We start from the raw sequence: 288,358 nt of genomic DNA, 5'->3' as shown, positions 1-288,358 counted from the left end.
TACAACTATCATGATCTAGTGAGTTCATGCTGTAGCATTTCATTAGCACTGCTGTCACCCTTGCCTTGGGCCAACCCAAGTTTGCATCCAGCACAGTGAAAATGTGAACAGCTTTCCCCTACACGGCACGCAGCCACGCCACGTACACACAGTGCACTTTAAGATAGTGCCTGACATAACAACCTGGAACTGAAAAGGAAGGCTGGCTCAATTGGTTACGAAAGTGCAAGTACACAGCTCCAATACACTGAATTTACATGGAGACTTCGGATTTTGCTTTTCTTTGACTTAGGAGCCACCCAGTTTGAGTCCTGGTCACAAAAAAGATGATAGTCTACTGAACCACAGACACATTTCCATTGCTATGATCTATTTTGCAACAGGAACCCCCAGAAAAGAACACCGACTGTCAACCTGTGCAGTTTCTCCAGCACTACTTTCTCTAAGTTTTTGTTGTGAAACGAAAAAATCCCATGACTAAATAAAGCTCTGGGCAGAAAGAAAACACTTCTACTGAGCATCTTGCCCAAAACAACATACAAAAGTAAATCACACATAATGAAAATATTCCAAAACCATAACTTAAAATGCTGACAACAACATGGGAAAGATTCTCGGGGGAGGCAGAAGGGAACTTTTTTTTCCCCAAAAATGTGAGCCACCAAATAGACACTACAGCTAGAACAGGATAATCTTACCCTCTAGCTGAACCTTCCCTTTTTATCTGTGTTCTAAAATTGCACTGGTTGCTTTGCTAAAAATACACTCTGAAGTTGTCATAGCTTTTGGTCCTGGCATGTCTTTTTTCTGCCTCTGAGAACAGCTAAAGTAATAGATCACGGTAATTAGACTCTGATGGGTGCAAGAGACAGTTTGTTTCAGTTACAGAGAGGAACAAAGAAAAGATGAGGCAGAGAGGAAAGAAAACTAAATAAACAAATTTAAATCCAACAACTTACTCTGAATATGGAGAAAACTACAGAAATTTTGAAAAGGCTACAGGATTATCAGCAAAATCTCTGACTACAAAGACAGACACAATACACTAGAGCTAAGGCCACCTTTTCCAAGAACAGACAGACAGATCCATGTGGGCAAAAATGCAAAGAATTATTCTGTGCAAGCAGAATAATTTGAATGGAAACATTCGTAACTTACATTTTTTATAAAAGGCTAACCATTATAGCCAGGAAAAATATAAAGGTTGTTTATCCTCATTACCTCAACAGCATAAAAGTATGTGCATCTGGAGGTGGGTGTAGATGAAAAGAGAAAAAAGCCAATAGTTAGAGGGTCTACCTACCACATTAAATGCATTTCCTTATTTTTAACTTTGCACACCACCTACTCAGTTGGATCTTCAACCTTAGCTAAGGCTCAGCTGTTTCCTCAAAACAAAACAAAGAAATGGACAGAAACAACAAACTACGAAGTGCCCACAAGCCCTCCCTGTAGGTGGATTGCCTCCACCTGAAAAACAAACAAACAAACAAAAAACACTTCTGCCACTTACGTGGCAGTTTCATTTGTGTGTAGACAATGATGCAAATCTGCTTCTAAAGTCCTCTGAGCACTGATTTCTCATGTTTTTACACTAATGCCTTAGAGAACTGATCATTCATACATGTCTAACTGATGCAGCAATCAGACCCACAGTCCCCAGCCACACCCCAAGGTTCCCCGAACATCCACAGCCAAGGTCAGTGGCGTTAGTGCTGTTCAGTGGCACCTGCACATGTACAAACTGTTTGCTGTTGCATGAATAAAACATGTTTGCAGGTATCCTAGCCCCCATCCAAGGTAAACTGAGGAAAGTACATACGTAAGGCTAGAACAACTTCTTGGCTCACTATGTTCTCCACTTTTGCGAGGAACCACGTCACACAGTACTACTCAAAAACATACTGGCATCCATCCTAAAAACTGTTAGCCTCCTTGGCCGTACTACTCTGTGCAGTGGCTGCTGCAGAGCTCCGCTTTTCTTAGAATTAGGAATTAAGAGCACTCTTGCAGAGTAATTACGTCTCCTGCCTTTCTTTGCTCAGCTAACTACACTGTTCATTTCTAGTCCATCCTGTATAATCAGGTCATGATCTCTTAAGGCAGGAGATGACAAGAGAAGACTACACCATGACCTAGATGAGGCTCCATCGCTGGCTCTTTGTGTAATGCTATTGACACCCCTGGATACACTTCTCCAACACACAATGAGCTTTTATTTGTTTTCTCCATCACCACAATGCACCAGACTCTGCTTCTCCTATGACTTACCAGCGTACTTGGGTTTCTCTTTTCCACTGCTCCTAACTGGACCCAGCCATCCCTGCTCTTTGTCCCCTATGGCACAGCTTCTCTGTCTCTGTAGGGCTGAACTTGACACCACTGCTGCAATTCCTCTTAGCACCGCCCCACACAGCGGAAGCTACTGACACAACAAATCACTTTGTTAAAAAAATTAGCAAGCTTTTTAAGTAATAGTTAATTCATACTTGCAAATACTCTTGTGCCTTGGCTGCACACAAAAGTTGACAGCAACCTGCTTTTCTGTGTGCAATACAGAAGTGCAGAGGTAAAGCTGCCCTGACACGTAACTCACACATTAATCCATCTTGCTAACAAGGCCGGGGTTAAATTTACTTTCCAACATTAACAAATCTGGTTTGGGGGTTACTTATAAAAAATGAAGTGTTTCTACTCCTAAGGTACTGACAAATACTCTCGAATTCAATCCTAGTCTAATCCTGTGTTATTGCTTTTAGTGTGGAAAAAGGGTAGAAATTTGGAAATGTCAAGTGCAAAATTGCTTAAAATGTCTTAAACTAATGTCTACCATCTGCATAGGCACATCTTTTGGTAAAACTTGAAGAGTCTAAGTCTGCAGTGGTATCAACTCATGCATTTTATGATTATTTTTAAGTTAAAGAACCAGTTGCAAAGCAGAAGCAGTTATGTGACAATCTCAGATTTCATGTACAAAAATCAGGCCCAAAGCCTCTACTCAGAAAAATCTTGAAAATATAACTCAAGGGACGAATTAAAAAAAAGCCAAAAGTATCCAGCAGTTTAAATGCCTAAAAGGCATTTACATTTTCGGCTATTTCTTAGGTGAGGGATTGTTTTTCCAATATCTAATGTAAACAGCACAGATGTTTTGCTCTGAAAAAAACAGAAATCCTTACAAATAATGAATCCAGTGGCACTTCAAGGTACAAGAGAGATGAGCTGCTGCCTCTCAGTAGAACACCAAGAAACCTTGAAAGACTCAGGAAGCCTCAAAAAAGCTGCAGACTGCTTTTATTTAATAACACATAAAAGTTTCATGCATAGATATCATCTCATTTACACACAGAGCAGCTTTTCCTTCCTTTGCCACAATGTCATCCCTTGGACTATCCCCTTATGGTTTTGTGTGCTTTTGCTTGCTTGGACATTGATCTACTAAGATCAATGTTTGTGTGCTATTGAGCACAAATTAAGAGCAAACAAATAGCACTCTTGTTTTTTTTGATCAGGTCCCAATACCTGCATAATAGTTTTTAATGTGAAAAGCTAATTTTAACAAAAGCCCCTTTCTGCCATCTTTCTGCTTTGTGGTCCGTACATTTCTTCTACTCCGTCTTCACAAGCATCTGCTCTTCCTTCCCCCCCCATCACCACCTTGGGCCCATTCTCACAGCAACTCTCCAGGTATTTGCCTTGACTGGAACATTGGGAGCTGCCTGGAAAAAAGCTGCTAACATAAGATTGCTTCTTAAGATGATTATAAATCAGATCTTACATGAGAGTTTAAGAAGAAAATAATGCTGCCAAATACTGAAGGTAAAAAAAAAACCTCAGATTTTCTGAAAGCATCTTGTGGCAGCTGCAAGTTTGTATTATATTTACTTAGAACAGTAATTGCCTTTGGAAATTAGATTTTCCCGCTTGTTTAAAAGATTTACGATGAGTAACCATGAAACTCAGAGTTAACTCACTAACTGCTGACTGAAATAGCAGATGTGTCCAGCAAAGTTTAACTGCAGAGATGGAAACGTACCATTGCATAACCCAGGTCATTTCTTTGACAACACCCTTTGACATCCCCCAGAGCATGCAAGCTCAGAATAGCTCTAAAGATCTCCAACAGTGAAGTTTATGAACTCTTACCCGTTTCATCTGTGTTTTCATCCTTCTTGTTATAGTCCCCAGGTACTCCTAAACAAATCTTCCTTATTGGTATTTTCAGTTCCTATTTAGCCAAGCCCAAAGTATTTTGCCTTTTTTTTTTTTTTCTTTCAACAACATGACAATTTTTCCAGTCTTTTCTCTAAGGAGATTTGATTTGCCAAACTGCTTTGGTAATAAGCTGCCTAGTAATGCCAGAAGGTGTCCATGAGCAGTTCATTTTTTGTTAGAGGCTGGAGAAGGTGAACTTTCAGTCCCAGAATTATTGGAATAATAAGCCAAAGGGCCTCTGGGACAGAGAGAACAGGGCCTGGAAGCCAGAAAAGCAATCAAGAGTGGCTCAATTTCAAAACATAGTGACAGGCACTTACAATGAGTTGGTATTTTCTGTTACCGTTTGCTTGGAGTGTGTTTTTCTCCTCTCACTGGCTTTCCACAGCATGTTTTTCTTCCGTGCTGTGGCACCCACACAATGCTCACAGACTGCAGTGAAGACTGGGATGTTGCTCACACCTGCAAAGCCCTTGTGCAGAGAGATCTGCTCGCATGAAGAGGAGGTCAGTGCATTTCAAAGTCTTTTCAGGTATTGTGTACCACTCCTCCAGTAGTAATCCAAAACATATCAGCATCTTCTCCAGATGTGGCCAGACCAAAAAAACATGGCTCTGACTTTTTACACAGAGAGCAGTACTTACACTGCAATGCAACGTTGGGGGCACCCTGACATTTTCCCTTGCATATCGATATGCCGCACAAAGACAAATGACAGCAGGCCCCTGTGGCGATGCTACCCACAGCCCTATAACCAGCTTGGAGCTGGGGACTAAGAACTGAGACACACGGGGAGACGCAAGGCAGCCCAAATCCTAGGAGCAGGATGCAGCTTACCTAATTATAGATGTCTACCACATGACATAACCACCTGGAAGCTGGATGTTGGAGCATCCAGTAAAATCAGTAGGGTCCTAGTCAATACATCTCACGTAGTTTAGGGTACAATTCATCTTAACAAGTGTAGGGTGAGGTAAATCATACCCCCACCACCACTCACACTAACGAGTGCACCTGCACTACTAATTCACACACAGATGTCTTCCAGAACAGCAGGGCAACACAGAACACTTTGCATTCAAAAATAACATGCCTCAAAATTTGATAAATATCAGCCCCCAAAAGGTTAACCCTGAAGGTAGAAGAAAATAAGACATGTCTCATTGAGACCATCTGCTGTAACAATCAAAGCAGTTAAGAGTCAGTTTGCTTGCAGGAGTCCATAGAGAATATCACAAACTAATTGGAGTCAAAATAAATTAGTTTATTTTGTTCTGCATGGCCAAAATTCATTCCACTTAGCTTTACGTACCTAAGTAAAGAGAACAGACGGTTCTAGGCTCTTTTCCATAAACAAAACAGACAGAGGTTGCTCCAAAGGGGCGCTCACCATCATCTAAGGTCTGACTTGTTATTCAAATGCGCACATCTCTTGCCACCAACTATAAAGAAAGGCAGGCTACCACAACCACCCTCATGGCTTTTGAGCTTCAAAGAGACTTCAGTGAGCCTCAGTAAAGAAAGCATGAACAATTTGAGGCTGTACATGTAGGGCTTCCCTCATCACCATCCTCCACCTTACACCCCCCCAAAAAAAAAACAAACCCTACTTCTAGGGGCATGACAGCTATGGCAAACAACAGAACAGCTGACACTAAGAGCAGGAATGACTCTGTCCTGTTACTGAAGGCCACTTTTATTTCTTCTTCAGGGAGATCAAGAATTGCATCTTAGGGTTGTTACCATGAGAACCAAAACTTTTTTTCTTTTTTGTATGACCCAACTGATACCAACTCTAAATTGTATGGTATGTGGGCAGATTGCGTTGTGTATTTCCGGGAGTCCAGTGCAGTGTTTTTTCTCATTCATTAGTAGTAATCAAGCCATTTGAAAAGAAATTAGAGATGCAGAGCTAAACATTCATTTGGAGAGAGTAGAGATAATCAAAAGAATGAAGTCTTCTCTCAGATTTTGCATACGGTTTCTCAACACTAAGGGACATATAATTGATGCATAATATATAACTAATATCCAATAGTAAATTAGGTTCAGAAAGTTAATCACCAATAGAAATAAACTTTTTTTTCAAAAAACAGTTTATATTAACCTTACTCATGAAAGAAAAAAACAAACAAACAAACAAAAAACCCTCAACACACACAAAAAGCTGACAGGTGTCCATTTGTTAAAAATACAGAATTCCATATTATTAAACAGTGCATGGGGCATGCCATCATAAAAGCTAACCACATATTTTGACAGATGACTGTGTTACAAAGGGCTGATAATACTGACACGTAGGGAACACCGGTATGGAGAGAGGAATCAAATGGCATGAGTGCACTCCCCTTTTGTGACACCAAATTCGCAAGCCTTATTCTATAGTGACAATAGTGAAGCAGTAACAGGCAAAGAAATGGAGAAATCCTTAAACAGAAATGCCATGAGATGAACAGAAACTGAGACACAGTCAAACAAAGTAAGTAATGTTTCCAAACATCGGTAAATGAGTTCTCTGCAGAAGAAATTCAGTGCCCTAATTCTAGACCATGCAACCAGAAACTCCTTTCATGTCCCAGATCTGCTTCCATCTGCTGCTGTAGGACCTCTCAGCGAACAGGTTCTAGAAAGACAATCTGACTAACCAGCTCCTGCTACTTCCAAACTAGCAGCCGAAGTGTGTTCATAACACATTCAAAACAAACAAGCCTACACATTACCCAGAAAATTTTCCCATGTTAACAATTCCAGATTCCAAACCAAATATGCAGCTACTAAACCAAAATCACGGTTATCAAAAAGTAACACTTTAAACAACTCATGCTCTTGTATGAAACCTAAATTATTTTCTCAGCATATGAAAGTCATCAAGATTGCAGTCACGCAAGCAGAAAACAGTACGATGCATACCCAGCACATTTTAGTTATCTGTAGCTATTTGCTAAAGGTGTAGAAATGATTAAATATATATATCTATAGATAGATAGATAGATAGATTTAACCCAGGATTGTACTACATAGGGAAACTTGATTTGAGCTGGCATTGTAGCTCCCAAGTTAACAGAATAGTAGCTTATTTGAGCCACACAAGAGATTTTACTTTTGTCGGAACTATCCAGCACTTCCACGTGCTACATAAGAAACATCCTGCAGACTGAATAAAAAAAAGTATTTACATGCTTTCATTAAATTACAGAGACCCAATTTCATAGATAATATATTAACCTACCCCAGAGTAAAACACTGTCTTAGCAAATAGATTGTTCTCCTTCAGCTTTAATACCACCTCTGGAGTGCTTCAGAATAAGCCACTTCATCATTGTGGAAAAAAATGGTTTCTGACATTGTGCACTGCTGTTATTTTACCTTTGCCTAATACATATTTCACTAGCACTTGAAAGGCTTCTCTTAAATTTAAGCAATGCAACAGGAAGTAATAACATCTACCTGCAAAGAATCAAACTGTAAATTACGTAACAACAAGTGCAATTTGAAAAATAGAAAAAACATATGAGAAGGTTGTTACACACCAGCTGCTCTAGGCTTAGTGTGATAAAGCTTGGAAGCATGTACAATTATTTTAGCTACATTCAGTAAACTTGAACAATACTTGAATAATGTTGTATCACAACCCTTCACAAGAAGTTACGGTTTTCACGTTACATCATTATAAGTCTTTCATCAACTATTTTATACTAACAAGCATAAATTCTTCCACTGAATGGAATACTTCCGAGTTCTCAAATGCTATAGTTCAAAACACCTACTTTACTGAAAATATTTCAGATATGGATCCAAGCAGATGGCAATACAGCTTTGTCTTCAGAAGGGACAAGGATCCTTTCACGAGTCAACAGCCAGCGAGGAGCAGGCTCCTGTAAGCAGCTCCCGCTCCTTACCTTTCTGTAGACGATCATGTTCGGGGAGCTCTCCTCAGGATCCGCAGCTTCCGCGCTGCCAGGGTCAGCAGGTGCTTGGGCCATGTTTGCCTCTCGTTGCTGGGGCTGTGGGGATGAGAACAGAAGTCAGAGCCACCCCAGGCTGCAGGGAGCACGTGAACGACACGCAACGAAGGGACAAGGACAATATGGGGGAACCACACTCCGGACTTCAGCTGCAGTGACACCCCACCAAAACGCTGGGACAAGCCACAGCCCTGAGGGCCGAGCAGAAAGCCCACAGAGGGAGGTTGGTGAGGCAGTGGCAGCACCATCCCTCAGCCCTCTGCTCTCCAGGACGAGTGCAGAGCAAGCAGCTTTGCTCCCTTCTCCTCATCACACAGCCAGCAAGCTCCAGGCCAACCACCAGGCTCAACTGTCCTCTAAAAGCACAGGGAAAGCACTGCCTCATCTCCTCCAGGTCATGCCAGGCTCCAGCCAAAGACATTTGTTATAAAAAAAATCATATGGTCACAGTGCAGGGATGATGCTTTACATCCTACATCCAATGCTACATTTTAAAACTTTCTCCCACCAGCGCATTTGACAAGTTGCATGTTAGAGGAGGCAAGGAGACGAGATGGAGTCACGTCACAGCCCTCACCGGCCTAAGGGGGTAACACCACCGCTTGTAGACACCAGCTCCACAGCTGTTCCATGAGCAGAGGTGCTTTAACATTGGAAGTACCAATATTTTATTAAAATTTGAGACAGAAATGTCGAAATATGCTTGAAATATATACGTGGATACTTGACCTACAGACTCCTTGCTTAAAAAAAATAAATCACCATCAAGCCACCTCCTTCATTTATAGGGAGAAGAGACTTCTCACATTTCCAAAGGCGACAAAATGCCTCGGCATATAATACACACATATAACAGATGTTCAGACCAGTTTAGACACTATTTTAAATTTAAAGGATGTTAATTTTAACAATTAACTTTAACTCCTATTAAAGTTCTTCTAAATTATACTCTACTGCCATTCTGGTTTTTGCTAGAAGCCCAGACATTGCACTGTTGTCCCAGGTCACGAGCCAAAAAGGAAATGGAATACATTCTTTAAGCATAATGATTAGATACAAAAAAAATCAAATAGCACAAACGGTGAAGGGTAAAACATTTTAAATTACAGCACTTTGAATGATTTACACTGATGTGCATTTTCACAGCCTTTCTCAGTCTTGATTTGAAGGTGCTAAACAATTAGGCTCTGTATCCGCAGTCAGTTTAATGAGGTAGAGATTTTCTGTAACTTCCTGAAGGCAATGACAAGCCAAGGCAGAGCTGAGAGCATTCATCAGGTCACCCAAGTTTCAGCTTCACCTGCATTATGGAAAGACCATGTTTACCCCTCACGTTACATCTGAGATCATCCATATTTTAAAAGAAAACAACTGGAATTAACTTTTAACTGAGCGGTGCCCTTTAAAGAAGAAATTTCCAATTTCTAGTCAAAAAGCCCTCTGCAGCATTATTTAGCTGTGTTCACTCGTTGCATTATTCACTTTGAACGTTCTCATTTACAAATTGTGGTGTTGTTCTACTGCTAGCTCACTTGATCTTTTCTGACACTTCAGGACTTCCCACCACGGTGCATCTTGAAGCTTCTCAGCTACTCCGGTGCAACAAGACAAGCAACAGGAGGGGTAGAGGTGCATTTTAAGGTAAACTCATACTTTCCATTTTGGTTCACAGCGTTAATAATTTCCTTCAAGACAATTAGTATCTTCCCCTCTTACTACCAACATGTCTTACATAATTTTATTTATATATTTTTATAAAATGATGGTTAATTCAGTTTCCTATAGCCCAAGCATAAATTGTGTGAATGCATCTGAAAAATGACAGGGTGTCCTTCCTCGGTTGTCACACTTATTTTAGTAGCAAGTATGGCATTATTGCTGATCTCAACTCACTTTGCATAAAAATATAGATAGGTGGACTTCGTGTAAGCTTTACATGCAGGAAAACACTAATGTTTATTTCTCAATTTTAATGAATAATCCAAACAAATCAGAAGAACACTTACTTATGCACATTCCTTTATGATTACTACCTTACTATGAAAATCAATGTAAGCTAAGAACTCTAGCTTTTTTTAGAACTACAAACTTATTTGTGTATAAGCTATAGAGGCCCAATAGATACTATTGATGGTAATTAAGGGGGGAAGAGGAGCAGTTGGACCATGAAATCCATATTTAATAGCTCTCCCTGTGTTGGCAAAATACACTGCCAAATAATCAAATGACAAATCTGGATATTATTTGCAACCATTTTCAACTTTTACTGATTGCAGTGAGTGTGTTCTTCAAACAGTTGTTTTCCCTGGCTTTTCTGCAACAAGGAGGAAAAAAAAAAAAAAAGCCTGATATTCAAATACAGAGTACTCAAGTGGCAGCAGAAAACAGTTATGTATTTGGCAGCCAGCATCAATAAAGAGTAGATGTTAATTGATTACACCGAGTACTGGAGAGGCAACAACAGGAAAGGAAGCAAAGCCTTGGCAGAAATTAAACCTGGCAGTCATTGTACTGCTTTGGTAGTTGGACTGTTTATTTTGCCTGTCTATATGTTTTCACATCCCCATCTATACATTTTAAAAGAGCAGAACTAAAGACAGAATGACCATGGGAACTGGTCATTCTTCATAGCTTTGAGCTATTCACCTCTAGGTTGCCTGTCCACATCCAGCCAACCCAGGTGATGGCTCTGCCAGGAACATCTCAAGCCACCGGTGGCCTCTGAGCAGCCTGTCAGCAGTTTCATTATACCCCAAGAGGACACATGTCCATAATCCGAACAACATCAAGTCTTGCAAAGCTCTAGACAGTTCACTCAGGAATCCCTGTGAGCTCAAGAAGCCAAGAAGAACAAAACATTCACTGAGTCGTAATGACGATCCCGATGAGAGCAGGAATTTCCCTCTTCCTCTTCCTTCCAGGCAGAATTTTAAAACGTTATTTGGCTCGCTGCACTGCAAAAAAGCTGCACTGATAAGTGCTACCACTCAATAACGTTCTATTAAAAAACAAAAACCACAACAACAAAAAAACCCTTACCCCAGCAGGAAAGAATCACATCACTAATTTTTCAAGAGATCCTACTGACTTTTTTTTAAAACAGCATTTTTCCTCCGTGCCAGCCTTCTGTACTCAAGAAGCAAGCAGAAACAGGTTTAAAAAAAAAAAAAAAAAAAAAAGCCTCTGCCCTCTGAGCCTTTCCAAGTAAATGTTTGTGGTGCATTGACCAGAAGAGAATCCAACTCCTTCTTCTATGGCTGTTTCTGTTATGCAGGGCAGAGAAAGGTGAAAACTGACATTTCATTTATGTTTTTAAAAAAAATTAAAATTACACATGCAGTCTTCAGAACAGATCCTCACCAATTGTTACCTCAGAGCACAGTCAGCATCTCACTCCTACAGGCCGTTACCAATGCATTACCAATGGCTAACACATACCAGCACACATCCACACACCAGCAACCAAAATCCATATGTGTGCTTTCAAAATAAATAAGTAAATAAATAAAACTGTCCCTGAAGGTTAAAAGGATGCTATTATCCCATGGCTACTTTTCTGACAACAGCCATCCTTGCAGTAATTTAGACTCCACATCAGCAACTGATAACACTTGAAAACCATTTGTGCTAACTGTTCTCTGACTCAAACACACACAGGGAGCAAACCAGTAGTCTGTAACTTTTTGTTTGTGGGTAAGATAGCCTATGAAGCCTTAAACTAAAACCTCCAGAAAAAATACCAAGACAGATGCTAAAAGGAGAGGATGCATTTGGCTCTTTTTTTTTTTTCCTTTCAAATTTTCTTATTATTTTATTCTTTATAATAGCTCTTCTTTTTCTGGAGAAACGTAATCATGCTGGACTAGATAAGCAGCCACAGACAAAACGTACTGAACTGTGGTGAGCTTTATCTCCCTCTTATCTGATCAGGCTCCTCAAACTCCCCCCAAAGCCAGAGGCTGCAAAGAGAATAGCTCCTATATATCACAAAAGAATCAGTGATGTCATTTAAACTAGAATAACCAATAAAATATTGCTCTGAAAAGCAAGAAAACCTTTTGGTTTTCTTTACATTTTCTGATACAGGAGTTTAATAACAAAATTTCAAAGTCAACAACCTCTACATTTTCAGGCAGAAATACCATCAGTATGTTATCTCAGCATATATGTAAATTTGGTGATAAAACTAAGCAATAAATTAACAGCTTTCCATTCATGCTCTAAAATACCTTGACTACTGCAAATGACTGCTGTAAGAAAACTCTTATAGGCACAAAAACCCATCTGCTTCACAGAAATTACCCCATCTACGAGTCCTTATTGACTCTGGGTTTTATAGATAATGGAGACAGAAAGAGAAGAAATGCCAAGTTAGAAGAAATTCTGCAAGGCAAACTATTTCTTGAAAATATCACCTGGGTTTAACAAACCTATACAGGACCATATTTAGACTTTGATCCTCATTTAATAAATAATTTGTCAACTTAATAGACAAAATTGGCAGTTGCAAACATTTCTTGCACATCTGAGATAAACTGAGATGGTTTGCTTGAGTAATCTGCACAAATTTAATCCTAGAAAACAGAATCTAGTACATGAATCCCTATGTAAATATCTATCAGAACTGCTCAGCTGAAATGCAATTTGGGATAACAGTAAGTGGAAATGACCTTTGTGCTAGTTAATTAATGTATTTCAAGAGTAGCTTATCATTGACTTGTATTACTAACATCAAATCATAAGAGATTTGAAGCTTTAGCACACCACCGTAGAATAAAAATTGATTTCACGTCATTAATATCCTGCTAATTTCATTCTAGCTACTGGACACATCTAGACTACATGGCTCTTCACGTGCCTGAGGAATCATATAGCCACACACCTGCTGAACCCAGTAGGAAAAATCCCTGCCTGGTTTGATTCAATATTCAGATCAAATAGATCTTGTTATTAAAGTGACAGCAGTGAAGAGACAGGGAAAAATAACCAGCTAACCCACATTCAATTAGTGCCCATTAAGATCAAGTTGGTATTTCCCATCCATTACAAAAGTCTCTCTATCATTGCACTGGGAAGAAGGAAACCTGTAGGTTCCCTTTCTTTTCCTGGCCAACTGTTACTTCATTAAAGTAGGGATCTAACAAGTCGTGCATACTAGAGGACAACACAGAGGAGCTACATGCTGGTGAAAGGGGGACTGGGGATCCCTGCATAGGGAGCGACCCCACAGTCAGCAGTGCCCGAGTAAAGGGTCTGGTGCCACTCCAGGTACCACAGCGCTGCTCCCTGAGTGGAGGAGCAGCCAAGGGGGTCTGCCTCTGGTCAGTGAAGTCCAGTTCCCAAAGCACATAAAAGTCCTTCCAATGACTGCTTTGGAAATGAGACAGTAACTCAAGTAAGTTCCTCTGAAAATACTTTCCCAGTGGAAGATGATCCCCAGGCTTTCTGCCCCTCCTCACAAGTGCTGAGCTCTGCAGTACTATCAACAATATTCACTCTGTTGCTGTTTTTAAGTAACAAAGTATAAACACTTCCAGCAACCTCACTTAAAGTTCAATATTATTACTTTTTGGCCAAACAACTTCCTCTTTGTTTATGAGAAAGCAATTTTATTTATACAGGGAAATTTTGTAGGTTCCCAAGGACCCCATTCCTCTGCCCTCTGCACCAGCTCACAGCTGGCACACACACAGCAGCATGTCTGCTTCCAGTGAAAAACGTGCCTCAAAACATCCTGTGGGGATACCTACATCTCCATACAGCACCAGGGCAGAGAGCTCCTGACCACTCGCACTGCTTGGCTGCTAGCTTGCTCCCAGGCTCCCTTCTGGAGAGCTCCAAACCAGTACTCGTGCTGGCATCGCTCTTGGAGCACAGGTCTCTCCTGCCACCGCTTGCACACAACAGTCAGTGGGGGTGATCCTACACGAGGTTAGGCTCTCAACTTCCTACTCATTCCTCCACCAGTTTCCCAAGAAATTGTGCAACTTCACAGACCCTCACACCACATCCTGTCCTGTGATGCATAACCTTATCCCTGTGGGCTGCAAAACAACCTCACATTTTTTAAAACCTTCATTGTAAAAACAACAAAAGCGCAAAACCCCCACCATTATATCTTCAAGACACAGAGGAGATACCATCTGGTGGCCAGAAGAGGCTCCTGAGCCAAGGACATGTACTGCGGGCACAGCCATCCATCTCATTTGGGCAGAGCTAGCCTTCGGACATGAGGCGATCCAAGCCGCTTGGCTTCCTGCATATAGACAGGCTACCTTTTTAAACTCAGCCCACTGCATAATTTAATGCGAGCAGCTGTTTTCTCTACATACTTGTCACCACTCACTTGCTTTTCCCAGTTATGTATGCCCTTTAATAAAATGACTACACGCTCAAGGTGCCACGTTAGCCACAGGTGGCCTGTCTCAGTTACCTGGCAGAAGATCACACGGCTTCTTGACAGACAGCAGGAGGTGATTACTTTCCTCACTTTTCCCCAGGCAGCCGTGCCCCATTTGGATACTCTGTCTACATACTTCTATACCTGCAGGTATTTGTAGATATTAGAAAAAATGAAAAACATTGTCTATAACTGGATATTACAGCCAGTAAACCCAGGGGCAGAAGCCAAGACAAAGGAACTTGCTCAGCATCTGACACTGACTAGGTCCCAAATTCCCTGATGAATCCATTTAAAAGAGAGAGAGAGAGAGAAATAAACACTACCTGTTTTCTGGTCTGTCCACCCAAGATGTGCTAGAAGTGTTGCTGACTTAAAAGGAAGATGTTTCCCACTTTCAGAGCTTTCTTTTGTTTGACAGAGGGATAAACAAGAGAGCAAGACAACTGAAAGAAAAGGTGCAATGTGGATGGATGGGTGGTGGTGAATATTGACACAGGAATCGCTTGTTAACAAGGCAGGCATCTCCCTTTATGAAATCAATTGTTAAAATTGGCACTCGTGTACCAAATTTATTTTTGATTTAATGGACCAGAATGATGCTATACCAAGGAAAAAATTGGCTCCAATACACCCATCCTCCTTCCAAAGAATTCAGAACAAAATGGAGTGCCCACCTATCATCATTCCACCTTCCAATAATAATAACAATAAAAAAAAAATACTGCTGCGAGCACAAGGGCTCTTGGAAAAGCTCTGAGCCAACATGCTGTTACCAAGGATAGTCGCAGAGAATGTAACAGCAAATATATGCTGAATATTCAACTGAAATAAGCGTCAGCAGTATGCGAGTTTAGAAATGCAAAGAGAAGCATAGCCCAACTTTGATCTTCATCTGAATTGGTGATCCCAAGCAACTGCAGTATTTATACAGTGCTATCAGCCTGCAAGGAGCAGCTGCAAAGGAAAGAGCTGAAGCTGTATTTTGTTGTTTTGCAACAATGCCAGCTTTTTGGCCAAAATCATTCACTGTGGAAAACGAGATGACTGACTACACTGATAATATAATGCTTGAGGGTAGACTTCTAATCCCTCTTCCCATATAAATCCCTTTTTTAAAAAACATCTTCTTCGGATCAGTCAAGGTGTGCTAAGAGCATTCTGCCCACGAAGTTCATCCATCAAACAAACTGTCTCTTGAAGCACCTTGTATCTCATGCCCCATAGAAAAAATTAATTGCAAACACAGTAAACTACTTCTGGGGGACAGACTGCATTTTCTAGTTTCCACTATATCCAATAAGTTGAAAAGAGCTAAAGAAAATTGATTAAAAAGAAAAACTAAATGAGAAGAAGTGCAAGCTAATGGATGCTCAAATATGGGCTGACAAGAAAATCAAAATATTAAAATAAGAAAATAAATACCCCAGTACCTGTTAGATTCCCACTTCAGAATCACTCCACATAAGCTCCCTGTGCCAAATGGAGTTTGGTAAAATAAAACTCTCTTCAAGTAGTCTAATGTAAGTTGATATAACAACCAATTCACTTCTGCATTGATCGGTGACTGTGCAATCTCGTTTAAAACATCCCAAAGTGCTGAGAGTTCTTGCTGGATGTTCATTCTCAAGAGGGTGGAAAATTGCAAGTGCCCTGCATAAAATTAAATGGGAAATTTGCTACCCAAAGGCACAGGTGCTTTTGAAGATGTGGCACCATGCAACAGCCCTGGTTGCATTCCATGCACTTCAAGGACATTATGCAATATACTATGATTTCACTGCCCAGCTGTTTATCTCAGAGACGTATAGCCTTTACAGATGCAAATGAAGTCCAAATCATGTCAGTAATTACAATGTAAAAAGCATCAGAGGCACTCCTGACTTAGCTAGCTCGAGTTCACGCACCCACACAGTACAGCAGAGCCTAAAAATCCCCCTGCAGTGGTTCCTCTATCCTGAACTCCACAATGCCCTCACTCAACTACCGCAAATAGCCATATATGCCACGTGCATTATGAATGCTGCTATGCTTTACTACACTGCTGTTACACTATAATGCTCATAGGAAGGCAGCTCCTTTAATTGACCTAATAAGTGTCCATGCCAGACTGCAGTTTCACTAGTGAAGGCATGAGCTAGAACTAGTTGCACATCTGTGACAGAGGCAAATATTATTTTCATTTACAAAACGGTAAACTAAATCACAATGAAATTAAGTGACTTCCCCATATTCACATAACGGATGACAGAGCAATAAATTGAACATATAAACCCTGGCTTTCAAGCCATTAGTTTTCATTTGCTCAGCGCACACATCCCCATAGCACAGTAGGTCTGTATTAATCAATCCGAGGAGCTTTTAACTACCCTGTGAATCTTTCACCACTGCTGCCAGGTTCTGTAAGTACAGTGAAAAAGATGACATAGCATTCCTCTTCACCGGGATGACATTTGTGACTCTCATGAATTGAAGATTCCTGGCAAAAATAAAATAAAATTTTTAAAAATGCACTAATTCCTCTTCACTGCCAAGCTACTTCATGGCCCCCACCACCTCCAGGCAGGCTGGGCGCAGTACCTGTGCCACCTTCTGCTGCTCTTGGGTCAAGGAACAGAGAGCTGCTTCCAGCATGACAATGCAGAGCTCCTGGGACACCAAAATGCCAGAACTCTATTGCTTGCTGAAATTTTAATCTACATCTCCCTCCACAATCTTTGCTATCATCTACAGGGAAGTTAAAAAAAAAAAAAAAAAAAAAAAAACAGCCAGAGATGTGATGTGACACAAGTGGGTAGCAGCAGTCTCTCTTGACTCTACAATCTTTCTAGAGCTTGACAACCACTGAGGAAAATACAAATTAGCTCCTCTTTCTTGCTCCTCTCTTCATAAAGCACAACAGCAGAAATCAGTTCATTCCCCAGCCACCACACTATGCTATCACTCCAGCTAAAAACAGTAAGTAAAATTATGCAAAAGTCTTTTCATGGTAAAATGTATATGGACTAAGAAAACATTGCAGATTCACTAATATTAACAGCATCCTTAAAAAAACAACAACTTTAAAAGTCACTCTATCATTAAAGGATAAGGGTAATCCATCCCCATTAGCCTCCATAATACATCTATTTTTATCTTTTCAAGTGTATAAAGATATGCCAAATTTTTCAAATTACTTCAGACTGCGTGCCTTCTAGCCACATCAAAACTCCTATAAAACACCACTTCAAGGGCACAACTCGAGCAGTGTTCTGACATTACAAAGGGTCACTACACAGGAAGTTAAGAGATTGAGTAAAAGCAGAAATTTGCAGAAAAAAAGTTTTTAGAGGTGTAGGAGCTTAGCAATTCAGTTCAGAATATGAAGAAAGATGTTCAACTACGTGTCAGTGCTCAAAGATGCAAGGAGGGAATTTTCTAGCCTGAGGAATCAGGCGTGTAACTCAACAGGAACCAAGCGACTTGTCCAGATGCTTCTGCAAACCACCCAAGGTATCCATCATCACCAAGGGGCACCTAAGTGCTTCTGAAATGTGCTCGGCCAGCACAGCTCTTCTCCTGGTCAGCTTTTCTCTAACATGCAGACAGCAGCAAGTGTTCAGGGCTCCAAGTACTACTACATCTTCAGAAGTAACACAAGGCCCCGATGCCCAGCTTACATCTCATTTGATACTTTAGATGGCAGAGCACTGTTTCATGCCACGTTGGTGCCAGCAGTTCAAAGACTGACACAAAGAAACACCTCCCCAAATTACCAACATCATAATCCTATTGGACCTGAGTTTTCTTTGTAATTATAATAACATAGTATGAATTCTTACACTAACGCAATCGTGAACAAGCTGAGAAAAGTCCCATGAGGAACCAGGGGCATGTCAGCTCTGAAAACTAGATGAAATACTTGTCCTCTGAAACACCCTGGAGCTGCTCAGTGCTGTGGACCTGTTTGCTCATACAATCTGCCCTCTACAGAGCCTAGATGTGTTTGCAGAAATGCTTCTTAAGTGCCAGGCACCCAGCACACAGAACGCACTAGCTGCTCAGAAGGGCAGAAGTGCCCACCCTCCTGCTGCTGCTTTACAGCTGCGTGGTTGGATTTAGAAATCAAAGGTACTTCAAGCCAGAGCCTCTGGGTTAGCTATCCCTTCATTCTTGAAAAGCTGGAGGCTCACATTATGAAAGAGAATAAAAAAATAATCACCCAGCAACACCCTTGTATTCCATCAGGAAGCACAAGCCACGGCACATTCAGAAGTTTCTCCACAGACTAACACACAGCATTAAGACGACACACTGCAGCTATTTTGCCCTCCTGCTATTCCACATACAGCAGCTTCTTTTCTTCCCCCGCCATCTGCTAGTTTGCTGCAGTCTGCTGGGACAGTGCTGCCCTCTCCTTCTCTCCCCTCCTTGGCTGCTCGAGGGGACAGTGACAGATCCCAGTATTTCCAGCCCCTGTGCTCAGCTCTCTTCCCATGAGCATTAAGGCAGAGTTACTCTCAGGAATGAACAGGGCTCTGCTCACCTACAGCATACCTGTGGCCTCCACCAGTTACGTGCCAGGCAATGGAGCACCTCATCAGGGGTTAGGAGGTAATCACTACTTACAGAGGACATGCTTTTTCCTCTTACCCTCAGGTGTCATTTTGGTTAAAACAGATGTCTGCACTACCTGCATCACAGGAAGCTTCGGAGAGAAACGAAGGCAGGCAGCATCAACAGTGCCGACACACAGCTTCATATTGGGCCAGGTAGTAAAGGGAAACTAGAAAACTTCATCAGCTAGGTTGAACAGTAATCTTTAAACATCTATTGCTTATAAACCTCAGCGTGGCGTGTAGCAAGTAACTATTTCTGATTACCACTACACTTTAAAATGAAAGAAAAAAAAAAAAAGCTATTTTAAAAGTTCACCACAGTTGTAGCCAGTTAGGAAGGAAATTGGAATGCTTGCCTGACTGCTTTATTAGTCGTGTTGCTAGAAAAAAGAACAGCGCATCCAAAAATAATGACGATGTTGTCTGGGTCTAAACAGTTTCTTCAGCATCTCACATACACATTCAAGCAGTAAGTACTATTATTCTGTGCTTATAACCCCATGCCTCCACGTCCACAACTACAATTCAACATCTGACCTCTCCTTTAAGCAGATTTACAAGGCAGTATAGTGGAAGCGTTCACAATCAGCTGGCGAGGAAGCGTTATGAATCATAACTCCACAGCAAACAATTGCTAGCTCTTCTGAGCTGCAAGATTAGGACAAACCTGGCATTCAAAGAAAAAAAAAAAAAAAGGAAAAAGAAATGGATGAAGGAAAATATGCACAGCCTTCTGCATCTACATAAAACCAAATCAACCTCAGAGATCATTTAAGATGGTATCAAACGCCTTCCATCCCCAAAGCTCTGAACTACAGTTAACCTCTTCTGCTATTTCTTCAGCGAGCAACTACAAATAACACCGTGCCTTCACCAGGCGCTTTTCACACTCGCAGCTCTCCCAGCACTTCCCACAGAAGCGCACCAACACAGCCCGAGCGCGGCGTTCCCCAGGGTGGGGAGCCACCGATGCACGGGGCGGGATGCCAGCGTGAAGGTGAGTTTTGGCAGCGTGGTGTCGTTTACCGAAGGCGGATTTTTCCTCCTCTCCCATCCCTACGCGGTGGCACTTCCTAAAACAGAAACCAGCCGAGAGCCACCGTAACCCTTCGGTGTCACGGGGGCAGGACGGTGGCAGCCCCTCGCAGTGACTTACCAGGCCGTCCTGGCCCCGGCGAGGGCTGTGTCCAGCGGGGGAGAGCAGAGGGGTCCGTCGGGCGCCTCTCGGGTCGGTGCAGGTGCCGTGATCTGGAGGAAAATCCGCTTTTCCCTCGGAGAAACACTCGCGGCTCGCCGCCGCTCCTGTGCCCGGTGAATGCCCGCGGAGACGCTCCGGGTGCGGGGGGCTCCGGGCTCTGCCTGCCGGGGGAGGGAGCCGTCACCGCCGCGCTTCCAAGTTCCCCCCGCGGGGCACCGGCCCCTTCCCCGGCCCTCCCGGGGCTCCCCCCCTTTATCCCAGCGGGGCCCCAGCCCGCAAAGGGCCCCGCCAGCAGCGCCCGAGCCCCCCGGGGGGCAGCGGGGACCCGCCCGCCCCCTGCCCGCGGCCGCCCCCATTACCCTGGCAACCGAGGCACCCGCGGGGCTCTCCCACCTCGCCTCGCCGCTCTGCTCAGCGCCCCTCAGGCCGCGGCGAGGAGGAGGAGGAGGAGGAGAGGCAGGAGGCAGGCAGCGGCCGCACCGCGCCTCCCGCCGGCAGCCCGAGCCCGGCGGGGCGGGACGGGGGCGGACCCGGCCCCAGCCCCGCTGCCGGTACCTGGAGGCGGCCGAGGGGCTCCGGACCCTCCCCGAGGAACTCGGCGCCCTCGGGCCGCCTGCAGGTGCCCAAACCTGTGGTGAAATACAGGCACTGCCTCCTGCTCGGTCCCTGCCTTCAGCGAGGTCTTCGCTCCGGGTTGCGAGCCTCCCTCTTCCTTTTCGCTGATTTCTGTTCTCCTGCTGTTTTCAGCGGCCGTGCAGAGTGTGAGTCTGCCTTCTGCCTGTCCCGCGCTCTTACTTATTTCTGTGTTTATTACTGCACCACCAAACCGTTATCAGTCACACCGCCTTCAACAAAATCACTCGGAGACGCACAGCTCTTATAAGCAGATCCGTCACATGGGCACAAGCCTTTGCTGTTGGCTAGAATGAGTTTCCACACATTAATTAGCTGTGCAAAGTAGCTTGCACGCTTCTTAGGGATGTGCTCCACCAGCTTCTCCAGCAGATAGGATAAGATTTTTATTCCTTTCCTTTTCCTCCAGAAATAACTCACCCTGAAAGGACCCCAATGTCTGTGAGAAGCCCACGGACAGATGCTGGGAAGCATCTCTACCCAGAGCATTTACCAACATCTCTACCCTATCTTAAAAGCCCCTGCGTAGTGTCCATGTTTCTCCCCTTTCCTAAGATCCTGAGGAGTTACTTCATTTGGATGTTATTAAAACCAGGCTTATATGCGATGGGCCTGCTGGTTGGCACCAAAAGCAGGGATGTCCCAGTATCTTGCGGCTGCGGCGTGCCTCGCACACTGGCTCCCTAGCAATGACTGGTACCTGGAACAGTTGTAATTTTTCAAGTGATAAATTCTGAAGAAAAAAAAATCCAAACCATGCCTTTTATAAAGTTATCCATCTTATGCTGATGACTGCAGCAGTAGAAAAGTTCCCACACACCTGGTTATGCTCTCCTAAAAATTTCTCATCCAGACTGCAGTAAAGGGGTCATTTTACCCCAGCTTTGGAAGGTGCAAGTTTCCAGCACTGTGTGCAGTGGCTGTGACACCAGGGCGATACCCACTGGTGCTCACAAGACCAGTGCCAGCTGTCCTGCTCGCTGTCATATCTGCGGTGCTCCGAGGCTGGGTCAGTGCTTTCCCTTCACAGGGCTGTTGATCCAATAACTACACATTACCCTGTGGCACTTCCTTCAAAAAGATTCAATAAGCATTAATTACAAGAAAAAAATGGAGCTGCTGCCTCAGGTGTCAGTGCCGAGACTTGTCTAAGCTGGGGCTGTTCCCCATGGACGCAGTGAGGTGCTGTAAGTGCCCCTCTGTAGCCGAGTGCATGAAAAAGGCAAAGAGGTTTTCAGAGTTGCTCCAGGTAGGTTCTATTTTTCATAAAATGTTTAATTTAACAGTGACCTAGTTTTGCAACAGCTTTCAGTGCCTTGGCTTTTCTTATCTCCTGTGTCTTAGCCTACATCATTAGAACAACAGAGCAATAGGTTTTACAGACATTCCTACAGCAAACTAAATAAGACCTTAGCTCATGCATTAATTCTTCTTCTCTCCTATTTTGTTTCTTAGAACTGCTATAGCATAATTTCTTTGTAGCTTTAAGGAGGTTTTAGCATATCTTTTATGTTACATACTGTAGATTTTTTTTAAAGCGTCAGTTCAAAGCCCTTTGCTTATTTCATGGTACAGTTTCAGGTATCAGACCGTAGAAGCAGTCTTGATTTCCTTGGCTTTTTACAGAAGAATCCTTTGTTTTGTAAACTTTCAATTAACCTTATCAAATTGGTGGCTAGATTGACTAGCAAGTTTGAAGGTTTACAAGCAGTACAGACTCATCCTAGCATTCAGCAGGAGCAAGTTATGGGGTACTGTTAATTTTGCCCACCTTACTTCCCCTCTGTGGAGTTTCAGAAGGAGAAAACCATTCTGCATCTTGTCGTTGTAACCAGTAAGCTGCAGATCAAGTGATGTTCACTCTTCTTTTGCTTTGCATTACTTCCAGTAGGTGTTCTCAGCTACAGTTTCATGGCCTCTGCAGTTCTTAGCTTGTCTTTACAGAGCAAGACTTCAAAAACTTCTAATGCTCTACCCTGTGCACTAAGTTCTGTACGGATTCAGCAGAAAAAGGCAGCAGTTGGAAAAATGGTTGATTTCAGCCATTCCACCCCAAACCAACTGAGGTCTGCAGAAAGCTGGCTCTTCCTTTCACCTCCATCAGAAGGACTCTCGGGAACTTTTATCAGCAGACAGTCAAGCACTTGGGCCTTGCTCCATCGAGTCCTTCCTGTGCATACCCTTCCCTAGAGGGAAAGCTGGTTAGGAGATGCTGCCCCATCTGCCAGACTTTTATGAGTGCAGAAGCTTTCTGTCCAGGGAGAACTCTCCCACAGGGATCTCTGCCCACAAGAGGTTTGCTTTGATCCACGTTAACATATTTTGGAGAAATTGAACTTGTCAGGCTGAAGAAGGCAGGTAGCATGTACTGACAGTTTCTGAGCCACGAGTTAAACAGAATGAGCCAAATGTATACCTCTATATCTACAAGGATTATGAGAGCTATAAGAACAAAACTGACATAATAGGAAACATCCAGAGCCCCGCAGGGCCAGCATGCACCACCCTTGTTGAGCTCCACTGAATTTCTGTCTTTGTGCAACAGGATTGCAGCTGTCTTCGCAACTGAAATTTTGGGTGATCTTTGACAAATTTCTCATTGACCTCTCATCATTAGGAAAAAAAAATAAATGGAAAAAAAAAATGACCAGTGGTGAATTTCAGGCATGGGAGAACTTGTTGCTTCAGTCTGGAGAAATCATCAAACCAAAAATACTGAGAAGAAATTCTTTGTATAAAGTTTAAAATATCAGAACGCCATTAGTAATGGACCCTCTGTTCATTTTTATCAATAAAAAAATACTGTGGAAAAGAAATCTGCATTCTTTGCAAATACACCAGGGACAGTTTAGAAGACCTTATTTGCTGGATGTTTTAAACAGAGGTTTGTGTAAGGAGCTTTGTCTCATGCTGTCTGGGAACAGTTTGGGGACTGGAATCCCAAATAGGACCAAGAGCAATGCAGCTAATCAGAAGGGAAATGATACCATTTCCTGAACACTCTAGTACTTGCTCAAGCATAACAGAGGTGTCCTTTTCTCTCCTGTCTTGAAGATCTGAACAAATCAGAGCACTAGCCGAGTGAGATCAGCAGTCTCCTGCTTTCCTGTGCTAACAGCATGTCTTTAGAGGGGATTTTTGTTTTTTCTATCTTTAACAGCAAGGACTCTGCTAAAATCTCTCCACCACTTCTTTCTAATCACCAGGAGATCAGTTCCTTGATGGCTATCAGTGTTTCTTCTTTTCTGTCCTTTAGTCAGGATCCTGCCATCAATCTCATCAGAACTTGCCAGGTTTTCCAGGGCCAGGTAGATTCTCCACTTTTGCCACATTCAATGTCAAAGTATTATGAAAGCTCTCTGCGCTAAATGGCAGGAATGGGTGAATTCGCATTGAATTCAGGCTCTATCCAGTCAGTCTGTTCCTACTGGACTGGAAAAGGTGCATAAGGAATACTTGCCTTGAGTAGATTACAAAATCCTTGGCTATTTTCTTCTGCAACACTGCAGAAGATTCCTGTGGACTTTTTCTGTTTGAAATAGGTTTTATCATGATTAATTACATAAGCTGTGATGGGAGCTGGTGTGCGGTGGGAATGAGGAGCCTGAAGTGTGGAGGAAGGCATGAAATGTGTTTATAAAAACCTTGAAACTAGCAAGATGCAGTATGTGCCTTCCATAGTCCTGATCATGCTGTTTGTATGCTATAGCCCTCTCATCACTGTTTATCTGCATCTTATTAAACTGTACATTTGTCACAGCAGAAACAATATAATCTCCTGCTTTTGAAAAGCATTTAACATATGGAAGAAATTGCAAACACCACCATAAAACATATTTCTTTTCTGTGCTTGGATGATTTATAGTACCCACTAACACAGCTCCAGCATCAAAATGCATGTCCGTGTATGTCTGTATCTATCTATACATGTTCACCTTGTGTGCACGCAAGTATTTCTATATAAAAAAATCTAACCTATAATAGTTATAAAAACTTTACAGGCTGTTGATGGTTTATCTAAACCATATGGTGCCATTTCTCCCCCTTTGGCTAATTTATGTAGCTGAACACCACAGTGAATTTTTTGGTTTGGACAGTGGAGTTTAACACTTGACATTTGCTTTTGGTGTATATTTATTTACTTACTTTGTTTCTGTTTACTTGTTTTTCTGTTAACAGCAGTAAAGTCTGAGCAGTCAAAGATTTCTACAATTTGAATCAGAATAGTACCTAAAAATCACTTTCAAGCTAAAGTGAATATTAATGGATGATTTTTCAATTATTGCTGAGAAAGTACCACACATGGGAGAAGATATGGCTGAAGTTACCTTTAGCTTTGCAAATCCCTCTTACCTACAAAGCCAGGCATCCAGATGTCTCGAGCAGTTGTACAAATCTCAGTGGTGCGAAATATGAGATGGATCCTGGGCTCAGGTCTCATCTTCTACCTCTGCAGCCAGAAGAGCTTCACCAGAAACTCTTGATGACACACTCCTTGATTCGATAAGCCTGCTAACCTATGGTAATAGAGACCGATAGAGCCCCTTTAAATTAGAAACATTCCAAACTCTTCTGCTCTGTTAAACAAGAGCGTGAGAATAACATACTTGTGGAAAGCTCAATAAATAATATATAAGACCAGTTTTACAAAAACATGGGTTTCATTTTTTTCTCTCATCCAAGAAACTGCTTCAAATCTGCATCACTGTTATCAACACCACAAATCTTTAAATACACTTCATTATCAGGATCTCAAAGGGCATTATACACACTGATGAAACAGTAAGCCCTCACTTGCAGGTGAATAACTACAGTGGGCATGGTTAAAGTTCCACTATTAGTTGAAGGTCTGTTTTCTTTTGATGTACTGCACCCTGTGTTCAGATTGTTGATACTTTTATGAAACTATGGCCTCTTGGCTGAAATGTTTCATTTTATGGATCAACACAAGGCTGGCTTCTAATTTTTCATCTTTACTTTTTTTAAAGTTTCAGCAAAAATTGTTTAACTCCCTCCAGTGAGATCTGGAGGGGAAGGAAAAAAAAAAAAAAAACAAACGCTTTTTCCCATGTTAAATATATTCTTGTAACTGAATATTCCCATGTTTTGAGGCTACCATTAAAAATGTATCAAGGAGATGGGCCTGGGTGACAAGGATGTGTCGTTCTGTGAAAATCTGCTCAAATTTTGACAAGTTACAAATTCTGAAATTTTCAACTTGCTCTTGCTTACATTCTTAGCAACTGAAGGCTAAATTCCCCAGAAGCTGACTGCAGTGATGCATATTCAGATTAGTATAGTTAATTTTAACTAAACATGTAAATTACTCAGTGGGTTGTTTTTTGTTTTTCTTTCTTTCTTTCTGCTTCTTATCAAATTGTAGCACAGAAGGGGACTGAAAATCCCTTAGCCTGTCCCACTGCCTAAGGTAGGATCAGCTGTGCCTAAGTTACTACTGACATGTCCTTGAAGGCATTCAGTGCCAGAGATACCAAAGACACTCCAGGAAATTTATTCTTGTGTTTAGGGAAACACTATCTGTGTTCATCCTGATATTGAAGATGAATCTCTGTTGTTAAAATTTGAATCCATTATTTCTTGTCCTTCATCATGGATATAGAGAGCAGATTATCCCTGTTCTCTTTGGAACAAACTGCCACTTTTTTTTTTTTTTTTTTTTTAAAGACTTTTGTCCATTTTTCAGCATCAGGCTAGACAGCATTGGTTCTTTTTCCTTACAGTCTATGTTTTTTTCATGCCACCCGATTCTGATTAGTCCATCCTGTGGACACTTGGTCCATCCTGTGGAATCTGCACCTGCACAGGCAGCGCAGGATGGTGTTCCTTTCTTTTGCACTAGCCCAGCATTATTGACTCCTGTTCTATTTGTGGTCTACAATGCCTGCTACATCTTTAACCACAGGATCGCTTTGAAGATGGTTCTTTGCTGTCCTGCATTTCTGTAGCTCCTCATTACTGTCTAAAGGTAGCTCTTCCTATATTGAATGCTTCCCACATTTTCCAGATCATATCTGCAATTTATCATGATCACTGAAGTTTGATCCTGGCTTCTAACATACTTGCAGTCTCTTGCTGCTTGAAATTATCTGCAAATTTAATAACAATTCTCTGTGTGTCATCATCCAGCTCATTAATGAATTTAATGAATACTGCCAGACCTAGAGCAATCCTCTGTGGAACTTATGCAACTCATCCTTACATTTTGACAATGAAATATCTGTTTGAGTAAGGTCTGTTAATGGATTTTGGTATGGGCATTTATAAGTTAACTAGCTTCTGCAAGCTAGTTGTTTAAAACTCTTTCTTTCTGTTTTCTTGTTGTCATTTGCCAGGAAATTCTTTTACTAAAATATTGATGGGACTCAGACTTCAAAAGAGACTGAGCAGCAGTGATGCAAATTCTATATTTCATTGAAATATTTAATTGTGGGAAATGTCTTGAGGTGCACTTTTATTAGCATTCCCAAGAGGTAGTCACTCATAAGATACTGCCTGTCTTACTTTTTCCTTCCTTCTTAAAAGGCTTCTCAGATTTTTGTTCAGCAGCTAATGGCAATAACACAGAGGAAAGCATAAATATTGAAACACTGAGAAAGTCCTTAACACCCCATAAGACCACCTCAGCCTGAGTAAAATTTTTACTTTTGCAGTGGCTTAGAGAACTTATGCTGGAGTATTTTCTTCCTTCGAACCCCATATTGTGCAAAGGAACAGTACCCTCCATGACAGTTAGAACATATTTAGAAAAGGCCCACAGATCAGCTCATGTGGCTGTGAGCTATAATCTACCCACACATGCTACAAAAACAGAGCTCTTTTTGATCTGCTATAATCAGGTGGTCCTCCTCGTCCTTTCAGAACACAAAGGAAATTTTCTCTTTCTGAGATGCTCAACTATTCACTTGTTCAAATAATCAGGAAAAAACAGAAGTAACTATGGTGTCTTCCTTTCTAATGCACCAAGTCTTTCTTGCTTCTACCTGTCTGATACGTGGACTTTCCAAACTGAGTAGCTTTAAATGTATTTCAGAGCAACTAACTTTGGAGAGCTAGCCTAGATGAGAACTCAAAAGTCACCTTGAAATGACAGCCACATTTCTGTTCATTATTAGATTTCATACTTTTGTTTTGCTTCACAGCTCCGAAAGCTCTCCACGAAGATGAAACTGTGACCATCTGTGTCCACATCTGCAAGGAGCTGCATGTTCACCTGCTGCAGTCCCCATGGACGTGGCCTCCAGGACAACCAGCCCAGCCCACCAGTCCTCTGGGGCTGAAGCACCATGTCAGGATCCAACTGATCTAACAGGTACCTGCTACCAAAATGCTCTCTCCTCACTCGGGTCCTGGACACACACACCCCACATGTCCATCAACTGGATCTAGTGGTCATGGGGCCACAAAAGAGGACGGTTTGGCAGGTCTGATGGAAAACAAAGCCAACAAATGAAGACTACTCTGCAGCTAGAAGAGGGGGGCGAGACTGCATGTTTCAAAGGCTACTTGATTTTAGCTCATTTTAGAAGCAATGCAATGCGTTACCTCTGCCTGCTCTCTGCATATTTATCTCCTTCCTACCTTCTAGCCTCCATACATAAGCCCCTGCCCACATGTTTCTAGAAGTCTGTTTTTAATTATTTAAAGCAGTTTTTGTTTTTAACCTACAGCTTTTAATCCTGCACTTGATGACAAAACCCAGCCTTAGCTCTTCCCTAAGAGTCATCTTTTTAAAAGCAGCTGCACTCGTTCACTCTTTGCTATACCAGTTTGTATGTTAATCTTTCAGTCAATTTCACAGTAATTTAGATTATCAGAAATTAATTCCCAACAAAGCTAAAAATACTCTGCTCGTTCTCCTTGAAGGACAGCTTTGTCTGATGGGGATGGTACGCTGAGCAAGTAGCAGGAATGCTCTCCTGCGCTACGTGGCCATTTCACCTTATGAACTCTGACAGGCAAGTGGTTAGGTCCTCCCCTAAGACAACATCCCAGACTTCCTTTGTAGCCACTGTGGTGCCATTAATTCACCTATTTTAGACACAGATTTGATGGTGGAATGTATTGCTCTCTGGAGATGACACCTTCTCTTCCTCCTCTTGGGGAGAGCTGGGACAACAAGCTCAGACCAGCTGCTAAAGGGTGGATGCTGGGGAGAAGAGGCTCAACTAAGAGACTTCAGTCAGCAGGGATTTTTTTCTGCACAAACCATTAGCCTTCGGGGTTGTTTCCTAAACCTGAGGAGGAGCTAAGAGAAAAAGACCAGGCTGGACCACAGCACGTTTAATTCTTGGGGCTTAATGCTTCTTTTTCACAATTAATGACCTATCCTGTTACACATTTTTAAAGGAATGTTGCAAAAATGACAAAGGCAAATGCGAAAGAAAAATGCAAAAATAACCTAACAGCCTTACACATCATGTATGAGGTCTCAGAAAACCCAAGGGTCCCAAGCTTTGCTGTCACCATTAAAATGAGATCCTGAGACCAGTGGCTCAATGCATAACAGTTTTCATACACAACAATGCAAATTACTATTCCAGGAGAAAACAGGACCTGCTTCAAAGATACTTTTTACACACAACTTCAGCTGCAGGGACAGCAGGCTTAATCCAGCAGTATTATCAAGCAATTTTTCTCTATGACTGACCCTGCACATCCACAATTTCAGTGCCTGTACACTGCATTGCTGGCCACAAAAGCTAGACTGCCAAGAAAAATCCTGAAAAGGAAACTGATAAAATCAAAGACAAAATGAAAGATGAAAACAGATGTAACACCAATCAAAGACCCAATTTTATCTTCCTGTCCTCTTCGTTTGCTGCCTTAGGACACCCTATCATGGTCAAGATACAATCCTAATTTTCCCCTGATTGTGTTAAAGCTGTCCCAGCATTTTTTCCCAGTACAGGGCTACAGGGCTGGATAAGCAACTGTGTGCTACTCAAGTTTCATATTCAGGTATTCAAGCTTTAGTGTAAGAAGAAAACTTTGGCAAAAGTTGAACAGACTGCCTTTGCATGGGGTTTCAAATAGCTGGAAATTATCTGTTTTTAATATAGCAGCTAGATGCATCTCCACACTTGTAAGCATTTTGGTCTTAGGCAGATTAAGGTTCTCAGGGAAAAAAAATACCATTTAGAGCTGCAGAGGCCATGGGAATGTCCTGCGGTCTTAAACTGCCCATTGTCAATGCCACAACTTTATTTACACAGAGAGCACTTCCACAGCAGCTGCTGAAAAATACCCAGAGCCAGCAAAAAAGAATGGAGAGCAAAATCTTTTCAGAAGTGTTGTGCCATCTGGTCCTTACCGTGCATGTAAATATTGTCCTTTTGTAAAACGTCCCCAGCACATCACAGGTTTTACCCAGTCTCTTCACAATGTTCTTCTTTCAGTGCTTCTGCCTTAAATTTGAGCGGGTACTGCAGATTCAGAGAATATACATATGTTGCCTATCAGCTTTTGTCCAACTTCATTATTTAGAAGAAAATTGCAACATCTCCACTGTAAGAAATATATTTCCTTGCTTAAACCTGTTCTTTCACAGGCCTGGAACATTGCATGGAGGCTGCTGTTTGCTGCAATTAACAGTCTCAGGAAATTAAAGACCACGACTAATGCTGTGTTCCAGCAGGATTCCAATTCCTCATTCTCCTTTTCTTTGGGAAGCAAATGCAATGCCATTTGCAATCATTTTTTTCTACCTCTTATTTTTGAAAAACAGGTAGTTCTGTACTGTGCTTGATTAATTTTCCTAGCTGAAACTCAAGTCTCCAGGGCAGCATTCATTCATTTATTCTCTACCAGCATGATAATGTCTGTTTTCCTCAGATGTTACTCTGTCCATGTGTCCCCTCTCCACTACTCCCCATCCACCACGGGACAGCTCTGTCCCTCGGTACCCGTATAAAAGCATAGCCTCCTGTTTCTCTTTGCCTACCCAGCACGTCAGGACTTCAGGCAGACCACAGGAGAGTGGCCTGGCCCAGTCCTTCACTTTTGTGCATTACAGGCCACAATGAACATGGAAAAGTTCAAACAAAAGGGGATCCCTGAACTTGTGTTGTTTTCTGTCTATAAGCAGTACCCATTTTTTCAATCAGTTCTCATATTCTCATGCTTCCCATGCCTGTAGCACACGCGTTCTCTAAGTCATTTCTTTCATAGTGTCAACATGGAATTGTGCATTTCTCTGGAAAAAATAATGGGGAGACTGGCATCATGTCTACTGCTAACTCTGCTAGCGCTGGAGCAAGAGAACAGCATGTGTCTCGAGCCTGGCACCAGACACTTTGGCATTGTCAATTTCTCTTCTGTCCAGAAGTTACGATAGTGTTCTGAAACACAGATTTGGGTCTAGCTCTACAGAATTGGTATTCTTAATTCAAAATACATGGCTCTTGTAGGAGCTACAGCTCATAAATACAGAATATGTGAAAATAGTTCATAAATACAGAAGTAATATTCCCCCCACCAAATCCCTACCTTTTGTCTGCGATGTTCAGCTGGACACAGCAATCCTCGTTATTCCTCTTCCCATCACTGCTATCATTTCCACTGGACTCAGTGAACATCAAATACCACTAACATGCATAAGGGGAGAGAAACAGAGAGTGAGATGCTCTCGTTAAGCATTTACGTTATCAGAAATAGACTGACCAGGGCTAGGGACTGGTGCGACAGCAATCTGCTCAAAAGATGAACAGTTCTTGCTCCACATCACTGAACAGGCTGTGTCCTGAGACGTGCTCTCTCTCTCTCCCAGGAACACAAGTCCCGCGTACCTGGCACAGTGACCTGGCCTGCCCCAAGCAGTGAAGATGAATGCACTGAGCCTTTACCCTGCAATTTGGACAAATTTGGTAACAGTCCCTGAAGTCTTTGGTGGTCTGGCTGCATAGCTACACACAGGGAGATGACCCAGCATGGGCATTTCCAGAATACACAGAGATAAATCTAAAACTCTTGTCTTCCCAGAATATAAACTAAACCCTCACAGTCTACCCTTTTTTAGGGTATAAGCAAGTCAATATATCATCTCTTACTACCAACCCTTCCTCTCCCCTTGCTTTTGACAGAAAAATATCTGGATTGTAATTTGAGATGACATTGTTACAAATGAGGGTTATAAGGGAGTTCAGCCAAAGAAAATCCCAAAGACTACTTTCCAGTAATAAGCACAGAAAAAAAGGAGTAGCAAAATCCTCATATAATCCTTTTCTCATCTTCTCCCCTTCCATATACCTAAAATGTGTACTTATCCATTGCTAAAACCAGAGGGGGATGGAGAGCAGCTCCCCCACGATGCAGGAATGCTCTCTCTGAACCACAGCACAACACAGTAAAGGTACCTGAAATTCTCTAGGATACAAACGTGGACTTTGGGTACCTCCATTTTTTTTTCAACTCAAAGATGCTTCTCATCCAAATAGGAACCAGGCAGGGACCTGCACAGCCAGGATGTAGCATCTCTTACCAATTTCTTAAAAAAGAATTCTCTGCTGAGATGTGCTGCTTTTGAATGCTGTATGGGCCTTGGGCTCCGGTGGGACAGTCAGTGAGACACCTCAAGGTGATAAAGTGCTGTAGATGAAGATCCTCTCCTGGAAATCTGCAAGCTTAGCATCTTTGTAAAGGGGAGTACAACCATGAGCAGCATCCACTGCGTTGATCTTCCTCTCCTTTCCCTGTCTGGATGAAGCTGCTCACTGAGGCACACTCTAAAGCAGGAAATTAATCATTTGAAATACCCCAAACCTCCTGTGTTGTCACAGCTAGGACAGAATCAGGACCTCCAGCATGCCAAATTCTTGGCAATCTGAGGATAACAGGAGAAGGAAATATCTTTCAGCAGCTGTATCACCTACCAAGCTGTTTAATGCCACTTTCAAAGACTTTCAAGGAGGTGGAAGTCCTAATACAACCCTCTTGTCACAGCACTGTTTGTGGTCATGCAGTCATTTAACTACCTTAAGGAAAAAAAATGGGTTTGGTCTTGAATCAATGCCACAAACCTCCTGAAGAACATCTCATGACAAGAATTTCTATAGCTTAGGATACAAATATCACTTTTTTTTTTTTTTTTTTTAATTCATTTTCCTCCATTTTCTTCCAGTACTTCCATGCTACATGGAAAGCTTGCACAGGACCCAAAAGTACTTTCTCTTTATTACTCAGCATTGTGTAAGCCATATACCCTGTAACTTGTCTTCTCAGTCAAATATGCAGGCTTCACCTTTTCCATCTGTTCTGATACGGAAATTTTGTCATTCTCCACAGCATAGTATAACCTGTTTCAAGGCCTATTTATTCTCTGTTTGCATGGATTCTTTCTGAGGGGCAGCTGGAACTGAAGGCTGTATCCTGGAAGATGACGTCTGTTTCTGGAGGCAGCTGTATTTGATCTCCCAGGAGCAGTGGCTGTATATTTTCTGTTATTCCTACTCCAAAATTCTTCCAGAATATGACTTTTCTCTCTGGTTCCTGGCTCCTGTCTTCTTAGCCCCATCAGGAGCTTTCCCTGCCAGGTATGGGGGAGCCTGGGAGCAGCTAAGATGGGGGCACAGGAAAAAGGGGACTTCAGAGCTAGGAACGGCAGTGCCACATCACCACCTCGCTGTGCTGCAGCTCCCCCAGTGATGCCACAGCCCTGGGACACTGTCCAAAACAGCACTTACCTTGCAGAGACTGGAAAACCCCACACATTTCCTGGCCTAATGGGGAACATCAACAACTGCCAAAAAAGCAACGTGCGTGTTTGTGGCTGGTGTTATGAGCTTACGCCCGCTACAGAAACCGCATCTGTGCAGCCCAGGTACTGCAAAGCAGAGCGTGGGTCACAGAACCACAGGATGTTAGGGATTGGAAGGGACCTTGAAAGATCATCTAGACCATCTAGTCCAATCCCCCTGCTGGAGCAGGATCACACAGAATCACACGCAGAATCACAGAATTTCTAGGTTGGAAGAGACCTCAAGATGATTGAGTCCAACTTCTGACCTAACACTAACAGTCCCCACTAAACCATATCCCTAAGCTCTATATCTGAACGTCTTTCTTCTCATTTAAAGGGGAGATTTTCTGTTAATCACAGAAATCCACTGGTGGTCACTCCATTAGCTGTTTGAGGGGTAGGAGAATGAAACCACTCACAGAAAAGCTAAAATGAACTATTCCTGAGACTAATTTCTTGCTTTGTATCACAATAGGAAAGAAGTCTTCTATCCTTGGTATGATTATGTAAGCATTCCAGTTTGTAACGTCACAGAAATGTGTTGTAGGATGAAGTCTTAGCATAGCACACTGTGAGAGACTTATGGGTAAATACATTTTTTAAAGAACTTTTCACATTTTGCTTCCATAATGAACAGGAATATTTCTGCAATACTTCAGTCACTGAGAAGGAAAAAAATCCATCCCTATTTTTCTTTCAAGGTCCTCCCAATTCCCCTGCCAAAAAGGGTAAATATAAAGCTATCAGAAATAACGACTCATTTTCTAACATATTTACTGCTTGCATGGACAGGCTCGGTTATCTTTCCTTTGGATTTATTTGTAGATTAAATAAACGTAACCTCTATTAGATTTTATAATGAGTTAAACCTGTGAGCATCTTGCTTGTCACTCCACCAGAGGAGCTAAACCACTGGAAAACAAAGGTGTTGTTCTACTCATCCTATGACAACATATTGTAAAATAGAGCTCCAGAGAAAGCAGTAGGACAAAAAAATCTGCACAATCCTTTCCCAGCATTCAGGTTTCTTACAGGAGCTTGCAAAAACTGTCTCATCTTGCTCCCACCCATCAGAAAGGCTAGGCATCTGCCACCTGTCTTGTTGTTGCTCTGTACTCAGTACTGCTTTGACACTTTGCAAAACTTTGAGTTGAAAGGAAGTAAAAGCGTTTTGTGTTTTTTTCTTGCTAAAGGAGATGCATCAACATTATGTTGTCATAGTAAACTAACAATGAGAAATGGCTTTGGCTTCAACCCCACCAGAAATCAGCCCCACAGCCTGAAGAGGGAGGGCATCAGCTGAGAGGCCACTGTGGCACTCGCCTGTAGGAGTGTGTGACAACTGGGCGAGGAGGCAAGAGCAGATGACTGTCCTGATTGCATCACCCTGCCCAAATACAAGGCTCATTGAATCCAACAGGAAATAACTGCAGCTTTTTAATTTACTCAATACAAATGCATCAGAGGAGGGACTCGGGGATCAGTTTGTTTGATTTTTCACTCAGCTGTCAAGGAATTCAAGTGCAGACAATTGTTATGGTTGGTAGCTACTAATTTCGATTTGTCCAAAGACATAAAAATCTGGGCTCCAAGGAAGCATCTTTGCCCTTGGCTGTCACTTGTGGTCAGGGCTGTAGCAGTGAAGCCTCAGCTCACACTTCCAGGAAAAAACTCTGGAAAGATCTGAGTGAAACGCAAATGATCCCATACTAGCTGGACCTCTCTTTTAAACAGAGAGCATGTGTCCTCAGGTGGACAGGTCAGCACCACGCCAGATATATCACGAAAAGAAAACAGAAATTGGAATATGAGGGACCCACCCCATATGTGTGGGAAGGTAAGGAAGAAAGTCCTGTATTTCCTCCTAAAATGGTTTTAATAGCTGAAGTCCTTCAGAATGTAATTAATGTTTATATATCCACTTACGAGAGCAAATTAGTCAATTCCTCTGGAAGACTATTAACTTGACTTTTTTGCCTCTGTGCATTGTAACCAATTATGAACCCAAGATCTGCAGGTGTTAGATTCACCTAGAAACTCTGAAGTTGCCAATAGGTGAATTGTTATTTTATAATAAACAATAAAAATGGACAAATTAATCCAGGCAGAATAAGAAACGATCCAATTCTTTGCTGAAGTATTCAAAGAAGAGATGACTGAGTCACTCTTTTTTCAGTACTTTTCACCCCACTTAGTCTGACTTGATACATTCACTTTATTCCATGGAAGATCCCTGTGACTCCAAGGAGCAGATGGATTGTGCTTTTAACTGCACACTGCACACTTCAGACTTTATAGATGGCCTAAAGTGCTGGCTCCATGTTTGGGGCTCCTGTTATCTCCAGGAATATCAGCTATTAATAGTGACAATTCAAGCAATGGATCACAGAAAAAGTCTAGGAAAAAAAATCACTAAATCCTGGACTGTCAGCCCTGAATGATGGAAATGTGCAGAGAAGAGCAGCCCTGGAGCTTTTTATTTTTTATTTTTTTAACTGAAATTAGAAAGTTGTGTTAGAAAACGTTCTGCCTCTGCTAACATCTACTTCCCTGTTAAGATTTCCTGGTGACATGATGGTACTATCATTACAGGCCAGATCCACTGTTTCCATATACTAGATTTGCAATGACTTGATCTATGTCTGATTCTAGCTTGGGATCACATTTCATGTTTTGATTAACTTCAAATATAAGTAATATGACATAAGTTTTCTTTTAGAGGTACATATGACTGTTCAGTGCTTGTTGGAAAGGGTCTTGTTTGCTTACCAAGGTGTCTTCTTTACTTTTTCCCACAGTATATGTTGATAGTTCAGCACTGCTGTTTCCGGTTGTTTTGACTGTGGTGAACATAAGGAGTTCTGGATGATTTCAAGCCTTCTATTCTTGGTAACAATGAACAGAGGTCCCTCCACACACTGCAAGACATGGATGTACAGGGATTCGTTTGGTGTACAGGGATTAGCTCGGACAGTTTCAACAGATTTTTAGGTAAGTTTGTGCCATGAACCTGACTCAGTTTCATTACACATTTCTCTGCAGGTTTCCTTCTGCATTTCATTTTCACAGGTCACTCATAACAGCCACTTGAACGCAAATCATGAAGAAAGAAGATGTCTATAGACTAAGCACATCCATTCCAAAAATCCATCTGCCTCACAGTACAGGAGATCAAAAAATCAGCTAGACTAGTGATGGGACAAAACAGGACCAAAGTACCCATGACTGCAAGGGGCCACTTTTAAAAGGCCACTATAGAAGTGATATGTGACGTTTCAAGAGCAACGTACCCCAGAGATGCCATGTCCCATTTCTGTGGTAGCAGATTTTTCCCCTCTGCAATATTCCAGTCCCTTGCACCCAAGCTGTTAGTCTTCATCTCTCAGCCCTGTGAGCGGAAGCAGATGAGGGGAAGGTTCCCTCATTCCTGCCCCACCGTTACTGTCTCTGCAGGGAGAGGAAGCTTTCCATCACTGAGCACCCAGCGGCTTTGCAGGGCTCTTTATAGCCCCCTCTGCATCCCATGGCTCACAGCACACATATGGCAGGAGAGAGGGTGGCAGGGCCTGTGGGGGCCCAGCTTCAGGTGCTGCCAGCTGCTGGCTGAGGGCAGCAGACAGCCCAGGCACCTTCCCTAGGGACTGGGAGTGTCCCCAAGAGTGTCCCTGCATCTGAGCGCTGCACTGGTCCCCACCCTCTGCATCAAACTGGTGCTGCTTTATCAACAAGTGAGGGCAACCCAGCAGTTACGGCTCTGGAGTCCTGTGTGTTCTCAAACACAACTGTCTAATTCTTTACACTGCAATAAAAAGCTGAACTCCTTTCCCTACAAAAACCAGGCCAGAGAGTGGGAAGTGGGGGCTTGGAAAGAGAAAGAGAGTGGGCGAGAGATTAAACAGCCTCTGGTATTCAATGCCTGTGGATGACAGTTTCAAAAATATTTCTAGGGATATACTTGGCAGGCACTTGCCTGCAATTTCCTTCTAGATACATATAAACAGCAGAAGCACACAAACGGCCTCTTACTCAAAGAGATATAATTATCTTAATTGTTGTACACGTACAAAGACGGTTTAATAACTGCCTAGGGCACCTCTCCTGCTAGTGCCCCTTCCTCTTCCCCACACGCCATGTGATCTGTCCTCGCCACACAAAGAGGCCAGGCTAGAGCCCAGGCCTCTGGCACAACCAGCTGAAGGGGTTTGTGTTTCCCCAGTCCCGTCACAGCACCTGCAGCCCTCAGTTTCAGACACAATCTTGGAATCCCAGGAGATGTAGGGGCTGAGTTCCCAATGCTATTTAAAGAGTTGTGAGTGCCTGTTTACTCCAAGATCCTCTGAAAATCCTGCAGTCACAGACCCACAAAAAATATTAACCAAGTGACAATTTCCTCTAATGTGCAGAGGCAATTCCCCAGGGGAAAAACACTAGGTTACAAAGAAGAGCACAGACAGATGAAGGGGAGACTGGGAAGTAGAAAAATAAAATGATGAGAGGAAAGGCTTGAAAGAATAAAAACAGGGAGACAAGGGAGAGTACAGGGAACAATAAGCATACAAGCTGGAAAGGACTCTCATTGTCTTGCTGTTGCTTTCTGCTTGGCTTTGATACTTCTTTCTCTGTTTTTGTTTCAGTTTGTTTTTCTTTCCCTGAAAATCAATGAAACATTTTTATTTTGAGGGAGAAGGAATGGAGAGGTCTGAGGCAAAATGACTTTTTCCAGCTCTGTGTGAACTGTGCATTGTCAACCCCTCCTGCTGCACTGGATTTGACACCAAGCTCGGGAGGGTGGCAGGGAGCAAGAGTGAGAGGAGGGTAGGGAAGAAGGAATAGCAAAGGAAGGGAAGAACAAGGTGCACAGGCCTTGGAAGGGGGGTCCTTGCATGGGAGAAGGTAATCAAGCAGATGAAAAGCGCAGAGGAAGAGACTTGTTGGCCTGGCCATGCAGCAGCAGCTCCAGACTGGCTGAGGAAGCGCTTCAGCTATGTAGAGCAGACCTCCAGCACTGGCCGAGCTGCTGCTGCTGCTTCCCGCCGGCAACTTTATCTGGGGATAGAGAACAAAGGCAGGAGAGAAGGGGAAGGAAGGAAGCAGGGAGCTGCCTCCTGCCACCTTCTAACATCAAATGGCTGCAGGACATCAGCCTGAGAACCCTTTGAAGAATGATTCTTATAAACTACTAAAGTGGGCTTTTTTTTTTTTTTAATTGAAAACAAACAAAAAATTAAATGAAACTAACATCAGCATTGGGAATGTGAGGCCATAATCCCTGAGTGGAAGCCAAGCCCTTTGGAGTCCAGCAGAAGAACACCCATGGCTTCCCACCCCAGGGAAGGGGTGGGAAGGAGAACAGCTATACCCTTCGTGACTTTTTTCCCAATCCCAAGGCTTTGCTATGGTTTGCAAGCCTTGCCAATCACCTGTAATGCAGGCAACTGCATCACCTCTATAGCCAGGCACACAGAACAGGGAGGCTAGTGAAAACAAGAGCCAGCCCCAGAACAAACTCCTTGGAGTACAGGCATGTTTCAGCAGGGCAGGGATTTCCCACAGGAATGATAGGTGTACGTTACTGATGTGGGTATTGGTTTAACTTTTTGAATTAACCTGCCATACTACTGCCACGCAAATAAATGCCATATGTTTGTACACAGGCTGAACTCAATCATAAGCTCATAATGCAAATAAAATCGTAATGCAAATGGCTGTCACACAGTAAGCCCTTGGATATACGTGCAAAAAGTACCATTGCAATTAAAATGTGAGATACTAATTCAGAAAGTAGACTGATAATGAGTAATTTGTTCACTGAATTAACTAACCTGCTAGCTACACGAACAAATGGTAATTACAGGTATCATGAAACAGAGTCACACTGTGTAGTTGCACTATAATTATATTTGCTGTATTAAAGTGTGACCCTGGTATTACAATGAGAAATGAGATGAAAAGCAGGAGAAAAATCCCAGCTTGGGATCCAGGCAGGTGGAACAAAGCCACAGTGATGCATAGAAAGCTACTTTTAATGACTTCACAGCTCCCTGCCAAGGATACGTGCCACACACATCTCCGGAGTGACAGAGCAATCGCACAGATTTGTACTGGTATTGCACACACACACTGCTCTGGCTTAGCAGCAACCCTGGAATCACTGCTTTGTGCCATTACCAGTGACAGGCAAATTCCCTAACAGGAGTAAACTGTCAGTTGTACAAATTCCATATTTTCCCTGCAGTATATTTGGTCCTGGCAGGCTTGTCGTTGAATGCACATACATCAGGCTGGTGCCAATGCACTCTCCTCCTCCTGGTCCATTCTGCCTAAAGCTAAAGAGTTGGAAGGAAGAGGAGAGACTGTTTTTGCTGGGTTTATGGTTTATGGTTGCTGGGTTTTTATATATTGCTTTTCAAGTTGCAAAGCTTGCTGATTAGCTCTGCGACCTTTCCAGTGCCCAGTCAGCTCAGAAAAGGCATGGGAAACACTCTGAGGAAAAGAGCTGGGAGGAAAGAAGGCATGGGAAAGTAGCCAGAGGAAAAAAAAAAAAAAAAAATAGAGAGAGAGAGAGAGAGAGAGAGAGGGAGAAGGAAATGAAGGGAATCTGTTCAGAAGAGCAAAGAATATGTCACAACAGTACTTACAGATACCCCCTCTGACAAACACACATCTCCAGTCGCAGGCCTGACACGTTTTGTCTTCATTCCCAAACCTGCAAGGAAGAAGACCTGGTTGAACTTGTGTAACACTGCCATCCAGTGCTGCGAGTGTGCCCCAGGCTGCAGCCGCACCTCTGCATCCTGACCTGTCCCATCCCAGGGCAAGGCCACCACCCCAGCAGGGCCCAGTTGTCACCATCCTCAGAGCCATGTCCCTTGCTGTGGTCCCCTACCCACAGACGCCCTGGTGGGGCTCCAGCCTGTGGGAGGAGCGGGGTCTGGAGGGCTCAGCCATCCTCCATCACTGGGACACCTGGAGCATCATAGATCACATCATTGAACCCTCCTGAGCTACCTTCCCTCCCCTCTAACAACTTAGGAGCTTTCTTTAAAATGAAGGTTATAAAAACAGCTCTGTTAGATTAGCTCAAAAGGCTAGAGATTTTAGACTCACTGCTTGTATTGGCTGGAGTAGTCAGAAAGGGCAGTTTGTCACCATCATCTCCTTCGCCACAAGATCACCCACAGGAATAAGGGAGTGAACCCATCCACATATTTCCCCCCCTATTCTCCAGATCTTTAACAGTCCAAGAAAGAAGACTTCTTCTATGCTAAATACACTGATAGGTAGTTTCATGCCCTTGGGCTTGAGAACCAATTTAGGGTTTGCTGGTGTCCTCCTTTCTGGAAGGGGGACACTGGTACTCAGCCCTCAAGGCAGATGGAGTCGCAGACCATGCATGAGGTTGCTGGTTGGGTTTTCCTCTAATGGTCACCACAGTCAAATTTGACGAGAGAAATTTCCTAGGTTTTAGAAAAATAAATTTAATCTCCTGCAAGCAGCCAGAAGGGATATTCTCAGACATCTTTCAGTCTTGACCTGATTTTTTTTTTTTCTGAGGTGGCTACAAAGATCTGACTAATGTTCTGAGATCAGTTTTATTTCAAGACCTCTCTCATAAAAAATATGATATGTTGATTAACAAAACCCCAAATAACTCACATGCAAAAGCCTCAATATATGCAAAAGAAAGTCTTTGTCTTTCTCTTGCTTCATAGCACAGCTTTTCTTTTTTTTGTGATGCTTCTTCAGAGTTTTGTGCAAGCCTTTCCCATGCCAACTCATTCCCTTTTATAGAGGAACAATTTTCTTCTGGATCCATTTATCAACGTTCATCACAGAGATGTCTGGAACTTCTTCACTACTAACTAAATTGATAAATTTGCTTCTGAATAATTACAAAAATAGCTTCCTTCAACTGAACAGCAGCAGAATGGACTGCAATGAATCACAAAAATAGATCTGTTGGCTTTTGAACATGCTTCAGCAGGAAAAGTGCAGCTGAATTTGATAAAATACAGTCACTTTCTCTGCTGACATGCATATTCAGGACAAACTCTGCCTTTCAAACCAGGTGAATCTGAAAGGAAATCTTTGAAGTAAAACACAAAATAATGTCCTGCATGGCTGAGGGAGCATAAACAAATAATGTTTCTTCTTTATTTTACTGTAGCTATATTTAGTTAATATTGAATGGATGGTTTGAAAATTTAATGTAAGGGTTGATAGTGGGGATTGTGTTTTTATTCTTGACTTGCAGAGATGCATCATTATTAATTAAAGCAGATACTGTACCTGCTGAAGCCAAGTGGACAGCACAGTACCTTCCAAGTTCCTTTATGTTTAAGGTTTTTTAATGACATTTCTGGGATATGCACAGTAATAACATTGTTTTTGCAAAAAATAAAACCAAAAATGCTTCCAACTATTCATTGATGTAGGTGGAAGGATACAATAATTCTTTTTACCTAGGAAAGTAAGCCCCAGAAGTTTGGCTTTGATTATTTGTTGCTTCTAGGCATTAGTTTTGTCTTACTCTGTGGGAAAACATTAAACTCCAGAATTCTTCCAGATGAGCTTAAAATCAAAATCTGTTGGGAAGAGATCTATATTGGGTTTTATGTTGTTTTTTATGTTGCTTCCACTGGCTCAGATAACACTCCGCCATTACTTCTCATTTCTGATAATTAGGAGTCCCTCTTTTGGTCTTCAATAGCAAGAGAGCACAGCACAGAGCATCACCTCTGCTGGCCTTTCAGCACCAGCCTAATCTTGTATACATGAACTAAGCTCTCTGTGCTTCACTAACAACATTTTAGATGAGGATGAACATCAGAATCAAAAGGTTGTTATGAGAATTATGTGTATTCCTTTAGAAAAAAAATAAACAGCATTTTTCAAATGCAGATCACTACTAGCAGCATGACAGAGGGTCATTGTCCTAGAGTTCCTAGTTTCCAAGTTGGAAGAGCCTCTCTGCTTGGCCAACTCAGCAGCACAACATTAAGGAACAACCACAGTGACCCCTGATACTTCGCAACTACAAACAAAAATGTCAAGGAACAACTGCGGTCTTAATACAAATACGCATGGTGACATACAACGATGACATAGTAGTGATGAGGTGAAAATCCTCACTCACAGAGAGCTCATCTTCAAGGCCTAAAAGGCAAACTGTGCATTTGTATAACAGAGGGTTGCTGGGCCCTGTTAGTAGCAGCCAATTACGGCACCGCTGTCAGTGTGGGTAGTGAAACCTGCTGGCTCAGTTTCCATCCTTGCTGGCATCCTTATTCCTGCTGGGAAAAGTGCAGGAGAAAAAATTTATTTTAAAACGTGAAGGTAGGAACCTAAAAACAGGAGGGCCCAACTTTAGCACCTAGGTGGGAATGGATTAACAAAAGCAGCACCTCTCCAAAAGTCTGGTGTGTGAAACAGCCCAGCTGGGCAACAAGCAGCCAGAGGACTCAAAGACTGGTCTTAGCTGAAGGCCAAGTTGGGCATTCACTCAGGGTAATATTTTGATGGGGAAGGGAAGAGACACAGCATGAAGGGGAGATCCTCAAAGATCACAGCAGCTGCACCTTAGCAAACTGGGGGTCCTCCAAATGTATCATAAAAATGAGTCTTGCACAGAAGTGATTTCCTTTAACCATTCTTCAAAGGCTATTGCTTGCTGTTCCCCCCACCCTGTGCTCCCAGTATAGCACTGTATTCCAGTCATCATCCGCAGAAATCCAGATTTTTGTACTCATATTTCTATTAGCCCTTAAAGTCATTTGGTGCCAGAAATGCTCCCAGTTCAATAACACAATTGCATTGAAGGAGACTGTAACAGAGGAAAACAACTAAGTTTCTCTGAAGTGGAATCAATTTGCAGCAGATTTATGTACTTCAACGACGTGTAGCACTTGCCTTGCTTGTATCCAGACAAGGAGTCATAGAAGGTCGTGATGGAAAGTCCCATTCATTTCCCTCAGTCAGTTCTCTGAGGTCCGGGGGAGGAATGCTACCCACAGTACATCTTTGAGGCCATTGTCACATGCATTTCTAAACTAAACCATCTTCATCTGTTGAGCATGAACTTTGACAGACAGAAGAAGAGCACTGTGGGGAATTTTAGGCCTCACTTTACTCAGATAATTAATATCATATAATGCTGTCTCCCCGTTGCCTCCCTTCCTGCATAGTTATACAGGCTAAATCTACAGAGAGATTTTTACTTCATTCAAAATGCAAATCCTCAGAGCCCCTTTTTCAGCTGTTGCCTAATTTTGGAGCTGGCTAAATTCCCATGACATCTAAGATCCCATCAGTAAAACTCTCTGGTTGCCTGTTTCTGCCTCTAGGCCTGCCCAAATATACTCAAGCCCTGACAACACTGAATAACTCAATATTTCTGTCCTCCAGGGATTCACAGATAAGGCATTCCTCTTCCAGCAGCTGTATCTGCTAACTAGGATCCTGTAGGGACTCCTACAATGGAGAGCTAGCACAGACCATACCTGCAGGCAGAGGATGGTGGGGCAGCAATAAACTGCCATTGCTTTAATAAAGAAGACTGGGGATGAAGATGGGGAAAGTATTTCAGAAGAGATGGTTGTGGTGTGTTTCTTTCATTTGTGGATATGCTGGCAGTTAAATCATTTCACCTAAATCTCACGGGAGGATTACACAGACCAGGTAAATACTGTGGATACAAGTGGGACAAACCAGGTAACCAAGGCCTTGGATGAGCAGCGTGAATGACAGGAGGTGCCCCATCATTCAAACACATACTGCTCCTCTCCCAGCATTTGCTGTTAACCATCTCAGAGAGTCTGACTGCACGGCAGCTTTTGTAGCTCTTACTAGGCACCTAGACCTCCACTTAGCTGGGCTGCTCATTTCACTGGGCAGCAGGACACCTAAGAACTCGGCACAGAAACACGAAAATTAAGTTCCCTGCATGACTTAGTCTCTACTTTGCGAGTGAGTTTTGCTTGAGAATCTTATTTTTTCCCACTCAGATGCCAAAAAGCTTGCAAAGCAGCAAATTAGCCCTCTGGATTTAATTGTGCATATGCATCAGTAACGGGCATAATTGCACCATCTCAGTCACATTATGCAGTGTACTCACTTGAAACCAAGCTGAAGAAATACCGCTGGCAGCTACAGGAAGACAGATTGGATAAGATGGCACCAGATGTAGTGAGGCTACCATGTTGTCACCAAACGTACTCTGGTAATTACTGGCCACAACTCTCCCCCTGCAAGCAGGGCTCTCTCCACCACTCCCTTCTGATGAAGGGCTACTATTAGACTGTCAGCCCCTGCAGGAGATCCCCTTGTATGAAAGCCAGAGAGCCACAGGAAGAGGTTAATCTCCTGACTGTATATTCACTAAGCCTCAATCAAATTAGCTGGTTTCTTCCCTAGGGTTGCCTATGGAATAGAGGCACACACCGGGAATTTCTGATGTCAAGGTGGAATAACTCACGGCTTGCATCTGCACTGCCAGTCCTGGGCTGCTGTGTGAAAGGGAAAATGAAGCGCAGGGAAAAGCTCCTCATCACCCACCAAGATGTCCCAAAACACTGGTCACATCCTGCAATGAGCTCAGCAACACCTTACTTGAAACAATACAGGGCCCTGGCCATCTCTCCAGGGAAGGCCTTCCCCTCATTCAGTAAGTTACTTAAGTAACTTAACTAAACTTACTAAACATGTGAGGCAAACCAGAATTGCTCTCCATGGACACTGTGCAGCACGATGAAGTGCTGGAGATGGTTTGCATGCGTGACTGGTGCAGGCTTATGAAGGGAAACCTGCTTTACTCTGTATTTGTGGAGAAGTATCATATTTACTTACTTTGCTGCTGGACCACTCTTGCTTTCCCAGGAATCATGGTTTTAGCTCAGGTCTCTCAGAGGTTTTAGCCAAAAATTTCAGACATCTAACACCCAGGTGGTTCACAGCTAGAATGGCAGCTGCCATTCACACAGCACAAGGCAGCCCTCTGGCTGCCTGCGGTGCTCAGGTGTCTTCCTGGAGCTTCGCTGGCTCAGAGCACTCTCTACCAAATGCAGTTTGCCAGTTTTGCTGTCAGTCACTGGTCTGTCTCCAAACACTTGGCACATCTGCAGTGTTTCAGAAAAAAAGTCACTTACCTCCCACTTCTTTCTCCTTTCTGAAGGCCTGCAGGTGTTTCCATCTTCTTTGACGCCATGCCAGTTTTAATTCCTTGATCCCAGCAGTAGCCTCAGAGGTCTCCAGATGCACCCCGTGTTGCTCAAGCTCACTCTCCTCCTACCTATGATTTTATAATTAATAATTCAGAAAATAGCAAATAATAGAAATTTGGCACAGTTATCCATTCATTTGCCTTCATCAAATACAGTCAGATTTAAAGATTCATAACAAATCATCAAATAAATGTTATTTCCAGATGACATAAAAATTGCATTGAGAGAGGGCTGTGTTACAGCACTTGGGAACAAAAAATGTAGACCCTGCACTCCTGAAATGACAAAGCAACTGTCAACAGAAGGTTTTATTTAAAATTATAAATGAACCAGCAAATTTTTAGGAGTTTAATTTCATGCAATATTGATAACCCATAATAGAAGTTCCTGGACAGGTTACAACCTTCTGTGCCCACACAATAAAAGTTAGCTGTTTGCTGGCAATAGGGAGATGTGTTTTTGGAGAGCTTCTTGAAGAAGCAACGACCTTGTAGCAAAAACGGCATGTCTGCCACAAAGTATAGCTAGGTCTTACCAGGTGCAGTACTAATGGTGAGGGATGATTGATCTGTGGAGCTAAAAGCATGTGGGGGCAATTGCATCAGTCCTCAGGGTAGTAAACAGATCACACACTTCAGCTGTGTGGTGTGTTGTGTACAGGAGACAGGCTAATAAAATGACTTGACAGAAGCTGTTTAGTGCAAGAAGGTTTTACTATCTGATTCTCAATCATTTTTCATGTTATGCTGACGTTTGTCTTGGCAAATAGAATTAAAAACAAGTGCATAACATGACCTCCATCCTCAGTTGAGTGGAAAATTCTGAGTAGGTATGTGATTAAAACTTGTTTTCCATGGGTTTATGTAAATAAACAGATTACATGACAAAGAAGGTTCAAGGCATTTGCATATGGAGGTCAAGTGAGTGACACCAACCCAAGAACAAAAAAGATCAAAGTGTCACTTGGCACACACAGGTTAACTATGAAAAAACACATGTTTATAAGCAGCAAACCTTTTAGTGCTGTGTATTTAAAGCAAAAGAGCATGCTAGTGTATAAAACATGCTCCTGACACTTTTTTCCTTCTATTTATTCCAAAAAGCCAGGACAACCATAGGTTGATTTATCTGCGTCATTAATTTAAACACCTTTGGCCAAGACAGGAAAATACAAAATCTGTTCTGCACATACCTAAAATACATCCCTACAGTTGTAATCATGCAATTAGATAATGCTATTTGGCAAACAAATTTATAATCTGAACACTTGCAGAAAGATACCTGAATTCCATTGATTAAAAACACATGGATATTGATAATATATTACAAAATGTTCCCTGATCATTTCCTTGTATTTAGAGCACATAATGGTTAACATGGTGCAGGGGTCTCATCATTACAAAGTTTGGAAAGGTATTCTGTAAAGATGTGGCAAAGCCATCGTGTTGCATAGATTACTCTGGGCAAGTCTTGATGAAACCTTTGCACAGAGTGCAGTGCACAGCATTCACCAGCTTTGTTCCAATAATGTACATTTTGACTGAGATTTTTCAAGGTTTCTTCAAAACGTCTTTTAAGACACCTACCCTGCTACAAAATTGAACTCCAGCATCTTGATGTCTTCAGAAACTAGATGCTAGTGCCAAGTCTCAGGGAAAAACTGGGTATTGTTTCCATTCCAGTAGTATAAAACTTTTATTCTTAGTCCTACAGAATCAAGGGTTTTAAAACCTACAATTTAACTTTGAAGAAAACATTCTTGAAGAAGAAAATTTTTAAGTTGTATAGGATTATATCCAACCCACCATACTACCAAAGTAAGTCAAACATGAATATAACTCTGAGGAGTGAGAAAAGAAGAAAATTCAGGGTTAAGGAGTTATGTTTGCAGAAAGCAATGATTCCTTTGCCAAAAAAAAGAAAAGCAAACAACACCTCTGGAGCTGTTCAGAGAGGCAGAAACCCAACTATGCCTCTGAGAGCTGGATGAAAAGTCAGGATGCAGGTAACTGTTAAAGATGAGTGTTTTTACAGTTCAGCACACAGGTCACCCGTACTTTAAAACATGTCAATTTGTGTTTCTGTACATGCAGAGCTGTACACAGGCATCACTGAATTATATTTTCAGTTGTGGGAAAAAAAATAAATTCTTTCCAGTACAGCAAAAACTCTTGGGTGTAGAGTGAGTTGCCTCCAATACTCAAAGTGAAGGTAAAACCAAGTAAATGTCAGCCATTCTGCTCACAGCATGTGTTTTCACGTAGTGCACCTTCTCTCTGCACTCCTAGAAGCCAGACCCTGATCCTCCATCCATGGAGGAGCTGTACAGAGCTTCTCCCCAATTTGGAGAGGAAAGCTGCATGGCATCCTTGGGTATGTTCCAGCTTTTTGAGTAGAAAGTGCTGAGGCCTACTCCAGCCACAAGTTAATCAGAAGTTCTCAAAAACTCTTTTTGGAAAAGGCTGTATTTATGTTTCATTTGAGAAAAGATTCTTCTGCCTCTGGCAGCTCACATTTCTTGCAGCTGTAATTTCTATATAACATAACAAAGAGCTGTAATAAAAGTAAAGGTTAACTATTTTTAGAGTTTATGCAGAACTCACACAATATATAATCTGTTGTAACTCTGAATTTCATCCCAAGGACAGGTTTAGGTTCGTCTGTGGGCAGAAAATGCCCACAAGTTGTGCAAAGGACACCGGCAAACTGAGAGGCTGCACAGCTCTACAGCACAGGCACCAATGGAAGCTGGTGGCTTGTAGGACAAAGCTGCTTCTCCTCAAAGCTGGGCACAGCAGAGGATCGTGGTAACCGATCACTCAGAGCCTGGCATTTCTCTCTGGGCATTAAACAAAGGCAAAAAATCCCTACAAAACCCAAGATCTAAATAATAGAAGGGACTTTCTGCACAATTAAAGTATTGAGGTCATTATCTGCCAGTGTCTGACAATCACAATAGAAAATACTGTCCTTCTTTAGAAGGTCCCAGGCTATACAGAATAAAAAATGCATGCTTTCCCCCTCCTCTTTCCTTTTTCCCTCTTCTATCACTTGCTGCAAAGATTTGTTTTTCTTCTGAGAAAAATAACATATATTTCAGCATTCACTTTTAAATATTCATTGGTGAATTTAGTGTTCTTTTGTGTTCTTTAGTGTTCCAGCTTGCCACATCATTTTACCAGAGCACATTAATCTTGATTGGTGAAAACTAGGATTTTTTTATTACTTTTTTTAACCTCTGCTCAAAGCAGTGTTATATAAACAGTTTATAGCCAGTGAAGCCTGTGGCTCTTCAACAACACAAGGAACAAGCACAACCAAGACTCTGGGAAGTGCCAGCTGAAACAGTGGGAAACTTTTGCTACTCCCCTTGACAATAGCCCAATAGCCCTTGAAGAAGGAAAAGATACACTGCATGTGTATACAGGTATGTATGTATATAGAGACAGACACACAGACGTATATGTGTGTTTACGCATACACAGTAAAAGAAGAGGGAGTAAGTTGGATTTGAAAATTGATGGCTCTCCCTTCAGAGAATTATCTAAAGAGAAAAACTAAAATGGGTGGGACTTACTCTGCTTCTTCAGGACTGTTTATCTGTCTCAGCAGACTTTGCACCAAAAGAAACTCTAGTAGTTTTGGTCCTAGAAAGAATCTTCATAATTTTCTGTCTCAAGAACGGCCTTCAGAGGGTTGTTGTCACAAGGGCAGGAAAGCATTCTTCAGGATTTCAGCTTCCTTTCACCTAGGATTTAAGATACAGAATAATGATGAATATTCAAGTTACTTTCTCTCACTCAGTTCAGCATTAATCCACGTATCTCCAGTGCATTATCTCTATGTAAGCTAACAAACACCATAGATACATGCAGACAGGATAGGGAAGAACTAAAGAGCTTTAATTAAATGGTGACTGAGCATGTAAATGGCCACTCGTCAAACAAAAAAACACCACAAACATTGTGTGCCCTGACACACAAAATTGATGACCATGGTAGTCACGACATCAGGCGCCCACGCAGATTCTGAAGGTGAGAACAACTGGAGGGAAGGGAATTACTCGTGATGGGAGTCTACAGGGGGTCTTGGCTTTTTCTCCTTCACTGCACTACTGCGTTAAATTGTGCAGTCACTGGTAACATCAGAAAAAAACCAAGTGGCTGTTGGCAGCATAGGGACTGCCAAGGACTAGCTGAGTCAGAGGAGTAAGAAGGAAGACCAGAGCAGAACAAGAAGTAATATCACTCTTATAATCATTTTAAGTAATTTTTTATCTATGCCAATAGTTTCAGTTAATGACAATGATTGTTTACATCATTTACCACACGTGCACCAAGCAATCTCTGGAGTCAGCATTTCTCACAATGTTCTCTTCAGATGTTGTTGTAGATAGAAAAGTGACACAAATAGCCCAACAAAGCAGGTAAAAGACAAAGATGGGTGTGTTTTTTTTCTCCCATCATTCTTATTTTTGAGACTCCCATTAGCTTGATGGTTCATTCTAACTGGCACTCAAGTCATTTTTCAAGTGGTAAGCCATTAACTGTCCTTCCTCAGATTGCCTGCTCAGGCCCTCCAACACAATGAGCTTTGATCTCAGACATGGACCAGGTCACTAAGAGACTCACAGCCTCCTTTCAAGGGTTCAGATCTCTGTTTTTAGTTTTCTCCTTCACTGAACTGATAGCACAGAGGCAAATGTATCAGAAAGTCTACCTGCGAACTTGCTTTCTGGAACTTTCTATTAAAGAAAACCATTAAACTTTTTAGAGGCTTGTAAATTCATAGAAAATACAGATGGAAGGGATCCAGGTATGTTATGTAATACAAATTCCTGGCCCATAAAAGTTCAACTGTATTCAATATATTTCTCAGCATTTGTATCCAGGTTCTTATGTACTTAAAATGCTCTAGGATGCCACAGGCTCCCACAGCACTGTGCAAGGGTCGTCTTACAAAACCAAGGCAGGTGAGATCTGTTACCACTACCATGGCAGAGAAGAAAAACTGGTGGGTGTTACATTATTTTGTCTTAACGGTTTCTTCTTAGCTATTTCTTGTTTCCTTGCCTTGGGGTTGGTGCTTTACAAGCAGTGTGGTTACTTGTAGAATTTGCACTATAGTCAGTAAATAAACTGCTACTGCAGGAGAAGAAATCAGCTCTGAGTATACCAGAGGTGGAAAAGGCAGGAACTGTTGATAAGGCTCCCAAGGAACATATACACATCGGGGTATTTTCTCTGAGGGAAGGAAGAAGAACAAGGATTGTAGAAGGAGAAAGTATTGAAGAAAAAAGCTTTTGGTGGTATGATACAGCAATGGTCCAGATGCAAGTGCTAGGAATGAAAGAAGATGTAGGAGAACCTTCCCGACCTGTATGAGATGTTTAATAATATGCTCCCAACAGAGATGCTTACTTCGAGTTTTTAAATCCAGCACTGTGAGCACTCAGGAGTGCGTTGCATGACAGGGGTCAGTGGCCAATGGCAGCAGAAGTCTTCCTTGTACCCTGGGAAAAGTGTTTTCCTTCAGATTGAGTCTTCTGTGAGTGACAATAAAAGATATAACAGCTGACATGTTCTCACAATGGCTAGGAAAACCTGTGACATTTGCTATAGAAGAAAGAAAATGCAGGCTCTGAAGCATGTAAAAGACAGAACTTGTGAGAGATTGCTGTGACCAAGGAGTAATCATTGTAGGAATTAACATTTACTTCAATTTCTTACTGAGACTGACGCAGTGCCCCATGCTGCTGGAGGTTTACTGTAAGACTGTTGTTTACTTTTGATTATAGTTTTAAAAGAATCAATTCTTCTTGTGCAACTCCCAGGTTAAACCACACAGCCCTTCTCTATTGGAAGCTCATGGCAGGCTGGGTCTGACCTGCCTGAAGGGAGCTGCAATTGAAGAAAAAGTCAAGTGGCAGTCACTTAACGGGGAATCTGCTGCTACAGATCATGCCACACAAATCAGCAGACCTCAGGGAGCAGATTTTCACTGGCAGAAGAACCTGGGTGTCTCAGTTTATAACCTGTCTGTAGGAGCAATGGATGGCTACTGGCAGGCAACAGCACAGCAGGCAGACCAGCACTCGTCAGCTGCTGAAGAAGTAGATAGGTTTAAAACAAATCCAAAACACAGAAAATGAAAACTCCGAGTATACTCACCAGAAATGGGAGGCAATGTCAGCATCTATAAATTTCAGCATTATCCATGGTCATGCAGGTATTCCTTGTAATTTGTTGCTGAAATCTGTAGGCTGAAATGGCCTTTTTCTTCGGTGCAAACATCTTTCTCCACATAATTCAATTAAAGCAAGTGAGGCCTGTCCTAGAAAGCTGGACATCGCAACAAATCAACAGCATAGTGCAGTGCAGACGTTGGCAGCCTTGTCTGTCCATCCAGAGTGCAACTGGAAACTGTTTACTGGGAAGTGATTGCTAATTACTCAACACAAGGTAAGTCTTTGACACATTGGCAAGCGCAGAGCTCCTTACAGCTGAAGGCAGTGCTGGCCAGAAGGATGAAGCTGCTGGGGTCTGTTCTGAAGTAAGTTAGCTGCAGAAGCAGCCACTGTCACAGAGGGAGGTGACACAAGAAGAATTAGCAGGGAACCCCCTGTCAACAGGCAGATTGCCCTGGGCACCAGATGAAAAGGAAGAGGTACTGGGGCAGCAGGTGGCGGGGGGGTCCTCTGCTGAGATGGGCCTCAGAGTAGGCCCCCAACATTGGCAGTCCTCAGACCTCCTGCTGAACCTGCTCCTGGTGTTCCAGACCTGCCACTGCTACCACCAGCACTGGGAAGGGGCAGGGTTTGCTCCCACCTTGCTGGTAGAAGACAAACTCTGCCTGGACCACAGGGTTAAGAAGTATGTGGTGGGATAAAAGCTCCAGCCACGCTTTTCCCCTATGGGAAACACCTGTGAGCTCTCCTCAGCAGTGACCTAGAGATCATTTGTTCTGCACTGCTCTTTTATTAAGCATTAGTAACCTAATTAAATTGATTCACAGCCTTTTCTTCAGTTCCGTTTCTGCATTCCAGCTGGTGGTGGCAAATGGGATAGAGGATAGATTTTAATGCCCCTTTATATGTCTGGCAGGAGACAGACTCTCTGGCAGGAGACAGCCTGTCCCTAGGGTGCTGTCCATCTTCCAGCTGCACTGCCACCACCGGCACATCAAATTCCCTCTGCTTTTAGGGCCAGATTTCAGTTGCGAGGGTCTGTCCCCTTCTCACCACTCAACAGCCACAGAGACAGGCAAGGAGCATTCAGAACGGGGCAGTGCCCTCTTCTCCTTCCCTCAGACTCTCCCAGCACCTGGGGCCAGCATCACTCCCTGATGGCCTGGATCGAAGTGGTGGCCCCGTGGCGAGGACCCGAGGCAGCGCTAAGCACCAGCCAATCCAAGGGACAGTGCCAGAAGAATCACAGCAGGCAGGTAGCAAATACCTAATCCCACTGATTAAACAACATCACACTTTGGAAACTAAGCACCTGATGGCATCTCATGATGGAGAATTTTGGTGTTTTCCCTTAGATGAAACCAAAATTCAAGGGTTAGATCTTGAGCCCCAGGAGAGCCCTGACCTCCTCGCACAGAAAACCAACATGATTACTGCAGTGACAAAGCCAGTGGCATGTAAACTTTTTGTCACGTGTTTCATCAGCAATTTCCAAATTCTGTATTTTACCTCAGATTGCTGAAGTAGTCTTTCAACACTTTACTGAAGAATTGAGTGGCTGATATATAGTTTGACCTCAAAGCAGCCAATATTTCAAATGCTTCAAAAAAACTCAGGGAGATCAAGCCCGCCACCTATCTTGGAAATGGCTGCAAACAACTCCTCAGAACAAATTCCTGGGGCTTTCTGTAGCTTTTATCAATGCTGGGGGGCAAAAACTGATGCATGATTGCTTGATGCAGGATCTGTGGTACTGTTCCCTCCACCACCACCTCAACAAATACCCTTGGAATACAGTTTAAAAAACAGATCCAGAAAGATTACAAAATTAAAAGTCAGCAAGGGTACTGAGCTCAAGTACCAACTGAAGACCAAAGCCTAAGGATACTTAGGATCACAGCAATATCAGTATCACTCATTCAAAATAAAGCAGAGCAAAAAGCAAAGGAATAATTATACAAAGCAGAGTAGAACGAAAGAGAAAGATTGGAAAGAGGAACCCTAGGGTGAAGTTTACGATCTCTGCAGAGCTCAGTTTGCATTGTGTCCCAGGGTCCGTGCTCAGATGGCACCACACGCATGTCTTGCTCTGTCTACAAGGAGCAGCACAAGCTCTGCTGACTCCGTGCAGCCAACACTTACAGCTATTCTGGGGCTCGGTGCTAACAGACTTTGTGAGGGAGCAACGAGGAAGGGAGCAAGAATAAAGGCTATCACCTCCTAAATCTACTGTGATCTGCACATACATTCAAGTGGGAGTTACTGCAGTGACAACACAAATCCCAACAGAAGTGATGTCAATTCTTACAAGTGTCCCTTAACCTGATTCCCCACCTCCTCCTATCAGGCAATATTTAGCAATAATGTGGGAATGGATCACAGAGGACCTGCACAGAGAATCTTCCATTCAGGAGAAGCACTCACCAACAGCACAGGTTCATAGGAGATCATCCTTCTGTTCCTGCAGGGAGCTTCTCTGAAGCAACGAAGTTGATGGGAAGGCACCATGGACAACCTAGCTTACATGTAGTAAATCAGTAGTGCCAACACCATTCAGGTGAGCTCAGTGCCCACAGGCTGTGCCCGTGAAATAAAAAGATTTAATTTAGCCCTAATTTACTCCTAGGGTAATGACTTACACTGCAGTCAGTTTGAATTACAACAAGCATAGAGCATAAATTCTGACAGACAGTCTACTTTGTTGTCCCTACATTTTTACAAAGCACACTTTCCATCAACTCATGTGGCCATACAGGAAAAATCTTTCAGGTCACCCATTAAAAAGAGGTTGTCTGCCCCTTTTCTGGTAAGTACAAAGAAGGCTGGTAGATAACACGTGCATATCTCTGAGTCAGTTTAAATTTGGAGCAAATCTCACTCCCAGCATGGGGAGGTGCTCACCAGGTTACAGCGCCTGTGCCTAAATCCAGCCCTGCCCTTTTCTGGGGGGACACACAAAGGTGGAACAGTTCCCTGCAGCAAGAAAACAGCTCTGAAGCTGCTCACCACAGCTCAGCCCTGCCAGGAGCCTGCCTGAGCCACGGGCTCTGGCAAGTGCTGTGGTTCTTTTCTCCATCTCAGGGGACAGAACCCTGCCAAGGCGTTTTTGGAAGTCTGTGTGGTTTCTACAGTTGCTGGATCTTGTCACAAATAGGTCTGCATTTGTCAGCCTTGTGAAGCTTTCAGCCCTCTCCTTGAACACAAAGCCTTTGTTGCCTTTCTAAAATGTAGAGCTGCAAGGAAATTACTGGGAAGGCTTCCATAAGGGCTTCTGTGCCCCGGGAAATCACAGCAATCAGTCTAATAGAGAAATTTAACAGAAACTTTCTAGCAGCTTTGTTACAATAACTGCACGCTGCCGAGGTCACTATAACTCTGCCATGCCTTCAGTCACCTCACCACAACGCCCTGGCGTTTCTGCCACCTGCTCGCTCCTCTGTCACTGAGGGCTGCGAGGCTCAGCCATCCTGTCCTTATCCCACTGCCCGCACCACTCCGGAGGAGAGGAGCAGAAACAGCGGGCAGGGGGAGGATATTAACCATGCAAACGTCCTCAAAAAAGCAGACTGGGGGCTACGTTTATGCATTCCTCTGGTAATGTGTGTAAATAAAAATCTGACTTACTGTCAGTGGACTAATGCTGTACGCCAGGTTTGCCATTGACGCATCAAAGCCCCTGAGCTGGAGAGAGTTGGGAAGAGCTTCGGGAACCGCGCGTGGGCAGAATGGACGAGCTGCAAACTGGCACCGCTCTTCGGAGGGGATGCTGGCAGCCCTTCGGCTCAAGATCAGCACAGGGAAGGCAGGCTGATGAAGTGATGCCACGTCTAGCCCGCAGCACACAAGATAATCAGCAGAGATTGAGGCAGTCTGAAAATCCTACACGTATAAAATGCTAATGAAACAGTTTGCTTTTGCAAAGAAAATCTGGGACCTTGGAGAATTCCATCAATTCCCTTAAGATTCACTTAATGTGTGTGTTACAGCAGAGGCACTTACTATTAAGTACAAGTAATTTACTAAGTTTTTCTTACATTATTGTAATTTCCTTTTTTTAATGGTTTTGCTTTATTGGAAAACTTTCCTGTTAAAGTTGGTTGTTACAAGTCATCCTTCTCATGCAGAAAAAAGTTAACACAGCCAAGTATGCAAGGCGAGAGGATTGCAATGCCCTTAAGTTAAACGGAGTTTTAAACAGGGAATTAAGTCAGTACCATCACGGTGTAGTCCCAACCTGGCAGCACGTGGCCCTGCTCCCCTGCCAGTCTCAGCAGCTGGGCAGGGAGGTGGGATGGGTTCTGACCTGCTGACCTCCACACACAGCCACAAATCCCATCCCGACCCGCCTAATGACAAGGAATGAATCTGGAATACTACACAAAGGAAAAAAAAAAATAAAACACTAAATGTGATTGCGCCATTTCAATGAGCCTAATTAGCTAATAAAGGTCAGTCTCATTAGAAACTCTTCAGGGAAGGAGCCACTGAAAGAAATTCAACAGCAAAAGGATTTTAACAAGCTGTCCTCCCTCGCCTGCACCAGGCATTTCAAGGAGGACTCAGGGAGAAGCCAAATCTCTTGAACAAGCGATGAAGGAAGGTGTTGATACACGGGCGTTCTGAGACAATAACAATTCGCTTCCTAACTGTCAGAAGATCATTCAATGTCACGCCGAAGCATTCTGCTTACTCCCTGCATGGGAGATGTCGGCTGTCCTGAAAGCAAGCCTGCCTCTGAGCTGCATCCCCTCTGAAGAAGAAATAAGTTTTGTATTCTTTTGCAGCTGCCATAACAAAGGTGAAACAACACATTCTAGTTGATTTATCTTAGGTAGCCTATATTTCAAATAAATCCCTGCATTCCTGTGCCTAAAGGGAAGAACAAGTGCAGAAAACAGGGTTGTCAAGCAAGTAAATGAAGCAAAACACCTAGATTCAGGTGTTTCCTGACAAAATGCTGTTGTTTCCTTTGTTTACTTATTCTTTTTAATTTGTTACTAAAATCAAAGTAGTTAAAAATATATATATTCACCTTAATAGCTGTATTTTACTGGAAGTCATTTGGATTAAACTATCTCGACTACCTCTTTTGACAGCCATGGAGCCCTCTCTGACTGATCTCTGCTCTGCTGCTGCAGTACAGGGAGTGACTGCTGTCCTGGGGTGTACAAAATTAACGTTTAGGGAGATGGAGGGTGGTGGTTGCTTGACTGACTTCAGAGACAGAGCCTAAGGGTGTCTGGGGCCCTGAAGGGGCGATTTCGCTCCCAGCTGTTCACAGAGTCTGTTTTTCCCACCTTGCTTTTATACAGAGTCATTTATTTGCCCTTTTTTTTTTCTGGCAAAATCCATCTCTGTCACCAGCCAGCCTGAGCAGCAACTTGTTCAATGTCTCCTTGCCCCGTTCCTGCCGCTGCTCTCCGAACAATGAGCAGAGAGCTGCTCCACCCAGTGGGGATGAGCAGCAGACACCACAGAGCATCCTCAGCCGAAAAGCATAGAAAACCCAACTTGGAAGAGTTTGAGAGAGGGATGAACACCCCTTCTCCTCAGAGGAAGCTCACATCCCATCTCATCCCACCTTCCAGCTGCTCTGACTGCGTGATGCAGCTGGGAAACCAGGTCTGAAGCCCGCAGCAGAGCTGTACGCAGTGCAGCTTGTTGCTTGCCACACCACAGGAGGACGCTGGTTTGTGATTTTGGGCCTGCCTCCAAAAGCTGGCCAGTTGCACAGACTCTGCCTGGCCAGCCGAGGAACACCAGGTCCCCAGGGTGACCCCAGTGGGTCAGCAGCCCCCAGACGGGAGCCTGCAAGGGAATGGTGGGGGCTGACCCCCTGGCTGCCGATAAAACACTCCTTACTACAGTACTCCATAACTACCATACACTATAGATGCAGCCAGGATAAACTGCTCAGACCTGTGCCCTAGCCCTTCCCTCACACACAGCTGGGCAGGCTCCTGTACCAGGTGGCAGCAGGTGAGGTGAGGTGAAGCTTGGGCTCTGCTGCCCCACTTGGGCAGGTCAGCCTCACTAATTTCAGCTCTGATATGACAGCCCCATCCCTCAGGGGCAGGACAGTAACTCAACGGAGGGACAAGGCCAGAGGATAAGAGAGATACTGTAAGGCTGGCCCTGTGAGCACAGCACTGCTTTGGGAGGAGATCACCTCAGATGACAGGCTGGCCACTGATTAGTGGTAGAGCTGGATTCCTGGCTACAAAGGGAAAAACCAAAGGGAGATTTAAAAAAGCGTATTGAAATGTAAGCACGTTTTCTGACCCTAGGAAAGAGCCTCCTAACTGTGGCAAGAGCTTTATTTTATAAGCCCCATGAGCAAACCAAGCTTACGGCTATTCATATGCAGACAATACATTTCACTTCAGGAGCATCCCAGTGCTGTTTTAATGCTTGCATATCTTTACTGAAAGCGTCAAAAACCAGTAAGCCCGTTTCTTTTACCTGATGAACACCGGCAGCAGCAATTTTACAGACAATTCTTATAGGTTAAACTGACCCCGCTGCCATTTTATGCCCAGCTGAATGACTGAAAAGTCCACCCCCAGAAACCACAGGGCACAGTCGGGGTATGTTCTGCATCAGCTGCTGCTTTAAGATTAGGAACCACATCCATTAGCCCACAATGGTGGATGTAACAAGCAGGAACCGCTCATTTCTTATCACTCGACAGCTGATTCCACCTGCTGAGAAGAAGCTTTGCTGTCTACAGCCTTGATGCAGCACAGCAGGAGGAAAACGGCCTGTGACAACCACACTGCACATCTAAAACATTTCACAACCATAAAAAGGTAGGAGGAGAAACAGAGGGAATGAGCAGAGCTGCCACTTACACAAAGTTAAAGGAGCATCCTTGAGAAAAGGCTAGTTTTTGTACGAAAACCATGACGTGCACTTCTTTTCAGTGCCAGCCTGTGTCTGGGAGGCGTGAAGCAAGAGGAGTATAGGGAAATCATGCAATAAATAAGAGCATTACATATTTCTTGTAGTAGAAACTTCTGCCAAACTACCAGCAAGCTTTCTTGTTTACCATTACAACTCTGTAACACTAACTAGCATTCACTACCTGCGAAACACCCAGTTACCCCTCAGACACAGTTTCCAAACAGGAGAAATCAACCCCGATTTCTCAAGGCAACAAATTGCAACTTTTACGCCTGGCATATATGGAAGTATAGATTAAAAACTGTACTTGTGGCCCGTGGGATCTTTTCCACAGCAGACAGCACTCAGGGAAAAGTTTACCTCAGGAACTTCAGCATGGCCCCACAGCCCGGGGCCGCCCTTCTCTTTCCACAGGGCTGGCAGCAGCACAGCTCCCGCCTCACACCGGTCACCAGCAGAGAGCACGGCTCCTCTATCACTATTTTTGTTAAGTAGATCTCCAGAAGCTGCACGGGGAAAGCACAGCCCCTGCGCCCGCTCTCCTCAGCCTGAGGCAGCGAAGTGGCGCGGGGTGGCACCGTTTTCCCGCTCAAAATGTCGACGCTGCTGGGCAGAAAGCCCCCACCTCCAGACTCCAAGGGGGCCGAGAGGGGAGCAACGCGAGCGGAGGGCACGGGGAACGGTCCTGTCGCCTGGAGGCAGCGACAGGAGACGATAGACCGTGGGGGTGTCGCGATAAACACCCCCAGCGCACCCGGCCTCGTGGCAGGCACCGCCAGAGGGAGCCGCGAGCCCGCCGCTGGAGCAGCGCGGCTCCCCTCAGCCCCCGGCTCCCCTCACACCACGGCCCCGGCCTCTCCTGCCAGCTGTCCTGCCTGGGAAGAGCCGCGTGCAGGTACATTACTACGTGTTTTCTGGCATTTCACAAATTCTAGCGTGTTTCCTATGCAGGTTGAGGACAGCCGGGGTGGGACCAATACGTGAGGTGTTGGCTCAAGGACTTGGGGCTCCTCATCGACACCCTGCCTTGTGGTGAGGGTGCGAGCTTGCGAGCAGAGCAGGGAGCCCTGCGGCTCTACGAGCTGTTTATGCCAACTTTTGGGGTTTACAACAGGAAGTAGTAGACTGTTTTACAGCACCACTTAAAAACAACACCAGTGAGATCCAGTAGGCAAATTTTGGTCAAACAGTGGGACTTAAATAAGAGACCCATTGAGAAACGTGAAGTTGTTTCTTGTGGTCTGGTGGATTTTGGTTAGAAGAAGCCCTAACCAAGCTGCCACAGAAACAGAGAGCACATGGCACCCTGTGTGCTAATCACAGAATCATGGGGGTAGAAATAAATAAATAAATAAATAGGTTGGAAGGGATCTCCAAGATCATCTAGTCCAACCTCTGACCTAACACTAACAAGTCCTCCACTAAACCATATCATTAAGCTCTAAATCTAAACATCTTCAGTCAGGAGTGCCTGCTGCCACCTCTCCAACCCAGGACAGGCACTTGAAGAAAAGCTAGCATTTCTAACAGCACCTCCTAAACCCTAGATACGCAAAATCCGCAGGGCAAAGGTCAGGGTTTTCTCTGGTGTTCCACTTTTCCTGTTCCCATGGCAGAAAAATGTGCTGGTTGGTATTTTTATGGCTCCCACCCGCCTCCCCCTCCACCAAGCGCTGTGCCTGCTCCTCCTGCACCACGCTGTGGCCCAGCTGCCTGGCAGGCTGCTCGGTGCCTCCTCTCCCAGCTCCTGTCTGCCACCGAAGGCACAAAGCATTGCAATCTGACAGCCCTGCGAGCTGCCAAAACCCTATCCAACATGAGTCGGCACATCCCGAATTCAGTGCAGATCTTTCTGTCAGTGGGCATGGATTGTAAACCCTCCCTGCTGCTGGAAGGCCTCTGCAGCTCGTGGGGCTGCCACCCCCAGCTGAGCAGCTCCCAGCCGTCCCAAGGCCCTCCCCGCAGCCGGCCGTGTGGTCAGTGCAGTGATTAAAGAGTTCAGCGAAAGAAGCCTTGAGGCTTCTTCCAAAGCTACTTGGACCAGACAATTTCCAAGAGCTTGGCGTATATCTGAAGACATCGCAGCACTGACAGGAGAAGTGATTAGGACCAAATTACTGTCTGAGGCCAAAGGGAGTAAAAAGAGACCTGAAGCCAAGCTCCTGGCTTTGTCTTGGCAATAGCTTACTGCTCCTTCCATCTTCTTGAAAACACAGAGGAAAGTTGCCGTGCACAAACATTTTATCATTGTCTCTCAATACTAAAGTACCTGACACAGCAAGAAGAAACCTCTCCAAGGAGACCAGGCAGTCCTGAAGCACATTTTGGAAATAGCTGTCGGGTCTCATGAATAAAAAGTGAATTACAAAGTACATTAGAGCATCACTGTGTCAGCTAATACCCTGCTAAGGATTTCTGGCTTTAACGCAGACATCAGATGCTGGAAAGATCTTATTAGGCCCAGATCACCCTTGGGGAACACAGCAGGATTAGCCTCTCTAGGATGTGTGCAAGTGCTTTGTTTTTACCTAAGGACTGATCTGTGATTAATTTCCCATCTGAGAGGTTGTAAAGACAAGAGCACCGAAGGGCAAGCACGGGCAGAGGTGCTGCCCCACCACACTCCTGCTCACATGAAAATCCCAGGGCTTGCAGGAGAACTGCTGCTGCCTGGCAGCTCTGAGGCCCAGGGCATCGTCTCTGGGTTACAGCAAGAGCCTTTGCTCTCCAGCTTTACACTGTTACTGCAAGCCCAGCAGGAAAGTATTTCCTTCCTGATCAACTTTCATTTGGTTTGATTATAATCTTCTGACACCTCCCCGGTTTCAGTTACACCCTTTTTGCCCCATCAGCAAGGTGAATTCTGTACTGTGTTAACAGAGGGCTTCCAGCACACTGCAGCATCCAGCAACAACTGCTGGTTGCTCCCCCATGCCAGCTGTGTGTGCCCCATCCTGTTTATCTTTATGGGGTTTGCTGATTTCTCCTCCTAGTGCAGTGCAGGATTTGGTAATCCTCCCCTTTTCTGGCTCTCTCCTTCTAACTTCCCTGCTAGCCATGTGGCATGCAGGGCCCCCATGGTCAAAGGGGCTCTGGGCTGCAGGAACCAAAGTGGAGGAACCGAACAGTGACTGAAATGGGAATGGATAAAAGGAACCCCAATGGCAGTCACTAGGCTACAAATTCCCATTCCTGAGTCAATGCACATTTTAAACCAAATGAAAAGAGATTAACAGGAAAAGCTGGGAGAAAGCACAGGTCAAGCTACTAATTTAATAGTTAGCAGGCTTTCCTGGGAGACAAAATGTCAAATCCCCTTAGACAAAGAAGTCAATGAAGCAGAGTCTTTCAGTATCTGTGAAGAACTCCATACCCACCAGGTTGTCTGGTAGAGGGAAGATAATACCGACACCTTTTCCTGCATGCTCCTTTTCCACTTCCCACATTGTGTTCTAGCTGGAAACTCAGAGATCAGCAGCCATCAAGTATGTGGACAAGAAAGACTCAGTGCCTAGAAGTATCCACTTATCCTACTGAAGGGCCTTGAAGCAAGCTTCTTCCTCAAAGGTCCTGTAGGAATGTAAGCTCTCATGTGATAAGGAGTGGATAAATGATTGAAGGATAGGAAATGAAAGGTGGAAACAAGCAGCAAGCTTTCACAGTGGAGGGAGTTCACTATGGCAGTGTCAGAAGGTTAAGTGTTGGAGGCTGTGATGCTCTGGGGACTTGATAAATTGCCTGGAAAATGAATGGGTACCAAAAGTGACAAACTTCCTGGTGGCACGAGGATATGCTGAGTAAAAACACGAGGGCTGTCTGTGAAGAGTTGCAGAACAGCTGTGTGCTGCTGAGTGACAAGGTGAGAAAAGGGTAGAAAACCTGCAACCTGGAAATTCAAACTAATGGACAAGGGAAAAGCAGAGCTGACCTCGTTACATCACAATGGGCTCTTGAGCTGGCTCTTAGGAATACGGTCAGCTTAGTTTATGCTCAGTAGCAGAAAATGAAATGTCAGGAACGCTTTGGGAAGGGACAGAGAACAGAATGGAGAGTGTCAAGGTAACATGCACCTGCATCCCAAATTGTGTGCACTTCTGGTCCTGCCATCTGCAAAAGGACTTAGCAGAACATAAAGGGCACAGAGAGGAGCAACAGGAAAGATCTGAAAGTGCGTCCACAGGAGGAGTAAGACTAAGGCCAGAGGGACTGGAAAAGAGACAGCTGAAGGATGATGCAATTAAAAGGCTTTTTAAATCATGAATGGATTGGAGACAGTAAATAGGGAGTGATTAAACTGCAGAGTGTCAGGTGGAACTGGTGGGTGGAAATTGAAAACAAAACAAGAAACTAACAGAGGGTTAGGTACAGAGTCTCCTTTGGACAGATGCAGGAAGTTTACATGGGTTCTCAGAGAGACAAAACAAGTTTGTGGAGGAAGATACGCTGCAGGCAATTACATGGGAACATGACCCCTCTGATTGGGAGGCCCCTAACCCAATCCTACCAATCCACTGAGCTAGCGTGGGCCCCAGGGAAGGAACTTTGCTTCAGATCAAGTATACTTGCCCTGTATCAAATGAAGTATTATTGGCATTTATTCTTGCCCAGATGAAAATAACAAAAACATTTCAGTTGCATAAGAAGTAATTTATTAACATAGTAGTTCTCAGAAATTAAACCAACAAAACTAGCTTACAGCACAGAAAGGGCGGCAGAAGAAACTTTCAGCTGCCATCAGCTGGGCATCAGCACAGACAGCCCAGAAACGTATCATTCCATATCCCTATATTTTCAGAATTTTTATTTTTTTAAATTTCATAATCAGCCTGGTTCTGTGATGCTACATCATTTCCTGAAATTTTGCAAACAAATGGCTTAAGCATTAATGAGTTTTTCCATAGGAAGCAAATGCAAACATGCTAGCAAGATTTAAGAGATGTGTAACATGACAAGTACTGGACAGTTAGGTTACCAAACTTTTGTATAAACTATTAATGCATTGTAGTACATCTCACAATTTGCCTGTGAGGTAGCTCCTGATATTTATTGTCAGATCAAGACCACAGAGAACTTGGAAAGCAGACAGCACTTAGGTTAAGACATCTTCAAAAGTTGCTGCTAATTGTGAATGCCTTCATTTGTAAATAGTTGTAAGAAATGATTTTTTTTCATGTCCTGCGTACAAGGCTGAGACCTCGTGAAAACGCAGCAGCAGCTACATGGTAAGAGCTGACACGCTGAGGATGGGCTGTGCAGACATACTTGGGCAGGAGGGACCTTGGCAGCAGCCCCTTCATTTTGATTTTCCAGTTAGTGTAATGCAGTTATTAGCTCCATTCAAAGCTGAGAGACCAATGGGAAACTGAAAAGGGAAGGCTCTTCCCCTCTCTTCTTCTAGTCCAGGTTAAAATAAAATATTTAGCAGTCCCTAAGTTATGGGACAGGGGGACCTGGATCAGTCATGTCAATTAACCAACCAAAAGTAAAACCTTTTAGTTTCAACAGAAAGTAAGTTCTAAGATTTTTTTTTTTTTTTTTTGGTGTTCTATTATATGTTACTAAATGTTAGTCTTTTTAACTGAAAATTTTAGAATTTGCTCTTTTGTTGTAGTAAGTTTCACTTTCCATGCAAACTGACATCAGGAATGTAAATTGATCCAATTAAAAAAAAAAACATGAATGCATCATCCATCATTTTCTGACAGAAGAATGTGAACATTAGAAATGGCTTGTTAAAATACATACAGCAATCCGTGGTTCAGTAATTAATGTGTCCCCTGATTAAGAAAATACACTGTAATTACAATACAAAGGGTCGTGTTTAGTTGCAAACCCGCATGCTTCAATGCTCTGGGAAGGGCTGCGAATCGATACGTCTTCCTTCAGCCAAACATCCAAAAAGCCTACGTGCACGGCAGAGCAAACCCCTCCTGTAATGGCTTTCTGTGTGTCCGACAGCATCCAGCTGCTTCAGGAAGCTTCCTTTGGCCCACCCGTCCTGGTTCAGCTCGGCAAACCCCCGTCAGATGCAGGTCAGGCAACCTTTTCCAAGCACAATCTTGGTAAGGGATCCGAAGGAGCACATGGCTCACGTGTAGCACGTGCTACTTGCAGCCGTGCCCCAGCATGCTGTGACCATGGCACCTGCTCAGGCACTTTTGGAAATCCCACCCGGGCTCCATCAGCCTCTGTGAAACCTGGCCTCAAGCTCGTGCTCCTCTGAAGGGCAGGAGCTTGGCACAGCCCCGAAAGGAGCAGCAACTTCCCCCAGCCCCTGGAGGTTGGGTGCACCTGGGGTTAATCCTCAGAGGCTGCTGCCAACCAAAGCCGTGAGGTGTTACCCCTCTGGTGCGTGTCCGTCACTTGGCTTCACCTTTCTCCTTCTCACCCACGACAGATCAATGGCAGATGTTTTCATCCAGCCCAAGGTAGCCGAGTGAACAGCAAAATGTCCTTTGTCCCAGCAAGAAAAACATTTAAAAGGTGGCATCAAATGGACATTAGACCAATTGATATAATCCAGGAAAACACCAAGCATGTGCACGCATTGCTCCATCTTTTTCCACGTCTCTGTAGTCCCCCAAAAGGACTCAAGCTTGAAAAAAAACATACCCTTAAAAAAAGGAGCTGCAAAGAATGTTATAAATACATGCCTGGTTGTTTCTGTTATCCCACCATTCTGATCCAGTGCAACGGGTCAGGGAGGAAACAAGCACTGAGATGTCCCCAGACTGTCACCGTTGCTGTGCTTGTCGCAGTGTTGGCAGGACAGAGCCCTGGGATGAGGACACCACTCAGAGCAGGGCTTTACAAAACCAGGCGAGCCGTCCAGGCCCCGTGCGCAGTGCAGCACATCGGGCACAGCTGGTGCTGCTGCCAGGAGAGGAGCAGCAGAACAAATGACCTCAGCTGGAGGAGAAGCACAGGAGCAGGTGGGAGGAAGCAAAAGGAAGAGCTGGCGAGAAGTTCAGAGCAGCAGCAGGACGAGTCCCTGGTTTCCTACCCCTCCACCATGAAACCTCGTTTTATTCACTAGCTGGTGACACTTGCTGTCACAGCATGGGGTAAGGAAACCACATCCAGTCCTGGTCCTTCACCACACGCCAGTTTCAGTCTCTGACTTCTCTGTGTGCCAGAAGCTGCCGGGGCTCCTTCGGCTGCCGAGAGCATCTTCTGCCCAGCAGCTGCGCACCCCTCCCACAGGCGCAGCACGAAGCAGCGTCAGGGGCTCCATCCGGGCTTTTGCAGCGCTCTGAAGCAAATATTTCTATTTCTACCTCTTTTCTCCTCCAGCTTCACCCTTCAAACAGCACAGCAAGGATATCCTCACAACTGAGAGGCGAGGGGACCTTCACAAACCTCCTCATCTTGCTCCTGCCCGTTAGCAACCACTGCTTTAAAGGAGGCAGTGGAGGAACAGCGTCGTCTCTCCCCCGTGGAAGCCAATTTTGGATGCCCCAGGAGCTGGCAAGCAGCACCCGCCCCGGCCCCTGCTGCCTTGCAGCAAAGCGAGCTGCTCGCACGCAGGGCTGACGCCACACTGGGTGTCTGCTAGGAGACAGCACAGCACTGCCAGGAGGGTTGGTTAACCACCTACCCGAAAAGAAGGCACCAGGAGATGAGACAAGGATTACGTAGAGGTTTTTATAAAACAGACAAACCAACCCCACATTGTGCCTGGTTCATGGGGAATATTTGCTGGTCCCTTTCCCACAAAGGGAAAGGCTGGGGGAAGAAAGGCTTTCTCACAATACCTATTCATCAGGCCTGGAACACCTCACAGCGCTCTGCAGCAACACCAGGCTGCACTACAGCAACCGCACTTGCAGAGGAGTGAAACCTGGATGTGCAGCACCTCATCCCCACAGCGCTTCTCCCCCAAGCCTGAGGCTCCCCTGCCTCCTTCCCCCCAGCCCCATCTCCTCCTGCTCCCCTCAGCTCCCCTTCCTGCAGCCCCTCGCCCCCCGACCCGTTGCCCACAGCCTTGTCCATCCTGCAGGGGTGAGGTGAAGCCAGCCCCAGGCAGGCAGCAGCTCCCCCAGCTGCAGGGACGCTGCCTGCAAGCCACAACTTGCCCGTGTCTGGGCCGAGCTACTGGCATGCATGGGGAAGCGTGGGAACCTCCAGCGTGAATTAATTACGGTTGTGGGCAGGGCAGCTCCTTGACCTGCAGGAAACTTTCTGCTTCAGCCCAATTACCAGCATCCAATTACACGTGGTAAGGCGGCAGCTTGGTTTTCTTTCCAAGGCTCAACCCCTGTTTTTCAGTCAGGTGCTTGTATTGGCTCTTGCTGCTTCCCAGCTCTCTTGGTCAGGAGTCTCACTGCTAGGAAGAGATGGATTTTCCTTCCTCACGAGCCTTTTAAGGATCCATTCAGTGAACTGGGAAGACGCTCTGCTGCAGAGCTCGCTCATTTTTTTTGTACTTTTTCTTTTTGTGCAGAACTCTGATCCACTGGGCCAAAAAAGGTCTGTTCAAAACACATTCAGGATCAGTTCCTGGGTCAAAGCAGATCTGTAAAACAAAACAAATGGAGTATCTGACACCCCCCCCCACCACCACCCTGCAAAGCCTAGCACCTAATATTGAATGCTTACAGGTTTGGTTCCAGGATGCTGAAAGCTGTGTGCATCCTTGGGCAGATGTGCCAGGCAAGTTTGGTTTGACCCAAATAGGCTTTAATTTCCATGTGTGTTCTAGAATCCTGAAAGAACTACATGTATAAATGATTAAAAGAAATGCTGCCCACCCTGCACCTCCTCCTTCCTGGGTCAGCCTGGTGAAGCTCAGAGAGTTACTGCTACAGATGACAAGAACTTGGCCATAAAGGAAAAGGCATACTGCAGAAGGGGAAAAGAAAAGAAGTTTGTGCAGTAATCCATGTAAAAAGTCAATGGATAAAGTGTGTGCGTACATGCTAAGTAAAGGCCTTCAGAGGGATAAAAAGTAGAAATCAGAATGAAACTTTTCTATCCCCAAGCACTTAGGTAAGTGGTACAAGAAGAAAGCGTGAAGAAAAGGATGTTCTGGAAAGTATCAAACAACAAACCCAACAAAATCAGAAGAAAATGGTTTAGAAGAGCCTTTAAAATGAGTTTTATTGTCAGAATTTTACAAGTAGCCTTCAGAGGCATCATACAAGAAGAACTCTGTTGCAAAACTCTAATAAATAGTCTGCCCCAAGTCCCAAAATATTTTTTGAAATAAAATAAAAACCAAACTTAAAAATAAAAGAGAATAAAAGCAAGACTTCAGGATGCTCAGAGATGTTAGCAATATTTCCCATTTACAAATAATATCAGGCATTATATAAATCTCCTTCATACAAGTCATTAAAAAACCCAAAACATTCTAAACCTTTACAAAAGCACTCCAGAAATAGTTCCAAAGAGATCCATTTCCATGACAAAACATTAGAGAAGAACTCCATGGGGATTAGCATCACAAATGAAGTTTGAGGTTGAAGTGTAGTGTGTACTTGTGTGGAGCAAGATTAAAGAGCATGAAAAAGGGATTTGAAAAGAGCGGGGAAGTTTTTGTGACAAGCCTATGCCTGATGATTTTACTCTGTTTATCTGAGAATGCGGTGAAGGGCCGGGAAGGGGGGTGCTCCTGGGGCTAACCCCAAGCACACCGCACCTGACGCGAGGCAGTACTCAGTCAGGTAGTGACTGCAGACTGCAGTGCCTACCCTGAAAAGGTATTTTCTGGAGAGGTAATACGTTGTGGCAAGTTAGCTGTTCCTTCAGAGAACATGAAATTAACTTTCCTGACACGAGGCAGTTTGGGAAACCTCATGCTAGATAGCTTCACTGGGAATTGGGGATTTCAGAGCTCCAGTCCTAGCCCAGTACTTTGAAAAAAATACACTTCTTAATTTCACCTCTACATATTCCTCTGCCTGTGGTTATGAAGGATTTTGAGAGACCTCCCATTTAAGAGAACACAACTAAAAGATGTTCTCCAACATTTCGACAATCTGTTGCGATTTGAGAAGTCCGGAGGAACGGAACAGGAGGGTGGGTGCACTGAAATGGCTTATGGGGATTTTCATGGAAACCGTTCAGAGGGGGGAAAAAAAACCAACAACTTAATCTCTTTACAACTTCAGCCTAAGTCTTATGCTCATATGCAAGTGACAGCTTCCCCTGGAAGGGAAGGGGACTATACTGAAGCAGCACAGCGACAGTACTGGGTCTCTCTCAGCCTGCCTGATGTGGTACGAAGTGCAGCATGCCTTGTTTTGCCCTTCGTCAAGTTACTTGCAGCCCTCGCTTCCACAGGAAACAAAGGCTACCAGAAATGCTAATGCAATAGATGTGTGATAATGTGCCTCACCCATGGCTCAAGTCTCTAGCCTCTCTCCAAATGCTGTGACGCTGGTTGTACTGTACCATACACTATGGGGACACGTTCTCTGGAACGTATGGGAAGGTAGCACTAGCAATCAAGCGCAAATTGCTAAGGAGACACCTAAAACATTGCATTACATCCCTGTGTCTGTGGCATACTTCAGAAAACAATGTAAGAAAAGCAGTAAAATAACCATTTCTTTCTAATTTTCTAGATGTCATAATATTTGCCAAAGCTGCAAGGAAAAGCAGATTACCTGAAACAGAGAGAAAGGAGTTAATGGAAACAGAGGCAGACGGAGCAGCAAGCCTGATCCAGCCTCCAAATAATTTTGTACATAACAGATAAAGAAACAATGTGCAAAAAATAGACATTCACATTTTAGCAGTTAAACTTTTATTTTACCTTTTTAAAATTATTTACTTTGTTTTTCTACAAAAGGCAGACATTGATTGTTGATCTGCAATTATTCTGAGTGCGCGCAGAGATGCAAAAAAGGGTTATTGGAGGATGAAGGACAGGGAAGTGCTCTGACTATACTTTCACATGTCATGATTAAGGTGGCATTAAAGCTTAAGTCCCAGGAATAATATTCATAACAGATAGTTTCCTTCCCCGTACGCTGTTTTCAGTTCATATCAATTGTGTTGAAAACCCACTCGGTGAACTTCTTCAGCTTCTCAGTTGCATTCTGGGATTCCTCCTGTAACCTCAGGTTGTCTTCCCGCAAATGCTGCACTTCAGCCTGAAGACTGGCTTTGTCCTCTTTTTCCTTGGGTACAAGGAAAAGTACAAATCTTAGTGGCAATTCTCGATTATGCTGATCATGCTTCCTACTTACATCAAGTGGCAAGAACCTCTGAGCGAGCACAAGCCTCACACTTCATAAGGATTTTATGTGCACTAACACATGGTTTTCTATCTAAGCTACATCTGTGACAATTCACTGCTTACTTCTTTTTGCTTGAACTATCAGCGTTTCTCTATATTAAATTCTAATAGAGAAGGCTGGCTCCTCAAGTAGTGAAATAAAATTGGTCATGTGCAGTTCTGTATGAGCCAAACGTGCAACTACTGATGGTTAATTAAACAAGGGATAGGAAACATTTCCGCAAATACTACCCTAGCTAACAGACTTTTCATCTGACCACAGTGTATCTTCCTTGGACCAAGCAGACAGTAACAATACTGGAAGTTTCCACCATAAAATTGTATGGTTAGGTGAAACTCTCCCTTTTCAGCATCAGCAGGATATATTTATGTGGACTGACTCCAGGCTTCTCACACAGTCACCTGAATTAGGAGTGCAGGTACTCAGAGTCAACTTCCTGATTTAAGCAGAGGAGTCACATGCCTACATTTCTGGCACTGCACCCTAGCTTTGAATAACTGGAAGCACATCCTGAGAAAAATGGTAAAGAAATGTCTTTTTCACACAAAAGGATGAGACCGTCACAGGACTCGGGCATGGGAAAGCAGAACTACGCAGTAATTAGAATCACCTATCAGCACTAAACATACGCATTGCAGATTTTCTGTAGCTCAAACGTTTACCTTCCTCAAATCCTCTTGCAGCATCTTCAGCAAACCTTCCAGCTGGTCGACTTTAGAGGCGAGAGTTGGAGGAGATTCTTTACTGTTAAAAGTAGGAAACAAGAACAGGCATTGACAGATTTTACTGTATTCACACGGGGTATCTGACACACCAAATGGCTTTGTGTAAGCATGCACTCAGGAACACTAGGAATTCTCAAAACAAACAAAAAGTGCATGGAACACACGCGGTGCATTACAAGAACAGATTTAACCCATAATAAACTGCTGTCATCCTGTCACATGGTTTCTCTCTCCTTCTGCTCACTGTATGTGCCTTGAATTACCATAGCCTTGGACAACTTCGTAAACGTCTCAGACAAGAAGGAACCTGCACCAAGGTTCAGCTGTGGTTATGATCCTTTTGTTTTACTTTCCATAATCATGAAAACTTTGTTCTGTGAAGGCTAGAGACAGTTTCCAAATATGACTATTTCTACGTTTTTCCCGGGTTTGTAACTGAGGAAGCCTGTACGTGTGGGGTATTTACTTACCCTGTATAAGGCTTTATCTGTGCAGAAAGCTGGTCCTCAGCCTGATCACTACTGGAGGCAGCACTCACAGGCCTGTGGTTTTCATCGGCAGCAGCAAAGAATGAAGCTCGCTGAACTGAAAAGACACGTGCAGAGAAAAACAATGGCAGCAGTGCAATAGTGCAGCAGAGTGCAACAGCTACACTGCGAAATCTCAAGGCAATCCAAGAAGGCTTTGTCAAGATTAGGTGTAATATACCAATACCCATTGGACAGAAGCAGTCTGGCATGGCTAGTCTTTGTACCAGCTTCTCCACTCTGCAGGATTCAACAAGCATGCACTAGCACTGGCAGAGTTCTGAATGCTCAGGCAGGTCATGCATCACCCTCAGGCTAACAATTACTCCTGGGAGGGAGATGCTACAGAGTGCAGAGCACAGATACCCCAGGGGCACTCCATCCATGGCCACTTCCAATACAGGCAAGAAGCTAAACTGGAACAGCCAGCACTGCACAGAACTTCCTGGGTACAACTGCATGACACTACCCAGCAACTCAATGCCTACAGGTAGCTCCCTGCACTAGTTCCTTCTGTAAAGGGATCCCCTCATCTTGAAGAAAGAAAAGCTCAGAGTGCAAAACTTACATGTGGAAAATAAACAGACCAGTGCCATTTTTCAGAAATTTTTTCCTTATGCCTTCTTATGAAGTATTGTCAGATTGAAATATGAAATCTCTTTCCTGCCTTCTTTCTACACTTCTTTTGTCCTATAACTGCTCATTTACAATATTTTAGCACACCTATAAATCACTATCACGTGTGGTGTTGACTAAACTGCCAAGTGTCCCTACCCCTGGAGTTTCCTAGCACAAACAGCAACGTAAACACTTCTTAACTTAATTTATTAACACCTCTCTCCCTCAGCAGCTGCTGGTCTCTCACTGGAAATAGAAAAGTATTTTCTTTTTCTGCTTGGCAATTTTTTTATTCTGTGCTTTCAACAAGGTTAATATTAACACGCCTTACTATTTGATGGGATTATTCCTGCTCCTCTCTTTTTTCCTTTGAAAATACTGAAGGTTGGCATACCTCAGGAATCCAAGCAGCTTTGTTTCAGCTGGCTGCAGATACCACTACCTACAACTCCTGAGGCTTGTGCTGAAGACACCATGCAGAAGAGATGCGTCCAGGATCACGGATCAGAATTTAGCCTGGTTAGTACTTGTCAGTCCCTGCTGGCACCTAGCAGAGACTACAGGCTGGGATTATATTGACAACAGATAGCTGCTCCAGGTTTGTTCTGTCAAAGCTGAATGTATTTTTGCAGTGGTGAGATCAAGTTGCCAGCCAACACATTACCCCAGCTTTTCTTGATCTGAGCTGTCAGTTTGTTACCTTCACCACACCGAATTAGTTCATGCTGCTAATTGGAAATGCAAGTGAGTCTGGGGCCTAGAGAAGTGAGGGATTCAGGTTGATGAGGACAGTGAAAGCTAAGGGGGGGAAAAAAAGAAAGGATCTTTTGAACAGAAACTGCTGACCACAGTGAAATGCATTAAGAGCTGGGTTTCAGCCCTGCGTGGTGGCGAACAACTCCTGTGGCAACAGAGCAGAGCACAAATGTATGTCACGAGTGCTGCCTTCCGCATGCGTTGTCTGAATGATGTGTATGAGTAGCACCAGAGAAAAAGCCAAGAAGCAAGTTACTTCACAGCCTTCTCTAACCATGCAGAATGATGTTCAAAACCTTCCAGATCAGTGAAAACACCTTCAACAAAGGTGGGTCAGCATTCATGCTGAGATTAGCAAAAGACATTTCTGTTTAAAGCACTTGGAAGAATTTTCCAGCAGATTATAACAACGGTAAGATAAACTCCCTTTGGGCCGAGGAGTATTTCATTTCAAATTCAAACACACGTAGGCAGCTTACAGTTCTCTTCAGTTTATTAAGTGTCAGGGAGATGGAAAGTGCTGTAGGATAAAATGACACTTATGTCCATGTATTCAGAGGACGCAGAGGGGAGAATGGCAACGGACTGTATGCCAACAAGGCACATTTCCCAAATTACCTTGGCAGTGCACTTCAGCTGCACTATAGAAGCTCCATGCTCAGGCAATAAGCAGCCAATCATTAATGTGTTCGCGTACTTTTTCCCTATTTGACTCGACTTTGCACTTTTGTGCCAGATGTTTTTCCACCCTAGCTGTTATGTCTGCAGCTGCTTTACGTGAAATGAAAAATAGTCAGTTTCACAGATATTTGGCCAAACTGTAGCAAAGAGGGAATACAGCATGAAGAAACGGCATCCATTACATGCAAAGCTCTGGGCTGTTAAGTCTTGAGTTGCTCTTTTAATAGAGTTTAAGCTTCAGACTAAGTAGAAGCAATAAAAACAACAAAAGCAAGAGCCTAATTACAAAAATAGTCCTTCATAAAGCATGCAGAAGGATCGGCCTTCTAAGTATTATATTCTGAAAATTTACCTTCAAAGGCTTTGGCAGCATCTACCAGGTTTGACCAGTCCAGATCGGAGGCAGAATCAGGCAATGGCATAAGACCAGGGTCTGGCATGGGCTGCCGTCTTTGCTCCTGGATATCTGTGAGGGAGCTGTCTGAGGCAGAAAACTCTCCTAGAGTAAGGCAGAACAAAAGAGAAGTTACAAAGAAAAAAAAAGTTCCTTTTCTAATACTGAAGTATCCCTCCTTTTAGTTTTTTGGGGATAGCATTTCTGGAACCAGACACCACAGCAGAACGTTTGACCAAATGCAGCTGACCAGTTCCAGCACGTTACATACCAGTTTTCTGAGACAGAGCCTCTCACCAGGACATACAATCCCTTCTTAATCTGCATAAATCTTTGCAGCTACCTCTTCAAAAGCCAACCTCTGCCTCCTCCCCAGTACTGGGGTGGGGGCAGCACTCTTCTACTCAGTGATGCCTGCCTTTGCACAAGCTGAAGGTACTTTGAGGGCTCTGCAGCTTGCTGGGGCTTCTACACTCCCTGGTATTTATCTGTTCCTGTTAAAAATAAAAGATTTTTTCCCCCCTCTCTTTACAATCTTGTAAACCAATGGAAGCAGATTAGGCCAACCAAGATAAACCAGAAGAAGAAAACCCTAAGAATGATTTGAACGCATTGCACATATCTCAGCAGGTCAGTGACACAATCTTTACTGAAAAATACCCATGCCCATCCATAGTTGATATACGGCCTGCTATGGAAAACACATTGGCATGCAAAGGATATATAGAAATGAAGTTCTTGTAATTTTTGTGCGATTTGTCGCCTAGCAAAATAAAGCATTTAAATTATTGTCACTAATGAGGGAAAGAGCAAAATGTGAACCAGCAGTTACCTATTTTATTTCAGTTTACTGGCTGGACAATGGACAAACACAGGATACGTGGTCAGTCAGCACACCTGTAGGCTCAGAAGCAGCAACAACCTGCTTCCTCACACCCTCTGCTTGGTAAGGCATAAAGTTGTGAAAAAATTGTAGGTGGTGGTAGGAGAACTAGGGGTGTAAGGGTGAGAAGATTGACTGGGCACATGGGAGGCAGCTTCAGAAAGAAAGGGTGTACTGAAGAACCCATTTGGACCAAGGCAAAGGAAATTTGGGCACTGCAAACAGGAAAAGAGCACAGTGGGAATGACACAGATCCACTGGAGGACAAACAGCACTAACTGCATTGCTTATTTTCACTCTCTTTAATATATATATATATATATATATATATATGTATATATATATATATATATTCTAATAACTATATAACTTAAAGAATTATAATAACTTTATAAAAAAAAAAAGTTAGAAAATTGGTATTACTGCCTGGGGAACAATGACCAGAAAAGCAACACTTCATTTGCTTCATTGCTCATAAATGTTGGATATTAAGTGTGTGTGTGCATGTTCACTTTTTCATAAACTTAAGGTTAGCTCAGTAGTAATACTGAGGATTCTTGCATTAACTTCCCAAAAGAGGGGAAGTTCTTACCATGAACATATTTACCGTTCGTGAAAAGATACGCAGAATTAGGAGAAAAAGAACTAACCATTTGATAAATGACTTGATTTAAAAGTGTGAGGTGGATTGTTAATTAAGACAGATAAGTAAATAGAAGTATTTTTAGCTCACTGTTCTCCCCTCTTCAAACCAACTGGAGGTGCTCTGGAGTGACAGATCTTTGTTATTAAGATCTTGGAATTAAAAGAACTCTGAATAGCAGGAAGCCAACAAATACTAGAGGTATTAAATATCCAGTTCTGCTAAATGCTTCTCCCAGCAAAGGCGAGCAGGATGGGGGAAGGGAAGACAATTCACTTGTCACTCAAGTAGCTGGTCCTTTTATCACGCAGACCTACATTTCACAGAAAATGGAAAGTCTTCTTTTGTTGACAAATGTATAAAGCTTATGTGCTAGTAGCAGTAATCCGTTTGGTGTGGAAGAGAACATGACAGTGAAAGAAGGTTTCGGTTTTTCTTTTTGGAAAATACAGGCACCAGAATGAAAAAGTGCTGCCTTCCCTTACTACTCCCATGGCATCATTCATCTTCTGACCTCAAACCATCAGAAGCCAAACCCATCAGTCAGTTATACATGTAACCAAGTCTGCAAAGTTATTTTAGTCCGTATAAAAAGAACTGAAGAGAGCTTCGTTTCCTAACTCTTATGCAAGAAACATGTTATACGGAAACAACAGCTCATTATGATCAAACCATGCTCAGCCAAGCTCATTTAAATCAAACCAAGCTCATTTAAATCAAACCATGTCAGGTTCAACACTGAAAACTGATGCCTAGTGATCACAGACAGATTAAAAGAATTTAAAATAGCTTTCTTCAGCAGCCTTCACTGTAAAATGCATCCTATGTATCTCAGTACAGACAGTGCACAGTACCCACTCTAACGAGTTGAACCTATTGGTAGTGTTGCATTTTCCTCTTGAAACATTAAAACATGAATGAAGCAGAACATATATGTACTTCTTCAGAATACGCTGCAGAATCCCACGCTGAGATCTAGATCTTTTTGGAAAACACACTTCGTGCACATATAGTTATGAGATACAGAGGGAGCCTGCAAATGTCCCTTTCTCACCAACTCAGAAATTCACATACAGTAACAAAACCTATCAGATAATCTTGCTGACACTTTTCAGTAGACTAATGGAAGAAACTGAGTGCATTCCTGACAACAGTTTACCAAGTAACTCTCCTTGTTGAGCTGCTGATGTGTGACCAAAATTAAGTAACTCAAGTCCTGTAAAAGGAATAGGCGAGTGAGTGAATTGAAAACTAGCTGGAGTAATAAAAACTATTTCTAGCATAGCCAGTCATATAAAAGTGAATAATTGCTGATGGACATGCCATTATTATACCATACACCATTATAACCAGGCATACATTATTTGCCCATTGGTCCAACTGGTCCTGATGACTCCTGGAGAAAATGATGCAAGCTTACAGCTGATGAGGCAAATTTCTGTGCTCCTTCTGCACGGTGCAGTTGCATGACCAGTCATGCAATCTCATACTCACTGAAGCAAGGAAAAATTCCATTCTATTTTATGTTTTCTGGTAGTCAACTCCCCTCATTTTGGGGAAATCCAGATGGAAGTACTAATTTGCTGTAACAAATCGTTTTCCCTTAACATAATCATGATGGATTCCTTTGAAAGCAGGAAACACCCTTACCATGTAGCGATTTCATTCCCAAAGTATATGATGGTCTCCGTAGTGGCAGTGACTTTGGGAGAGAAGGGTACGTGCTGGTGAACAGGACATCGTTTGGCATGGCTTGGTCCAAGAGTGAGGCCCGCGAGGCGAAGAAGTGGTCCCTTTGGCCACTGTAAATACTCTCATCTGACAAAGTCCTTTGCAAGGCACGCCTTGTGGTAGGAGTGCTGGGAAAGGGAGACTGACAGGACAGAGTGTGTGACTATACATTCATAAAAGAAAAGAAATAAAGAAGAAATTAAAAAATCAATACAAACTTTTGAAATGTATGATGGTTTATTTAAACTTTTTTTTTCTTTTTAAATAAGAAAGCAAGTGTTAACATAGTATTTTTTTTTCCCCAGAGTGGATGAGGAAAGGAAACTAAAGGAACATGCTTTGAAAGGAATTATAACCAGATAACACATCAGATCTTTTCCAGTCAGTCTTACACTCTGTTTTTAAATATTCTTCAAACTTTTACTAAGGTATAAATGTTAGCCATCCCTCACGGATTATAGAGCTTACACACAGCAGCGATGATGTTTACAAAAAACAAACTGAATGCTGCATAAAACAGAGCTCTCCTCGTGCCAGGGGAGCCTGCATTCCTGCACGCAGAGCACCAACAAATGCCAACTAATTAATAGTCCCATATTTCTGAGCAACTAGGAATACCCACCACTTCAGTTCTTCAGAATGATTTGTATGAAAATTAAATTAGTTGTCTCACGAGTGTGAGAACTTGTGTCTTACCCCCAGCGCAATCCCAGCTTCTCCTAAGCTCTGCACGCAAGGAAGCAATGCTGTGGTTAGTCTGGAGCTACTACTTCTCTGGCCAGTGCCAGTGAGCTGCTTTCAAACACCACATACCATTCCCACCAGCAGAGACACCAATTTTGTACTCTACCAGCCACAAATTTTCTTAAAACCTGTGGCAACACAACCATCCCAGACACAACAGTTTTTATGCTTTGGTTGAAATTTGGTCCAAGGATTTCATGGAGAAACAGTAAACAGAGGAAGACCTCATCACCCTCATTTGCTCCATAAGCAAGTTTAAACAAGAAAGGAAATAAATAGATTTCTGGAAACTGTGATTAAGCATTACAGAGTGTTGCTCATTTGCATAGAAAAAACAGTTCTCTCATCTCAGAAAAAAGGAAAAGAAAAAACTGTTTAAACAGACAGTACTCTGTTCCTGTGATCAAAAACCCACACTCCAAGGTGGGAGAAGGATATGGAAGAATGACAATTGATACTGCACAGTGAAAGAATCTGTCAGATTTATTTTTTTTTTTGGCCAAAATATTACAAATCCTAATATTGCAAGTTTGCAAGTTTTGCTTTTCTAGATTATGGATCAGAAATAATTAAGATTACTTTCAAAATCTGCTATCATGAAAAGACAAGGAAGGAAAGAGAAGCAATGTCCCATGTTAACTATGTTATGTCACCTTCTCCCTTTTGCTCTGCCTCCCTCAGAACAGGATTCACGCCCATCACACCAGGAACCTTGCACATATACTTAACACTACAAAAAATGACAACTTCTGGCACACAGTTGTCGTTATGTTATGCTGAGGGTCAAGCTGTTTCTTTTTCTTTTGAAAGGTAAAAGCTTAATCAGCAGGTTCGTGTTATGATCAGCTAAAAACTCACAGCATTTGCCCTGAAGTGGCAAAGAAAGAGCCAATATGTCAAACACTCTTTCCTTGAGGGTCCCATGGTTCACCTTGTGCTAAAGAATTCAAAATCTACCAGAGAATTAGGAGCTGGAACCACCAATTAATGCCAGACTAGTAAGACTAAAAGATTGCACAGATATAAAAATGTGATGGAGACGGAAAACAGAGGCAATACGGTTAGGAGTTGTCTTCTGATAATGCAGCAGAGGGAGGCAGAAAAGGGTGACTTGTCTGAGAAGGTAAAGATCATTACGAGTAGGTAAGGAGATGAGGAAGGCTAGGAAGATAGTAAATATATATATAAATATATATATATACACACACGCACACACACACACACACACATATATATATATATAAATCAAAGCCTAGAACAAATTCTACTAGAAAACAAAGCCTTTGGCAGCCATCAGAATGGAGGGTGGAGGTTTTTTGGTCTTTGTACAGTGAACTGATGAGAGGCATTATTTATGTTTTTTAACTGTCAATTTTTATGTAGTCAGAGCAATAACTTTTTTCTAAGATGAAATATAAATCATGCAGTGGGCACAAATGACAGTTACTTTTCAAATGTAGACGATTTAATTTATTGGTGTGATAGTGTTGGTGACTTGCTGAAATTTATCAAAAGCATTGCCTGAGTTAATGTACTTGTTACAGGCATCAGAAAATTAAGATTAGGGTAAGACTGGATTCACTTACCCCAACACAGAAAAATAACAAGCTTTGGAACATACACACTTCTCATGATCTTCAGGTGACCTCTTTAAACAGAACAGAATTTCTTGGAGTGAGATTAATCTCCTTGCTCAAAAATAACCACAGGAGATGTTCTCATTTGCCCACATCTCACTCGCCTTGCAGAACTACCACAAACCTAAGAAAAAGCTATCTTGCCATTGGCAAGATTTTCTTTATCCAGCCTCAAAGGTAACATCTGAAATAATCTGTGCATGGAACCTAGCTCTTACAAGTTTTAATAAGCCACTTTGGGCTTTTGCAAGCAAAGAAAGAAGTTGCTCTCTCTTCTGCAGAGTTGCTGTGGAAACCATCTGGGCTTTAGGTGGTGAGCCTGAGCTGTTAGGCACTGACTGTATATGGAGACTGCAGAAATCAAGGCACTGTTCAAAATGACAGACTTCTAAAATTAATATGGATGCTTTATAGTTATTATACACACATTACGAAACACCTCAGGAAATGTTTTTAACTACTTATTCTGTATGTTTGCTTCAGTTTAGGGAGCATTCTTGGTCCTTGTAACAGGATTAGAGAGGCATGAAAGCATGATTACTGCGATACTGTCAGCAAGTCACACTCTAGTTCTGCAGTCAGAGAAGAACAATTCAAACGCGTAAGACAACATTACTGGATTTCTCACAAGCCACTGGTCCTAAACATGCTTTGCAATTAGGCATACTAGCCTCTGTACATTTGCACACACAGTTGTAATACTACTGCAGTGACCGGAATAACAAAACTGTTCCCAAATGTTTTCCTCTAGTAGATAAGTCTGTGACAAACAGATGACTTTCTGCCGATGATGAGCATTCAGAGAATGCCTTACATTTCATTTTCCTGTTACGGGTGAGAATGGAAGAGATCCTGTCTGAGAAACTCTGAGCCCAACAATGCAAAGTACTGAGTAAGCTCTGTAAGAATGAACAGTTCAGCTTCGGCTACTCTGGAAGCACGCAGCATTTTCTACACAGAAATCTTAGAGCTTCACAGCCTTCATCAGTTTCCAAACTGTGACACCCTTTGCTGTATTAGTGATATGCCTGGGCAGCAACGAACTCCATCATCAAATACTTATGAAGTGTAACTTTACACATTTCTCGTTTGTGTCAACAGAAGCACGTCTCGGATCAGAAGAGGACCTGTGCATTGCTCTTAAGGCATCTCAGATTTTATTCATCTGTGACAAGAAATAGAAAGATGACAGACGCTCTAACATACCTTAAAGTTCTTCTGGGATTCAGGTGTTGGACTATCAAGATCTATCAATTTCTTCAGGTCTTCTTCAACGGTGGACTTGGATGCTCGTTTTGGTGATGCTCGGAGGTCTCTTGCTGATGCACGCAGCCGAGGGTGGGCCATTTCATTGCCATCACTCTGGTGACGTCTTAAATGAAATGGAACAGACACATTCAGGTCTCAAAGCCCTGGGGCAGGAGGCATGAATGAAACAAAAATTATAGCATCCTCAAAATTTTAAAAGACAAAAAATAGGTAGGGGGCACGAAAAAGGAGAGGAGTTTCACTAATACAGCAGAGCCTCATCTTAATGAATACCTGTTGAAGCAATCAATTAGCAATACACGCTAAGGTTGTCATCCATTTTCTCAGTAAGGGACTGAATCCATTAAAATAATGCATATTCTGCACTAAATTAAAAATAATGTCTTAAGTGAGCCAAAAGCAACAAAACACCAAATTCCTTTAATCTTTCAACTGGCTTTTTTTTTTACTGCAGATTTTACAAAGTTTCACCATCTCATTTTGACAGTCAGTGATTGGCATCACCTTGGAATTCTGTGTTGACCCAATAAAAGCCAAGAGGAGATGAACAAATTGTTCTGGAAGGGGCGTTCCAAACCACCTGTTTTCGAAGCCATGCTAGACTGAAAAGAAGAGTATGTTCACTGGAAAGTTGTTTCTTTATTTCTACTCCAAAAGAGATGGCTTTGTATTGTAACACAGATGCCTTGCCTTGCCTTCAGTCACTTAGACTGGATACTGGCAGCAACCTAGGCCAGGTACAAGGAGTGCCACAGAGCTCATACACAGCATGCACCGTACTACTACATGGGTGAGAGGCTTAAGAAAGAGCTCAGCCTCTATATTAAGAAGATTTTTAATATTTGCTGAAATAACATTGAGTGACCTTTAAGAGGTCCCAAGGAAAGATAAGCTTTAATAGGACTGAAATCCGTACAGCACTCTAGAAATGGTAATTATTATTTTTGTAAGTATGTTAACAGGGAATGAGATTAGCCAACTATTAAATATTTAAACCCAGCTGCAGAACTCTAGATTAGAGATTAAGTTGTACTGCAGAATACGCATTCTATTAAACAGTCTTGTGATTTTCTGTACAGAGAAATGTCACAGATGTCAATGCTTCTTTACAATTAAGGCTAATAACCAAAAAAGAAAACCAAAAAAAATATTCTTACTTTCTTGTATCCATAAACCCCACTGAGTTTATTGTCCCTTCTGGCTTTTTCCATCCGATCAGATACTTGCTAGTAGCACCCTGGCGAGGGTAGAAAGTCCTAGGACCAGATGAGGAGGAAGAGGAGGAGGAGAAAGAAGGTGCGAGCTGGGGAGAAGTAGCAGGATGAAGCTCTTCTTTAGGTGAGCTTCTGGCACTGGTGAAAACAACCGGGCTGGCAGAGTGTCGTGAACTCATGGTACTGGGAGAGAAACAAAGACAAATTTGCTTCTAATGAGCGTTTATGCATCTTGTTCAATTATTTTTACAGCAAAACTTTGGAGCACATGATGTTACTCTTACTGGAGCAGACAGAGTAGCAAAACCAGCTCAGTCATTTTAAGGCCCTTCTATGAATGTTTTATTAGAAACATTTCACACAGTCATGAAAAATTTTGTAAGCAAGTTCTACGGATGCAATATACCACCCTCCCCTCATCCTCCTTTACAAATGGGAAACATAGGGCTCATGGTGATTAGCAGCTTAAAAGTAATACATGAGGTTGTAACTAATTAGCAAAAAGAACCCAAGTCCAACTTCTTGCTGGAAAGTGGAATAAAATGTATTGTGAAGGAAGTTGAGCAACAAGGAACATCTCTTTGAGACTCCACAACAAACCACAGAAGAAACCCACACATCTTTCAAAAGAGAGCTTCCTGGATTTTGCCTGAAAAGAAGTTACCATTTGCTGCTAAAAAAGACACTTACAGAAATGGTTAAGTTCAAGCACATCCCTAACATAATGCCACAGTTTGTTTAGCCAGAGGAAAATATCGGGTCAACTAACTGCAACTTATTGCTGGAAGAAGTGGGGGGAGGCTTCAGATAGGAGCTACTCTTTAGCTATGATGATATTAAAATTTCATGCAACTTGCATAATATCAGGAGAGCTAGTGCTCAAGACAATATTTACTTTAGCAACCTTAAAAGGTCAGGCATTTCTAGCTACGGTTAGAGCAAAGCTTTGTGTACAGCCTTAGCATGGAAATAGCATTATGTATATAGAGACCAATTTTCCATCAGCTCTCTCCACAACTTAGCCACATTTTCTTCCCAGTATCCAATACTACAAGGAAGGAATATGAAACAGATGGACCTGTGGGAAAGAACAGTTTCTGACTGAGAAATAAAAATTAGCTGGAAGGCTGAACAGTCACTGAACAATCTTTTCATTCTTAGCTTCACAGGAAATTCTTTACCACTTTTTATATCTTGATGAAATAAGGCATTTTTGATGTCCATTTTCAATGTCTCTCAACAAAACGGATAAAGTATTTGAGGCTAAATTTATGTTGCCACCTGGAAAAATAATCTCACCTACATTTAGCCTTACAGAAGGCAGGCATCTAATCTGTGCCACTTGTCTGGCTCCTGCAGTAGCCAATGCGGAGAGAAATACCCTTGGAAATGATTCTCCTCATCTTAAATTAGGTGTCAGACAGGGAGAATTATGCTTTCAAGTTTCTCCTCTCTCTCTACTGACAACAGATGGCTTCTAAAGAGTCACCTTCAACTACATGTTCCACTTCCAAGCGGCTGGAGTGAAGTCCCAACAGCTAAGTGCTGTGGATGCAAGGAGTCGGGGCGGATGGCAGTCTTCCCACCTCAAACAGCGCCAGCTGCTGCCGGCCATGCTTCCCCCGAACGTACGTGGGGATGGTGGGGCAGTCCCCTGGGTTAGGGATCTAACATGCATCTCCCCATGTGTACACAAATCAGGCAACAATAATACAGACTTGGCGTTACAGATCCCCCCTATCTGTACATTTGTAAGGCCTGTACAAAAGATGGGAGATCGGAAAAATATAGGAAGATATTTCTGTCCATGAAGCCCGTGTATTTGGTACTGCACATCACAGCCTTTATTTATAATAGATGCAAGTAAACATAATTTACAGCAAGAAAGCAGAGAAAAATAAGATCTAGAGGTAGAGGCAATACATTTCTCTTCATTCCTCCTTCTCTGTTCTTTTAAATACTGAAAACTCCTACACATGCTGAGCAAGCCAGCCCATCTGCAAGGCATCACCCCTGCAAAATTAAAATACCAAGATCTGTGGAAGATGTACATCTTTAAAGAAAACATATGAGGCTTTTGTTTTATTGTGGGTTTTGTTTTTGAATGTTTATCCCCTTCTAAATACAATCAAGAATTGGAGAAGACTTTTGTTTCAGCGTAGGAAAACAGAAGCTCTGAACACACTTCAGAATTGTTTAATCCCACCAGGTAGCTCTCAAGGAAGTGCTGTATGTAAGAAAAATACCCTTAAAATTAATTACAACTCCTAGCTAGGTTGCTAGTGTTGACCTTTAATATTTACTATGCACAGAGGACAAAAAATGATGTTCAATATGTTCTACGTTAAATGTGTATCTAAAATGTACATAATGTATAACTTAGTAATTATATTTTATTATATATCATACAGTATATAAATATTGTATACTGTAAGTGCTACTATTTTAACATTTATTATAATATATATATAATTATATATATATATATATACATAAAATATATATAATACATCCTAAGAGCAGCCTGGCAGATGAGTGAGAAAATTAGCATACAGTTTTTAATATACTTTTCTTTTAAGTGTATTGAATGTTTTGAGCTGTGGTTTTACAATATATTATTTTTGGGAGACTATTCTGCTTCAGGAACTACACGCAGAACTGTGGAAAGGCCCGGAGTTTTGAGGTTTTTCATCCTACATGTAAACACAGGAAAGTCAATAGCATACTGATGGAAAACTGTAACAGACACCTGGACCAGCCTGATTATATCTGGAAGGAATTCAGTCCTCAGTCTCAGGACTGAGAGAGAACCTTTTGCCACTGGTGGTACCCCACTTCCCAACTGGAATATTGTGACAGGAACGGTTAAATTAAGGAAAAATTCTGATACTACGTAACAGTCTGCAAGAAGTCCTGATGAGTCATTCATAAAAGTAAACTGTTAGACATAATCTACAACAGTTAAATATTAAAAATATTCTAAGTAATTAAAATAGATTAGAAGTATTCATACTTTTTCTAAACCACACAGGTTAGGTGGAAATGAAAGTCTGATTTATTTATTTTTTTCCTAGGGAATTCATGCCATCAGCGCATATGGCTTCATTTAATGACATTCAGCTATAATGATTCTGTATAATTACTGGCCTACATAATGCAATTCTCCAGGGATGCTATGAGAAATCTGCACAATCATCAGGAAGGACTTTGGAATGGGGGTGGAGAAGAAAAGTAAAAACACAGCCAGAAGCTCTGCTGTAAAAGTTAATCACTATAATTTACATTTTGCCACCAATTCTCAGGTACAAGTTCTTTTATGCACAATCAAATGATCTGAACACTAATTGTTGCTCCTGTCTTCTACAGACACAAACACTCTAATTTGTGGCTATTTTCTTTTCTTTTGTCACTGAGTTCTTTTCAGGGCCAAATTCCTTTTCTTCTTGCTCAGAAACCCGACTCCAAAGATGTTGCAGGCATTCTGGCATCCACAAGGAAAAGGTAAAAAAGGAAGAAGCAGCAAAGGATAACAATTTAGAAACTTAAAGAAACGCAACAATTAAGCTGTTCATTTCTCACAAGAAATAGCTTGTTCAGAACCATCCTTTACTCTCCCCTCCTTCAAGCAGGCAGCTGTGGTTACGTTCTGGAAGTGCCAGGCTAACAAGCCCCTGCCTCCAGTCCCTATCTACTCCTTCCCATGCCCCTCGTGCCCCTCCTATTGGGTCAGCCTCACTATTTGGGAAGCCGTGGAGTCAATGGGACAAGCGGACAGATCAACTGGAGGAAAAAAATATATATATTTATTTATTTATTATTATTTTTTTAAGCTTTGTTACATTTTGACTTCACCTCCTAGAACAAGGTGTTGGGCCTGCATAGGAAGAGTTATGGGAGCGTTGGGAGCAAACAGCTGGACTGAGGGTCTCCTCAGCTCAGCATTGCTGTTCAGTGTGTAACCATCAACCCAGGACACCATGAGAAACAAAATGACAGCTTTTTGCCCACACCGTGCCTTTGCTATATTGCAAGGCATCAAACACATTTTCTAGTCTTCAAAAATGTAAAATAAGGAGGGAGTACAAATAAGTCTGCCTTCTTCTCCGCCAGAATAAAGTATGTGGGTGCAGGAATTGTAGCATTTCTCAAGTATCTTGTCCCATGTGTTCTACAAATTGCTACTATCCCTCTCCTTTGCAAAGAGCTGCATCTAAATCTGACTTTTAAATGAAACAACATAAAACCTTGGGAACTTTTATCTGGAAATTTCAACAGCCTGAAAAAAATATGTAGAAAAGCATTTCAGTATCATTAGAGAAACATCAATTAGATTAAAACAAATCAACCAGAGAACATAATCACATTCTGAGACAGTGTTCATATAATAAACAATGAGACAAAATCTTAGTCCAAGTTTGCAATCAAGTTGCAAAGTATATCCAAGAAAGATAAAAGGTAAGAGCTGTCAGGGTGAAGATACATTTCTATTATATTTTCTTGGCTTTTTTTACTGAACTAACCTTGTTTGATGCTCAGAGGAGAGGAAACCAGAGCGTAGGTGTACAAAGATGAGGTATGTATTAGACACAGCTTTACAATAAAGCTTCACAGTTATAGACATTTTCCATTTTTTTTTGAATTGCTTCTGAAAAAACACTTCCAAATGGAAATCCTCCTTACAACTCTGCTGTTATCAGCATTTTGTATAAAAATCTCACATGCAACGCTGCTAAAAGTTATGTTCACAGAAATACCACAGGACACTTGGCAAATTCTAATGAACATCAAGCAGAAATGCATATAAACATGCATGTCTTCAAATAAAAGGTATAACACTGTAGATAAGCACCACTTAGATTTCTACCTCCAAAAAAGGGGTAAATGCTAAGGCTGCCTAAATTCTAAGTAAATCTCTCTACAGTGTTTTACACAGATTTCTTCAAGCCCTTCATACATATACAGCTACTGGAAACACCGGTCTCAAAGATTTTGATGGAATTTATACCAACTGAATATGAGCTTTAGTGCCAAAAATGGTCAACCATAAAGAGGCAGAAAATCATACTGGGACCACCATTAATAGATTATTTAGTCAGAATTACCATGACAAATTACATGGAGACAGTTTATTGCACTACAGTCTCTATGACAACCTCTGTTAGCAGCTACGATACGAGGAACTGTTAAAGTGTCTGATAAACATCTACCCTTGCCTAAATGTAGTTTTGCTCAAAATGAATAGCAAAAAATGCTTCAGGATTCTGGCCTACTGGTATTTTAGCTGTACACTGAAAAAGAGGTGCCTTAAGAAGAAAAATGCAACAGTCAGGCTCCACAAGACCAACAAATTTTGATGATCACATAGCTTCCTGAAAAAGAGCTGATTTTTCTTTTTGTTAGTATGACTGAGTATTTTTCTAAAAGCACATTGAATACGTCTTCAAAAATGAGTTAAGAAAAGGTTCTAAAATATTTTATGCCTCTAGCAGCTCCACTGAACTTGTGAAGTGGGTATCTTCCATCTGAGGTGTTCAAGCACTTTACGCGCGTACTTGATATCTCCAGTTTTACAAATTGCAAAACTGAGGGAAAGAAGGAACGTGACTGTAATGTGTCATACCTACGGCTTGCAGCAGAATGAGATTAAAAGCTATATGCCAGCACTCCCAAGCAACTTGCTCTCAGTCCTGATCATAATGACTAAAAGAAGACTTTTAAACAAAAAGACTTGTGGGGGAAAAAAAGTAAAAGACATCTGAAACATGTACTTGCAAGACTAAAAAGGAAACCCATATTAAACTGTGCATTACTAAAAGGGAGTAACTTCCTTTCTAATTTGTATATAAAATATTTAAGATATTCATCTACGTTAATGTACATAAATTTGCAAGATATTCCTTACAGACACATCAGGCATGTGTCTGTCTTGTGTAACAGCAACAGTACAGAACATGTTGTCAAATGCATTCCTTAGTGTTGGATGCACCAGCAAATGCAAAGACTAAAGTTGGTCTGGATTTATAAGCGTTCTGCATAGTAAGATGTCTCAAAACACTGATCAACAGCCTGGTCACAGGTCAAACAGAAGCCTCAGCTTAACATCCACTTCTCGCTTTTGATAAGCTAGAGAGTGAGAATGGGAAAATGAGCGTGGAAGGTGTCAATCTCATAAGAGGTGAAAGTTACCTTGTATGCGAGACGGCATCACTAAGACTATAAGCACTGTTCTCCCTTGTTAGAGGATTGGAGGCTGGTTGACTCTTGCTGTGAAGATCCAGACTCAGCGAAGACTCGGCCTTTCGGTCTATGTGGCTCTCTTTTTCTAATGTCCTGTCTGCAATGGAGACCACTTCACTGGAGCTGTGCCACAGTGGTGTCACTTTCTCCTTTGTTAGCCCTGTCCGGGGAGATGTCGCTGCTCCCAGAGAGGCAGTACTGCCATGGCTAGGTCCGTAGGAAGTGGTATCTATGCCACTATCAGCTGAAGTCCCTTGAAGGTAGTTGTAGCTGTTCAGCTCTGATTCAGTGCGCTCTCCACTGTCATACCATTTCTCATCACTGTGAGCACTGGAGGCATTGCTGGAGAGAGTATTGCTGCTGGAATGGCTGGAGTAGTGGCTGTCAGACTACAGAAGAAACAACAACCCAAAAAGTAAAAAAAAAATCACACTTGCAGGTTTATTTCAAAATTACAGCAACAGAAAAGGAGGAGGAAAGGGTTATGGAAGTCCCCACTGCACAGCAGGAACTCTTCTACCTTCAAGTATTGGACAGGTATGTTTGGGAACCTAACTCGACAAATTTCATTCCAACACAATGGGTGTGCTCTGCTCTTGGTGCATATAAGCACCTTTCACAAGGATGTGGAAGCCATGCCTTAACAATGCAGGGAAAACCTGAGATTTTGTCCCAAAATACTTTAAATTGTTTCCTTTCAGATACAATTTACTCAGCCTGGACAAATGACACTGGCTGAGCGGTGTAGACTTTGACCTGTTTCATAGCTACTGTAATTAAAATATTCCAATTTTAATAGTCCAGTGTTTCAGAAAATGATACATAACCAATTAACATGCACTTTCTGTGGATTTCAACAATGCAATTGCCTATCAAAAGGCTAACCTAGGAAAAATAACAGCTGCTCCTCCTAACCCTTTGTATATTTCCTCCTCAATAGTACTGTCCTTTGCAAATGGTCACTGAAATGCCATTTAACTATTCTGAAATTGTTTTTCCAAATGGCAGAATTGCAAGAAAAGAAGCTTTCATGCAACGCTTTGAAATTGTCCCATCAGGACATGATAGAGGCTGGTTGGTTTCTGGGTTCTGCCCTTGGTTACAGCCAGCTGTTGGGAAGAAGCAGAATGCCTTCAGCTCTGCAGTGAGCATCCATTACAGAAAGAATTTCTTGCCATACACTCATCACTACTTAGTAGCTCATCTTTGAAGTATCTGTATTCCTCTCAATTTCTTAATTTTAGTTTCCATCTAAAGACTGCATCTAAATTCTGATCATCTACATAACTGGAACTGAAAAAATGGGTTTTCATTATGCAACAGACTTGTTTGGCAGGAAGATGGCCTAGGAATAGGAGAAGGGCCAGAAAGGACAGTTAGAACCACCTTCCCTCTTTGCCTACCCAGAGTTTTACCAAACAGACATAGGCAGATCAAATGTCAAAGATTAGATACTGTTTCTGCTCTCACTGGAGAAGAGGGGAAATAGAGAATGGATTGATACTCAGAGCAAGAAATCTCAGTATCCACATTTATTATACTAAAATAAGAACTGACAAAAAAAAAAAAAAAGCAGGAGGAATATTAAGTTGATATGGATTCCTAGTTATCTCCAGTTTAATTTACTGCTTTTCATTAGGAACAGTATCACTGTCCCTCATCCATTTGTCTACGTAAGAAAGATTTACAACAACCAAGACTAAAGGAGAAGAACGTAGGCATTAGTAATTCCACTGTTGCATTGTGCACACAAGCTAATGAGGCACATATTACATCATTATATGGTCTAATGCATCACATGGAAAACAGGCCAATCTAAATATGAAAACTAGTTTGTGCTCCTAAGAATATGAGGACAGGTGTTTTGTTTGTTTTAAAATAATGAAGGCGTGTCGTTCTGAATTAATAACCTAAAACAAACACTGCAAACTGTACTCAAGGAAGAATGCTGGTAAGCAAGAGCAAATAACAGGAACCAACAGAAGACTTTCTCACACCTAAATAAATGCAACTGATTCTTTTAGCATAATCATGCAACACAAGTCTATGTATTAGCTGATTGTACAGGTAAAAAGTGATCCAGCACACTGGACAACAGTTTAAAGTTTTCTTCTTCTTCTGATGTAGTAACAAATGATTTTCAAGACATTTCAAATTTATGAACGTTACTGCAAGTTAATCTCTCTGTATATAAATCAAGAAGAGACAGTCTCCAAAACAGAGCACATACCTAACTGTGTAGAGACAGAAAGGCAGAATTTACCATTTAGAAATTAAAACAAAAAAAAAAAATAAGAAAGACACTTAAGCTGTATTCCAGTAGACCTTTCAAAAGTAGTCTACTAACAGTGTGCAAGACAGGTTATGGAAAGGAATTAATAGCTACAGTAGATGAGGAAAGTGGGTAAAATAACAAAACAAAAGCAAGATCACTTGTCTGTTTCAAAGAAGCAGCCTTCATAGTCTTGCCGTGCACAATGTATTAGTCAACTTCAACTCTCACGTGTAAGCACTAGAAATAGCTTTGTAAACTCCCACAAATCCTCTCCTTATCACAAGATAACAGACCAGAAAGTGCTTATCATCTGTCAGTAAAACTTTATTAACTAACAAATATTTTAGCAGGCCTTCCATTGCTTCTCTAAGGTTCGGGAAGTAATAGATCTGCTCTACTGCCTGCTCCATAGCTTAATAGGGAACAGGGCTTGACTACTTTTTCCCTTTTCTGTCTGCGTCTTTAACTGACACTTTAAACATAATTTTCAACAACACTTTTGGTATCAAGAGCTTTTGAAGCAAGAGCAATATATTAAATAATTCCTTTTTTAGGATAACTTACATGACCCTGCTTATTTGGAGACAAGTGAACCACAGGATCCTGTCTCATCAGTCTTCCACTGGGGCTTTCTCTGAAGGATGGCAGTACTTTTGATACTGCTGGGAGATGGCATGTTGGTTCTGCAATACAGCATACAATGATGTACTGAAGAGAGCATGCAGCACAACAAACTAAGAAAACGTGCAACTCATTTTATACTGCAACTTTTCCCACTGCTACCAGTAGCCAAAAACTTTGAATATCTAACAAGAAAATCATTCCAAATGAAAAAAAATAAAATACACTGAAACAAAACACAGGTGAGTAAGTGAGGGCTCATTCCTGCCTGGCGTAAATCAGAAAGACTTCACGAAAAATTTGCAGCCACCATCCTGGCTTTAACAGGATAACCTGAGCAGTGCCATGCCCCCATTGTCCAATAGCACTGCATCAGAACATTAACACAGAGGAATATACATTTTTACAATGTATTGACATTGTATGTCTAGATGTATATTACCTGTGGACAAAAGATTTAAAAACCTCTGAAAATCTGCGTTTCCTTATATTGTATTCTACGCAAGGCAGGACAATAACAAAAGTCTACAGTGATGGCTTAAATCCACGTTTTTTTCCAGTACCACTACTACACGTATTTCCTGTCAAAGTTAAGGTGAGCTAAGTAAGTGTTTTCTAATTGCAGAAATAACAATCTGTTGAAATCACAACATTCCTGTAGAAACTAATGACTGTGAATGAGGAAACTGCATAGATTACAAAAGAAAGGAATGCTTTTTAAATTAAACCAGGTAAAAGTGGACTGATTTAATTACTCATCTTACATGGGCAGTTAAGAAGTGCTCTTTGCCAATTTTGCCAAAAAAAGCTTTTCTGTAGTTTAGGGTGGGCAGGAAGGTGTGAGTGTGAATTCACTGCACCTAATGCCTTATTTACCTTGATACAGATTATCCCAAGTGGAAATGTGCTTATTTGGCACAGAGCCCCACTTTCACCTAGATTCACCAGACTGGCAATAAAGTCTCCAGTCAGAGATGCAGCTTCCAACTGGCACTCTATGAATGCAGGACAATACACAAGAGATAAAATACAGGGATTATATATAAGTACACATTTTTCAGCCTCTGCCAAATGCTGGAGCCACATTATCTACCACACATTTTTTCCTGTACTTTTTGGCTTTATTTATTTATTTTGCTAATACGGTGACTCCTGACATTTTAGAACAGAACTCACTGGCAGCTCTGCTTAGTGCCAGCATCAACACAGAACCATTGGTCTGCAAAAGTAATGCTGAGGAAAGGATCGGTTTTACATGTGTCGTTACCATCACAACAGTATCAAAACATATGTGATTAAAAATCATTCTGTCAAAATGAGAACTGCAGATCAGTATAATCACAGCTCTTGAGCAAGAAGAAGTATGGGGGGGAGTTGTGAGGGAGGGACTGACAGATGGTTTCAATAATAAGGCACAGCTCACTGAGGTTGTGAAGGTATGTGAACAAAGTACGTCTCCAGAACCTGACGACCACATTTCCCTCACAAAACTCCTGCTAAATTCACTGAACTTTATTCTGTTTTCAACACTAGTCAATTTATAAAGAACAAGTAAAGAGCTGCGATGCGGCAAAATGATCTGCATATATGCAAGGATGGAAAAAGTATGGAATTGTTTAATCTATGTTAACAAAGTAAGAAACATCAATCTGTCAATTTTGACCACGCTCATCATGTTGGATCAACGTTGTTTGTAGATAGTACAACCCTTCCATTGGTGTCAATCTCAGTGGTACCCACGCAAATCAAGCCATAGCTGTAGGGAAAAGGTCTATGTGCAGAAACTCCAAATGAAGGCTTAACAATGCAAATCCTCAGTACCCAGCTGTTTTATGTAGTTAATATGTTCCCTTGGCTGACAGCTTAATTGCCAAGTGCAATGAAAATGTATACACTGGTGGAAGGCGATTACCAAGCTATAGATTTACTCCACTATTTAAACTTTAATAGCATTTTTTACCCATTTTGTACATGGTATTTTTATAGCTTCAATGATCAAACAATCAATTTGCATTTATATAGCACCATTTGAAAGGGAGCATCACAAGTACTTTACACAAACTAAGCAAAAATTAAACTAAGTTAAGTCACTTGGGAGAGCAGGTGAGGTCAAACAAGTTCTCAACAGCAAGGCAAATTAGTAAGTGTGTCCACCCAACTGCTTCTAAAAGGACAGTATTTCAGGGTAACAGTATTAAAGTAGATTTAGTCCCATAGTCAAATGGGAAACTGGAATGAGTCCTTTCTCAGGTGATATTCATAGGTCTCAAGGACACAGACTGCCGAAGCTAATATATGTTCAAGATCTAATTATTCATCCTGATGAACAAGGTTAACTTTCAAAGACACTGAAAATACAGCGCTTAAGAGAGTTCTCCCTCTGCACAGAGACAGGTATTGCCAAAGTCACCTTGTGGTTAGCACCACTTGCTCATTGTAAAGAATTAATTACCTACCCATCTGGTCAGCGATACTATCCTCACTCCTTTGCCAGCTGGGTGTGGATTTGCCGCTACCACCCGTATCTGATTGCGTGTTCTGCCTGTCAATGGAAGCAGGGGATCTACGGCTAATTCCAAACCTGTTGTAACACCCCAAAAAACAAAGCAGATAGTGATTTTAAATATGAATGAAGGGGAAAGAGCACTTTTAAGAAGCCAGTGTAAAGCAATAGGGCAGAGTAATGCGTAGTATGACTGATTTTCCATTTCATTTTTGGGGCAGCTCTCAGGACACATTTAGGACCTTTAATGCATAAAATGTACAATACACATTAATTTATTAATCATTTTTGAACAAGAAAATATGTTACAGTACATACAATTCAAAAACAGACCCAAACCATCCAGGAATAACATTACGGGCTTTCATTTACACAGACATTTACAAGGAAAGGTGACCAGACAGTTAGTTACAGAAACCACAATGAGTAGAACACGAAAGTTTGGATAGAAGTCACATAGGAGAATGAGGTGTATTTATTGGGAGCAGATTTTAAGGACGAGTCCTTTTAGATGGGAAAGTGCTACCTTGGATCTAGTTTAAGTGAGTATCTGGAGGTTCATTTTGGAATCCCACAGATCTCAGTGTGTCACACTTTAGTGACGCACACATACATGCAAACAACACAGATTTAACTGGGGGCAATATTACACTGCCAAATATTTTAATTACGATTTTATGAAATTGACTATTGTTTCAGGACCCCAAAAACCTGAGAGGTATGAGTTCTGTGAACTATCTAGTTTCAATCATAAAATAACTTGAGTTGATTAGTGCGAACTAAATACAGTAGTAGGAAAGCAGGGAGGCATTAATCATAACTACTGCTGTAGAAGAAAGCACATGGAGCAAAAGAAAACTGGGTTCAATGGACTTTGTAAATCCTGTCAGATTAGTCAGACGGATTTTGGAAAACTCAATAAAAGTAAAAGTAAACTTAAGCAGAACAATCTAATTTCAAAGGAGAGACCAAAATATACATGCATTATATGCCAAAGTCTGTAAGAATTACAACTATAGTTCTGTATTACACATAAATCACATATAGGTACAGATGGGTTCAGAATTACTAGGCCTATCATTAAGAATTCTTCAAGAATAATGCTTTTATGTTTGTTTTTTTTTTTAATCAGACATACCCTGAAGGAAAAAAAAAATCCAAAACTTCTCAAAAGAATTCCAACCACCTGATATATTCTCTCTCTCTTTATGTATATGTATCAAAGAGTTTCTCCAGCTCTCAGTGCCTAATATAACAAGAGAAAATAAAATACCCCAAATGATGCTTTCTACTCACATTACTTGCTACAAGACTGCCCATGACCTATAATGCGAAACTTAGATCTGCCAAACCATCAAAACTAGGTTAATATGGTGACCCTGTTTGAATGTTCTTTTATTTACTAACTCAAGTGAACCCACCAAAGACAGTATGACTCAGAACAACAAAATCACACTCCCACCTTTAAAAACAAGCCTACAGAATCTGTGTACACCTCCAGCACAGATCTAGAATGTCAAAATTTGAACTTGGGCCTTCCAAACATGACCCTACTTCATTTTTTCATCTCTCCCTTGCATTACAAACATATGATCTGGTGAATAAAAAGGTGAAGAACACCTGGATACACCTGCCCTCTGAATGCCAACACCTTAAATTGAAATTGCATTATGTGGGTAAGGCTTTTCCTTTTCCATCCACTGACTGCAACTAGAAGTTCACTTAAATGCCTAAATTAAACATGATAAATTCAATACTGATTGAATAAATGCACAAAAGAGTAACACACAGTATTGACATTCTTTTAACACTGATCTAATTTCCAAACTTTCTAGATTTGAGAAGTATTTTGGGAAGAATATATTTTCATGATAAAATAATTAGAAATTGGTATGCGAACGAAAAAGCCAGAAATCCAAGAAGTCTTAGTTTGATCAAGTTGGGTTGCATCCATATTTTACCTTCTATACATTTATACTGTCCTCTTAACCTAAAGCCCATATGTTTATATCTATGAAAACAGTTCATTTATTCTCACATTCTATGGTGTGCTTTTTTTTTTTTTAATTAGAGATGAACAAAAATATCATGTTGCTAATCTTATTTTAATAAAACTGCTGCTTTACTAATTGAAAAGGCAAGAAATATCTTTTTTTTTTTTTGTTTATCATGAAGTGGGCTATTTAAAAATGGAAATAGTAAGTGCAGGTGGTGCTATATTCCATGCTGCTCAAATTTATGGCCCATCAGGGTATGTAGGGAGGAATCCAAAAACTAAGTACAAGTCAAACTGGATTAAAAGAACAGGCAAAGAATTAAAAGAACAGGAATATTACTTAAAAATATATTTTTAAATACACAATCTTAAGAAGAAACTCATTATTTCAGTATTTTCTTCACATCTTACTATCATTTATTCCATATACGTACCTTCAGGTAATCTTGGGATGAGTACACGAAATACACATACATACATCAAAACCAATTCGGATACTCTTGAAAGCAATGAAGTGTGGCCTATACCCAAAGTCAGGTTATGGACCAATAATCTAGAAGAGGCAGCAGTTACTGCTTTTACCGATATCTGGTAAAGGTTGGACTCACATCCATGCTTCCAGTCATTAAGTTTCACAAACCGTTCAGACTGGTCATACCATGCAGCAGGAAAGAAACGTACACGTAAGTGATGCAGTTGAGATTCCCTGCGCTGGGAGGTCTCAGGGACTGGCATACCCAGAGCACGCTGGAGCCCCACCGCAGTACGATTACCTTCAGGCCACAGCACCTCTTTGGACAGGCACCTACACCACTCTCAGCAATTGAATGTTACTATCTCTCCCCTACTTTAACAACATACAAGTTAATCTCTGCCACCTCTACACGGTGTTCCAGACACCTCTACAAAGCTGCCCAGAATCTCGCCTCTCAGATGAATCTCAACAGAAGATGCCAAAGGAACCGTAATGAACACTGCTTTGCTTACTGAGGCAATGGAATGTTTCTCACTTAATGACATTTTTTGCACTTCCTCTTTAGCCTGATAGATAATGTTTGGGATGTCCTGGGTAAATTATAAGCCACGTGTGAAAGGACAGTATGAGATACAAAGTGCTTCTCCTTTAAGAATAGAATTTAACAGTCACATCACTGGAGCTTGATAAGGATTTATGTTTTGTTTGTTTGTTTTAGGCATCTCATAAGTAAAAGCAAAGTTCATGTATTAATTACTTCCTTCATTATTCCATTAAAATATTGTTCGTTGGACTGATTAAATTTCAGAAGCAAACAGAAGTGTATAAAAGGTTTCTAGGACACATCTTTGCTGAACTTGCCAAATTCTCAAACAACGCAGCAGTGAACATATGTGTATAACCCACCTGAAAGATGGAAAAGGACTGGGGAAGGGTGGTGGTGTGCTATGAGGCCAATTCAAAACAAAAACCCCATGTGTGAAAACTCCTTCCTACTCAAGCAGTTATGGTTGCAATGGTCTATGGACATATGGCAGCATCACTTTTTTTTTTTTTTTTTTTTTTTAGAGCAAATGACGTAGTTGGAAAAGAGCAGACAAATATTGGGAGCACAAGCTGTTCTTCAGAATTCTAGACAACACAAGAGCTGCTGGCATGAATGAGACAAAAGTATACAGTGTATAAAGAAGTTAAAGTCTTCTTTCCAGCTGCAGAGCTCTGGACATGCTTCCATTTAGTTTCTGTACAATGAAGTTTAATGGATTTAGAGCAAGTCTCCTAGCATCAGTCGGACTTTACTACAAACTCAAATAACGGCCTGGACAGTGATAGTCTCACAAATCAAGGCTTTCATGAAGGTGTGCAACAGAAAAGAGATGGCTTCCTCTGAAAACCTCAAACTGAGCTACAAGGAGAATACAGGGAGAAAAATCTTCAGTCACCTGGAGCAAGAAGCTGCACTTGTTTAAACACATGCTCAAGACAGCATTCTTTGTACCTAAACAGGCAAAAGACTGTGGCCTGTGCTTAAAAAAGTGGCTTGCGCTAAGCAGTTCTTGACAATGATATTTATTCTTACTAATGATGTATTTTTTCCTATAATAGAGAGAAAGATATTCTACTTTATATGAGACCCAAAATAGAATGAATTACACACAATGACAAGCAACATATTCAAGACTTCACAGGAAAGCTTTGCAGTATGAACAGTTCTGCTTTCCTCTACAGGAAGTAATTTGGAATGTGGTAGATAGCTCTCTTACTGCCAATTATTTTTTTTCCCTTCTTAGAGACACTTGATTTATTGCTCCATTCAGTGTTCTCTGAAAATGATACAAATTTAATTTCTTCCTCTGCAAGCTGCCCCTTACGTTGACATTGGATCATTTCAGAGTTTGAAGATTTCTGGAAAGCTGGATTACAGAGCCTTAAAACAGAGTGATTATGAATACATAGAAAAAAAATGCTAATTGTCGATTATTTAGCACCTTTGTGCCCACGTATTTCAAGTCTTAGCTGCAGTCACCACACTTTGCTTCTACCATTAGTATAGACTGCAAAGGCCTAAACCTATTAGTTTTAGAATCTAAACCTGTGAAATGAAACAATTTGCAACATTAAACTAATACTGTTAATTTAGAATTAATTTACTGCTCATTTATTTTTTAATACATAAGGGTTCCTTTATGAGCTCTCAGCCTCAGCTCTGTTGTAGACTGGGATCAGAGAGATAAGTTAGGGTGCAAATGGAAGAAGTAGAAGCAAAGGATTTAAAAATCTGACTTCCAAAAAGCATGACAGTGATACTTGAAAACAAACATGTTTTAATGCGCGTAAAGAACAGTTGGCAGGAGGCTATGTAAACACTCCTGTGTTTAACATACATTACAACAAATGGAACAGAGAACAAAAAACTGCCTAAAAAGAATATGAAAAAACTCTAGTGCCTACCCTTCTGGCATAGATTTTTGTCTGTATGTGCCCCCACCAGAGCCAGTTTCACTTGAGGTTGATAAGTTGCTTGGAGAATTGCGGCACTGCTGCGACCTTGCTAAGGCAATGGATGAAACCGTGACGTAGACATCAGAACCAGGAGACAACCTGTGTAGAGCAAGGGAACCAGTCAAATCAGCAATTCCGAACTGCAGTGACACAGTGCAAAGCATGACGGACTACCCAGAGCAAAATGTCACATCAGCAAAGAACATGTCATCATTGAGACAGTAGTAATAGTGCCAGTCAAAAGATTAGACATGTTCCCCCTATTAATCCATTCCCTGTGGAGTAAATGAAGAAAGGCAGGTGGGGATGGGGGAGGAAATCCCAGCACAAACTAGGAAAGCATCAGAGTTTCTAAAGTCCCGATTTGTTTTTCGGGACTGAATGTAAGGAATAATGAAGCATGAAATTCCATGCCCAAATACCAAACAGAGCCATCTGTTTCTACCTCTCAAAACAAACTCTTGCCTGGAATTTGAAGTTGTCCATGCAAACTCTTCCAAGGGTGTTAAGCTTATCCCTAAGCCACCAAACTTGCCCACATTAAAGCATAAGGTCTAAAAATGTAACATTACTCATAAATATCCTGAAATCCAACCAAAAACTTAATATTCTCATATAAAACATATGGGAATGCTGAAAATACAGACCTGAATCACATGAAGCCTTCTCCTGTTGGAATAACCGTACGGCAAATAAACAGGCTAGAATTTCGACACATGCATCTGAGCAGAATGCTTACACTGTTCAACTTGTATATCCTGTTCTACAGTTGAAGTTTTTTCTAGATCCTTCTCTGCTTTGAGCATTTTGTTTTTGAAACCCCAACCAAATTCAGTGCTGCTAGTTATTGTTCAACTCAGTAGTGACTGAAGCCATTTAGTACTTCTGCAGTGATCTAAGACTTCGAATTACACCATCCAAGAATAAATTATATTGTCAAAGTAAATCTTTACAGTATTTTTCTGAGTTAAAATGCATAATTACACACTAAAAAATACTGACTTTAAAAAAAACAGATAGTTGTCTCAGCACAAAAATTTAGTCCAGAGATTTATCTTAACCTAGACACTTAACCTTTATCTGCAAACAAGCAGATTTTAATCTGCTCTCACCATAGTAACTGTAAGGAAGTTCAAAAACTCTTCTGAAAATACAAAAAAGCACAGCACTGACTAATACACGTATATTCAAGTATATGCATATCCAAATAAATATAGACAGGTAGATTAAAAAAAAAAGTGCATTTGGTCTCCTCAGTACTTCACCAAAAAAAGCAGTAAACAAAAGCTTAAAAGGGTAAAAAAAAAAAAAAAAAAAAAAAAAAAAAAAAAAAAAAAAAAGGCAGCAGGGCTGAACCAAACATGCTGATCATCTGGAATTTCATAAAGTACACATCATTAGTAGCAACCCTTTTTCCCCAGACAAGAAAGGAACGATCCAACTACTCCTGGCCATCGAAGTATCACAGCAAACTCAGTAATTCCTTTCTAGTCTACTGAACTGAATTTATCTTCTCACATTTATCAAGCAACAACTCTGAAATATTTAATTGCAAAGCAAACAGTTCAAAATTTGGAAACTTGGGGATCGGTGAGCCAAGCAGTTCATTTTCCCATTGGCACTCTTATAAAGGAAAGAACAGTTTGGCCAACAGAAATGTGTGTTTTCAATAGCATTCACACATCTAATATAATCATATACATTTAAGTTATGCTGGCAGAGCTACACACTTCGAAAACGAGCTTTTTTCACAAATTTTCATTTACTATTAATGGCATGGAAACCCTTTGCTTGAATAATTTCTGTAAAACGATTTCCTGTTGGAAAATGCTTACATATTCACTTTGGATTCAGCTATGCCTTTTCTCTATTTCCTGTGCCTTACCAAAAAGTGACAGCACTATACAGAAGGAACATCAAATTTTCAGAACTGTGTCATGGAGTTATAGCTCATTTACAAAGATAAAAAGCCCCGAGGGCAAAAAAAAAAATCGCTAGAAATGTGGCCTTAACAGCAGCAAGGAACAAGGAGTCAGGCAGGACACCCTATTATTTAAAGCAGCAACACACTTTACTGGTACAGTTCACAATAGAACATAAATAGGGAAAGACATTTCATTTTATGTGAAACATACAACTAAGACGAAAGAACTTGAAATTAGTTTGAATTGACTTTTCAATCTGATTTGAAATCTATTGATGAAAGGAACTTTCCAAGACAAAAGGAGTATTCAAAAGGAGTATTGTTAGCAGTATGTCCCTGTAGTTAAGTTATTCTGTGCTTGTCTTTTATTTATAATTTTTAAAAATAAACTAAAACAGGCTATTATCTATTTCAAAAGACAGCTTTGAGAAGAAATTCCAAAATGGTTAAGCGCATGAGTTCCATAATTGAACTTAAAAATAGGCCAAGCGTCCATTGCATTAAAGAGATACAATTACATTGCAGTCAATTGAATTGGGATTATACTATGCGTGATTTAGCTCTAACAGATCTAGTTCATCCTGAAAGGACTGGTTGAGTCTTGCCAAGTATGGGAAGAAAATCATCTTTTGTGAAGACAGTGAGTGGGATGGGCGTATGTTTATTTACTTAGTATGACAAAGACATCAAAAGCATCCATCTTGCTCTTAATAATTCATTTCTATGTCTTTTGCTGTAACTTTCCCCAGATCTTCAGCTTGCATATGCACATAATATATACATCACAGGAAAAAATGTCAGTCTAGCATGCTTTGAGCCTATGGCCTACGACAGTCTTTAATTAGACAATCATACTCTGGTCCTTTCTGCACAGCTGTGACACGCAGGAAGTGCAGCTGACAGAAGAAAAGGGATGGCCTTAGAATCAAGGTATTTCCTTGCTGTCTTAGCAAACTGAAATCTCATCTTGCACTTGCTGCAGTATTCCAGTACGATCATTGGTGTATTTGTTAAAGATGATTTTTCATTCATTGTCACTAATTGCAAGCTTCTCAAAGGCCTGACTTGATGCCGAGGCCTGATTTACTTCTGTGCTGAAAACTTACCAAAGCAGCTGAAGCTTTAATTTGAAGCTGTAATTAGAATATATAAAATATTAACAATGCTGGGCACACTTCCAAACGTGAGATGCCCAAAATAAGACATAGCAATTGATTAGAACATAATTTCTCTACCTTTGTTCTTAATCTGAAGAGGTCTAAAGACATCTCTTTTCACACAAGAGTCTTGAAAATTAAGTTTAATTAATACCCATGAAGCATTCAGAAACTATAGTAATGGGTGCCACTGTAAAGCTTAGAGGGGAATTAATAATTGCATCTTTACAGTGGGATTTGAACACCATCCAATAAATAAGGGATGGAGTAATGAAGAGGAAAATAAAATATTAAATAGCTGTTCTTTAATGAGCTGCATCCACCGTGTGAACTGAACGAGGCAGATGTCCCTCTGTTGAAAGAAATTCTCATAGTTTAACCAAAGGAAGTATCAAAAAATACATTTACACAAGGATCCTGTGAATAAAATCACACAGCAAATCAAAGTCTGGAAGCCAACTATATGAAACAAAATAGCGAGAGGGAAAAATAAATAAGTCAAGCTCCAAAATTACATCTTCTCCAGTAACATTAACTCTGGCATGCTTCACTTATATGTATGGCTTATCACTGTCTTCCCCTACTGTCTTCCTCTGGTATTTATTCTGGGCTATAGATTACATAGCGTCCCATGTGAACTAATTAACGTGAAGGGAATTTATTGCATTTGTATTTTAGATCCTTTAGTCTTAATACTGCAGTAGCATTAGAGATTTATATTAAGATGTATAAAGTTTTTGATTGTTTTTCCTGCTACTACAAACGTGCACATCAATCATGAATACATTAAAGAAGCCAAGATAAAATACCATGAGGAATAGGGAGATTTTAAGTATAAGCTCGTGAATTGGATGCATGAAGACAATTCAATACAGGCAGATTTAAGTACTCTGCAGGTCAGGCATTTGTCTGCCTTCAGTCAGGGACTGTCAAGCAAGCAACTCTCTCACAACAACAGTTCTTTAGGGAAGCTAAGAGGTTTTTATGTATATGATACAAAAATGAAATCCGCTAGTTCTCAGGACTGATAACTCAACTTTCATTTAACATAATTAACAAGCTAAAGCAAAAATAAGAAGTGCAAAAACCTAAATTTGTTTCACTTGTTACCTCTTTTTAGAGACTATAGGTATATAAAGTGATCTTCAGCCAAATATCACTTGCAGGTAATTCCAAAAAAGGTGCACTTCAGTCATGAAAGGCCTGATGTATCGGAACTACTGTAACATCTCTATTTTACTCTGAGAAATTCTACTTGCTTGAGCTATGGCTGATGACAGGATTCCCCTCTTGCAATTCTGTGCTTTCTCCAAAATCCATCTGAGACTCAAAGCTCGAAGAGTCACACAGATCAATTCACCATGTGCTTCCCAGCTGCCACGTCCCTTAGGACAGCTCACAAACTCTGCCCCTGTCTGCTGTTCTGTGGAGGGTTATCTGTCACCACCGTCACTGCACTGTGCTCAGTGAACAGAGAGTGTGCAGCCAACAGCAAGAGGGAACAAGGAGCGATAAATGTCACCTTCAGCCTCAAACAGCTAAATATTAACATCAGCCAAACATCAGCATGTGTTAACTAGGGCTCAGCACTGGAGAAACACAACCGATAGCTGGCCACAGCTAACACCATGGCTGAACATGAAAATGGAGGTATAGCTATAATTTAATTCTGAAATTGCTGACTGATGCTCATTCTCATAGGTAAATTTCCAGCCCCACTGACAATTAGCAGCACCTTCATTTGGAAAGTGCAGCCCTGATGGTAGTAAGGAAATACAGGCTATCTGCACAGCCCTGCTAATGAGCCATAATTAGGACCTGTAACACTTCTGTGACTCTCTCATGGGTTCTCTTGACAGATGGCTGACAAAAGTAAGTCAAAACCAGAAGAATGATCAGGTGTTTTATATGAAAATAAAATTACTGCTTGTAAGGCTGATGACAGTTTGAGCTTCAACTCTCAATAGTAAGGCACCAGTGGCCTGGCTAAGAAGGAAAATGAGCCAGCCCTGGTCTTTGAGCTGCAGATGGGAACACAAGAAGGGGGGTAGGAGAAGGATGCAGAGCGGCTTTCATGTCACAGGTCAGAGCAGAGCCCATGGAGCAGTGCTAATGAAGGGGCTGACAGGGACCCCCAAGTTCTGATGGTTCACAGACCCTGGGCTAAGATAACGTATCAGTTTGAACAACCAAATGTTTTGAAAGCATAACGTAGAAGAGAGCTAGAAAGTTCACAGTGATGCAACGTGAATTGCTACCTTAAAAGCTGAAACAACAACAAAAAAAATGCAGAAATGAACTAGACTAATATCGCTAACAAGAGTATTTCAGTGATCCAAGGAAAACTTGCCTACTTTGAGATGAACAGGTAATCTGAAGTCCCACTTGCTGCTCCAGTGTTATCTGCCACTGCATTCTCACAGTCCCACTCAGGCCACGAAGGGTCTTTGCTCATGACTGAGCTAGAGACCCTCTGGGTATGCTGTTTCCTCCTCTCCTACCCCCATCATCAGGGAAGACTGAAAACAGATCACACTAAAAAAAATCTCCACTAGCAAAATTTTCATCGGTGTTCTTTTCAGTGACAATTGTTTCTTTCTACAGCTCTTTAAAAATGCTCTATTGAACGTAAATACTGCAAAGAGGGATGGTGAAATAGCCTTTTTATATACAATGGGGCCACATTTATAACTGCATTAATTAAAGGGTTGTTACTGGATCAGATAACATGGACCACCAGCATAGATTCTGGTACCCATTTTACCAGACTACTCTTGGTCATCAATTTACCCAACCAAAGAGGAACTAAACAAGGAACAAATCACAGGGAGCAAAGCAACACGCAGCACCATCACTGCTGCCCACACCAGAAACATGCAGGCATATGCCAGCATCTGGTGATATGTGATCTTTGCTCTTTGAAAAGTAGAAAAATAAGCAGTGAGAATAAATAAATCAAACGAGACAGCTGTTAACAGGGCTATGAAAATCTCATCTTGGTTCATTTTCGAGATTTTACACAGTAAGAAGGGAAGTATCTGAGCTTCTTAAAATGCAAAGCTTGCTTTTGTCATGCAGAGAAAAGAAAAACAAGAGTCTTGCAGTGAGCTTATTGTTTTTGTGTGTGTGTTTTTTTTTCATTCAGTATTCCTTCAAAATGACATAAATGTATTTTTCTTCACTTTAACTGGAAATACGTTAACCTCATGCAGCTGCTGTTATATTTAAACTTGATCCAGCCAAGACTAACATGTTTAGAAGAGCAGACAGATATGAGAGAAGACTTTTCTCAGGCATCCAAAAAAAGACCCCACCAAACTAAAAAGTTACTTTGGTATTATACATTTCAGGATGAAAAAATCCAATAGAACCTTTTCTGCATAAAAAATAATGTCTGTAGGAAAAAAAAACCCTGCTACACGCTCTGAAAATGAAGGAAATGGAAAGTTAAAGTTTCACATTTTGAAAACAAATACCGAGTATATGGAAATGTAATTTTCCCTTTGCAAAACTCCGTAACTCCCCACGAGAAGCAATTGGATAAACGTTGGATGCTTTAGGTGTGCTGTATTGCCCACATGGATTTTTGTGCACAAGAAAACCACTGTTAGTAATACCACATCTCTCAGTGAAGTCAATGTCTCATCGTCCTCAGCACAAGGAATGGAATCAACCACTCAAGATTATAGACAAAATTCTTTGGTTAGTACCACAAACAGACAGAGGCTTATGAAAAGAAGAGCAACTCAACGCATCCAATGTCCTGCCACTCCCTGAAACTTTGCCCAGGTATTTTTGTGCCTTCCATAATTACAGGGTGAGGTTCTACAGCACAGGATGGAGGAAAACAAACAAACAAACAAAAAACAACACAAAAACAATAACAAACAAAAAAAAACTACTCCTATTCCATCAAACTCATCATCTACCTGTCTCCAACTATAACCAGCCATCCAATTTTTATCTTCCACTAAATATATAATTACAGACAGAACTAAGTCCAGCGTCTCACAGGCTTTTGCATCCTTCCTCACTCACAACCATATCAGTTAAAGAAAAAAGATAAATTGTATATATACATACATATGTATTACCAATGCTTTCAAGGTTGCCAATTTTCCGTTAATGCAAGCCTTAAGCATGTATCTGTAGAGCTTACACAGAGCTACAAGGAGATGGAGGGGATGGGACACACCAGTCTAACCAGTTTAAGTGCGTAAGGATGCCAGCATCTAATGAAAAATAAAATATGAATTTGAAGTCCTACCAACTAGCATCATTTGTTAAGGTGGCTTACACAGAAGCTTCAGTTTTATCTTGGTAATTCTCTGGTCTTGGTTGTACTCTCTTTTGATATATTTTTTATCCCCAGTTCATAAGGATCTAAAAAATGTTTTAGCTTCATTCATTAGAACTTCTTTCTCAATTTTCTACACTATGCACCTTATTTCCACTGCTTTATATTTTTCACCAATGTAAAACATTCATGGAATCTGTATGCAACTTTTAAAAATTATTTTTCTTAGGGAATTGTCCAAAACAAGACCTAGAAGGTATGAGTTTATTTCCCTCAAAACATCTTTGTAAATACACAGACAAGCAGAACAATGACAGCTCACTTGAGAATTATAAACCTTTTTCATGAAAGAACAAAAACACTGTGAAAGGTGTTCCTGATACCTTTCTTGATAATAATTGTTTTCTTATTTTAAAAGAAACAGAAAAAAAACCCACATGCTAGATAAACGTGAACTTAAGTATCCAGCCTAAGAAGTCCAAAAGCTTCCCAATCAGATAAATCTGCTTTCTGTGCTGGTCAGAATTCCCTTGCTGAACAATCTTGTTAAATGCTATTCCTGCCTCAAGAGCTTTAGGTTATTTCACCAAGCCTATAAAACCATATATTTTCATTTACTATGTCAAAATGTAGAGATTCGGGAACATTTAGATCTAAAACTCTGCAACTCATTTAAAAACTAAGTAACAATACAGGAATTTTAGATACTGTCCAACACAGCGAAACATATCCTATCAATCTAATACTACTCATTTTCTGGTTAGTCATGTCAAGCAGAAGCATTTGCTTTTGGCTTGTTTCATTCATATTCATATTGCATTTTGACTAATTAAAAATGAGATAAAAAGCTGTCTTTAGACACCTAGATAAATTGTGCTTTGTGCTTTTTTCCAGATAAGATGCTGAGCAGCAATAAAAAGCAATTTGTGAAGATACGTACCTCCGGCTCTCCAGTGGGCGCCCATCACTAGAGATGCTTCGGGGGATGTTGGCTGCTCGTTCTGGGGGTGGCATTTTCCCTTCTCCTTTCCCCGAGCCAATCCTAGATGTTACTGGACTTTGAATTTGGGATGGTACCTGAGCCACATGAGGTCCCTGTCCTTTGTTTGCATTTCGCTGCCATTTGTTATTATTTCTGAAGGGAAATTTGAATTCATATGACATTCCTTCATTCACTTTGTATTCCATCACTGGCATACGGTAGTTTTCTGAAGAACTCCTGGAAAGGAGAAAAAAAAAAAAAAACAAAAAAAAAATCACTATAAAAAGAAAACAAGCACATTCTGTCCACAAATGCAGGAACAGGGCAGCATAAAAACTGGACTAAGGACATGAGCTAACCCAGTTCATTTAAGATGCAAGGAAAACGTCTGCATAGATTTTAATATGGTAGATTGATTTAGAAGGTAAATATGACCTTCAGCTCTGGTTTGGATAATTTTGACAAATATATATGCCTCTATTTGCATTGAATATTTCTTGTGGTTACTTTGTTTACCTACACACATCATTTTCCCATGGGGAAGAAAACAATGTCAAAGCTCTGTAAAAAATCAGTGCAAAATTCTCTATTTTTTTCTGTAGCTCTTCCTGTAAGGTATTATGACTTTGATGTGGACAACTCTCAGAATCTCCTTCCAATTAAAATATTAAACAAAGTGGTAACCTGTTTCCTGTGTATGCTGATACTAGCAAGTTCTGCAGTCTAATAGGAATAGATGGAGTGCAACAATTGGTGCTGAGGTCTTGCGGTTCACAAGATACACATTTTGGAGTTTCATTTTGGTCTAACTCTAGCCTTAACCTGTAAATTAACTTAGCAGTTGGAAGACATGAGGAGTGCTTCTGAAGCACGTGTAGCAGCTTTGCCTGAGAAGAAGCCAGTCTGTGTGATGTGAAACACTGCAAGGGAAATGGGGATGACCAAGAAATTAGTTTTCGAAGTCCACCCGCTATCCAACTAAAACGCTGGCACCTTCCCCTCCTCCCCCCCTCCATATTTTAAGTATCTGCCGTTGTTTTCCTACTGATTATATACTTCAGCTGTTTGGGTTTCTCTTTATTTGTAGGCATAGTTATAGCTGGAGAAGCAAAAATACAAAATTCCCTCTAGTTGCTGTGTCCTTAACTTCAAGGTCAGCAACCAGTCCTCTAAATGAGTTCAGCGGCAATGTTTTAATGACTATGTTTTAGCAGAGACATAAGCTTAACAAGGCTTGCCTATGTGCAGGGCATTAGCTTGTGAATCAGGGTATTTGAATATATTTTTCTACCTGCTACTGACCTTGTGTACGTGACTGCTGGCACGTCACCCCACCTAACGGCACACGAGCTCCTCCTCCAACTTTATTTCAATCAATTTATTAGGATAGAAACTGCTTCTCATGTGAATGTATTATACCAAGCAGAATAGATCTTCATTTCAGTTACAGTTTGTACAATTTACTGGAGTAGAAATGCTAAATGACCTCCAGAGGACACAATGAAAGGACTCAAGTTTTGGAAAACTGATTGCCAGAGGAGATACTGCTTTGTGCTACGATTTAAGTCAAATCTTCAGCAATATTTGTAGGATAGCCTCAAATTCAAGACACCGTTTCTAAACCTTAATGATTTTGGATAAAGCAAACAGGATAAACAATTGCTTTACAAAATTTTGTAACTGGGTAATAACCTACTATGAATGTATTTGCCCTCTATAAGACAACAAAACCCACTGCTGCTGAGAACTGTATTTCTACAAGTGCAGTAATTTCTCTTCCTGCTGTGAGTATGGATACACTAACAGTAAGCTTGCTTTTGGCTCTACTTAATTTAGTTCAAAAATAATAGGATCTTTGCTTTCCACACAGATTTTTCTGCTCTAATCCTTTTGCTATGATTGCAGCCGAACGTTCCATTTGCTTGGGCTGCTAAATACTGTACAAAAGCTTTCCAAATACCTCATGGGTGACCTTATGCCACTGCTCATTTTAATCCCTGACGTATTCAATTTTCCATTGACAACTAGGGGACAAATAAAACGCCTTTCCTCTCTGCTACCCATTACAACAAGAGTTATTAAGACTCACAGTAAAAACAAATCTGGATTCTCTAGGTTTTATGCAAGTAGATAATGCTATGAGGCTGAACAATGCAGACATCTGCAGAGTTCAGAAGGGAAGAGTAAGAATTATAGAAAGCTTTGGGTGGTATGAGTTCAGGAAAAATGCAGATACTCTGTGTCCAATTTAGAAAAAGAATATATGTATTGATGTTTATTTCTGATCAAGCTACATTTAAAACCTGTATGAGCAATAAAACAGTAGACACAAGCCTCCTCAAGCTTAACAAGGATTGGAAGCAAGAGACAGGCAGCAAGATCTACTACTAAGTAAAGAAGGATTACAATTTGCAGCATTTTCTCTGGACAGATCCATAGATTTGATAGACCTTAGTAACTTACAGCCTTATTTATTTGTGAAAGAAGAAAAGTACATGTATACATCCATTCTTGTCTTTCAAATACTACATGCATAGACACTACAAACTATCAACAAATAGGAAAGCAGAAAGAAAGGTACAATTATTTTGAACACAACAGAAACAGAGAATTCCCAATTAAAAGTTGTTTGATTTCTATGTGTAGTTTAAAGGATGCAGACTGTTCTTTAGACATCTTATTAAACTGCAGTATTCAATGAACATTTAGTGGGACCCAGAACATGAGTACTGACAGTTTTCCCTGCACCTTCTCTTATATATTAAAACTGCACCATAGTTTCTGGAGCTAATGCTTATTTGGCGGCATCCCTCCCCTCCCTCAAATAATTTCTGACCAAAAGAAGCTATTACACCATACCTGCGTGGTGTGCAGTCCTCATATGGAGGGACGATGACGACCTTCACTGTTACAGATGTTCTCAGAAGATCAATCATTTGCTCGTGGCTCAGAGTGGCTACAGCCACCTTACAGATTTCCACCAGCCGGCTCCCCTGTCGCAGTCCTGCCTGCCACGCGTAGCCATAGGGCTCGACGTCTGCCACAATGCCTTCGTAGTTCACATGGAAACCAAGCTGGCCCAGTCCATTCCTACGCAGAGTCATCTCCACTGTTTCACAGCCCTTAGTCACAAGCTGTGAATTGAAACAAAGAGAAAATGTAGCGATCACTCACATGTTTTCAGTGCTCATACAGGTCTAAGGACTACATTTTTGTACAATCAACTCCCAAGACAGTGATGGGACACGATCGGGGAAAATACATCACAGTCCTTGGTATTCAACCAACTGAAACAATCTTGTCACTCAAACTGTATTTTCAGTAGAGTCTTGTCACCCAAGTTTTGCCTTGAAGTTTTTACTGAAACCATATGAATTTTAGAAGAAGCATGGCAGCACACAACAAACACATGGAGTTACACAAATATCTCTATTTTACTTTTTACACTTTAGTAACCAGACAACCAAGCTACCTGTTTCTAGCTGTTTCAGTAAACTGCAAGATAACTTAAAATCAGAATAGTAATGTAGAGGCATGCAGCTGCTATACACAGCAAACTGTAGTCCATGCCACCTCTTCTATCTAACATGAACATGAATACAGTAAAGAACAATTTAATAGGGCATTTTTTTTTCCTTTTTCCTGGTCATTATACACCTACAGCGGTAAAATTAAATAAAAGACAGTGAAAGAAAAATTCTTTCATGATTTAATTTGATAAAAAATGAGAACACAAATGTTTTATATACAGATACCATTACTGACTACATTTTTATTTCATCATATGCATTAGGAGAATATGTGAAGGTTCTAATAGGGATTGGGACTGCACCCTGCTGGTGACATAGTAAGACATCTCAAAGATATTGCAGTTTCATTTGAAAGAAGATACAAGAAATCTATAAAACAAAGAAATGAAGGGAAAACAAGCAAAAGAAAAAAGGTAACACATCAGTATCTATTGTGCAGGAGTAATTTATGTATGTGAAAGCCCTGTGTTTTTTTTGTTTTAAATACTGAGGCTTTTGACACAACCTGCTACGGCTGGCTGATATCTGATTAAATGTCAGGACAATATTGGATTTTGAGAAGTAAAGGCAGAAAAGTCCTAACAGATTTATTGATTGGCAACCAGAACAGCTTCAGGCATCCCAAACATTGAAGAAATTGAAGCCTTACATGGTGGTGGGGTCAGAAGAGCAAGCAAAGAAGAGGAACCAAACAAGAGAATAAATTCTAACCTCCAGCCTTTTGACGATCTCTTTGATGTCATCAATGTTGCTGATGAAGCTCTCCAAAGAAACACATTCACCTCTCTCATAGAATATTTTGATATTTGTGTCCGTTGAAGTCCATCCTATTACATCCCGACAGGAGCAATTAAACACCACACTTTTTGTGTCCTGTTCAATGAGGACTACAAACTCATTAGAGATGCCTAGGAGACAGTCTATTTCCATACCCTTGCTGTAATCTTTTGCATGGACACTCCAAACAATAGCACCAGAACTATAGATCTCTGCTCCTGGATAAGGCTTGGACTTCTCTTTCTTTTTTGAAGCGAGCGAGATGAAGGGGAACTTGCCAGAAGGGTCAATAGGTGTATTGGTGACATTCTTCTCTGCCAAGTCTTTCAAGTATTCCTGACGGGTCCTGGTGGCCATCGCACGAAACTTTTCTGATTTATGAGCAGCATTCTCTGCATTAATGACTTTGGCTAGTAAGAAGTCCCTGAACACATTTGATTTAGGAAACGTGACACCTTTTGGAATAGGTGGTCCAAAGGATGGTACATCTCTGGATCTTGTCACAGCAACACTAAAAGAAACACAGGAATAAGGAAGAAGCAGAGTGTTTCAGTGTATGCAAATTCAGCATTTTTTGAATAAATAAAACGTATTCCCTTTTTTCCTTGACCCCTCTATGTTTTTCTCCTTTCCCCAGCAATATGCCTATATTTACATTTTAATCTTGTCAATGCAGAGACCATGTCCCTCACTGTATGAATAGAGGACCAATTATTTCTTCCTCTAAGAACTTTCTGAGTCATTCTCAGTACCACAGCTTAAAGAGAACTTGAAATGCAAAAACCTGCTTTTGTCATAACATAATCAGTCAGGTACTGTAGTTCTGATTTTTGTTTCTTTTTGTTATAACCAGCATATTTCTGACACGCTCTATTATTCTAGCTTGTAATTTAGGCACCTAAATTGCTGAAAGACTCATCTGAAAGGCTTATTCATTCAGCAGTCTCTCCTAAGTAGAGATCACCAACTGCGCTGCAACAGCTTTGTAAAAAGAAGTACGCCAACCATTCACACCTGATTTACCACATCTAGAACTCAACATAAAGCAGTAATAACTAATTTTGGCCAAAAGATCATGGTAATGGAGTTTAATACAGAAAAAACCATGAAAGTACACTAAAAGCGTATGTGGTTGTTAACTTGGAAGGCTGGCTAGTATTAGCTTTACACTTTATTCTAATCTGAGTCTTTCAACATAATTAAGAAAATTCCCCCAAATCAACAACTGAGATTGCAGAAACACTAGCAAAGCGTTTGAGGGGAGGGGAATGGATGGGGATCATCTAAATCTTGGTTTTGATTTTAATTTATTGGGTTTTAATTTTTGTTTTTTCTGGCAACAGATACTCAAAGATGCCATAGACCACTAAATTTCCTTCAAACGTATGCCTATATATATATATACACACACACACACACACATATATATACATATATTTGCAACATGGAGTGCCCATGATGCGACTATCTGGCTCTTGATGATCTTCAAGAGATACAAGCCTAACCATTAAACACAATTAATTGAATTTAATGGAAAACTAACAGTGACATTTTCTTTGATTAGGTTTTCAATATCATGAACCACAGGGATAAGACTTTAATCTTTAACATATGCTAGAGAAGTTTTAAAATGTGAATGATGTTGACGGAGAAGCCAGACTTTTGAAATATTGTTTATCTTAGCTTGGAAGGAGAATCACTGGCCAAGACAGTGCTTAATTTTATTCCTTTTATGTAGTTTTTAATATGAATTCCACTACAATTTTATGCTATATGGCTTCCTGTTTTGTCTAGAACTATGAATCTATGAAACTTTTCCAAATAATCCGCTGAAAAGAGGTCAAACTTGCTTTGAAAAGTTTCCTAGAAAAGCTTTTCATAATGGAATTCTATAAATTTAAATCAAGTGTTCACACTGAGGGGGGGGGAGTGGAGAAAAGGAGAAAGGATTTTAGTCCTAAAAGACAGTACACAAAACATTCAATGCAGTGGCAGACTCCAGCATCAATCTGGTCTGCACACAAGCCTGAAGACCAATGTGCATAAATAAAATTGCAGGATTGGCACTTAGCACCTAGCCAATTTTTAAATGAACACAGACACACAGAGCTTTTTTTTCCAGCTCCCACCCCTTAAAATTTATATCTGTAGCGTCACTGCATCACTAAAGCTGAAGTTTTCACATAATTTTGTTCACTATATATTATTATTCACTAATAGTAATCGATCAGGTTCTAGCCCTTACAGTTGTGAATACTTGAAAAACAAAAACAAGATATTCAAAAGCCTGAAGGCTAGAAGTATAACCCATGAAATATTTAGTTTTATTACAGTATAAGGAGTATAAAACTTTAGCATGCTTTTTATAATGAAAAAAATAAAATGAGTCATACTATCTAAAACAGTAACTGAAAACAGATCTGTAAATACACAAGTTGAGATGGAAAATACATTTGTAGTGGAGGGATTTCCTACTTTCCCTTTCCTTCAAAATCATTTTGTTTTGTTTTTCTCCTGAAACATCTGAAAGTTTAAGAACAGGTTATGTCCACATGTACTAAATAGCAGTTTGTCTTCAGAAGTACAACACAAAATGGCAGTTTTAAGAGAACTTAAAACTCTAGTACTCCAACTCCTATGGTTGACCATTTGTGGGTTTTTAGTAGAAAGGGTCAGGAAACAACATGAAGATTACAAAACATCTATCTAGTTACGTACAGTCAACAAGCTGCCTTCAAATGAGTATCAACATAAACATGCCTAACTCCAGGAAAGTTAAATACATGTACAAAGTACAGCACTGATTCCAGTACTGCTGCATGAGGGTGTTACCAAAAACTGTTGGGAACAAAAAATCTTCAAACCCTACTGTATCTATTTGAGATGGTATATTCATGTTTTTCAAAAGACACTCTAGTCAACTGCTTTAGCTCTTCCTTTACATAAGAGCTTGCCTGAATTTAACACTTAGCTTTGGAATTAACCCGTGTTTACTGAAATACAGATGTTCACCTATCTCATTTCAAGGTAACTGGTCTAAACCTATTACTGTGACACATCATATTATAAATATAATAATAATAATAATTAAGAGTTTGCTGAGATTAATTAGTATTTTAAAATAAAAATACAGCAAGAGTTCTGGATGTAGCAAAGGTAAAAAGTTCCAATTACATTAAAAGAGCATTAGTTCTATGCTTAGTTTAGTTAAAAAATTTACACCAGGAAGGAATCTTATCTTGCAATACTTTATTGTATGTTGCTATTAATTAGCATTTTCTAGTTTAATCTTAAGAACTTGAAGGTTACAATAAGACTTTTTGCTGCATAATGCTCTGGAATAGTTTTTGGTTTTTTTTGGACAGAAGTAAAGTAAGTAATAGGTATTTCAGACAAAATGTTACCAATAAACTAGCTTCTTATTGAAGGGTTAGTCATACTTTTTCCCCACTGTCTTCATTTCAAAAGAGGCACAAACTCAGATGTCTGAGTTACCTGAACAAAAAGTGAATTCATAAAAATAAAAAAGGAAAATCTCAAATGCTGTGATGAAGAGAATCAAAACGAGAACAGACATTTCAAATAATTCCTGAATGCTTGACTAGAGACGAAGCAAGAGCACACAAGAGTTTTCTCATTTAGATACTCATGTGTCTATCTACCTTTTAAGAAACAATGATATAAATTCCCATATCCCCAAATCTCTTCAACCTCAACCTTTCATCATGTTTCTCTACTGAAAATTAAAAAAAAAAAAAAAAAAAAAAAAAAAGGAACTACACCTCCATTTACACTCAATTCCACGTTTTCAGTGAAACTAGTGACAGCTACCTGTAACACACACTGTCAGTACAGGGACTGTGTACTCTCACAATGACAAAGACGTGCTGGAAGTGGGATCGGATGTTCTTTGGGCTGAATGGCTGTGCTCCAGGTTCCTGGAAAACTATTGTCACAATATCGTTTCCAATGTGTCGTTTTCTCAGAAGCTTAAAAAAAAAAACAACAAACAAACACAGGTTAAATAAGTCTTCTCACATTTTTTCAATTATTTCTCATTATTTTCAATTACTATTGTTCAATTTTATATTTCAAGCTGAAAACCAAAACAGATAAGGATTTACATGCTAAGTAACAGAATGTTAGTTATTTATCCAACAAACTTCAGGCATGGGCATTTATTTCCATACCAATTTCATTTCTACATCTAATACACGTATACAGGAAGAGGAAAGTTTAATATAAATAAAAACGAGAAAAACAATAAACACCTGCGAGTATGTAATCAGTCATCAGTGACAGACAGAAGCTGGAAAACATTCCCTGCTTCACACAATTCCACAAGCCAGAAGTTAGGTTCTAAATCAAGTTGAAAAAAGTTGTCATTGTCCTTAAAACAGCCTATAAAAATTTTCTGATAGGCTTCTTTCAGTAAGTGCAAGACTACAGTAAAGATAAATAAAATAGTATAATATTTAGTATACAAAAGCAAGCTAAAAAGAATAATGTGTAAAAGAATAAAACTAACAATTTCTAGATTAAAATGGAAACACACCTTACGCAACAACATGGCCTAATATTTAAAAAGGAAAATATAATTAACTTCATTCAAATGTATCAGAAGGAGAATTTATATAAGTACAATGTAATTATTTAACTTGTAAATTGGTCAGGACACTTGGATTAACATCTGTTCTTATAAAAGGTATCATGGGATCCTTATTGGCCTTTGTTTTTTTTTTCTCTGAAAAGAAAACGTCTCTATTTCTCTCTATTAATTTGAAACTGTAATATTACTTAACTGCAGTAGTCCAAGTAAAGCACAGAAGAAATGTCATTTTTTATTGTTTTTAAGCAGTCACCTGTTTAGTTTGTCTCTCTCTTTTTACAAGTGCTTCAGAGTAACAAAGCATGTCAGCCTATATAGCTCTTCATATGTTAAAAATAAAATAAAAAATTAAAGGATTTTGTCTCGTCTTCTTTCAAATGGCTATACAGTGTGCTGTACCACCCACTCATCACCTCTGATTCCACACGCATTACAGTTTGCTGAATGCAATACTTGAAGTATAATTGACATTGTTGCAGAAGTTAGAAAACTACTTTGTGTACACTATGGCCCTTTGGACTTAAGGTATGACCTCATATATGAAATACGAATGTGCTACCGATGTAATTAAAGTTTTAGTAAATAATCCATAGAGAAATAGAAAATGGTCCTCTGTAGTAAAATATAGCTATGGTGTACCTACAATGACCTGATTTGCTCATCTTTTGACACAGAGATGGCCAGTTTTACTTTTGATCTTTAAGTGCTTCATTTGCTGGTAACAAATATAAGTTGTCATAATTATTCATTAGTTCAACTACTTTTCAGACAGAGGAAAAATTAATTGTTAGACATGGTCCACCTTACCTGTTGTTTGTTGTTTGGAGTGTATGGCAACATAGTAGATACATGGAACATGATTTCATAGTCCTTGTAGGTTGTATACAGAGAGTGAGTACCTGTTGAATCAGCTTCAATTAAAGAAAAAAAAAAGCATTATTAAAAGGAGTTAAAAAATCAAGTTTCATTACTATCAACAAAATCATCAGGCAAGATGAGAACTCCTATTCATCCTCAATCCTAGCTTACATGAAGGCAAATAAAAACTCACCCAGAGTTTATTCACCTGCCAAAGCAAAATGACACACAGATGAATTTGCTAGGAATAGCAAGAATATCAGAATATCCTGAAAAAAGCCCATTTAAGCATGAAAAATGACCAACATATGGAGAAGAAGCACAAACTGTATTTATAAAATGTAGGTGGGTATTAACCTCCACAAACACACGATTTACATGTGTATAAAAGTGCTAAGATACAGAGTAATGTAATATAATAAAAAAGCATTCCTCAAAGTAAATGTATTAATTTACATATGATGCAGTTAAATAGAAATTTCCTAGTTTGTGTTAAAACAATGGGGCAATCTGGCTTCATTTGGTAGGCTAGTCTGGATCTGCGCAGTTAGGAAGTCACTCGCCCATTAGTTCATCTCTACTTTTACACCCTTTGCTGCGTTTCTAAAAATGGTATGTGTGGGGGGGGGATTTTTTGGGGAGGCATAAGGATAGAAACCCAACTCTGACAGTATCTCAGAGACAGCAGAGTTCAGAAAAGTCACCCAGAAATGGAGAAGTGCTTTTGTAGAGCAGTAAGCCAACAGAACAAACCAACAGCCAATTTTCAACTCAGTTCAAAAATACAGTGCATTGCAATACTTGGAGAGATTCTTCGGAAATTGTGTGACATAAGCTTATTGATATGCTGGAAAAAACATGTGAGTAGCAAGATGTCACGGTTTTCAGACACCATCCAGCATCTCAGGCTAATCAGAATGAAACTGAACTGCACAGAATGCAAAAAGGACTTGAAAAGGAAGGCAGACAGATACTGGGAACGCATACCATGATCTCATGCGTAACTGGAAACTGATGGACATATAATGCACAATATGTGAAAGAACAGAGAGGGTTCTTTTAAACATAAATACCAGGACTCTGAATTAACTGTAATAACTCAAAAAAATAGTCTTCACTAAAAGCAGTAGTCAAAAATGGGGTGTTTGCATGCTTACAGATGATGGTGGAAAAAGCTGACAATGACACTATAATGCTGGTATATTAATCAAAGGTACTCTCACCTGGTTTGGGCTCTGGCCACCCTATTTTAAAAGTTATAGAAGAAATAGAAGGGATCCAGAAACAGGCCACAAAAATAATTATACGTGGATGGAGAGACTTCCATGTGGAGAGAAAATGATAAAAACTGGGATTATGAAGTTTAGGAAGAAAAAAAAAGAAGGGGATAATTAAAGTTTACAAAGTGTTGGTTGAAGACAACACTTGGTTACAGACAAATTGGGAACTTTCATTTTTACTTTTTCTATCTTAAAAAAAAAAAAAAACACCCTGAAAAGTGTTCCATTGATTTAACAAATAATACGTTTAAAGCCAAAAGAGTAAACACACTCTATTAAACATAATTGCTATCTACAGTGCAAAAAGCCAGTTTTCAAATAAAATTTTAAAAATAACTAATTTACATATAGAAAAAAAGCATCCTGGTTATCTGAAGTTATATAAACATGCCACTACTTTACATAATGTCAGCTATTTATAACAAAAAAAAAAAAAGTTAAGCTGTTAAACACTACACCTTGGAATATTTTACTGGCAGATCATGTTACTAAGGAAATGATAGCTCTGAGGTTTGTGAAGTATTTAGTATACAGTAAAGTGCACTGATTGTTTACCTAGATTTTGAGTATTAAGCTTTAACAAAAATGGAAGCGTTTGTACCAGTTAAAAACTGCAACATCATCCATAAAATTAAATGCAAAAATTTCTACATTAGAGCTGCAGAGAGATTTTGCGTTTCTAAATCATCTATATTTAGTAAAAGGTGAAGAGAAAAAAAGCATTCCTAGAATCTTATCAAAAAACTCAGAAAATGTTTCAAAGGCTGTCTTTTCCAACACTCAACATTGCAACTACAAAAAAAACTAGCTATCTGCTGAATATTTTCTTTTTAATGCTAATTACAACAGCATGACAGCTGAAGTGGAATCATTTCTTCTTGCACTCAGTTCGCAGCAGCTTGCATCATCTGCCTGATCATTACAGCGCATGCTGAAGGAGACAGATGCACTTGAAAGTCACCCAAACATCAGCGTAACTCCTTACTGCCCCCCCCCCAACCCATATGCAAATTTGTACAGTTGTACATAAACTTTGATAAATAACACACATAAAAATATTAAGGGGGGAGCATATCAGGACACAACACCGAATAAAGCAGTTCTGACTCATTATTGAAAATGCTACACTAGAACAATACCCATGCGTGTAAGCCAAACTATCAACTTTCATGAATGGAGCCCTGCAGAGGGCTCTTTCTTCATTGTCCTTCCTCCCTCGAGATGCACAGAAATCCCACAACAGTATTGGTTCTGCAAATTCAATAAGAAGGCTACGCTCATAGTGATATATTCTATTACTCCAATTATTAAGCAGAACCTTACTGAAGCCACTTGATTTGGCCAGCATGCTCCTAAGCAGCTTTTTAAAACTGTGTGCTAGGAAACTATATAAAAATCAGTAAGAGTAGAAAATCCATCTCAGTGTTTAGAAGGAAAATGTTTGTGAAGGATTGTAGGGAAACAAAAAAAAAATTATACCAACTGGGCAGAAGAAAGAACAGCCATTACTACAAATTGCAGCAGTGCTCACAATTAAGCAGCACAAGAACAAAAGCTTCAGAGCTTTATGTTCCTCCAATTCACATTTGCTGTTTAAAAGCCCTGGCTTATTTCCTAGTTTCTCCTGATTATTGGCCCATCTTCAGCCAGCACCTGTCAAACCTGCCTCCCTTTCCATTACATACAAGGACTACACCGAGCATTCATTCATGTCTGACTGCTGTAAGAGCCAAGTCAGACACCTTTTCTGAGTAGTCCTTTATTTTGTAACATACAAACATTTGTGTAATACAAACACACAGAAATTCAGATGCCCTCTTCCCTCCACCCTCCATGTCAGTTTTTTAAGCACTCCCAGGAACTTCTGATCTTTCTTCGTCATTAGCCTCCCCGTGAATGTCTCTGACCCAATAATAAATCTATGCTTTCTTACACATGGTTAAAAATATGTAAAATAGCACAAGTTAAGAAGTGCAAGGTAATTATTTAATTTGAAACACTGTAGTTTACTAACAGCCTCTAAACTGAACATCAGTTTGTAGTCCATACATTCCTTAAATTCTTAATCTGTTTAATATATTCTATCCTGTTTTAATACTGTGATGTCTTAACTGAGAAGTCATACAATATGAACACCTAATCCAGAAACTTAGCATTTGTAGCTAAACTGCTCATCTCATCAAATGGATTTTAAACTAATATAAGTTGTAAGAGAGTTTATGACCTCTATTTCCTGCACCAACCACTCTGTGGCTCTGCTGAACACACAGGTCAGGTTACCAGGCCCTGCATTACCCGATTTCATTTACTAATTTAAAGTATTGAGAAATATGACTGAGGGAGGGGGAAAGGAAATAAAGCATGTATGACAAGTGAAAAAACAAAGTCAAATGACTGAAGTTATAATTCCAAAGATTGCTGTGGTATTTATTACTTTAAAGTGATGCCTAAAAACTTCCTAGCAACCGTGGGAGAGCTGACTTTTTCAAGCTCTATTTCCTATCCGAAGTCTGCAGGCTGCCAGGAGATAGACTGCTTCCCCTCTGGTAATGCTCAAAACACACAAACAAAACTTTAAAAGTAGCAGTTCTTTTCTACTGTTGCACTGGCGAAGCTCCAAAGCTAAAGCCCTTGACGGATCCAGTATACTTAAATAGGCTTTCCGTTAATAGGATGCATGAGATTCCTTCTTTTAAAAATTGGCTCAGTTACGGATACTTACCAATTAGGCCCCTAATTCTAAAAATTTCTAAGAACAACTGTTCTGAAATTGCCTTTTGCTATAGTGAAATTACCAAATTTGCATAAAATACAGAAGTCTTGTATTTCCACAGTAGATATACAAATCAGCTTCTCTCCACACTGAGAAAGTCTTCCATCCCGTCTCACATCACGCATCTGCTTTTTCCTATTTTGTGAAGTATTGCCAAAGGTACAGAAACTAGCAAAGTAGCCTTCATTGCTCTGACCTTTCTTGCACGCTAATGAACAGACATCTGTTTTTAAGAGCATCTCTGCAACCAGCTGTGCCGGCACAGCACAATTTTCATTCAGGAAAACTTCCTGAATAATGAGAACAGAAGAACTATTTCACAATGGCGGTCTCTAGCAACGCAAGAGCACAGAGCTGGAAAAGGGAGAAGGTGTGGGCCTCTATATATCATAGCATTTAAAATAAAACCCTATAAACCCAAGTCACAGCAAAACCACAGCCTCTTCCTGAACAGGCTTTGTGTGTCAGGACCAGGGCAGAAGAGACAGGTTACATACTTACAGTAACTATTAAATGTGTCCTGCCTGTATGCAGTCTGCTGTTTGCATATTCCCCATGTTCCATATTCCAGCTCTTAGGGCCATCTCTGGATGTTAGCATTTTGCCTACCACAACCTTTCAGGATTAAGAAGCAGAGGCAAAAGAATCAGCCCTCAGTCTTTTCCCCAGAAGAGAATGCAGATGTTTGGTGAGGCAGCAGGAGAAAAGGTCTGCAGTAACATGGGTTGCCCACACCTCAACACACAGCTGCTCTTGAGCAGGAGGAAACTCACAGCTCCTCAGCCACCTGCGAGTCCTAGGAGCTGCGTACAGCGCCTGCCAAGGCTCGAGCAGCCTCACGATGAGCAGCAGGATGCATGGCGTCAGGACTGCAGGGCAGCAAAGCCCTGACCTACGTTAGAGAGAACCAACAGCTCCCAAAACAGCTACTTCTACTTTTACTGTCAACTTCAGCTCCTCATCAAGGAATTGAACTCCCAGTGGAGCAACACCCCAGCATTAATCTGATTTTAATATTTAATATTTTAATAAAAATATTTAATTAATAAAAATATTTAATATTTTAATATTTAATATTTTAATATAGGTGTCCTTACACTGTTTGGAATGTCTCACAAGGCTTTCTGTACTGTTCTCAAGGAGACAGGTTTCTGAGACTGTCACTGATATACTTCAGCCAAAGAAAGCTTTGCTTTTGTTCCACTATTGGGCAGCTATTCTAAATCTTGTGCTTCCTTCCTCCCTACGCTGCTGCTTCTTAATGCTATGTCAAATTAAATATTCATTCAATTATGGAAACCTCAAAATCACTTTACTAAATATGTAGTAGAGGCTGGACACCTTCAGCCAAGCAGATGTTTCTTAATAATCTATGTCTGCGTAAAAAATGCATTAACGGTTCCTGGATGTAGCTATGCAAAGAGCTTAGTGTTGCGCCCACAAAACACCTATCTTTTCTTTCACCACTTCCAATCCGTGCTTTGAATGTTGGCACAAAGGAAAACCCAGCTCCATTAAGATGAATTACAAAAATCTGTTTCCATTGTTCGCATTTGCTGGTATTGAAACATGTTTGTTAAGAACTCATTCTTGCTATGTAGTCCTCATGTTTCCTCAGTGATCCTGCGGACAACTTAACCCTAAAGATTTCAGAAAACTGAGGAGTTCATGCAGTTCCAGCTGCTGAGTTCCTGCACATGAGAACTTGCAAATCTTGCCTGAAATAAAACTTATGAAACACTTCATGAAAGCAGCAGTTCCCGCTTATTTATCATCCCCCTTCCTTTCTGATCACAGCAAATTGTTTGTGTTTTTAGAACAGGTAGTCCATTGGGTGCATAACCTGCTCAGAAGTGGGAAAAAAACTTAAGCTCTCAGCATGGAGTAGGAAAGTTTTACCACAAGAGAATACGTCTTAAAACTAGGAGAGATTCTCTTAACTCAAAGTGTGTATATATATGTCCACCCAAAAGGTTGTATATTGTAGTACATAAAATCAGAACTTGACAAGGTTCCTTCCCCAAGTCAGAAGCAACAAGAAGGAACTAAAATATTACTGGGATATTCCACTGTTTGGGAGAGAATTTCAAGTACCTAGGGCAGTTGCAGCTTTAATGGGTATATCTCATCAGATGAGTGAACCCTGAATCACACAGCATTTACATGTACTAGAAAACAATTTGTGGACTGTCACCAAAGAAGCTGGGAACAGTCCACAGTCTTTTTGTTTCCTTTTCAGATGTCTTACACTAACTAAACTAAAAGGAAGGGGAAGTTGTATTTTACTGCACCTACTGAAAATAATAAGGAGGTCTCAATATAAAACCAGAAGTGATGAAATAATAAATAATACTTTTGGTTTTCTATACACGTTTGATTTTTGACTTGACTTAATTTTAGAACTGGCAAACTAACACTTTTGGAACAAAAAAGGAAAACTCAACCCTAGAGTATACTGTATTACATATCCACTATAGGCAAGAAACTGTCTGACTCTCATCTGGAATAGCATATGTAATCGTAGCCACTAAGAGAATGAATTCAAACTGGGACAAATGCAGAGGAAGGTTACCAGGTAATACTGCACATGTGGGGGGAAGTAGGGAAATCCACACCTCCCAAATCAATAAAAGCAACTTGGCTAATTAAGGTTAACATCAGAAAAGCACAGAGGAGAACTGCGATGTGTAAATGCACTCAAAAGAGTAAAGGTAACAAAGGGTATCATGAGCATTGCAACAAAAAGAGGTGGCTTAATGTCAAATGTGTGAAACACGGGTATTAATCTAGGTTTAAAACCATGGGAAATTTTCTAACTCTCAGAGTAGTAATGCTTTGGCTGATCAAGAACAACATAAAGAGATGGCAACATGATCCCTGCAAGAACCAAGCACACAAGGTAGAATGTTGGAGCACTAAAGCAGAGCAAGTTACTGAATTTGTCATAGGAGAACCATGCCAAAAGCAATTTTTGCTGCACTGAAGTTGATGAATGTTTTCTGCTGTCATGTCTCAACTCCTTATTTAAACTCCTATGCTGCAAGTGAGCAAAATAGCAAGAGATCTCCATAGGAGTTGGTTAGTTCCAATACCCATAGAAAGACAGGTCAAAGTCCCTGGAGTATTTTTAAATAGATTTACAAATTCAATAAACTAACACTAGCTGATAAACAGGTATTTCACAAACTTGATTCCAAAACACGAGCATTTCTTTCACAGTTACTGTCACCTCAAATCATCTTTCCCGTGCATTTCTGTCGCAATGTTTTATGATTAAAACTGTCAAATACAGTTTTATTTCCATAAATCAGAAGAAATATCACAGAGGGAAGAATACATTTGATAGCAGGAAAAACTGCTTAGAGGAGAAAGTACATGCAACAGACATTGCATAAAAACAACAGATCAATTCATCAAGGTGCAATTACAAAGATGGGTTCTCAAAACTTTTTTTTTTTTTTTTTGACTCAGTCTATTAACACATTATTCAAAAATTAATTGCATACCAACTGTTTTGATTACTCTTTACAAAATACTGATAATGGGTTTCAGATGCTGATAACAGCTCCACAGTCTACTGGTTTCATGTTGCAGCTTTAGTGACAATTTCATATGAAATTAGTATAAAAATCCAATAATTATCAGAGTTGAAAAACCATATGGGTATGGGTCAAATTAAGTGTTTGCTCTGCTTTCGCTTCCAATATTGAGCAACTGTCTTCCCATAGCGAAGAGGCTATTTTTAGCAATTCTATGCAAAAATTCAATTTGCAACCATATTATGTATTTTGTTCACTTAAGAGAAAAATATAAAATCTCTTACTCTTTGTATCCAGCTGAGCACGATATTTTTCAAATCCCTTGAGCCGAACTCGTTCACCCAAGAGCTGAAGAAACTCTTCAAAGGCTGGTCCTGCTGATTCATTGTTATACATCTCCTCTTCTGTGCTTTGCCCAGTTTTGCAGTACATGATACCCACCTTAAGTTGGTAACTTAACTGCAAAGGGAAAAATACAAAAATCTTGTATGTATGCCAAGTGATATAGCAGCTTACTTACTGAATTCACTTGAGAATTTTTTATTAAACCCTTAATTCACAAAGAAAAAAATACCCAACCATCAGTCTAATTTGAAATGTTACTCTAGTTCCAAAAATTCTCATTGTTTTCCACCATGATTGCCTTGACAATGGCATATTTAATCTGAAGGTAGAATTGGTTTCCAAAGTGAAATAAACATTGATGTTCTTTACTTTCTGGAAGAAGAGATTACAGCTTGCATACGGTGAATGTCTTAAATTGAGCTACATTGCAAGTGTTGGCTGAAAAACATCAGGAACTTGACTTAGGCTGATACTGCCATTACTATACTAAACCTTCCACATGGAAAAGCAGGGCATGGCACTCATTCATTTCTATAACTGGTGATAACATTAACGGTCCTTCATTTTGAAGAGAAGAAAAAAATTATTCACATATTAGTGTGCTTAGCTATTAACCATGTTAAAATGGTTCAGTGACATTAGTTGGCCTTCTCTGATTTAAAAAAAATGCAGTAACAAAACGGCTAAATAATAAGGCAGAATCTAACCATGCGAAAGTAAGTAATTTCTTAATCCAACTACAATTGTGAGTCTTCAAAACATACTGTTTCCACTGAAACACACACAAAAAGGGCCACATCTGCATATTTTATGTCTAGACTACAGAAACAGAAGACATAAAAGGGAAAAAAGCAGCACCAACAGCTGTTTATTGACATCTCTGTAAACATTTTCACACACAGAAACTCTGACCAGCGGAGTGCTAAGGAGTGTTCTGGAGATTGTGCCTAATTTGTCTAGTGCATACCTACTGCACGGTAAATAATCTTTCCTCCTACTTGTCAATTTTTGCAAAGGGTCCATTTAAAAAAAATATCAAGCAGATCAATCCGAATGAAATCCAGAAAAGTCTATGAAAACTAGCAGAGATTTACAAGTCTGGATTACAGGTTACTGTGAAGTCTAGATAGATTTTCCATAAACAGGCACTGAAAACAAAGTCATCTGAATACACCAAGACTTCTCTCAAAAGTAATCTAACAGGTCACAAAACAAGGTCTTGGAACCTTCTGGGATGATGTGGATAGATACAATCCAAGTAAAATTCATTAATTTTAACTAATTATATTTACAGTGGGTTATTTTAAAAGCCCTCAGAATTTGTTCTATTATAAGAAAGAAATAAAACTTCAGAATTTTGAAAAATGCAATTTTATTATTGAATTCTTCTTTTACTACTCAAGATGCATTGTGACAGAGAAAGTATTAGCAGCAGGAAAATAGGGAGGGAGAAAAGACAGGTAAAGACCAATCTGGTTTAGTTATTCCTGCTGAAGTAATTAAGCAAATGTAATGAGTCACAGTTCTAGGATGTTTCTTTTTCCCCCTCTGAAACATTTTATTTTATTTTATTTTTTTAATTTTCTGACACAAGAACTACCTAACTTTTATCTCCCAAATATGTCCAAATTTCTTATGTAAAAATATGAGTACAGCATGTCAATCCCTTTTGTATGAAAGAAACATTTATAGGTCAATTTCCAAAACTGCAACTGCACTTTACATATTATCAGTGGGAAATCTTGATGTGGACTACTCAGGCAATACTCAGTCCTCAAATGTGCTCTCTGTCTACTCTGAAGGAAATACGATGGGTCGAAGTGTTTCATGGCTTAGCTGCTCTGCTAATTGCAACAGGTTCTACTAATTTTGCTTGAACAAGTTAGGACAAAGAAAACAGTTCTCACCAAGCACACATATTAAGTTTCAATTTTGAGGGAAGGAAAGATTTTCCAGAGCATAAACATAAATAGGATCCTCAACTCCCAGGAGCAATGAAACAACTGCCCTTTATACCTTTGAAAATGTCAACCTGAGGAACTAAGTAAGGACCACACAAAGAGTATGATACCTTTTTCGATTTGCTGAACTTCCAAAAAAAAAAAAAGTTTCATAAGACAACAACCTGCTATTTCCAAATCAACAAACAAACAAACAAACAACAACAACAAAAAAAAACAAACAGATCCAGTGGGAGAAAGAAACAGTTCCCATTACATCTCGACGTTCTGCTAAATCTAGCATCCTTAAAGTGTATAACTCAAAGTTAGAATGAAAGAAGGGGTTGAAGGATGATTTATGCTGTGGTAAAACTTTCGAAGTAGCAGCTTCATTTTAATAATCTAGAAGCATTTACTTATTTATATATGAGGGAGAAGTGCACTTCCAGTATTTGTCTAGTACCCTGTGAAAGACAGTGGAAAGCACATCTTGCATTTAAGCAGTCAGCAATTTTTTTTATTATAAATACAGAATTATATTAAAAACCAACTGACATTTCACAGTGTTTTTGTGAATAAGGAATCACCATAAACTTCTACTGGAGTAAAGCTGCCTTGATGTCCAAATTTTTAAGTCATATTTGGACGTAAACCTAAAGTTATCATGGACTCTGCATTCAAGATGAAGATGGTAATTAGCCAAGAAGCTGCCACTAAGAAACAGAATGATTGGATTGCTTTTTACCGTGGAACCATTCAAATGAACACATTTTAATCAAGTCAATAGAAAGAACAGCTAGGTGAGAACAATGTGGGCTGTATGTACAGAACAGCAGATGTTACATTGACTTGAATGATCTAAGGGGAAGTAAGGAACATGCAACTTGACATACAACACCAGTAAAACAATGGGCAAGAAGAGCCACCTGTCTTTGCAGCATATTCCCATTCTGATACTGGACACTGTATGCAGCTCAGATATCTACATTCTTGAGAAATTGAAAGATTAGAAGGGACAGAGCTCAGACAAAAATAATACGAAATTCAGAGAAAATATGTTGCAGTGAGAGACTTGAAAAGTGCAATCTGTTTAGTTTATCATAAACAAGATCAACAGATGATTTAATGACTGCATACAAAAAACACATGAAAATGACTTTTAAGATGTAGCCGAGAAAGATATCAAGTCTGGAAGCTGAAAGCAAATAAATTTAAATAAGTGCAAATTCATAAATATGAAAGCTACCAACTGCTTTAAAACCACATTTGAATATTAAAACAAAAAGGCAGCCTACCTTAATCAAAACTGGTGAATATGTTTTATTAGAAGATACAAATTTGTCTCAATGGAGGAGTTATTGGGTGAAATTTAACAGCTAAGTCAGGCTAAGGTCACTACACAGTCTTAACTCTTAAATTTACAAAACTTCCTAGTTGCTATATCAAACAGGCACCTGTTTAAGCTGTAGTGAAAGTGTGACACACACAGCAAGAAGAAGTGATAAACACTCTGTGTACCTAATTAGTGGAACAGCTGTTACCCAAATTTGTGTGTTAGCTTGGAATTGATAAAAAATGCAGCTTCTAATTAGTACAGAGTGTGCTTATCTTTTTCTGTTAGAAGTGTCAAACTGTTTCATTACCACAAAAACAGAAAAATACTTTGATGTAGAAAGTGCATTTTTAACTATCAATTGCCCTTAATGATTTTCAAAAGTTTAAATAGTAATAAAAAACATACTATATCATACTCCAGATTGCTAATGACAGATAAGACTTGAAGTAAGGATAATTTCATCTTTAATTTTTTTTTTAAATACATAACTGATTTCTGAACCAAATTATACTAAATTACTTTTCTAATTAGATATCTAATAGAAATAATTTCAGAGTTTATGTATTTACACAGAAGTTTCTGAGAGATTTTTCCCCCCTTGGGAAGACTTTCTAATCAACGTTTTTTAGATTTGAGGTTCTTGAAGGGCATATTTGTAAGGTCCTGACCTTTGAATATTTTAGATCTGACACTTTTTAGAATAGCCATACTCTCCCCCTTGTGGTGCAGATAATGATTAAATCTTTTTCTATTTTATGATGACCATGTTTCAACATCAGACTGACAGCAAGAAAAAATAGTAACATAGATTTTAATTCTGTGCAGAAAAGGCTGATCATAAGCAACAAAGAAGACCAGAAGAAAAGACACCAACAATCTCAGTACTCAAAACAGAGCTGTTAAATGTCACTGTCAAAGTTTTTAATCATAAAATTCACTTAGCTAAATGAAAGTCCATGAGTAAAGTCTAAGCTATATAGCTAATAAACCTTAATTCCATTTTGAAAGAGAACAGGAGACTACCACCTAATGGAAAATCATCTGCATGAAGAGGGTGAGAGTATTTTGACGTTACTTGTTTAAGACAGAAAAAAAAAACTATAGGCAGAACCCTGGTAATGGCTGTGCCAAATACAACATTAGTATTTTACAACAAAACATTAAGTAACTTTTGGAGATTTCAATTGGCATTATAATAATATGAAAACCAGAACAAAACAACTCCCTATCCAACAGGCTTTGAAAAACAATCACTTAATCTCTTTTAGAGTAAATTAAAATGGACAATTGCCATAACACTAAACTAAAACTTTAGACTACTTATGGCTGTGAGCTTGATTTCATACAAAGCAAATATACTGCAAAACTTGGGGGAAAGACACAATTTTCTCCCTATAAACGTCAAGCTTTAATTTAAATGGGGGCATTTTAATAGACTGACTGAAGTCAATTAAAATTAAAAAGGATTTTTGCAGTTCAGTGAGTAACCTGACAGTTTAAAACAATTTGTCTCATTCTACAGCTTTGTACTTACCCCTTGTTCATCCAGCTTCATAAGCTGTTCTGTGACTTTAGGAGTGTTGAAGGCCAGCCTTAGGCAATGGATATTCAGCTCAGGAACCACATACTCGAGCACTTCTTTAAGGGGAAGTCCTCTGGCTGTGCAATGCTTTGCAGTTGAAGGGATAGCATCTTCCAGCACAGAGCCTCTTAATGTCATAAGCTAAGCATAGAGAACAAAAATAGCTTATATGTTGAATTATGCACAGAGACAAGATTGATTAGCAACAGTGCTGGAGCAAAATGTACTTTTCTCCAATTCTCAATGGAGTCTAAAGACACCAAGTAATTCATGTTGTGTGAAATGGACACTGACATGCAAAGTGTCACTCATCCTGATAGCTGAAAGTAATCAGAATTTTTCCAATGATTCAAAATTCTTTACAGATTTATGTTTCACAGAAAACTAATACTTGGGAAAATTAGGAGTACTATTTCTTGTGGAGCATTTCGAAGTCTAACCACTTCCACATATGAAATTGGAGGAAGTAATTTTCTCCTTCTTTGCTTGCTTCTAGCTAATATAGCTCCTGTAAATTTCTCTAGCTTTAACCAAAACGATCTTCACAGTTGCCTTTTGTATTACTGGTTCTGGAATTACTCATTGATATACTCACTTGTATTCTCCGTAATGTAAACACATGGTATACCTTTGTTAGGAGATTGCTGGATTGCATATACAGAGGAAACAAATCTATCCATGTTGAAAAGCCAAAGAACTCCAACCCCCACTGCCCCCCACTCAATTTAGCCTGCTCCCTACCTGTTTCTCTTACTATCAGTCACAAACTGCTTACCTCACTGGTTCTGAATATGATCCGGTAGTTGTACTGTGGCCCATTTTCTTTTATTTCCTCTGGTTTTTCTCTTCTTATGCTCACAGCTACTGGACCAAGGTTCTCATCTGCTCCAAAATAGTTCCAGTGTTCTTGCATATTAAAAAACAAACAAAACAGATAAAACTCCATCTTACTTCTCACATTTCAACTGTATTTTCATGCTTAGTTGTTATACTGGAAATAAACTGCCAATTGCATTAGAATCAATGACTTCAGTCATACTAAGATTTCATTCTCATTGTTCAGTTCTCTGAAGAGCTCCGTGTATTCAAGAAAGTTGAAATTCAACATTGTACTTCCACAAGCAGGACTAAAATAGGATACACCTCTCACACTGGCTTTTAAAGTAAAATCCATTTCATTCACATTCCTTAAAATATAAAAACCAGGAAGCCAAACGCACTGAAGAGAAAAATTCACCACCCCCCGTTAAAAATGTAAACAGCAGGCAATTGTACCAAACAAAGGATGTTAATTATTTATTTTTGTATCAGAACAGTCTCACAAGTTACTCAATGCTAAAAGGTGGAAAAACTGGGGGGAGTGTGCAGAGAGGAAGATATAGGCCTGGAGAAACTGCTTGCTAACCAAGTAGTGTATTATTTGAGGTACATTATTGTATTTGCTTAACCACAGGAATAAAGCCAAATTTTATGTCAAAACATGTTAGAAATGTACATTTGCAAAAATTAAAGTTCAACAATTTAAGACATTTGTGTTAAAGGCTCTACTATTGAGCTTTCTGAGTATTATAAGCTATCTTGTCTGATGACAGAGGTACACCACCATGAATTCAGCAACGTAACAAAGTTGCACATATCTCAAGTGACAACTGAATTTAAACATACAATACCTGCAAATTTAACAGTGCTAAAAAACTGAAGTAAAGCCATCTTACAAGAAAAAAGTCCTATATCATCCCTTTCCATATGCTGCAGGTTTGCATATATGAATGAATTTATACATGCACAAAAATGGAAAGTTAGAGCTATCTGAAATTTCAGCACTTGAAAGAAGAAATGTGAAATTCAGTGGAATGATAACAAGAATGGAAATATAACTGTACCACCTGTACCATCACAGACAGATTCCGTGCTATTCATAAAACAACCAAAATGAATTAGTACTTTAACAGCATTCTGATATGAGTTATTCTGCAGGGATAAAGTGCAAAATATTTGAATGTCACTATCAAGAAATGCATCTGCAAAAATACTAAAAATAGCTATCAAAATACACCCTTCCCAAGTGAATGGCTGTCATTTTTGCAATGCATAATCACTTGCAGTGTTCAAAATTTGAGCTCCACTTTTCTGTTCTTTTTTTTTTTTTTTTTCTTTTTTTTAAACAAAACAAACTTGCTGATTCCTGGTTTACTTTCCTCCAACATATTCCATGCTTTTCAAGTAGGTGCTTTTTCCTTGCAAAGCTACATATGCCCTAAAACTTGTCTTCACACAGCTGTTCACCCCTAAGCCCCTAGGGCCCCTGTACTACTCCCCAGTACCTGACATTTTACTACCCTGCCTTTAGTCAGTGTTTTCCATTTAAAGGTTTCAGTGCCTGTGTGACACAGAACAAAGAGACATGCTGCAGGATTGTAATTTCTACTGAACTCCTCAAAAGTCAATACTCTGCACAGAGGTAATTAACATTCAAAAAATATTGAGTTTTTTGTTTTGTTTTGTTTTTTATATCTTGTACAATATCCTGTAAATATTGGCAGAAGCTTTGGGTGACTGAATTAGTGGTAAATGAAGAAATCATGAATAAATTAAAGGATCTACATAAGCCTAAGGAAATATTTACAGTTCTCCAACAGTAGATGCCACATAAATCTGATGTTTAAAAATCCAAAACATCTTATTAGCACCTTCGTTTTTCTTCTTCTTCTATCAAGTATAGTACACCCTGTTTTTCTCCAAGATATTTAAAACTCAATGTATAGTTTATGGCAGAGAGAACAAATGCATAAGAAGTGCAATCACTAAGGATCTATCTAAGATCAAGTTCCTATCTAGCAGCATACCATATGCAGCTTCCAAAACTTGAGCCACCTTGGTTGTCTCCACCCTAAACTGCTTGCTTGGTGAATTAAAAACATTGTACTGCATACATGTACCTTTACTTACAAAACAGAAAATGTTATGGAAACAAAGGTAAGTTGGTAATACCTACTAGAACGAGTCCAAAAATGACACTGGAGTTTTCTGCACCAACAACTGCATACTTTTTTTTCCTAACTAGCCTAGCCTGCATTTCAAGCTCCAACCATTTTCTTTCCTCTAACAAGAAAGCTAGCAGCAAGATTTATGTGCACAAAACTTAATTTACAAACTAAAGATAACAAATTTGGAGTTTTATTGTTAAAAAATAGGACTGTTTCTCAATCTAATTCAAGAATTTTATGCCAAACATGCATAGCACAGAAGACGGGTTTTTCTTCCACCCCAAACAAACTTCACACTGAAAGCAATACTTCAAGCCCAAAAATATGTCATTTAAACTACTGTTGAAAAATTAATTAAAGATGCTCAGGAGGCAGCTAGCAATAGGCATAAATTATTCTATAAACTCTAAGTCAAAATGAAATATTTCATTGTTTGCACCTTGCCATTGAAACAGATTATACATACTTTAAGAAGTTAAATATTTATTATGTAATTCAAAAGATGCTTCCAGTCAAAGGCCCTATGTGAAAATGAACATTTTCTGGCAGATATTTTTAAGTTAGTTGCAGAGGAAATCTAAGTAAATACACTTGATTTTGAGGGAAAAGATTGCTCCTCCAGAGCTACACACTGTATTTTCCAACCACAATACAGAGGAGTTGATGGAAACAAGTTTGTCCATCCCTATGGTTTTATTATTGATAAAAGAAGTCTTTGATTTCAAGTCATAGATATAATAAAAAAGCATGCTTCCCCTCCTGTAGGAATATTTTAAGTATGGGAAGTTTATATGGGGTAATAGGCAACAGGCTGAATTGGTAACTACCTGGAAGGTGAGCCCCAGAACTGCTAGATACAAGTGGTATTAGCACCAGCTGAAGACGCCCATTAGCTGAAAATTGCTGGGGTCTGGGAAAGTACATCTGGGAGGTATCACTTGCCTTTGCCTTAATCCTATCACTCCTCCTTCAACATCTGTTACCAGCCTTTGCCAGAACACAAGACTAGATGAAGTTTTGTGTTGAGCTAGGACGACTCTACTTTCTCTCCACTGGGTATACGGGCAGTCTGGATAACTAGCTTAGATATAACGTAGAGGAGCTGAAGCCAACCTGGAGGACTACCATTACAAAGTTGTTATCCCCATTATCTGTACCATATTTCTAATCTCCACTAAGCTGTTTCCACCAGTATTAGACCACACTTCATGGTCTGGACACCATACCACATCATTATTTTAGTAATAACTTTTCCACTGCTCTGTAAAGGGTCAGACTTTTTTCCTTTTAGTATTTCCTTTACATAAAGTGTTTAGCCTTCAGCATTCATCAAAGAAGTTATATAAAAATCATCCATAAATGCCACATGCAAATATTTTATACTACCTAGATTAAGATACCTTAAATAGTTTGGACCATGTTAGCAATACTCCTGCTCACAACACCTCCCAACCCCTGCTCCCTCCTCTGCACACTGTAAAATACAAGATGCATCTAACATCCATGTAACAATACTGTAAAGAATAACCTATTATGCCCATGTAATTAAAGACTCCAGTCAAATCACCATGAACATCTCACTAAATTACCTGGGAGAAACTGAAATGGACCATACCCATAAAAGCACTTTCATGACCTACTTTTCATGAAATCACGCTGACTGGCATCATTAATGTTTTCAACTGGTTTGTTGATGTGGTCTCAAATGACAGGCTTTATTATTTTAAGTTGGAATGAAAACAAGTTAAAAGAAAATTCTCTGAATCATCACTTCTATTTTTAAACAAACTCTAGGATTACTTCAAGACTTCTCCAGCTCTGTGTAAGCTTCCAGTTTGAGATCTTTACGTTATCACAGCTGAATCAGATTTTTTTGCTTCATACATTTCTATCAAATTACCCAGACCTATTGACCTGACTAGCAGATGCTACCAAAACCATCTTTTTTCATGTCAGCAATATTCATAATAAAGATACGACCTTGCTTCAAATAAAGAAGTTTCTGCATCATTACATCCTTCATGTTATAGAAAACTGTCAGTTAAACTGACTTCCTCGATATTTTTCCTTATACGCTGCTTGAATTTTTATCACAAACCTGTCTCTGAGATGATTTTAAGGTTTGTTTGGGGAAAGATCATATAGTGGGTGATCAACAAAATGTTTTTGGTATTTTTAGAACTGTGGGGATTTGGTCTATCTAATAAGGCTTCTGAAGGATGCCTTTTTTCAGAAGCTATCTTAACGAAATCTCTGGTAAGAGAAATTCCCCTGGCTCATGCTCTATGGAACAAACATAAGCACAGTGAATTTAAAATTCATTTAAAAGACAGTTTTATGGCTTGACAAAAATCACAGTTCCTCCTCTTCCCCCGGTCCCACCCCATACACACACTGACAGTATCGTATCTGGTTACCCCTCACAAATAGCCTTAGGATTAGATTATGTTGAGTTTATCTAATTAATCTTAATTACTACTAGAAAGAAATGGAGATATAATGGTGACTGCCATGGTACTAGCGTTAGGGTGTGGTTTCCCCCTGGGATAAGCCCAACTAACACACTGCTGCTGCCTAAAGGCTGTAACCCCACTCGCACCTCCCTCCTGTTACACTGCTTGCTCTCACTGCTTACCTGGTGCTGACTTCTGATTGCAAAGAAAGCTGATTTGACTCACTAGAACTGGAGAAAAATAATCAAGCAATACATAAACAACTTTATGGCAAGACTTCTGCTTGGTTAGTAAACTGATCTTCCTTACTGGGTTGGCAGAAAAGGAGAGAACTGGTACAAGGGGGAGGAAATTAAGCCTTCTTTCTCCCTCTCAGTGCTGAAAGGCTGTTAAGTCAGGTCAGCTGGAACATGCAAAGGCACCTTTAGTTGCTGACGCCAGAACTCACCAGGGTGACAAGGAATCAAGTTGTTCTGGGTGGGGGCAGGTGGGATGGTAATCACAGGCAAATCTCTCTAATCTCAGGCTCTCCCCTCCAAACATAACTCATCCTATGTTGTGCATCTGGCTTATAACTAATCAGCATTTTTCCTAAATGTTTTCTCTCCAAAGAACGTGAAGCAGCACCAAAAAAGCATTCAGCAAAGGCTCTAAACACTAAAACACTGCAGTAGGAAGAGACTACGGGACGTGACAAGAGCTACTCAGCCAAAGGACGATGCTGGAAAGAAGAGACAGGAGATGATCATACTCTGAGGCAAGGGAAAAAGGGGAGATGAGATTATTAGCTGTAATCCACAGTTAATGAGCTGAAGTTTCTCTGGGCTGACCATCTACCTATTTTAACTAGGCATCCCTGTTGCTTTAATCTGCAGGAAACAAGCTCTGCTGAGCTGCTTTCACTAAGCAGATGAAACCCAATCCTGGACACTGGTACCTGAGGGACAGGCATTTGTCACATCACTCACTGAACCAGCTCTGTCCATCAGAAGACACAATTAACGAGGCAACAAAGCAGAACATTTTTAAATTTTTTTTTTTTTTTTTTCAAATTCATGGGAATTTGCTCTGCAATTGTTTTTGATCTTTTTCAGGAGCAAAACAAACAGATGGCGAGATCTGCAACTCACAGTGCCAGAACCATTTGGCGAGGGGTGTATCTAGATCATGTTTGGGTTTTGCTCATTTCTATAGAGCAAAAACTTTCCTGCATATGTCCAAAGGAAATGATATTCCCTGGTGTCAATAGAATGATGTGACCAGAGAATTGTATTCTGTATTTTCAGGTACATAAATTCAATTAGACACAGCATGTACAGATTAAAGGAGCAAATTGATAAAACACACCATATTTAAGCACTGATGATTAAAAAATATCCTTTATGCAAGTATTACTCTTACACATCAGCTGAACTTTATATGTTGGTTAACACAACGTTGTCGTTAACATCAGTTTAAACCTCATCATTAACACAACACAAGGAGAGCCATAATTTACTTACCTTTCTGATAGAAGAATTTTCGATAATAATATGCACCAAGGTCTACGTGTTCAACAATGTATCTTTTCACTCTGTCTAGATGTAAAATCAGATTCTCCTTGGGAACTTCTAGAACTGCTACTCCAGCATTCGTGCAATGAGAACTCAGAGTTGACTCAAACGAGGCACTTTCACATCCACTGAAGGAACCTGAATTAGATTTGGAAAGGCTGATCTTCCTCTCCCCTTCCCCACCAATCTCATTACGAAAATAAGGACAGCTCATCACAAGTTCATTGCTTTTATCATCCCCCTGGTCCATATTGAGACTTCCTTTTGAGTTCAGGTCTTCAGTGCTGCCCATTGGAGAATTGAAACTCGCAGAATGGGACAAGGGTCCAGAGACAAGCGATGCTACAGCAGCAGCAGATGCTCCTGTTGTTGTGTTCCTTCTTTTAATAACATTATGCCTGTTGATTGCTGCTTCATTTAAATCAAATAAAATACTCTGTACATCATAATGAGCAAAGCACTTCGGACAAGTCCAAGGCTTGACACTATCTTCTGACCTGTTATCTTCAAGATCTGAAGACTTCCCAAGCTCCCCTTCACCTTTGGCATTACGCAGCTTACGAAAAATGGATGAATCTCCTGTCTCTGATTTTGAGCGTCTCTTGAGTGGTTTCTCTCTTTCCTTAAAGAGTCTCAGGTTCTCCCTTTGAGTAATAGGGCCATCTATCACATCTAGAGAGAAACCCGAACCCTTGCTTCCACTGGCAATCAGAAGTTCACTGAGCTTAGTTGTGCCTGGGCTTCTCTGATCAGACTTTTCATCTTTATAGCCCTTTAGTAAGTCAAAAAAACTTTCCCCTGAAGTTCCCTGCTTATCTATTGAAGATGTGCTGCCATACTCCCTGTGCAGAGATGGTCCGGATTTAAAAGTGGGTGAAATACATTCATCAAAACTATCTACATCAAGCTCACTTATGGTAATGTCACTGTTGCTGCGCTGCCTTATTCTGCGAAGAGCTTTCCTTGGGGAACTGGGATAGCCATCAGGTGTAAGAAACCTGGAGTCTAGATTCTCAGATTGTCTGGTCTTGCTTTTAAGTGTGTTCTGGATGCTCTTTAACATGACAGAATCACTAGCATTCAGGTTAACAGAGCTTCCCTGACTTCCAGGACTGCTTTTAGAAGACATGCTGTCAAGACAACTTGCTGTTTCAATATCTTGACTAGATCTGCTCGCTTCCTTGATGTTCTCCTTCCTTGGGGGCCAATCGGCAATCCTTGCCCTGACCCCCATTTTAGGGACTCCAGGAGTAGAGGTAATATGATGGGAACTTTCATTGCGAGGAGGTCCAACTGGAGCCATGACTGCAGATCCTAAGCTGCCGTTCTGCGACCTAAAGCGCCTCATGTAGAAGTCATCCGAGTGGACTTTTGAGGTGCCATCTGTTCCGACTGACACTCCAGTGGCAACAGCCCTTTCGGTCTGGGACCGCTTCAAGCTGGTCATGATCTTTTAGTATGTTCAACTTTAGTAAGTTCCAAAAGAAAATACAGTCATTTCTGCTTTTTAAACGCACAGTTCTCTTTTGGAGAATAGTCTCCAAAATATAAAATGGTTGCATGAGATCTTAACCACGGACATTTAAGGACACAGTTGAATGCAGAGCGTCTAGAAAATGCAGATATTCAGTAGGTTTTGGAAAGCAGTGACTTCCTTTAACTTCTGCATCTTAAGAAATAGCCATGCTCCAATACATTCGAATTGTTTCAACATCACTTGTGCTCCAAAATGTCAGAGTGGTAATCCAATCGTTTATGCTTCTTTTAAGCCTAGAACAGAGCAAAAGGGAGATAAAAGAATTAATTTATATGTCACTTTTTTCATAACTGAATATATGAGAGTAATTATTAAACAGAATTAAGACTTCTAACAGACATGTTTAATTCTCATTGATCATCATCTCGAAAATACAGAATTGTATGATATGGTGGTAAAAAGTTATCTAGATATTGCTTGTTTGCCTTCAGAAGCAAACAAAAAAACACCACTCTTGCATTTGGATTCCATGCCTAAATACAGACTTTTCCTGATGAACTGATTAGCAATAATTTAGTCAAGTTAGGAGAGAGTTGTACAAAGCCAAGTAGAGAGCTCATTTCCTCAGCTGAAGAACACGTACAGCATCCATTTCCTGTAGAATCTATAGGTGAGCCAGATGAGGAATCCAGAATCCTTTGAGTTTATACACAAAATTACCATATGCAAGTCATACATCCTTGGCTGCAATTAGCTAGTAACAAAGCCTATTCATTTTTTTTGTTAATGTAAATAACTATGATATGCTAACAAAAAAAAGGAAGGAAGCTAATTACCAAGAAGATGACAATAGAAAGAATGGCTGTCAACATTTATTCTGCATTTTGCACAGCCTTATTTGCAGATTATCTGGATAGTCCAGAAAGCATGTATTCTCTGCCCAGATTTCACAATGTATATAATGACTAAAGCTAAATAGAAACACATACTTTCAAATAACTTGATATGAAAAGCTTCTTTTATTTCCCCAGCTAACAAAATAGTGTTTGCCACAGATCCCATATAATCAATCCAGCTTCACAAGGCCATTGAAGTTAAATGCTTTCCCATACCTCATCAGTACGAAAGTGATTACAAAGCATTATACTATCCTTTGAGGAGCTAAAAATAGAAAATAAAAAATCCACAAATATGCCCTTGCCAGTAGAAGACAAAAGCGTGATATTGTCAAGATAAAATCTTGCATCGCTGCACATCCTTTAACACAAGGAAGTTAATAATTTTTAAAGGCTAAACCAATTTCACAAAATGTGGCCTTTCAATATTTGCCAAACGTGTAGAGATGCTGCTGAACCAGCAGTGTGCTGACAGTACAGTATTGTCTACAAATCAAGGCTTGCTGATGTTTCTACGGAAACTAGTGTTTTCTGCAGTCTCTTCTCAAAACTACTGTACTGTGCTCCACAGCAATGAAAACTACCAAGCCAGGGCACTTTCTGCCTCCAAAGGCAGCATGTTTTAACTTCACTCGCCTATAAACTGCACTGCTTTGAAATAGCAGCTGCTATTTATATAAAGCTGAACACATAAGGAATACTTAAAATGCAAGCTGACTGCATCACATATAAGAACAAGTGATCTATGGTATTATTGGATTTGTACAGCCATTTACATAAATGCAGTTACTCTCCTTGTAATTCTGCTACAATGACTGCTGAAACAATAGTTCTTTCTTCTACCCAAATAATTTGAATAACTTTAGAAAGGCTGTCTATCCATGTAGCCATTGCAACACTACTGAATTTTAAACTACAGCAATTTTAAACTCCCTACAAATTTCAAACACTATTCAGCCTAAGAAGTAATCAAGCTGATGAAACTTCATGCACAAATCAGATCAAGGACGAAAAAGTGCGAACACTGCACACCTGCACATAACCCAGTGCTCTGCCTATGCCAGATCAAATTATATTTATGCAATAAGCTCTACAATAAGGGAACACTGCATAGTCCTTCCTAAAGGGCCATATAGACTTGCCTATATAGGGAGAATGGAAGGAAACGTGAATGAAAACATAGGGCAGGAAGAAGACAGGCTACAAGAAAGAGTGAAGGAAGAACCAAACTGAGGGCAGAACAGGCAGAACAGAAAAGGCAAAAACTGTCAGCCACCACACGCTCCTCTCCACTGCCTGTGATGAAATAAGATTTCTGTCCCCCACCATTCCTCTTCAATTATTGGTATCTGTGAAAGCAAGGTATACATCACCCCTCCAATCCTGGTCCTCGCTGAAACTGATAACCTACCACCAGTACAAGTTTCTCATTAACTCAAGGGCAGAAGTTCACACAGTAGCTCTAAAAATTTCTGAGGTTAGTGTTAACCAAAGCAACACCAAAAACGCAACTAGCTTTGGTGTTTCTCCCCTAACCTGATTTTTACTTCTTTAAAAACTTCAGGGACAACTACTCTAAATAATTTTATATATATATATATGTATATACACACACACGCATACACACGCGCGCGCGCGTTCAGTGAAACTTATTCTTGACCTGTTGCATATACGGTGCAGTCACTAATTACATGACCACAAGCTGCCTTCTCTGGGACCAGCGGCTTCATTTCATAGAATCACAGAATGGTTTGGGTTGGAAGGGACCTTAAAGATCAACTAATTCCAACCCCCCTGCCATGGGCAGGGACACCTCCCACCAGACCAGGTTGCTCCAAATCCCATCCAACCTGGCCTTGATTAGCCCCAACCAAAACAAAATGAGACAATTGTATTTAACATCAGTGACTCTTAAAATGTATGTTTTAGATACACTGCACAACAGATTAAATGGAAATGAAGAAAAATGGCAATCTGTACTTTGCCACTTTCTCACATTCACTACTAGCAAAACAGAACAGCATCAAAGATTGCATCAATCACACTTGACTTAAATGACCACTAGTTACCAGTAGCTAGATGATATTATGCACTAGAAAACTTGCAGAAAGTTAAATAGTAGAACTGCTAACAAAATACATGGTCTATTAAAATTAGTTACAGCTGGAAGAGAGGCAGTATGACACCTACTTCTACAAACTACAGCAGTAATTGCGGAAAGTAGTAATTCCTATTCTTACTATGTAACATGAAAAAATACTAATTCAAGGTAGAGCTATGAATATCTACTCACACAGGCTATGGTAAGGGCAAGCTAACATAACCATGAAAATACACGTGCCTCTCCAATTCATCTGAACTCAGTGAGGGAGCCAACAAAATACTCAGATGAGCAGCTACATATTAAAAGACAAATGAAAACCATATGCAAAAAAATACATAATGCAGTACAGTAAAACGCATTACTGATTATATAAATTAAGAAAAACACTTATGAGAACAAGCTTGGAAAGCCAATAATCTGCTTATCAGATTGCATTTAATAAAGCAGGCCAAGGATCTGTTCAAAATGGATCTCAAATCCTTAGGACAAAATATAGCCAGCACTTCTTAGGAAAAAGAGGATTTTACATCTATTTTCAACTCCCAACGAGCTGCAAAGAAACACATTTTCATTCTTTCCTTTTCTGTTTACACCTCTTTTGTTATTTTGCTCCCTCCTCCAAAACTGAAGTTCTGGCTGTATGTACAACAGCAGCCCGTTCTGATCAACTTAGAGTTTGGAGATGAATCCCAGAAGATTTTTTCAATCCTACATCATTTTTAAAAGGCAGGTGATCAAGAGATCATGGTTTGCTTTTCTTCATGACTGCAATTAGTCACCAGGAAAATTAAGATGACGTATCAGGCAAGATTTCATCCAAAGGCCTCTGAATTACAAAGAAACAGATAAAAGCACTTCATTAAAAAGAAACTGAACTTAGCTTGGGATAGTAAAACCACAAACATACACAAATACAGCACTAGTCAGTATCTTGGATTCAGGCAACAAAATACAATAATCCAAAACATACTTGCCAAGATGAATAGAAAAACGGAGATCAAGCCTGATGCATCAATTCAGAGACCTTCTACCACAGTATTTCCTAGATTTAGTTGATGTGGGACCAAAGTCTTTTTTCTTACAAAGCAAGTAGTGACTTTACCCACAACCAAGCCTTACTTGAAGCAATCTCATAGTTACTCTGGTACCTGCTGGGACTTCAGATCGTTGGATCACAGATGCTAATGACTGTAACACTCTGATGCTGACAGTGATTGATTTGCGGGCACCCAATTATTTATGATTCATAATGTTCCAGAGGAAAGACTTCATATTTCACCATCAGCCCTCATTAAGAAGTGTCATTTTATAATTAAAAATTTGGAAATGAGGGCATCAGTTTTCAGACCCTAGAAAAGTCTCGCTTTTGCCAAGGCTCCAATCTCTCTCAATGTACACACACACACCCATCAAAATAGTAAAATGTAATAGATGATGGTAAATGCAGCACTTTCAGGGTTATTCTAAAATACTGAAAACTGTAGGATGAGGAGCTCAGAATAGCATTTTGCAGCAAGCAGCTTTGGAAAATGTAAATGAAATCATCTCTATTCCACAGGGTTTACTGAAATTTAGCCAGCTGAGGAAACTCAGTGCAACGCAGATGAGTTACTGGCAGTAACCCTTGTTAACTTCTACTGGGAAAAGCACTGGCATTGCCATAAAAGATTAAAAGAAGCAGCTCCTTTGAAATCAGAAAAAATAACTGAGAGCAGTGAGAAGTATTTTATATAAAAAAGCTTTATCTATTTGTGTCACAAATTCTTAGCTGAATTATAACACAGATCAAATCCTAGGAGGAAAATATTCATTTATCAGCCAATTAAGTTATTATATGTACAAAATAACATCTAATTTCATAAAATGAATTTCTCAGAGGAGAAAAATTCAATTTAATCTTTAAAAACATTTGGCTTTATGTGGTTGGCTATAATTAACCTGGTCCTTTTCTTCCCAGAATTACCTTCATCATTATAACTAAAGCAAAGTTAAAAGGTTCATCTTTCAGAGGCTGTTTTTACTAACTGAAAGGCTATTTGAAGAAAAGTGTTTGCTATTTCATTAGCTTACCAGTTTTATTTCTGTTACACTAGGAGAAGCTGTTGGTTTTGTGTTAACTGAATTTGTGACAATTGTCAGATTTGCACAGAATGGTAGATCCTTCCAGCTTTTCATTCCCCTCCAAAACAAGGTAGCCTCTCCCCAGCCCTGCATTTATGTTATCTACAAAATTTGCCACTGATCTACATGCAAACAAATCCATATTTCTGCCCTTTTCTCTGAGCGTGCCATTGTTCCGTGACCCTAGGAAGAACACCTCTATTCTCAGGAGACTGAGTACCATCTGTTGCCTTATACAGAAGGATCACCTGCACTGATCTGCCAAGCTTCAGCAGTGCTTCATCCTTAACCCCATTCTCTGCTGAAGTAGCTCATGCTAAAATACATGAACTTACACAAGGTTACATTGATTTTTAAGACATCACAGTAATTCATCTGAAATTACTGAACATGCACTATTGCCAGTTTCTGCAGCCTTGCAGGATGCCTTCTGCAGGCAAATGCAAGCATGCTCTCCATGCTGTGAAACAGCTGGAGGACACGCTGTGCCGGAGCTGAGCTAAAAACGCTGTGGCACTCAGCAGTGTTTGCTAGCTCAGATTTCAGGCCACATGAACCGTGGTCACAAACCACTGGTCAGCCCAGAGCACACAGAGCCAGCTTGCCTCTCTGCAGGAGAGAGGAAGCTGCTCTCAATAATCACGCTCACTTTCAGTCAGTGGTAAAGTGCTCATGACATAACAGCATGGTAAATGAGACATAACAAAAGCTATCAAACTGAGACAAGCATAGGAATGCAGGAGATAGTAAACCCCTACCTGCACACTTCAGCCCATTTTGCTCAGTCTCCCACTCATTCTTCCATGATTCTCAATGTAAACACCAGAATATCTCAAGCCAGAATTGTGTCCTCTGTTTTCATTTTGTAACCATTTATCAAGAAGATATCACAGAACTCAAGAGTAGAAATAACCCTTACTTAGGCACACCCTTCAAAACATCCTTTTCATTGAGACAGAGAGAAAGCGCACACGGCATGCGGTCATTCCTCTTGCAACACTCGTGTTCCATTTCAGTACCAGCATCATGCACGTAGTTAAAGTAAAAGCAGAATCTCTTTACTAGACGGTAATTTATGAGAGATGAAAAAATAGATGCTGACAACTCTTACTGTATTCTATTCCTGGAATGAGATAGTTAACAGCAACAGTTTATTTTTGACACCATTGCTTGCTCTCTAGGAAACAACTCTAAACCAGAGCCAAAACACGATAGCAAAATATTCTAGCTCCCACGTACCAACCTCTTAAGAAGGAGAATTTTTAGCAATGATAAAGGAGGGTTCCACTGACACCCCCACACCTCCCCCACACTTTCTGTTTTAAATAGATGTTTCTCTTCTAGCTTCTTGATGTTGGATATATTGCATCCTTTGGTAGTGGTTCCAAAGAAAAGAAAAAGCAAAGAAGAAAACCCACTCTGGTGTGTGGACTCTTGTAACAAGTTCCTTGTCTGTGAAGTACCCAGGTTAATGACTAACTTGTGACACTACAAGACTGTGACCTATGAATAGTCACAGACCAAAACCGGCAAAAATAGAACAAGAACCAAACCCCAAAAGGAAAGGGGCTGATACTTGCATCAGTGCTGCATTTCGTAAGGCCGGTTCGCTGTGATAGTTACACATTACGGTAAGCGCTGCGGATGCGCTTCCCTGAGGTTTGCGTCCTTGCTCATACAGACACACTACAGAAGCAGCAATGACTTCCCTCCTCCTCCAGCCCGGCCACAAGTTTGTTTCCGGCATAACTTCATTACCAAAATAAAGCTGCAGCTTAGCCTGTGGTCTCTGAGCTGCACCACTGGCTGCATTCCTGCGGGGCAAACTTGGCTTGCTAGTGCTGGAAGCCAGCCGTCTCCCAAGACATCAACCCCGAGACATCCCACAGGCATCAGAGCTGAGCAAAAGACCTCCACTGGGAATAAGGAGAAAGACACTGTTAGCCTACTGCCTCAAAGCTTCCCAGCAGCTCTGAGAGCAACCCTTACAGCTGTATTTTTCTATGGCAGGTGCTAGACTGAGTCTATCATTAACTTAGTAATAGCATTTACAAAAACTATATATATATATATATATATATATATACACACACACACACACACACACATATATATATATATACACATACACGCACATATCTATATATATGTGTGTGTATAAAATTTCACTAGTGTTTACACTTTTTTTTTTTTTCCTTTCACCACTCTTCCTTTATCACTGCAGTTGCTTCTCCCCAAACTCACAATTTGGCAACAGAACCTCGGGGAACTGTTCTGCTGTCTTCATGAGAAGTTGTCAAGCTCCCAAATCTCCATGGACTGCTGTTTCTCTTTAGGTTGATTGATTTTAGTCATGTTTTTAAGGGAGAAACAAAAGCAACTGTTCAGAAGTGAAAGTTAAATTTTACCTGAAATTAACAGACTTTATTTCTGACAACCTCCATAATAAGCACCTTTAAAGCACCTTGAGAGCATTTCATATTCAGACACTTTCCTGAACATCTTCCTGCAACCACTGCTCCTGATTTCGAGGTGCTGCTGCAGAACCCAGGAGCAGAGGAATTAGTCCTGAGCTCCCTGCTATCCCCCCACTAGTGCAGCAGGAGGAGGAAGCAGAGCAATTTGAAAACAGGAGTATAAAAGGCAGGACTGAGATGTGCTGGGATCGGGGCAAGAGAAGGTTATGGGAGTGAAATAAAATTGGATGGCATCTATTTAATATCATCATCTCATTTCCTGACTCATTCAGGGCGAAATTCAACCCCACTGAAGGCTTTGGTTTGGGGGCAGAGGGAGAAGGGGGGGTGGGGAGGGCTGTCTTCCATTCCCTTCTGGGGATCCCAAATGCAGTTATGTGGGCAGGGACCTCCAGAGGCTCTCTGCTCTAATTCCCTGTGTGAAGGGAGGGCCAACCTCAACATTTGTCACACAGTGATGAACTACCATGTCTTTTGGGCTTGTTTATTATAACATATGCATTCTTGTAGATTTTGTAGAATTTACAAGAAATCCCTGATGTTACGTCCATAATCAAAGAAAATTCCATTTATTGCACAATTTTAGTACCTAAAAAATCATTTTTACCCTGACTTATAAATTTAGTTGCAACATTTAAGTTTTATCAGTGAAATAAGTGTAGCAGAGTCATTTTTTGCTCTAAGCATGTTACAATGCAGGCACGTTACCCTTCTAGATCACATGAGCCTAGCAAGCATGCTTCAGCTTCTGACCAAAATGTCAAAAAAAAAAAGCACTGTACATTTCTCACAAACCAAAACCTGAATCACTTTTTCCAGCTATGCTAGAAGTTAAATCTACTGTCAAATATTCCACTGTTCACATACTAAATTCACAGTGGTGTTTGATGATTTTATTTATTTACGTTTCTAAAAAACAACTGGCTTTGAGACTGTAACAAAAGAGGAACTCCCAGGGGTTTACTTACTCCTGCAAACTCCTGGCTACACATCCAGGCTGCCACAGTGGCTGACAACCTATTGCCCTTGTACCCTGCAGCTTCCTCAAGACACGACAGGTTGGCTCCTGCACCTGGGCTGCCGTGTCCAAACACATTCATCAGCTTGGGGCTGGCAGCCTCTCAGCTCAAAATTAAAGACCCTTCAACACCAGAAATAAACCTGCTTGCTTCTTTCTGCCACCTGCCTCCACGCTTTTTTCAAGGCTCTGATTTAACTGACCTACCTTGAAGCCTTAAAAACTGCAACTGCAAGCATCAGAACCTCTTTATTTGGACAGCAGCATCAGAGCCTGCAAACATGGGAATTCAATGCTTCTCTGCTCCAGAGGTAGGTAGAACTCTTCTCAAAAAAGGCAGGCTGACGCTGGCTTTGGCATTTTTGCTTGACCTAGACAGAGCTAAAGCTAAACGATTCAGGTGCTGTTCTTGTGAACAAAGCCTTGATACAATACTGTTAGATACTAGGTAATTCCACATCTGGAGTAGTTCATAATATGCAACTTTGAAATAATTCCCAAACTTTAACTAGCATTTATATAGCTCATATGAAGGAAATGTCTCCAAATCCTTATACCCACATGTAATACTTATTTTTGTACGTTTCAACATTAGTTTGTAAACATGCATATTTTTGAGAGCACTTCTTGTAAGCCACTGGTTTAAAAAAAAAAAATCTTTCAAAAGATAAGTTAGAAAAGTGACATAATAATATAAAAAATAACCTAAGATGGATATTACATGGAAATGTATTAGATGTTAATATTATTCAAATTTTGATCAATAAAACCAGCTCAAAATACCAATAACAAAAAATGGCAGTCCAAGCTACAAGGTACTACAAGGGTTACAGAGTGGCACACAGACCTTTTTTACAGTGCACATGTTCCAACAGATACGGAAACGTAATCCTCAATAATCCTCACAAGAAGAACAACAGCTTCTGTTTCAAGAGGTTGCCACATACGGCCAAGTGTGCAACACTGAGAAAGGAAGTCAATTAAAACCCTGTAGGAAGATACAGACTACAGAAACTTTATAATGTTTTGGAAAGGTTTTTTTCTTATTATTTTGGACAACTGGAACATTGCAAATGAGATGTACTCGGCTGAAGCCTCTACAGCCTCCCACTGTATATCCTTTTTGAAAAAAAGGAAACCTTGAAACTCAGTAGCATTCTTTTTTGACAATATGTCAACTTACTTAATGTACTTTTTTTAAAAAAAAGATGGATATTACCGTATTTTTGAACCCTCGCAATAATACTGGTATATCAGAGTAAGGAATTTGATTTTAAACTATAGAATATAAAACAAAAAACCTTTGATAATTAAGTAGGTTTGAAAAATAAGAGCAATCATCATATCCTTATTTAGATACTGAACCTGGAAGAAAAACAAACCATAGTAAGCAATAGATTTTATTTTAAAGCAAGAATAGTCTCCACCAGTTCTTCGCTTTCTCGTTTTCTATTCTTTCCATTCTTCTCTTAGACCTTCAGCTTCATACTTTGCCTCACTTACTGCGTTGACATGCAATCCTATTTACAAGCTATCCTCTCTTGTCCTTTCACTGGAACACTGCATCAGGCTGCCAAATTAGTTAGGTATTAATTTGCAAAGGACTCTAAATCACCACCACTAGCAATATCTAACCCAGTATTTTACTGCTCCTGCTGGATTACTGAGTGCTTTTGTTTTTGTGGGTTTTTTTTTGGTAAGATTTCCTTATTTGGGGTGGAGCCTGCTGGAGAAAGTGAACATTGCACACCATCTTCTTTCTGAAATCATGTTTTGTGCTTTTTGAAGATGAAATAATATCCTCCTACGGACAATTACATTGTTCATGCAGAAGGCAAGGCAAACAATTCAGAAAGTCACTGCTTCATCTTCATCTGTTGTTCATGGCACCTCTCAGTCCTCCAACACAACAGCTACTCCTAAAGCATCAAGCCTGTGGTGATCTTTGTTCCATGAGCACATGTATTCATTCCCCACATTTGGTTCCATTCAGAGCTAACCATGGGGATCACCCCACAGACCGAAAAGGAAAATCATCTCAGGCTACAATTTGACACACATGCTGTACATATCTAAACTTATGAGGTACCATAAATCCTCCAGAGAAACAAAAAAAAAAAAAAGCATTTAGGCTTCTTTTATATAACAGAAACAAGCATGACATCAGAGATCCCTGGGGATAATTCAGTTTCTATGTATTTTCTCAAAAAGAGCAAAGAGCTTTTTGTCCTTTGACAACCACATGTATTGCACATTTATTTTTACAAAATACCATCTTTTGGCTAGAGAGGAGTAAACAACTCAACCTCTACATAGGACTAACTCGATTTTCTTGTCAATTTTCTTGTGAAGGCTTACAGCATCCTTTAAAATTGTCATCAAAATAACATTTTAAACAAACATACACTAAACTGGGGGTTATGCACATCTATTGACAAAACATGGATGGGATCTGCAAACAACTGGAATGAATTTCTGAGTGCTAGGGAGCTGGTAATAAAGTTGAATGTGCTACATTTATTAATGGTATCAACCTAAAAACTGAATGGGATGTTTGAAACTTTTGATGTAAACTGCAAAAGACAGATGGATAAAGCAGTCAATAGCTCTAAAAAGCTAGCAGGGAGCAGAGTACAACCACAGCAGCCTTGCAGTTTGCTAAATGAATGCATATTCCAATTGCACTCTCTTTTCATATGTGGGAACATCCACAGCAACATGCGACAAGTGTAAGAGTGCTTATATGTATCGAATTATTATTCTACATCAAAAAATATTTCAAGTCCTAATAAGGGTGAAAAATGCAAAATGATTAAAAAAATGTTTCAAAATACACAGTTACTCAGCAGAAATCTGCATGCTGCATGACAGCAACATTTATGGCTTAGAAAATAATAAAGCCAGATAAAAATGTTTTGGTTGATTCATTTCTTGTGAGCACTGCGCTAGGAGTGGGTGTTCAGGTTGGATTTCAGAAGACTTAAATAGAGTAAGAACTCCTTACATAAGGAAAACTGAGAAAGGGTTTTCCATTAATTAGAAATACTCCACTGCATGGGTATCTCCACACTGACCAAGAGGTAGATGCCAGCCTTCCTGTTCCCATAGGTACTTTATCCTGTCTGCAGCTTTTATTATATAGGTGCCTGTCAGAACAACTGAAAACAGCCAAGTAGGCAGCACTTGATTTTCTACAGTACCCACATGAATCATCTGCTGGAGGCACTCAGTTACCTCCCGTAACTACAAAAGGAAAATACTAGCTAGCTGGCCATACAGCAACTGCTAAAGGGCGAGTGTGAGAGTCTGTGCAGAAGCCACTGTGTAAAGCTACCTAAAGCAAACTGCAATATCAGGGAGAAGCAGCATAAGCAATTCTGGTCACGAAGCCAGACAGCCAAGCTGGCAAAGCAGGCTACAAACTGAAAAGAGCAAGCAAGGTGGCACTGACACCTAAAAAACACACTTTGCAATTTAAATAAGAATCAGTCTATTACAAGTGCACATATGCCAACAGTACTGGCACTTCACCCAGACATCTTTAAATATAAATGGCAAATTTGAAGTGGATGGTTGGCAGCTGCTAGTTATCTTGAGGCATAAGCAAGCTCGTGTCTGTTTGACCAGCCCACCTGTGCATGCAGATACACCTGGGGTTTCATACTAGGTTTCTTTTACAAACTGCCCTTCCAGCTCAAGACCAGTGCATTTTTTATTTAGGAGCTTTGTCTCTGTAGCCCCTGTAAAATGGGCTACAGTCTCTGGCAGAAACACGAAAAATCTCTACCACTTTCTAGCTGAAACCCAAACATAGTCCAGCATGTCATCTTGAGTTTTCTTGCATTAAAACCTTTGCAAGTACCATGCAAAAGCCTTTTGGTGTTAAGTGATTTTTTCCAGCTATGGTCAGTAGAAGGAAGTACTTACATCTGCTGCTGGTTTACATGCATGCAAAACATTTTATAAAATGAAAACAGATTTGAAATCATTCAGATTCCAGTACTAAACCTTCAAAAGCAAATTACCTACTGAAAGTACATGTGTGGGTGTATTCCTGTTTCACTGCATCAACAGCCTTAATCAGCCTTGCGTACTATTTCTGATTATGGTTCATTATATAAAATCATGCTGATAACAGTTTAGTAGAAATGCTTCTTAAACCCTCCTGAAAAATGGAAACAGAAGTCTTGCACCCAATTTTACCCTCGAGGTGCACACATGGGAGGTGACTTCCACCAGCACGTGTGACTTTGCAAAAGGCTCCACATTCAATTTTAAGCCACAGGCATCGGCATGAACCATGCATCAGCACAAAGGCTGTGGCTCTTCCCTATGCTGACGGTGCTACGCTGCAGCTCACAGCTCCTTGCAGAGCCTCCATGGAAAGACAACTCTGAAGGCTAACACATCTCCTCCGCTCCCACCCGGCTGACATGATTCCCGCTGCACCAGCTGGAAATGTTCTTGATCTGAAGGCCTTGCTAGGATTCTCAGGACTTTGAAGACAAGCCTGTGTTGTTCAATTCACAAGGCTCTGCTTTCTTAAAAATCCACACTTATGTCAGGTATTTATGTATTCTTGTATCACTTTGAAACTGAAATTTTATCAACACCACATTATCATCTGTTGAGCAAATCAATATCTGAAAATTACTTGATAATGTCAGCAGTTGTGTCGCATCACAGGTAATTTCATAGGAGATTTTCTGATAGGAAAGCCATTGTACCATAATCTGTTTGATTTCACCCTTTAAAAGCAGTTTTACATCTCCTTACATCAAGTACGCTTTGCATCGTGCATCACTGTTGAAATCAGCTCATCTGTCTGCAGGGGAACACGGCTGCGAACAGTTTCTCCTGGTGACAATCTTTAAGAAAAATGCATGTCTATCATAACAATTTTAGTAGCTGACTCAGTACATCATGTGATGTTAGCACTGTTAAGTGTCCATCAAAAAGCAAAATTTTCCCTTGGTTAAGACAGCAGCAGGGTAGGGCTTGTTTTGACAAGCATCCTTTGGCAAAACTTACCCCCAACACAGGGGGTTTTTGAACACAGCCAAACGCAGGAGCGTCACACATAAATCTGCTTTGCAAGAGCAGAGACGAGGAGAGCACCGGCAGACTTCTGCAATTCTGTTTCTGCACACTTGTGAGAACTCTCTCCTGTTACTGCTATTTCATTAGTGAGCACAGAGCGTCAAGCTACAGCCTTTGAATCTAATCAGAAACATGAAAATGCCTCTCATGGCATGAGACCAAATAAATTTATGAATTTCCACAGGCGTGGTGAAAAAAGGAAGATTTCCAACACAGAGAGCCCAAGCAGACAGAGAAATCAGAGCTCTTAAAACATAATTTATCCTGTCGGTGAAGGAAATCCTCTTCAATACCTGAAGAAGTTTAAGTCTCTGGGATTTTATACAAAGATACCAGTGCAACTACTTTGATTTATGTGCACGTATGTGTTCTGCTTTTTTGTCCTTGGGGAAAGAGGGATGGAAATCAGGGCCTGTCAGTTCCCTTTGGGTTGCAACCCTCGCTCAACCTCCTCTAATCCTCAAGCCTACTATGAGCACAGCAATGAGATGATAGCAGATGTATCTATTTGCAGAAGGTCATGTGCAGCAAAAAAAAAAAAAAAAAAAAGCTGTAACATCTAAAAAAAAGCATTGCTAGCTCTTTTTTAAAAACATTTTGTCTTTCATCCTAACCATTCAGTCATCCTTTACCAAATTCAGTGAGGCAAAAAACTGATTTTTGAGTAGTGAGAGACAGCTCAAAATAAAAACAGCTTTAAAAGTGCCTGGCCAGCACAGATTTCTAGGATCACAGAAGTCCTTCAAAACACAAATACATAAAATGAAATTATTTGTTTTCTTACAAGCAAAGCTATTACAGAAATTCTTGCTCACCTGTGCTTTAATACAGCCTTGCCAGAAGTGCAATGGAGGCTGAGCTTTAACTCTAGTTGCAAGTTACAAACACTTTACCTATGACGAATGACTAGAGAATCTCTCAGACTGAGCACATTGCTGATACTTGAGAAGTTTGTTACCTCAGAAGAGGAAGCAGAGTCAAATTTAGTATTTTTTCCTTGATATAAGAAAAAAAATATAATTACTGGAAGGCAGAAATTCTGCTGTTGTTTTGCTCCTATTTTGAGTCTTTAGGATTTATGTGTATAATTGTTCTGTTTTATATACATATGTTTATTGCTTGTAAACTGTTGCTGTAAAGAATACTTTGAGAATTCTTTCAGCCAGACAAGAGGTTTCTGATTAATGTCGCATCTTTAATAAAGATTAAAGGGGTTACCAACGCTGGGGAACTTGCAGTTCAACACTCTTGTATACAGACTGATATCAAAGTCTGCTGATGATACCAGATTATTTGAGCTGGTAACAGAAGATTCAACAGAGAAGAAATTATACAACAGCTGGAACACAACGAGTTGCAGAGATGTCTCTTGATAATGCGTAAAGTGCATAAATCACTTTGTGCTATGTTAATTAAAACACATAGCAGAAAGAGACAACCTGTACCTATACACAGGGAATGGCAAGTTCTAATCAACTTAAGACTTAAGAAAAAAAACCTGCAATGCTGCAGAGAAATTGCTGAAAACCTCAGTTCAATGCTCCAGTGCACCCAAAAAGCAAGAACCTCCTCAGGGATCTTGATAGGAAAGGGGCAGGATGGAAGGAAGCTGTGTGCTATGAAGTCACGCTGTGTCTTTTTGAATTAGCAGTTGTTACCCTAGAAACAGAAGATTTCTACAAAGCAATCAACAAGTATGCATAATTCAACAACGAATCTCATACCCATGACTTTTGGATGCCAAAATTTAGAGAAATGAAAAAGCAGCCAGATAAATTAATGCAAGAAAAACCTCACCAGGGTCTTCAAGTGCAAATAGTTCAAGGTGCAGTTGAAGCTCTTCACTCACAGACTTGTAGAAACTAGGAAAACCTACCATGAGATGTGTAAGGTGTATACATATGCTCACTCCCAGCTTTCTCTTCCATATGAAGAGTTACCAGTTGTCCAATTCAGAACTGCTGTTATGTTCTTATGATGTATTAAACTATCAAGTTTTATTAATATGAGAAATTACCTTAAAGGAACATGTTACTTATATCAGCATCTCAGATAAAAAGCAGTAATAACTAACTTTTCTAAAAGGCTTGATATTTGCAGTATCTGTAAGTTTTAAATAAAAACTTGTCAATTGCTGCTGTCTTATAATCTTCCTAATCAACATGCTACCCTCTTGAAGGGACTTAAGAGGAAAAAAAAAAAAACACTCAAGAAAGAAAAAAAGGTAGAGTATATTAGAAAAGGATGCCAACAGCAGGCTTGGGAAGCTACAGACTAATACAATTTCTGGAAATTAATTTACTTTCAGAACTAATCTGATTTCAAAATACTCATTTAAGACCTATTACTGAGATGTCACTATTGGCAAGGCTGTCTGTCAAATCACAAAAACACAGATTTTCATATTTTTGCAATTTGCAAATGTCTGCAATCAGACTAAGAGGAATACATCTAACGGTATTTCAAAAGCTCTTTTGAGGACCTTTCCTATCAGAGCAAGTGTCTAATAATAAGCTCTTTCCCTGAAAACCTTGTCTGTCTTTACCCTACTTAATTTAAAAAAAAAAAGAGCATCTGACTTGGATCATCTCTGAATTGCCCGCTAAAGGAGACTCTGAATCTCTCCTCATTTATTATAAACAAAGCCAACAGAAACCACACTCACTAGGGCAACAGCAGCTATTACAAATGGCACCCTTTGCCTGCTGTTCCCCACATGACCACCTTTTGGCAAAGCCATGCAAAATAACGGTAAGATGCAAACCAAACTGAAGAGTGAAAAGGTACAAGATTACTTAGTCTGCGAGGATCTCAGTCATAAAAAAATGAAAAAAGAACAAAAAGGATTTACTTGAGGAAGACAAGAACATAACAGCTGTTTTACTTTAATTATTTAGCCACTCATTTCCCTCATCACAGCTGCAGGTGAAATTACTACAAAATTGCTTTTCTAAAACAAAGTTTGATTTCTAATTGAAAAAAATGCTGCATAACAAACTGTACGATCAACGATAGCTATCTTAAATCAAAAAATCAGCATAAGCTAGATGTTACTATATCACAGTGCTGTTTAAATTAAAAAACACAGCAATGTCGACATATTATAAATAAACTGTATGAACAGTGCTATAACGAGAGACTGATACTGCCACTTTGCAAACCAGGCTGTTTTAGAATTGGCATAATCTCCCACTCTTCAAAGTCCTTGTGTTAACACACATGCCGCTATTTTACTTAACTTCAAGGAAAAACTTACACGTCACTAAAATTTTCCAGTTCACTAGATTTTATAGACTAAGCGTTAAAATTATTACTCCCATGAGAATTAGGTTTTACTGAGCTTGGTTACATCCAATTTTTTTTGTGAAAACTACTCATGCTTCTGGTAAAGACTTCAAAAAAAAAAAAATACCACAGGACTGTAAGAATATTTCAAAAGAGGGAATCGCAGCAGCATACTCTATCTCAGCACAGGACTATTAAAGTGTACAGACAATTATTTACCATACTGGCACATAAATGAGTATCATACTGTATAAATACTGTAAAAAACAAACTCAGAAAAGCAAGTTAACTGCAGTTTCAGAGTTTGCTGCCTTTTTTTTTTTTTTCCCTATACCATTTCAAAACCTACTGATCAATTCTAGGAGTGTCAATACATCCAGAAAGATTAGGTACCTGTACTGAAATCTGGCACGAAAAGTCCCTAAATAGAAAAGGCTGTGATTTTGGATTTTCTTCTCTTAACTGAGTTATATATCATCTCAGCAACAGGAAAGTATGTTAAAATATAAAAACATACCTTTATCGTAATTCCTGTGTAGGAATTCCTATGTAGATGGGCCAAAAAAAAATTACATTCACATTTGTGAAAAACAGAATCAGTGGGTGATAAAATACTTTTTGAGTTGTTAGTGGTATGTAATGGTGTAACAATCTGGTGAGTAGCCTGAACAGATGCTGACTGATAATGAGAAGTGACAGCAGTAAAGTGCTGTATTTTTAGGTTATCAATCCTAACAAATATTATTTTAGATCAACAAACTAACTTCCAGCAGAGAGGCAGTATTAGCACATAATTCCTGCAGCTAATGATCAATAGTTAATAAGCAGAGGAGAAGATGTGCGGAGCGAAGGCTTGGGGGCATACAGAGAAGTTCCAGATACTTTGAAATACTTGTGCATAATGAAACACGTTGGCATGACATAAGAGTGGAGGAGAAAAAAACATGTTAGAAAAAAAAAGTGTTTTCCTGCATGAACTAGAGGTGTAAATAATTTATCACCATCATCTATAACATTATTTAAAACAGAACATGTGTTAACAAACAGTATGCTACTACAATATTCTGCAGTTAAAATCAATTCGCATGGAGTGGAAACTTTTGAAAAAACTCCACTGCACTATTAAAAACTTTGAGAAATGATTTAAGACTCATTTCTCCCCAAACGCTCCCATACTTTCAAGTAAAAGGGTTATAACTTCAGAACTGGCCAACACTACATAAATGTGGAGATGGTTTTGAAAGCCTTAATTTGGGTAAGACTAAGTAAAGATGCAAAGAACCATTTTTTTTTTTTTTTTTTTTTAATTTCCTTCTGGTTGTAGTCATAACTGCATTATGACTTGGTGATCCTTTTCAGCAACCTTATTTATCACATACTGCCAATAACCCAATAACCAGGAACGTCTTTTCTGAGTACCAATCATCATTAAAGTGTCTAGGAATTAATGGGTTAAGAAGTCCAAAGCAAGCTTTATGCACATAAGCACTTGGCTTAAAAAAAAAAAAAAAAAAAGTGGATTGATTTGCTTTCAACCCATACTAAGCCCATTTTTCTTCATGAAAAAAGCCGCACTGGTAAAATTCGAATGAATATAATTCAGCCTCTAAATTGCTAAACCCTTAAGATATAAATGTGGAGATAGGATGAAGAGGACAAGCCTTTTATTGTTTAAGTTATTATTAAGAGTAGGATAACTTTTAAGTCAAGTAGTTACCTGAAATAATCACTCCTACACAAGCAAATTAAAGCGTAAATATTGCTGAGCCGTAAAAGAAGAGTGTGAGGGGCTTTTTTTTTTTTTTTTTTTTTTTAAAACAAACCCAAAACATTCACAACTAAGGAGCTCATGTTATCAACAGACTACATTTTTGGACAGAGAACACACTACTGTGGTATGCAGCACATTACGCATTGCTTCTCTGATGAAATCATTAGGCAAAATAAAAATAGACTTCTTAGCCATATGGATTTCTCTTTAAGATATGTGTCCCTTCAGTATCTTTTTAGTTTATAAAGAGGAAGAAAGTAAGGCAACCATTAATGCAAAACTGAAAAAATCTAGTGTGAAACAATTTACAAGTTCATTGTTGATCTAAGAAACATACAGGTGCATTCAATATAATTACATACATTTATTTTCAATAGTCCTCCTATTACCTCAAAGCCACAGTGTATTTCCTTTTTCTCCAAAATCACTGGCCAAAGTTGATCTTTCAAATCCATCAATTATTTTATGGAGTGAGTCAGACTCCTTAGTAGAAAAAGCAAGATAACCAAGCCCGAGAAATGCAATTAGCATATACAAGCGTTCATACAGCATTAATAAACCAAGAATACCTTGGGGATTTCTAGAGAAGTTGCAATGGGAACTTTAGCCAGTGGCTCTGATGATCTGCTCAGTGACTGCCATTCTTTCTTTTCAAGCTCCTCAAGAATGCACATAGGAATATGCTTTTTGCAATGGTCTGCAGAACTACTGATTCATTTATCAAGTCAAAAATCAAAATAGAAACATGACAACCACGTATTTGATGAAAGATGAAGTAATTAGTTTCAAACATAACCTCCTCTATTACTCCCAAAATAGGAGTTTTTCTTTTTTATTCTACTAAATACAACATTAGAATGCACTAGGAATTAAAACAGGAGACATCATCTTGTCCAGTAACCTCACAATAAACCATTTAAAGAATCTGAAGAATCAGTTATCTGTCTTATGATGCTAAATCGTGCTGTGTTGTTTTTTTTTTTTGACATGTGTCAGTAAACACACATTTCCAAATGATTACTCATGTTATTTGACTAACCTGACAAGATTCAAAAAAACAACCTGGAAGTTATTCCAGAAACAAAAATCCCAATGAAACGTAGATTTCCAACCACACTGTGTTATTAAAACTTAATCAAAATTATATAAAAATCCTATTACAGTAATAGGGGCATTACTGCTCCTACATATCAGGCTACCCTCATTTTTAGGTTCACTTTTTAGTACCTCTGTACTATGTTTTCATCAGCGTGTATCTGCTATACATGACAGGAGAGAAGAAAGTTCTTAAACTGTAGTGGTACTTTAAATATTCACAGCTTTGTGGATGAAGAATTTGTATTAAGAGGGGAAAAAAAAGATAATGGAACTGGAGAAGATCAAAATGAAAATTATTTTTCTCTGCCTTTTGAAGTAGCATATTATTTGCCACGGCTTGGTAACCAAGAAATAATTTGCTATAGAGTTTTAAGAGATTCAAGCACATATCCTATGCACTATTGAAATTGCACTCAGGGAACTCATGTAAAATTTAAAGTAATGGACAGAACTTGGGGATGTCATCCAATTAACATCCAAATTAACAATATACAAACAACTTTATCAACCACATTTATATCTAATACCCATACTTCTGACAGACAGAAAAAAGATGCACTAGCATTATTTAGCTATAATTTCAGACTTCTATGAACTGAATTCTGTTTCTATAATCTCTTATAAACTAAAAATTTACAGGATTGCATAATTTGCAAGGTCCCAGAGCTGGCTCTGGAGAACAACTATTTACCAAATGTTTATGGTGTCGTAGCAGCTGCTTTACAGTTAGAGAAGTTGAGACAACTATGATCTGTAGGAGAGCATTAATCCTAATTACCTCTGATACCATTGCCAGAAAGAGCTGGATCATCACACCGTGGTCTCCAGTCAGATTTCTCAGCTTCGTATCCGATTAAGAGTTCCCCTGCTCAGTACTGAGCTTGGCTTGAGTTGTTGTCTTGTGCTGCGATAAGCTCTCTGAATATCCACGTGTGTGCATCAAGCTTCAAGTAGGCACAGAATACACGAATTGATAAAGTTACAGAAATCTCCTGTCAGATATAATTGGTCATGATTTTAACACCCACAGAAGTAACAGCAGTTTGGGTAAACTATGGGCTAGGCATAGATGTAGGCAAATTAAGGAGCCTGCATTCTGCTTCACATGTTCTTTTTCTCTCCTGATTTTTTTTTTTTTTAAATTGAATTCTAACAATGAGAGACCAGAGACAATCTAGGAGTTAGAAAAGCACAGGTTTGCTTTAACAGAGCTGTAGATTTCAACTTCCAAAATAGCTTCCAAAATAACAAACTCCTCAAACACCACTGGCTTCAGAAGAATGAAGTGGGCTGAACAGAAAGATGGACAGAGGAAGCAGGCTTGTTGGTAAGAGGAGAACTTGGCAGGATGGAAATAAACTATCCCTACGGACCCAACTCACATCACCAACAGTTGCCAAGGCCAACAGGGCCTGATTTGTTTGTACAGCCCGAGCACCCTCCTCCCCAGTCAGATATCCATATACCCCCTCTGTAACACCAAACACCACAGCTATTGCCAGCTCTGTAGGTGCACACTGCTCAGTCAAGCAAGGGGCAGCAGCTTGTGTGATCACTCACAATACATAAGGCCTACATTTTGCCTAGCTGTTTCTTAGTGAGGTTTTTGGACTTGTCTCCCCTACTTAACAACCGGTTTTCACAACAAATATACTCTGTCTAGAAAACTTAATCCTTCTGTCAAAGCTGACAAAGCTGAAGGAGGAGAGGTAAATGGAAAGGACTGACGGATGGACAAGTCTAGTCGCAAAAGCCTCAGTTCCTCAGGAAGCCCAGGCTAAACACAGTTCCCAGCAAAGTATCACCTCAGAAATGATCTGGAAGACTACGGAAAGGATTTGCATGGTGCACGTCGACAAAGAGCAAAATCCTAGAAAGGAATACTTGTTGAAAGACAATCCAACACGACTGAAAGGAAGCCTAGGAAATCTTCTCATGACAGGACAGCTTTTCACATGTCTTTAAAACGTGAGGCCACCAGTTGCTAACTGATAAGAGCAAAGGAGATCCCACCCAACACCTGCTGCAGCAATTCGGTTTAATAGCAGTCCTTTACCAGCTTTGACAATTACTCCCACACTCCCCTGTGAGAGACTAATGGTTTGCTAAAAATAAAACAGAGATTAGCGTCTACAGCGAGCTGCCTGCGAGATGCACTCTGACAGAAAGCGATATTCATCAACCTTGTGGCGTGCCGATGTCCAGGCTTTATTTCAAAGGTTTTCATCCAGAGATTTAGAAGGCCGGATGAAATGGTAGCACGTAGATTTATTTTTTGTTAATTTCATTATTTTCTACAGCCTTTATCCTTGCTTGTAGTAATAATACCCGTACTTATGTAGTGGGGAATAATTCAGTACCAACCAGTGTTGATACTGAAGTTTGGGGGTTTCAAAGGGCAAGCAGTATTGAGGGGGATTTGTAATCCCCCTCAACTAAAAATAGAATTTTTACTGCTTATTTCAGTCTGCCAGCACTCTGTTCCATTACACTGGTAACAGAATAGAGAGGAAGTTTCCTCAGCAGAAGAAATAATTCAAAACCACATGAAAATTAATGACTTTTAAAACACATCGTATGCATGCAATTAATGCTGAATGATAGTATTGAACTAGTATTGAATATTAGTATTGAAATGTGCATTCTAGAATTCATTATTGTTTTGCTTTTCACGCATCTCTATGTATGTTTCTAGCCAGTTAGTGTAAAGAAACATTAAAATACTGCAGAGGCCTACCTGCCTGCTAGAGGCTTCAGAGGAAACTCTCCTGGGCTTGAGCAGCAGCAGACAACCATGCACTGAAGCACACTGCAAACTCACCTCCAGCTCCCCTCAGAGAGCTCTTCCTCACTGCCATGCCCAGATGGAGCCTGCCCCTCACCAGGATGGCAGAGCACCCTGGCACTCAGCATTCAGGGGTAAGCAACAGAGTTCACAGGGCTGCAAGCCCCAGAGCTGCTGCCTTTGGCAGCTCAGGCTGACTTCTGCCCCACATGCACCTCCCACACCTGATGTGTGGGCTAAAGGAGATGTAAAGCATAGCATCCCACAGATCTTCTCCTACCAGCCTTGAGATGTGATGCTCCACATCAAGCAGACTGAAGGAGCTTTCCTCGTGATATGATATCCCTACTTGACTCAAAAATTAATGCCTGTGAAAAAAATCCATCCTTTTTCAAGCTGCATTTTATCTCTGCGTTTGTCCCATAGCTATCAAACATTTTAACTGTATCTCCAATATAAACATTAAATAGAAAATTGTTCAAAAGCAATCAAACCGAGATAATTACTATTTAACATTAATGCATCATGGAGAGAAGTTCTTTCACTATGGCAAACCTCAAGGTGAAGATATCACACAGTAGGGATCCTGTGTAGGTTTCAATCCCACAGAAGCTATTAGGTTATTTATTTATAACTGAGGATTTACACTTAAGCAAGAACAACCAAATAAACTGCATTAGTATTATGCTAATGCCTCTTGGCAGAGAACTGTTTATTGATCTCTTCAGCCTTGATTAACACATCATTGAGGGAACTACCATTCAAAATATATGCCACAGATTACACACAATTCTCATGTAAACTACAGTGCTCAAGTGGTAAAATAATCAAATTTTAAAGCTACGTTCTACATTTCATGATTTTCCTCTTCAAATCCTTTCCATTAAAAGGACAGAGGGGAACAGGGGGAAATGAACAAACCAGAACAGGAGAAACATAACTTAAATGATCTGCAAGGCTAATGTTCACATCCCTATAAAAAGATCCGCTACAGAATAACCGTGTGATTGCTATTGGGACGAACTACATTGTAGCAGGGAGGAAGAAGTAATTTAAAACCAAACTAGCAAATGTCAGTCTAGGTAAAGGACTAGGAAAGTCCTTAACTGCAGAAAGAAAAACAGTAGGAGGTGGACACACCACCACAGAAGAATTTAGAAACATTGTCCAGGCAGCAGGGAGACTACCAGCAAAGTCAAAGCCCAACAAGACAAAAACTGCAAGAGATATCAAGAGCAACAAGAGCTTCCTCTACCTGCATCAGCAGTAAGAGGCTGAACAAGCACAATGTAGGCCTGCTGCCGAAGAGGGTGAGCATGCACTGGCAGCAGACACAGATAATGCTGACATACTCCATGTTTTCTTTGCTTCAGTCTTCACCAAAGTCTCCCAAGCCTCTGTACATAATGAAAGGGATCAAGGAAGAAACTGAACAGCAGTGAGTAAGGATCAAGGGATTACTTCAGAGAACTTGACCTTGACCACGAGCCCTGAAAGGCTGCATCAAAGAGTACAGAGAGCTGGCCAGTGCCCTTGCAACGCTGCTATCTATCATTATTGAAGGGCTGCGGAGAAGAGGGGAAGTCCTGGACAGCTAAAGAACAGCAAATGTTGCAGTCATCTTCAAAAACGCCAAAAGGTCAACCCAGTCAACTACAGGCCAGTCACCCTCCCCTTGTGCGCTGGCAAAATCATCAGACTGGCACAGGTTTCTTAAACAAACACTGGTAGCACATGGTGGTGGTAACACATATGCCTGACCTGTAGAGTTTTAAGATTGCTCGTAGAAACAGTGATGCATGCAAATTCTACATTTAAGGCATCTAAACACCATGATATGAAAACAGAATCACATTAGCAAGTGGAATAGCAAGTAAACTAAAATGCTGATAGAGCCAGTCTAATTTAAAGGAATTTAGAAGCAAGCTTCTATCTTTATCTTTATTGCTAGTACTTCCTCCATTGCTGGTTTCCCCCACCACCACCACTATTTTTCCCTGCGTTAAAAGCCAGCGATGAAAACTCAACAAGCAACTCACTAAACTGGAGATTCCAAATCTCAAACCACTGACTTATTTTTTCCTTATTTCCCTCCACCATCCAGATTTTAAGAGTATTCCTGATAGCTCTGCATAATGCTGTAAGTGTTCTTCTAACAGACCCTGATGTACAAAGACACTACACAATTCTCCAAGTGAAGGGAACAGATACTATGCTTTGTAGATTAAGACTCTGATAATCATATTTTCCCCTCCTAAACTGATTAGCGAGTCATTTATCGACATGGGTGGACCTCATTTCAGGCAAAAATTGAGCAAACTAGCATTTCAGTCCGCTTTATGTTACTGACCTGTAATAAAACATGACATGTTGAACAAAGCTTTATTTGCTTTAAAATCTGAGTAAAAGTCCCAGAAGCAAAAGAAAAAAAACACATTACCCTTTAACCTCAAAGTTACCGTAAGTGAACTACAAAGAGAAAATGTTCATGTGGACTTCGATGAGCTAGATTCAGACATCGATCAAGCTTTCTAATAGGAAAAACGTGATGTTCCTAAAGGACTGGCATAGACAGTAACTTGGAGAGAAGGTGACACTGTGGTTGTTTAGACACAAACTGTTGGCAAATTACTAGAAAAAACTACGTGCACTCAGAGAAAGGGGGAGAGAAACAAAACCCAAACAAAACCAGAAAACCTAGCTGAAATTGTTGCAAATGCACTGGCAAATATGGCATAACTAAGTTTTCAGAGTGGGCTGGCAGCAATGAAAAACTTTATGTACAGCAGATTAATTTTAATTTTTGAAGCTGAAGATTACATGACTCAGCCTGTATTCATCATCTCTATGAAGACATCACTCTGCTGCTGAAATGTCAGCTCCTCAGCCTCAGCACCCCGCATAAATTGAAGTGCAATGTTTGCTTTCTTTCATACAGAAATAACTTAGCATTTTGGCTTGAATTCTAAATAGTTATGTCCTTTCTGGAGTTTGAAGTTAAGCCAATACAGCACTCTATCCACTACAAAGTCACACAAAGAAGAACAGATGCATTTCCTACCATCGTATTCTGCTCCACTCGACTAAGCAGAGGATTGTTTTAACTACTGTTAAATTTGGTAAACGTTTGTACTTCCCTCACTTTCACAAGCCAGTGCCAAAGACAAGAGTTCAGCACATAAACACTAGTGTTTGCTCATCAGCAACAATATGTTTACTGTTGTTCAAGAATTATTTACAGTTTGTGTCTAAACAACTACAGAGTCACCTTCTGAGTCTACGCCAGTCCTTTATGAACTTCAGATAACGTGCACTGGAAGCCAAAATACATTCCATCACTTTCCTTGGGTATGCATTTTAGACCAGTACTTCTCAGTGTTGAAAAGCACACTCAGGAAGCAAAGTATTCGAGCTGCAACATATCACAATTCTATGGTTACATAAATCCCAGTAACATCTCATCTGGCTTACAACTTTACTTTTTAGAAACAGACATGGTATGCCAATGGTTTTTGGCTTCAATACACGTTAGCATATTGATAATGCTGATTAGCATATTGATTATTGCTTCTTCATACTGTGAAGTTAACCAAGGTGCTACTCCTAAGTATTTTCACCCTGTTTATTATCAATTCAATATTTTAGTCCCAGAATAAAAGCCATTAACAAAACGATCATATTGCTCCTACATGACTGAGGAGTTTTAGTCTATATATAGATAGATTTTCAAACATGAGCTGCAAAGAAACTAAAAAAAAAAACCCTCAGCATGTGTTTAACAATTACCTTGTGTTGTTATGGTAACTAAATATCTCTGAAGAAGCAAGAACAAAAGGGGAAAAAGCAGTGCAAATCCTCACATAAGTTCTGTGGATAATAAACATTTTCCTCCACTGTACATTCAAGTGAACGTAGGGAAATATCGCTCTAAGCATCACAACCCCTCAGAGATAAAGATAAGCATTTTAAAATGCTGATGGAGATACCGAAGCATGAAGCTGCAGCAAAATTTGATTCCTCTGCAAGGACAACGGCTGCTCAAAACAACTGTACTATGAGACCCATGAATTCCCAAATCTCACGGTCCTCTGAGAGACTCCCAAGGAATCTCCTCTTCCTCATGCAGCTTCTCTAGAGCCCAAAGCTGGAAAATGACAGAAGAGCTCAGCACAGCTACACTGGGGCATAACTATTCTTTATGCTACTCAGAAGGAAGAGGAAGACAAAGCCAGGAGCTCTCTTCCCACCCTGCATGGCCTGGCTTCCAAAAGTTTTGGGGAAGTTATCCTAATGGTCCAGGCAGAGAAACTAGTGAACAAAATACAAAGCCAAACAAAGCAGAAGTTTGTTTTGCAAGAACTGAGACTAAGAGACCAGGAGATCTATTTGAATGTATATTTATCAACAGTTATGGATGTGGACAGGAGCTTACAGAGTTAAATAACAACCACAGACACAAATATTTGTTTTAGCCAACCCAGAATCATTGCCAGACTTTGAAAGGGTTGAGGGGGTGTCCTTTTTGGACATTAGACACCTCAGGTTTTAAGGTTTGTATCTCTAAATTAAGTTTCAGAAAGTTTTTAATTACAGAATAATTAGTAAACATACCCATGTGGCTACGCATGAGGAAAGCTGCTCAATTTCCTGCAGAGGGGAGATGAGGTTCACAGGGTGGTTTATCGAACAGTAGGAACACGCACAGGGGGAAAAAAAAAATGGGGAGGTGGGGGGGGGTTCATTCATTGAAGTGACCGGATCATTTTTTACTAGAATTTTGCTGTCATACTTGAAGTTTGGTGAAATATTTAAGGTATTGCAATCAAGTACTTACAACTTAATTAGAATAAGCAACATTAACTAGTCCTGTCAAAAATGCCGAATTAAAGTTTTGTACTGTCTAAGAAGTCCAGTAGTAACTGTTTAACCTGTATGCACTATACAAACCAGCCAAATAATTCAGCAGTATGGAAAAAAGTTTTTTAATATTCCCAGTAATTCTGTCATCCAACCTGCCCAGGATTTCAGGAAGGTTTTGACGTATTTGGAACTTGCACTTTTCTTACTGCCACTCAATGAACTGATTACAGAGCCATCACTTGTAATACAACTTCAGACAGCTTCTTCTAAAGCACTTACTATAACATCATACACTGTAGATTTTGTGTGCCATACAAAGTATATTTAAAAAGGAATTATAATAATTTAAAAAAGATAGCATCCCTAAACGTGACCCTTAAGATATTTTAGCAATTGGAACTCAGACAGAAAAATGATAATGTCAAATATAACCTTGAAACACAAGAGTAAGAGACAACTATTAATAGAAAGCTAATCTAAAATCTCACTTTACATAATACACAAAATTGCAGTAAAGTCAGAGTTCACTAACATCAACAATATACTTCAGAGCTTCATCTAAGCTGATGATGGTAAGCACAAAAAAAATCTGCATTTTTAAAGCATTTTATATCTAGAAGAGTTTATTCTTCAGGACCTTGAAAGCATTTAATTAGTGATTTGACATTACCAAAGGGAAATTTCTCCTGACCGTTCGTGCTACTGCTACAGTTTGCCCTTTTCTTGTCTCTTCATGGAGATTACAGTGAAAACGTAAAATTTGCATCTTAACAACGGAACAACACCCGTCTCAAATCCTAATCAAAACTTGTGAGTTCTAGGGAACAGCCATTTTGTAAAACTCACTGAGATTACAAATACACTCCCACTTTGCATCCCTTTTGCCACAATTTATTTTGCATGGGGATACCTGAGGAAAAAAGACAACAACTCGTAATAGCAGAGGTGCCAAGAGCGTAGTTTACCAATATGTTTAGACATTTTCAACTGTGAGGTTAAACTTTTGTCCAAGATACTGTGTTAGTAGACCCAAAACCAAGCAGAGAACATCATATACTTTCCATCACCAGACCTCACAAAATTATAAACACTGCATCAGCTGTAAGGCCAGAGGTATTTTTTGACAATTGATAGATACCTTTTCATTGTCCGCAATTGTACCAAATTGTATTGAAAAAAACACAAATTAGGCAGAGTTCTGGGAAGCCTTACAGATCTGCTAAATAGGCCACTTCATTTTTTATTTATTTATTTTTGTGCCCAGCTGTATTTCAAAATGTGTATTAAGTATAAGATGGAGTTCAGCTTGACACCCACCTGTTTGGTGGTCCAGGCAATTATACGCATGAAATCACACTGAGTAAATTAAGCAAAGCCCACTGACTATTCAAGATTTAACTCAATCTATTAAATTGTTACTCGGTAATTTTAATATTCTCTCACATTACAGCTAACTCATCCAAGCTCCCTAAAGGCACCATCTTAGAAAACAATTATTTTCCAAAGAACTAAAGTGGTTCTCAAAGCTCTGAAGAGGAAAAGTCAATATACAGAAACACAATACCAAGCAATAAAGTGGTTTCTGCCCATCACTCAGACTATGCATGATCCCATCCTGATCACCCGCTCCCCATCAGTTCAGCTCCGTATCACAATTACGACATTTCACTGCTGCCCCTACCCTTTGGGAAGTAATAGGATTTTTGATTTTAGCACTTTTCAAGCACAAGAACTTCACTCTGTCCATTTAATCTTTTTCTTTAGCAAAATGTTTATGGTAAAGACCACCTTCCAAAAGATTAGCGATATAACTGTTATTATAACTGTTATTATATAATATTATTATCTACTTGATACAAACAACCATAAGCAAAATAGGATTAAGCCATTTGAACTGAACCACACCACATAGCTTTCCCCAAACAACTGGAGTGGGTTGAAAATTGGAACACTGCTAGTTTCAGTGAACCTTATTTTGTCCCATTAAGTGAGAAATAAACCAAGACATCTCTAAAAAAAACAAAAACTCATGAAATGAGAAACAGAACACTCAAAGGTATAGGCAGAATTTGTCCAGGAAAAGCATACACAATAAAACCACTACAGGCTCCTGTATCAGATTAAGAGAGTCACTGGAACCAGAACTCACAGCCGACTCCTCAAATTGCTTCATTTGTTGAAATACCTTCATACAAATCTGAAAAGCGCTGTCCAATTGAAGCAATTGAAGCTGAGACAGATCACAACATTCAGACATACATGCTTGTCAAATATGAGCACTGAATTTGCTAAAATAAATCAGCAAGTATTTTTTGTTCTTCTTTCAAAAATATAAAGCTCAATCAACTCTTTCTTTAAAAATTATTTACTTTAAATCAACTCTTGTAATTTTCCCAGTGATCACAAAAAAAAATGCATTTTATTTTAATTCAAACCTATGGAACAGCCTGGCTGATTTACTTCCCTAGCAGAACAGATAAGGAGGGCCTTCTCCAAAGAAAAAGGAAAAAAAAAAAAAAAAAAAAAACACCTTGGGTATGGAAATGAAGTCACTGCTGAATTGCACAACAAGCTGACTTTCTGTTGCAGACAACTCTCATCCAGGCATATCATTTAATTTGTTCATGAATCACTGGGAGGGTTATTACCTATGATGATCAATTAAAGATATGTTTCCAAGAACATTAACGTGTCACATACTGTAAGAAGATCAACAAACAGATCTTCTCATGCCATATTAATAAAGCCATAGTTGCATAACTGACTTGGCTACATTGAAGCAGAAATGTAGGACTCAACGAGGCTTAGAGCATATCAAATAGATGAGAGAAATCCTGGGGAGATAGAAAGGAAGTGAAATATCCTCTGACTCACTTGAGGGAAAGGAAATTTCTTCAAATGACAAAAAGAAGAGTCAATGAGCCTCTGTAAACTTGAAGTCATCCTTCCAAATTAAGAACAGACAGGCTCCTTAATCCAACAGTCCTGAGGCAAAAGCTTCAGTCCAACCAGAAAGTAAACAGAATTAGATGGATGTTTTAAGCCAGCGCTGTGGAATTATGCTGTCATCCTGTGAGGTATCAGAGAAGTTTATAACAGCTCCTACCCTGCAGAAATAAAGTCCTGAGGAGAAGGGGTAAAGGGAGAGTGGAGCTGAGACTGCCGGCTCCACAGCAATCACAGGAAATTTCTTAAGTCTCATTACTGGAATACCAGATCAAGAAACAAACTTGCAATGAACTCTCAACTCAGAGGACCCTGAAACTCCAGACACAAAAAAATAGTCAGTTTGAGGCATGTAAAAATATTTGTAATGAATCCCTTCCTGAGACATTAAGAGTAGTAACAGTCCTTCCAGAAGACACGGTCCATACTATGCTCTGCACCCTTTTGGATGTCTCGACGATCCAACATTCAGATCACACAGAGTTCCTGCAACAAAATGTTTCCTTTGGGGATATTTTTACCTGATACAGTGTTTGACAGGAATGAGCAATTTCACAGACAGTGAAAGAAAAAGTAACAGATACTACCCAGGTGAATTAAGCAGGCCCTAAAACAGACAGACATTTCCACCAAAAAAAAGGCCTAAGCAATGAAGTTAGATCAGACCTTTCACATGTTCTTTCTTTTCCTAAGCACTTTAGACATTTGGTAGAGGCATTTATAGTGATGTGCTCTATACTTGAGCCTGGTCTTTTTTTCTGATGTTAAATCCCATATCAGTAAACTCAGAAAATGGTGTATACCGGACACACATTTCCAAGCTTTTAGCAGTTCACCAGATCTACCCGTGCTCTGGTTTAAAGAGCACCATTATCAACAGGGTGCATACTGTCGTGGTTCCGCTCGAGTGGGCAGCCGAGCTCCACCACAGCCGCTCTCTCACTCCCCCTCCTCAAAGGGGAATGGGGAGAAAATATGTGAAAAGGGCTCAAGGATTGAGATAAGGACGAGAAAAATCACGCAATAATTATTGTAACGGGCAAAACAGACTCGGCATAAGGAGATAGTAAGATTTATTGCCTATTACTAACAAGCGAGAGAAGTGAGAAAACAAAGGAAAAAGCAAACCAAAAGCACCTTCCCCCCCATCCACCCTCTTCCACCTCCTCCCCCCGAGTGGCGCAGGGGAACGGGGAATGGGGATTATGGTCAGTTGTACTGGGTCTGGCTGGAATGTTAACTTTCCCGGCAGCAGCCCATTCAGTGCCGTACTCTGTACTTGTAGCTGGAACAGCAGTGTTATTACACCAGTGTTGTGTCTACTGCTGAGCAGCAGTGGCACAGCATTGGGCCTTTCTCTAACCCTCCTAGGGGGTGGGCAAAAAGTGAGGAGAGAAACATCACTAGGGCAGTTGACCTAAACCAATCAAAGGGATATTCCATACCATGTGGTGTCACACTCAGCAATAAAAGGTGGAAACAGGAAGAAGAGGGGAGGGGTGGGCTCTCGTTGAGAAGACGTCGGTCCTCCTCTCGAACACCGGCTACGTGCGTTGAGGCCTTGCTTCAAGGACGTGGTCAATCATCGCTCATTTGTGGGAAGTAGAGAGTAATTTCTTTCCTCTGCACTTCCATATAGCTTTCATTTATTTTGTTTGTTTGTCTTCCTCCCTTTTTCCCCTTTTCCCTTTTACTTCCCCTTAGTTAAATTGTTTAGTTCATGGTAGTCTTTATTTAATTATTATAATTATTTCCCTTTAATTAAATTATCCTTATCTCAACCCGTGAGTTGTTCTTTGCTTTACTTCTCCCCCTCCTCATCTAAAGGAGGGGGAGTGAGAGAGCGGTTGTGGGGTTTAGATGCCCAGCACGGTAAAACCACCACATCAGTCTACAGCACTTCTTCTCTGCCGCTCCTTCTCGGTCACTCTCGTCCCCTGTGCTGTGGGGTCCCACCCACGGGATGCAGTCCTTGATGAACTGATCCGGCATGGGCTTCCCACAGGCAGCAGCTCTTCCAGAACTGCTCCAGATATGGGTCCGTACCACGGGGTCCATCCCTCAGGAGAAAACTGCTCCAACCAGGCTCCCCCACGGGCAGCAGCTCCTACCGGGTCACCTGCTCCTGCGTGGGCTCCTCTCCACGGGCTACAGGTCCGGCCCGGAATCTGCTCCGGCAGGGGTCTTCCACAGGCGGCAGCCTCCGTCGGTGCAGGGCCACCTGCTCCACCATGGTCTCCTCCACGGGCTGCAGCGTGGGACCCTGCTCCACCGTGGTACTCCATGGGCTGCAGGGGGACATCCTGCTTCACCATGGTCCTCACCACAGGCCGCAGGGGACTTCTACTCTGGCGCCTGGAGCACCTCTCCCCCTCCTTCTACACTGACCTTGACATGTGCAAGGCTGTTCTCTCACTCCCTTGACTCTCCCGGCTGCTGTCTGGCGCAGCGTTTTTTTCCCTGTCTTAAATATGCTCTCACAGAGGCGCAAACAACATCGCTTATTGGCTCAGACCTGGAAAACAATGGGGCCCTTCCCAAACATGGGGCAGCTTCTAGATCTTTCTCACAGAAACCACCCCTATAGCCCCCTGCTACCAAAACCTTGCCACGTAAACCCACTACACATACATGTGTATATTTAGGCAGGCCACCCTGTTCTGTTAATCACAACAGCAGCACAAAGTGACGATGCTGAGGGTAACTGCATACTCCAGCTGAGAAGGAATTGTAGGCAGCTGGCATCTTCCCTCCCCTCCTCCTTCCTGGCCATATGCACACATGCCCTAGACAATTATGCACAAAGCCCAGGTCAATTTACCTGTATTAGGCCACTGCTTTCATGGTAGATCCAGGTTCCCAATGGGACCCCAAAAGGTCATTTTTGGGCACCAATTACATATCACAGTTTGGAAATTATATCACAGCTCTAAGCAAGTAACTTTGCTTACTCCAAAGATCAACGACATCATCTTCTTCAGCAAGCAATTATATACAGACAATTGCATAATCTTTAATGTTCAGAAAAGATGATCCATATTTTTAGAACAATGCTCAAGTTTAGCACAGCAAGGCAGGAATAGAAATTGCTTTTAAATCTAGCAGTGCAAATGTTTGTTTTAACAGATGCCAAATTACCGACAGTTTCCATCAACAGAAAAATTAACTCCACTTCAAACAAAACATCTGAACACAAGTGAAAACTACACAACCTTCACCTGAAATATAACAGAGCATGCCATACCATACTAGTTTACCGACTTTCAAAAAAATGTACAGACAAACATAGTACAGAGGAAGCCCTTTTGGAAAACTCATCACACACCAGCTCCAGCAGCTGATGGTTCAAGCAAGCAGCTGAATTTGTTTGAACAGTGAGTACATGTCAGGGGGAGTAACTCTACACCCTGCTGAAGTACTGAGCAGTGGCAAGAGATGAAATGCAAAAAGCCGAGAAACAAGCAGGGTGCTTCAAAGAGAAATCCAGAAAGCAATGGTGAAGGGAACACGAGACTGACACAGCAACACAGATCAGGGCAGAACTGCAACCAAGCAGCAGACTTAACCCGGGATGCTTGCTCTGTTCTAGCCAGTACAGCTATCACACAGCAGAAAATAAGTGAGCTGGGTGGCTATTCATCTAGGAGATGCCACATTACTTGCACGCCAATAAGAAATACTTCACCCTGTCCACAGCTGCCTTCCAGGGCTTTTCCATGCAGTAAGAGCTACGCTGAAAAAAAATCCTTATGTCTTAGAATAACAGTAGCAAGAGGAACCTGGAATAGAGGCTTTCCTGCAGTTTACCTTTGGAGTTCCACAAGGGATTAGCATAGCAACAGAAAAATATGTAAATCAAACAAAATATAGTTACATTCAGTAGATGAATCTAAAAAATTAAGAGTTTAATCAAGAAAGCTCACAGTCTGAAGTTACTGAAACTCTTAGGCTCATCTGAACTTCTGACACACTCCACCTTTTGAAGAACTGTAGGCTTAAATTCCAAGAGCATGAAACGTTGGAATGCCCCTCCAGCGTTGTGAACTGCCAAGCATATCAATATTTTCATCAAGGATAAATCCACTTAAGGGTAACTCAGCATGAAAGGCACTCTTAAGAATGCATTTCAGTAGTAAAAGCTAGGATATCAGTATCATCTGTCATTAATGCTGTCAAATACTTGTTATTATAGAATCTCATTTTAGTTGATTACAACTTTCAAATTGAGCAGAAGTATTTGTAAACTCTGGTTCCTTAAAGGAACATGGTAGCAGTTAAAAATTATTCTCTATCTTTTTCTTGGAATTTCCCATCTTCTTGCACACCAATTTCCTGACACTTATTGTAACTGCTGGGAAAATACTGGCTAGTGTGGAGAAGCACCTAATAATTGAAGATGGCAATTTGAGAAGATTCAGAATCATTTTTAAAGGTATTTATATTATACCTTTGAAATACATAATCTGTACAATTATATTTCTGCAGATATATTCATGTAGATACTATGTACACACACACAAGACACTGGAACTATCCACGTGCAGTTTGATATCCTACTTAGCTCGCTGGACACCTACATGAAAACCTTGGCCAAGAAGGACATAGACAAGTAGCACTGGGCAGCAACAGTTCGACAACATCTCAGTACAGTATTATTGCAAAAACTCCAGGAAAAAAAAAGTAATAAGATATTACAAATGGGGAAGAAAAAATGGTGGCAGATTTTACCAAATATAACATCATATGCATCAAAACAATTTAAGAGCCTCTCTCTCTAAATATCACATAAAAATACACAGCTTTGTAAAGACATTGTATGCATGTATTCAATATCTAAACTAGTATTGTAAAAAGGAGAATCCCAATGATCTGTAAGCAGCTTTAATTTCAGCATTCTGTGAAAGTGTTTCAATTAGAAGGTTATGAGAAAAATCCAGGCATTTAACAAAAATTGAAGTAATTGCTTTCATATTCCCCTTCATTTTGCCAGTATTTCAGGATGATTATTAACACTTATGAATAAAAAGATCAATTAAAAGTTCTGGCATGGATCATAATTTTTTATTAAGCCATTTACAGTGGAACAAGGAACTGTCACTTCTCATTTTTCAACTGTGCTGTGAATTGCACTGTGCGGAAAGACTGCTACAAAAGACCAAATCATAGTACTGGCACTACTGCACTAAATTTCCTTGCAAAAAGACTGCTTATGCAGCATTATCATTAAAGCCATCACTGCATTACTAATCTACATACCTTCAGGGATTCAACTATTTACTCCACCACTCCTCATGACAACAAATGAGGACAGCAGCAACAGAGAATCAGCAGCACACAGGTGTGTATTTTCTCTTTTCAAAGACACCTTCGTACTAAACAAATAGCTCACCAGATATCAAAAAACTGAGGTCAAAGAAAGCACAAACACACCACTTCACAACAGAACTTCAATGACAGCTTTAGAACAGAATATGATAAGCATAAATTTCATTGAACAAAGAAAAAAAAGGGAGATGTTATTTTGCATAAAACTTTTCTGAAGCTCCACGATCCACATGGAAATTGTGCACATATATAGCCCTCAGGACAATACATTCCTTTGTATCCTACAAACAAATGACAAAAGAACCATGTTTTCAAAAAAACACAAACAATAACCTGTAAGAAGATATACCAGAAGAAACTCTGTAGTAAATCAAAAAGAAGTAGATGGAGTTTCTGATTATTACTATTCTCTTTTAATATTATGATTGAATTTCAAAATGGACTCAGAAACCAAACAATTCTAAAGCAATAGAGCCCAACAAGAAACAAAACCTTTTTTTTAGTCCAAGATGCCTAAAATACACCAGAGTCCACCTTTCCTATTACCACAAATACTTTCCAAGCAATCTGGGTGTGAAGCAGCAGCTGGAGGCTAGGAGACAGCTGAGCATCTGGTGGAATCGATCTCCTCAGCACCGTGACCTTACACGTGCCGTCCATTATGGACATTACTCACTCCATAGACAGACATTTCGCTTGCTTCCATCTACGGTTTCAAACACAGAAAGTCTGTGGATGAAGCATGTTATATCTTTGAAACAGACCTGAAACACGGTCTCAGCAACTTCTTTAAGACACGCTACGAAGTTCATGGGTCTGTTCCACAAACACACTTTTACCAGAGCTATCCGCATAATAACAGTGAGCAATCATTACAGCAGCAGGACACTGAGGTAAAAGCAAAAAGTGAAAATGTCATTTCCCTACAGAGAAACAACAGTCTCAGTCACTTTTTCAAAGCTTCATGAAATATACAGATAAATTTTAACACTTCAGGTAGAGAAAGGAATAGATATAGAGAAATGGAGATGTCTTTTCCACAGCGTATTCATATTAGTATCCTGGTTTCAGTTAGGACAGAGTTCATCTCAAGTAATTTTAATTAACCAAAAGACATCATATCAAATGGAGGACTGATGTCAAACAGAATGATGGTGTAAGCAAATAGCCAAGGGAAATGTTTTCAGAAAAAAAAAAATGCTTTTTTTGTTCTACAGTATTCGTCTGAAAGATTTGTTTTGAGGAATTAGTTAAGATCCAGTTAAATGCTTCCCTAAATCTGCTGAAAAGACAAGAAAAAAGAGTGAGATTAATATGTGGCGTACTTGTTGGTATACCATAATGCAGCTAAAATTAGCTTCTGCAGGTCAAACAGCTGTAAAAAGTCATAAGCATCAGATCAACTTAACAGGAAACAGACTGCTGGAACAAGCGCGCAAGTAGCACCAGGCTCTTGTCTCAGTGCTGATCTGCATACAGTCACCTTCCGGATTTGGCATCACTGATGATTTTCCCTTCGCCTCCCCAGCTGTCAAAGACCTGTGCTGTTAGAACACTTTTGTTTTATTCTCAACACCACTCCATTAAGAAATTGTTAAACGGCTTTCAGCCACAGCAATTTTTTTCTTAAATCTGTGGGTGAGAGCATTAGTAAGAAAATACCTTTTATTTACCAGGCGTCTTAAAAAACCATTAAAGATTAGATGAGTTTTAAAGCTGGATAAAATGTTTATAAAGACACTTGTTAAAGCTTAGAACGCACATTTCATTTAGCCTTTTTTAAAAAAGGCAAACAATATTTACTATATGTTAAAAGCAGTACTACACCCTGAGGTTTCTGCTTAGAGCTCAGACATGTAAATGTGAGCAATGAAATGGACACAACTCGCCAAGCCCAAGCAGCAGCTGGGGAAAAGTTCCAGCCTCTCTGGGGCTCGGCACAGTACCGTGCTTCTGTTGTTTCTGCTTACGGAGGGATGGCTCTTGGAAGGAAGGCATCTAATTAGCTCCAAAGACTTCCACGAGGTACTCATTTTACAAACTGAATAATGACTCAAACGCTCCAGGTAATGCGATACACGGAGCACCATAAAGGTGACTTCTTAACCACCGGGTAATGAAGAGCCTCAAGGAGAGCAGCAAGGAGAACAGGCAGGCAGAGGTGCTGTGTCACCACAGCCAGGTCCACCTTTACGATCTCCAAAGGACAATGTCCTGTTAACAAAAAGCAATGCTGCTTTACCACTATTTTATATACCTCAACTCACACCACTGCATATTCCATTTATTTTGTATGATAGTATACTATTACTTCATACAACACAATTTTGTACAGGCAGGTATGTTTCCCTCCTCTTTCCCCATAATCCACTGGCATTTGCTTTTTAAAGCTGGCATCTAGTAAAGTCCAGCCTTAAAGATCTTACTCTAAGCAGGAAAACTTAAGTTCCCTAACTATTTCTCTTCCCCTCTGACTTGTTCATGACAACAGGGATCCTTTCAAAATGGACTTCTCCAAGAACAAAACCGATTTGCTCTGAGACACGTCAGCCAGGCCTCAAGATGCACATGGCTCAGAGCCGTCAGACCAGGGCTACATCTGTGCTGGTGGGACTTTTGTGTTCACAACACATCGGGATCACAAAAAAGGACCGATGTCTTGTCTGTAGTCTGTCCTTGGACTTCTCTCATAGCTCTTGCTCCTTCAAATAACACAAGTAAGTATAAACAAGTGGATTCACATGGAAAGCTCAGCAGCAGAGAAGAACTGGCAGAAAGGAGGAAGAAACCAACTGCACAACACCACATAGCATTTTTCATAAAAAAAAACATTATTCTGTCATGTTTCTACAGCTGGTGAGAATTCAGACCGAGCCACTGATCTGAAGCAAAGAGCAGGACACTGCAGCAGTAAATTTACAGCAGCTAGGAAGGAAAAGGAGGATTTCACTGACAGAGAGAATGATATCCACATGCAGAACTGTAATGCCCAATTTCATTAAATGGAGATGAAACAAAAGAAAGCAATTTTTTCCTCAAATCCTTATAAAAAAGAACTTTCTCATCCTTTTTATTTTTATTTTTTTTTAAAAAAAAAGTTGTATCTACAAAGGCTTTGCAAGTTAACCAAATATTGACAAATTCAGAACAGCTCTACGTTTTCCAGTGCCTAGGCTAGACTTCAGTGCCAGTGATCCCACCTGGCCAAACCAAATTCCTGCTGCAGGAGGGCAGCCGGACTGAAGAACTGACCTGGATTCAAAGCATGCATTTAACTGATGGCTTCATTAGGACGAACGGAAGCTCACTTCTGATCTAACTCAACACTGGCAGCAGCTGAGAGAAGAGAGAAAAGGGGGGTGAACACAAATGGGTGCATGAGAGTGAGGGCCCCCTGAAGGGCTGCTGGAAGTGCGACCTGAAGAGAACGTCACCGCGCAAACTGTAACATGCAGTTATTTAAAAGCCATGGCAACTACAAAGAGATGGGAAAAGAGTTAAGCCTACACAGTTTGAAAGCTTTTACAGTTGCCACACAAATTATCACATCACTAGCACCTCCGTCCCACTCTGTTTCGTGGGGGGAGAGCATAATAACCCTCCTGAGCTGAGAGCTTTTTATTTTCAGTATTTTGTTGCGTTTCCCTGAACTTTCAAAGATGCTCCACTGTCACCAGAGGGCATGCGTGCGCACAGGCGTGCAGCTTTGAGACACCGCAAGCTGCGGGGATTGGCAAATTGGGGCACAAGCAGCACCCACTGCTCACCGTACCCACTTCGACTCCCCAGGGGAGGCAGGAAGAGCAGAGGTGGCTCAGATCTCCCACGGCAGAACAGCATCACACGGTTTGCTGGCACCTGCCCGCTGCAGAGAACAGTGCACTGTGCTGTCACCTAGAGATTAAAACTTTAAACATGTTTTCTCTACAGCAAATGACAAAGTTAAACTTCTAAACATCGCAAGCAAAAGACAAATCCAGAAAAGCTGATGCACTGTGAGACAACTTTTGTCTACATAATTACTATATGAATCCTCAATTCTTTAGATGGCCACTTCTTCCTACAGAATCTCTGCCTAGTTCACCACGCTGATTTCTACAGCAAATAAAACATTTCTCAGACTTGTATTTACTATTTTCATTGCTAAATCTAATGCAGACAGTAGTCTCTGACTTTACATCCAAACACACACCACAAACAAGACCCTTCCTTGAGCAAGATGTGTGCAGTTTGGGATACCCTACTCATTGGTCCTCGAGGATAAAATTACTAAAGAAAAGCTATATTTAGGAAGGGCTATTCCTATGTGCTTTAACGAACTACATGTTCACAGCAGCAAACCCTACTTCTAAAGAAACCTGATGTCAGTTCTATATGGGAGCTAACTGAATGGACAACTCACCAGCGATATAAAAGCTTCACAAAAAGTTCATAAGTCCTTCAGCATAAAATTGATTTAAACCAAACAAATGTATTTTCTTCCAGGAAAGTTTTAAATACCAAGTGGTCATTAACCAACTGTGATCTGCCTAACCCATTTTGATTCAGGCATGTTCTGTTATGCATGCAAAAGGGGTGGAAAAATGTAACACATTCATATTCATTTAGCTGGCCACAAGCATTTTGCACAGTTTTCTGTTCTGAATAGCAGCCAATGAATTTCTCATGACAGATGATCATTTTAGTTTCCTTTTGAAATTCCTCTCATCTTTGAGGTTTCACTGGAACCTCCTTCACCAAAAAATCTTCACTTTGCTGTCTTCAGGGAAGTCCTGAATGCATGCCTACATGACTGAAGCGCTGACTGTGGCATTAGAGCTCACTCTGCCCCAACTAACCCAGGTACCAAAACCAGCAAGAAAAAATAATAATAATAAAAAATATATATGTACATATATATATTTTCTTCTCACCAGTTGGCCCCTATATAGTTTCCACTGCTTTCACTACTTATACACATCACTAAGCTAAAATCATGAACTCATTTATGGGCAGAAATGGGAAGTGCAGTTGTGAGCAACTGCCCCTACAGACTAGGCAATTTAAGCCTCCCTAATATTTAATTGCATTATTCAATACAATTTTATTTAATTGTATTATTTAATACAATATTTAATTGTATTATTTCCTAAAATTTTTGCATTTTCGGTCCTTTTTTTTCCACCTTATTCAAGCTGTATCTCCTAAATCACGCCTCTCACATTTTTCTATTACTTTAGTATCAAACACATCCTGTTTTTCGAGCAAAGGTAAAGCTTGCATCATTCTTGCAGTTCAGAGGCCCAATACTTCAAAAAGCAGTATGCATAAGCAAGGAATGCAGTCATATACAGCTGGTCAAGATACCTTTTTTGTATCAGCAACATATCTTTTAACTATTTCATGATCTTCAAAACTTCTGCAATTTTACTATTTTGTAAGTTTTACTGTTTTGTGGACCTCTGTATTATTTTCCCAAAACTGCAGTGTTCAAAAACAACATTACAAATACATTCACTAATACAAACAAAATACTTCTTCACTTTGTTTGCTTGTTTGTATCTATGTCCAGAGATTTTAGTGGGTGCTAGAATGAAATTAAGCTTTGACATATTACATAGTAAATACAGCTGAACGCTTCATCCTGGAATATTCAGTTAAACAAATCCTAAGTCTCAAAACCAAAACCAGTATGAAGCTATCCTGAAAATGTATGTCAGCAAAATGTTGTTTTATAGAGCAGAAATTTTAAGCATATAAAAATATAGGATACAACATTTTGCTTTTACCAGAAAGCTTAATACTGTGCTTTACATTTTGTTTTTTTTTCTTATATAATGACATTCTAAAATTACAAACAAAAAAGTTTTTAACAAATCATGCATCTCTGTCTTTAAAAGTCACATTGTTACCTGCTTGAGAAGAATACTTTCGTTAATTTATGGAATAAACAGGAAGCAAAACTATGAACAGCTGGGGAGCCAGTAATGCCAGTGCTGGCTCCCCCCAGACAAGGAATATTGAGGGAGACCAATTCCCAGCAGACAGTTCACTGCTGAATGATTTTACCATCTCAGTTACGCTCACATTGCAGCCAAAGTTTTACCCATGTTCATTAAACCCCTGGCCTTTTCCCATCAATATTAACTAGAGTCCCTCCTGCAATCCCACCTTGGCTTTCAGCTCAAACTGACAACAGTATTGTTTCTACCTACTTCTCCTACTGAGTTTTCACAGGGATTCACAGAGCCCCTCCCTGTGATTTCCTGCTACGTGCCCTACCTATCTGCTCCACCTGCCAGCCATGCCTGAGGTACAGAAACAGTATCACAACCAGAGTGATAAAGATGCTGACCAGCCTCTTGTGATAGCACAGATGCAGAAACAAAGCCATGACTAAAATCAGATGAAACAAATACAGGCAAGTAGAACCATGACATATCTACAGTAATGTATGGCTAGAAGAAAGCTTAAGATTATACATGCCATATAGCAGAGTACACACTTTGTACCACGTAAGCTCAGATGCCACTCTTTGTGCCAGAGAGTGTGCTGCAGACCCACAGGTCCCAGCAATGCTACACACCAAGATATTCTAGGATGTGAAAATTGTCATACCACTACAGAGAAGTCCATCTCTTGATTATTAATTTACATGTTCTTTCAAGAAGCACGGCACATGTCCACAATTAGCAAAATTAGTCCACTCTTCTGGCTTCACAGGGTGTCCTGCAGCTACCCAGTACTCCAAAGCATAAGCTGGCATCTAAGCAGGCTTTACACATTGTGCCTTAACTCTTACATGCAAAAAAAGTTGGATGCTACACATATGCTGTCATCAACTGAAAATTTCCAGTTTCCTCAAGAAGTTGACAAATACTTCATATAATCTTAAGCAGCTTTTAACATCCTAGACACAGAACATTCCCGGGCTGCTCCATCTGTAATACCTATTCATTCAACACTCTCAAGCCAACCAGTATTTCAAGAGCTGGATCTCTAGCATTTTCAAACCATCTTAATTTCTTAGGAACACTTTAGGATTTTTAATTCTGGATAAAGAATTCTTGCAGACTTGGTGATAAATAGCATCTATTTATCTGGGCACTTAGTCGTCTCTCCAAGCAGTCGAAAATGAAAAGAATGTTGTTTATCATCCTAAAATAGCTCTCAGATAAATGCTAATCATTACCATCGGTGAGAAAGGATTTCAGCTGTACAGCATTTAAGTTCTACCCTTAAAATACTTTGTATTACAAATCTTCCGTGCCACTGCATTTTGTGGTTTGGCATGCAATTTAAAATTCCTCTTTCCATGATTTCTCAATTTCTCAGTTTTGCAAAAATATCTCCCATCTCCTTGGAAACCCGAGCACAACACAACAGAGGCTTCTGGCTCTGATGCTTAGAAGCAGGTTAGAAAAAACTGCATTCCTTTGCTGGTAAGGACAGTGTTCAACACCTCATTTGTCTATTCATGTATCTAACCAAAACCTGTCTCTCCTCCCCATAATTTACCTCCCTTCACTCAAACCCTATTGGTTCCTTCAACTACTAACTTACACTCACCTCGAGGTTTAATGAGTTTTCTAAGAATGCATATAGAAAAATGTAAGGGATAGAGGGAGGCTAGCACCTCATAATTAATACTCCACCAAGAAATAAGGCCCCACAGAAATAAAAAGAGGCAAGTACAAAGACAACTGACATCCCTTTTGCACAGATATTTAAAATTACAGGCATAATCTATATCAAATGGCTTCTCCATCAATTGCTCTTAAATTTATTTCAGATCAGCACAGTATAACAACCCATCCCCCCCAAACAGTAACTGGTATCTTGTGTCCATGCCCATTTGTGCTGCCACAGCCCCTGGTTTGGGAGCTGCTGTTTAGCTAGTGGCATCGCTGTTACTATCAGCAAGCCATATTTGTCCCCCAGTTGAGCACTTCTTTAAGCACCACTCCAGCTGCAGTAAGAAAAGAAGTGCAGTTTCTCATTTCAGATCAAGGGCTGCCAAGGGAAACGCAGGCACACCCATGGCCCTGAGAAGGAACTCTCCCCACCTTTTAGTCCTGTGCCATGCTCTGCTCAAAGCAGCTTGGAGAACAGTTGCAAACACCCGTCACCTTGCTGCAGCACTGTAGCATGCCCATTGCAAAGGCACCTTCACTATTACAACAAAGCTCATCTTCCTCAAATAAAAACTAAAACACTGAAGGTACTTTGTATAAATGATACTTCTTCGGTAGCGTAAGGAAACATTTTCTCTTATAGGCATCAGTGGTGTTTTCTCAACTGAAGCACGGTGGGAAATTTGAATCAGCCAGTGGCCACAGCTATGTTTTTCTCTCCTTCCGGACACAGGAATCAAGAATAACGAAAAGCATGAAGAAGAATCAGAAAGAATACAATTTTTTTCCCAAGAAAAAGATTTTTTAAATGGCAGAAGAAAGGTAGACCAAGGATTTCTTTCCCTGAATAACACAAGAGACAAGAAAGGAAGGATTCAACTAAATTGCAAGTTGACAAGTTCCCCACTCAAAGAGACCTCGTTTGTCTACCCAGGGAACTCACTGTGAGGGATGTAGGACTGCCAAGCCAAAAGCTTAGCAATGTTAAAGGGGAGAACAAAAGATAAAATGGCATCACAGTAGAAAATATTTAAAAATAAATAGCTTTACAACACAAGCTGAACTAACAGGATCCCAGAGAGAGATTCCCTGGAGCATATTATTATCATAACTGCCTATTGTAGATTTTTGTGCATCATCATCCCAAGCATCTGCTACTAATCCTAATTAAAGAACAGATGGTCTGACCCAACGTGGCGATTCCTATGACCCTATATTTATCAGCAGGTGGGGAAATTAAGTTTTGAGGTCTCAAGCAAGCAGAGCAAGATTAACAAAAACAGATAGCTAAATAGGTTGCAAAGCCATCTGGTACGTGACACTTGCTGAAAATAATATTCCTGAGGATTTTGCATGATGCATTTTCCACAATCCCTCTACTGAGAAAACAGCCTTCTATAAACTCTACCAAATGCAAATATGACTTGACTCCAGAAGCACAGACATTATCCAGCTAATAAATGCATCTCTGTTTTGTGTTAAACTAGTGAAGCATGGCTATTCCAGCTGTACAGTGAAATTTATAGAAGCAGAAGAAATCAGCATGTTCAGATGAAAGTTAGAGGCCATTTTCAGTGAGAAAACCTGAAGGGGTCATCATACTGGTAAACCACATTAAAACAGCACAGACGGGGAAAGGAAATAAAAAGCATAAGAAGATTGCAAAACTTATCCGACTTTGAATAAAGAATTCATCTCTCCCCCCTTCCCTGGTTTCCTAAACAAGTCAGACTTCTGCAGTAACCATTGCTATCCTTCCTTTCTTAATAAATTACCCCAATTATACGTACATGAATTTTTACTAAGTCTTTACTAAGCCAGGCCTGCAAAAAAATGGAAATACATGGCCAAATAGTCAACTTTGGGGAAAATGAAGCTACTCATGCTCTGTGCTGGAGCCATTAAAGATGGTAAAGAAGTTCAGGTAAATGGAGGGATGTGGTGAGGGAGCAGGTAGGAACCAGAAGGTTCGAATGGATGATGATCCCATTGCCAACTCGTAAACTACTCGTGTTCCTGGACACAGTGCTGCTTCCAGTACAGTGTTTCTTCTACTGATCGAAGTATGAAAGCACAGTGCCGGGGTGCATGGCTGACTGACCACACGAGACCACAGGTACCTCCCAAAGGTAATTCCCATCAACTTCTCACAGCCAAGTTTGTCAGCATGAAGTCTGTAAGGCCATTGACAGCCGGGATGTAGGTGTTTGGGGTTTTTAAGTCAAACCCCACTTGAACAAAAAGCAGCAACATTTGTATATCCCTCAAATACCAGTGCTCAAATTCCTCCCTCTCACTCCTGTATCCTCCAAACACTGCCTTTACAGCATGCCTCCCTCCCCACCTCCACAAGACTGTCTCTCCTGTCTTCTCATCCTACCAGCTCTGCTCTAGAAGCTGCAGCACAGAGACCCGCCTCGGGAGCTGGGCCAGAGCTGGCCACTGGCCCAGATCCACGCACACGTCGCCGTCAGACCAGCTGCAGAGGCGGCGGAGGCCCACGCACACAGCACAGACGGCTGGGGAGCCGGCACGCAGGGACTCGCTGGCAGTGCGTTCACTCCTCCCCTGGAAGGCTTAGGCAGTGGGTTCGCCATCACTCATTTACTTCTGGATGCTAAGAGTTACCTGCACACTTGGACATTAACCGCCCCAGAATAAAAAGCTCTCGAGTCTCTGGTTTGAAAGCATTTCTTTGTATGCGTGTACGTAGAGCACAGCCAGAGATAAAGCAACAGATTTCCATTTAACACCAGGTAAGAAGCATTCACAGAGCAGAGAGTTGACACCCACACACCTGAGAAGGTGTCCATCTGCTTATTACTGTTCCTGCCATCTTATGGCCATGCATCCACGAAGAGTTGAACTGTTCAAAGTATCTAGGGATGTGGAAGAGTAAATTTTTAGGCGGATCGGTCCTTTGCTCTGTGTCTGTGTGTGACTATAGGAACATTTATGCCAGCAACAGAAGCAGGAACATGCAAGCAGGAAGTTCTTTCAGTGGCTGCCTGGGTTTATGAGCCCTTCGTTCTGGAACAGACAGTTGAGAGGAAACAGAAGGTCTATAAAATCATGGAAAACACGGAAAAGAGGAAAAGGAAAACCATCATTTGATTTTTCTCCAAATATTATAATTGGGCAGCAAATGAAATAATCAGATACCCTATTTAGAATAATGACAGTACCTTACAAATCACATAAACAATGGATCTCTGTCAGAAGATACTACTAGACTCCACAAAGCTTGCTTACTTCACACTTCAATGAAAGAAATATCCATGAAAGCATACTTTGCACATGATGTCTCCCCTGATGCAAGAGTCAAAAACTACTAAACGCTAGAGGAAAAAGTGTGTAAAGATCATTGTATGCCTGCTCTCATATTCTTCTCTAAACTTCGGATACTGAGCAAGCATGATGTCAAAAAGATTGCTAAGGTAGTGGGACAGGCCATGCATCCATCTATGTTTGTTGTTATGGCCTTCTTAACCAAGTACCTTACAGAAAGTTAGCTAACTCAGACACATTCACTGGTATTTTGGAAATAGTTCTATTCAGAGTATTTTAATGGAAGTCCATAGAATTTAAGTCACATAGGAAAATACACAGAGTATTGATGCATAGCCATGCTTTGTGAAAAAATATGACCATGTTACTGGTAATTACTTCTCCTTTGTTGATAAGGAAGGGATTCTTGCAACAATATTCTGTACTGGAAGAAAAATCAAGGATTTAAAGGCTTTATTAAATTAATATGATTTCATGAGCTGATTTTTCCCCATTAACAGATGTAAAACACTGACTTTACCCAAAATGAAGTGCACAATCTGAAAGAAGTCTCCCACTTCTCTTCCCTCCCTTCCCATACAGACACAGAAAAATGGACTTGTGATCTGTTCACTCTCTGTGCACCACCCAGCTCTCTTGCCTCAGCGATAGCATACATCATGTCACATTTTATCATCACATGGGAGGTAAGAGAGCATCACTTCTCTTAGGTATAGCTTTTGCTTGTATATTTTAAATGCAAGTCAAAGAAGTGCAGGTGCACTGCAGAAAACTGCATTCCCAAATCTGATTATGGATGGAGAACACAGCTTGAAACACATTAATCTGTCCAAGAAGTACCCTTCTTTTCTTTAGATGAATAATGTGTCTCCTCCTTCAAGAATTTGTTTTCAAAATTTACCTGTAAAAAGAGCATTTCTGATAGTTTGTACCTGAATGGAAGTTTGCAAATACTCTGTTGGAAAAAATATATTAAATTCAATAACTTTTAATGGGCACATATGAAGAGAGCTATGGTGACACCTTGAGAGGCATCTGAAAAGCAATGATAACCAAGAGATTGCTATAAAGAAAATATTTTACAGTGACAAAAGAATGAGAATGCCCTCAGAACAAGAGTAGTTGGTTATACCTCCTTACACTTGGATTAAGATAAGCCTGACTGTCACAATTTTTTTTGCAGATTCTTAGACACAGCAATTTCAAGTATCCTTAACATATATTTGATGTCTCAGCTAACAGTGACAGAATTACTAATATCTACGGATTCATACTGATATTTAAAATACCTCTCCTGTATCTTCCTGTGCAAAACACCTTCCATTAACATGTGCATGAGCTTACCAAAAAGAAAGGTCTTTTCAGGGTACTTAAAGATTCCCAACTTAGCCACTCAGCTTATGAAAAACTCTTACTGTCTGATTTCAGAAGGTGATGCACCTCTTCCCCAAGAAAATTCTGGGAGAAAACAGGTAGTGAGCAGCAGCTCATGAAAGATTACCTGCCTTCTCTCAAGACAATTTTTCCACAAAGCCCCAGTGCAACTTCCCTTCATTAAATTATACACAAACATCTAAGGGCAGAACAGTGAAAAGCATCACAGATATGGAAGTGGTTGTAGAGGGAGGGGAACTCGCACAACCCCACTCACCTCCAGCAACAACACCATGAGCACAGGCAACACTAGTTCTGTGCAGTGTGGTGCAACTGCATAGACAAGGATGGTGACCAAAATTAAACGGGCAGCCCCACTGATGAAAAGCTGAGGAGATCAATTGTCATGCTGCCTAAGTCTGGGGGACCACCAGGAAGATGCTTCTGCACTGACAGCCAAGTTTTCTTTTGTCTTCCTTTCTAATTATTTTTTTCAGCTTTTTGTGAGACACACTGAATCATTCATCTTCTATTGCTCAATTGCACGGTTATCAAAAATACTTTTGTTTGCAGATGATGGACAGGCTCTGAATTCCACTGGTGGTTCACAGGCTAGAAGCTGAGAACAGACACATTGGTAAAAGCATATGAAAGCAATAAATTTTCTTGAGTGATTTCTTTTTAAATAAACTTTGGGGTCAATCCATCAAATTGACAAGCTGTTGGCTGTCCTTGCTTCTCTTAAAACTGCTGCAGCTAAGTTCATTGCTAACTCATCAAATAATTTGCTTATTTCCTTATGTCCCCAGCTATTTTAAACTGAAATGTGACAGAACAGGCTCTTAGCCTCTCTCTCATTATTCCATGTTTTACACTGTGTATGGCTCTTTCCCCAGTTACTGGCCTTCTCCTTTGATGTCTTCCCATTCATAAGAATCCGAACTTTAAAAATTAAATTTAGTGCTTCTTTTAAAAAAGCAAACAGTGGATGATTAAATGAAATTGCTGGTAAGACTATCATACTCCCAAAAACAAAATGCAGTTTTGGTACAAGCACAGTATGTTTATGTAAAGCAGGTGCAAGAAAAAGCAAACTCTGCAATTTTTGCTGGATTCACTGAAATTGAACCTGTTGCCAAAGCCTCTTCTAGGTCACGTTACTTCACATAAAACTTACTCTACAATTTTACATTTAAAACCAGAACACTTAGCTGTTCTAATACTATGAAATCGTTTTCTGTTAAATATGACCAATTAAGCCAACACAATAACTGAAGCTTGAACTTTGACACTAATGACAAATAAAAAAATATTTAGGTATAAATTAGAAGAAATTATTAGTGTGGGGGTTGTTTTGTTTTGTTTTTTGTTTGGTTGTTTTTTTCTGTTTGAGACAAAAAAGGTCAATGGTTAGTGCTGCAGATTCAGTCATCTCATTATTTGTGGCTTTTGTCATTTTTTTTATTTTTTTTTTTTTTTTTACCATTGAGAGATTTATGTGGTAAGCCATCTATATTTGATGTTCATTCTGTATAAAAACGGCTGATGATAATTTAAAAATTATCATTATGTAAAAGGCAATAGCTTTCACAACTGTTACTTTCACAGTACAACTAATCTGGCTACTGAATTCCTACACTTGCTTTCATAACCACAGCCCAGAGTAGCTAGTACAGACAGTCCATTTTTTTTTTTCCTGTTTTGAGTAGTCTGCAGAATGACTGTAATTTTTAGAGAGAGGAGACAACACGTGCGCGCTAAAGGAAGTAACTGTGGTACTATATGCACTCTTAACTTTAAATAGCTATGATGATCCCAGAGGATTCAATGTTTCAATCTCAACCATCTCCTAAAATGCCATGCTGCATGATACTTCTGCGTATTATTTTACCATGGCCAAATATGCAGCTGTATTTCTCCTAGACTTTCGTATTCTTCTGCGCTGCAGAACAGTACAGACTGTATGCGCATACTCTGTGCTCCAGGGCTGCCTGTGCCACCATGATGATCTATCCAGTCCACATTTGGGACAAACCAGGTATTGCCATCCAGGAGGCCCACAGGGATCATGCTGAGACTCCTCATGGAGCCTGAAGCTGCAGCTTGAGCCAAGCTTGATAGCCTGCCCCTGCCAGGGAAGGGAGGCCGGATCCTCCCTTCCCCTGCTCCACTCCTCCCTTCCCCAGGCTACGTTCACCTCCTCATGTGGCAAACACATTCAGTTTCCAAACCAGTAGAGAACCACCTACTAACAAAAAAAAAGCACTATTTCTAGAGAACAGCAGCTTTGAAGGCCGATCTCCATGGTGCTCACACCTGAAGAAACGAATACACAGTTCTTCAGCAATCCCACTAAAACCTTAATTTCACAATCTGATGGTAACAATGGATTTAAGTATAAATGAAGATCTCACAGGGTACCCATCTTCATCTTCAAACACCTACATGCGTACACAGGTCTGATGAGCTGTGCTCCCATGACTAAACTAGTTCTAAGACTGCTGGCAAACCAAGCTAAGTAGGCAGCTCAGCAGCCTCCCTCTTCCTCCTGATCAACATAGCTTAAAAAAAAAAAAAAAAAAAAACCTAACACTCAACTCTTCTACAATATGACTTGCAATCCAGAGGGGAGCTTTTGGCTTTCATTCCAATACGTATTCCCAAAACACAGCTGTAAAGTATAAAAATCAATTAATAATGTTTTGATATAAGACAGCTCACTCAGACACCACACAGGACAGATTTACTGTTCTCATCATTAAATAAAACATTCAGAAATCCCCAGAGACTTATTTTTCACAAATGTTGACAGAGATGTGTACTGCTTTTATTATCACTGTCTAAGCTAGAGAATAGAAGTTTACTATTCATTTCAAATGCCCAAAGCCAAAAAAGAAGCTTCCCCTGAATATCTATCATTATTCTCAATTACGAATCATGAAAAATCTTATTTAATTTGTGGTTAAGACAATGGGAATATCAAGCAAATGATTTTGTGTTCTAAAAAATTCATTTTAAAAACTGTTTAGACTTCTCTGCATACACACTTTCCTGTTAATGTGTTCAACCAATTCAGATTATGAATTTGATAATCACAGAAGAGTTCCACTTACAGAAAGACAGTTCCTCTTGGAAATATCACAGACATCTGAGGAAGGGCACAGGAAATCTCTCTTCAAAGATGTACCAGCTGGTAAAATAGAGAAAAAAATAAACAAAATATATAGATAAAATATTCTTGATCAGAGTTAACTAATTTAAGAGCTAAGTAGCCAAATAGTTGGAGAATGAAATTCTCCAAAAAGGAGTCTTCTACTGAGAGCACCTGCCACAAAATTTCAGATTTTTGCATCTGCAGTGATATCAAACAGCAGTACAGTACAAACTTCCAAGACTTTAAAGAGTCAGTGATCTGCATCCCACCCCCACCCTTGTCCCCAAAACCTCCTTCTGTTGCTTGTTCCTGCCTGGCGCTCATGAATCCTTCCCTCACATTTTTTGTTCACTCCACTCTCTCACTCCCTCTTTTTTCCCCCCTCCTCTCCCCCTTTTTTTTTTGCCAACAGTTTCCTGCTCTTACATCCTTCTCTTTCTTCCCTCCCAGTGCCTGGTCCTCCATCTCCCAGCCTAGCATCTTTTCCCTTCTTTCTGTTCTTCAGCCCTTCAGCATTTGAATCACAATCATTTCCTCCCTCCACTCCATACTGATGCCAACAGAGAAAGCACCACAAGTACAGAACAGATTGTCTCTGCACGCTCATTTCTGAGACATGCCACTAAAGGAGCCCGCTATTTCCCAGAACAGCAATCAGAGGAGAAAACCCACCCAGACACCGCAGCCCCACACCAGGGCAGGCTCAGCTGCCCCCCTGAACCCCTGCCAAGTCTGGCCAAGCTTGCAAACCGCGAGGCAGTGAAGCAAAATTAGCATTATTCAGCAAACTTAGCAGCCAGGGCAGTATACCTAAACCACATGTGTGACATCTGCCCAAGCTAAACGTATTTGACAAAACCAGCTTAAATTGGGACAGGTTTTCTCACACCACAAGAGTCCCCTTTACATTACTGCTGGAGCTACTTACCTAAGCAGCTGTGTATTAAGCCTAACAAAATAGCATTTTTTCCTCCACTGCAAGTCCTAGAGCTCTGGCTGCTGAATCAAGATAACTCTAACATTCCCAGAACTGTGTGTTTAAGGAAAATCACCACCACCATGGACTTGCCTTACAATGCAAGGCCATGAACCTTGGCAGATGAAGGGCTGACTGATGAGCAGCTCCGACTCCCCCTCAGCAAGGGGGGCCAGGGCACAGCTGCAGTCAGCTACCCGGAGACAGGTTACCCTCATTCATCTCAGAGATGCTCAGAAAATGATCATTTTAAGTAGTATACAAAACTGGAGTAAACGTGCCCATTCTCTCTCCCTCCTGGTTGCAAGACCTCTCAAACAACTCGAATCAGCAGATGGGGGCACCCGGCCACCCCTCTCAAAGGCAGCACCAGCTTAAACATGCTCAGCAAAACCCTGCGTACACCCACCTCCAGGATGCTGCATTCAGCTGAATGAATTTCTCCATTTACGACTTCTGTCATGCAGGCTTCCTGCCTTAGCCTGTGATGGCTTTACCAGCTGAGCTTTTTGGTTTTGCTTTTCAAATCTGTTTGGGGCTCTCAAGAAATCAGAATACCTGTAACTACCATTTAAGCAGCAGCAGCATTTATTATTTCAACAGCTGCTCACAACTGAGATTAATTCACTAACAACTGGGAGAAGAGCAGAAATGGAAAAGAAAACCAATCTTTGCTCAGCAGTGTATCATATTCCTCCTGTCAGTAACATAATTCAATTGGTTTAGGCCTTGCAATTTTTACTTTTAGCAAGTAGCCCTGAATTCTCCTTCAGGTCACAAAAGGCAAGCTAATATTAAACTCTGCTATGCAACTACATGTTCAGACCTTCAGCTATTTGAAATTATTTTCTACTTGTTTTGCACTTAAAATGCTTTCCCAGACCTGACAGATTAAACAGAAGCCCATTCTTGAAGTAGACGTTAGCAGAAAACGTACACGGAAAAAAATCTACTAAACCAGACTGAATCTGCATCTGTTTATTTTGTCTCGCGTTGCTCTTCAATGCCTTGATCTTATTGTTTAGGCAGATTTAGATCTATTTCACAGACTCAAATAAAGTAAGAAAGAAATGGTATCTTCATGGAGTGGGGGTTTTCATCCTGAGTCATGTAATTGGAGGACCAGTAATGGGCGTTGGATGCTAGTTCAGTATTTCACAGGAAACTCGTCAAACAGCAAACATTTAGGAGAAGAGGCATTAGAGGTTTGTGGACAGTTTCCAGTCGCAATGGTTTCAGCTTTCAGCACGTGTTGCTGTGCCATGGTACTTGAATTGCATTTTTGACCTGTGGTGCTTTCCTGGGTTCCAGTAACCACATGGAGACCCGTCAAGCAGACGGTCCCAAGGTGGGTATTGCATCAGGCATTTGTAAGGTATCCATCAATACTGCATGCTGCTGAAGTACCAGCGAGTCTGCTGAAATGACAGATGTAATACAACAAAAATATTCACACAGGCCACCCATTTGTCTGGCATTTTACATCTTCGCAAGCCAAGAACCTCCTTCTCCGCGTTTTTATATTGTTCTGACTCAGGCAAGAAGACCTTTAAGTCAGTCCTAGTCTTGCCCAGATAGGAACAGCACAAAAACAGCACACATGCACGTAGGTGGTTAGCAATACCAACACGGAATACATTATCAAGAATTCCCTCCAAGTCTTCCTGGGTGAAATTACAGCACCTGCAGAGATATTCCAAATTGTTGGTGGGCTACAAATCACATCCACATTCAAGAAAAAATGAGGAGCATTGCCTTTTTAATTTTAAGAAATACCGACGCCGGTCTCAAATTCATTAAGGGTAAGTCAGCTCTATTGGTAGCTTTTCTATAGCGTGCTGGCTCAGGCAGCTCACACTGAGTCTGGATCTCACCCAGGCCACCAAAGCCTACCAGAAGATTAAACTTGTCATATGCCATGTTTATACCTTTAATATTACAGGATTAGACTTTACGTACAGATGTGCATGGACACATTTTAGCCCTGCACACACAAGTATTTTAGCTCCCATTTTATCTTTCAACTTCCCTATGAAACAGCAATAATAAATATTACAACTCATACTTTGCCAAATCCGGCGTATTTACACCAGTACAGAGACACCCAGAGCACGTATCAGAGCTGAAGTGTTAACAGCACATACCAAAGTCTGACGCCATCGTTCAGTCCTTCAAAGAATTCAGACTTTCAGCAACTTTTGTTTAGGTTTTACCTCCAATTCATTCATTAAATTTCCACCAGCAAGGCATGTGGATAATTGTAAGTTATTCACATAAACAAGTTAGCTTCTGTGATCTGATAGATGGAAACAGTGGCAAACACACACTTGCAAAGGCCAAAAACACAGAATCAGACACTGTTCCCCCCTTTCCTTTTAAGAATATGCATGCATTTTCACTAGTTCAGAGATCTAAAAGCTGGAATAACACGCAAAGCAGTTTGAAAATCCAAGACTTTTTATATATCATGTGAAAATATTTGCTGAAGGACAGAAAAAGAGTTTGATTACATCTCCAGGACTACACTAAATTATCTGTGAACTAGAACACGACTTCTGGGTCCAACAGGCACGCACCTGAAGGAATGCAAAAGTAGCCCACTTCCAGGAAAAGTACTTGCAGTGCTGCCAGGGGAGAGAAAGTAACCACTGACATATGGATGGAAAAGCACTCTTTTCTCTGACGCTGAGGACAGAACGCAGTGTTTTCAGTTACACACTAGCATCCATTTTCAGAAACAGCATTCAGAACGCCCCAGTTACCTATTTTGAATGTAGAATAGGTGTGAAGTTTTAAGAGGATTTGTTTTTAACATCTCTTTTTCCTTATATCTGCATTATCAGAAGCAAAATGTCATGAATCTGGCAAATAAGTTGGAGACAAACTTAAAACAGCACAGTAAAAGAAAACAAGTTACCAATATTGACCTGAACAGGGCAAAACCATTACACCTGAGGAGAGCAAAGTGCTATGTAAACCAGGGAATAGCGATAATGTTATCATCATCCTAAAGGAGATTGAGCTCTCCTAATATACTGTTTTCCATCTGAAAACATTTCTCAAAGTATTTCTCTCCTACATTTTGGAAACTTAAAAGCCTGCACAAACAGTGGTGAGCTCTTAAGTACTGCAACACCAATCTCACTCACCAACAGGACTTTGCAACCATCAGCTTCCAAATTGCACAGTGTTGTGTGAAAAATTCATTGAGGACTCAATGCCTTTAAAAGGCTAGAAAGCAGTTTATATGGAGAGACTGATGATCAAAAGAGACAGTAGTGTTATTAATCTGTGGCAGTCTGCAATATAATTTTAAGCTCATTGCTCCTGGTCCAGCATTTCCATTTTTAGTCAAAGGTTTTGTTTAAATATCGAGTAAATCTATAAGAATCCACCCTCTTATCCACTGAGCGCCAAAATAAAATGAAAAAAATGGCACTAGAGAATTAACAGCTGTCTAAACATCTACTGAAGTCCAGAAAAGAAATCCTACATCACTGTGAGGGATTTCAGTCTTGAATAGGTTAGCCAGAGGTGTCTCAGTATCATCAGTAAAACTCCCTGGGATCAGGGTTTGCTTTTGGTTTTGGGGGTAGGGAGGACAGATAGTTACATTATTTTTTCATATTTTTTGTGTATGTGTTTTTTTTTTTTCCTTTTGTCAGAATAAGGATGCTTATACATCCAGCCTCGTTCTGACAGACAAATGCTAGTTTTTGATTGGATTTATAAGTCAGTACCCATCAAAATACAAGAAAGCACCATCTGGTTTACATAAAAACCACAACATACTGGTCTGAAATGTGTTATGTTTTATATTGATCCTATTGTTATGATAAAGGGAAACTATGCTGAGGTACCTCCTGTTCTATCAGTACATTATATACACTTAGCAGTATAATTCATGTACTAAAACACACACTGTAAAAATTCTCAAGACTAAAGGACTCAATGAAATAGTTACTAAATCTAGCTGATAACACAAAAATATTTTCTCTGACTAGCAGAGAATTTACAGTGCTATCTCACACTCAGGGTCATCTTTGATTCATGTGAATTCCCAACATATCGTGTTACAGCAAAAGAGGACAAGTAAAACCGTTGCGTTTGTTTAAAATGCATCAGATATCAGGAGCACAGATCCACACAACATGGCAAGATGGTTGAGGAATAAATCTTTCTATATACGCTCTAAATATTTCCATTACTTGACAAATCTGTAAATTCTGCATCTTCATCACAATTGGCATTTTCTTTGTATTTTTTCCCTCAAATGAACATAAAAACTGACTCTTGTCCCCAGAATTCCTGTGGAATGTTATTTCCAATAACATTTACAATATCCTATATGACCAGAACAAGATCATCCAGATGCACATTTGCCAATAATAAAAATAATGGCTGCACAGCTATCCTAGAGCAATACTAGATTACAAGCAGAGACATGTTATTTGGTGAACATGGAGTAAAAACAAAACTAGGGTAATAAAGACGAGTATATAATGACTAACAAAAACTAGCTAAACTCAAGTTCATACTGATTTGTGCCCTATGCTGCAAAGCATCCTCCAACTCCTCAAGTAACACATACTGAACATACACCATGTACATACATATACCTCCTGAATATACACCAAATTCAGATACATTTTTGTACTTTTTTTTTTTTGCAGCAGAAACATTTTACAGGATTATTTTCTCAAATCCTTAATTAGCTGTAATAGTTGAATTAGATATACATAAAAGCTAGTGACATGGTAAGATGAATACTTTCATGATGAAGACCCACGTGGAAAAATGCAATACAAGTTTGCTGTTTTCCTTAACATACATGTATTTCCTGAACACTTAAAAGACATCACCACCACCAAGCATTACACCTGCCACACTGCTTTCTAAACAGCACCTCATAAAGCAGGTTGTCTCCAATTGTTTTCTCCCGTTACAGTAGATGCTCTTTTCTCCCCTTTCAGAAAGGCTGCTTTGTTAAAAGGAATTCTTCACTACTAAAAAAAAAAAAGTTGTTTCGGAACAAAAATGAACCACAGGAATAAAAGTTCCAGGCTCAAAATCTACAATAAATACTTTTAACTAAACAAACTTAAACTCACCTAAGAGCACATTGTCTGCAATAATTTCATCATCATTTCATAAAGGCAGATTCCCCTATTTCTTACCACAGAGAAGTTTAAAAGGGGGTTGGAAATGAGTGTTAGGGGGTGCGCTTATCAGCTGCTCAATCCAGGAACAAGATTTCTCCAAACACCTCCTTCCTCTCTAATACAAAGGAACAAAGTATAACGCTATACAAGATAACATCTCTGAGCCCTCTATGCTTTAATAGACTTTGCAGTTTGGTACTATAAAAATAAGAAGGAACTTCATGTACCACGTACTCTCCTCTACCACAAAGTTTTTGATAATGTTCATTACCAAAAAAAACTTCAACTATAGTTCTGCAATTCCTTGTCAGAAGTACTTACTATACTATATATATACTTACTATAAATTTTCAAACACTAAATCTGAAATTACAGGTCTGATGAACTAAAAATCTTATACCATAAGCCACAAACCCAAACCGTATGAAAGTAACCCAATACAGATTAAATAAGAAAAAGATGAAAATTATGTTTTATGCCAGAATGGACTAACTGGGAGGGGAGGGGAGGCAAGAAGGAAAGATGTTTTAAATCCATACTTGCCAAGATTAGCATGATGTACTGGCAATGTGAATGCCAAGCAAGAGGTACTATTTCAACATCCCATCAGTCAATTCAGAATGGAGTATCATCACTGCATAGGTCCTAAAATAAAGTTGTTTTATTGGCAAATTGTATTTACAGTTGAGACAACAGTACAAGCACCAGTCTCTACAATACTCATAGCTGGATCACCAAAACCAAAACCCTGCCTCAAAAGTTGGTTCTACCTCAAAAAGGGAAAAGAAAGGCATCAGTTCTCTACAGCTTACTAAAAGAAAAGGAAGATGACTTCACAAATTTTTGCCATATAATGGAATCCAAGTCTGACAGGAAACAACCAAACCATTGACACCAGTTCTTCGGTGATAAAAGACTAAGCAGTTTTTGCTGGATCTTACAATTCTGTTTAATGGTGATGTTTCACTGATGCCTCCAGTAGCAGAATTTCAAAGTATTTACTAACAGCCTCTCAATTTCCCACATGCGTGGTCAAGCTCTGAGGGTCTCCATAACGTTTCTTACAATGTTTTCCTTCAGAATTCACTCATCTAAGGGGAAAAGCTAAATCTCTGTTTTCATTAAATAGGCAAAATGAGAAAACAGCTTATAGATCCCAATTACATAAAACTTTAGGTTAGTCACAATTTATTCAGCTCTAAAGATTCAATAAGAGACCTTACAGACCACTTTTGGTCACTGTCTGAGGACTTCTATGGCCTAGAGGTATGCAACTGCACAGCTATCCTAAAAAAATGCACAAGGGAATTATTTTGTCAACACAGTGGGTAACACTAAAAATATGTAATGAAAATGCTGTAGCATTTTTGTAACATAGTAAATGTAAAATTTTGTAATGTAGTAAAAATGACTTCGCACATGCAATTATTCACCTGCAGTAAAACCAGAGAAGTTTAAGCCCTAACCATGAATACAGGGGCCCAAATCCTGGAAAAAGGTTACATGCTGCAATGGTTCACAGCTCTGAAGCACCTACCATTAGGTGCCGTACCGGTAACAGATAATCAAGTATGGAAAGCAGACCCATTACCAATACTACCTGGCATTTCTAAATTCCTTGCAGAATTCGTGACACTGAATAGTATGGAGATATCTGTATTCTTTTATTGATGCTCCAACTCTCACCATAGCAAAAACACAAACTACCAAAAACCCACCACTACAACCAATGACAAAGACACCTGTACACAGCGTCGTGAATTATTCTGAGAAGTTCTTTGTCATGCCACTTCACGCAATTCCTACATTGAGTACCAAATGCAACGCTGCTCTTCTCAAGGAAAAGAAAAAAAAAAAAAAGAGGAGGACAACAAAGAGCAAAAGGTTCTGGACATCCCAATTCAGCAAGTCCCGAGCCAGAGGTCCCCAAGTTAGCCTACAGCTACAAACTTTTCCTACATGTTTCCACATCTGCTGCTTGTCTCTGTCAGAGGCAGCACCACTAGGCTAGAGGGACGTTTAATTTAAACGAATACAGTTAAGCTAACTAGAACATGATTTCTGGATGAAAGACAATAGCTAAGACTTTAATGTATGAGAAAACGCATCCTACTTGTCCAAATATCTAACCAGCTCTTTTGAGGTGGTTGCAAGTCTCAACGTTCCTCTCTACAGCGAATTCATCTTAATAAAAACAAAGCTGAAAAACCTGGATTAGCCTTTAGTAATGAAGGCACGATGACTTCTTGGCAGAACAATTCAAGAGGGAGTGCTTGGCCCACAATTTAATTTCACAGCAAAGATATTAAATAGCCACTGGCTTTACCTGTTCTTTTCTCTGAAACCTTATCAAATCTATCCCTGCTTCCCTTTTATAGTCAAGGACAGAGGCAAAGAGCAAAGATTTGCAAGGAATGCATGTCTGTCCCCCTTCACTCCCTCACAGGCCAGCACGTAAATGTTTAAAGAATGCTATAAACTTGTGATACTAAATTAATCCCAGCTGGAAAGGCACTCAGCCCCCAGTTATTTTGCAGCTCATCCTCCTTCCAAACAACCTCCTCCCAACACCAATTGTTTTCAAGTAGAGAGGCTACAGCAGGAGTTATTCCTTCTGAGAAAAAGGAATGGCGTGCTGGTTCTCAACATCAACTTCTCTTCCCCTCTGTAAAGACCCCTACCAAAGGTGCTAAGAGATAGTAAAAAACATATAAGAAGGGGGAAGCTATGCTGAAATAACATGCCTTAGACAAAATAAAGGGGAAAAAGAAAAGAACAAGGAAAAGAGCAAAAAGAAAAATCAAAATTAAACTTGAATTGAAACAATGATTATCCAGTACTTTCCTCATACCCTAAAAAATCCTATCTGTCCTACTATACACACTCACTTTTACTGCACCTCTGGGCTGTGGTCTTCACAATTACTGTAATTACACATCTCTGACTGCACAGAAGTGTGAGGAAGTGAGAACAGCAGTGACTTTTACCCCTCCAACGTATCACTGTCATACTAAGAACACAAGGTCTTTAAGACCCATGCCCACAGACAAGACTGGTTGAAAAAAAAAAAAGAAAAAAGCAAAAACTGTCATCTTCTCCAGCATTTCTTGTACCACAACTACCCGACCAGAAGCTGTATTTTCTAATATACCTGGATGCAAACGTTCAATGAGATATAATGAGACATCTTGCTCCCTTCTCCCTCCATTCCTACTGGGGATGCAGAGGCATGGGAGAGCTTGCAGCTCAACCACGTGCTAAGACATTCAGCTTGCTTCTGTAAAAATACCACACACAAAACCAAAGCTGAGTTTTCAGCTATCCCAATTAGCTAGGAAATTGTTTGCAACTTCTGCAAATTATAAGCTTCCTTTGTTAAAAAAATGGTTATTTACACATGCTGAAAAAAAAACAGGGAAAAATATTAGCTCTAATGAAGGTCAATACAATAAACAGCATGACTTTGAGGTAACAAAGAACTGTATCCTAGTACTAAGCCTTCAAATATGGAAATAATGGAACGAATTAGTGACTGTCAACTAACAACATATAGAAGCATGAATAAAAATACTACTGTGCTAAAAAGCCCATACAAATTAAGAGTAACAGGAAATGCTATTTATTAATTGCATTGCTGCTAACACAAGCTATACAGCATTCACATAACAATGTGTATGTACACGTATGCTGTGTTATATACATAAAAAGACATGAGTAATGCCTCATGCTGCTGGGATCTGTAAAGCTAACATCACATTGTCTCATTGACTCTGATCTTTATCTTTCATCAAACGGCGCAGAGTTAAGTTGCGGTCCTGCATTATGCATAAGCAGTGAGCGCAATTAGACTGAAAAGCGAGCTCACCTTCTCTGATCTTAAGTGGAAAGTGTGAACTCTGATCTGCACAGGTGACAGCTTTGTGCATTACTCCCGTTTACTAGTTAGCTTCCTTGAATCTGTGTATGCAACAGCAAACTCCAAACACATAGCTGTGGCTAATCTTATGCAATCCATTAATGTTTAAACAAGCAAGAATACCAAGTAAGAGAGCAAAGCAGTTACGTTACTTGTTTGACACAAAGAAACTGCAATTAGTTCTTGCTTTTACAGTTCAAGAGTGATGCTGAAAAACTGGAGAAAAAAAATAAAATGCCTACAGAAAGAATATAGTAAGAGACAGAAGGAATTTGACAGAAGGAATTTGATCTTTCATCTAGCAAAGATATATATTATATAAAAAAGGAAAAAAACACCAATGAATGGAAACTACACCTAAACAAATTCAGGCTAGAAACGATGCTTCTTCTGTTCTCAGAGAGATAGAATCCTTTAAGGATTGCTCATTTCCAAAATCCCAGAAATGTTTTCATGGAAACTGGATGCTTTCCAAATAAACCCTGTATTTCAACTTGGGGTGTCTGTTCTGAAGCATGAATTTAGGAAATCTAATGGTCAATGCAGCTGAAGTAGTAGCAGTTGCATATGTTCTCAAAACACTTCAAAGGAAACAAGCATTTTCCTTTTACAGAAAAAAATGAAGCAGAGAAATAATGCGACTAGTCAAGGGCAACACAGGAATGAAGTTCACAGTTCCCAATTCCAATTATGCTATTTCCTTGGTCCCTTCTGGTTTTAAAAATGTAAAATAAAATTCAGTCCACAAGCTTACTTTTTTCCCTGCTTCACAGATTCCACTTCTGTTCAGTCTCAGATTTAATAGCAGACTTATTACTAACCTGCAAAAGTGAAAAATATTTTAACTGCAGAAATCTGTTGCTATTGAAGCTTAAGCAGCACAGCATATTATAATTTAGCAATATGCAAGCTAAGCCATGCAGAAACTCAAAACACCAGGGTTGCTCATGCTTCACCAGCCATTCCCACGAAGCATCTATTACAGAAAACACCGTGTTTATTAATCACTGTACAGCTATAATCATACACAGTACTAAGTACAGAGTTAATAATTTGAAGTTATACTGCATTCCACATTTTAAAGAGAAAAACTGGAAAAATTCACATGCAGTATGATACACGCATCTCATCCACCAGCAGCTCTCCACATCTATGCAAACTACAGAATTCAGTAACAGAAGCGTTTTACAAAACCCACTCATTTTCCAGGGCACAGGATTGCAGTGATTAAGCACCCAGACTCCTTGACAGTCTCCATCAGGCTGTACTAAAATCCGCGCTGTTAAATCCTCGCAATCTTTTTTAATCCAGGCTAGCTAGATTAAAGTTAACTTGGGTGTGTCTAACCATTCTGAAATTGGGAAGTTTGCAGACATAGCGTGTGCGTCATCATTCCTAGCCTGCCTAGTCAACAGGTGCCCGTAACAGTAACGAAAATTAATTATTACTGTCCACACCACTAAATCTTCAGTCATTTAGGCACCAATGTCTATAAATAGCTGAAGGGAGGGTGCCAAGAGGACAGAGGCAGGCTCTTGTCAGTGGTGCCCAACGACAGGACAAGAGGCAATGGGCACAGACTGGAGCACAGGAGGCTCCACCTGAACATCACAAAGCGCTTCTTTACTGCGAGGGTGGCTGAGCACTGGCACAGGCTGCCCAGAGAGGAGCTCCAGGAGTCTGTCTCCTCCTTGGAGATCTTCAAAAGCCACCTGGGTGTGGGCCTGGGCACCCTGCTCAGGGTGGCTCTGCCTGAGCTTGGATCAGGCAGGCTCCAGAGGGCCCTGCCAGCCCCAGCCACTCGGTGAGTCCAGACTAACAGAACAGTGATCAAAGCACAACCACCTTTCCACCTTACAGACAGTCAAAAAACTAAGCGATCCAAGGCTCTTTTCATTCCCTCTTGTGCTTTAAATGAAAGAATATGCAATTCTTTCAGTCTCATACATAGTGAAATAAAGGTGAGACTTTTCTCAAGAACATCCGTTTCCTATTACAAAGGGCATATTTAGCTATTAGGAACATTAACCAGTTTTGTTCAACTGAAGGGTACAACTGCAATTGTTCTCCAGTTCTGGAGTACATTATTTCATCTCACAGCTACAGCACTACCAACTTCTATTAATTCACTGCACTGTTTTAGACATAAAAGAAGGTAAAAATATACTAAGCACTTCCCATTTCTTTTCCATTTACAGACAGTTATTGTACTTTTCACTGCAGTATTGCATTAGAAAACCAGAATGGAAGGCAATCTCTAACTTGGGAACACTTAAGCCTCAATGAGAGCATCTAATGTCCCTACTCCCTTTCTCAGATACCTGCATGCACGCAGAAAAACACACACTCACTCCCTAAGCAACATCCTTCCTTTATTCATAATGAGGTTACTTCTAAACAGTAATTGTAGGGCTTATTCCTATCTTTGTTTGGACTTGAAGACAAACACAATTTGTACAAACACCAACTTCAGGAAGTTTCCGGGGGAAAAAAAAAAAAAGAAAAAAAAAAGAAAACCTGCAAATCATGAAAATGCTACACAGCTCGGTCTGTCTCCCGTTGGCCATTCTCAGAGAAATGCTTCCCATCCAGCTGCTGTCTCCCATGACAGAACGCACAGCACTACATAGTCTTAAATCGGCCCCTGTGGAAGAGCAATAATCACTGAGGCAAATCCTTTCCCACCTCAAGCCCACCCCATGCACCCACATCTTACTGCCGCAGTGATAAATGCCACAGGGCTTTGACCTGTCAACAGGAATAGCAGAGATAAAGCCAGGAGCTTTAAAAACAGCCTACCAAATATAACTTCAGGTCAGTATTAGCCACTTAGTCACATTGACCATCCCTTCCCCTTCCCTCTCCCAGTCCTTTTGTAATTTTAAGTACAGGTCAAGGAGAAGGCAGCAGTCTGCCTACCCTGCATGCAGGATGTCTCAACTTTTATTCTGTCGCTACTAATATAAGGACATGGAGAACCTAACAGAACTTGAAATTTATGCTGCTGAGAGCCTTGCCCCTAAATACAGAATCTAAATAGATATGTAAAGGTATCTGAAACAAGCGAAGATTGGCTTTATTGAGCACATCGCTATTTTTAGAAGAGTCACCTGTTAATGTGGTTATGCTTTACAAACAAGCTTAGCTCGCAACCCTAAAACCTCCTGATTTCAATGAGGCTGGGTCTACAGAAATATGAGCTTATGAGCTCACAAGCCTTAAGAACAGTTACTAGTTAAAATATATCCAGTTGTAAATGCAAATCTGTATAATTAGAGCCATTTGCTTGATTTTTAAAATAACCCTGGGAAACAGTTTCAACTAGTGAACAAAAGTTGCATGCACCTAATTCTCTCAAATAAGAAACCTATTTGTTTCTTTAAACATCCCACAGGCTGATGAAACCATGTTTCAAGGGAGGATTTTTGCTTTAGTAGCAACGTTTATTACAGTGCTTGTTGTTTCTAAATCTAGACTCCCTTTGCATATCCTATGTCTGTAATTTTCAACATTTGTCAATAAACAGATCATCATAAGGACTTCAGTGGAAGGGGCTGTACCTGCACTTCTGACGAAGAGTGTTAGTGTCTGGCTTTAGCTGATCCACGTCCAGATGTTCTCCCTGTGGTCCCTAGCAAGTATTCTGGTCTTCTCCCTTCAGGCAGCACTACACCTTGTGCAACATGTTGTGTTAGATCAGGATGCTGATCCCTCTGAAAGTGAATCCACCCCTGCCTCTTTGTAAAAGCAACACCACCACTCCCCATCCCCCCGGCAAAAACCAAAACCACACACTGCAATTCTCCAGTCTTCCTGCTATGCCTTCTTGAGCTGGAGTCATTACACACCTGCAAAGGGCTTGCACTGATACAAGGCAGAGGGCAGGGCTGTATGGACAGAACTGCAGCATCTCGTGCTTGCAACAACCTCTTTATCTTTTCGTAACCTCCCTAAAAGTATATTATAGGGTCAGTGAAAGAATGGACCACACACTAAAAGCCAGTCTTTACCAAGAATCAGTCAGGCACATTCAGAGTAATCATCCCTTTCTCCCTTACAAAACAAGTTTAGTTTCACAAGTAGATTAAAAGAAACCACCTACAAGAACTACTGTGCTTTTGAAAATGTGACAAAACCATGCGTTCTGTAAGAGTCTGAACAGAGTCCAACCTGCTTTTAGGAATGCTTCTACAAATACCTAGCAGGAAGCCGGGGGGGAGGGGGGGGAATAGCCATCTAGCTCCCTCGCATCTGCTTCCTGAAAAAGCTCTCACATGGAGAGGATGCGTTCAGCCACAGACTCAGGTACGGGCTGGCACTCGGGGGACGCCAGCCTAAACCGTTCTGCTGGAGAACGCCCCTTCTGTACTGCTTGAAACACTGCACGTTAGTGGTAGTCCCAAAGCCAACACTGAGTTCAGGGCAACTAGCATTACTACAAAGGATGACCACCAGACAGTACAGAGCAGAGCAGGGACTCTCACCTACCCAAATTCCTGAGGGGGCTGGCAAGAGAAGCTTTAGCAAAAGCTGCCGGTGGCTGTCGCTAAGAGGTTGAGATGAATCATAGCACAGCAAATCCTGGAAGCAGAAAGACCATAGGTGGGAACAAAGTTTGAATGGGAAATCAAAGGGTGAAGTCTTTTTCAAAACATAAAGGGATATTGTGGAAATTCTGCTTGTTGTTCCTTCTGGCTTCTTAGAAAGATTTATGAAACCATAAACCTATTAAGTTTCTGCAGCTCAGATGCACTCATCTCAGAGCGCCTAGATGAGAAGTTTCTCACTGTAACAATAACAACCTTCTTTTATCACCCTCTCTCTGAATCAAGTGGTTTTCTCCTGGAACACATTCTGCCAGACATTTGGGGGATCAAACAAACATTTGGTTACACCTAAAAAAAAAAAAAAAAAAAAAAAAGGATACTTCTGAGTGCTGTGGCCCAATTTTTCCTCACTATTCAGCATAAACCTAAATCACACGTGTCAAGCACAAGGACAGCAGGAGTGAAATTATCTGTCATCAACTGGAGCCTTCTAAGAAGCCTCCAAGAGTAGGAAGATAAGTTTCAAAGCTGGTCCTTCCTACATAAAGGGTCCTGAAATAAAATCTGTATCGTTTCAGCCTTACCATCTGATCTCTGACTATTTCTACAAAAGCCTTGCATCCACATATGATGGGAGCCCTCTAAAATTAAACTGGGCAAGCAGATCCAACTGTGGAGAGCTACGCTGCAACCCCGGGAACTGCACAGAGGCACAAGCTCGAGCACAAACTGCTGCTCAATTTTTGTCCTCCTCCACTCCCACCAAGCTCATGTGCTAGAGAAGACGCGCGGGGAATCCTGTCAAAGAGGATTCAAATCCAGATCTAAGAAAGGAGAGCTGAGAAGGCCTAGATCATGTCTCCAGCCTGGCCTTCCCCAGTCCAGTTCACTGTCGGGCTACACAAGCACTTCTGCTGATGTAAGACAGACAGCACAGGACAGAATAAGCAGTCAAGGATGGCTGCTTTCAGCTGCAAGGCCAGCTTCAGCTGCACAGAACACCACGGCACAAGTGCTAGTTACTTTATTACAATGATCTCTGAAATTTCATAGATTGTTAAAGCAAATAAATTTAAATCATCCATTTCTACTCTTCCAACAGTATTTCCAGACAGGTTAAGTGAAGTTGGAATACTTGGAAGCAAGAAAATTAGTATTAACCAAACCTCTTTAAAATGAGCCAGACAGCACTATCAGAGCTCGCTGAAGTAATTATAGCCTAAAATCATACTTATAAACTAAACACATTTTAACAATAACATTCCAGGAAGAATTACATTTCAACTTTGACATTACCAACAAACTGAGCCTGTCTCTCAAGTAGAATCACATTTTAATTTGGGGATAGAAAAGCTCATTTCCAACTCAGTCTAATGAAGCGAGTAAAAGGTTTAAATTCTATCAGCCTGCAACTGCACTACTGACATTTTGGCAAGTCATTTGGGCAGCAGGTGAATACATTTCTGCAGGTGGTCTTCTGGTGAGGAAAAATTTTCCTTATTTTCTTTAAGGTGAAATTCTTCACCCCTTCAGCCATTACTGAGATGCATCATAATTCTAAACTAGAGCTCTCCATTTTCTTTGGTGTTAAATTATAGACCTGCTGTGTAAAGACGATTTTTTTCTAAAAAAAAAAAAAAAAAAAAAAAAAGATTGCCTGCGAAGCTCAATTGTGATTGGGAAGGCCGCCTACACACCAGAGAGAGTGAGAAAAAACACACTTGCAGAGCTGAAAAAACATTGGTGTAGGCGTACATAAGGGGGGAGGGAAGAAAGAACTTGGTTCTACTGAAAAAGGCTATTTTCTTACATCACCCTTGAAAGAACTAAAACGTGTTACTTGCAGAGCATTTGAAAGATTGTTTTCTACTTTCCAGATGTCAATATCCAACACTACAAGCAATGAGGAATCCTTGCAGACTCATCTCCCTGACTCCAGCATCCTGCATCTCATCCAAGGGCTGCTTCGCCTCCCCCACCTTTCTGCTGCATCCCACAACAGCTATTCTCAGAGCAGCAATTCACCTGCAGAATAACAGTTCAAAGCTCTAGAAGCCTTACGTAATTAATAACATAAGGATGTATTGCAATTACATCCAAAGCCTTTTCAAAAAAAAAAAAAAAACGGGGGGGGGGGGAGGGAAAAGAGGGGGAAGAGAATGCTTCAGCTTATATAAAAAAAATAATTTCTAGAAACACTAAGTAAGTAGCATTTGTTCTCAGCAGAATCAAACAGTATTCAGAACTTCTGAAAAACAGCTGCAAAGAAGTTCAGATACTTCTCAAAGACTTTTTAAAAAATATTTTCCTCCATAGCCTCAGCAGCCTCCAAGTTGATTCATCTCACAAGAAACGTTAAGAGGAGATCCCAAAAGGCCTGTTAGCTAATCCAGTTTTTCAAAGGAAAGAAGGAACAGGCATCAGTGGAAAATATCCTCCCCTTTTTCTTTAGGAAAGCAACATCTATGCATTATAATTTCTAAAACAAAAAACTCTACACACAGCGCTCTTGTGTCATCATAAAGCTATGAAAATATTTAATAGGTCTGTCTTTCTCTTCATAATAAAAACAAAAGGCTGTTGACATTAGCGTGTTAGCTGATTATTACTGTAATTACTATCACAGGAACGAAGACAGCTGGGACAAGTTTCACCAACAGACGTCAATAAAAATAAGATGATGCATTGCATGTTGCTCCCATGGCTTTGGATAGCAGCTTGCAACCCAGCGGGAGGATTCCAGTCAAAGGAGATGGGAGTTGAGCACCCAACTCCCTTGGATGCTCAGGCTGGTATTTTGAAAGCCCTGTAGCTAGCAGATGACTGAATCGCTGCACCCACAGTACCACAAGAGAGAAAAGCCCACACAGCAGTGCTCCTCAAAGGCCACCTCCAACTAAAGCTTTTACAGAGCTCAAAGTTTCATCTCCAGCCAAACATATGCTGCAACTAAATATGCTGAATGTCAAGAGCTGGTAAATAACGTTACTACAAAGTGAATTCCACTTGTATACATCTTTTCAACTATGTGATTGCTAAGCACTAATGGCTATTACTCATACATACCAGACAGGTAAATTCAGCATCTTAGAAAGCACAAAGCCAGTTGACTTGCACAAACATACTCTGCAAGCAAAAGCTTAGAAGTCATAGCTAAACTCTTAAAATTACTCTTAAAACACAGGACAGTTGCTCCTGGAGGTCACTGAAGCACAAGTTCTTGGAAGGAAGGTAGACGGGGACAAAGAACCAAAGGGCAGTGTAAAATTTGTCAGTGTTTCAAGCTCAGGAAAGCAGGATCTGAAACTATGATCGTGAAACAGCAAGGAGAATAAATAAGGCAATATAGGAATGAAGACAAAAATAAAGGGATGTACAAAGCAGCAAGAAGCAAAACTCCTTGTTTTAGGAAAACGGGAATCATCTAATGTAAAAGGAGGTATATAGACTCCTATTGGAAGTTCGAAATTACAGCCATCTTGACTTTCATCCTCATAAATAGTGAAATACTATTTCTGAGACTTCAGTAAAGCCTATTTATATAGTAATACATGTACGATTCTGATAAACCAAATAATGCATGAAAATATTACACAACAAATCAATCACATACACAGAATTTGCATCCTAATAAAGCGTATCCCTTCATGCTTAGCTTGTCAAGCTAAAGAACATTTGCTTTGAGAGCTACTGCCAGAATAATCTGATCTCCTGTATTCTTCCATAAATGTCATTTTTAGGTAAAATCATGTTTTAGTTCCTCTTAGCATTCTACAGAACAGCTCGAGGTAATGTGGAAGGCTGCGTTTTACCTTCGGGTGCTAAAATCTCCAATGAGACCAAGCCTATTAAGAAAGAAAAAAGCCCTAAGAGCATGGAGGGCTGTCAGAGGATTCACTGCTGCCAATAATATCAAAATTCAGAGAAGATATTTACCTCTCACTTCTCAGACACTAAGAACTTAAGGAATTTTTCAGTGCAATACTGCCAAAGAGGAAAGCTGAACCAGTGAAACCTTTTTACCATCTCAATTACTTTTTGAGAAATGGCAGTACAGAAAAAAGATTTGAAATTGAATCATGCTTCAATTTTTAAATGATTCATCTCAGGTGTATATGGGGGTTAGTTTTAGGTTCTCATTGTGTTTTTGTTTTTTTTTTTTTTTCCTTTCACCACGGGAAGAACGAAGTCCAATACAGATTTACAGCCTAATATAAATTCAAATACCTTTGACATCATAATTATACAGTATCAATCAAAATTAGTAACATTGCATTTAATTCATTAACTACTTTGCTGCCCTGTCAACATAAGTCAATTACTGTAATTCTTAGCATTTTTTCCTCAAAAGGGGTCACAGAATAAGTTTCCTTTAATTTCATTGTATTTGAAAAGGATTCTTCTCATGTTCACAACCTCATTTTGGTGCTGTAAGCCATAACCTCTCCTGATTATGCACCATCACCGTGCCTCACACACTTTGAGAGGTCAGTTTTTCTAGCCACACAGCACAACTGTAATAGCGTATAAATGGCACTTCATTTACCTTGAATAAAACCGCACATCCTACAAATAGAATACCTGTCCCGAGAAGATACTGCTGACTTGAAGAGCTTCGCATACATGAGCTCATATTTCTGCCCAGGGCTGAACCAACTGAACTAGAACATCAAGGAATTCACAGAACACAATCAGGGAAGTGGCCTCTGGCATTACTAATGACAACAGGAAGCATTCTACAGTAAGGAAAGCAAATAGCTAAGTTTGAAATGATTGAAACGCAAAGAGAGTTAACTCAATTTATTTACTTGTTAAATGAAGTGGTCACCTTCCCTTTTTTGATGTCCAATATTCCCTCTTTAAAAGTTCGCTTATATCTGCAAAAAAATATTGTCCTAGTGTTTGTTTTTCAGCCCGTCACAGCTAAACTATAAGAAAAGCACAGGATTTTCCACTGTATTAGGAGTTACTGCTGTCAAGCAAAGCACCAATAGTATCTGTTGAAGAAAATATTGGAGGAGCAAGGATAAAGAGCAATTTTAGCAAATAATACGCAAGTTCATGACTTGAAAGCTCACTCCTTTTCTATTTTGTTGGGGTTATTTCTGTTCATATGTTTTCTTCTTTCACATGTGATTTGAGGCCATCCAACCGCTGTTAAAAGAAATGGAAACTGAGCTGGCATCTCAACTGACTTCTGTCATTTCACTTTTGGAATTTTAAAACTGTTGGTCAATGAAAACAGAAGAAGCACAATAGCAAATATGTCACTGTTAGGAAGCTTCCTACTGATAAGGATTCAAAGTGCTTTGCAGACAAGGTAAATATCCTTAAACCAAATAAAAACAAACAAACAAACAAACAAACAAAAAAAAAAAACACAAGGGAGACCAAGGCAAGAGAAAGAAAGATCTCAAAGTGACTCAGCAGCCAATTGGAAGACTAATGTTTCCGATTGCCAACTTCTAACACCTATGACAAAGGACCAGAATGGCTTCTCTTTTTATGAAGGCGCTCTTATCAGCACTGTGACAAACTAATGGTATATATACTTTAAGGAGCAATACATTAGCTATGCAAATCAGATACCCAAAACAAGAATGCAGAGAGCTGCCTAACAGCGATCAAAAGCTTTGAAGCATCTTTGCTGAATGGCATCAGCATACCGATAACCGGTGTGCTGCTTCTGCTGAGATGCAGTGGCATCTTTCAACAACCGAAACATAGAATCAGATTTCCCCAGTCCTTCACAATACACCAGCATATTGCAGAAACTCTGTTATTGTACCTTCTACCATGAGGAGGAGGTTAAACCAAGCCTCGTGAAACCTGGTCTAGTGGGAGGTGTTCCTGCCAATGGCAGAGGGCTGGAACTAGATGATCTTTAAGGTCCCTTCCAACCCAAACCATCCTCTGATTCTAATATCATAGAACAGATTTCATTAGATTTTAACTGTATGTATTTGTTCTGTGAGCACCATTCCTATAAGGCTCTAGATCCCTTCAATAGCACTCCGGGAGTGCATACCATATATCTGCTACAAAAGCAAGCTTCACAACAAAAATAGATATAAAGTGTCCATAAAATTCAGTGAAACAAACATTAACTACCTTGCTATTACTTCAAAATATCCAAAAGGATATGAAGCAGTCCATTCCATTGAGCAAAATGTATTCAGTCTTCAAAAGCATTGACACATTGCAAACTGAAAATCTTTATCTCTAAGTGTCACACTCCATAAACCATATCTTTTTCAACCCTTCATTCAAATTTAGGCTATAAAGTCAATATTTTTTTTAGCTAGAAAGTTTCCTGCATATGTAACCAGACTTCTCTACCCTGTTACAAGCTTTCCATGAAAGGAAACTCATCCATGTCATCTTTGTGATAAAGCAGAAAACAATACGCTATTTCTATCCCACTGAAAGAGACCAAAAAAACACCATCAAAAAAATCAAGATATTCTCTCCTGCCACACCTAAGGTTTCCATTTCCAACTGGGAGCCATCTTTTACACTTATATTTCATGAAAATTGATAAACTTATTTCCTAACTCACCAGTACTGCATGTTTTCATAGCCTTTTGAACTGCTCTGCAGACTTGGTAATTTCAATTAGTGTGGGGTTTTCTCTCTCCAGTTAAGCTCTTCAAGCTCTTTGCGAAGTTAAAATGAAATCAAAAAAAGTTCTTTTCTATCTTGTTTTCCTCAGGAAAATTACAAAGTATTTTATACTTTTCTCAGCAGATAGTTCTTTTATCTGCATTTCAAGATAAACTGTTCTGTAAACAATATTTCGTAGTTATGCTTTTGGTCATATATGCAGTTCAGAAAACATAAAAGCATTTGTAGGCCTGCTTAGACAGCATTATTATGGCTTACATTAAGTTTTGTAAAGAAGTTACTGAAAACAGACATTCTAGCAATGCAACCACATGTCTCAGAACTCTGCATAATTCAAATAATTTTACTTGTCAGTTCTGCAGTTTTCCCATTAATGAAAATATTTACTTCACAGGGGTCAATTGATTAATTTCCATGAAGAGCCTGGACCTAAAACACACAGTAATTTGACACATCTGAGGAGAGGGTGAAGGAAAACCAAGCTAGATTTTACATTCATTTCCAAATGAGAAAATATTTGAGTTGCAGCAGAACCAGCTACTTTCACATTCCTAAGAATATTAGCAAAATTACTCACAATAAAGAAAATGCAATGCTAATAGAATTTCTCTCAAACTGCATGTCAAGCCATGAACAGCAGCAGACTCTTCCATGCTAGATTTTTATCTGAACAGACAATTTTTGGAATCTGTCTCAATTCTTGTCCATCCCAAGGTTGCAGGAGTTTCACTAATAAAATGAGATGTAACATTTTGAGAACTCTGTGCTCATTTATGCGTGGGAAGACAGGGAAGAGAGTTACAGAACACTCTGAACATATTACTTTTAATAAACCCAAACCAAAAGAGAAATGTAAGAAAGTACTTCATGAATCCAGAGACTATTAATGTAGCTAACTATTAAGGATTCATGAAAGTCTATTCCCAGCTTCAACTGTTGAACACAAGACGAGAAAAATTACCTAGTTCCCTTCAATGCACTACATAATTATTCAAATACTATTCTTAAGGTGGTCTCACTATTACAGAACCATTTGTCCCCAGACTGACCAGGTATATCTGAAAATCTGGTCCAAATCTGGGGCTAAAATAGTGTATTTATCTACAAATGCTGCTCTTTACAACTAACACTCTTGAATACAAGGAAAGATACACAACTAAACAGTTCATGATTTTAACAAGGATATCAAGACATAGACGCCTTCGTTTCTAAAGAAACTGCAATTCTAGGAAAGAAATTGAGATGAGGAAATAGTTAATATGGGAAAATAAACTATGAAGAAAAATAAAGTACCAACAAAACAGCAAGGTTATCCCATCTTAATGAAGCATGTGAAATATTCCCATGTTGCCACCAATTGAGATTCTACACTTCAGTAAGTATTCCTTCATTAGTACTGGGGAACTAAAGGAAAAAACAACCTACAAACACAAGAACTAAAAAAAATGACTGAATATAAATCTGCAGCATATAACAAGATAACTAACAAAAAAAAAATGTTTGCTTGTTTGAAGAAAACAGTACTTTACAAAAACACACTCTTCCAAGAAAATGGTCACAAAGTTTAGTAACTGCAAACATGCAGCACCAGGCAAAAATAGCCAACTAGCCATTACAAAAGATGCAGAAGTTACAGAACAGAATACTAAATTGATGTGGGTGCGGGGAGGAATAATACTGACAGAGAAGAATCCACCATCTTCTGGCCTCTCCAAGCCATACTCTACAGTTGCTGGACACCCCTGCCTGCAGCAGTGACCCACCAGAAGGGAGCAAAAACCCCCACCACAGTAACAGAAGAATCACGCTGCCTCTGCACCCTATGCATCTCCATTTCTGAATCAAGTGACCTCTGTAAACTGGAGATTTCCTTTAGGTAAAATTCTCTAATCTTATGCCAGGCTAAGAAGTTGAAATGTATAAGGAAAATTAGATGCACAAAACCTGTAGCCATTAAAAAAACAACACTTTAAGCAATTTCACAATCTAAATCGTATCTTTGTCTCTAATCCATTTGAGTTATTTTCTATCAGAGTCAAGAATACACAGGAACAAATCAATTCTTCATCTGCTTCCCCATACCCTTCTGGGGCAGAACATGACTTCTCTTCTAAATAAAAGCCTTGAGAAGAACCTGTTCCAGTGATTCATTTAAATAAACATGTCAGCAAAGGTTTACATTCCCCCAGTTGAATGTAAAAATAAAAAGAATGACTATCAATCTCGAGAAAAAAATTAACACATTGCTGTTCGGTTTTTCATAGAAATATTTCTCCGTTCATGTCATGCAGCCAAAATTTTGCATAGCAAGAGCTAGAAAGGAATGCTATTAGGTAGAAGTTATGGACTCCACATGACATGTCATCTTTGAATATCTAGATATAGACATAGGTACATCTTCTTAAAAAATTGGTTATTCTCTTACACTGAACATAAACAATCCTGGTGACAAGTAATTATTCTGAAATACTGTCCATATTATTCCTATCTACAAAAGCTTACCTGTGTACCTGCTGTGAAAACCAGCAAATTTTATTTAAAATTCTTAAATCATTTTAAGATTAGCTTTAAAACACATTGTCTTGAGAACACACAGAGCTTCAACCTGTTTCAGAAACAGGAAAATACTTCACAGAAAAGACATTTTCAGTTTTATTGTGGTCATTTGAATTAACTAACAGCAGATTTTCTTTCCATGTGTTTGGACACCTATTTTGAAAAACTATAGGATTATTATGCGATCCTTTATTTCCATAGACAATGCCCATGAAGAGCCTAAAACAGGTTTTAAAGGATTTTGTCCAATTGTAACAACATGACAGTGCCACTACAACTGCACAATGGTTATCTTCAGCTGGGATTAGGAAAAGCATGGGAAAGAAAACATTAGCAATGAATCACATGGAATTCAAACAATTTAGAGCAGGAACTTGGGGTACAAGCTGAACTACAACAAATTCTGTTTATAAAAAACCAGACATACCATAAGTGGCAGCTAATTTTGGAAACATCCTATTAAGGCTGCACAGGACCACTCAAGCCCATTATAAAGCATGTGCGTGCTGCTGTGGGAGCTCTCGCCCCCCGTCTTTGCGTTGCTGGCTTTCAGCAGGATCAACTCCCAGCTCTGCACAAGGCGTCAGGAGGTGGAGGAGGTAGGAAGGAGCAGCACACCAGCAAGGGGGAGGACAGAAGCAAGCTATGCCCTTCCAGGAGATGCATGGGCTTGTGCCAGTCTGACATGACCACACCACCACACCCTGAGCTTCCTGGGGGAAAATGCTCAATTTTGCTACGAAAATGCAGATCCAGTTTAACATTGCTGAAATGGTAACTGCCAAGACAGAGGGCTGGAGCTGTAAGACACCCAAATGAAAAATCTCATCCCAGGGGCTTTTAGTTACCTCAAACAACTATTCATCATTTCTGAGGTGAAAAAACTAAAAAACTGATTTTATTAGGTACAAATAAGCTTGAAATCCATCAATACCCTCTGAAGCTAGGTTCCAGTATAGTTCTACTTATTCCAAGAGATTCATCACAAGCATTTGAAAGAAACACAGCAGATCTAGTTACCACATGTTGCAGTTTCCCTTTTTAGAAAGACTGATGTAACAGGAGTCGAAGACAAGCCTTCACAGTCCTTGTGTCCCAGAGATGGGAAACAAGCACGTCTAGACTGGCGTGCTCTGTTAAGGGATCTTATCCTGACCTGTGGCAAGTTGCCTTATAACTCATATGCAAAACTGCTGATTAAACTAGTTTTTAGAAAGGTCAGTAACAAAGAATTATCTGGCAATTACATACAAGTATAATTTGCTGCCCAGTTTCAAAACACACTGAGCATTATTGGCATGTTCCACTGAAGGGTGTTTGAAACCAAGAAAAAAGAAATCCATCATCTCACATATCACTTCAGTCTTCGGGTATGGAATAATTACAAGTTGTAGTTTTAATTCGGTGAACAAACTGAAAGGTCTTTTCTTGCCAAGAGAACAGCTCCAAGTCTAAAGATATACATGTCTATGACATTTCTGAGGGTACCACTTACTTTGAAAGATACTGACCTAAAAGGGTTTCCCCATCAGCATCTCAACCACCACAGTCACACAAAGCAGAAGTGTGAAAAGGTATGAAAAAACAGCACTGCCCTGCTTGGGGGAGACCCCATAGAGCAAAGCAGCACAAAGCATACAGAGGCACAAGGAAGGGCTCGTTTCCTTATATCTAGGATCAGCACACAAAAACCCCTCCTATCACCTGAAGCCTGCCCCAAAACCTGACTGTTAGCAGCACACACCTCAGAAGGGCAGCGTTTGCCTGCACCCAACACAGCCCCGCAGGACGCAGCCACAGGCCCGGTGCACTCAGTCACACACATCACTTCACTCTTGGTTGCATGAGTTATGGAAAATAAACCTCAATGCCTCACCGATCAAATCTTAACTGACCAGGCACGGTCGTTATAGGAAAACTACTGGTGACTATATGAAATGACCACTTCAGGACGAAGCCATAGCTGTAACTAAGAACATCAGAGGTAAACAATGAATGTCAGTATCACTAATCCAAAACACCCCTCCAAAATAAAGGTAACTTAACAACAACAAAGCCCTTCAGATGAGCGATGCCAACACCAAACACAATTTCCTGAACACAGCCTATCTTGAAACCTTTCCTTTCTGCTGAAAAGGGGAAGGCAGCACTAGAGGCACCCATGAGGCCTAGGCGCCATGACCACCATGAGGACCTGAGCACCCCCCAGGCTGCGCTCAGGTCAGCAAAGCCCAACAAATACTGTGCTAATTTGGCAGTGTAATAGTGAACACAAAATACATACAGGTACTAAGAGAATATTACAAGAATACTGCTTAGAAACTGTCTATAAACATGTGCATGCTGTGTTTACACTTAGTTTTCCACCAATTCAAATTATGATTCATATTCACTAATTTACCAACCGCTGTGTGGAATGACTGGAATCATCTGGAATGAAAGGAGAAGCAGCAAGAGAATGGCAAAACATCTTACTTGAAATTGCTGTCTGAAGCCTACTCTTTTTTTCATTATTTTTTTTTTTGTGGACTTCAGAAAGTTTGAGTATGATCTTAAATTGGGAAAAAAAAAACTCAAGGTTTTCAAACAGTTTACCTTTAACTATAGTTGTTAACATTTTTAATGTGCTTATATTCACAGCACAAATACCATGCTGCAGAAGTCACAAAGAGATATTTTTTTTTCTGTTATATTTTTTAGGCTGATTTCACAAACCATCTGTTTCTCAATAAAATACATACATAACGGGATATCTGCCTTAAAACAAGCTCTGAAGTAAGAGGTTCTACCTTCCTCCACCTTCCTCTCTGGCCTTAGCTGGCAGATGGTCAAGAGGCCATTTACAATAATACAGGATGTTTATCAACCGATCTTCATAGGTTAGAGATGCTGGTGCCCTAATAAGAACACATGACAATGCCTTTTAGCAATAAAAGTTCAGAACTTGTACTGCATTCAGATAATGCTATCAGAAAACACATACAAAATACTTACTGACCCTGTGCTCACATTTGAGAATTCGCCTTCTTAATTCTGTCTGTGTCTAAGTTCCCAAAATAAAGAGATCAAGTAAATATTGTATTTGTTAGTTTGAGTAAATCTCAACAACACTCTGGGAGTAAACAATCTTCAATGATTTGTGGGTTTGAAAAATGAAATATTTACTGATTACTGGTTGTCTTCATATTGTGATTTTGATTATTCTTTTTCCTTTCAAGACAGAAAGTTTGGTACACTCATTAACTGGGTCACAGTCAGACTCGCATAAGCTTTACTATTCTAACCACAGGAAGAAGAAGGAAGACATAATAGCATATTGGTTTTGCACAGGTTATGGAAGGCATTGCTCAACATTAAAACCCAGGGACTAATCTATGTTCTACATATAACTTCCTTATTGGAGTCTCCAAGCATTCCTCATCATACACTTCTGTGAAACAAGAACAATTGCTCCATTTTAAAGAAAGAATGAGGTTGACAAGTCAAGCGTCAAAGGGCTCACCAGGCATAGCTCAGCCTCTGCAAGCACTCCAACGGCAGCCACCCCACAGCTCAGCACTACATAAATACAAGTTAATAGCCATTGTTTGGGATTCCAACTCTATTTTGTTTCACTGTATTTTAACAAGATCTCATCTAGCTCTCCAATTACTCGCTACAGAAACAGGACCATCTTAAAAAAATAAAGAAAAAGACCTGAAAGCCTTAAAAGGATACCCTTTGTCTGAAAAAAGCACTTGGAAAGGTACATCCAAGGGACACACAAAACCCTAGCTTTGGCCTTCAGGGTTCAACCGTCTGTTCCAGCGTAATTCCATGCATACTTTACAGTCTGGAGCAAGCACGAGTTGCAGAGGAAAGCAGTCCTGTCTTTTCCCACTCCCTCAACCTTTTCATGTGCTGGCACGAAGAGCCAGTTGGTGATGTGGTGAACCAGATCAAGGGAGCCAAGGAAACTGGAGGCTGAAATTTCTTTGGCAGGTTAGCATCCATGAAAAGCAATTTCCAGCCAGTTCGCTGAATAGCTACTAGAATGCCTCTGCAAGCAGAAAGTTAGATGGGAAAGTGCAGGGGAGTACAACACCACAATTTTCTGCAGTAACTGAGTCAATTCATGCTGGATTAAAATTGCACAGAGAACTACAATGTTAATCACCTACACTTCAAGAAGTCATTTTCCCAAGCCTCTGTTCCTGCTGAGAATTATGTCCACAATACCTAAACAAGGAAATCAAATTTGGGTTTTCAAACAAGATCTTCTTCCATTATACCACCATGTACACCAGGGTCTAATACAAAACATCCAACACAGTCATTAAACCAGCATCTAATAAAAGTGCATCTAGCACAAATGACAAAGACTAAGACCTACATAAAACAACTAACACAGATACTGCTAGTCAAAACTTCAGGAGGTGAAGGTGGTAGCACTGGTTATGAAGGCTAAGTATACACTTATCAGATTTGAGAGTAAAAATATATTTTTCCTGTGTATTTTTTTCTTTAAAATAGTAAATCCAAGTCCTGTAATACGTGAACTGAGACTTCCTATTCTTTGAGCTGATCATTTACAAAGTATTTGACAGCCTCGTTAGCAGTCAAAGACTCTCCCTTTTGAGAAATGTTAAACTCCCCTTACAAATCAACATTTTAAAATATTTTTCTTCATTGTTGTATTATTTTATTAGTATACATCCAAGAAGAAACTTTGGAAAAATAATACCTCATAAAGAAAGCCATGAAATAATTACAGAGGTGATACATCCAGCAACTCTCAAAGTGTTTTTCAGTTCCATTTTTATTATGTTTCCAGTTTTAGGAGTCTACTTTAGACATTGTCCCAAAAGGGACTTCGTTTGGATTATAAGCATAATTGTCACATGTACAAGGCATGCTAACTGTAAGTATCTGATATACGCTGCTCTAGGGAACAAATTCATGTTTTTAAAACAAGGGAAATCAAACTAGTATTAAGGATTTTTAATTGTCTGTGACCTAGCAAGGATAACTAGCATACTTCTCACTGGGTATCATTCTTACTGATTGAAATACCATTAATTTCCCTGCGGACCAAAGCAGATCTTATCAAATGACAACTATGCCCTGAAGAGGCCATAAATTAATAATGGTATGCAGTGACTTGATACTGTATTAAGGGTGGTGGGGGTGATGGAAAGGAATACATACCATGTCAATGACTTTGCTTCTGAACAATTCAGTATGTTACTGATTTCACCAACAGATAGATCAAACAGGTATGTGACATGCAGGCTCCTGTGTGAAGATCCACAGCTCTTGAAAAAAGAGGAAGTTTCCACCTAAGTCAGATTTCAGTGCCATCATATCAAGACATCACTAGGTCGCAAAGTTAACAAAAGCAAGTTACATCTTTAAGAGAGTTACTTAACTTTATAAAGGCAAGCAAATTAATATTAATTTTAGGCTTTGCATTATAAACTATTAATAGCATAGCTGCTGCAATAGCAATAATATGGAAGGCCACCTAAGCAGCAGATGGACTTTATCAGGAAACCGGAACTCCCAAATTTATTCCACATAACATACATACATATTTGTGTCTACAAATACAGTTCAGTCCTCATCTACATACCTAAAGAGAAAGATGTAGAAAATCAGGTATGCAGAAAGCAAAATTGGAAAAAAAAAAATGGCAAAAAAATCATTGTTTTGATATTTCAAAGTTAAAGCAATAAAAGGAAGTCCAATGAGCATTTGAAAGCATTTCTGCAGGTGTACTTAAACGAGGGTTTACCTCAGCAAGAAGCATTACTTAAATGGAGAAGTAACATATTTGAAAACACTTGACTGCCATGGGTACCAAAAGAGAATGTGACAGGTTCGGCCAAGTGAATTCTTGATGCTTTGGAAGGACAAGAGACATACTGGAACACCACAAACACTATGCAAATGAATAAAATCTCATATTTCTTAACTAGATGCAATCAAATGGTAAGACATAGCTGACACGGAAAAGAGCTTCCCAAAGAATAAGTTTCATTACAGGTACCAGATCTCAGCAAAAACCCTTCAGACTCCTGCATTCCCTTATTCTAATGTTGGTGTGCAGAGCATCTCATTCCAGCAGATCTGGCTAGATTCCAGGAGACAGGCAGGGACTGTAATTAATTTGGATAGAAAGAGTACTTTGGGGCATATAGAGGACAAAAGATACTTTAAAGAAGCAATCTACGTAGAAACAAGGCATTAAAGATATTAAAAGCCTCATCACCGTGGTATAAATCTAAAAAAAATCCAGTGGTAAAGAAAAAAATGGTTTCTTTTAGGTGCAAAGACTACAGTTTAAATAAAGTAGATATGTTGCCCATCATATCTTCAAGTTTTTCCTATCTCACTGTTCATGCTTTTAACACCTATTTCCAAATGTTGCATATTCAGTGATGAATGAAATAGCATTTGCTCTGTTTCAATGGTAACAAATTGAGGGAGTTCGCAGTAACGACATGCACAGAGCAGATGAAAACACCAGATAAACTTAGGAAATTCTCTGCAAACTTTGCCAAAGAGATGCATGTGTGATCCTCTGGCATGCTGTTAGGTAAAAAGGAAGTTTGGCCCTCACAATGATACGGAAGCCGCAGCTTCAGCTGTGGTCTCATTCCTTGCTGGAGGTGAAGCACTCAATACACGTTTTAGGGAAGAGAATTATCCAATTTCATGGTTCTGGAACAATGATATTTCTTTCAAATACCTAGCACTTAGGTTCCTAAACCCATGTACAAAAATATTCAAGCACACAATACTGACTTGTCAGTCTGGAAGTGGTGGATGTTAGTTTGCATTTCAGGTACGCCTGACACCTCATTTGCACTTTGCTATACTTCATATGGTCACTGCTGCTTGAGTCATCTACAGTAGCTAAGCTATTCTCAAAATCTTTCCCTATAGGCGTTTAGGGATGAGGACTTCCACTGGAAGATATTTATGCCTGTATAGCAGCAGTTAGGACATGGTTATGTGGTCCTTTTCTTAGCAGAGTCACCATTTGGAGTAAGCAGTATATTATCCATAAATGATGGGCTGTGCTCCTATGTGTTAGGTATTGATTTTACTAGGAAAAGTAATTTCTTCATATGTGGTAGTTTAAACTGCAGTCTGCTGTTTACTGTATATATTTCTACATTTATCAATATTTAATAAAAGAGATGGAAGAGAATACAAATGAGGAATACAAAGACTAACTGCTGAAAGCCTGTTTGACAAGAACTTTCTGAATCTCAGAAGACCTCCCTCGAAAGCGGTTGAAAGCTGGCATTTGCAGACTTAACACAACCAACTGAAACATTAAATTCTCAAAGACAGCAGCAGCTAAATCTAAGCAGTATTTTTTATAATATTTCCACGGGTGTCCCAAAGACTCTTCTCCTTGTGACTCCCACCACGACGAGTCTGACTAATCCAGAGCACTGGGCACAACCGCAGTATCAAAGGGCCTCAGCCATTCTTGCACACCTTTGATTATGGGAGGAAAACACCTCCCAACTTGGGTCACCTATCGGTTCACCACTTACAAAAGCAAGATTTTTCTGCATTATTCTAGCTTCTCATATCCAAAGAAATTATTTATAAATAAAGGGTCTTTTTTCACTTATTTTTCTTATAATCATATCTACATTACGTTAACGTTAATCCATACTAGTATCACAAAAGTTCCTTAAAATACAAATAAGAAGCACAATACTTCCTTCTTTTTTTTTTTTCCCCTACAGAATAAAACAAACATTCAATAATAAACGACTAGGCTTCAGAAGGCACTGCAGGACACTGCAGTAGCTCACTTGTATTGACTCTTTGCTCTTTTGCAGAGTGGAAAGAAGGAGAATGCAATTATCTGAATTCTCACGCAATCTGATCAATTTCACTTAAATATGTTCATTAATACAGGCATTACTGTCACCATAGGGGAAAAGGCTAGATACCAACAGAAACTGAAATCACACAAGATGCTTTCAGCATCAGGCCAATTATGTCACTAGTGTTTAATCGGGAATCTAAAGATTATGTCTATTCAAAATGCACCCTTTTGCTGTGCAGAGAACAACGCATGGATAATTTCACTAATCCCAAACTCTAAACAAAAAGGCTTTACATTAGCTGATCGTGGTTTTCCACATCTCTTTTACTCCACAAGCTAAGCAGAAAAATTGTAGACCTAAAACAAAATAAAGTCAGAGCAGCAAATGCTGGATTTGGTTGACTTAGCAAACAGCATAGGTTAATGCCAGGTCTAGAAAGATTACAATAACTGACAATATAAGGTAAGAATATATCAAAGCTTGTTTGTACAGACAAAACAAACCAATGTTTGCCAATAATGCAGAGATACTTAGGGAGCTCCTGTAGCAGCAGTAGTTAAAAAATAAAGTTATCCGCAACTTTACATATACTTTACTCAGTGTAAGGAGAATCCTATGTTACACAGCATGACACCTCCACCTGGCTACGCACACCTGCAGCAAGGCAAACAGAGGTGTTTACCAAAATTACCTACAGTTGTACAAGTCAGACATCGATGCCTACCACACACTGATCCTCCCACTATCAGCTAATCCACTGCTGGGAATAATGCACAGAACACCAAGCAAGACTTCAGCAACACTTCAACTTATACATATAATAGAAAAAAAGAGGAAAAAAAAACTTTAAAACCAAGCTCAAGAAAATAATTTGATGCAGTCTAAAGGTGAGTGGTACAGATTAGAGATGAAATATTTGTACACTGCAATATTTTTACTATCTTCTTTTCAACAAGGTGTCTATTTTTTCTTTTCCTCCAACTCATAGCATGCTACATGCTGTCACCTTAGGAGATGCTTGTAGCTCAGAAAAAAAAAAAAAAAAAAAAAAAGAAAAAAAGCAGGTTAAATTAGAGCAAGTTGTGAAACAGTATATAGTGGCAGATACTTGTTACACATGTGAAGACTAAATCATAGATAAGCCCTCTGGCTTTTAAGAAAGCATTCATAAAAGGTACAAGCAAAGGAGCAATCATAGCTTAAGACATGACCTTCATAAAAGGTTGGATTTGCAGATCTCATCAGAAAAGGATAAGGCAGGAAGCTTTGAACCAAATTTCTGACGCAGGCAAACAAAAACAAGAATTACACAGCTTTCACATGTGAACATACCTTGAAGGCTGTTTCACGATTTTGGCTTTTGTGGCTGGAAGAACTGCTCGCTCAGCTTATGTCAGATTAAAATTAAATATAAACTTCAGGTACAAGTATCTCTCTCCTTCACAATTAGGAAAGCCAGTGGCCCAAAGAGGCTTGCCACTTAATCTTTATGGTACTACTAATGTCCCAAATATAGAACAGAACACAGAAAGTGTTAACAGGTCTCAAACTTTGGCTTCCAGTAACAAAACTAATTCAGTTTACTTCCTACCTATGATAAGTAATAATGCTACTTAACCTTTGACAAACTACTACTCAAGTATCCAATTGAAAAATAGACCTTTAATGCTCATGAAAAATTTTATTTATGGCAATATTATTTCTGAAGTTAGCAGCACTGTTTACAAATCTAGAATACACACCCTGGTGTTGTTAATTTCAGGAACTAACATTTTGAAACAGAACAATTTATTTTTCCTGTTTAATCAAAGGAAAGCACTTCTGTTTTGGGTCAGCCCTAGATAATTTGCAGTAATATATACCAAAAAACTGATAGAATACTAGTAATTGGTAACAACATCCAGGTACTCTGCTCATGGAATTTTCCCCGTACTCAAAAAAAAAAAAAACACTAGGTTATTTTATAGCCATTTTATATACCATTTCATAAGGGGAGACCAAAAGGTATTTTTCTCTTTTGTCCAATATTGCTTACATTGTATTAACACAATTTACAAAAGTTACTGGCAGGTGAGGGAAAATCATGCTTACAAAGTTAGCTATTTCACATAAACAGCAATACCTGAACAGGGGCATATAAGGAATAAAAAAGGATACTTATCAGCAACTGTATTGCAATGGTGTTTCTGCATTATCACTATCATTGAATACACAATCACTCATTCCTCAGTAGCAATGTACTACATATAACACAGAAAAAATATTCCCAGGAAGTCCCAACTCTGTATTCAGTAGTATTCAAATCGGGGAATTTACCAGAAGTCATTATCTTTAAGACAAGATGAAGAGCATAAAGCCTACCTTTCAGGGTTTTTTTATACACTTCATTTCACTAAACCCAGACAAGGAATGCAAATCTGTTTTGACTGAAGGTTTATCTTCAGCACAATCTGCCTCCAAATTTGCAATACTCAAGGAGAAATGCAGTACACTGTTCTCAGTTACTTTGGTTAAAGCATTGGTGGAGAATCCTGTCCCAAATATCCCACTGTGTAATTTTCAGAGTATAGCAATCTCTTGCAAACAATCAGCAGAAGATTGTTATTTACTTGTTGGACAGTGAAGTGGGTAGTTACACCTCAAAGAGTTAAGGGAGAATTCGAAGGGCTTGTTTGGTGTTAAGAAGCTACAGATTCACTTAAATCTGTCGCTTTCATGTGGAAGAGATTTGAATTTTTGCAGCTCACGAGCTCTGTATGCTGTTTTATAAACCAGAAAAATTTTGAAGCATGTTCAGTTGTTCTTTATACTAACCTGGGCATCTACGTTAGATAAACAAGGTATCGGGTCACAAGTACAAAGCTTTGTAAAAGCATATGCCAATCCTTTGCAACTTCTATAAAGCATTCAAGTATGATACCTTACGCATGTTCCAACTGATGTACAGAGATGCAGTAAAGACAGACCAAATCCAAACTAGGTTTTGATTTGGGTGCAGGGTCAGGGACAGGACACACAAAAAAGAACCTTGAAGTTTCTCAGGCTCATGTTGTTCAACTGTCCTAACTGTAAAATAGGCTGACAGACAAGCTTTTTGGTTGTACATGGGGGGTTGTTTTGTTTTTTTAAGTCATCTCAGGCATGCTGCCTAGCTTTTCGTTTATAAGCATGAGGCTCAGGGAGAAAAGATAAGTAAACAAATTGAAAATTAAAAACTTACAGAGAAGCCGAAGGAAAATACCACCCTGTAAAAAAAAAAAACATTAGTGAAAGGTAGGTTTTTCACAAGAGGCTGAAACCTTCTAACTCATTTTTCTAATTGAGTCCTTTTATAGCAACTGTTAACTGACGAACAAAGCAAGGAACATCCCTTCACTTACCCATCCAGACCTCTTCTGGTATAGCTCAGAGAAGTTTTTAGTGGATCTGTCTGTGAGCCATACCAGACCTAATGAGCAAAATATTTTGTTGCTTTAAGAAAAAAAAATAAAAATGTCTTGCATGCCTCTTAAGTATGCACCTCTATCAACAAAAAGCTCATTTTCAGTGATACCGTGCTGCTACCAGTCCCAGGTGTACACTCAGAGGTAAGCAGAGGCCCACTAGCATGGTGTAAGAAGGGCTAATGCAACCCTCCTGGGATCACCAGGACAACTCTATGCTTTGTCTCACCTAAGCACAACTATATCCCTCTCCCTTACCCCATCTTCTCTCCTAGATGCCCTGTACAAATAAGATTCAGCTAAGTGCCACTGCAGTTAATACTTCTAGTATTTCTTTCATTGATAATTCCAGGTTTTGCATTTCTAGATGATTTTTTGCAGTTTCCTTTTCAGGCAGCTAAGGGTAAAAACAGATGAGCTAGAAGATATTCCTCTATTCTCAGATAAACCAACCAAGTTTCCTGAGTAGGAGTTAAAAACTCCTGATACTCCCTTAGCATACGCCCTGGGTGTGTTCATCACTCAAGCCTGGCACTCCCTACGGTTGCAGTTCTGATCTGAAATTCAAGAGCAAAATTGTTGTGGTTGGACAGAAACGAGGCAACATTTCCTCATATTCCTCATTGCCATGTTCCTTTTTATAGCCTCACCCTGAGAAAATCTTGGAGCAATGGGAGGGAGATGCAGAAGTGGTGCACAAGTGCTCCTAGCAGCATGGGGTAGTTACCTCTGGTGCATTCCACAGGTGGAACACACAATGCAAACTGAGAAACAGACCTCATATTAATTATTTTTGGCCTTGATTTTCAAATAGCCAGAATTTCATTGAAGTCATACCCTGTCAGTCAGCGTGGAACCTATTCACAGTAGAGTTTTAGATTAAACAAATGAGTCACTGAAATCATCATGTTCCTTGAGATTGGCTTGCATTTCCAATTCCCTTCCTGTTCATGAGAAAAAAGCAAACAGGTCAGACAGACAAATACAAGTGTTTGACCACAAATGCACCCAAGTGCTAGATATCAAGTGCCTGTGTACTAGTATTTCAATATCACTTCAAAAGCAAAACAGGTACCTTTCAAAATGGAGACGCAAATACATGTCAGAAGATGACTGCTGTGGCCCTTCTAGTATCTTTTAGATCAAAAATAAATAAATCTGCATAAGAAGTCTAATGATCAAACTACAAAAACACATGTAATGGGAATAATGCAACAGATTACATTGTGGTGCCCCGAGGAGTAGACTAGTTAGTATGGAAAACTAGCTTAAAGCCTCTACCAACTTCAGATCCTTTCTATTAACACTACAGATGAATTTTAATACTGATATCACTCTGGATTTCAGCCCCAGTTTTGAGAAATCCTGCTCTTCTCTACTCAGTAAGAATACCTAAAACATGACCTAACTTTGCTCATACCCATATTGCTATGACTGTTCTACTGCACCATTGCAGATACCCTTCTATGTGCATTTCTGTACCCCTCTAAATAAACCCTACAAAGCATTATTCTCACCTATATTACTGCACTGTTATATTCCTTATAACAAATGGTAAATAAGAACACAAACATGGAGGAAAGAAAGCTAACAGACTGCAGACTAAATAGCAATAAGGTATGCTTCTCACCAAAAAGAATTTTAAAAAATGCATAGAAGTGACTGAACCAATTTACAAAAGGATCTCCAGTAAGACCAACTCCTAAGGCATACAGATGAAATGGGTTCAAAGATACTAAAAGAAAGGGAGTTGTTTTGTGTTTTGATCTTGATGAACTTAAACACGATATGGCTTTAGCTGTTTGAAGCAGACAGCTCACTAAATTGTCAGCTAGCCAACAGGACAGTCAGACAGCTTAGAGCCCAACCCTAGGTCCAAATTTTGGGGTGTTTAGATGACATTACCAAACTTTAGCCCTAAACAAATAATCTGCAGACCAAATATAGAACCTGCTCCTTAACAAAAACAGGCCAAAATAATTGGAAATGCGAAAGTCTACAAAGATAGGCTTTCATGAGCCACAGGGACACGTTGTATTATGGGACAGCACCTCACATGAGGCCTAAACTTTTGATTTGCAGTTGTTTCCATTTTCATTTCAGAACCTGAAGATTTCTGAATGTTTCCAAGCCACCTCCATCCCCCTCCCCCTCCAGGAAAAAGCCAACGTAGGAAATTCAATGCAGTGCCTTTATTGCAAGGTGCATTTTAATCTAAAAACTAAACCACCCTGGAACTAGGGCATATTTTCATAATGAGAAAAAAATTACACATTGTGGTTTCAATGGCATATCTGCCGCTAACAAGGCAGCCTGCAAGAAGCCTGACAGCAAAAACCCCACTGAAAAGAAGGCAGAATTGGCTATTTAAGAGTTGCCACATTTAGACAGTGACAGAAAGCACCTGGGGGTGGCGGGGGTGGGGGATCATGAGGACTATTTTTAAGTAACAGACATCCTGTTTTTATGGAAAAAAAGCATATCAATCATTTTATTACTGCATGATGAATTAACATTTAAACATTTAATTACAAGCCAAAACTCTTTTAAAATTGTCTACATCTCCAGTTTACGGAATTACCCCACCAGATGGGAACGCAATGCCCAGTATTGCAAGTTTAACATGTATCTGCAAACCTATAAAATCTAGATTAGTGATACATTTTGGCAATACTTGTTTTAAACAGAACCCTTCAGAGCTTTTAGCTCAGTCAACTGTTACAGACAGGCTCCAGAAGCAATTTACAGGAATGATTAAACCTTCTCAGTCACTAGCAGGCAGTTCCTTTCATCTTGTAACTAGGCTTTAAACCTGGGCCTGGACACCCACCTCACAGGGGTGATCTGTTCTTCCTTATTACCTGAGCCTTAAAGCTCCACGTGTTTCCAGGACTGTGAGTTCCTCCCCCCATAATACTGGCTAATAGCTCCCTAGGAATGCCAACATAAAATTTACTGCCAAATTAAATATTGTTCTCCAGCTTAGCAGCCTCCTTTCCCTTGGAACTCACCTCGGCAGTTAGAGTTGACACCGCGACATTTAGACATCCCTGGAAGCTGGGCAGACTTCACTACTCCCCTCTGCTGCAAGCAGTAACAGGAGCAAGAGCTGCAGCGTATGCACTGATGTGGCACCTTGAACAGATTCAGATATGAAGCTCACCATAAGGTCACAAAGCTTTTTGGTGGGGCAGTCTCAACCTGAGTTTTGGACAAGTCACACAGTTGGATGCATGTTGAGTACTAGAAGGATTCCTCAATTCATTCTAACCAGCAAACAATCTGAAATGGGGAGGACCCATTCCACCACGAAGCACCCCTCAATGAAAGAAGCACATCACACTGAAATTGGTCTCCGTGGAGCACCTTAGCTGGGACACAAAGAAGAAAGCCAGTTACTGGGAGTTCACAGCCAGACTGTGGATGGTTTTCCACATCCATGCTCTGATGCTTTTCACAAGCATGGTCAGAGGAAAAACCTGGAACACAAACTTGGCAACTCACTGTTGCTATCCAGATACTTTTATTTTTTTTATGTAAATGAAAGCATACCACCACTAAATAAAGACAGAAGTAAATTTTCTTCTTTACATTTACTACATGAAATAATAGGCACTCCTGCCCTCCAGGAGTATCTAGATCACCAAACGCTGGGAGTAGCTGTGTATTAGGATGCTGCTGCTTTCCAGATAAGTAGGTTTAGATCAAAGTTGAGGAATGCTTACTTAGTGAATAATTAGACATGATTTTTTGACACAACTCTTGGTTTTTACTCGTAATAAGAGGAGAGCCAAGCACACAGGAAAGTTTCTAGATATAGTCAAGTGTTAATTGTCAAGGTAACAAAAGGAAGAAGGATAGTAAACTGTATAACTATAATACAAAACAAGTTGCCTACATTTTCATATCATAAGCATCGCATATATCTCACCTTATCAAAAGCAAGGACAATATGAGATCATAAGAAAGGTGTGGTTCAGAGGAAGTGGGAAAAGTGCTCAGCACAAATAATCCTTAACCTTGATAAGTCATTCCACAGGTGATCAAAAGTCAATTAAGCTTCTCTCAGTTCTCCATCAGGTCTTTCCATCTTTGCATTGCTTCATAGATAAAATATTTGCTGCAACTTTCTTTCTAGTGCTGAATAAAACAATGAACTTTGATGTTGTGTCCCAGCTACTTTCTCAGCAACTACAGCAGATCCCAAGATCTTCCAAACCCAGGTTCCAACAACAAACACCTCAGAGACCCCTGCCAGACAGCTCATCCATACCTAAGACTTCAGAAGCCTCTGTTACTCACACAGAGAACAAGGTCCAGAATGAATACAGAGCAGCTTGTTCACTGGGCAGCACAGAAACACCTGGCACACACTGCGACAGGCTGCCTAGAGAGCCAGCTCCATCCTAAAAATACTCAGTGGTCATCTGGAAAGGGTCCTGAGCAACTTGGTTTAACCTAAAAGTTCTTCCTGCTTCAAGTATGGTACTGACTACGTGACCTATAGCGGTCCCTTCAAACCATTTAACATTCCCTGCATTGAATGTGCACAATAGACACTTCCAACCACCCACGTGTTTCTTTGTATTAGCCAGACTAATAGTAAACTCCCATGTACCTGCACTTCATCCTCTAGATTTTGCCACTCAACACTTTAAAAATGAATCGAATTGGACTACTAATACCAAAACAGTCCTAAGCTTATCACTGCAATAATTAGCTAGGAGTCTCAGTGTTCACAATGGATTTTCCTAGCTTACACTTAACAAACAGACACTTTCTTCACTAGATAGCACCAGTATACATCAGAAATTTCAGGGCAACTTTAGTTCTGATTTAATTAATATAAAATGTTGGACAAGAAATAAACAGACAAGAAAATCTAGATACAAGATCTCTCAACTTTGATGCTCAAGTCTTCATTTTTATCATGGCTAATCAGAAAAGCAACTATTTCTAACTGAATTTCTTCATGTTCACAGCATTGTTTTTTTGCCATCAATAAAGCATGAATTTTCTAACATGCAAAAAAAAGAGACCAAGGCAACTGTAGAACTATGAATTATGCAATTACGTTATATGCTAAATTTGTGTACTTTCCTTCAGTGTCAAATCACAATACTATTTCAAGATGCAACTATGAATAAAATTTGAAGTGTCACATTTACTATGAACATACGCTTCAGCTTTAAGCCATACGAAGTTACATTCAAATTGCAAATCCATGGGAACAGTCCATTCCTAAGGGAAAAGGTGTTCTGCAAGTACTTCCTCTTCCTCCTAGATTGGATCAATTTAGCTGCTGTCAAACGTCAGTCTTAAGAGCAGAGGAGAACTGACCAGTTTGTTTCCTTACTCCAGCAACAGGAAGAAACAGCGTGCACATTCCAGCTTGCCTGAGTCTCTTCCAAGCAATTAAAACTTGAATTCTGTTGTACTACAGAGAAGGTCCATGCATTGCTGCAGAAGAGCTGCATCACTACCTTAAGTTTTATACTTAAAAGAAAGCACAGATGCTCATAAAACAAGAAGTACCTAGCCTTTTGAACAATCATTGCACTAATGAAACTTGTACTAATGTAACATCTCTATCTAGGTAGCCGCATGCTTTATGGAAAGTTTTGATTTCTGATTTTTAAATATATACACACACATCAAATATATATACACTGGGTTTACACATCCAAATATATAAAATATATACCTGAAATATGTATTCATATATATGAATACACACACACACACACACTTATGTCATTTTCCACTCCTACCCTCGGAATCACAGCTATAACACTAGAACAGCAAACACACCCAGGGATGGTTATACAGGGCTTTTAAAGTAGGCAGAATTATCTTAAACCTCTAAAAAGAGGGCAACAAAGAAGTCACGTGAGATTTTGAAGAGTATCAGCTCAGACTCCTGACAGGACAGCTATGATGTTCATTCTCTTAAGAAGGAAGGAAAGACCAGAAGTGAGTCAGGATTGACAAAATAAAGAATCAGAAATAACAATGGTGTCAGTAGTGCAAATGCACATGGGGGGTTCTGGAGATTCTCTGAAAAGCAATGCTCCCCAGCTGTGATTCCCAACACATTAGCTTGTGGCATGCCTTTTTGTTTCTAGTGTCGCTTCACAACAGATAGCCTGGAGAGCCGGGTTCTTTAGAAAAAGAGAAATAAAGAGCACTCTACTAGGGGTCCTCCTGAATTGCCAGAGACCAGCATAGCCATCCTAAAGCACAAAATTCATAGCATAATTGATGCAGCCATCAGGTGCTGCAATAAATTTCACCTTCCATTTCATGTATCATCAGTTTCCAGTGCCTAATAATTACCTCTCCCCCTTTCCCCAGCATAACCATTTCTGGTCTGAAAGATGGGCACGTACTTACTTAAAAGGCACTTGTGGTGAAGGCTCACGGGAAAAAGTTTATACTATGCCTTCAAGTGTGATATTGCTTCCTTTGAGCACTGAATTAATATGACTGGTTCCCCTTTTTAAACTTTTATATATGTATTTTCCTACTCCAAATGAATTAGTGAAACCAATGAATATCTTATTTGAAAAAAGTGAAATTAATTTTACTATATAAATCCTTGTTCCCCTAGGTATGGGGGAAAAATGCGTTACATGACTGTTTCATTCAGCATTTCTACCTTCACATTGACCATTAATGCACAGAACAGAAAGAGCAAGGATAATGTGTTATTTGAGAAGAACCTTTTTATGTAGCTGTGGTTCAAGGAGGGATTTCCTTCATTCATTCTATTTTTAAAATCCATGAAACGAGGCTGAAGTTCCAGCTAATCTTATTTCTTTCAGATGTCAGCTCAGAAAGAAGAGGAAAGATTTGCTTTCAACTTTGAGCCGCTTAGATTGCAGGTCCTTCCACAAGCTATTATTCAGATCCATCCAGTTGCAATGAAGTGCCCAACTCCCCCTCAATGTGCAGCTGAAACTAAAGGATTTTTTTTTTTTATATAATCATACTGGCAAATACTAAAAGGAGGATGTGGGCATGCACAAGTGCGGCACCTTGCAGCTCTCTCCCCTAGTGAGCTACAAAATCCCATGTAGATGAGATTTTTGCCACCTGGCTGTCTAAAGGCAGTCTGTTAGACTGTCAGATGATAAATTAATGCTTTGGCATGGCATGCCATATAGATTTACAAAAAAAAATCAGTTATATCTGAATAGTAACAGAACAATTATGGACCACAAACACCATACTCAGTAACAACAGCTACATGAAATATGGGATGTAGGGTAAAATTGTTGTGATTTTATTATGAAACAGTTCTTAAATTTCAAGAATAAGAGCACTAAAATTTTCCTTAAGGGGAAAAAGTTACCCTTGATTGCGATTTTAAAGCATATATTCTAAGAATTAAACACTTTTAAATATTTCTATTATCATAGTAATAGTGCATAACAAATTAAACCACGAATAGGGCCTAGTTCATTAGATGCAGCAAAACAAAGCCAGCTCCTGCGATAATTGCTTGAGCTACTTGTTGTACTGTGAGCATTAGGCAATTAATATTGAAACTGCGTTGTCTCAGCCCGAGGGAAAGATGTCATATAGTTAAGGAACTACATTTTCTATTGTGCAATGCCTTGTTTGGATTGCTCGTCTCTATCTGATCTGCATGAACTCTGGAAAGTTATCATTTAAGCACGCAGTGTGCAAATCCCGGTGCTTCAGCTAGTTCCAGCTGCTGCAGCAAGAGCACCAGATTCAGCGTCTCCCTAGTAACATGCACCTGGGCTAGAAAAGACTTGGGCTCAGGCAAGGCATCACAGGGATATGACAGGAATTTCTGTAAGTGACTACAAATGACCATTCCCACCAGTGAAGGAAATCTGCTCCGAACAACTGAACTCACGCCCACGGGCTTTTAAGCACCCTCTGCTCCAGCAATGACCAGAAGTGTTTTCTGCCAGCCTGAGCCAGTCAAGCTAACAACACCCATCTTTGCCTGATGATGGTAAAAAAACAAGCCAAAGCTATATTCAAATCACACCAGGACCGGATTATTACTATATAAACATATATACACACACACACGCAATACAAACACCGTTTATATACATATGTAGTTTTAAAAAAGAATGGGGAAAAAAAAAACAAAGCTTAGAAGATTCTGCCTTGTTGGGAAACATCACACTCAAGTACTGCAAATCCTTCTAAACTCCCCAGCATAATAGATGTCACTATTTTTTTTTATGCAAATATCTTATCTTTAATGGGTTACAACAGATCTTCTAATTAAGATGTGTTCTAATATTCAAAATTTGAGACCTTTTTCAGGAACAAATGAAGCTGTTCTTTCAACATCCAGCCAAATAATAGGACTATACCTCTTCCCTAGAAAGGTAAAGAAATTAGATTATTTCCCAACAACTAATGTACAATTTCTCTGCAAGGCCTCCTCAGTTCAACTCTATTATTCAGACTTGTTTTTTCCTCTCCCCCAAAATCAGTGCAGCAAAGTAGATCTAAAAAGCAAGATATCGATTATGACCACCATTCACTATGAGAGAAATTAACTGTCAGGAGAACATTTAATGAATTAGCTCTGCAAACGCATAAAAAATGTTCTTACAACTCAAAGACTTTGAGTATTTACAACCCCCTAAAATTATCCCAAGGGCCAAATTACTTTGCAGTATCAATTAGTGAAAAATCCCAGTGAACCAATTTTTAAACATATGCAAGAATTATAAAGCACATTTTTTCCCTCTGCTATAAGTAGCAGCTGTCCTATTTATCTTTCAGGCTTTTTACTCCACACTGTGACTGTTTGTATATAAACTTTGACAGAAGTAGCAGAATATTTTTAAGAGCTCTCCCTGCTCCCTCTACCCCCCCCCCCCCCAAAAAAAAAAAAAAAAAAAAAAAGACTGTGCTTCAATACTTCAAGATAAGCATCAGAAAACAACCTTTAAGAAGAACCATGTAACTCATTATTGTTTTAAGCCTATCCCTATAAACACTGTTGGCTAATTCCATTTAACTAGAGAAAGCCAGGTTACCCTCTGGGAAAATCACAGATTAGCCTACGCTTACAAAAAGTAATTCTTTGAACTTCTAACTACGTATTTCACCTCTGCAAAGACTTCCCCGTCGCCATCTCACACACACACCCCTCTGTAAGGCTTCATTGCCTGGCAAATAAGACACAAAATAATGCACAGATGGCAGTCATTTGGCCAAGTGATATCTCATGAAACAACAGGCAGAGTAGTAGTGAAATGGTTTAATAGTTACACTGCTGCAATGCAGTTTTCACACCCAATCTCAGAGTTATGCAAAATACTCTTCTGGCCCTGGTGCCACAAAGGCAGGTGGCATTTCCTTGAAATTATGGAACTAGCAAGATACAGCAATATTCAGAGGTTTGTGGTATCGAATCGTAACAGTTCATGCAAATAAGGGTAACACCACACTTCTGAGTTTTCAAACGCTTGTAATGACAGAGTGCAATTCCCTCCCCTAGCAATGGCTTCAGCACTCAATTTTACCACCCTCTTCTCTTGCAGTAGATTTTAAAAAAACACTTTGAATGAAATTTAATTAGGTAAATCCACTAACCCTCCTAAATGGATGAAGTTAGATTAATTCAAGCCACATTACCTATTAGTTCACTAGCACCACAAGCTGTAACTTGGTAACCTGACAGCTTATTTTCCCTCCCCATTCCCTCTTTCTGGGTTACATTTGTATTGGCTTAGCCAATAACCCCTGCAGTGTAGTCAGATACATGCTGAAGCCATGAGAAGGGAGGAGTGAGGAAAGATTAAGTATTGGAGAGGCAGTTCGAGAGGGGTTTTCAAATTCTTTCCTAAGAATCGTTGCTTTCTAGTACTGGAAACTCCTGGATCTTTTTCCCAGAAAATGCTTTATAGATATTGGCCTCCCTGGTATCACTTACAGGTTAAACCTGACAGATTACACAAAGTGCATAACCTGTAAATTAAAAGGGAACCAACAGATATGGTGCTGATATGCATAAGATTCTAAAAAATAATTTTAAAAAAGCTTTATACGAGAGAAAGCTGCAAAGGTTTTCAAAGCAGAAAGTTAAAATTGCAAAAGCCCAACTATCATGGTTCTTTGTTGCTTTCAGTTTTTTTAGTAGGTCACCTTTAAAATTGGAAAATTTGTTACTTACTTTTGAAGTACACAAAGGCCGTGTTTCCAAGTCTCCATTACACTACCGGTGTTTGACACATGCTTCAACAGAGTAGCATTCGGGAGTCTAAGTAAAAAAAAAAAAATAAATAAACTTTTAAAAAGATGACAATATAGGACAATATTAGTATTACCTTTCAACTACAAGACATGTCAAAAAGTAATTTATTCTCCAAGTGGGCCCAAGAAATTTTCTAGCATCAAACAGAAAAATTGGCGTGTAAGACTACACCACCACCCAGGTTTCTTGTGAGGAGAAGCAGCCAATCTTTCTCACATGTAACAAGTGCTTTATTTTTATAAAACTTGCTTGGTATGACATGGCTCCACCACATTACCAGTGGCCAAACCAACGTTTCTCATGTTCGTGAATAACTGGTGTGCACAGTTCAGTTTCTACTACCGTTTTATCACATACATTGCTTATATTGAACTCCAGGAAGGGAAGAGAGTGTGAATGTCCCAAAGCTGATTCTACCTTAAGACTCCTACAACTGTGAATGTTTTTCATGTGATATTGCATTTTCTGTCCATTGTCTTACTTCTGTGTAACCTGCAGTTATCCCTTCAGAAAACACCTGTGACTTGTATTTAGCGTGGTACACAATTGCGCTATTACATTAACATCAGCTAGACTTGAGCAAGAACAACTCTGTTAATTAATGAAACTCAACACTAAAGTCACAGCATTTTATCTCAGTTAATTAAATATGGCTCATCTGAAAACTTTTTCTTGGTTTTATTTGTTTTTAAGAAAATAAGCATGGAGCAAAAGAAGCCAAAAATTACAATGCAAATGATCAGCTTGAAAAAGTATTTTAATTGCACAGAGCTTAATAGTGGTATAGTTTAACAAATAATAAGAGTCAGGAAGTAAGTAGAAAGCTAACCCATTAAAATGGTTCGCGATAAACTTCTAATTGCCTTTTGGCCACCAGCCTCTAAACTTTGGCATCACCGAAACTGTACAATGACTTGAAATAAGAGTGGGTAATTACTGTTGGTCTCTGTACACAACAATTCCAATCCATCACCAAATCTTTCACTGAGAATGGACGCCTTTCATTTTCTATAATTACTATAAACATTGTCCTGTCACAACCAAAATTTCCTTACTATAGAAAACCCTATATATTTTCACAACAGAGTATTTTCTGCTCTTCTATTCTGCCATGAATAGACCGAATCCATTACAGCTGAATGTATTGATTGTTAAGAAAAAGCAGTCAACCTCCTACTGCAACTACAGATAAATGTTAAATGAGTCCAAATGCGCATCTGGAATCTTTTCTCACCTACATTCAAAGAAGTGTACAACCAACCCTCTTTCAGTCTGTTAACCATGCAAGCAATAAGAATGACAGAGGAGCAGAAACTCAGTCTCAGCACTCTTACAAATAAAATGGACAGGTTTTGAGGGAGGCTTGGAGTTCATTCAAGAGAAAAAAAATCCCTGTTGTTGTTGCCATGAAAGGTTTCACAGATTTCAGGTTTCACAACCTGAAAGAAGATGGTTGTGAACATAAAGCTTCCTTTATGTTGATATGAAAGCAGTTCAAGCCATACCTTTACACTCTGGCTTACCTCTCCTTTCAGCCTCCCCTCCTTTGTTACATTTGCCATTTATTTTTTTGATTTTGAAAATTTTTGATTTGCTGTTCATATTCTTCCTAAGTGAAATATTTATTCCACTTTCTATGTTTGAGACTTCATATATACCTAACAAGTGGAAAAATGTCTCTCTTTCCTTACTATAAAGCCCTGCAGAAGTATTGCCAGATATGTAAAATGGAGCTGTAACCTCTGAAAAAAAATGTACTGGTATTACCTGCAGTTTAATTTCTCTTACACACTATTTTTTTTTTATACAATTTTAAGCACTATCAGCCATCTGAAGAAAGGAGCATGGGCAAACCTAAAAGGCCTGAAATAAAGGGTTTTCACACAGGCCCATAAGATTGATCCTATAATTTAGATTTTTTTCAAGCAAGTCATGTGCCCAAAATATAGTTTACAACTGCCTACTGGCCTCCTCTTCAACCACAGCACATCCGTTGATTACAGGATTTCGGCTCATCCCCAAACCTCTCAGCAAATCGGTCTGTGAACCTGTGCCGCTGTGCTGAAGCTGAACGGTTGGAGACAAAACCAGAAGGCACTGCTCTTCTGGCAAAGCAGGTCTTCACGTGCTCAGGAAGAAGATGGGGGGTGCTGTTTTGGGGTCAGTTCATGTTTGTTTTTTTAAAAGTTCATGTACTTATGCCGCTTTTCTTCCCCCACTAAATGTGCACAGAAATATCACTTTTCATACCGCGTTTCTCAAAATAAAGACAAACTTCTAGGCCACAGGCCTAGTCCTGCCGGTGTCTGAGGCTTGAAACCAACACCCAATCTATCTCAGGCTTAGTGGGGTTGAGCGTGGCTCTACATCTATATGAAGTTAAACAACCAGGACTGAAAGTCTGAAAGCAATTTCACCAGCTACTGGTACCAACTCAAAAAATAAAAAAATACAAATAACAATAAAAACCCACCAAGTTTTCATGGGCTGAGTTGTTATCCACCAACTGGAAAGGCTGGTAAAAGCAGAGCAGCACACATAATTTAAGTATCATAAAACCAAGCTGGCCAAAACTACATAGATGCCCTATACTTCATCTTCCCCCTCTTTTTCTTTTTTTTTTTTTTTCTTTAAAAGGCAGATATGCTTCTTTCTAGTTGTGTTATTGATTTGGAGGCTCTAAAGATTAGGGGGAAGTGGCAAGGAAAAATCATGTTTAAATGTAAAGACGGCATTTGAAAAAGAACAAAGCCTTAAGTTTCCACAATGCTGTGAGAATTACATTGCCAGTTTTTCTCCTCCTACCCTCTATTATTCTGCGTGATATAATCACATATTACACACAGGCATTAATCAAAAGCGTCTCGAAGCTTTTCACAAACATCTCGTTAGGCCTTATAAAAAAAAAAATGGTCGTTTTCCATCCTTGCAGACAAAGCTGACTGGCAGACAGGCACCTGACCCAGACAACCCTCCTGTCTCTACCAGAACCCAAATATCTGCCTCGTTGCTCTGCCACACACCTGGACCAGGCTGGACGCTCCTTCTGGCCTCCCACAGCCAGCTCCAAAATCCTCACTGTATAAACACGGTGCTAGGTGCAGTTATACCACTTGAAAACTATTTAGCTGAGCAATTTGACTGGAGAGAAACTGCTCTTAAAATAAGCTGCAGGGCTTTCTTTGTATTAGGACCAAAACACAGTAATACACAGAGCACTCGAACTACAGGCGAAGAGCAGTGCTGAAAACCAGCCGGGCTAAAACAAGCTCTTCAGCCCAGTAACACAAGGTTTGTAGGAGCTGAACGTGCTAAAAAGCATATTAACTCCACTTGAAAAAGTTAACATTTCATTCCCTTTCTTCCCTTGAAAGCACACAACAATGCAAATATGCCTCCAAAAACATAAAACCAGGCTTCATCTCAGCAATATTCTGATGAATATTTATCAATTAACACTACATAAAATGAATAATTGGAAGTATCAAATCCCTCCCTGCATGCGAAACCAGTGGAAGACAAATGGTGTATCTTGAGAACAAGGCATTTTGCAGCCTTCCTGAGAAAAGCTCTTGTCACCTCTGCATTGGTAAGATGGTGTGACCGGGGCTGTCCTGCTGTGCCCTACAGAGCTAGGGCAGGAATTTATGGGAGAACCTACTTAAGGCAGAAGAGGAGAGGAAAAATCTAACCAAATCTCACTACACAAATTCAGATCACAGGCAAGACTTGTTTTGGACATGCTGAGCTTAGCTGGAGGTATTAATATCCCAAACCACTTGCTCACAACTGACGATCCCTCAAGTGAGATCTTATTTAATGTACAGGGGCAAAAGCAGCCAGATGGGCCAGGCACGAGCTAACCCAGCATCTTAGACACACAGCACTCATGCTCCCCTTCCTCCCAAAATTTGGAAAATGAGGAGGGGAAAACCATCTGGCAGTGGGGAAAGCATGGGGCTATTTCCAATGACACCTCTGTACATACAAGTGCTTTTTCCTGAGGGTTTGAGGAACGCTGCGCTGGCATGCACCAACAGGTACGGGCATCTTCCTCACCCGCACAAACACCTCAGATGAAGAACTGCAGCACAGAGCTAATGAAAGTATCCAGCACCATAAACCACTTCACATCATCCTTCCCAGCTTCATAAAAACTTCTCAAGACAGGCAGAAAGTAGTCTCTAATAAAGTTTTGTACAGACAAACTCTCATTTTTGCCATTTTTAATGTTTTATGCTTTAAAAAGAACCACATGCCTAGAATTAATTTACCAGATATTAAACTTAAAATTAAAAGGCAACACCCTTTTCTTTACGGTGACCTGACAAAGAGGTGAGCGCATTAATAAAACTTCAAAACACACATAATAAAGTTTACAACATTCGTTATACTGTAGTCAAGCCCGAGTTATTAAATGTTAGCTCCGCAGCTGAAGATGCAATACACCAAACTGAGAGTTTAGAAATATTTTACAACAAACCAAACTGCAGTTAAAACCTGAGAAGCACCCAAGGGAACAAGAAATGTTTATGCATACAAGCATCTCAGAACAAGCCTGAGCATCATATCCCTGTTTCATTCCTCACTGCCCCGTATCTGCTCCCAGGTAGAGAGTGACCCTACCATACAAGCCCCAAACACTCAGCTATGAGCGGGCTCCTACACTGAGGGAAACCTCTTGCTTCCAGTTCCCAAACATACTGTTATGAATATCTGGGGATAAAGTAAGGAGGCCACTGCCCCTCCCCACTAACACAGAGGCCACATTCCCCTGGATAAATCCTCTGCAGCTGTATGCCATGCCAAAACCTAATCTGAGACACCAAACTGTGAACTCCTAACACAACACTGCATTCCACACTGATGGCAGAGCACGTTTCACCGTTGGTGGCTTTTTTTAAACAGAGTAAAAATACATCATGTTAAAAAAAACTGATGATGAACATCTGCACGATCTCTGCAGTAGCACTGATGTCCACACCCTGGAAAATGATTTTTGTCATTTTTATCTAGAAGCCATCCTTATCTTGTCTGTTCCACAGCCTGTGAATGTGCTATTCCGTATCAGCCACAGGGTTTGGTTATCTGAAGGGCTGGACAAACAAACTTCGGCAGTTTGAGAAATATAATTAAAAAAAAAAAAAAAAAAGAACACTGAGGGAGACTAAGTCAAGTTCCACTTCATAATTAGTCATTTCTATGAACATGTGCTGACATTTTCCAGCATATGGCCATTTCTTCTAAAGCAGAAACTAAAATTTCACGTAAGTTACTTTAGTGAGCTGTTTCCCAGTGCTCGTGCTTTCCTCTCCTCCCAGACAGGACTGCGAGACTTCTTGCTAGCCACCCACTTCCACGCGCGGGATAGAGAAACTGGCACAAGACCCAGGACAGTCTCTCGTTCTTACTTGCCAAACTGGCACCCTCGCTGCCTAAAAGAAACCCTCCCGAGCAGCCTGATCACCCAACTTCAAATTAAAGAACAAAGTTTGGAACAGGGAAGAAGGATGCAGACATAGCACTGCCGTACCACTGCTGCACCTCCTCGCCCAGGGCCCCTGGGCAGCAGGCTCCCTCCCTGAGCAATACTTGCAAGATCTCAGAAATATTTGCTAACTTCACCTCATGGTTGCTTCTGGTTTTAGGCCAGTTCTTCTTCCAAACCAGGTGCAATAAGGAGCTGCCTAGTAACTCACCAACCATCATCAAATCTTTCCATCTGGTGTCCATGCATAAGCATATTAAGTGCAACGGCATTCACAAAAATTACAAGACAATCCACAAATGTAAACAAACACAGGACATCCTTTCCATAAGGAAGCCCGGGAACAAACAAGTTACACAATGCATTTTATAAAAAGCAACGTTTAGCATTTAGTGAATGCGTAATACAGTCACCTTTTATGAAGGAGTAACAAGCAAAACAGAATACCATGCAGGAGTATAAAGGAAATAAAGAATTGAATATGCAGAAAGAGCTGTCTGCCTTTCAAAGGGTGTTATGACTTGGATACATTCCTTTACATGACTTCTACTTGAACATACTTACTCAAAAATACACTGTCATCAGCACCAAGTTACAGCTCTCCTTCATGCTGACATGCTACTGTACTTGTCACTAGTACAAGATGAAAAACTTTTAACTTTTTTACTTTATTCATGCAGGCCCTATCAGCCAATACAGGACTTCAGGTCTTACAATTTTTGTTGTTGTTTTTAAATAATAAATGCACTGACCTATCGTAGCTCCGCGCTTTCTGGCAATAACGATCAGGCACTGAACGGAAATTCATTCAACAGAGCTGCAGAAAACTGTGAAGTTTTTTGTTTTGTTTTTCAAGGAGAAAAGGGAAGGAAGGAAGGGAGTTATTCACAGTTTAGAAGCTTTTCTACAAAGATTTCAGAACAATTAAACTAATTAGGCTTAATTTTCATATAGTTAGATTATTATACTAACAATATATTCAAAAGTGATGTTCTCTGACACCGTGTGCAGTAAAATAATGAAATTTCACAATTAGTTTAGGACCATCCAGCCCTACAGCACATCCGTGCCACACGATTGCTGTACCTCAACCACACAATCCCAGTCCTCCCCTGGGCCCACACTAAGAAGTGGCGAGTGGCAAAACTGGATCACTCTGCTGCTCTGGTTGAAAAACCAAAAAAGTCCTACATGTCAAAAAAAAATTGTGCAGATGCACAAGCTGATCCATTGAACTATGAGATAAATCTTTTAATAATACTTATGCAAAAAAAAAAAAAAGGTAAATCAAATAATCCAGTAGAAAGAGTGCAATGTTAGGTTGCCTCCAACATGAAGCCTCACCTCGTGAGTGGGAGGATCCTGTTCTTTACCCTCAGCTGAAACCAGAGAGAAACGACACCAATTGCACATGCTGCCGTAGCTGTCTCTTGGACACGTGCATGTTTGGAGAAGGTCTGGAATGTGTCAGTTCTGCAACCTACCACAGAGATCAAAATCTCATTTTCAATACTGGTTTTGAACTTAATTTTAGGACATGCTGCCAAATACGTTTTTTTGCTTCGTTTCAGAACCATGTATTTCCACTAGGAAAATGAGAATTTACATTAAAAACTATGTAGTAGGAAATAGGGTATTTAATAAAATATCAGTCTCAGATCTCACAAATCCTACTGCATTAGTGCAGGAACTGACTCAATTGGCTTTTCTCTCCACATTTTGCGCTCACAAGCCATGAGTGCCTGACACAACCACCACAAAGCTTTGAGTGAAGAACAGAAGAATTTTAGTATTATTCCCTCTTGAGGCAGCAGATCAAACACTGAACTGTAAACTCTCTGGTAACTCTAAAATTCCACTTAAAGACAGTAGCCAAAGAACTTAACAGAAATTCACCAGACAATATTCACTTCCAAAAATCTATTGCTCCTTGCACATACTACTGAAATGCCTAAACTTTTTTTTTTTCTTTTTTTTTTTTGGAGAAGAGATTACCTACAAATTTTGAAATGTTTTGAAAAAGGCTGAATTGCTTAAATGTGGAAAAAAAAAAAAAATCAAGCCATCTCTGTTACTTTTTATAATATTTCAGCATTTCTATACTGCATGTTTAAATTACTGATTTATTCATTTTAAGTCACAGGCTCAGTATAGTTTTTCCTTCCACTTTTCGTGGCTAAATCCCGGCATCAAAAAATTTCATCCAAACGGGGGCATTCATGCCGCCAACCCACATACAATTTTTGGCAGCCTGTGAGGAGATCAGTGCTCTTCACAAGGCAGCTCTGTGCTGCGCAGTGACTGATGCCAGTAAAATATTACCCCAAAGCGAAGCCCAGGACAGAAAATGTCTGCAAGCATCAGAACCCCCACTATGAAAATTCATTTTATTTGATGAGTAACTGAAGTCTTTGAAGAGCTTGCAACCCAAAAGAAATGTACAGAGTTTGTATAGCCTCACACTTCCATTTTAACTGGAAAATAACACTAAAGAATGAAGAAAATACAAAAACCACTCATGGAGAGCAAAAGTAGACCGAAGATATTTCTCTCAGATGCCTTTAAGTAATTACTGCTTTCAGAGCTCTTTGTCTATCCTTTGACATTGGAAACAGATGAGGAATTGTTTCTATGTCTGAAAGAGAGATTGGTCCCTAAGAAAGGAAAAAACAGCACTGGAGGTCTGTGCGTTGACCTTGTATGCATTGCCCTTACAGAGACATAGCAAGTGATAAAAGTTTTTCAGCTCAGCTCATCTTTAGCAGGCCAAGATGCTTCTGACAGGCCTGCGAGGAGCAGGGCTTAGCACCGTTCAGCTGAAGCACAGTAAGAGATGCAGCATCTTCCTTCCATCCTCTGATTCCTCCAGTCAACTCCCTGAAACCTGGTCCTTCCATGCAGCTCCAAGCCCAACTCACAGCTCAAGCTGTTCAGCCAGGCACCTCGGCTCGGATTTGCATGACCAGATACTATTTTCAGGATCTAATGGACTTGTTTGATTGAGTAGACTCAATAAGCAGAGTAAATAATTTTTATAGGTACAGCATGCAGCAACTCCTCTTTGGAGCATCAATACAGCAAGCACTTTGAAATACACACAGACACACAAAAAATAAATGGCTGTGCAGTAGTAATGAAGTAGGAGCTGGTCAGTACATGATCCAAGTTCTCGTGCAATTTTGCATTACTTCTTGTTCCTGTTGTCATTTGCCAAAACAAAGGGCACAGCCTTCCTTGATCGAACTGCACCATTTGAAATTCCCACCTGTTTTTACACACCTATCAGCTACATTAATTTGAATCAAAGCGTTCTGTTCCAAAAGATCTTCTACCCCTATTCTGCACTGCAAAGTAAAAATATGTTTGCCACACAAAATACAGGGCTGTGCCCCACTTGTGTGTTCTTCACAAAGAGAAGGCAGGCAGAGGAAAGCAAGGCAATAAATGAAAGCCCTAAGCATGAATTCATGGTCACCACAGTCACCACCAATCCAGCTTGAGCAGCTCCTACTTAGCCGTGGTGTCACAGCATCCCGCCCCGTGCAGGCAAAGCAGCATGCAGTACTCAGCTCTGACCTACAGCCACACGGAAGCAGCTTTAGCTTCATGTTTGTTCCCAGATGCTAAACAAGGTCTTCCACTGGTAGTCATGCAAAAAACAATCCCTTTTAATAAGAATGCTGCCTTCTATTCATTATCCTCACAGAGCGCGTATGAATTTATAACTTCCTTCTGCTGGCATCCGCATCTCTATGCGATTATGCTGCGGCAACAAGTGCACCTAAAAGGTCCTCACAGCTCAGTTTTAGTTATACTAGCATCAGAAAAGAGGGTTTTTTTGAATCATAAGCAGATATTTGTCAGTGCAATGGCAATTGCTCAGAGGTAGGCTCTCAGCCTTTCCTTTCCTCCAGAAAGGAAAAATAGAATTTTGTAAGACACACAAGTGACCTGATGTCTCCTGTACGTGTGCACTGTACAAGAGGTGGGACAGAAATCAGTCCCTTGGGTGTTTGGTTCCCCCCCTCTCCTCCCAACAGCTCAACAAGACTACTGTCATGTACAGGTGCTATCAGAGCATTCCTTTCTGTAGCATCAGCAAAGTATGCACAAGACTAATGAAAGCCAATGTACAATTGAAAATAAAAATCCCTGTAACATCATTCAGCTGTTTGCACACTCAAGATTAAAATGTGTTTGTAAAATTGTTGCAAAGCTGTTACTTGAAACTTTAAAATGGATGTAAAAATTACAAAATGCATAAATTCCAGATAAGTCTTAAAACTGAAATAAGTCAGACCAGAATTCTGATTGCCAGTACTGATCTCAACAGTTTCTTAGAGATAACAAAGAACAGATACATTTGGTACTACGTATCACTATTCTACATTAGTTGTTCATGGCAAAATTTTGCTTTTAAATGCATCTGGTATTTCTTAAGAAGTCAGGAGACCTTAGTAAAGTACACAGATAATACTTCCAAATATTAAACAGAACTGCTTCTGATTATCAGTGAAGAAGAGTCATGAATGCCTAGCACTCTTTGATTTCTATGACTTTTATGTAAGTGTTTAGGATTTTTACATGGCAGCTATTTTGAAAATACTTTAGGAAGAAACAGTATTTTTTGTCTTATCACATTCCCAATTTCAGATTCTTACAAGCTATCCCTAAAATGTAATGTACTTTTAGAAAATAAAAATCCTCTGACAAGCCATAAATGTTTGACACTTGATCTTTTGATCTTTCAACCTCACTAGCCAACCACAACTTGCAGAAGAAAGGTCAAAAAGCATGATTCATTTAACTTACAGCTGGTCAAAAAATATAGTGTTCTACACGAGGCAGCCCACAGAAACTCAATTCCAATGTGAAACCCCATATAGTCTCAACTGCCATGTTCATATACCTAGTGAGGATTAATTCCATTCACAGTTAAAAACATCCATACATTAGGTTGATTTATTTCCTGACTATGTCAGGGATGCCTCAGATTACCAGAATCAATTTCAAATTATTTTTATTGCCAGATCCACTAATTAATCTTTTCTTCATCTCCAAAAAGCTTGCTTAAATTTATTTACTGGCACACAACATTTCACGTGCTACAAAAGATCTTTTTGAATATAATTTCAAAAATAGAATTTTACTTTATTACAGCTCATTGCACTCAGTAACATGGTGTACTGAGATAATCCTGCTTCTCTGTTTTTAAAACTCTGCAGAAGCTTAATGGAAATGTAATTACCTACTTACATTAAGCTAATTACAACAAAGAGAAATACTTTCAAGTTGTTCTTTTATCAGGAAAGAGGCACTACAAAACCACAGTTTTAATTATTTTTAATGTAGGTTAGTCATATCAGACTCGTTTGAGTTCCTCCTCCAACACCTAACAAGAAATGAACAGCAGAAAGTAGTGCAGCTTTTTCCTAAAGGTGTAGGTTACACACTAAAATACAACCAGGGCTTTGCTCAAAACCCATTTTGCCTCGAAGCCACTGACAGGTTATGGTAGCTAATTCAGAGATTATTTGCAGTTCCTTATTGTCAGCCTGCAGTTTATTATTATATCACAAATACGTCCTTATGCTATTACCGATCAATAATTACATTTGGGAGCACAACCAGAGAGAACACTTGTATATTTTGTCCATCAAGCACTCTCTTGTAACTCTATAAAAGCACCTAGAAATAAAGACTAGATGCTTTGATAGAAAGCATTGTAGCTATTGACCACGAAAAATGCCATAAACTTTGGTATTAAAAAGCAATAAGTGTTCTTGTTACTCCCATGATTTGATGCCTGAGAACAGGTCAGCAAGAGAGGATTTTCTCTGTGGATTCCACTGTGAAGCTCCAGATTTGCTTGGTTTATCTGGCAGTCCTGCAATTTCTCTTCTGCAATACAGAACAGACTTATCTCAGAAGTAAGGATGACCGAGCTTCATGCTGTATTCGCAATTATTGTTCAAAAGCAAAATGAACTTGCACCAAACATTATCATCCATGAAACACTAATTACATTAGGATTACCACGTGATTTTTCAGAATACCATCCTAGAATTAACAGACAGCAATGGGAGACACTATCAGAAGCCACTCTGTTCCTGTACTGCTTCACAAGTATTGTATTTGGCATTTTAAAACCCCAGGGCCCAGTCAACGGAGACTGTTTTTTGATGTAACCTAGAAGCCTCAGAGAAATGCTTCCAGAGGCAAACAGACTAGAATTATCCTGAGCATTTGCAGTATTTATTCCTTTCAAAGCTTGGTTAAATCAACTTATTATGCAGTAACCGTGAGGAACTGTTTACAGTATATTAGAAATGCACCTCCATAGGTGTAGCCAACACAGGCCAGGGTGTGGTTGCCTCGCAATTGGCAGGGAACATGTGTCTTTCAAATATTTCCAGTTCTACTGTGCCGCAGCCTGGGTTTAAGGCAGCACAATACAACAGGTTAAAACGCATTCAGAGTTATCTCATGCCATTGCCACAACTACAAGGTGTGCCTTTTGGCTCTGCTAGAGATACTCCTTATTATTCATCATGTTTTACTTGCCTCTTCAAAGACGAGCATCATCACTTCTGCACAAGAAGGTATACAGCAAAGCGCTCAGATTTTCATGAGGAGAAGTCCAACCATTAAGGATTCACTAAAGAAGATGATGAGCATCCAAAAGTGCTCAATATCACACACCCCAAAAATTCAAGAATGCACACGGAGCTTTAGGAGGAGCTTTCACAGAATCGCAGGATGGTTAAGGTTGGAAGGGACCTCTGGAGATCTTCCAGTCCAACCCCCTTTCAGCAAGATCCCTCACCAATGGGTCTTAAAGAAACCAAATTATCACAGGATGAGACAGAAAAAATTACTTGTGAATTATAACCAATCAACAAATATTAAGTGGGAAATAAGCAGAAGCAATAAGATTTCCTAAACAGTGAGCAGGCGAGAAGAAAAGAAGGGAAGAGGATGGTGCACTGATAACAAAGATCTATGCTTGGACCCACACACTGGTAAATGCATGCATCACTGGAGGTAAAGTGTAAAATGGAAGGAATTGACAGATACATAAACATTTAAATTTAGCAAAGTTTTTTTTTTTTTTTTTTTAAAAAAAAAGAGATTCAGATTCTGTATTAGTCAGAAAAAATCTTGTCTGTAGGTCACTGTGGGCAGCTACAGAAGGGTTTCACAGGAATGGACTGATTGGGAAGTACAATGTTATATGAAATCCAGTGTCAATAAACATGCTGAAATGCCACAGAAAGGGAAAACTAATCTGAAGCGTCTCCTTACAATATTAAGGGTATGTTTGTTAACATTCAAGAAAAGGCTCACGGTCGGTATTCACTGAAATGTATCAACTTTACACCATCAAAAGGGAAGTGAAAGGAATTGGGGTATTTTATAAAGGAAAGCAAATCAGAAATCACCACCACATATGAAGTACCACAGGTTTTCTTCATTACTGCTCGTAACTCTACTCATATTGCCCACGCATGGAGGAACTAGAGAAAAAAAAGTGACTAACGATCAGAAGGTATGGTATGGCTTTCACACGGAGAAAAAACGCTGGGAACTCATGGCCTTAGAGGGATAAAGAGAGAGCTAAAATCACAAACAATGTGAAGAACACAAGGGGAAAAAGTTACCCATGGTATCACATAATGAAAGGATTGGAAAAACCTCAGAAAGATAATCAGTGTTAAAGAAATGTAAGAGTATCTTTTCCCCACAATATATAATAGTAATGACCACTGGACAACAGCTAGGCCAAAATTAGTTTGATTCAAGAAGTGATAGCACCAATACAAAGAAGATCAGGCAGTTTTTAATAAAACAGATTTGGGGTGTTATCTCCAGCTCCGGCAGTTCTGAAGCTAATAAAATGCTATAAAAAGAACTGCTTGTAATACACCCATTCTTACATTTTCTTCTCAAATAGAAAAAAAAAAAAAAAAAAAAAAAAGAGGAGGAGAATTGTTAGTCAGGGTTTTAGCAGCACTTAAGGCTTAAACTGAACAATCCCCAAAACTGATACAAGGAAAAACAGTTTTCATTAACAAGAATCTAAACAACTCTCAGATTCTCAAAAGCAGCTCTCTTCTCTCATTTTTCGGTTTATATGCTATTCAGCATATACCGAATGCTACTAGATTTCTCTTATTCATCTTTCTTACAAATAAATCAAATCTTTCTAGCCATCACTTGGGGCTGGGGAAGCGTGGAGCATCACAAGGGTCACAAATGAGTCACCTGAAGGTACTGACTAGTGACCAGAGGTGAATCACACACTTCATTAAGGAGCCCCTACAAAATCCGAAACAACTCTCTCACGCTCCTTTATCATCAGGAGATTCATATTAGGTTGAGCTCAATGTGCCCTCAAAAAGAAGTTGTTTTTAGAATAAAGCTTGAGGTACTGACAAGAAGTTAGATTCTTTTTCATGCATCAAATTTTCAGCTGCTCAGTGCTTGCATTCAGTCGCTATAATCATCTCTTATTTGTAAAGCAGATAATTTAAGATTATGCAATTGCACTATGACTGCCCCAAAATATTATGTGCTGAAAGCACCGGAGTGTTTACGAATGCAGCCTGCCAAACAACCATTCCATCAAAACCACAACTCAACCACCACTTGAGCTCAACTTGTTCAAACTGGACTGAAATACAGATGTGAAGCATTATGTTCATCCTAAATTGCAAAATAAATGCCAGGAAAACAAAAACAACACACCTGTTGGAATGCACTCACAGAAACGATCTGCCCTGCACAGAGCTGGCAGCGATAGCCATGTCACTGTAACACCGCTTGGAAAGATGAGAGAAAAAGAAAGCAGAACAGTAAATTTCATTACAACACAGAAAATTCATATATACGTCAGACCACTGATGTTGAGGCTTTTTTTTTCTCTTCTCAGAATTGCACTCAGAAAAAAAAAGGTATGATGCATTCCAACAAGAGGGGAAATGAAAAAAAAAGGAAGAGCACCAAAGAGGTCATCAGGTCATCTAGAAATTTCAAATACAGCTTAAAATACAGCTAGCTCATTCTCATCCAACAGCTGCACACTGTGTAAAGAAAGAGGCTGTTTGCCTTATCCCAGTTTCTAGTGTCCAAAGTGACCCACAGCAGCCTCAGTCAACATCCCCATCTGAAGACATGACGGTAAAAAAATAGAAGAATTACAGAAGAATGATTGTGGCTCCAAATTCTCTCCAAATATGAGACAGCTGCTTCACTATACTTGAAGTGCTGCACTTGCTACAACCTATATTCTGTTTCACAAATAGCAGCTTTCAACTAATTGCCTTCCTTTTCCAGTTTGATTCACTGCTCTTCAAAGGTATGTTTACCAGCTTTGCTGGTCTTTCAGAGAAGACAATGTACAAAGACCCAGAAACACCTAAAGTTGCCACACTATTTTTAGGATGTGGTTTGATGAGCAACCATCTTGCAGCTTCTTGCCTCTCTGCTGCCTTCTCAATTGAGCAAGCCCATACGAGGGTGGAGGGCAGAGCGCCAGCAAAATGACTCAAGGACTTGTGCCGCGGTGACGTACCTGAGGTCGGCCCAGAAGCAAAAACTAGCAGAGAGTGGAAATCCAGGGCTCCTTCAGCAGTCACTATCAGTGAAAAATGACCATCATAATGCAAATGTAGGTGTAGATCTGACAGATGAGGCACCTTTGTACCTTATTAAGAGTGCTATGCAAGTTGTGAGCCCCTTTCCAAGGCTGTTACACAAACTGATCTGGGAGATGTCTCCCCTGATCAAAACCAGGAATAATCTTAGGTACTGATGTGAGGTTAAGGCTCACAAAAATTTTTAAAAAAAAAAGGTTTCTATCTTAACTGCACATCTGTTACTTTGAACATACAAAACTTGCATGCTGCCATTCAAATAAGATGGCCTATCATGCAACACATTAATGCAGATCATCTCTGTATAGTTTAAGTCAGGTGACAAATACTTAGGAAGTATTGAAAATGCACAAAACACATCTATCAATGCCAGCTTAAATTGCAATTAAAGACAAAGTGTGAATTATTTTAGAGAAGAATGACATAATTATGACACAAATCAGTGCAATAAAAAGCCTTAGTACTCCTCCAGACAAGGCTCTAAGAAAAAAAGTTATGAAAACTCTGAAATAGTCTTCTAGATTGTAAGCAATGAAAGTAAAGAGGACAAACCCTAGGTAACTTATCTGCAGCTCCACAGTATATATATATAACCGTCTCTTCTCAGCCATCCTTGTTGTAGGAAACACGCAAAACTGCACCTGCACACAGGCAAATGACTTTCCCCTGCTCCATCGTGTCAAGCACAGAAATTCTTCCTGTTTAAAAGAAATTAAGCCAAATCCATTAGATTTGAGCCAAGGCCAATCCAGAATTCCACTGAAAGAATTTCATTTCCCTAAGTAGAAACAGAAGAGTTTTAAAGTCTAAAGTCACTCTACTGAGTCAATTTTGCCACAGGATGGTCCCTCCTGTCCATCAAGACCCTTTGAAATACCTACAATGGATTTTTTTTTAACAAGTCACTACTTTTTAGTCCATGAACGACATAGAGCTCTCAAGAACAAAAGGTCAGAAACTGTACCAGGAAACACCTACAGCTTTGCAGTAAAAGAAATTACGAGAAATAACACAGAAAATCCAGACACGGTCTAACCGTACTGGGCAGAAGTCATCTTCAAAAGCACCAGACGGCTTCTTTCTCAGCCCACTTCTGCCGTTCAAGCTTCTTCACAATGTGAGCTTTTACTGTGTGCCACAAAATTCATCAGCCAAAATTAATACCTGACAGGAAAAAACGCTTTTCAAATTCAAATATACACCTAGTTTCCTTCACCTGACTTTGTATCCTGCCCCCACAGACCTGTAGTGTGGGAAGCACTGCAGAGTGCCCACTAGCACTGCCCAGACCAAAGTGTTCAGAACAATGACATTTCACCTTATGCTGGAAGGGAGAAAGACTGGATTCACCTGCTGGCTTTACCCTTCATCATTTCCTTTGTTCCTTCCACTTGCACACCAGAGGTCGCACATTCAGTATTACAGTGCCAAAATATTCATGCAAGTAAGGTTTATGCAAGTTACATGAATTCTTATCCCGCTCATCAATTCCTCCAGACAGATGCAGGCTCACAGAAATATTCAGTTTCATTCCTGTCAGTCAAAATCTGGTCAAGTCCAAAGAAAAGTTTTTCACCTAAAATAAGTCAAAAGATGGAGAATTGATTTTTTTTTTTTTTTTGGGGGGGGGTGTTGCAATAATGGCATGACAAGAATAATCTAAATATGTTCTCTTCTTTTGCAATAAACCTTATCAAGAACCTTTTAGTCACAGCTATACCCATATAAGCAATTCGCTTCGCGCACCACAGAGTGAACTGTGAAACTGAATGTGCCTACATGGCAAGTTCAATTATGGATGCATCGTATGCTTCAATATTCCTTTAGGTATACAAAGGGAATCAATTTGTGCAATTTGCTCTAAACACAAACAGCCCTTTTGGCAAGATCATCCTTTAGCTGAACAATCAGTTTGAACACCTGCCTGCTGAAAACATCACCCATTTGCATCCGCAATGGGAGCGGCACGTTCAACATGCACAGGATAACACGGCTCTGCACTACTTGGCTGTGCTCAAGCAGCAGGTATCTTAAGATGGCTGCAGAAGAACTTGCTGGATCCATATGATTATTACCAGAAATAGCCAGTGGGTTGCATGGAATAGATGTTGCAGTGTCAGTTTTTGCTTCGCCCTCTTGTGGGTTGGAGTTAAGGTTTACCTCTCAGTTGATGTGCTGAGCAATGCAGCCACCCTATAAAACTACATGCCTTCGGTAGCCTTTTGCCTTACTAACAATGGCTCTCAACCCAAAGACTGCCAGGTACAGGTCTGAGTTTCAACAGCAGAGCTTCCCTGCTGCCCATTCATATTTCTCTCCTTCCAGTGGCCACCAGCCGATGGCTCAGTTAATTCTGCTTGATTTACTGCCTTGCTGTGGGCTTACATATGCAACACAGAATTAAGCTTTTACCAGCAGCCTCCTTGTTGCCTACTAAAAAACACAAAAAGACAGACCAATCAGTTTCATACGTGGTATCCAGGGAAGACATTCAGTTCAATCTGGGCTGAGACAACCCTTTTTGGGGGAGAAAAAGCTTTTCCCATGCTCCCGCAGCCCTGTGAGTTCACATTTGCTAGATCATAACTCTGTTTCTCCTTAGTCCCTAGCAAATTCAAAGAAATATTCGCCTTGGCTGCAGTTACTTTGCAGCAGCTTTAGTTTCCATAATTAAACCTGAACTGGGTACATACTGAAATGCAAGTACAGCCAGCAAGATCTCCAGATCCAACCTTCGCAGCTAAAGCGAAAACAAGCCAACTTACTAACCCACATATTCCAGTCAAGGCACATACCAAATGTTTATGTAGTGCAGGACACTGTCCTAGAAGAGAGCTGCAGAAAGCTCTTTCACAGTAATTCCTGCACATATGCAAGCCTGCCTCCCAGCCCAGGGGCTGCCTTAGGATACAAATCACAAACATTTCTGTCCGTTCTAATATTTTGCCACTAAGAATATCCAGTTTGAACAAAAAAGTTTAATAATGCACTTAGTGGTGAGGAGAGAAAAATTAATTCAAGTTTACCACACTGCAATTTTCTTCAGCTTCTTATCTGTCTTACTAGACATCCCATATGTAAAAGAGTTCACACAGAGGAAACTCCTCAAGTCTGAAATGAGAACATCTTTTTATTTCCTTTCCTCTGATTTTCATCTTTCAATCCCTCAGCCCTCAAAAAACAAATACCATTCTGAAGTCCAGCACACCAGATCTTCACCAAGAAAGAATAATGCCTCAAATAATGCAGCTCCCCACATAAAAGCCTCACATCTCACATAAATTAACACTAAGACTTCCCACTCTAAAATGTTCCATTGCTTTCTCCAGAAATGCTCACAAATTACATAGATAAATCAAGAAGTAAGCTGCTGCAAGTTTAGTGAGTTTTAGTTGATCCACATCTATGATAACACTATTTCACCAGTAAGATTAGGAATCTGAACAAAGATTAAACCCATTTAAAAAAGCAGAAAATGCCACCATTTGCCAAACTAATGTCTTAACCGATAGCCTTTGTTTACAAGCAGTGTTCTTTTAGAAGTTTCCTTAAGAAACTCTTAATAGTTTCAAATTTCTTTTAAAGTTTGTAATCGTGAATACACTGATTTTTTTTTTCTTCAAGTGACATGAAAATGGCAAAGGAAAACAAACAGTGCTCACGTGAAGCTGGTATGAAGATGAACTGGGAGAATAAAGCAGACATGCACTGCAGTTTAAAGAACCTGAAACAGCTTTAAGTGCAGTTTTAACACAGCCCAGTCTCATGAACAGTGCACACTTCCACAAGTTTCTCTAAAAGAATAAATCACAGTTTACAAAGTCCACATTTATAACTACAGAGAGTAAGCTGCAGGTGCACAGAAAATAATCTTCTTCTGTACAGGTTGTTAGAAAGAACTTCGTGATGGAAATAAAATAAGCGGTCAGAGGCGAATTTCAACAGGAGTTAGTTGAAATTCCACATGACAACCCACTTAATTTCATGACAGACAAAAAAGAATAATTTAAATAATCAAAGAAGCATGAAGCCACTCAGATACACGCTGTTTACATTTTTATCTCCTCTGTGTCTGCTGATGTATTTAGCAGAAAAAGGTAACATTAGCAAGATAGCAAGCGTGGCTCAATGAGCCAAAATTACTCCCAGATAAATCTTTCCCCATGAGGTGAAAGGCAAAATTGCTGTGACAAATAGGGGCTGCATGCTGGTTTGTCCTCATGCCCTGAAACACTGCATGCCATCTTAGAAATGAAGGTCCCGACGGGTCCAACCATGGCACAAGCAATGTTGTGTGGACCCCAGCAAGTTTTTGCAAAAGAAGTTAGCCTTCAGCATAAAATGCAAAGTTGGATAATTGAAAACCTTACCATAGGAGAGGCCTGAATCAGGCCCTAAGCCCAGGGGCTGCATTCCAGATCAAGCTGTGTCCGCACCAAGACAGCATCCAGCACTTCCAGCTCTTGCTCTGAGTCTCTGTGCTTGTAGCCTGCCAGGCATCACACTCAGTGTGGCAAGAGACACGAGCAGCAAGGACAAAGCGTCTTTTCTCGCTGGCTCACATGGAAGATCGAGCCACCAGGACAAACATACACTCCCTGTCTCTTCTCCGCTGGCCCCACCACCCCATCACACCCCCATTCACTATTTCTGAGAATGGCCGCTTTCACATTTCTCCCAAAAGCATTCATTCTTGTGTGAGTTTTATTGATTTCTAATGGCAACACATTAAAATATGGATCCTTGCATGCAGCTCAAACAAATGGCAATTTAGAAATTGGAAGCTGATACGAAGATACTAAGAATAAAGCAGGCAGAAAATCACGTTTTCCACTGAAAGTCAGACAACCACAACGGTTTGTTTCATGGTTGGGTTGAAGAAACAACAATACGAACCAACATAATATGCCACATAAAGCAAAATACATCGGTAGAATAACTAAAATGATGTGCATCTACCCAGTTCAATTTAGAAGGAAAAATATTCCAAGAGCAGTGAAACATATCGATTAAGTCTGCGGCTGTGTGAAACAAGGCTGGCTACAAATTAGAAAGTCTCCTTCAAGCCAGACAACGTAAATAATCCTTTCTGGAAACAGCGATAAGGTAAAACTGATTCAATCAAAGGTTCCTCATGCATCGAGGAACAAAAATAGAAATTTCTGAAAGCACATCTCAAACTGTAGGCAAGATTAAGTCACAGCATTAGCTTTGCAGCGCTCATCAGTGCCGTCTGAGCCTAAGAAGTGACATTCACCTTTATTCAGCATTCCTGAGACCTCAGCTGAACCAGCACGTCCAGTTTTCACCAGACTCGACAGCAGCAGGAAGACACCCTGATGCAATCCAGCAGACACCGGGAAGAGGATGGGGGCTGAAACAGGTGATGAACATGGGCGGGCTGGGGCACTGGGGGCTGTTGCTCTGGAGAAGGCTCGGCTGGACTGCCTTCCTTGCTCCAGAGCTGCCTTCCAACCAAGGCCGTTCTGCAATTCTGTGCCATCCACATGACTACAGTGCAAGAGACATAGGTCTGCAAGATCCTTGCTTCGTGGGGAATGAGTGAGGTTTCCAGAACCACCTGCATGCACAGTATCATGCTTGATACAAAGCAAGCATCACATAAAAATAAATAGTAAATTTTGCAGTAATTCTGAGTGCTTAAGCTACCATTAGAATTGTGGTTAAGAGAGAAATACACAGCAAGGCCCACAAAATGTCAGTTTCCCTGAAGAAAGCCCAGTTCAGGTGTGGTACTGAGCTTCTCTGGAGGTGCAGCGATGCAGCAGTACGCTGTCTTCAGTGCATTTCCCCCCTCATTGCCATAGGAAAAGATACTGCATTTCCAGAAAAGAGAAAAAACAGACCTCTAGCAGACTGACTCACACATATACAGGAAAACTAGTTTGTCAAAAGCAAGTTTAACATTTAAGGTGTGAAGTTTCACATGTGTCAGCCTTCTGCAGCGGCAGGACACTTCTGTGCCCACCTGCAGAAGGACAATGCCACCTCTTCCTGCACACCAGCAAAACACCGCTGGTATGAATGATGTTCTCTGAAAGCTTTCAGGAAACGTAACATGGTAGCTAAGCATGGTATCAGACTGCTAGGCCAGAAAGTGAAGTTGTCCTGCTGTTCTTTAGCTATCTAACAGAGATCCAGTGAATAGCTCTAGCTTGCAGTTGTTACATGGCCCACACACGGAACAGAAATCAAACAATGAAACACAATTTCTCAACAGCATCCTGGTGAATCTTTTCCCCTAGCTCCTGGCAGGCACTGTGCTCAGTGTTCCGAAGTACAACTGCTACACGTTAGATATTAGAAACATCTTGTCAACATTAAAAAAGCTGTAAGGGTGACTGAGCACTGAAACAGGTCACCCAGTGAGACTGTGGAGTTTCCATCCTCGGAGATGTTCAAAACCCAACCAGACAGCATCCCGACCCTGCTGGGAGCAGCCAGCTGTGACTGAGGATGTCCAGAGGTTCCCGAGAACCAAGAGGACAGAACTGCTGGGCAACCGCATCTGCAGGGTCAGGGAGGTGAGCCTCCATAGGAACATGAGGGTTTGGATACTCACATCCACCTGCAGAATCTCAGCTGTATCTGCACAGCGTTTCGCTTATTTGTACAATGCCTCCAGACGTGATCGTAGCATAAGCATAAATTAAGGTATTGACATCCAACAATCACACCAAGGTAAGGCTCTTCAGCTTGTAGAAACTCAACAGAAGACACTCCTGTTTCATCAAACATGGAAGGAAAAAAACACTAAAAAACTCTTTCCCTCTTTCCAAACTTTGCTGATAAATGCCATGCAGAAAGAATGAAAATCTAAATGGAATTCCTAAGAAAACATCTGGGAAGTTTAAAAGCCGTGTATTCTTAACAAACATTTGGTCAGAAGTTTGCCAGTGTTGCAACAACAGTTGAAACTCCTCACCAGCACTTCCTGACGCTGTCCTTGGAGCCTTTCTTTAGCACTCATGACACTACCATGAAGCTCAGCATCTCCTATCCTGTTGGAAACCATCCCCGGATGCTGAGAGAAAGTTTTTAGTAGAACAAAACCAAGGAGACAGCATTTAGTCACAGCCCTAGACAAGTACGTTTCTCCCTTTTCCAAATGATTTCAAAGAAAGGTCAAAAGACTTTTAAAGATAAGACCAATTCATGTCTTGAAAGACAAATAGCAGCTTGTGGTAGAATCAGGCCAATTACTGAGAACTTTGAATATGTAAATGGCTTCAGAAAGAGATTCAATTTTTAAACCATGTCTAATAAGACAGATCCAAATAGAACATTTATGATCCCATTAAAATCTTTTCCTCTAACGGCCCCATTACTTTTAAGCATTCTCCAGATTAAAAAAAAAACACAAGCCTTTTATCTCTATCAAGAAGCTTGAAGAGAATTCAAGAATCTTTTTCACTAGGGCTGAGGTTTTTTTATTTTTACAAAATTGGGAATAGACTTTGGTTTTGGCATAACATTAAAAATGAATCATGTCCAAAATTAAGATAAGTGTAATGAACACTAGTGTTTATCAGATCTAAAAGCACCCTCCTGTAACTTTAGACAACCGTGGTTGTACAATGTGTACAACCTTCCCTTTATCATTCAAATGCTGAATAAAGACAAATCACATTTTAAATCATTTACAAGTTACAGGCAAAATGGAAAAGTAAACTTTTTCAAACATTTGTAAATTTGTCACAGAAAACATTAAAATGATGGTGTCACAGCTAATAGCAGTCTCTGCATTACCACATCACAGACCAAGGTAAGTTAAATTTAAATGAGACTTGGGCACATGATCAAATTCACGTGTGCCAGAACATGACACCAAGTTGCCATCCGTGTCAGGAAAGTGCCTAATACTTAAACGAGTACAGAATTGTAGTGGTCTGAATAAATAATGCCTACTGCAAACAAGGTATGCTGGTACGTGGTTTTTGTTCGTTTGTTTGTGGTTTTTTTGATTAAAACAGAATAATTTATGGGATCAATACTTTCCATGATGTGACTACTGTACTTTTGACCCAGTACTGGGAATCCTAAAGCCCTGCTTGGAGCATCATCAAACCAGTGTTCTCATCTTGTAACCTTCACACAGGTTTGGACACATTATGAGGTTCTGCTCCCACCACTAACACAGCTTCCTCTGCAATTTTTCTCCCCTTTTGTACCCAGAAGAAAGCACTGTGCGTTAGAGCAGGCCTGCAGCCCAGCACTGCAGTGCTGCCTGATGAAGAGCAGCCCACACAAGTTCAGACTTTATGACAGATTACTGCCATACAAACCGCAAAGCTGCATTACCATGGCAGCCACAATCCAAATTTCTCACCTGGAGGATTCACGAAGCCTTACAGCCCAGTACCAGGCCTTGCAAACAGTCATATCCTCAACTCTTTGATAGAAAAGTGATCATAGATCCCCATTCTGAGAGGCAATGGGACAGGAGGCAACAGCTTACCGAGACCAGGCTGCACATCCTATGGTGGCTGCTGAGGCCGAGAGGATGCAGCAGAGCTGGGAGGGGAGGAAGAGGAGGCTGGCCCAGTTAGCGCTGCACATGGTGCCTCTGCTGCAAGGGACCTGGGTCAGCATGCAGCTTGTTTGAGACTTTCCCCTGTCAAATAACATTTTGGTATGTGGATATGAACACTTTGTTTTGCCTCTCTAAAAAGGGACATATCTTACATTACTAGCCTACCTTGTAATCAATCTCAAGTTTAAAAGTAAATCATTACAATACTGCTTTACCTGAAGCCTTGTTGTCCAACACTTAAAAGCATGACATGCAGAAGACCAAACCTTTTCTTAATGTCAGGATGTCCTCTTCTGACGGTGTCCCCTACTGCCTGTCCAGTGAGACACAGAAAAACCAGCTCCTGCACCCCTGACTAACCAACCACATCTGCTTGACTTTTCAGGCAGAATAGCAAGAAAATGTGCCAGAAAAAAGCTGAAGTTTTAACCAGTCAGACAAACAAAGGCAAGAACATCTTTCATCCCCATCACACCACCTCCTTCACCCAAGCACTATGCCACCACACCTGGTAGCAAGCACAGGAGCTCACCCACATGCCTCCTCCAGACCCCACACGACCAGCCTGTAACACACACACGTTTCACTGCTCTGGCACTAGGACAAGACTCTCCATGAGAAAAGTTAGCATGAGAAAGCTCCTGGTAAGCAGCATCCCACCTCTCCACAGTAATGCTGTTAGACCTCATGAGGGAAGACATCTCCCCGGTACGGAGGGATCTCCTCCACCAAGAAAACCTGCTGTTTTGTCACATGAACAATTATGGAGGGAGGGGAAAAAGCAAGCTGACAGGACACTTAAGAGCAGAAACTATTAAGCAACCTAAATACCGATACTGCTACACGCTCCCGTAGCGTTTTGTCTTGTGCATTTTTTTTCCATGAAGGAAGTCTATACAGAACAAGTAGCTGCATGAACTACCAGAGCCTGGTACCTTCAAAGCTCTCCTCATGCTTGACCAGAGAGATTTATGTACATAAATCTCAAAGAAATCAGAGGGAAGGGGCTACAACAACAGCCCCTTAATTAAAAATGCTTAATTAAAAAAAAATAGAGAAGGATGGGGAGAAAGAAGAAGAGTTAAAACAAAGATGCAGGCACAGAGATCATGATGACACAAGCTGGTTTCCATCGGAAAACAGAAACTTTGAGGGCAAACTCCCCTCAAACTCATTACCAGATATCTAGGATACAGCTGCGGTGCTGCCCCAGCAGCGGCTGCCATGCAACGCAGGCATATGCAAGCCGGCTCTGAGCTAAAGAACATGTAGACCATGTTCCCTGGAACCAGATTAAACTAAAACAGGAAAAAAGCAGGAGTAACGTGAGGCACCTTTGCTGCCTGCAGCAGGGCACAGCATCAGTAGAGAGATGCTAGGAGAAGCGGCACACTTGGGCGCAGCCAGGCAACACTTCCCCTGCAGCTCCTGAACACAATCCTTCCCAAACACAACTTCAGACCCCACACAGGATATTAACCCGGATTTAAAGAACACTTTAAAATACGTTTCTAACAGCCTTCAGATTGACACTTTCTACAGATTTTATTTCAGTCACTTGTTAGGCAGTCTGTTTTATTCTTTTTGCAATTTTACAGACGATCTCTCTGATTTTATTGCTGCAGATCATGATGTGTAAGAGCTCGCTGAGCCAGGGATGTCTAGCGGGGAACTAAAATCAAACCTATTCATGTATTACTTTATTTCGCAGCACACCAGCTATTATGCTGACCTTTGTGCTAAAGCCACTGGACCAGCACCAGAACCACTAGAGCCACATCAGCACAGCGCTGTCCCCGAGCTCAGTAAGTGCTGCTGAGCAGAGAGGCGGGTTAGCTGGTACACAGCACTGCACTACTGCTGCTGCATGCCATCCACACCTGAGCTACCAAGCTAAAGCTGTAATAGTGCCTAAAACAAGGCCAGGGCACAGGTTGGAGCACTAACCCCTGCCAGGGAACTGCCAGCACAGCCCCAGCATGGTTTTGCTCAACCACTCCCCTAGCTCTGGCTGGACACAGTAGAGGAGATCCAGGGGCTGGGGACAGTGAGCTGCAGGCAAGGGGGATGCAGCCACCAGGGCTGGCACAAGAACGCCGGCACGGCTCTGCAGCTGGCTATGAATAAATCCCTCCACGGTGTGATGAAATCTAAAGCTCGAGACAATTTCTGTTCTGAACGCTATTACAGATTTTTCATGCGCGGTGTTAAAACGACTTGCTCAAGGGCACCTGCACTTCCTTATTTCACAAAGTCACCGAGGTAAACTAATGAATGAATGAATACGAAGCACGGGTATTACAGCAGTGTCACATCAAACTACAATCTCATTAGTTCCCATAAATGAGTGACGCTGAGTGCACTCAACACAGAGCAGCCTAATTATCATGCAACTGCACCGCACCAGCTGGGGCTGGGAGGAGAAAAGGAAATCAAGTTCCACCCCAAAAGTAATCAGTTTCTGCCACTGGCAAAAACAATTTACATAACCCCACCTCACCCTGCACACCTTTCCCAGGAGCCTTTCAGATGCAGAAAGGATCAGACCACATCAACTCCAGCAGGAGCAACAGCCCGCTCCTCATCTTTTCCCTCTTCCTGTACAGTCTTAAGACTGGGACAACTGTTTTCTGCTCACAAGACATGAAAAAACCTGGGGGAGAGCATGCTTAAGTTGTAGGCTGCTATTAGAGCAGTCTGTCCTCACGCCTGGTGTCTCAGAGAAGAGGGGCTGCGACCTCACAGGCCCTACCATAAGCCCTCCTCACTTGCTCTGCTTCCAGGGAAGAGTCAAGCAGCTTTTCATCACAGCCATTCAACAGGATAATGACGACAGCTCAACTCCACAAGAAGTTTTATTAATATTGCATACACTCATCTTAATGACATTCAGCGCTAATTACCATGGTTATAAACCGAACAGCAGCAGCACTCCAGCAGTATCCTACGCCTTTGGTTCTGAGCTTTGAGCACAGGGACAGCAAAATGCACTGCCTGCGTCCAGGGGTGCCAGTTCCCAAATGGCTAACCTACCTGGAGCTTCCGTACATCTCAAGAGCTTTTGGCATCTCAGCTAACTATTAGGAGGCAAACACAGAAAGGTTATGGCAAACAAGATGGATACTGCTATTACTCTTTGAAAACCAGAAACGCTCGCGGTGCAAATAGAGCAGTCACCCAGCGCTAACACAAGATTCAGAAAGAAGAAACCCACCACCTTTACAAAGCTCTTTTTTTTTTTACCTGGCAAAATTGCTTTGAATCTCAACCACCGAAAGGTTTTTGTACCTCCGTTATCAGCAACAAGAAAATAGTGTAATGCAGAAACCAACCACTATTTAAGGGTATTTTGCATTATACTGCGCACACAATTACTTCATTTTCAGAAGCACTATTAAAAGCCAACATTAAACGACTTTAGCTGCAAGCACATAACACCCACATACTACAGCAGAGCCAAAAGCTTTTATTGCCACCTGTAAAACGTTACTGAAATACTGCAGCACAGTGCCCCAAGTCCTTTTCGTTCTCCGTGTAAAAAACTGACCGTGAAAGACCACACAACCAGGCACACCGCCTATCCTATCTGAGCATTCTTATCGGATAGGAACAGTAAAGACTGAATTCATAGCTCAGTTTTAAGTAAGAATTAATTAAAACTCTTAAGCTGTGCTCAGGTCAATATGCTCGCATGTTTACTAACAGTTTCCACAGGAAACCTCACCTTGCTGCTGCAAGCAAGTAGCTGCACTACAAAGACAGAGCTCTGGCCACGTTTTCCAGCGATGCTGTAAAGGAAGCTAGTCATTCTGGAGAGAGGCATGATTCAAATTTAACAAACTCGACAAATTTAAGCAGTTAGCTTCCTCTATACTGAGCTGTGCAGATTCTTCTCCCCCCTCCCTTCAAACAGATCTTCAATTCTTACCTCATTTTAAGCTAGCATCAGACATCTTTGAACCCTTCTTTTTCTGAATTATAACACTCGGTGAAAAAGAAAAGAGATGGAAAAACAGAAGATACAGTTCACAGATCACATGGCTTCAGCTACAGTATTTAAACACAATTACAAAATTCTCCTTTTTCAGTATTGTTATCTACCAAAGCATACATATCAACAATGCTTATTCTGGATGCTTTGACACCACCTTAAAGGAAGCTCATCACTCTGCCAGAAGTCTTTTCATTCTCCACATCAGAACAACCAACAACTGTAAGCCAAACAACATTACAACATTTACAGTTCCTCCAACTCTGAAACCAGCTTCTTACATCTAAATAGTCACTGGTTTAACAAGTATCCTCCACCCCAGCCTCCCTAAGGTTCACATCACTACCCTCCAACCTGTTCCAAACAAGTAAATGATCAAAATGTGATTTACCTGAAATCTGTTAGCTCTCCCCACTCTCTACCCACTATTTATCCAAGTTTTACCCTTGTTAACTCTAATTACCTCTTCCTATTAAGAGAAAATGAAAGACGAAATAGGGATCTTATCTACAAATTCCTTCTTCATCCTCTCCATAATTTCTCTCCCTATACCCATTTGTGAGGCCAGTCTTTTTTTAGCCCAAAGTCAATCACTTGCCCCAAGACCCTGAAGAAACTTGTCACCTAAAGCAAGACTACATCATAGCTGGGAGTATTTGGCAACTACCATATATAGCTCTTTTATTTATATATATATATATATATATAAAAAGCACAAGTTTTCAAGAAAAATAAGGAAGAGCAAAAGTCTCCCTCATCCAACACTTCAGGTATTTTCTATCTCTGCACATTTTGCACTTTTACAGGAGGCAGCATTTACCTTGCTTATGATTTTTTTTTCACGTGGCCAGTTTTGCACAACTGCTAAGTAGTTGTTCTCAATAAGACTGACATATTTCCCCCCAATTTTCAGGAGAGATGCATTATCTGTAGTTAAAGAGCACGTTCACAACATTTGCAATCTTGCCCTTGGCAGGCAGAAAGTTGTTGGCAGTTTGAGGTAAGTCATTACTCTTAAAATCCAAGAACAAAAGATACTTCGGCTATGCAAGAATGGAAAGCCTCAGTTCAGCTGCTGAGGTATGTATGTAAGCTCTGACTTACAAACTAAAAAACTAAGATTTAATGAAGCCAGCAATCAGCAGATAATGACTAACTTCTGTTAAAATAACAGTGATGAGCACCCTCTGCAGCATTTAATTACTACTTATTACCATACCTTTGTCTCACTCAAGATGTTCTTTAAATTACTAACAAATTTGAAAGTCTTTACTACATCAACAGTACATATACAAATGATTAAATCTGAAAAATACAGCACTGTTGCACGTTCATGCCCAATTTTAATGCTGTTGTTTAGAGTCAGAATAACCTATTCTCTGGTTTCTGAACGTATCTAGCATATTAATCAACCTTGTGTTTTTTTTTCTGGGTGAAAGCAAAAGTAAACTATTATCATAGTTTATTTGAAACAAAAAAGTCCTGACAATTGTAACATATATATATATATACACGATATATAGCTCTATAGATCTAGGCTTTGCCTAGATAGGGCAGCAACTGTATAGCAAGGCAAGAATTAACTTACGGCTCCCAAATTATTCCATGGAGCTTCTCATATAGTTATAATTGCAGAATGAAAGTGTCTGTCTTGGGAAGTTCTCCAGAAGATCAGCAGCCATTCATTTCCCTGTACAGACATGCTCTAAAAACCCACAGAACTCAAAATCCCAGAGAGGCCCTTCCAATTCAGCAAGAATGGCATGTTTTGAGATTATACTGCCATTTGCCGTGTTTGTATTTACCAAAGGCATCCTAACGAGGATTCCCCTCACAGTCTTTCTGTATGGCAATGAGATGAACAGTACGAAATTCAGGACATGATGGAAATTTCCAGTGTTAAGTCAAGTACACGGCAGCGACTACCCTGTAGGATGCTGCAGAAATCAACCGGGGGGGTGAATGTTAAAACAGCCCAGCTTCCTGTCAGCACGGCCTTCCTCAACAACTGCAAAGGAAGGGAAAGAGTGAAGAAAAACACATCCAAGGGAAGCCCAACTAAGTAAATAGCTTTTACATAAGTATCGCCTTTCTGTTCTCACTTCTAAATATTTGCGTTAGCAAAAGTTGAGGGAAAGCATCAGGTTTCCCTCTTTATTCAGGCTGCTGTCGGATCAATACAGTGGAGTCTATTGAACTGCTTTATTATGATTCATGCAACAAGCTGTTAAATACATTTGCAAAGTAAAAGATCACTGCCAGTGTCACATCATTCATAAAGATAAGATTATTTTTAAAGACACAGGAATGTTCAAGAATAACTTCCTTCTGCAGAGCTGCACATTCCTTCAGCATGGACCGAAGGCACAAAATGCAAATTCACCCTTTCCAACTTGCAAAGGATCGACAGATTGGTGGAAGTCTCAGCTGCATCCAGCAGACACAGGGAAGGCCCTCCAAGGCTCACCTGGTGGGGTCTATTTGGCACATGCAACAGTATTCCCCCCAAAATAGCGTCAAACATTTTAGTTCTTAAAAATAGTATTGGTAATTCAGAAAGCAAAAATAAAAGCATTGACTACAAAGACAACAAGATTTTTAAAGGAGTTCAGAGATAAGAAACTGCAACAGCTTTTGAGTGACAGCCATGTGTTTAAGCCAGCAGTTTCTCATCTTCCATTCTTTTTCTGTACCACCCCCCCACAAAGTGTAGACAAAGCCACGTTAGACTTGAATAATGTGACCAAAAAATCATTTTTGCCAGAAAAATTCACATGCAAGAGTAAGTTTGTGCTACAGTCCTGCCAGAAGACAAATGCTGAAGGTGCATACGTTTCCTCTTACACCACCTTCTTGCAGGGAAATAAATAAATAAATAAGCTCCCTTTCTCAACTGCTCACAGATAAAGGAAATCAGGTTTCCTGCCGCGGGTTTGCAACCTGAGCCAACACCAGCAAAGTGTGATCAACCCACACCAATGCAGTGCTGCGGCCTGAGCAGGAGACACAAAACGCGCTGGATACCAAAGTAAAACTGTTTTACATTAGTCAAAAAAAAAAAAAAAATGTATATATATATATGCTGTGAAGATTTTGTCAGTTTTTCAGAACAGTTTAAACTGCATCTACATGAGCACCTCTAAGAGCTGCTGGAGGCCTCGGCCACCACCACTTGGCAGCGCAGAACCACAGCAGGGCCCAAGGTGGGGGCCCAGCTCATGCCCCAGCTCGTGCTTGGACAGGGCTGATCCCACACCACAAGTTGCTCACAGATGTGTCCTGACACAGTTTTGAGTCTCCAAGGATGGAGATTCACCGAGGCCTCTCTAGGACAGTTTGGTCATTGTTTAACGATCCCCTGAATTTCTATTTTTTAAATGGTTGTTTTGGTGTGCATGAACTAGATTTCTTCTAGATGATGCCAAACTAGAAATCCCACCCCACCACCCTGAAGATCACCAAATGTGGTGAACTCCACCAAGAACAGGGGAAAAGTTGTAAAACGGAAAATTATAACCTCTTGTAAAAGACCATTCACCATGAACCTGCATCGAACACTTCACATGGCTGTGTGAGGTACAACAATGATTTGTAGCAAGAAGTAAGACCAGTATCTTATAATAAAGCCAAAAAAGGCAATATGAAAATGTAATTTCCATTATTTCAGAAAGTCTCAAGAGTAACATAAAAATGTTCTGCAGACTATGCAACTTCTGGTTAAGTCAGCAAATGCAGATGTTTGAAAGTCTCTGTTAACTCCTCACAGAGCGCTGCTTGCACTGCCACCAGAACACCTGAGATAAGTATCAGAGCCACCGGCACGCACAAAGTCCTGCTACCACAGCAGTCTCACAGATATTATCTGCCACTATCAAAAGTTCTGCCTTAATGCTGTTCCACATCACCTCAGCATACAGTAAGCCTGTTGTTTGCATCCAAAGCTCATAGGACAATTGTGATGCTCGGAGAGAGGAGAGCAAGCACCTCGGCTGGTGAAATGACACCAGCCAAGCACCTTACAGGTAACTGGTGTCTGTCAAGCAGGGGACAGGGCAGCTTTTCTCTCAGTTGTGCTCAATTTCTGACCCACACTGTACAGCAGCCTGGAATAAGATGGTTTTCTGCTGGTTTTGGCTAGTTGAAGCTTTTAATCCACTGGGAACACCATCAATTAAGGACAGACAAAACGATTCCACTAAGACAAAGGCAAAAGTTCAACATCAGCACATTTGTCTCACAGCAGCAATAAAAGACAGCTGAAAATTAGCATTTTGAGTTTAGGAGTTGTTACCTCAAAAGATAAACAACAAAACTGAAATGAACACCACCTAGAGGCTTCTCAGCAGTGAAGGTAAACCATAAGGAATCCCCAACAACCTAGCTTCAAAAACAACTGCACCCTATACACCAGCAGTTTATGTAAATTTTGACAAATTTGTGAACTAAAAATTGGTCTTCAAAAACACTTCACACATTTTTAATAACATCCACCTGAAGAAAGCGTTCCTCCCCTTCCACAGGATCCGAGGCCAAAGACAAGGGAGCATTAACAAGACTCAAACCGCCTCTCAGGCCTAAGCATCAACCACAGCTCTCAGTAGCTCTTCCTTTCACACTATATTTTCACAAAACTCACATTCAGTGAAGTTGTTCTACGCAGCCACACGTTTTTCAGAAACCTGACGTCTCTCTCCAACACAGATATCCACGTGCTGCACAAGAAACGAGCTGCTATGATTAAGTCAGCAGAGAGATGAAGCCACGACTGGTTTTGATCCCACTAATCAAACACGGGCTTGCAAGAGAGGATCCACGTATGGATTCAGAGCTCTGAAAACACTCAATGATCACACAATTCAGCAGCTATCAAGCTCAGGAAAAGTGTTATGTTGCCACGCTCAAATGAAGTGCTCTTTAAAGCATGCTTCCATAAAGAAAACAAAGCCTTGTAAACGCTTAGTCTCACTTCGCACTTCACATAAAAGGCATGCGGTAGAATCTAAATCAAGCAACCCGCCCAGCAAACTGGTGCCACAGGATTTAAAATAAATAGACTGCGGCAGTGCCGTAATTTAAGTTTACATCTAAGAAGATGGACTTCTAAAGCCATTTTATCTGCGGTTTAATGTTCAAAATCAGTAAAATAATTGTGCAGTTTCAGTGCCTCTGCAAGTCCTAGAGTTTCCCAAAGTTCGGGGTGCAGAACTACCACCAGAGCAAACACAAACTGCTGCAGATCATGTTCACCTCGCACTGCCAGCTGCTCGAGGGTCAAGAATCAGAGCTAGTCAAAACCACAAGATTATTGTCACTTGTCTCCCCAGTGGCCATACTCTGTAGCTTTACAACCCTGCCCTCAGTTAACCATTGCTGGTAAGGCTCCAATCCCAGACAATGCCGACTGTTTCCCATTAAACGATCTCTCAACTCTCACACAGCCACAAAATCCCACTTAAAAAAACATCCAGCCTGATGGCCCTCATTCAAACATTAAACCAAACTCAGTGAAATATAAAGCTCAGACTATTTAGAAGTTGCTATTTAGAGGAATGCACTTCAAATCATGCCACTGAAGTCGCATCTCCCTGGAAACAGAAAACACAGAATATAACAATTTTTGCCCTAACTCACAGAAAGATACTTAGCACGTGGTTAATTTTATGTGCTAGAACGCTTGAAGGCCTGACCTAGCCCATTTTAGAATATCCTTGTACACACTGATAAATAAGTGACCACACTTACTAGTGCTGCATTTCTGCTGTAACTTATTAACAAGAAGTTAAACCAACAGGTTACGGAATTCTCTCAAAAAAAAAAAAAAAAAAAAAAGAAATAGTGAAAAAATTTTCTAGAGATGATGTAAACTAATCCCACCTTGATACCAAGGAGTGCAGCAGAAAGCAACCTCACCTCAACCGTGGCACAAGAACAGCGGCAGCTCAGCCCACGCCAGCACAAACCTTACCGCCCCTCTTGGACTGGGAAAAAAGGCACTCCCACAACAGTGAGTGAAACAAAAACCTGAAAGATGAATAACAAACTAAAAGCAGAGATACGAAAGGATATGAAGAGACAGTAAAATCATGCCTTACTGGCTCCTTAATATCTAAATAAAGGAGTTGCTGAGGAAAAAAAGCAATCTAAACGAGGCCAAGAAAGCCAAGGAAACAACAGATCCAACCAGTCTGCCAAGGAGCCAACTCATAGGGTCAATGAGACTAAGTTTAGAAAACTCTGACAACATCAACATAAGGGAAACCAACGTGTGTGACTGAAACTCGGATGAGGGCAGAAGCTCCGCTGGTTTACCCCATGGGGTATCCAGGATTTCCACCCGGCAGCAGTAAGAACTGCATAGCTCACAGCTACCCCTGGCTGAAGGGATTAAACTACTGCTATGGAGAAAAGTCTTCCTTTTTCTTCTCCACAACGGACATGCCACAAAATAGACAGAGGAATAGAAAAGAAACTCCAGTGGGTTTCAGCCCTCTCTCTTACTCGCCTACCTCTCATTCTCCCAACATATTTCCAAACCTGTTTTCCATAACAGAAGGAACGTGATCTTACTAAAAAAACAAAATAACTAATAGGAGTACTTTATGTTCTTAACATTGGCTAATTTCAGTTTTGTTCTCCTTTCTTAGTAAAATAACATGTTCATGGCAGAACTGAAGTTCTGAAATACACAGGAAAAAGTAAGGGATACATTTGAGATGCATTTACAAAATTGAGAGGGCAATAAGAGCTACATCAGAATGATAAGCTCTAAAGGCAGCAGCAGAATGCTATAACCATGATGAAACAACTCTCCTTGAAAACCTGAAGGGGGGGAGGAAACACAAGGGAAGCCACATTTGGACATGTTTTTTAAAACAACAACTATCCAGAAGTTAATCCCAAACCTTAAAATAACATTTCCGAGGAAAAAAAAAAAAAAAAAAAAAAAAAAACTCTTCAAACCTAGAACCAAGTATGCATGAGCAAAGTGGCAGTCAGACACTTGATCACAGAAAAAGCAGATCGTGGATTACACGTTCCCGTGCTGAATTTTTATTCCTCATTGCAGCTCCACCCTCGCCTAGCTGCGTGCCAGTGCCTACCACTACACCTGCCGGCCTTTTTAGTCAGCCCACGTTCTGCAGTCCGACAACACAATTGGAGCTGACGTCCCATTTCGCCTCTGCCTTCATGATCTAAGAGGCTCTCCGAACCACAACTGAGAGCTAAGTATGCCTATCCCAAGCAGTAATTCTGAAACTAAGCATTATATTAGCATCACTAACACCTTCATAATACACTGTTGAGCAACTAAGTGCACAGCTTTTAATCAACTGTCCATAAATAAACCCTGTTAAAACCAGGGGGGGATCTTCTGTTCCCAGTTACAATTAAATAAAAATCAATTAAAAGGAGAGATCATATTTACATAAGACATTCAATCATGAAACTTCAACTTTACCTGAACAGAGCACACGTGTTTTCATAAGCAAGAAAAAAAAAAATCTCAAGTTCCCACAGTGTTTCTGGATTAATAACTGCTGTGACGTCTGATGGCCTAAGGCACGAAACCGTGACAGTGAAGCAACTCATAAATCTCTCCCTGCCATTACAATTGTCACCAAATTCTACCTCGGCCCTTTCACCTTTCTCTCCCACCTCTCCAGCGGCAGGGAAACAGAGGTTAGTTTGGGGATCCCTTCCAAATAAATAACGAATGAAGTCCAGATCAGAGAAGATACGGACGCATATCATCCAAAACACAGATGCACATCACCCAGCTAGTGCTTATAGGGACAACGCGGACAACAAAACCTGTTGTTTATGCAGAAAAAGGATGTTTTGCCTTGCACAAAACCAGCTTACACCTTAAACTGAAGGCAGGTGATGCTGAATTCCTGTAGTTGCTGACAACGAGAGCCTGGATCGGAGCTCCAGCAGGCCGGCTGTGCTCCCCAAAGCACACACCAGGCTGTGCTCCGGCAGGGTATGCGATGAGCCACCCAGCTCCGCACACCACCCGGCTCGGGGTGCCCAGCTCCGGGGCGCGCTCCAGGCTTCGTGAGCACCGCACCGCTCCAGCACTGCGTGCCGGCCACCTCCCGAGCAGCGCATCGCTGGGAAACCCCGTCTGCCCCCCCAAAAAAAACACCTCCTTGTTTCTCCCCGGGTGCGAGCACGCCTCCCCCCTCCAGGCAGGCTGCTGCTGTAGCCAAGGTTACCCAAGGAGACCCTCGCCGAAGTTGCTGGGTTCCCGTTCCGCGGCGCTGCCCCCGGCCCCGCACCGCCCCGCGCCGCTCCCGCAGGTGCGCGGCCGCCCCCCCGCACACGGCAGCACCGGCGAGCCGTAAAACGGGGGGGGGGGAGAGCGCACCAAGCCGGCAGGGGACGGCTGCCCCCTTCTCCTCTGCCTCTCCTGCGGCTGCTCTGCCGGCTGCACCCCGCGGGGGGCTCCTGGAGCTTCTCCTGAGCCCCCCCTAAAAATCTCCCCCCCCCCCCCAAAGCACCCAGCACGCCCCCGCCGCATTACCTAACTGCGAGCGGCACCGGGCGGCTCGGCACCGGCTCCAAGCGACGCCGAGGCGGCTGCACAACCCCCCCTCGCCGGCTATTTAAAAAAAAATAATTAAAAAAAAAAAAAAAGTGGGGGAAAAAAAAAAAAATTCAAAGTACAACTCCCCGCGCACAGGCAAGTTACTGGCCAAGTCCTGCGTGCAGCCGGGCGGAGGGGGGGTCCCTCCCTCTGCCCTCCCGTCCCGTCCCGTCGCTCACCCCCGAAGTTGCCGCGGACCGGGCTGGGCTCGGGCTCCGGCTCCGGCTCCGCGCGGCGCTCCCCGCCCGCGCCCGGGATGAGCTCAGCTCAGCCCCGCCGCACGCCGCCCGCCGCCCCGCTCCGCCCGCCCGCCGCAGCTCTCGCGAGAGGCGGGGAGGGAGAGGCAGAGGCAGAGGGGCTGCCCCGCCGCCCGCCGCCCGCCCCTGCGCGCTCCGGAGAGGCGGGGCGGGGGCGAGCGGCCCCCGCGCGTTGCTGAGGCAACGGCCCAAGCGTCGGGGCTGTGAGGCGCGGGTGAACCCCCCCCTCCCCAGTCTGCCTTCTGGAAACATAAATACGTACAAAAGTTAAGCACCGTGCCCGGTTATTACACACACACACACTGTTCATAGTGACCTGTGTGCGTGTGAGGCTCCTCAGCTCCTGGTGACCAGGCTCCTCAGGGTGGGCCACTCTGGTGCAGGAGCTCTCTTGTCAACTTTCTGCGTTAAAATTGTGGTTTGGGTTTGTGTCGTTACATCAGATTCCAGCCTCCTGGAAACGTCTGGGAAGGAGGGTTGCTGATGCAAAGGAAGAACCTCCCAGCGCGATGCAGATAGCATTACATCAAGCTCTTTTACTGACTAATTAAACTGAATTCCCTCTCTAGATATCCAACAAATTAGTGACATGAAAAAAAAATGAGCATACATCTCCATCACCCCCTTTTTACATCTCCATCACCCGCTTTTTTCCTACATCACCCCTTTTTCTCCTGCTGCAGTGGCCAAAATTTTAAACAAAATCAGCTGGGGGGTAACCCTTTCTGGATACTCTGCTGATCGTCATTACTGTCCTTGGCTGGACAGTACATTGACAATCGCAGCTAAACTGATGTAACCGAAGCTTTCCCCGAGCTGTCTCTGAAATTAGGACGCTCCAGAAATCGTCTCAGACTGGGGCTGGCTGCCTTCCAGCAGCATGCAACACGGCGACAGCAAGAGCGAGCGTGCTGTGGCGAGCAGCTGCTCCACCGCCGAGCTGGAGCTTCACCCACGGTCACTTTCCAGGAACGTTTGGACAGTCACGACCGACAGGATTTATGCACAGATCCACAGGATTTGCAAGCTTTCGGAAGATGTTCCTAATGGATCTTCAGTACTGATGTCTAAATACCACAGGATGAGGTGCTCTAAAAGTACCTGGCTGGATATCCAAAGAGCAATCGCTCTCTTACGGGTTTTTCAGTTTGAGGCTGTGACTCCAGCAGGTGTTACGGGGTCACAAAAACACTCCCTATCGCACCTTGCATAGTAGAAGGAATGTTCTAGAGGGATGAGATGATCCCAGTGCAGCTCTGGCATGGAAGAACAGGAGAGCTAGCTGTCCAGAATCATGATTAGGAACATTTTAGGTATTGAAATGCATTTATCATGTATCACCCAGCTGAACAGCTAAGTGTATTTTACAGAAATTAAGTAGTTTCTTAATGGCAGTTCTTCCAAAGGGAAGTTCAAACAGGCTTTCACTCTTCAGGTATATAAATACAGCAGAGCTGGATGTGACTATGGCATCATGGTGCACAATTACTCAGTTTGCCCTTATCAGAAGAATTCAGCTAGGGAAGCCATCACAGCAGTGCAAGCTGTTAATGAGGCTACTGCATTCCCAGATCCTCCACATGCTTCTGACGTGTCAGATCGTAAGATGTGGGAGATGCTCACCAGGGCCACAGAGGGAGGGAGAGGCTCTGACAGAAGGCACCAGCCCAGCTCACACGTTATCTGAGACTCGCCCCCGGTGACGGCCCACACCCTTGGCTGAAGCACAGGGATAGGGCTGGGCCCAGCTCCTGGGCCCCTGTGGGCTCTCCCTGAGTCCCAAGCCTAAAAGGTCGATATCCAGCCACGCAGGGCATCCTGGCATGGGGGCTGCTGTTTCGAGGCTCGGCCAAGCTGCTCTCCTCGCCATGTTCTGCCTGTGCACAGTGCCTAGAGCTGCAGTGAGGGGAGCAGCAATGCTCGCAAGCAACATGTGCGCTCACAGGTCTTGGGATAGCCTGAGCTGGTTTTCCTTAAGTGGAAATAAAAGCATGTTTGTGCCTTTGTAATTAAGTAATGCTAACTTGTTTCTTAGCGGGGAGAGGGATGAAGAATTCAGAGTTTGGCTCTTCCCCGTGTAAGGACACGGTCAGAATAGCAAGTCTGGAACAGTTGACTGTGTGGATACTTATCATGGAATAAGAAGGGGTTTATTCCAAAATAATTCCCATGACTCAATAATGCACAATTAATTCTAGAATAAAAGGACTCTCTTCCCTTTGATAGAGCACTTACACATAGGCCTCTGCTTGAATGGCTGTTGCAAAATGAATGAGGCACAGTCGTCGTTTCAGTTTCCCTGTGTAGACAAGCCCTAAGAGCCTTAAGAGTTTCTGAATGCTAATCCTTCTTCTGCCACTAATGTGTGTGTAACCTTAGGCAAGTCACTCCGTTTCTATTTTAATATTCTCATTTAGACGGAAAGGGAAAATGATAGTTATTTACCTCAGAGGAGTGAGGTGAGAGTAAATTAATTAACATTTATGTTGCTCTCTGAAGGTTTAGTGTTATGAAAGGGTAAGTAGTAGGACTGTTTCTGATTAGGGCTGGTCAGAGTTCCTGCAAGCACAGGGAAAATTTGACTAAGAATCTGAACCACCCTGAAACAAAATGCATTATTTATTCATTGATGAACAATGAACATGTGAAAATTTGTATACAGCGCACTCTTCCAAGAAGGAAAGCATTACAATTTGGATATACAATGTGCCAGAAAAACAGATGAGGTAATTCACATGTAGATCATTCACAAGAGCTCAAGACCAGTGAGTTTCAGGATATGGAAAAGGTCCACGTTCTCATTCATAGTCTCAGGAAGTTAGTGTATGTTGGGAAGGTTTTAGAGTATTTTCTAGCACTATTGGCCTGGGGCTTTTAGAGGATTCTCTCTAATATGGATCATTTCATTGATCCAGTTTACAGTACATAAATAGATACGCTGCCATAGCAAAGGACAATTTTCCTTTGGGGGCACTGGGGATAGGAATAAGAGGCAACTTCTTTGGCCAGCTTTGGCAGAAACGGCAGTATCTTGTGAACTGTAGCTTCTCTGTTCTTTTTTCACTCACTAACAGGCCTTTTCTGACAAGAAGTAGATATAAACACTCGCTGACTTCACCAGTTCCTGACTTCACCATGCAACCTGTAATATCAACTCTGAACTCTCTAAGGGAAGGAGACTGACATTTAAAAGTGACCCTCTCTGCAGCATACAAAAATTCCCCCTGAAGTACATCTGTTCCATTTAATTTGCATGGGTAATTACTAATTGGGCATAAAGTATTTAAAGCCGCTAAAACTCAGAATTAGAAATACACATTAGTTAGAATTTAAAATACATATATCTGTTAATAAAAGCAAAGAAATGTTTCTGACTTTGGTGCATTTAACTTGGTAGAAATATTGAAGAATTGATTGGAGAAAGGATTTGAAAAGAAAGAAAAGACTGCAGCATTTACAACAAAACTGCAGCATAGAAGAAACTGTGAGGGTGAGCATGGAGGCTGGTGGAAAGGGATCAGTAAGTAGGAAGAACAAAATTGAATGATCAGTGTCAAGTCTGACAGGCCAGAATTGTGACCTATCAGCTGTCAGGGGGATCACGGAGGCACACATGCAATTTCAGTTTCCTCCTGCCAAGCCTGTCTGTCCTGGTTTGTGATCAGTAGGCTCTTTCTCATAATTTGCAAGGATCTGCATCATCCTCTAGCATTTCAGGGGACTGCCAAGCCACTGGAATAGAGAAGAGAAGCCCAGAAACTGTACTAAGGGGAGCCACCCAGTTCATAGGCAGGTACATATCTAATCCTCAGAAAAGAAATTGCAAAATATACACATGCAGAACAAGTCTGCACTTACAGAGGCACCAGTGCACACAGACATTAACTTTATGAATCAAAAAGGCTTTTCAATGGTAAAGACACAGTTAATAACCTTGACTGATTGAAAAAAAAAAAAAAAAAGAAAAAAGAAAGAAAGAAAAAAAGAGAGAGAGAGAGAGAGAGAGAGAGAGAGAGAGAGAAAATAAATTTTATTTGGATGCACAGTAGAATACTTAAGAATATTATTTTGGTGTTGCCATTTGCTTTTAATTCAGCACTTGGAACAAAGACATTCCTGGTTATACAAAAGCCCACCAGTTCAGCATTATATGTCAAATAGTCAGAGTACTTACTATAGGCTTAGAATAAAACGAAAGATTAGAGAAGGAGAGTTAGAGACTTTCTTTGCCTGAGAAGAAGGTAATGCAAAAGGGACTTTGGCAAAGAGGGGGTTCTTTTGTTTCAAATTTTCAAGTGATGTGATGCAGCATCAGCCATCAAATCATACTATACAAATATTTTAAAGTAGCATAAGCAGCAAGCACAATCCAGAAGAACTCCAAAGTGCTTTTGTAGACTATTTAACACAAAGCTCCCCTCCCATGCATTAAAAGATTAATGGTGAAAGTCAAACACTCAAAAGTAATAAATGCCAATTGCCATCTGCTTATACCATTAATTCAGATTTCTTGGGCACATGCACTCCATAATATAAATTGTAATTCTATGATTACACAGCTTTCTCCACAGCTCCTCTGAAGGCAGGGGATTTGGAGTGCAGCTCCACACCTTCTTTTCTGCATGCTCTTGTCCACTGACTCTGAAGACAGGAGGATGCATTGCCCACGAGGCTGATCTAGAGTGTTCATCAGAACAGAATGTTTCACAAACAGTATCTAATGCATTTTCACCCCTTTCCTGTAAGGTGATATTATTATCCCCATTTCACAGATCAAGTGGCTAGCACCTGGTTTTCCAATACATTTAGCACTGGGTAGCTCTTCTTTTCAAGAAAGCTGAGCTCCCCAAGAATTCCCTTTTAACTGTGAATGCCTCTGCAAATCAAGTCCCAGGCCCTGGAGGAAGGCTGTAGCTGAGGAGACACTTTAGGACTGCATACGCAGGTACTGCTAACCAAAGAAGCAGATCTGTCCACTCCACACCCTGCTTCTTCTCCTGGCCATCTGCTTCTTCCTGCCCCAACCTTTGTCCTTCACGGATGTTCATGTGACTCTATAGCAAACTGACTCAGAGGACTGATCAAGCTGGAAACTAACCCAGCAGGAAAAGTACCCCTAGCTTTCAGACAGGCACGCTTCCTGATCCAGTTTACAGTGTGGCCTCATAAATGCCTCTCTCAGTACAAGAAGGGACAAGATACAGGAACAGACAGCCAGGAGGGCAAGCAGGTAGGATTCCCTTTTTCAGTGGTGCTGGCACTTTTCTTTGGACAAAAGCATTTGTCAAACTTTAGCATGAGGGCCACAGACACGTTAGTTAAATAGTTTGGCTCAAAGCTAGACTCGAAGAGACAGAAGCTGGAATAGAGAGTGGTAGGGGTGGAAGAGCTCACAGTTCTGGCTCAGCTGCCCTCTTACCTGAAAACTACCGAACTCTGCGCTTCTGTGGGACTGCTCTTCATTGTTGGGACTTGCACATTGTGTTCAAACATAACACGTAAATTGGCATTCCTCTTCACTGTTTTCCCAAGCAGCTTATATCTGGAGAAGAATACGACATTTTATCCTGCAAATGACTGAACTCTTTAAGACAACTCATCTGAAAGGAGGGAGTGTGTTTTTGTTGTTTCTGTTATGAAGAACACAGTTTGAAAATACACAGAAACAATCCAAAGCCAGTATCTCAGGGCTGATATTATGCTCTTTCACTGGCACAAGAATTCCTCTCTTCCTTTCTAGGAAATAGCAGAATTTCATCAGAAGTGGTAGAGAATGCTTCCACCAAGAACAGCTCACGACAGTGTGCCTAAGGCACGCACCTGGTAAGTGGGAGGTGTCACTGGACATTCGTCTGGTCCTAAGAGAAATGAGACCTAAGTGTCCTGTATCCTGGGCAAGTTTTGTCCACTATGGCAGAAATGAGTGGGTCCCTTTCTGCTGGCAACACCTCAAAATGAAAGCAACCTCTCCTTTCTACTTGTAATATACATCTTCAGAAAAAAAAAAAAAAAATGCAGGCTGTGAATACTAAGGAACAGAAGTATCGCCTAATATTATCTTGGATTTTAATAGTCAAATCCTTTAAAGAGAGAGGAAAACAAATAAACAGTGCCCTTCGCAATGCCTAGTAAGTTTAAACAGAATTCTCAAACGTGAATGATTCACTCTGAAGAAAATATCAAACAAAAAGCCTTCAGATACATTTCATTTTTGTATGTCCATAACTCAAGGTGACTATTTTCTAAGCTATTTTATATGCAATTAGTCTGAAATATGTTTTTTTAGCTCTCAGTTTTCTGAACAAAATATAAAATGACACAGTTATTAACCTTTGGGAAATTTCTTTTACACACAACAGAATTAAATTCTACAGAAAGAAAAAAAAAAAAAAAAGCCACAACTGAATAACATTGGGAGAAATTCCAAATGACTTACCACTCATTTGTTTGATGGATAGTTGGGCTAGCTCTCACTTTTTACTGAGCTGCCAATCACCCTGAGTTCTGGGATATGTTCCGAGAACTCACTTAGAATCACAAATTGCAGTCACAGGCTTCCGTGGCTGAAGCTGTTATGGAAGAAACAATTACTTAGAGAAGGAGATGGTACTGTTTCTGAGGGAGGGTAATGTTGTGGTATCAGTGGCTTTGACTTTTCAGCAGAGTAAGTTTCTTCTTCTAATATGACATTTAAAGAGATGTTATCTGTTTGGAAATCTGTTCTGTCTGAGGATTTCTCTACTGATGTTGAAACTCAAGCTGAGATCACCATAATAGATATAGAGAGGGAAATTGTTATATCAGTTTGTTTATTCTGCGTTTGGCAACTCTCTGAATACTCAATTTCATTCTTTCCATAGCAAAGGGTGTTAGTCATTCTGTTGTTTGTCTGAGTATTTCATATAGTAAGAGGAAAAGGGAAAAACATTTTGCAATTCTTGAAATCCAAAAACTGACAAAAGGATTCTGGAGTGTGGCTAAAATGCAAAACTACTTTCCACAATTTTTTGAAAGAGTTAACCCACCTGTCATTACTACGTGTATTGTAAAAGTATATTTATACTCGCAGAGTACACGAAGTCAACAAAGTCAGTTATGCTGAGTAGCTATACTTCTATTTTGGTATAACTGCTTCAGTTACTATAGGAGCTGCACGTGGCTCATCCTAGATTACCTAGATTAAAAGTCTGGTTCACCAGATGTTTCATTACATCTCAGGCTCGAATGCCACCTTTTCTGTTGTGAAAAGCGCTTCCTATCTCACATCAACTCTTTCAACACAAAGACGTGGGGAAAGAAATCAGGATCTCTTCTCTCTCTATATCCATGCCACAGGGTTTCTGTAACAGGAGTGACTTAGCCTCCAGCCAACACCCTTGATTCATTAGGGTCCATTAGTTAGCCTTTCTGCCTCTGCAAGGTCTTGAAATCTTATTGCAGGAAAAGATTGCTAAATTAAGATCTCTTAAGATCACTTTTCATAGCTCAAAACTCAGTATCCACTGTTCTCCTCACTTGCTCACAGGCTTCAGTTTCTCTGAAGTCATCTTCCAGCTATTTTCATCAAAGAAGCCTTCACTGAAAAAAGGAGAAGGTTAACACTTCAGTTCAGCCTAGAACTGCTTTTCAGCAATACAAGTGCACCAATACAGATTTATTTTGGTGCTAAGGAAGAAAAGAGAAGGGTCTGGCCCAGCAAGTAGCTCCTCCAGGTCTGCTGAATCATGAAGGCTTTGAAAGTATCCCACGGCCTGAAAACTATATTCCCTGGGGATATCCTCTTGCTACTTAATAAACCTTTTCTTCTCAAAGGTCAAATATTCAGTCTGGCCTATCCATTGTTATTCAAGGTTCACAGAAGTTTCACAAGCAGAAGCAATAAAATAAAAATGTCTGTTGTATATTGTGGTTTCAGAGTACAGAAGTCTGTCTTGTTGATACAAATGTTCATTGAACGCTGAATGGTTTTTAAATTAGCTTATAAAATCATCCAGAAATTATTTACAGCCGGAAGCCGAAGTGTATTTGTGTAAACCTTAGATGGATGTGGCTACAGAGCTTGTTAAGCGTGAATACCAGGCTGGGGCTTTGAGAGCCTGAGGTACTGACAATATTTTAAGACTATCAAATCCTAGTGATGTTAGAACCTCAGAAAAGAATACACAGGGGCTTGTAAAATGGGGCCTCTGGCAATTATCTAGGGGAAGGAGTTGAGAAAAAAATTGCCTGGAGACACTGTTTTAAGAATAAAATCTTCTCCGATTGCCAAGGGACTAATGAACTATATCTCAGAATGCCAGCCAAAGCCCTACTGCCAAAATGTGCATTTCATTTCAGTGAAAGCAAGGAAGAAATGTATTTCAATCTTTTCCATCTTCAAAAATGGAAAACGATTTTAAGAGTCATCAAAAGTTTTTTAAACTAAAAAAAAAAAAAGAAAAAAAAAGAAAAAAAAAAGTTATCTGCAATTTTCATTGAAAAAAAAAGTTAAAAACCCTACACAATGCCATAGAATCATAAAATACCCCAAAGGGATATTCTGTGATTCTACGGAAGGGTTGGAAGGGACCCACAAGTCCATCAAGTCCGACTTGAACTCCAGCAGACTCGGTTCCATGATCACCGCTCTGGGGAGCCTGTTCCAGTGCCCCACCACCCTCTTGGTGATGAACCTTTTCCTAACAACCAGCCTGACCCTCCCCTGTCCCAGCTCCATGCCGTCCCCTCGGGTCCTGTCGCTGTCCCCAGAGAGCAGAGCTCAGCGCCTGCCCCTCCTCATGAGGGAGCTGCAGGCCGCGATGAGGCCTCCCCTCAGCCTGCTCTGCTCGGGGCTGAGCAAACCATGGGACCTCAGCTGCTCCTCATACATCTTCCCCTCCAGACCCTTCCCCATCTTTGTAGCCCTCCTTTGGACACTAAAACCTATTCAGAAATTATTGGAGCTATTTTGAATGTATGTATGGATTTCCCCCAGTTCAAACTGGAAGGAAGAGTTCATGATATTCTTAGCAGTTTGGTCTAGAGTAACCAACACACTCGTATTTCAGGCTGTTGTAACTGTGGAATTCCCTGTCCCACTTTCTGGTGAACAAATCCTTAGGTTTCTTTCTCAGTTTTCTGAAAACCCCTCCTGGGATTAAAATCTCAGCCTGTGTGCCTTAATGAGACATCCTAACGACATCGCTGCACCTCCCTTCCTCCAGACTTGCTTTATGTTTTCCCCCACTTTGAATGGCCTGAAACACCCAATATTCCCCACGCCAGCTCCCTAAGTATTTAGTTTTAAAAATATATATATAGTTCTCAATTTTTTAAGCTATTGTGTTTAAAAAACAAATAAACGTGACTTCAAAAGCCATTTAGCAGAATAATATAAGTTCTTGCAGCTGCTTTGTCCCCTCTAGTCATCTAATGACATAGGTGGATCTGCTGATCTAATTATGAGGCACATGGATTGCAGGACTTCCTGTCTTGACATTTTCCTTACAAGTTTTAAGATTTTTTTTTTTTTTCACAATTTACTTTTTATGGTTCATTCCTGTACTTGGAATACATACAGAGCTTCCAGATATATTAGTTAAATTTGCAGTGAAGTGACTGTTTTTCTGCGATATCGCCTGGTGGAGTTAATTCCGTTTCTGTAACAAAACATAACCTAGTTGAATCACGGTAACTATGACTCATTAATCTGAGACATCTGTTGATAACCCCTGAAGTCACTGTATTTCAGCACTGCAACAATTAATAACCCTTGCACAAAACAAATAGGGAACATTAATGAATTAGTAACCTCTATGTTTTGGCCTCCTGTGATCTCTAGACTCAACAGAAACATAACCATAGTGTAAAAATGAGGTAAGTGTTAGAAGTCTAGACATCCTATATCTGGCCATTCTCTTTGGTAGCTGCCCTGGGGTAGTTATTAGAAAATCTATAGTTAAGCAGATTAAAGTTTCTTGTAAGTGGTGTTGCTGGCAATGCCCTCCAAACGCAACAGGATAGTTGTAAGAGCAGTAGTGCATTTTTCCCAACTTGTATTTCTTGCCTTAAATTGGCCTTTACTGATGCTGGACTTTCAGAATGACAAGAAATCAGCTCATGTACAAATACTTGTCACTTTTTCTAGTTTCCTTTCCCCTCTATCCCCTTAAGACTTCTTCATTATAATTTATTGACACATAGCCTAAAAAACTGTGATTTTTCTACTGGGAGTGGCAGTCACTGTTTGAAAAATCACTTGTATTAATAATTTTAAGCTTTGATGAAACAAACATAACAATTATGTAAGGAACAAATAACACTGCACATATTTTTGCAAGTGATCAAATAGTTTATGGTTGCACATGATGAAGGTGCAATAATTTTGCAGGCTTTTTTCCTTTTTCCTGAAAATCCTCCAGTACTTTTTTTCCATCTATCTTTATTACTTTGAAGAAATGCGGGGAAAAAAAGTTATTCAGTGAAATCCATCACCAGCATAAAATGTGATTGACAGGGGGTTTTGTGACTTACGCTGGTTTAATAGAAATCAGATTCCAGTTCTAACATCAGAGAAACACATTTGGTTAGAAGTAAGATACAGTTGCCAGTGGAGGATTCTTTTCTGTCTGCTTTTAGATAGGTCCCTGCTGCCCTTTTAAAAATGTAAACGTGCAATTAATGCAAGCACATATCTAGTGAAATATTCCCGGTGTTATCTTCCAGGTGAGACCTTTAGAGATGTAGTGCTGTGTTCTGTGTGGTTATTAAACTTCCCATAACTCTTCAGACTGTCTTCAGGATTTGCACTAACGTCTTTGGCTCAAATTTCCTCTCTCACACTGTATAATATTAGTTCTTTATCAGCCTACACCCTTCATTTTGCAAGTGGCTATATTGATCTAGGCCCTTTTTGTGTCAATATGCACACACTGTCACTGCTTAATGCACATCATAGCTCAATTTAGTGGGAGTCACTACTCATCTGAGCCCTGACAGGAATGGCATCAGGTTTGTAAAGTGCTTTGTGGCTCTTGGCACACCTTTACCATTTACAGTAATTTCTTTTTGGCAGTAGTAAGATTTCTAGGTGAAGTGGTAGAGCTTTATGATGCAAGTAACCTTGCTGTTGAACTTACCAAGAAACCAATCTCGACTCTGTCAGGTTATTTTTAAAAATTATATGCAACCTTGAAGCACTCCTTGCCAGCCCGTCCACCATCAAAGCCTGGGACTGGGCAAGAACAAGAAATTCTGTCTGCTATTTTCAAGCCTGTTATCATCTTCTACGTGTGGTGATTTGAAAAATCATATTTGAAAAAAAAAAACAAACAAATATTGTCATTAACTGTGCATTTATGGATTGGCCTCATGGTCTGCTGATAGCATTTTGTGCAGCTACCATAAAATTCATTTATGGCTATTTGATTTTAGGAATGCTACCTGAAGAACAGCTGCTCTGCAGCTACCTCTGTTGGCTGATCAAGCATCAAGTCCCGTGGCTGTCTGTAGGGTATCCTCTCCCATCTCTTTCCCCAGTGAACATAATGCGTGCTTCACTTTAACCACAAGTAGTCCCCCAGGTTTCAATCTTGGTACTGCGACTCATGTGCTCGGGGTTCAAGTCACTGCATGAAGATGAAATAAGAAGGCTCACATTGAGGACTGCTGGCAGAGAGATGCAAAGGAACAACTGTTCATATAACCTGTTTTCTTAGGACCGACACTAAAACAAAAGAGAAAAGCTTATGAACAGGATAAACCAAGTAGTGTTTACACTAGGTGAGGGGCTTAAGAGTGCTGCTTTCAGGAACTGGCCTCTTTTCCAATGGAAACTGCTGCAGCTATTGCCACCACAGCAACTCTTTTGCTAGCTAGCCTGGTTGATGGTGTAAGCTCCCTTACAGGATACCCTTTACACTGCTTTAGTGATCAGTTAGCTGCAGGCACTTTCCATGAAGGGCCATGCTGAATCACTTCTCTTCCCCGATGAGCCTGGCTTCCCACTGCGCTGACACCCAGTCTCCCCAGCATCCTGCTTTCCTGCCTGGCAGCCAGGGAGCTGCTATGTGACACGGGATGAGCCAAGAGTTGCTGGTTTTGTCTAGTGTTATTTCTGTTACCCTACTCCTAAAAACACAGCCATAGCCAGGAGGATCTCATGCTACGATTTACAGGGCCTGACTGTTTACACAAAGATGGCTGTGTGGTCCCGACAGCCTTTGAAGTGGGAATAAATGGCATTACCAGGCTGCTGTGGAAGGAGCAGTTCAGTGTATACAGAAGTCATGTCTGTAACATGCATCTGATGCCCAGGCTTAAAACAATATGCAAAAATAGGAAAGGTAGCAGCAGGGTATGGAAATTTTATATGACCTAATCAGACAAATAAAACCTTAGAAGGGAAAAGCAAGACCAGCAGGTGACTGGTTATCACAACAAAAGATGTCAACAAGCAAATAAAGAGGTAGTAAAACAGAATGAACAGGTTTTTGCAACTCTATATTACAACCTGGTGACAGCAAACATTACTTAGTGATTATTCGTTTGGTGTCTTCATAATGTATTATGCCCTCAGCAAAGGAGATATTCTTTAATATAAATTTGGATTAGCAGAAATCCTGTTCATCTAAAGAAAACCTCTTGGGCTTCGCATTCCTGAAGGGTGGTGCCATCAGCCACAGGAGACTATTACTAACTGTTGGAACAGACATCTGTGTAACATATTATATATATTTAAAGCTTCAAATATATCTCAGCAGTTTCTCTAGAGGAGATAGTATTTCATTTCCTCTGATGGTTGAATGTGCACGATCAGGATGGATGAAAATCCCTTGTTACATGTTTATGCAGGCCATCTTTAAAATCTCGCACTGCATCATGCATTTCAACAACTGAAGTACACAAGCACCGCTTTGCAATGTGGTGCCCATTACAGACTCCAGCCACAGGTATGAAGTTATTTGGCTGCCTGCGAGCTGGGAGCCCCATTACAGAACGCACCATCACGTAGGGGTACAAAAGTACAGTGTCCAGTCTGAGTGCTCTTCCTCAAAGTCACAGCCCCGTTTACCACAATCTCTACACCTGGCCTTGCTTCAGACTATTTTACAATATACCCTCATTTGTCATATTACAAGAACTGAAACAGAAATAGAAAACTGAAGCTCTTTGTCCAAAAGCAATCTTACTTTCTTTGCAGCATACAGGAAGGAGGCAGAAATGAATGTTGCCAGCATCTCAGTTTATTCCAAGATACATCTAAAATGCTTTCCCACATCAATACCACTGAGTGAATTACTCTTGTGAAATCAGTTTGTGCCAATTCTTTCTCTATACCTGCTCAATTCCCCTGCAACCTCTGCAGCTCGGTTCTACCTATCTTAGCACTGAGCATTTCTTTTATAGCAGACAGACCCATTGATTTTGTTAGGACATCTCCTGGGATCAAACCCTCCCCAGTTTAAATTATGATGGCAGACGCTGTCTCTAAACATCTGCTGGCTGCTGGAACAGCTCTCTGATTACAAGCAAGCAATGCCAATGAATGTGAAATTACTTATCAGACTAAATAAATAAATAAATAAATAAAAGAAAATATTTGAAGAGAGTTACGCCAGGCTCGGTGGCGGCATGGGAAGGCATTTTGGAGAGATCACAAAGACAACATTGTCAAAAATTGATTTGGCTTATTCAAAGCACTAAGATACGTGATTGTGAGAAACTGTAAGATTTCAATTCCCCTATTCAGCTTGGAGTTTCTTTAGATTCTAATTACCACAGCTTAGAAGAAAAGAAAGCAACTAACAGAAGAAAAATGACCTTTTATGGAAGCTTGGCCCTTAAATCTGGGAAGGTTTAAAAACATTATTGTAAGAGTTTGTTATATAAAATACTCTTAGTAACACTTCATATTAAACAAATAGAGAAAAATTCCCTTAACTGTGTCAGGGTGTGTCACCACTGACCTGCCTCTCACCTACAGGGCCACTTGTGATCTCGAAAAGAAATCCATACTTGCAAGCAGAGGGAAGAAATATTACATTCTTAACACAGAACTGCAACGTGTCCTTGGGCATTGTGCCGAAGGTATTGGGATGAGCGATTTGAGCAGCCCTGCCACCTCAGCAGTATGCTGGAGATGGGAACGCCTCACAAGCCCCAGCACCGCCTGCTTCCCAGAGCAGCTCCAACACCACCCAGCAGTGGGCTGGGGCTCTCCAAGCTGCCGAAACAACAGCAGCGATGATCATGCAGCGGGTCTGATGCCACATGGAAGTGGTTTGCACCCCAGCACTTCAGACACCAGGCACGTGCCCAGATGAGCATAATGGAGATGGCCTTTCTCACTGTACCAGACACTGGAAGTTCATACCCAAATGCCATGGCTTGAACTCACCTCTTCTGATAACGTGTAACCTAACAGCCTAACATGTGGCGCGCTGTCTTTCCTTTGATAGGACAACAGAAAAATTAAAGAATGCCTGATTGAATCAGGCACGAGCTTCCCACGGGATAAAATTAAAAAGCTCTCTGCTGGTGCCGTGAAGGAAAACGCATCAGGTACCACTGCAATGATCTAGTCACGCAGCATTTGAAAAAGGAACAGCAGCATGTATACCGCAGCAACAACGGGAAACCCAAAGCTGAGAAATGGTTAAATAATGAATTCACCTTTCCCCCCTTTCCATATGATCTTGGAAATTTCTTTTGACAAGAAAAAGGTTTGTCTCTTCTTGGTAATAAGAGTTGATGAGGTGTAAGAAGAGAAAAGGAAAATCTCAGTGTTTCCATTCCTTCAGCAAAGCCCTGCATTAACTGAGAAATCAGCCTTTACTTGCAGCTCCTTCTCCTATCATCTGTTTGCAGAAGTTCATTGCTTAATTCCCATTCATATCGCCTCTGTGGAGAATAACAGGCTGATGACATTTCAGTTAATCATAATCTCCCCCTTCTGTGACAACCTGCCAGCAGCCTTTTTGAAAATAAACTTGCAGAATGAAATTTTTTAAAAGAAGGATTTTTCCTCACCCTCATGGAGGGGAAGAGCTGACAAGATGAATATGGGAGAATATTTTACAAATGAAATTTTATATATATATATATTCTGGATTTATTACCATCTCCCTCTCAATATTTGATGTAACTTGCCTGGCAATTTTCTAATTAACATAACTTTATGTTTTTGCCTTTATCCTCTTTGGCATATAGGACCCCTACTGCCTCTCTAATGTGCTTACTAGCAAGGATACCTTAAGTGTCCATGGACTAACTTAATTATCAGGCAGCTATACAAGTGCTAACATAATCATCCCTTTGTGTGTGTGCGTGCAGAGAGAAAATCCTGTGCAGGGTAGGAAAGCAAGGAACCTTTTAGGAGACTTCCAGCCATTAATGCTAGACATCTTACATGTCATGAAGTCTAATAAATATGACCATTTTAACACAGTAAAGGAACGGGAAATGCAAGAGTGAATTGGGAAGTACACGGGAAGGCTTGGAGGGCTGGCTGGCAGCAAGGCTCACAGGAGCCATCACCAACAGTTGAACTGAAGTCATGGCAGGTGTAAGATTTGGGTTGAGGCCACTGAAACCCAAGGAAATACTATGGGCCAGAGGCAAAACCACAAGCAGAGGCATCACGGACAAACAAAGAGAGAAGTCAGAGGCTGCCTCATCCAAAGTGACAGCTTTTGTGAAAGTTCAATCAAAGCTGCACAAGTGTCAGCACCTTTTGTTCACAGCAACAAAAGGCAGGATGTTGAGCTCTCTGGAAATAGCCTATCTCGTAAAGCACTGCAATGTCATCAAGAAGAAGAAATTCAAGTTTCTATCAACAACTGCCAGCTTAAAGTCAAGAAAATATCCAGGGGCAGGCAAAATGAAAACCTCCTTCATTAACACAGTCAGTTAAACTATGATGTCTGAACAGAAAGCCCGTGGTTCCTTCCTGAAGCTGAATACGCAGTTGATCTTATAGAGGTAGTTGATCTTACAGAGACCCTTGTCAGCAGAGCAGAGGGTCGGCAGTTCACTTGTGACACGGAGAACCAACAAAGAAGTGAGAGCATATTCCAGCAGCCTTGGGACTGTTAAACCAAGGAAAAGTGAAGGAAAGAGGGGAAGTCGTTGCATGACTGGTTGAAAGAAACTTGTGCTGGCGTCTCTCTTTGATGAAGGTGCAGTGTTGCCATGGCTGGGGCTGCCTGGGGACCGAGATCCAGAGCTCTTTGCAGGAACCCTGGAGCCTCCAGGAGTACAGATGGATTTCCTGATCTTGCTGTAAATGCAACAGAGTTGTGAAGAAATTCACTCCATCCTTTCTCCAAGAGACAATTTCCATATGAACACAAAAACATCAACATTAATTTTCATTTATTACAAGAGTAATCGGTTAGCTGTGGATAGCTGGTTTGCTACTTCTTTCCCTCCTTAGAAGAATTAATAGAGAAGTCAAACACTTAGGCAGCATTAGCACTGAAATAGATTTCTTTCAGAGAACTTTCATTCCAGCTCCTTCTGCAGTGGGTAGGGAACTCACACCCACCACACACCCCCACGGTCTATCTGACTTCTTCACACAATGTACAGTATAATCACTCTGCACCTCCACTACAGAAGGTGGCCAGCCGCGTGACTGGTAACCATAGCAGCTGCAATAACCCAAAAAATCCACTGCTGAATGTATGCACGAGTCTGCTGCTTTAGCATCACTTTATTTTCTGTGAACACTATCAATGGGTGTACCTCAAGATGTCCCAGTGATTGGTGAGAAAAGATTCTGTTCCTTGCCACATGGAAAACAGCATGTCTCGCACAGAAGAATGTTTTCTGTCAGCCTCTTGACTTTTGTAATGTCTAGAGATATTTTTCAGGAGCTGTAATCTTAGGCATTCAAACTAGGATTTCTATTTCTCGTATGGGAAAGATTGGTCCTGGAGATTTTCCATGCTGGAATCTCTGGTCTTTTTCCTGTCATGTGCTGAGCGCTGCCTGCCAGGGACTGAGAATTAATGGCAGGCAGTAACATTTGATTCTTTCCCAGTAACAACGCTAAAACCCAGTATCGTGATACCACTAGCTGCCTCAGTGCTATTAGCTCTTTCAGGCAGAAACAGTGAGCTTTCTGCAGGTGATACATGTGGGTAGGGAATTTCCCCCTTAC

At 40.4% G+C, this 288,358-nt stretch overlaps 1 protein-coding gene across 3 annotated transcripts; it reads right to left on the bottom strand.

Moving 5' to 3' along the window:
- Nucleotides 1-68,144: 68,144 nt before the first annotated feature.
- On the bottom strand, nt 68,145-271,257 carry SIPA1L1 (signal induced proliferation associated 1 like 1). Of its 3 annotated transcripts, none has more exons than XM_084288174.1 (24): nt 271,138-271,257; nt 234,599-234,685; nt 200,171-200,237; nt 189,322-189,398; nt 136,620-138,440; nt 130,453-130,583; nt 129,630-129,818; nt 124,759-124,933; nt 116,832-116,935; nt 115,247-115,404; nt 111,350-111,926; nt 109,968-110,242; nt 107,067-107,345; nt 98,698-98,847; nt 93,729-93,853; nt 91,216-91,334; nt 88,326-88,765; nt 82,083-82,322; nt 80,863-81,028; nt 77,195-77,438; nt 73,977-74,123; nt 71,513-71,627; nt 70,980-71,061; nt 68,145-70,197 (listed from the first exon to the last, which is right to left on the bottom strand). In XM_084288174.1, the coding sequence occupies exons 5-24, from the start codon at nt 138,115-138,117 to the stop codon at nt 70,054-70,056; spliced, it is 5,358 nt and encodes a 1,785-aa protein (XP_084144300.1). In that variant the 5' UTR covers nt 138,118-138,440; nt 189,322-189,398; nt 200,171-200,237; nt 234,599-234,685; nt 271,138-271,257; the 3' UTR covers nt 68,145-70,053. The 3 variants fall into 3 exon arrangements, with proteins under 3 accessions (XP_084144300.1, XP_084144302.1, XP_084144301.1); XM_084288176.1 differs by having other exon boundaries at nt 77,195-77,417; XM_084288175.1 differs by lacking the exon at nt 200,171-200,237.
- Nucleotides 271,258-288,358: the final 17,101 nt, after the last annotated feature.

The sequence above is a fragment of the Netta rufina genome (assembly GCF_964035555.1).
Source record: "Netta rufina genome assembly, chromosome: 5".
Lineage (NCBI taxonomy): Eukaryota > Metazoa > Chordata > Aves > Anseriformes > Anatidae > Netta > Netta rufina.
The sequence above is the reverse complement of the archived record's forward strand: the minus strand, read 5'-3'. Positions and strand labels throughout refer to the sequence as shown.

Bases quoted from the DNA above. Each gene is read 5' to 3' on its own strand.
- SIPA1L1 (XM_084288174.1), bottom strand. From the start codon at position 138,117: ATGACCAGCTTGAAGCGGTCCCAGACCGAAAGGGCTGTTGCCACTGGA. The intron at 91,335-93,728 runs GTAGGTAATTAA...GCTGTATTGCAG, and splicing joins TAGTATCGCTGACCAGATGG to AACCAACATGCCATCTCCCA. The intron at 88,766-91,215 runs GTAAGTTATCCT...TTTCTTCTGTAG, and splicing joins CTCCAAATAAGCAGGGTCAT to TCTGACAGCCACTACTCCAG.